We start from the raw sequence: 288,358 nt of genomic DNA, 5'->3' as shown, positions 1-288,358 counted from the left end.
TTCACTGTTTAGTTGTCCACCGCCGGCAGTGGTCAGCAGTGTAATAACAGCTCCTCAGTCCCATTCACTTCAATGGGAACGAGCAATTGTACTTACACTCCGTCCAATTCAAGTGAACGGGGCTGAGGAGCTGTAAATACGCGGCTCGATGCTGCAATGTTGACGGTGAGCAGGCATACAGCGCTGCATTCTCTTCACATCAGCTGATCGGCGGGGGTCCCGATCTGATATTGATGACTTATCCTGAGGATGGGTCTTCAATATAGGAAACCAGACAACACTGTCAAAATATTCGCTGCACACCATATGCTTAAAAGCATTGTCAGGACTACAGATATTGATGACCTATCCATCTCAGAGCAGAGGGGGTTTGACACCAGGCACTGATCAATGATTTCGGGCAGCTGTGGCTCCATATACTGTGTAGTTTCCGGCACCATTCACTTCAAAGGGATGTGACCTGCAGTACCCAAACACTGCCTCTACACAGTTTCATAAAATCACTTGATTTTGAAAATCGGTTTTTGACCACCAGGTGTATTTTGTTTAATCTCCTCTGCCTCTTACACAAATATATGGCATACTCAACATGGTGTCATGTCCTGAGTCTGTTACATATAACAGTCTTCACTATAGTGGTATCTTCCTAAAGTCTGAGACATTTGCTGCATCCATAAAAATCTAATAGGTGGGGGTGTGCTGCTGGACAACCCCCCCCCCCCCCCCAATTGTCGTCAACAGGTAGAAGTCCTAGTGGTATCAGATATTTAAGCCATACACTATGGAGAAAACGCTGTAAGGGTCCATTCACACGTCCGCAAATGGGTCCGCATCCGTTTCACAATTTTGCGGAACGGGTGCGGACCCATTCATTCTCTATGGGGACAGAATGGATGTGGACAGCACACAGTGTGCTGTCCGCATCCGCGGAGCGCGGCCCTGATCTTCCAGTCCGCAGCACCGCAAAAGATAGAACATGTCCTATTCTTGTCCGCAGCTGCGGACAAGAATATGCATTTCTATAGGGGGTGCCGGCCGGGTGTGTTGCGATCCGCAATTTGCGGGTCCGCAACACACCATGGACATGTGAATGGATCCTTAATGTCTCAGATGGGAACGCCCCTTTAAAGTGTAAACCACTTATCTACGTGCTATATTTTATACTTGCCTTTTCTTAGAAAGTCTTTATCTGAAAGCATGTGTCAAACTTCACTACTACAGTAGTTACATAAATATCAATTGATATGAATTATTTACTCCATAAATCCAATATCTGGTATTTTCTTTGCTTGCTATGAATAGACTACCTGCAATAATAATAATAATAATAATACATTACAAAACCTCCTTTAATGACTGGAAAACCCTACATGTTAAAGACTATGGACATCATCGGGGGAATTTATTATATTTGTTTTTCTCATTTTAATAAAACTCAGTTTTTTACAATTGGTCTTTATTAGAAATGTTCAGCAGTTTTTGTGATAAATGCACTTAAAACTCTGTCTATTTTCAGACTGTCCCTCCGGAGATCCGTCAGCTGGCGGCTCATATGAAGCCTTATTTCTGATCTCCTGAACACTCATTTAAGCCATATTGTTAGCAGTTTGAAAAGAGTTTAGCTATAATGACTGTCTATGAGGTCAGGAGATCAGAGATAAGGCTTCGCATGAGCCTTCAGAAGACGAAATTCAGGAGGCACAGTCTGTAAACAGACTTTAGATTAGATAGATAGCAGATTTTTAACCGCATGTCTCACAAAAACTGTTGAACATTTTTAGCAAAGACCAATTGAATAAATTATTTTTTAGCCCAAAATGAGTCAAATGCAATCATTATTTCCCTGGAGGTGTCAATAGCCTTTAAATGCCTTACTTCACATGGGAAGCATCTTTCGTCTTTTCCCTGCCTGGCTGCAGTGTCTACAATTTATACCACTGGTCCTATGTGGAAGATTTAATATTCTGTTTGCAGCAAATCAAGTGCAGAAGTCTGAAAAGAAGGACTTGAAGTGCAGGATTGAATAGAAAATAGTTTAATATTATGCAGAAGCAGGCTGAAATACAATCACAGTTAGGGTCCACGCTTCGTCAAGGTCTACCTGCTGAAGAGATGGAATACATTTTTGGGGACTGGTGGAGCATGTTTGTTATTTGAGGCATGGGGATGCCAGAAGACATGAGATGATGTGGATGAAATGGAATAAATTCATGGTTTCTGTCCCCCCCCCCCCCCCCCCTCCATTTGAATCCATTACAATTTAGGTCTCTTTGGTGTCGCTCGTCCTCTGTTCGTCTTGGTACGATTTAGAGTCCTCCCATGGACGAGGACCTCGGATGTTTTTCCATTCGGCAAATGACTTCTCCTTCAATTTCTGCAGAAAACATAAGACAAACCAGCTGGTAATAGTATGGCACAAACAGCAGGAAAAAAAACAAAAAAAAACATAGGATTCAGAGCATTTACACCTTGACAGATAAACGAGTAATGGCGGCTAAGCAAAAAGCGCGTCCAAGTAAAATACAGGTTGTACTAAAGTGCACAATAAGCAGCGGCAGGACTTGGTATTCTCGCGATTACCGGTATATCTAAAAATCCAGTAGCACTAAACGCACATACGGATTTTGGAAGCAAAGATCTGAATTTGACTAAATAGGTAACATTGGTTTATATGGGAAATTCTAATACATTTTATTATTCAAAATATAACATGTCAAAAGATAATCTAGTTGATTATGTACGGCGGGAGTCACGCTGGGAATCAACAGAGGTCAGTCATTCGAAAAAAAAAGTGCGTATGTGATATATGAGGGAACACCCACATGACAGCCCGCAGCACACTGGGTGCCAGCAATGCAAACACCTCCTGTAATGGTTTCTATTCATACCAGTGCAGACCACATGTCGTTTCAGGTGCATTGTCCTCGAGGGGAGGTGATCTCTTCATTCTGGGGGAGCCCTTCCTTAGTAGGGTGGGGCAACATTTTTAGAAAATGAGTTGTTTGCCTTCACACCAAGGCGAATGACAGTGATCAGAGATAGATTAGTCTCTAGAAACGGATGCAACTTTTTTTTGTAGGTAGGCCTACCGAGTTTTACTAGATGGCTGGTACTTTAGGTACTATAGAGAGTCTGATGCTTCAAGGACTCCTATGAATATGGTTGGCACAATGGAGGGACACTCTGCGGCTGCATTGCTGTGAGGCTGACACCATGTCACCGATGAGTAATGTCAACTTTTTCTCAATAATATGACCACATATGGTTTAAAAGGGTTTTTCTAAGACTTTAGAACTGGTGATCTATCCTCTGATAGGATAGATCCAACACCTGGGTCCGCCACCAACAGTGGCGGATTATAATTGGGGTGTTTGGGTCTGTAGCCCCCATTGCTGGGGAGCCCAACGCCGACCCAAACACCCACAAACTTCAGCAGGGCACGGGAGCGCATAGTTCCCTGCCGCCGTCCGCTGATCACCGCCATAGGCTTCAGGCCTAGTAGGCCTGAAGCCTATGCGGTAGTAAAATAAGGTGGGCGCAGGTGGGCGTGATGACGTCATCAATCCGTGCCTGTGCCCGAACACAGCACACTGACTTGTGTGCGCAGTGCGCATGCACCATCTAGGAGTGAGCGCCAACTGGGACACAGGTAAGTATTAGCTTTTATTTTTTTGATGTGCCAACTGCCAACTTTGGGAGACATTACTGAAGGGAAAGTGGGGGGCAAACTGATACTGTGGGGGACAATTAATACTGTGGGGGCAAATTACTACCATGGGGGGAATTAATACTATGGGGGCAGTGTGGGGGGCAAATTACTTAATGAATGGCAGTGTCGGGGCAAATTATCTAATGGGGGGCAGTGTGGGGGGGTTATTACTTGATGGGGGCAGTGTGGAGGAGAATTACTTAATAGATGGCAGTGCGGGGGCAAATTACTATATGGATGGCAGTGTCTGGGCAAATTATCTAATGGGGGGCAGTGTGTGGGGGTTATTACTTGGTGGGGCCAGTGTGGTGGCAAATTACTTTGTGGGGGGAATAACTACATGGGAGGCAGTGTGGAAGAAATTACTGTATGGAGCAGGGGGGGGGGGGATTACTATATGAGGACAGTGGGGGGGATTTCTATATGGGGGCAGTGTAGGGGGGGTTTCTATTTGGGGACCTTATTTTTGGGGACACTATACAGGCATTATTACATGGAGAACAATATAAGGTGTTATTACTGGGGGCACTCTGGGGGACATTATACTTGCTGTAGACACTAACTATAGGGACCTTTGGGGTAATTCATCAAACTGGTGTAAAGTAGAACTGGGTTATTTACCCATTGCAACAGATTTCACCTTTCATTTTTCACAGTTCCTTTGGAAAATGAAAGGTGGAATCAGATTGGTTGCTATGGGCACCCAAGCCAGTTGTACTTTAAATATACGATAAATGACCCCAATTATGAGAACTCTAACGTGTCTGTGTAACAAACTCTGTAGAGACGAGATGCAGCTGAATTAGTCATGCAGGTCTGGGTCAAACGGAGGAGAAGAGGAAAAAGAAGATGAACATGACAGGAGATGTCACTGGATGTAACAGGTATGTGGTGCTGTATTCCCCTATATGTAGAGCTGGCTCACTACTGTGAGGTGCGTCTCATCTTCTCCTCCAAGTATTTCTTTTTTATCATAATCGTATGTATTTTTAAATTGGCAACTAAAATGTTAATTTGTCACCTGCAGTCCTATGTAACAGCCCAGATAACAGTGATAACTTTCTGTGTGCAGATAATGTAGTAGATGTTTCATGCAATCCTATGTAACACCCCACATAACACAATAGTTCACTTTGTTAAGTGGGGTGTTACATAGGATTGCAGGTAACATCTATGAAATCTGTACTCAGAGTTATGAGATGGTGGGGGTCCGACTCCTGGCACCCCCACCAATCAGCTGTTTGAGGAGACAGTGATGTTAAAGTGAGTGCCGCAGCCTCTGTGCTCCTTACCAAGCACGGCGCTGTCCATTTGATAGCACTGCGCTCGGTATTACAGCTCAGACCCAATCACTCAGATGGGATGGAGCTGCACCTGGACCATGTGAACCATGTCATATGGCCTAGGAAGAGACTTTGGCGCTTATGAAGCCCCGCAGCCTCTTCATACGGAAAAAAACCTAAAACTAAAATGGAGGGGGGTCCGAATTGGGTAGACAGCCCCAGGCCTATCCCTATCATACACTTAATCCGCCCCTGCCCACCAATCAGCTATTTGTGAAGGCAGCGGCGCTCACTGTGGCCGAGTTGCGGCTAGGCCAAGTGACCGATGAACGTGAGCGAGCGCAGATGTCGTCTCAAACAGCTGATCGGCAGGGGTCCCAGGTGTCGGCCCCCCACTGATCAGATACGGATGAACTATACAGGAAAACCCCTTTAACAGATTTGACCAAAGCATTCAATAGTAGGACTTAAAGGAAATGTAAAAAAATAAAAATAAATTCTGCCAGTTAAAATCTGATAGCAACACATATCCTTTTTTTAATCTGTTTTTTATTTTCGGATGACAGATTTTTTTTAATTCTATTTCCTGAAGATGATTATGGGGACAGCCATCTTGCCTGAGCTGTTCCTAAAGTGGTTATGCAGTACATATTAATGACCTATCCTCAGGATAGGACAGCGGTTGGACCCCCACTGATCAGATATTGATGACCTATTCTGAGGATAGGTCATCATTATGTACAGGATGCACAAACCCTTTAACGGCATTTAGAAAGCATTTAAAGAATTGCTTTACGACACAATGGACAGGAGGGGACCTCGCTGACTTCTATAGGAGAGTTTTCTAGGTATGCTCTGTGACCTGTGCAGGTCATGTAGGAGTAGATGCGCTTTGACAATCACGTATTGTGAATGGAGGATCCTGTGTTATCTATACACACAGGTGATATATGTTGTTCTAAACCTGCCTGTAATGATAAGCATATACCTGCAGTAAAGTGATCTGTACAGACCAAGAAGTGGCGCCTATTATTAGGCCTAGCGACCAGTATGAAAATTGCTGGATTTTATTTATGTTTTTTTCTCCAAATATAGACATTGACATGGAAAATTATAAATAACATCAACAAAAATTCTTTACAAATGTGTTAAAAATAAAAAAACGCGACGTAAACAATAGGTCATTTCTGACGACACCTTGCCTTTAAATATGCAAACACTTGTTATGGCATCCAGTGTGCACCACAAGTACCCCTTCCTGATCTTAAGATTGGCAAAGATATTTTCACTCACTTATTGTTTTAGGAATAAAAAAAATAAAAAAAAGAAGAAGAAAAATAACATAGCTATCAGCACTCCGAGGCACAGCTCGGCAATACATTTACAGAAATACCTGCAGAGATATTTTAAACTACATTATAGAATGACCTGTGGGCTAAAAACATGAGAACACATAAAAAGTAGCAAGGAGAAGTCATGAAAAATGAGGCTCTCTGGCACAGGAGACTGGAAATTCTTCATCCGGCTCTGCTATAATATGGGAGACCGGCTGCCGTCTACACAGAGCAGATAAAGTAGGAAACAAGGTATTAAGGGATGACAGTGTGTCAGCGGCTGGATATAAACCTAGAACACATATACAGAGATGTCAGGTGTATCCCTACGGCAAATAGATAGCTGCAATTTATTCCCTTCATAGGCCCAATATCACAAGACTCCGCTCAGTCACTTTCATATCTCCAGTTTATTAATATATCCAGGCACGCACCTACACCTAAATTTATATTAATACAGTCTATGTCTATCTATCCATTGTAAGAAGCTACAAGGAATCATCGTGGATGATAGGTATGTGTCAATGAGGTTCTTGGCCTCGGTGGAGTAAGAGCCAGTTTTCACAGTTGCTGTGTGACACCTTGCTATCTAGTATGGCTGTAAATAGCTGATCCGGGACGGCTCTTACTGGGCGTAGTCAAAGTGCTGGGTGGGTGACTACTCCCCACGGTCCAGGCCGGTTTTGACAGGCCTATAAAAAAACAGCCAGCAGTGTCAGGTGGGTGGACTACTCCTCTCTGACACTGGAGCTGTGTGAAACTCTGCCGAGATCTGAGGCCTTTGTGTGGGCTGAAAGCTGAAGACAGTGTGTCGGGAGAGCAGGCCGCCAAAGGCCTGGACTTTCTGAGGCTGAGCATTCAGCCGGGTGTGGATTAAACACCCAGGATCAAAGGTGAATGTTTTTCTGTATGAACTGTTTTGGGTGTGAGCTAACACCAATACTGAAAATGGACTGCCATACTGTGAACCTGCAACTAGTATGAATAAACACTGCAGTTTTTGAGTTACAAACGTTTCTTTGCCTCTATACTGCACCCGCTTGTGCTGTCTACCAGAGCGTATACCCACACCATGCAGATATTAGATTGTGAGAGGAAGGCATTGCAAGGCTGGTGTGGCTTCAAACAAGTGCAACCTGATAGTTTGATTAAAGGGCATCTGTCAGCAGATTTGTCCCTATGACACCGGCTGACATGTGCGCTTGGCAGCTGAAGGCATCTGTGTTGGTCCCATGTTCATATGTGCCCGCATTGCTGAGAAAAATTATGTTTAATATATGCAATGAGCCTCTAAGAGCAACGGGGGCGTTACCATTACACCTAGAGTCTCTGCTCTCTCTGCAACTGCTGCACTTGATTGACAGGACCAGGAGTGATGATGTTTACACTGCCTGGCCATCAGTCAAAGTGCAGAGGGGGTGTGGTAGTTGCAGAGAGAGCAGAGCCTCTAGGTGTAATGACAACACCCCCGTTGCTCCTAGAGGCTCATTTGCCTGTATTAAAACATTGGTTTTCTCAGCAATGTGGGCACATATGAACATGGAACTAACACAGATGCCTTCAGCTGCCAAGTGCACATGTAACAGGTCAGCCAGTGTCATGGTACAGATCTGCTGTCAGATGCCCTTTACAGGGGTTCTGTACCTTTTAAGCAATTATGATCTATCCTCTGGACAGATCATCAGCATCTAATTGGTGGGGGGCTGACACTCGGGACCCCTGACGATCAGCTGTTTGAGAAGGCAGCGATGCTCACTGTTTTCTCACTGTTTCCCGCAGGGTTAGTGACATCGTGACTATTACCATTGGCCTAAGCGCGGTTCAGCCCCATTCACTGGCCCAGGCCAGTGATAATAGTCGTGATGTCACTAGGCATGCAGGAAACAGCTGTGTTACTATAAGCGCCGCCACCCTCTCAAACAGCTGTTCGGCGGGGGTCCCATGTTTCGGACCCCCGCCGATCAGATGCTGATCTATCTACGGATAGATCAGTAATCAAAAGGTACAGAACCCGTTTAACTTTCGGTTTTACTTCATATAGAATAACGCGTTTCAGGCCAGCTCCTTCATCAAATTATAACACTGATACTAGACCATTCAGAAAAAGAGCCAAGAACGAGAATCTGGCCGCGACTTCTACTGCTCTACACGATCACATGAGAGCAGTGCATCAACCTCCAGTAATCTGACCCGATTGTGTAACTTCCATCTTTTTTCCTTTTACTGCACGTTGGTGCCTATGAAATGATGTCCCATTCTTGTCTTTCTTTGAGATGCAACGGGCAGACTTACTACGACTGCCGATCACCATTGTGTTTTATCCCCATACAGATACTGTAACCGCACTATGGTAGACGGGAACGAACACAATTCTGAATCTAGCTTTAGGCATACATAAAAAAAAAAAAAATCATTTTACAACTCAACGACAGATTGTAGGTTTGAAGGTTGTTGAAAAGGGGATTTTTCTCTTAAACGGGTACACCATCTGGGAATATCTGACTGCTGGGACTCCACCGATCACTAAATGCAGGACAGCTGCAGTGGCCATGCATACACCCCTATGGGAGGTACGGAAAGTACAAACCGGATTCCAAAAAAGTTGGGACACGATACAAATCATGAATAAATACTGAATGCAATGATGTGGAGGTGCCAACTTCTAATATTTTATTCAGAATAGAACATAAATCAGGGAACAAAAGTTTAAACTGAGAAAATGTACCATTTTATGGGAAAAATATGTTGAATCAGAATTTCATGGTGTCAACAAATCCCCAAAAAGTTGGGACAAGGCCATTTTCACCACTGTGTGGCATCTCCCCTTCTTCTTACAACACTCAACAGACGTCTGGGGACCGAGGAGACCAGTTTCTCAAGTTTAGAAATAGGAACGCTCTCCCATTCGTGTCTAATACAGGCCTCTAACTGTTCAATCGTCTTGGGCCTTCTTTGTTGCACCTTCCTCTTTATGATGCGCCAAATGTTCTCTATAGGTGAAAGATCTGGACTGCAGACTGGCCATTTCAGTACCCGGATCCTTCTACGCAGCCATGATGTTGTGATCGATGCAGAATGTGGTCTGGCATTATCTTGTTGAAAAATGCAGGGTCTTCCCTGAAAGAGATGACGTCTGGATAGGAGCATATGTTGTTCTAGAACCTGAATATATTTTTCTGCTTTGATGGTGCCTTTCCAGACATGCAAGCTGCCCATGCCACACGCACTCATGCAACCCCATACCATCAGAGATGCAGGCTTCTGAACTGAGCGTTGATAACAACTTGGGTTGTCCTTGTCCTCTTTGGTCCGGATGACATGGCATCCCAGATTTCCAAAAAGAACTTTGAATTGTGACTCGTCTGACCACAGAACAGTCTTCCATTTTGCCACACTCCATTTTAAATGATCCCTGGCCCAGTGAAAACGCCTGAGCTTGTGGATCTTGCTTAGAAATGGCTTCTTCTTTGCACTGTAGCGTTTCAGTTGGCAACGGCGGATGGCACGGTGGATTGTGTTCACTGACAATGGTTTCTGGAAGTATTCCTGAGCCCATTCTGTGATTTCCTTTACAGTAGCATTCCTGTTTGTGGTGCAGTGTCGTTTAAGGGCCCGGAGATCACGGGCATCCAGTATGGTTTTACAACCTTGACCCTTACGCACAGAGATTGTTCCAGATTCTCAGAATCTTCGGATGATGTTATGCACAGTTGATGATGATAGATGCAAAGTCTTTGCAATTTTTCGCTGGGTAACACCTTTCTGATATTGCTCCACTATCTTTCTGCGCAACATTGTGGGAATTGGTGATCCTCTACCCATCTTGGCTTCTGAGAGACACTGCCACTCTGAGAAGCTCTTTTTATACCCAATCATGTTGCCAATTGACCTAATTAGTGTTAATTGGTCTTCCAGCTCTTCGTTATGCTCAAATTTACTTTTTCCAGCCTCTTATTGCTACTTGTCCCAACTTTTGGGGGATTTGTTGACACCGTGAAATTTGAATCAACGTATTTTTCCTTTAAAATGATACATTTACTCGGATTAAACGTTTGATCTGTCATCTACGTTCTATTACAAATAAAATATTGACATTTGCCATCTCCACATCATTGCATTCAGTTTTTATTCACAATTTGTTTAGTGTCCCAACTTTTTTGGAATCCGGTTTGTATATGCTTGCCCAAGCTGTGGATAAGTGACGAATATTGGTTGCTGAAATACCCCTTAGCAGGGGCATAGACAGATATCATAGGGCCCCATAGCAAAACTCAGTATGGACACCCTGCACCTAGTTTCCAAGTGTACGTGTGTCACTCCCAGGCAATGCAGTACATGCGCATCTCCTTAGATTTACATTTTTTTAATCAAGTGAAAGAAATTTTAATACAAATTGTAATTTTAAAATATATTGCCTTTGATCTCACCCATGTTATCTGACTTTTAAGTTGGAAAGAGTGGAAAAGATGCTTCAAATATATGGCGCTCATTCTGAACACCATATTTCTCAATGTATTTACACCAGAAAACTGGCAAAAATACCGATAAATCTTCTGCTTCTCTTCAAAGCTAAAGAGATGGCTGCCTGCAGCCACCACTAGGGGGAGCTCAGTGAATAGGAATTAAAGGGGTTCTGCACTTTGTTTTAACTGATGATCTATCCTCTGGATAGATCATCAGCATCTGATCAGCGGGGGTCCGACACCCGGGACCCCCGCCGATCAGATGTTTGAGAAGGCAGCAGCGCCGCCGCGGCTTTCTCACTGTTTACCGCCGGCCCAGTGATGTCACGAATAGAATCAACTAGCGTGGGCAGGGCTAAGCTCCATTCAAGTGAACAGTGCTTAGCCGCGCCCACGCTAGTTGATACTAGTCTTGATGTCACTGGGCCGGCGGTAAACAGTGAGAAGGCCGCGGTGGTGCTGCTGGAGCGCCGCTGCCTTCTCAAACATCTGATCGGCGGGGGTCCCAGGTGTCGGACCCCCGCCGATCAGAAGCTGGTGATCTATCAGTTAAAACAAACTGCAGAACCCCTTTAGTACAACTACAATGAAAGCTGTAATAATCTCTCAAAAAACAAAAACCTGATGGCAGTCACGTACTTTCTGCCTCCCATACATCTCAATGAGAGGCAGCCGGGTTCTGGAATTTAAATGGAACAATGGAAATTCAACTCTATGAGTCTGTTGGAGTGCTTGTACTCTGCTATCTCCAGCAGAGCCCCCGTTCTTGTGACCCGTGGGGTCCCAGCAGTCGGACCCCTGTCAGACATTTATCCCCTATAGTTATATGGTGGTATAAGTATTTTTTGCCTTTGCTTTTAATTGTATATTATTAAATACATTCGCAGCATGGCATTATCATGCCATTACCATTCTGGAATAGCAAGTATTACATCTACAAAGTGCTCAGGAAACAAATAAAATCTGAAACCAAGGCCAAAGACCACCGGCTGCCCATCTGACTACTCAAAGACATCACACAAAGCATCAGATCTAAAAGATATAAAAAACTAAATGGATGGAGATCATTAGTAAATTGCAAAGATCCGACCAAACAGCCAATGCTTTCAAGTGTCATATCTATGTAAATAAAAGGGAACAAAATGGGCTTTTAAAAAAGGAAATAATATCCAACCTGCATTATTGTGTAAAAAAAAGAAGCACATATGCAAAAGGAGTTACTGCTTAAAGTGGTATTACACTTTGAGATATTAATTAAATTCCAAATTTGATTAAACATGTATTATAAAGAAAAGAGGGGGGGGGGGGTGGGCATGAGGGGAGTATAATAAGAGATAATAGTGGTCACTGTTTAGGTGCATAACAACAGAGGGGTATAGATAGAGAATGCCTATGATGAAAGTGATGGCATGACTCCTGTGATGGTAATGATAGTAAAGATAATGACCACTATTATCTCTTGTTATACTCACCTCAGACAATGGGCAACGGCACCGGAGTAATAACCCCAATATAGGTCATCCTACCCTGCTTATCCCCTTTTGGGATCATCCTTTTTACTTGTACAACTAAAAAATTATTTTTATTATATTTATATTTTTTTATTTTATTTTCATCTTATGGTTTACTTTTCGCTTCTTATTAATAATGCTTTTTATACAACAACCTGATACATTTTATATACACACACACACACACACACACACACACACACACATTACTTTTACCCTGTTTTAGACTTGAAAAAGGGGTCATGAACCCCAAAACGCATTGTCTCTGAATAAACAGAAACCTGGTTGTGACCTGTGCGCCCTGTGTTGTCCTCACGCTCAATTGACCTCTATGGTCCAGGGGGTCTCCAGTACTATTTGTTTACCCGACCGGCGGTCTGGCTCCCGCCTAAAGTTATTGGACAAGTGCGGCAGCACCAACCAGCAATTATATTCATCGGGCCTTCATTGTGGTTGCGTCCAATTTGGTGCAACTTAAATAGGTGAGAAAATTACGTCCCCTATTGTGAGGGTACCATTATTTGACTTATTCACCCTATGAGCGCCTTTCTCTTCCTTTTTGCCATTATTTGCTGCATTTACATGCTCTGAGTGCAGCCAAGTGCTTTACCCGTCTATCACCAAAAGCCCCACAGAAAACGAATGGAGCGCCAGTGTGCAAGCTGGACCTGCTGTTCTATTAGAATGGGGGAACGGGACTCCTGTTCTCAGGGTCGGTGGGGGTCCCATTGCACAGACCCCCACTGGATAGTGAATAACTTGTAGTAACCGGATTACCCCTAGGGCCTGCCCTTGGTGCACCGAACAGCTCATTTTCATATTAGAACAAAGTGTGTTTTTTCAGCTTAATGTAGAAAGGGGTCACCATAATAAAAAGGTACTGTTTTAATACTCTCTAAAAGCCCTACTGGGCACCATGCTTGGTTAGGTATGCAAAATCATGCTGACAGACTTCCATTCAAAACAAAGCCTAAATGTCCTACTTCGTCTTGGGCCTTAGGTGACAAACCGTACATTTCTTACAATCTGTTTTACATGTCCTCAGCCCAGGAAGAAATCATCTTCATTAGTCTTAGCACAGCAGATAGAAAGAGTGATGATGGCTTAGACAAATGGTGTCTCCAATGAGCATGGCTGTGTGCGAGGAATACCAGAGTGAGAAGAAGAAACAGGTGAACGTCTCACAGATCTCTCGTATCTACAGAACCTGTTTTCCGAACATGAAGCTCCAGACTAGGACAGCCAACCGCTCAGTATATGTATGCACTCACACTCCATTACTTCTAATGCCTCCTTTGCATAATATAACAGAAGTCAAACTCAAGGAGAATGTCCCTCTGTCCTTAAAAGGCATCTGTTAGAATATTTGTCCCTATGACACTGGCTGACCTGTTACATGTGCACTTGGCAGCTGAAGGCCTATGCGTTGGTCCAATGATCATATGTGCCCCGATTGCTGAGAAAAGTTGTAATATATGCAAATGAGTCTCTAGGAGCAAAATGGCCGTTGCCGTTACACAAGGAGGCTCTTCTCTTTCTGCAATTGCTGCGCCCTCTGCACTTTAACTGACCTTAGGAGGTCAGGGCCAGGCAGGTGAGATGACATTTTCACTGCCTGGTCCTGTCAAAGTGCAGAGGGTGTGGCAGTTGCAGAGATAGAAGAGCCTCTAGGAGCAAAGGCAACATCCCCGTTGCTCCTAGAGGTTAATTTGCATGCAGGAACATATAAACATGGGACCAAAACAGATGCCAAGCGCACATGTAACAGGTCAGCCAGTGTCACAGGCAAATAGTGTTCAGCGAAGTGAGCTCTGGATGCTTAATCCGAAGTCGCTTCGTTCAAAACTTCGGAATAATACAGTATGGAGATCCGTCTCTGTACAGTATTAGAATGTATGGGCTCCGATGAGCCGAAGTAAGTTATTCAAGAAGTCGCCCGTGACTTTGTCGAATAACTTCGGTAGTGGATTTTTAAAGCACTTTAAAACTTGAAACCAAACTCAGCTTCGGTTCTGAGGTACCAGTCGGAACCGATGCCAAAGTTCAGGTTCAAGTTTTAAAGTGTTTTTCCACTTTAAGAATCAAGTACCGAAGTTATTCAACAAAGTCACGCACAACTTCTTGAATAACTAACTTCGGCTCATCGGACCCCATACATCTCTCTATACAGTGTTATTCCGACGTTTTTAAAGTAGCGACTTCGGACGAAGCATCTGAAGCTCGGTAAATATAAAGTAGCAGACAAGTTTCTGTGACAGACTAGTTCATTCCATTCTGCTTTCATCTACTCGTGACTCATTCACAGTTGTCCTCAGTCATGACCGTAGTTCAAGTGACCTTCAGTTCCATGCCCACCTTCATCCACACTGCTTTTATTTATTGCCCTTAACATTTCCGGGCCTCCTATGCTGGCATTCACCTTTACAACTGCTGGCTAAGAAGGCTCATACTGGAGATGTACCCACCATGGGAATTATAGAGGCTGCTAGCACAAATTCCTTTACCGGGCCGCCGTGTCCTTCTCTGCATTCCATCTCTGATGACTAATCAGCAAATTAAATGGAAATGTACGATCTGTCTCACTGACAGAAATGGAGCTGAAGCTCTACAGCAGGGCTGACATCAAGTCTAAGGGGAGGATTAACGATCACACAGAAATACTTCTGCTCATAGAAAATCAGCAGACAGAAGCCCATGCTTTTGGAGCAATCATATACCGGTATATAAAAAATAAATAAAAATAAAGGATGTATAGAATGAAGTAACCTAACCATTATCTGACTCTGGTCTTGCATCCCTAACCCCTGGCAATCAGGGCCCGCTCATTTCCCCGGCAGAAATGGAATACGACATCCATGGCACCCATTAATGGGGTTTTCCGGGTGTATAGTATCTGAATAAGGAGGTCCGACATGCAGCACCATCACCACCGATCAGATGGCTGCGCTGCGGTCTCCTCACAGCGGCGTACATTATATAGCAGCTGTGCTTGGTATTGCTGCCCAGGCCCGTTCACTTGAATAGGACTGAGTTGCGCCTAGGCCATGTGACATCACAGGAAGAGGCATCAGTGCTCAGCAGAGCGTTGCAGCCTCTTCAAACAGCTGACTGATGGGGGGTCAGGAGTTAGACCCCAACCAATCAGATATTAATGACCTATCCTGAGGACAGGTCATCAATATTCTACTGCCAGAGAACCCCTTTAAATGACGGCTGCATTGGGAATATCATAGTGGTACGTAGTGCTCTTTCCAGAGGCTCTCTGCTCTGGCTCTGAAGTTGGTCCTGAGCAAACAACCCCCTCAATGATGTCCATATAGAAAAAAGGCTTGTCCAGATGGGGTAACCACTCTAAGGCCTCTTTCACACGAGCGAGTATTCAGCGTGGGTGCAATGCATTGCGCCCGCACAGAATCTGGACCCATTCATTTCAATGGGGCTGTGTACATTTCACGCACCACTTGTTTTTATGCATTGCTTTTGTATGTGCTCAATATTCCCCTGATGAGTATGATACGAAACATGCGTGTAGGGATTAGCTGCACTAGGGCACAACAGGGCCAAGTAGCGTGAGGGCAAGGTTCCAGCAGGGTCATAGTAACGTAGTACATAAGGCCGAAAAAAGACATTTGTCCATCCAGTTCGGCCTGTCATCCTGCAAGTTGATCCAGAGGAAGGCAAAAAAAAAACTGTGAGGTAGAAGCCAATTTTCCCCACTTTAGGGGAATAAAAAATTCCGTTCTTGTCAGGACGGGTGCTCCGCAGCTAGGACATCAGGGTCACACTAGCACCCATATCCTAGGGCTGTCTAGGGATCTAGAGCCAACTACTATTCCCATCTGGTGCCTGTTGCTTTATCTATTTCCAGTAAGACTACATCTACTGAATATCTACAAAGACCGAAAGACTCAGAGGAAATGGTAGGATAACTGGTTATTTTAGGTGCCGCCGAGCACCATGACATTTTTGTGTTATTGTGCACTTTTTTGTAATCACTAATATTTATTTCAAATGAATTAAAAGTTACGTTTTAATAAGGATCACCACCCTACTCTTTTTCTGGATTCTGTAATTGCAGGTGATCAAGTCATTGATTATCATATAGCTTTTTCCTATGTTGCGTGAAAATCGCAGCATGTTCTATATTCTGCGATTTTCATGCAATGCTGGCCCCATAGAAGTGAATGGGGCCTGCATGAAAATTGCATCGCATCCGCAAGCAAATGCGGATGTGATGCATTTTTCACGGATGGTTGCTAAGAGATGTTGTTTGTAAACATTCCGTTTTTTATCACGCGCGTGCAAAACGCATTAAATCGCATTGCACCCGTGTGATAAAAACTGAACAACTGAACGCGATCGCATACAAAACTGAATGGACTCGCTTGCAAAATCACTGAACGCATCCGGACCTAATCCGCTCCCCTGCAAGGGGCCTAAAGTTTCATTCATGGTTTTTTTTTTCTGCCCATGTTCCCATGCTGCATTCTAGTTGCAGGGCTAGAATACTCTTGTTGCTGGACTAGTAGAAATATTCAGCTTAGACTTTACGGTTATGGCTAATAGGGCTTCTTTACTGAGCCACACATGTTCAGATTGGTTGTGATATCCCTATGGCCAGGTCAGACTCAGCAGGGAAGACAACAAGCACAAGAGACAGCACATCCTAGGGTACAACGTATGAAAATTTTGAATAAAAAAAAAAAAAAAAAAAAAAAAAAAACCACTTTCAGAATCTGTCTCTACACTAAAAAGAATATTATCTATGCCATTTTTTATTTTTTTTATATATATATACACAAAGGAAGTTTTTGAGCCCCATTCTGTGCTAAACATCCATCATCCCCTTTCCAGTTTCTGTGGAAGATAAAAACTGCAAAAAAAATTAGAAAACCTTTCAACCAACATTGTGGTTTGACCCTGATATTACCATACAACGTATTGCAACTTAAAAGTGCAGGGTATTAATAGGAAATACCTAGGAATCAAATCAGTTCAGAAGAAATAGCGCTCACCTATGGGTCAAAGCAATCCTGTGAGAAAAGAGCAATCTTCATTTTGGCCGGCAGATGGATAGGATGACAAAACAGCAATCTCAACCCTAATACCGCCTCTGCTGAACACCTCCATCAGTCTGGAACAGGACTGTATAGGTACGCGACAGGCGAAAGGCTATGGATGTCTATAGTCATATCTGCAGCTGCCGGTAGATGTTGTCAGGGGGTGAGGACAATACATACAATAAATAAAGAACTAATAAAAACATTACTCACTTCTGCTCCCTGATTCCTTCATTTTCCAGAATTAGAAGCTCTAAATTCATTTTCGAAAATCCACTTAAAAGGATATATTATTTTTTTTTTTAAATTAACATCATAAATTTTTTTTGTATGTTCCAACTGTGGACTACCCTATACTTTTATAAATGAGGCCATGAATTAGCTCAACCACAGTCAGGTCCATACACCTCAGGGCTCATGCACATGACCATGATCAGCCCGGGAAACATGGTTAGTGTGTTGGCCGCTGGGACCCCCATCGATCCCAAGAACGAGAGTCCCATTCCCCGAATCTGATGAAGCAGCAGGTCAGGCACGAGCCCTATTGTTCCAATCATTCTCCTTGGGACCACAGGAAATAGCCAAGCACTGTACTCATCTAATTTTCAACAGTTCCATAGAGATGGAACGGGACCCCCGTTTTTGGGATCGGTGGGGGTCGACAGTTTTTTTTCCTATACTGTGGTTAGGGGATAACTTCAAAGCTTGGCACAACACCTTTAATGAGAGATCCTTAACAGGGCCCCACCTCCCCACTTGTTATGCTTTATTTATAGTTCTAGTCTCCTCATGGAAGAGCTATCTTATGGACCCTCCTTGGCCTGGCCTGGGTGCAACCACACTCTCTGTACCCCCTATAGTTATGCTCCTGGTTGCTGATATTTGCTGCAAGGTTTGCCGAAAAAGGGCCCTTAGAGGGTACGGAGGGTCAGAGCAATGAGAACTGGACCAGCATTAGAAAAGTAGCATCAGAGATTGGTGAGGGTGAGCAAGGTTTATTTATTTTATTGTCCTTTGAGGCCTCTTTTTTAATGATTTCTCCAGAAAAACTTTTTTTTTTTTAGGATTCTCTAATTTTGAATTGAAACATAAAAGTTAGCATATCATGAACTTCATGCTCATCAGTCACATGGTCTAGGCGCATTAAAGTGAACAGGGCTGAGCTGCGATACCAAGCACAACCACTATATAATGTACAGCGCTGTGCTTGGTGAGCTGAGAGAAGGCAGCAGAGCTTCTGTAAGTGCCGATGCCTTCTCAAATAGCTGATCATCGAGGGTCCCGGGTGTCGGACCCCCACCGATCAGATACGGATTACCTATCCATAGGATAGGTCATCAGTTAAAAAATCTTGGAAAACCCCTTTAAGTAGATCTTGTGAAGAACACAGAACTGTACACAAAACAATCAAACTGTTCAATAGTAGTAATCGCACCTAGTCCGACAACCTAACCAACAAAATCTGACCTAATGACACTAAAAAGCAACCAAACACGTATAACTGCTAAATCGTGACGTCTATGCAGTTCTGGCATCCGTATTCATACACAGCAGCTATAGTATAGTATATGCATTGTGCTCAGCCATTTGCACATATATGAAAATGTATAACATATAAATACATAGTGAGCTGGAACATCGGAATACCAACACATGCAATTACAAGGTTTAAAGAAAAACAGATGGAGAGCAGATGTGACGGAGACGAAACTGTGTCACTGGCATAATAACATGATGTGGAAAATTATAGACTGCAGTAGAAGCATCAAACTGCGGCCATTATGTACCCAGGCTAGAAAAGCCTAAAAGAAAACAAAAAAAACATAAAATTATGCCCATTTTGGACCGAAAAAAACAAACCCTCCCATTAAATACCTTACCTCCTCCCTTCCCGACAGGACGCCCGTATTTATCAATTATTCATTCTTTTAAATTTGGCAGCAGTTATAATTGTCAGTAAATATCTGCCTTAAAGGGGATGTCCACTTAATACTCTTCAAAAATTATTTAGAAAAAAGCCCTATATAGATATTAGAGATGAGCGAATTTCAGGTTTTGAAATTCGTTCACACATCCTTTGCTGGTAAAAGGTGAATTGCGTTATGAATTCCACGGACCATAACGCAATAACGGAATGTCTTTAGCGGTATTTTGTTATTTATTCCATCATAATAGAATTCTATGGGCTGCAAAACAGATCCGTCCCGTTTCCGTTATGCAGGGGAGTCCTCTCCTGCATAACAGAAACGGGACGGATCCGTTTTGCAGCCTATAGACTTCTATTATGACGGAATGAATGACGGAATGCCTCTAAAGGCATTCCGTTATGCATGCCATCATAGAATTGCGTTATGGTCCGTGGTAACCAACAAACGAAGTGTCAATGAATTTCATAAGCGGAAATTCTCTCATCTCTAATAGATATCACTATGTTAGAAAAACATTCAAAGGGAATGTCTTATTTGCCCTATTACAGTGTAGACATCATAGAGTGGTGCCCACCTTTCTGTGCCAAAGTGGAGAGACCTCCTGGAGACAGAAGCAGGTATTAGAGGAGGGACCCGCACTTATAGGTGATGCCCACTTGATATTCCTCAAAAATGCTAAAGAAAGCCCTAAATAGATATCACTATGTTTGAAAACCATTCAAAGGTATTGTCTTATGTGCCCTATTACAGCGTAGACATCATAGAAGGGTGCCCACCTTTCTGTGTCAAAGTGGGGAGACCTCTTGGAGAGAGAAGCGGGTATTAGAGGGGAGACCCACATTTATCTGACAGTTAATATGCCATCAATGTCTGAGATAAACCAACCCCTTTAAGCTGTTCCAATCTGGGTTAAAACAAAAGATATTTTCTTTTCTTAGATCAGGGAAACCAAGTCCTCCTCTTTTTCATCCATGACTGAGGCTTTCAATTTCTCCATTTAAATTTAGAGAGCCACCCTTCCATAATTACCAAATCCTGTCTTTTGACCAAGATGGGAACGGTCTGCATTATATACAATATCCGTGTCACACTGATCATTTACATAAATTGCACTCTTCCAAATAATTACAATGGGAGATCTTTCCATCTAATTAATTCTGCTCTGATATTGGTCACAGCCTTACCAAAATTATGCTCATAAATCCTGCTTTGTATGTGCAAATAGGCTGTGAACCTCTCCTCGACAATCCTCACCCCTAAATTTTGAACCCAGTGGTCCTTAAAATGTTTGTCCCACGAAAAATATTCTACAGTTTTCAAACCGGCCCCTGGATCTGAACTCTTTTGTAATAGCATGTAATTAACACTATTGTATAGAAATTAAGTTATTCAATAAAACGTATCTGTCTAGCACCACCTATTAGTTTTTTTTCTTATTTCTTTGTCCTGCTCACTGAGATGGCCGCACATGCTCCGTTTCATCCTTTAACTTCCTCCTGAGCTGTGATAGGGAGACCTGAGACACGCCTCCTGAGCTGTTATAGGGAGAGCTGAGACACGTCCCCTTAGCTGTGATGGGCAGTGAATGGACACGCCTCCTGATCTGTGATAGGGAGAGCTGAGACCCGCCTCCTGAGCTGCAGCAGAAAAGACACTCCCCTTGAGCGGTCAGCTTGATATAAATCTAGCAGAGCAATGAATGGGGAGATCTCTGGATCCATGTGAGGTAGAGGGCTGGTTCTAGCTTTGTTAGAAAGAGACTGTCATGTACTATACAATGTGTGAGTCTCATTTTTTACATTAGTCATGGGTTAACCCCTTAAAGGTTTTTTTTTTTCAAAATCTCACTTTTCTCCCTATTGATTTGGTGCCTTGAACCTGTTCCAAAATTTTAGGAGATCACCGGATCAGACATTGCCAGATACTGCTGTTCACTCTGGGACCCCATACACTGTAACGGGATCCGGACACTTTCTGTCATGAGTGCCAGGTTTCCGCCGGACAAAAACCCTTGGTTAACATAGGCAACGTACTAAATAACAGGACGCTAATTCATAACAGCATGCGCTTTTATTTCTTAAATCACCATGGGTACTTCATTAAATGGAAATTAGAAACCGCTTTTGGCTTCTCAATTCACTGCCCTTTTAAAGTGACAGAATAACTTCTTCGAAAGCATAAAGAAGACACTATTTATGGAAACCTGGATCATCACAAAGCATATGGCAGGGAACAAAGCCCGATGAGATGTGATTTGTTCTGCAGATTTATTTCATTCCTCTGAAACCACATAAATCACCAGAGCTCACTCATCGAGACTCTGAATAAGAAACTCAAAAGGCAAAGAAGTTTAAAGCATGGAAAAGAACAATATTCCTCTGTCCCAGGAAATTATCCATACCCACCGAGCCAACCAGAGGAGGTTAATGTATACATATTTATGAGCAATGTGTCCCTACGTGTAGTGACTGCGTGCAAGTTTCTCTCATATCAACTAAAGGCCCCTTTACACGGCTCAATAGAGCAGACGATTTTTGGGAAGGAAGCATTCCGCTCCTGCCAGAGCCTGCTTTTCAGTATGGGCAAGAGTGATCGCTTGTCCCCATACAGAATCACTATTTGCCGGCAATGGAGGCCATTTAGACGACATCAGCAGCACCTACACACCAACAGACCATCGCTAATCAGCGTTCCTACGAACGCCTGTTAGCTATTAGTGATGAGCAAAGCGAGCTTCGGATCCTAGATCCGAAGTTGCTTGGATCAAAACTTCGGATCAATGCTGTAAGGAGATCCGTCTCCGTACAGCACTAAAATGTAAAGCCTCCAACGAGGCGAAGTCAGTTATTCCCAAAGGATCCGAACCCTGCTTCAGTTCTGACTGGTACCTTGGAACCAAACCCAAGTTTGGATCTAAGTTTTAAAATAGTTTTCCAGTTTAAAAATCCAATATCGAAGTTATTCACCAAAGTCTCGCGGGAGTTCACCTCATCAGAGGCCGTACAATTTAATGCTGTAGGGAGACGGATCTCTGTACAGCATTAATACGAAGTTTTGAGCGAAACAACTTTGGATCTAAGATCCAAAGCTCACTTCGTTCATACCTAGTAGCAATTATCTGCCTGGTGCTCGGCCAGTGTAAAGGGCATTTAGACTGTTCTTACCTGCGTTGGGACTGTCCATTTGGATCCTCTGTCACAAATTCGATCATATTTTCCTACATTTTAGCTTCTTTCACTAGTACAATAATGGACACCAAGCCGAAACCTGACGGGCCCCATTATAAATCAACGGGGTCCACTGAGTGTCCATCGTGTGATGGGTTTGTCCAGTCTTGTTCACATCTGAACATAGCCTTAGGCTACTTTCACACTAGCATTTTGGCTTTCTGTTTCTGAGATCCGTCATGGCTATAGAAGACATAATACAACCGGATCCGTTCATGGCGGATGCATGCGGTTTTATTATTGTAACAAAAGCGTTTTTGCAGATCCTTGACTGACCCGCAAAAAACGCTAATGTGAAAGTAGCCTTAGGCTAGTTTCATACCAGCGGCAGGGGACTCCGGCAGGCTGTTCCGGCGGGTGAACAGCCTGTCGGATCCGTCCTGCCGCTAGTTCACGTGTGCCCCCGGACTGCCGCTCCGTCCCCATTGACTTTAATGGGGGGGCAGAGTTCCGGCAGCAGCACGGCAGCGCACGCCGAGAGGCAGCCAAACTAAAAGTACTGCATGCAGGGGGCACACGTGAACTAGCAGCAGGACGGATCCGACAGGCTGTTCGCCCGCCGGAACAGCCTGCCGGAGTCCCCGGCCGCTAGTGTGAAAGTAGCCTTACCTGTTTGCGTTCCTTATTTCTCCTGACTTAAAGGGTTTCTCCAAGATCTAATATTGATGATCTATCCTCAGGATAGGTCATTAATATCGGATTGGGGAAGGGAGAGCCTAACACAACATTGATCAGTTGTTTAAAGGAGCCGTGGCGCTCAGGTAAGCCCCTTCCTCAGGCTGTGATGTCACATCCATTGGTCACGTGGCCTCTGCGTAACTCCATCCCAGTGAAGTGAACGGGACTAAGTTGCAATACCAAACACAGTATGGTTCTGTACTTTATAGAGTGTAAAGAGATTCCATTGCTCATCCAACAGCTGATGGGTGTGAAGGGAGCCCTTCCATCTGATACTGATGACCTATCCAGGGGGTGACCTATCGCTGCTTAAAGGGGTTATCCCATGATTAATGTAAAAAATTAAAATCAGACATCATATAGTACATGGCAATCTCTTTCTAACAAAGCTAGAACCAGCCCTTTACCTCACATGGATCCAGAGCCCCCCCTCCCCCCATTCATTTTTCCAGTTGCTCTGCTAGATATATAGCAAGCTGGTAGCTCAGGGGGCATGTCCTCTTTGCTGCAGCTCTCTCCCTATCACAGAGCAGGAGGCAGTTGAAGGATGGAACTGAGCATGTGCGTCCCCCTTAGTGACATGGACTGAAAAATAAGCAAAGAACAAAAAGCAGGTGGCGATACACAGATACATTTTATTCAGTGGCTATGCTAAATTTTTAAATACACGCAATTACAAAAAGTATCTGGATCCAGGTGTTGGTTTAAAAAAAATTGCTGAATATTTTTGGTGGGACAACCCTTTCAATCTCAGCCATATTAGGTCTCATGGTGTGAAAGCCTTTGTTTCCAAATCAAACGACTAGTTTATATGGCGGTATGGAAGGCATGCAATATTTTGAGCCCACGGGGGGAGGAAGATTTGTAGAAAATATCTTCGACAGTACACTCTATGATCATACACAGAAGGGGTGCTATTCTGGCAAAATTATTGGAAGTCAGCATTGATGATGGAGTTTGTTATCTTCTAGTTCTTTGTACAAAGTGAAATATACATGGAGCAGACAACAGAGGTGCCTCAGAAAATTAACCTGCATATGATATCAATGCTGAAGACAAGAGGAACATTTCCTGGCAAGGCCCAGCAGAGACCAGCACGCTGGCGCTCCGTACCTGAGATGTGTAACTAACTGTATGTGGCAGTCCTGGATGGCAGGCCAAGGGCTCTGGGAAGCTGCTCCAGTTGCATAAGATCTAATATGAGCTTCTAGCAACTGTTCTGGCAGAACACAATAGCAAATGATGCGGTGAGACAGTCATAGTGACAGCGGGGGATTTTTTGGGTTTCATTATTATTTTAGCAGGCGGGGGATAAATGTAGAGGAAGGAAACAAATGCACAGATGAACAAATATAAGTCACTAGCCTAAATAGAAGAAGAGGAAACGGATTATAAATCATCCCAGTGCGGAGAATTATGAGGACTGTGACAAATAGTGTCTGGCTCGGGAACTTGGGATCTGAAGGTGACAGATCATCTCATCTGCCAGACTGCTTCTCCCGTGAAAATAGAGGATACACAAGACAGAGACAGTCACCGGTGTTCATGCTGAGCGAGAGAGTGATGACACGCCACATGACAAGCCGTCCACTGCCAATTATGTGCGTGATCATGTAACGTATAGACATGAATAGAGGCTGAGCTGCAGTACCCAGTACGGCCACTACGCTTGGAACGGAGCTGTGCTTCTTGTTCCATTCAAAGCACTAGTTCCAGCAACGGAGGCTGATCGGGGTGTCAGACACTCACCGATCAGATATTAGTGACCTATCTTGGGAATAGCTTATCTATATCTGGAGCCTGGAAAACCCCCTTAAAAGAACAAGCAGCCAATAAAACAATAGCAGCGCATTATTTCATATGCTTAAAGGGATTTAGCAACTTTTTTATACTGATCAGTGGGGGTCTGACACCCGAGACCCCCGCCAATCAGCTGTTTGAGAAGGCTGCAGCGCTCACAGGAGCAGCTTACCTTAGGACAGTGCTGTCACATTCATTGGTCACGTGGCCTAGGCGCAGCTCAGTCTTAGTCAAGTGAATGGGGCTGAGCTGCGATACCAAGCACAGCTGCCGTCAAATGGACAGCTAAGAGGAGGCCACGGCGCTCAAAAAGCTCATCAGTGAGGATCGGAGGTGTCGGACCTCCACTGACCTAAAACTGTTGGTCTATCCGGAAAATAGGTCATCAGTATAAAAAAATAAATCTGAAAACTCCTTTAAATAAAATTATGGTAATTTAATAAATATACACCAAAATATGTATATGATATATATATATATATATATATATATATATATTTTTTTTTTTAGTTTGTTACTAGATATTAGATCTAATTAGTGATTTAAACCATGTGTATTTAGTATAAAACTCCCAAAAGGTTTCCATTTCAAGAGCCTCCTGCTGTGGTCTCCTTCCAGCTCAGGGGTATTAAAGGGGTTCTCCAGGACTGGGGTATTGATGACCTATCCTTGGGATAGGTCATTAATATCAGATCGGTGGGAGGCCCTTAAAGCAAAACCTATAAAACCCCTCCCTCAAAAAATGTATAAAGTTATTCTGCAATTCAATAAATACTACCCTTCCCACCAAAAAAAAAAAAAAAAAAAAGCCCTCGTACAGTACTGTATACTCTACGGACGATGGAGAAATAAAAAGCCATCACTTTACAAATGTGAGGATGAAAAAACAAAAAAATCTGCAGCGTCCTGAAGTCCAAAATAGGCCACGTCCTTAGTGGATTAAAGAGGTTTTACGACTTTAGTAGCTGCATATGTGCAAAAATAAGAGACAGGCATAGGCTCCCCTTACAAATCACTCTTGAGCGCGAGGAGCTTCTGATTGTGATGCAGCGTGTGTTTAAGCCATTATGAAGTTGTACGGTGTGTGTGGAGAGACGGAAAAACGTGGAATAAATCTAGATGGGAAAAATTATAAATTTGTCAGAAAAGGTTTCCAAAATTGACCCTGACACACGCAGTATTGGTGAACGTCCCACTTTAATCAGTGGAACAGAATATTCATGTACCATGACCTGAATATGCAGGACGTGTCTATCGTAGCCAGAGGGAGTGAACTCCAGGGAAAAAAGTGAAAATGTAAAGCTTCACGTATACACATATGCAGAGCGAAGCTCACAGGACAAGCTTATGGAGCACAGCAGTGACACAAACAACTCTTCTGGGTCAACCATTCCGCTCAGAACATTAAGGCTAGGGCTACACAACGGGCAAAAATCACTACATTGCGACCCACCATATGCAACACAGCGAAAGGAGATATGGGCGCACTGAAATCTGAAAATTGCCATAAATCCAGCAGGTTTGGATGTTTATAACTGTGCATGGGGAGAACCAGCAGCGGTGGTGCGGGGAACAGGAGCGGAGCGGGGACCCGTGTAAGTATATTCAATGCGGGGTCCCGGCATATTGGGGGACATTTCTATACTCTCGGATAACCCCTTTAATGTAAAAAATGAAAATCCAATATTATATGGTACATGCCAATCTCTTTCTAACACACATAGAACCAGCCCGGTACCTCACATGGATCCAGAGATCTCCCTATTCTTTGCTCCAATTGTTCTGCTAGATTTATTTCAAGCTGGCAGCTTAGGGGGCGTGCACTTTCTCAAGGACGTGTCCTTTCTGCTGCAGCTGGTGGCAGTCGAAGGATGGAACTGAGCATGTGCTTCCATCTTATTGAGCAGGGCAAAGAAATTAGAAAAAACAGCAGGTGGCCCTATACAGATAGATTTCAGTGAATTACTCAGTGACTATACTAAATTTTTCATGACATGCAATTACAAAAGTATGCAGATTCAGGTGCTGGTTTGAAAAATGCTGAATTTTTTTTGTGAGACAACCCCTTTAAAGGAGACCTGTGTGTGCCAGACTCAAGAATGCATTATTGGAAGATGCCCGGCATCTTGACTGATGTTACTGGATACACCAATAACTTTTCACGTACAATGCTACAGGCTCAGTGGTTTGTTTTTACTTTTATTAACAGAAAAGAAATAACATCAATATTGTACATTCCTGTTACATAGTATAATACAAACAGATACACTTGTCTTTTGTCTAGTAACTTCAATCACCCACTGCGCCTTTGTGGACTCTTATCTCTGTGACTGAGTTTGCACTGCAAAATACATTATACATTAGGGGGCCCCATCCACCGACTAGACCGTGGATCCTCGAGCTGCTGATAATACCTGCCGCAGTCTCGAGGTGGAGTTCACCGTGTGTGGTGACCCACACAATAGGCCCCAGACCTTGTCAAATTTTTGAGGTTTATTGCAGTGTTTAAACACCAACACTATATATGGTAGAATTTGGTTTATTTGTAATTTCCACATGGACAAGTTCGGTGTATTGGGGTTGTACCATCTCAAAGCAATGCATTTCCGAGCCATAAATAACGACTCCCTCAGAAATATTGTCATATAGTGATCCCAATTATCCTCTTCCAGTATTTCCAGCAGGCAGACTTCGGGGGCGCAGGCCACCCAAACCGACAGCAGAATGGAGAGAAAAGCGGTCATCTCCCCCCAAAATGTAGCAATCGGGCTGCATCTCCACATCATGTGCCAGAAGTCTGCCTCCAGCTCCCCACATCGTGGACATGCCGTGGATGACGCTCTACCCATTCTATATAGTCTAGTTGGTGTGAGATATGTTTCATGGATAATGTATAGTTGAAATATTTTCTTATTGACTGCTGGTGACACCTAAAAGTGCGATTCTAATAAATCTGATATATATTCCTCTGCAAGTGTGGGTACCAGTCTTTTCCACTGTGAGGGATTGGCTCTAACCCTTGCTTGTATTAGATATAAGTAGATTATCGAAACTAGTCCTCTAGGTCCCTGTGTTTTAACAATTCCTATAAGTGGGTACTTTGATACCATGGAATTGACGTTCGTTAATTTATGCTGCAAATCTGATCTAAGTTGCAAGTACGAAAAAAAATGGGTATGGGGAATGTACTTCTGAGATAGCGCCTCGAATGTCATTAACACTCCCTGGTCATCTATATCCCCATTTTGACCTCTGCCAATTGCCATCTGTCTGCCCCATAACTACCTGCATTTGCGGCAACGATTGATTAGCCCACAAGGGTATTTCGGAGACAATATCCATAAATTGGGTCAATAATTTAGCTTCCCTACAGTTTATGCAGTGGCAGTAGTGGTTTCTGGAATTTCGGGGGCAGTTCCAGGATGGACCATAGTCTGTAGCAATTCAGGTAGTGTTTTAAAAAGTACTCCGAGGTGGGTAGGTCTCCAGATGTATACCTGGTATTGATGAGCCTCAACTGGCCTTCCAGGTAATAAATATAATAATCCAGTAGAGCCATAAATCCCTCTGTTTTGTGGCATTTTAGCGTATCCAGGCTTGGTTTGGCGCGAGATCTGCCCCATATAAATGTTCTAGAGCAGGAGTCTATTTCTCTAAACACCGACTTGGGTACATGCACCTCCGAGTGTTGAAGGGCATATAGAGCTTTGGGGAGAATAATCATTTTGATTAAGTTAATGCGTCCTGCTACTGAGAAGGGCAATGTCTTCCAGTTTTGGAGCTTGCTCTTAATATGCTCAGTTAAGGGAAGAATATTAAGTGACAGAGCTTGAGACTATTTTTTGGCGATATGTACTCCCAGATACTTGAATGTATCCACCACTTTTAGTCGTTCCACATGAGAGGGACCTGTCCAGTCTGCCCTGCGTAATGGCATGTATACTGATTTCTCCAAATTGATTCTCAGACCCGAGAACTTCCCAAATTCGTCTATCAGGGTCACTGCATTGCCAAGAAATGTGTCTGGCGATGGCAAATACAAAATCAGATCATCTGCATATAATCCTATACGGACTCTCTCACCCAGGGTTAGTCCAGTTATATCGTTACTGCCTCTTACCCTAATTGCCAAAGTCTCGACTGCCAGTGAAAACAGGAGCGGCGACAGGGGGAAGCCTTGTCTCATTCCTCTGTAAAGAGGGAAGCTTTCTGATAATACCTCATTTATCAATAGCCTGCTCACCGGATTACTATATACACTCACCTAAAGAATTATTAGGAACACCTGTTCTATTTCTCATTAATGCGATTATCTAGTCAACCAATCACATGGCAGTTGCTTCAATGCATGTAGGGTTGTGGTCCTGGTCAAGACGATCTCCTGAACTCCATACTGAATGTCAGAATGGGACAGAAAGGTGGGCTACAACAGCAGAAGACCCCACCGGGTACCACTCATCTCCACTACAAATAGGAAAAAGAGGCTACAATTTGCACCAAAATTGGACTGTTGAAAACTGGAAAAATGTTGCCTGGTCTGACTAGTCTCGATTTCTGTTGAGACATTCAAATGGTAGAGTCCGAATTTGACGTAAACCGAATGAGAACATGTATCCATCATGCCTTGTTACCACTGTGCAGGCTGGTGGTGGGGGTGTAATGGTGTGGGGGATGTTTTCTGGGCACACTTTAGGCCCCTTAGTGCCAATTGGCCATCGTTTAAATGTCACGGGCTACCTGAGCATTGTTTCTGACCATGTCCATCCCTTCATGACCACCATGTACCCATCCTCTCATGGCTACTTCCAGCAGGATAATGCACCATGTCACAAAGCTCGAATCATTTCAAATTGGTTTCTTGAACATGACAATGAGTTCACTGTACTAAAATGGCCCCCACAGTCACCAGAATAGTGAACCCAATAGAGAATCTTTGGGATGTTGTGGAACGGGAGCTTTGTGCCCTGGATGTGCATCCCTCAAATCTCCATCAACTGCAAGATGCTATCCTATCAATATGGGCCAACATTTCTAAAGAATGCCATCAGCACCTTGTTGAATCAATGCCACGTAGAATTAAGGCAGTTCTGAAGGCAAAAGGGGGTCCAACACCGTATTAGTATGGTGTTCCTAATAATTCTTTAGGTGAGTGTAGAATAGTAATCCATCTATGGAACTGTGGACCAAACCCAAATCCTCTCAAGCAGTTAATCAAATAGGCCCACTATATAGAATCAAATGCCTTGGCTGCATCTAGTAAAGCCAAAGCCCAATCCTCATTCAGAGAGTATCCCACCTGTGTAACTACCTGAACCCGTCTGATGTGTGGACTTCCCTGGCATAAAGCCCGTCTGGTCTTGATGGACCAAAAACAGAATTACCCGATTTAAGCAGGTGGCCAATACTCTGGTCAGGATTTTGTAGTCTACATTCAGCAATGCTATGGGTCTATAGGAGCCGCACTCTAGAGGATTTTTGTCGGGTTTGAGTAGGAGTATAACAGTGGCTTCCATAAATGAATCCAACATGTGGCCCAGTTCCATGGCTGAGTGGAGGGTAGTTAACAACTGAGGGGCTAGTACTTTTGCACATTTGGCATATACCTCCTTTGGGAGCCCATCTGGGCTAGGGGAGTTTCTATTATTTAAGTCTGTTATGTCTTGCTGTATTTTTTCTAGGCTAATTGGCAAGTCCAATTAGGTTCTTTGTGCTATAGTTAGTTTACCCTCTAAATACGTGGCTCTCTCTGTTTCAGATGTTGTTATGCTGGATTTATATAAGTCTTTATAGAAATATGTAAAGGTTTGAAGAATTGCTTCCTGCGTGCAGAATTCTTGTCCTGTAGAGTTCCTGACTAAAATTGCTGAAGAGGTTGAATTATGACGGATTAGTTGAGCCAGTAGTTTAGCTGAATGATTACCTAGCTCAAACGCTGTCTGTTTCATAAAAAATTGTTTCCTATCTGCTTTGTCTTTAAGTATTGCTAGGTATTGTCTACCCGCCTGGAGCCAGGCATTCCTGTTAGTGTCTGTCGGGTGGTGGATATATTGCTGTTCCAGTGTAGTGCACTGGGATTCCATCTCCAAGCGTTTAGTGTCTTTTTTATATAGGATATACTGGAGTGTAGGGACTCTCGAAGAAATGCTTTTAAAGGTATCCCATACAAGGCCTAAATTGGGTTCATCTGCATGTATTTTCAAAAACTAATTTAGCTGGTGAGAAGTCCCATCCGTGGAATCCAATAAATGTATTCATTCTATACATTACTGAGGGGTGCCACATATCAGAGTACCCAGCACCAGTGAGTAGTATGATATCCCCCTAGGCAACCGAAGCCTGTATGTGAGGCAGCAGACAACGGCAGCTCCTGGCTGGCTCCCTGACCGAAACTCATGGCATATTGCCCGCCAACATTGGCAACTGGAGCTATTATTGCGTCCTTCAACCCCCACAGGTCCTGGGACACTAAAGGGAACATTTCGTAATCAGTATGGGCAATAAAATAAGAAACAAGATGCAGACGGAACTTCCTGCCGAGCAAACAGAAGAAGCAGACATGGCGCCTATCACTCTCCACAGCTGATGGAGACAACTCACCCCCCACTACTGGACTCACAAGAAGTACGTACTTATAGGGGGATTGATTATAGGGTGCTAGCGATTGAGGTGGCGTCACAACTAGCCACATATTTACAAGCCACACTAGCTGCATCCTTTAAATCCTCTATGCAACAGATCCATGAGAAATTACAGCAGCAGGGAGCGTGCATTAAGGAGGCCGAAACGCGCATATAAACACTAGAACTTAACTCGGATGAGTGTCTTTCACAGATCCGCAATCTTATCCATGGAAATAAAAAGCTCTGGGACCGAGTTAAGGATCTTGAAAATAGATCCCGGAGAAACAATTTGAAGATTGTGGGTCTCTCTGAGTCAATTCCCGCCAGAGACCAGCACGCTATTTGTGAGCGGGAAATACCCGAGCTACTGGGACTGGCTAACATCTGCAGAGTGGAGCGGGCACATCGGCTTGGTCCTGACATTCAAGCCAAAGAACAAGCCACAGATAATAATGTAGAGCAAAGGCGCAGACCAAGACAAGTCATAGTTAAAGGGATTCCGTCATGACATTTTAGGCCTATAACCTAAACATATGGCCAGGTCCGTCCAAATAGCATGAATCCGAAACTGTCCTTATTAAATGTGCCTGTGGCTCTATTAGCACATAAAACAGGTTTTTATAACCTGTTATTCACCTACCTAAGGTGCCCAGGGGGACGTCACTTCATACAGGGTGCCCGGCTGCAGCCATCTCCGTCTGGTGCCCAGAGCCGCCTTCCTCACCTCAGCCCCGCCTCCACAATAGTCTGGTCCCTCAGGTTATGCCTAGTGCGCACGCGCGGGATCTGGCAGAGGGACCGGACAATTGCGGAGGCGAGGCTGAGGTGAGGAAGGCGGCGATTTCAACTGGGAAGGCGTCCCCTTGGGCACCTTAGGTAGGTGAATGACAGGTTATAAAAACCCGTTTTATGTGCTAATACAGCCACAGGCACATTTAATAAGTACAGTCGTGGCCAAAAGTTGAGAATTACATAAATATTGGAAATTGTAAAAGTTGCTGCTTAAGTTTTTATAATAGCAATTTGCATATACTCCAGAATGTTATGAAGAGTGATCAGATGAATTGCACAGTCCTCCTTTGCCATGAAAATTAACTTAATCCCAAAAAACCTTTCCACTGCATTTCATTGCTGTCATTAAAAGGACCTGCTGAGATAATTTCAGTAATCGTCTTGTTAACTCAGGTGAGAATGTTGACGAGCACAAGGCTGGAGATCATTATGTCAGGCTGATTGGGTTAAAATGGCAGACTTGACTTGTTAAAAGGAGGGTGATGCTTGAAATCATTGTTCTTCCATTGTTAACCATGGTGACCTGCAAAGAAACGCATGCAGCCATCATTGTGTTGCATAAAAATGGCTTCACAGGCAAGGATATTGTGGCTACTAAGATTGCACCTCAATCAACAATTTATAGGATCATCAAGAACTTCAAGGAAAGAGGTTCAATTCTTGTTAAGAAGGCTTCAGGGCGTCCAAGAAAGTCCAGCAAGCGCCAGGATCGTCTCCTAAAGAGGATTCAGCTGCGGGATCGGAGTGCCACCAGTGCAGAGCTTGCTCAGGAATGGCAGCAGGCAGGTGTGAGCGCATCTGCACGCACATTGAGGCGAAGACTTTTGGAAGATGGCCTGGTGTCAAGGGCAGCAAAGAAGCCACTTCTCTCCAAAAAAAACATCAGGGACAGATTGATCTTCTGCAGAAAATATGGTGAATGGACTGCTGAGGACTGGGGCAAAGTCATATTCTCCGATGAAGCCTCTTTCCGATTGTTTGGGGCATCAGGAAAAAGGCTTGTCCGGAGAAGAAAAGGTGAGCGCTACCATCAGTCCTGTGTCATGCCAACAGTAAAGCATCCTGAGACCATTCATGTGTGGGGTTGCTTTTCATCCAAGGCAGTGGGCTCACTCACAATTTTGCCCCAAAACATAGCCATAAATAAAGAATGGTACCAAAACACCCTCCAACAGCAACTTCTTCCAACAATCCAACAACAGTTTGGTGAAGAACAATGCATTTTCCAGCACGATGGAGCACCGTGCCATAAGGCAAAAGTGATAACTAAGTGGCTCGGGGACCAAAACGTTGACATTTTGGGTCCATGGCCTGGAAACTCCCCAGATCTTGATCCCATTGAGAACTTGTGGTCAATCCTCAAGAGGTGGGTGGACAAACAAAAACCCACTAATTCTGACAAACTCCAAGAAGTGATTATGAAAGAATGGGTTGCTATCAGTCAGGAATTGGCCCAGAAGTTGATTGAAATCATGCCTAGTCGAATTGCAGAGGTCCTGAAAAAGAAGGGCCAACACTGCAAATACTGATTCTTTGCATAAATGTCATGTAATTGTCGATAAAAGCCTTTGAAACGTATGAAGTGCGTGTAATTATATTTCACTACATCACAGAAACAACTGAAACAAAGATCTAAAAGCAGTTTAGCAGCAAACTTTGTGAAAACTAATATTTGTGTCATTCTCAAAACTTTTGGCCACGACTGTACAGTTTTGGATTCATGCTATTTGGACGGACCTGGCCATCCCTTTAAATACTTGGATTTCCAAGACAAAATGGCCATCTTACGCTCTTTCAAGAGGAGGGCGGAGCCCATAGAGCTGAGAGACTCGAGGCTAGTTATATTCGGGGACTACTCCGCAGAGGTCACGAGAAGGAGACGGGCCTTTTCTACAATTTGCTCAGAGCTCTATCAAAGACACTCTCGATTTGCTTTGCTGTACCCAGCTATGCTCAAGATCTATAAGGCTGATAGATCGACAAAGACTTACTTGACTCCGGAAGATGCTGCGGCAGAATTGCAGACACCTTTGGAGAAAATCAGCGGCAATTCAGGAAAACATCCACATAGGAAAGATATGGAGGTGGAAGACCAAACCCAGGCTACAAAGAGGCGCCTTGAACAGCAGGAGGACCCAAAGAAACAACGCAAGGCAAGGGCTTCCAGGTGGCCTGAATGATTTGACACTATATATATATATATATATATATATATATATATATATATATATATATATTTTCATGGAAAACCCTGTGAGGTAATAGTATCCTGTACATGGGACATGTGCTATGTGCAAAGTATTCTTTAAGTTTTGTTTTCTTAGTGGTTATACCTAAAGGGGTCAACTTAATTTAAATCTTGTTAGATCAGATGATATATACCACTTAGGTCAGGGAACAAGAAGATAAGGGTAGATTTAGCCCACTGTATTCGATATGTACAACAGCGCCCACAGGTGGGAAAAAAGTGAAGTCGGTATGGAGATAAATGGAAGTTAAAAGAAGGGGGAAAACCTGCATTCTTCATTCAGTATACGTTTAGAATTTATTGGTTTAATTGTTATTTCTAAATGTTATATGATTATGTTGGTAAGGGGCAACATTACTTTCTGGATGTATGCCGACCAGTCCTCCCCGCACAGGCCTCAGTTCACAGCACACAGACTCCTGAGCTCCACTGTCAGAGGAAGGTAAATCCACACACCCGCACTTTGACTACTCCAGGAACCTCAGTGAAACATACCTTCCATCCACGATGATTCCAGGTACCTTCTTACAATATGTATAGATCACAAAAAGAATCTAATCTGTTTAAATTTGGGAATAAATCAGGTAGGTTACTGGCGAGAATTCACTTGCCAACTCTAAAGGACTCTCAAGGGCACCTTAATAATAAGCCTGAAAAAGTTCTGAATATTTTTAGGACCTTTTACCAAAATCTATATGCTAGAGATCCACCAGCTCAGAACTCCCCAAAAACATTTTTTAGATCGGGTCTCTCTCCCAAAGATACAAGCCAGTCAGTTGGAAGAGCTTAATAAAGCTATCACAGCTGAGAAGGTTTCTCAAACTATCCAAGCATTGAAGTCTTGGAAGGCACCAGGACCGGATGGATATACGGGAGAGTTTTATAAAATACTAAGGGAAGATATATCTGATTTATTAACTGATAGTTATAACAAAGTCCTGGAGGGTCAAGCTATATCTTTATCTTACAGAAACCAGGGAAAGATCCTTGTCAACCAACTTCTTATCGTCCAATATCCCCAAATTCTCTCTGAAATAATGTCAGATAGATTAGCAGACATTTTACCTACTTTAATTGGGCCTTTATCAGGTGGGATTTGTGAAAGGAAGATCATCAGTTTTCAATATGCGCAGAGTTCTTGCTGTGCTAGACCATGTAAACAGACTGAAAGCAGGCCAGGGGGTCATCGGCCCTCCTGACCATTAATGCTGTAAAGGCTTTTGATAATGTAGGATGGAGTTGGTTGGGAGATGTATTGGACAGAATGCATATTACAGGAGCCTTTCGGACGTATCTGGGGGCTTTATATAATTCTCCTCAAGCACAAATAGCTTTACCAGGATACTTGTCAAAACCTTTCCCGCTACTAAAGGGCACAAGGCAGGGATGCCCTTTATCAACTTTGCTCTTCAATCTTGCGATTGAACCATTGGCCCGCTATCTGGAAACATCAGATGTATTTGATGGAATACGCATAGGTTCACTTGAAGTTCGCTTATCTCTTTTTGCAGATAACATAATTCTGTATTTAGCCAATCCATCTAGAGACATGAACAAGATCTTTGAAGCACTACAGGAATTTGGAGAATTTTCAGAATTCAGGAAAATGTGAGTTATTACATATAGGACCAGAAAGGCATGGGAGGGAGACTCCCAGTCTCATTAGTCAAAACCCAAATCACCTATTTTGGGATTAAGATAGGTTGTACACCTTATTCATTATACTCCCTTAATTATACCCCACTGATACATCAGATAAAAAAAGAACTGACCCGGTGGCGAAGACTACCACTATCATAAAGAGTCATTTGATATAAATGATCAGCTTTCCAAAATTACTTTACCCGATGCAAACCATACCTATACTGCTCAGGCATAAGGACATTAAGACCCTAAATATGGCCTTTGCCATATTTACAGTCATGTGAAAAAATTAGGACACCCTTTGAAAGCATGTGGTTTTTTGTAACATTTTTAATAAAAGGTTATTTCATCTCCGTTTCAACAATACAGAGAGATTAAAGTAATCCGACTAAACAAAGAAAACTGAAGAAAAGTCTTTTCAAGATCTTCTGTAAATGTCATTCTACAAAAATGCCTATTCTAACTGAGGAAAAAGATAGGACACCCTTGCCCCTAATAGCGAGTGTTACCTCCTTTGGCTGAAATAACTGCAGTGAGACGGTTCTTGTAGCCATCTACCAGTCTTCGACATCGGTCTGAGGAAATTTTACCCCACTCCTCAATGCAGAACTTTTTCAGCTGTGAGATGTTTGAGGGGTTTCTTGCACGTACAGCCCTTTTCAAGTCACCCCACAGCATCTCAATGGGATTCAAATCTGGACTTTGACTTGGCCATTCCAGGACTCTCCATTTCTTCTTTTTCAGCCAATCTTTGGTTGATTTACTAGTATGTTTTGGGTCATTGTCATGTTGCATGGTCCAGTTCCGCTTCAGCTTTAATTTTCTAACTGATGGTCTCACATGTTCTTCAAGCACCTTCTGATACACAGTAGAATTCATCGTGGATTCTATGATGGTGAGCTGACCAGGTCCTGCTGCAGCAAAGCAGCCCCAAACCATGACACTTCCACCTCCATGCTTCACAGTTGGTATGAGGTTCTTTTCTTGGAATGCTGTGTTTGGTTTACGCCAAACATGTCCTCTGCTGTTGTGTCCAAATAATTTAATTTTGGACTCATCTGTCCAAAGAACATTATTCCAGAAGTCCTGGTCTTTGTCAACTTTATCTCTGGCAAATGTCAGTCTGGCCTCAATGTTTCTCTTGGAAAGCAAAGGTTTCCTCCTTGCACACCTCCCATGCAAGTTAAACTTGTACAGTCTCTTTCTGATTGTAGAGGCATGTACTTCTACATCAACAGTAGCCAGAGCCTGCTGTAGTTCTCAAGATGACACTTTAGGGTTTTTGGAGACCTCTTTTAGCATCTTGCGGTCTGCTCTTGGGGTGAACTTGCTGGGGCGACCAGTCCTGGGCATGTTGGCAGTTGTTTTGAAAGCCCTCCACTTGTAGACTATCTTCCGGACAGTGGAATGGCTGATTTCAAAATCTTTTGAGATCTTTTTAAATCCCTTCCCAGACTCCTAGGCTGCTACAATCTTTTTTCTGAAGTCCTCTGACAGCTCTTTTGCTCTCACCATGGTGCTCACTCTCACTTCAACAGTCAGGAGCACACCAAACTAAATGTCTGAGGTTTAAATAGGGCAAGCCTCATTCAACATGCAGAGTAACGATCTACTAATTATGTGCACCTGGTGTGATATACCTGTGTGAGATCTGAGCCAATTTAAGAGGGAATACATGTGAGGGTGTCCTATCTTTTTCCTCAGTTAGAATAGGCATTTTTGTAGAATGACATTTACAGAAGATCTTGAAAAGACTTTTCTTCAGTTTTCTTTGTTTAGTTGGATTACTTTAATCTCTCTGTATTGTTGAAACGGAGATGAAATAACCTTTTATTAAAAATGTTACAAAAAACCACATGCTTTCAAAGGGTGTCCTAATTTTTTCACATGACTGTATATGGTCAGGGACAAGACATAGAATAGCTTTGAAAACATTATGGGCCTCATTAGATAAAGGAGGAATCCGTATTTTTCGCCGTATAAGACGCACCGGCCTATAAGACGCACCTAGGTTTTTGAGGAGGAAAATAAGAAAAAAAATATTTTGAACCAAAAGGTGTGCTTTTGGTGGGTTTTGAACTAATTGTGGTCTGTGGATGGCACTGTTATGGGGGATCTGTGGGTGACGCACTGTTATGGGGGATCTGTGGGTGACGCACTGTTATGGGGGATCTGTGGGTGACGCACTGTTATGGGGGATCTGTGGGTGACGCACTGTTATGGGGGATCTGTGGGTGACACTTATGGGGGATCTGTGGGTGACACTTATGGGGGATCTGTGGGTGACACTTATGGGGGATCTGTGGGTGACACTTATGGGGGATCTGTAGGTGACACTTATGGGGATCTGTGGGTGACACTTATGGGGGATCTGTGGGTGGCTCTTATTGGGGTCTCTGTGTATGACAGTTATGGGGGGGATCTGTGTATGACACATATATAGCATCTTATGCTATGTGTCATCCACAGATCCCCTCCATAAGTGTCCCTGTAGTGAATGACCCTCATTACAGGGCTGGGGGCCGGCGTCTGCTTTTATAATGACAGCGGGGCCCGTGCAGTGACTGTATTCTACTACACGGGCCCCGCTCACTGTATAATCGTATGTCTAATAGTAAATAGTTATGTGCATAATCGCATAATGAGCGGAGTACTTACAACTACAAGCGCTCGCCGAGAGGGGGGAGGAGGCAGGAGGCAGGCCGGGAGGACAGGCGCTGGCAGCGTGAGTCATACGTCATGCGCCCACGCCGCCTGCTTCATTCATAAAGTGGGCGGCGCGTGACGTATGACTCACACACTGCCAGCGCCCGTCCTCCCAGCCTGCATCGCGGCGGGTGTATCATTGAAAATCGCAAAATAATTTGCGCAAAAAATTCGCGTAAAAATTCGCGCAAAAATTCGCACGGAAATTCGCAAATCGCAAAATAAGCTGCATTCGCCGTATAAGACGCACTGCTATTTTCCCCCCACTTTTGGGGGGGAAAAAGTGCGTCTTATACGGCGAAAAATACGGTAATTCCCAGACATTCGGAGATATAATCTGGCAAGCCTTTTTTGCCATTGTAGGGATTGGCTAGGTCAGACATCACATTATTCAAATATTCTATTGGAAAAGGAATTAGCTGAAGGATGGGAGCTCTTTTATATTCCAAACTAGCACTACTACATCCTGACATAAGAACATCGGTGGTGATCAGAGACACTATAGTGACATGGAAAGAGGTGAGGAAGATGTTTGGTTTATCATTTTTAGCATCTAAACATATGCCTCTATGGAAACACCCAGAATTTATTACAGGAAAGACCAACAAGCTGTTCCAAACTTGGAGATTAATGGGTATACATTCCTTAAAGGGAACCGGTCACCTGGATTTTGGGTATAGAGCTGAGGACATGCGCTGCTAGATCGCCGCTAGCACATCGGCAATATCCATTCCCCATAGCTCTCTGAGCTTTTATTGTGTCAAAAAAACGATTTTATATATACGTAAATGAGGCAAGTAAGAAGCCCAAGGAGCTGTTACAAACGTTTCCAGAGCCCAGCCACGTCCACTGTGAAGGAGCACAGCACCGCCCCGCATCCTCCGAATCTCCTCCTTGCTCCCCGACGTCACAATGCTAGAGCACCGTAATCTCGCGATTCGAGAGCTAGCGCATGCGCAGTGTTGGTATAGTGTTCCTTCCCTGTGCTGGCATCAGCCTCAGGGAACGAACTGCGGATGCGCTAGCTCTCGCATCGCGAGATTACGGCGCTCTAGCTTTGTGACGTTGGGGAGCAAGGAGGAGATTCGGAGGATGCGGGCGGTGCTGGGCTCCTTCACAGTCGGCGTGGCTGGGCTCAGAGTCAGAGAACGCTGGACTCATCTCTAAAGCAAGAAGACAGGACTCATCTAAGGTTCATTTACATATCTATAAAATCTTTTCTTTGACACAATAAAAGCACAGAGAGCTATGGGGAATGGATATTGCGGATGTGCTAGCAGCGATCTAGCAGCCAATGTCCTCAGCTCTATACACAAAATCCTGGTGACAGGTTCCCATTAGAACACATAATACATGATAAAGAACCTCGATATATATCTTTGCTGGAGCTGCACGATCGGTATGGCATGCCTACAGGGCAGGCTATGCAGTACTATCAAACTATGGCCTTTTGTAAAACAAGATTGAGAGATGTACAACAGGAATGTGTTTCTAATCGTTTTGATCTTCTCCTAGAACAAACTTTCACTTTCTGATATATATAAAACTCTGAGAGAAAGAGAAAACAGTAAGCTTATCCACAATTATATTAGGGATGGAAATCCTTGTTAGGATCTATAAACAGGAGAGACAGATTGATGGTAGGATGGGCGAGAGCGAGGAGAGCGGTATCATGTGAGAGATGGAGAGAAACACACTTTAAGCTAATATGCTTTTGAAGGGCTTCTGTCACCCCACAAAAGTCTTTTTTTTTTTTTTTTTGGGATAGTTACATTCCTTATAGCGCGATATAGGAGAATATAATCTTGTCACTTACTTTCATGCGGCCGTTTCTTTAGAAAACGAAGTTTTATAATATGCAAATCCGGTCTCTACCAGCAAGTAGGGCGTCTACTTGCTGGTAGCCGCAGCAGAAAACCGCCCCCTCGTCGTGTTGATTGACAGGGCCAGCCGTGATCTCCTCCTCCGGCCGGCCCTGTCAGTATTTCAAAAATCGCGCGCCTCTGTTCATTCGGCGCAGGCGCTCTGAGATGTGGAGGCTCGTCTCCTCAGAACTCCCTCAGTGCGCCTGCGCCGATGACATCACCGAAAGAGAAGACGTCATCGGCGCAGGCGCACTGATGGAGTTCTGAGGAGACGAGCCTCCTCATCTCAGAGCGCCTGCGCCGAATGAACAGAGGCGCGCGATTTTTGAAATACTGACAGGGCCGGCCGGAGGAGGAGGAGATCACGTCTGGCCCTGTCAATCAACACGACGAGGGGGCGGTTTTCTGCTGCGGCTACCAGCAAGTAGACGCCCTACTTGCTGGTAGAGACCGGGTTTGCATATTATAAAACTTCGTTTTCTAAAGAAACGGCCGCATGAAAGTAAGTGACAACATTATATTCTCCTATATCGCGCTATAAGGAATGTAACTAGCCAAAAAAATAAATAAAAATAAAGACTTTTGTGGGGTGACAGAAGCCCTTTAATATCCCCGCTTCAGCTGCAAATTCAAAGAAGATAGCAGCATGCTCCAAGTATACTATGCCAAAGGCAGGTTTGGATCATTGCATATGGGCTTGCCCATTGATTCAGGCCTATTGGTGAAAGATCTTATCTTGGATTAAAACAACCTGGCAGATAGAATTTCCATGTGATCCACTAGTGGTACTATTTCATGGTTATCCGGAGACAATGAAAGTGCCTACTTTAGTAGACGGACGCAGAAATTCTGGTGCAAAGGAGATACTTTTTATTAATGGATCAGCTGGAGGCGGAAATACAAAAAAACTATAGATCAGCACACTTCCTTGACAAATGTAAAAATTATATCAGCAAACACCTGTCCAATAGAGAGATACAAAAGCTCATGCAAAACTTTCAATATACAGAGTATCTTATCAGACCTGAAAGGAAAATTGGGAAATATGAAGGTAGTTTAAGACAATTATTCAGTTTGAATGGAATAAATAATTGAAAGGAGAGGGGTGATGTACATCCAGATAGAGGTGGGGTGTAAAGGGAAAGATGGTCTACAATCATTGGAACATGTCCAGTTTTATGCACAATAATCCTGGTTATACTTCATTGTATGTTATGCCTATTAAAAATCAATAAAAAATGTTTATAAAAAAAAAAAAGAGAGAACAAAAAAAAACCTGTTGAGTGGTGAGGGACTCCCCACACTTGTCGGATCCACCATATCCGAAAAGCGACCTAGAGAGGAGTCCAACATCATGTTTAGATCTCCCATACAAAGTACCCTGGCATGTGGGTAAGTAGCCGCCAGGTGTAAAACCTGCATAGAGCCGGGAGGAGGATTATAAATGCCTAATAATACATATTGTACATTGTCAATAAGAGAGTGGACAAAGACAAATCTGCCTTCTGAATCAGTGACTAGGTCTTTCACCTCCCAGCGTAGTTGTCTTTCACCCCTCGTGAAGAGGAAGTGTGGTAAGAGTGTGCTGCCTATTGAACCCAAGGTTTCTGTAAGACTTGAGATGTGTTAGTGGTAAGATGTGTCTCTTGGAGACATACGATCTGTGGGCTTGAGTTTCTGACAAATGCAAGTACCATGGATCTCTTTTGCGGTGTGCCTAGTCTCCTGACATTCCATGAGAAGATTTTTAGCTCAGCCATGGCTTTCTAGGTACACATGTATCATCAAGAGTAGGACATAGCGCAGTGGGTGTATTAACATGTAACAGTGCTACATACATAACAGTAATTAACCAATGAAACATAATTGTTATAAAAACAGAAAACAATCTAAATCCCTGACGGTATGTTTCTGCAAGTGTAGTATTAGGTCTGGGGTGATCGCTTACTCCAGACTATAGGCCATTATAAACCGATAATGATTGGCAGAAGCATGCGGGTGGCATCTACAGCATTAGGTGGGTAGTTGTATATAGGTATTCGAGGCCCTATAGCTTTAGCTAATGTAAACTAAATGTGATCAAATACTGCAATGAAATATATCCGTGTCACATAGACCAAACCAGTTTGTTGACATCTTCGGGTGACCAGTCCCTGGGTATACAGATATTCTCAGCGTCTTGGGGATCTTCGCCGTAAGGCCAGCCATTCAGAGACTTCTCCAGGAGATGTAAAGAAGACCGCTCTGTCACGGTCCACCACTCTGAGTTTTGCAGGCTAGCCCATGGAATATGGCATGTTGGCCTCTCTCAGGCGCCTCTTGACATCCATAAAAAGGTGGCACGTTGTTTCTGCAGTTCCATGGAAAAATCTGGGAAGATGGACACCCTGGCGTGGTCATATTTAATTTCTTGCCGTCTTCTGGCTAAGGCTAGTATCCTGTCTCTATCTTTGCAGTTGAGGAAACTTGCAAGCATGGGCCTGGGTGCGGCCCCTGGTGGTGGAGGTTTCGCTGATACTCTGTGGTCCCTTTCTACCGCATATGCTGAAGAGAATTCCGCATCCGGCAAAAGTTATTTCATCCATTTTTCTATAAACTCATCTGGTGCACGACCTTCCGCTCCTTCAGGTAGACCAATGATTCTGATATTGTTTCTACGGAGCCTATTTTCTAGATCATCAGCTTTTTTTCCAGAGCTTCGCTTTGGTGTTAAGGTCAGATATGGATCTTGGAACAGTAGCTGTGGCATCTTTGATGTGTGAAATACACTCCTCTGTATGTTGGACTCTTTCCCCCAAGTTATGCAGATCTTGGCGCAACGATCCCAGGTCAATCTTGACTTCATCTAGTTTCCCTGTAAAGGATGTCTTACATGCTGTAATGGCTTTCAGGACTTGAGCAGATACTTGTTTAAGTGTGGGCTCCTCATGGTCTTCCTCAGAGGAGGTTATAAGGGTCGGCAATTCTGATGCTGTGCTTGCTCTGGTATGCACATTTCCCTGCAGTAATGGTGACTGTGCACCTTCATCTGGTTGTCTAACAAATTCACGCAATTTTTCTGCAGCGCGCTGTTTTTTGTGGCCCCATTGTTATATCAGGTTAGCAGCCAGGAGGCCAATTCGGGTAATCTAGGAGGTGCAGTGTAATTTATACAGTAAGTCTCCTGGCAAGTACAGGATTTCCTCCCTATAGACGTTTTGTGCTGTTATTTGCAACCCAATGGTCCGAGTATATTATTAGGCAGTCTATATTCTCCACTTTGATCTTATAATGTCAGAGATATTGTATTTATATAATATAAAACAGTGGGTGCTGTGCCCTTGTATTGAGGCAGGAGCCTGTGTCTATCTAATCTCCTTCCCACTTCCCCCAGCGCTGCGGGAATGTTGCTAAGATGGCCGCCTGGAGGGAACCCAACTAAGGCCCGCGCGCGTGGTTGGTCCCCGCTCCTCTACTTAAGGGATCGTGCCCACCGCCATCCTGATGTGTCAGAGTGCGCTGCAGGTCTTCTGTCCCGATCACCAGCGCAGATCTTAGGTCCAGGTCTAGTGCACCCGGGTGCTCCGTAGGTCCTCCGCCTCGGTTCACAAACCTTGCCTCCCAATGCAGCTCTTTCCGTGCGGTCGGCCGGGTAAGTCTGTGTAGCGCTGGGTCCTGTTTATTGCAGGGCTCAATCAGGGGTCAATTTAGCTGTAAATGGCTGCGAGTTGTCAAGGATATGTCCAGGTCTGCAGTGCCTGCCACGGAGCCTACATGTGTCCAGCCATCTTGGCTGCTGACCACAGGCTCAGTTTTGTCTTCAGTTTCCCGCTAGGATTTTTGCACTACGCCGGAGGGAATCATGATGGCAAACAGGACTTATGTTAATGGGGCCCATTTTCAGTCTTATAAGTAAAATAGCTGTCTACGCAACTTTCTCTACTTTGTGTGAGATTAGAAAATAAGTTGTGGAGGCCCCCCGAGGACAAGGATCATTCTGCATATGAAAAGCTGCACGTCCAATACACAAAATAAATGAAATCTGTAGAAGAGTGGGTATGTTTTCAAATGGTTAATAGGCTTGGCAATGGTGGGTCATGTATTTTTCATCCTCAATTATAGAGTAGACGATGTGGGAAAGCAGAAAGTTACAGAGCAAGTAATTCCTTTAGATAGAAAGTGGTCATTTTGGTTATGTGTTTAGCACACCCCGTTCTGTGGTCTGAGGGGCTGAGCAGTCAGGAGATATCCCCAGAGAAAGAAAATGGTAATTGCTAGTCAAACATACCTCGTACTCAGATTCCAGGGAAACCTCTTTCTCTTTATTTTTGATCACGCCCGCTACCGAGGGGTCCACCTGCAAATTAAACAGAAATGTCACTGAAGAAAACCCAAACAGACTAAAACCAGAGATGGAGCTTTGCTTACAATTATTTCAAGCTGTATTACAACAGATAGATAGATATGAGATTTTTTTTTTTTCATTTTTATTTATTACAGACATCAGTGGAGCCGATTGTTCCCCATCAGTATGTCTTTTGACTGTGGGAGGGAACCCATGCAAACATGTGGAGAACATACAAACTCCATGCAGATGTTGTCCTTGGTCGGATTTTAAACTTGGACCCCAGCGCTGCAAATGAATAGTGCTAACCAATGAGCCACCGTGCTGCCACTGGGGGTTATTTATTAAGAAATATACGCCACTATTTGGTGCATTTAAGGTGAAGACTTTGTTACAAAGGGGTTTTGTGGCAAAATTTGCCACTTTTCCCAGCTGACGTCACTTTTCTGAAGTGGCGGAAAAAGGTGCGTGGCATGGGAGGGTAAGAAGGTGGGCCGGCCAGCCCGTCTCATTGTTCATTTTCTATGCCAGTTTAAGGCGTGGAAAATGGCCTTAAACTACGCCTCTACATAACTTTGGTGCATGCGCCGTCAGCGATTGGGGATTAAGACCGGTGTTTAAATCGCCGGTCTTAATAAATGATCACCACCGTGCTGTGATATCACACTGAAGTTTAGAACAGTTCCATATGTAGATAGATAGACAGACAGCATAAGCTTTTGCCTACTGTCAATGGGGGCAGACCACGTGGTTGTTATGGGGCCCAACAAACAGCCCCACCCAGTTTCCAAAAGTGCAAGAAGTCCCTGCCCTTATCTATTGAGACCGTTTTCAGCCCCCCAAGGGGGCAGCTCTTAACTGTGCTCCAAGGAATCCAAGGCCAAATTCTGACATTTGCTATGAAGCCCCATGGTTTCTGTGTACGCCCCTGAAGACCAGTCTTTAGTTACAAGGCAGATTGCTGTGACAAGCTCTTTAACGCCATCTACAATGGGAAACCAGGCAACCTAGGCCACTCCCCCTATCTCAACTCCTCCCCTTTGATCAGTCCCAAAATTCAGGGGGATCAGGTCAAAAATACCACTAAAACTGCCAAATCCCTACAAAGTATTTTATTAAAGGGTCTTGTATGTAGTCTTGAAGGTTGAATAATGAAGTCTTTGCAGTATTCTTCTCTTCTTTAGTATACCTTAAAGAGAATCTGTCACAATTTCTGCCAGTTAGGCTCCATCCACATGTCCGTGATGTGTTGAGGACCCGCAAATTGCGGGTCCGCAACACACCAGCCCGGCACCCCCATAGAAATGCCTAGCTGCGGACAAGAATAGGACATGTTCTATCTTTTGTGGAGCTGCGGACCCGAAGATTGGGGCCGCGCTCCGCAATTGCGGATGCAGACAGCACACTGTGTGCTGTCCGCATCCATTCCGTCCCCATAGAGAATGAAAGGGTCCGCACCCGTTCCGCAAAATTGCGGAACGGATGCGGACACATTCTGCGGACGTGTGAATGGAGCCTTAAACCCAGACAGCTGAACATCTTTTTTATAATCTGTTATTTTCTGATGGTAGTTTTCTTTATTCTATTTCATGATGATGATTATGGGGGCTGCCATCTTGCCAGAGTTCTTAGCATTTAGAGAGCAGAGAGCAGCCAGTACACATTGATGACCTATCCATAAAATAGGCCAGTAGTCGGACCCCCACTGATAAGATATTAATGACCTATTCTCAGGATAGGTCATTATTATGTACCAGCTGCACAACCCCTTTAACAGCATTTAGAAAGCATTTAAATAATTAAATAATTGCTTTACAGCAGTCACATGGGGTGATCTGAGGTCTGATGAAGATTGGGGGTCTGATCTGAGGTCTGATGAAGATTGGGGGTCTGATCTGAGGTCTGATGAAGATTGGGGGTCTGATCTGAGGTCTGATGAAGATTGGGGGTCTGATCTGAGGTCTGATGAAGATTGGGGGTCTGATCTGAGGTCTGATGAAGATTGGGGGTCTGATCTGAGGTCTGATGAAGAATTTCTTATTTTCCTCCTCTAAAACCTAGGTGCATCTTATTTTTTAAAACGTAGATAGTAACATGAAAAATTAAATATCACCAACATCACCCAAAAAAAATCCTTAAAATGTGTGCAACATTCCGTAAAAACTTGATTTAAACAATAGGTCATTTTCTGATCACACTTTCCCTTTAAATTGAGAATAATATATATTAATATATATTTTTCTAAAAGATCCACAGCCCTAATTAGTCACTGGAGACATTAATAACCCTCACACGCTGCCATTAAACAATATGTGTATTTATAACTGTAGCGTAATTAATATTTGCCAGAAATTACACAAGATCCATATTTATGGACGGCGGCCAAGTGCTCTCCTATTAAACTGCATTAGATCAGCCTGTTTTTACACCTTACATTAGCTAAGCCATAATAGCATAAGGATCATTTGTTAACTGAATTTATCACCAAATGACTTGTACATGTTAATTGTAGGGTTTTATAATAAATGAGGGAAATAAAATCGCTGCTCTTTTCCATGCAATATTTTTCCTCATTTCCGAGATAATCATCTGTGCGCTCCAGCCGTTCCGATCAGCTGAGTTTTTAATAAATCTGTGTAAAATTTATCCAGCGGAGTGTGAGAAATCATTATGGTACAGCAAAAAAGAAAGAAGCTCTTAGTCATTATTTGTTCATAAATGAATAGACTGCAGGGGTCCTTCAATGACTTGGGATAGGTTTTCCTTCTGCATCATGTTCTAGAACTGTATTTGGTTTCTGGGAAAGATGTGACAATTACTAATATAGCCTTTGGTGATATTCTATGCAAATTTCAAAATCTAAGTCCCATTTTTAGGGAAATCTTCTGTGCTGTCCATAAAATGGGCACTGATAGGCTCTTGTGCCTCTGCAAATGTCCCTCTATGTGGACAGCACCAAAGACTTGGCCAACAAGGGGGAATAACTTACGAAATATAGATGACCCATGTTTGCATTTTCCTTTTTTACTCCCTGTCTTCCTAGAGCCATAACGTTTTTATTTTGCCTTTCATACAGCTGTATGAGGGCTTGCTTTTGGTGGGACAAGTTGTACTTTCAAACGGTGCCATTTCATTTTGCACACAATGTAGTAGGAAGCTGGTAAAAATTTCAAATGGGGTAGAATTGGAAAAAAAACAATTGCGCCATAGTTTTATGGGTTTTATTTTTATGGCTTTCCCTATGCAGAACAACTGACCTGTGCCCTTCAATCTCAGGGTCAGTATTCCAGTAATACCACATTTATATAGTTTTACTTGTGTTTTAATACTGGAAAAAAAAAATATGAAAAAAATATATTTTTATACTTTTGCCACACACTAATGTGATTTAATAAATCAGTGTACAGGAAATTCAGCATATTCATATGCAATACTGCCACCTGCTAGCCAAAATTGGAATACACCTGTGACAGACTGGAGTCCATACAAGGCTACGAAGCCTATCACCAACAAAGCATGGCTTCCCAGATCTCAGTGTGGAGAAGTCATTTGGGTCACGGGAGTGAAGCACTCCCAGAGAAAGCCGCCTCAGATGCTGTGATCAGAACTGACCACAGCATCTAAGGTGCGACATGTCTGCGATCGGAGTTATCTTCAGCACCGTCTTCCATTGAAAAGAAGAGGTGGAAGAAACGTTGACGCGGCTGGTGGAATTTCGGCACAGTGTCCGTGCCAAAATGGCGCCGGAATAAAATGCTCACCGATTTTAATTTGTAATGCTTTATCACCCCTGTGGAAAATTAAACATTTTGCTAATAGGTTTTCACCTCCTACATTGCTGCTGATTTTTGGGGTTCCAGTTGTGGGACACATTCTGATCAGGACCGTCTAATAACAAAAAAAGGATTTACAAAGTGGCCCTTACAATGAGAGACATCGTCCCTCCGAGGTATAAAAAATATCAGCCACATCTATCAGGGGCGCGCGTTACACTCATCGCTTCCACTTGTGCATTGCGATGGATGAGATTACCGTCTGGCAGTTTAATTCAGTAAAGGAGACAGAGGTCAAGTGAGAACAAGAAAATGCTCCACAATTTCACATAATTATCTGATGGGCACAGATCATCTAATTCACGCGCGCTTGTTTAGATGTACATCTTCTTTTTGAGGCTGTTGAAAAGGACCGATGTCACTACACTATGCACATTACTAAATGACAACACGATCTGGCAGGGTAGCGTTCCAAAAAAAACTGGTAAAATCTGTGTAATGGCTGAAAGAAAATGAGTTCCTGCTATGGGAAGCATCTAATCTTAACACAAACTCACGCTGTGTTGCAAATGAAAATCGGTTTTATGCGAAACATCTCCAAGCTACGACGATCAATATATTCAGATATATAAAGTACAGAAAAACAGATTCTTTATTGCTTTATTTCTTCAAGTGACTATCTACAGTAAATATGTCCATCATTTATATAACATAAGTATATTCCACTGTGCTTTTCACTCACATCCAGCCCAGTCCCATCCCAATGCTTACAGACCATTGTGTTGTCTTTTCTTCAAGTTGCTTCAAGTCTTTAGATGGGAAAGCTGAGTGACCTTCAATGTAATGGCCATTGTAGAACCAATAGGGGATGTATCACTACATAAAAAAATCCCAGGAAATTATATACCTTAAAAACATCTGAACCTAAAAGCCAAAAAGTTAACCAAGAGGTCAACTAAAGAAGTGAGGTCCTTATGAAACAGCACTGGGCACGTCCTGCTTGGGGGACATGTCACTGCTGCGGCCAGTCCCTGTCTGTTCCGGAAAAGTGTTAAAAAGCTGGAGAACCTTTAAAGTTGCATAATAAGGTGCTCAATTGGATTGGGAAATTTAGAGAACATTCAGAAAAAGACCAAGTCAATGAGTATGTGGTATCACATAATTATACCATGCGTCCCAGACCCAGGACAGATTTCGACCCTACTGGACAGAAGAGCTGTAAGATATTCCATGCTATGCATATCCTTAACTTTCAACCAGAACTCTCCCCATGTCAGAAGAACTGATTCTTTCTAAAGTCGAGCTACGAGACATCGGTGAGGATATGTATGATTAATTTGGTATGATGCCTACCTATTCCATTAGGCAAAACATTAAATAAATAGCTTAGGGCAGGGATGGCCAACCTGTGGCTCTCCAGCTGTTGTAAAACTACAACACCCACCATGCCCTGCTGTAGGCAGTCTGGGCATGCTGGGAGTTGTAGTTTTGCAACAGCTGGAGAGCCTCAGGTTGGCCATCCCTGGCTTAGGGGATCCAGAAGCATGTCTATCAGCAAGTGCGATTACTGAGGTTTCTCACCTCTGCCCAAAAGGGAGAAACTAGTGGACAGAGCCAGAAAATGTGTGGGAGTGTTCCCCCTTACTTCGCCAGCATATATTTGGGATCTCAGGATTTAGCCCCTTAGTGGCCAAGCCCAATTGGGCCTTAACCCTTTCACGACCGCAATCTGTATATATACGTGATAGCTGCACATACCCCGTGCAGCTACCACGTATATATACGTTCTGGCAGCTCTTTAATCCAAGCGCTGCAAAGCGCTTGGATTAAAGCCTCTGCCCCTGCCCTGCTGCTGTCACGGACAGCATACAGTGCAGTAATGCCGGCAAGGGACCAATCGGAGTGGCCCCTTGCCGGCAATCGATCCGATTGGTTAGTCTGTGCAGACTAACCAATCGGATCGCGGCAGTGAAAAAATGCCAGTTTCAGGCTCTGATCTGCGCTCTGCAGATCAGAGCCTGAAAGCCGATAGTGTTCCTCATGCCCCCCGATCCTCCAAGCCTTTGGTGCCCCTCTGTGGTCCCCCCCTACCCCGATCTGTGCCTCGCTGATCTGTTCCCAGCCGGCACTCATGTCCTTCCTCCTGCCCTGATTGGCATGCGGTCCGCCCCCTCCCCGCCCCCTGCATTAATTTTCTGGCCGCCCCTCCTGCCCCAGCCTCCCTCAATATTGTCCCTACCCCCCGATTCCCCATTCTGTGTGTGTGATGGCGGCGGCTCCATTCCTGAGCCGCCGCCATCAGCAGAGTGTCAGCTCTATGCTGACACTCTCCTGTAAACCCGATAGATGCTGCGGTTGCGGCATCCATCGGGTTAACAGAGGGAGGGGGCTCCCTCTCTCCACCATCGGGGCTGCAGCGCTGTGATCGCAGCGCCCGATGGTTGCCATGGCAACCGGACGCTTTGCAAAAGCGTCCGGTTGCCATGGCAAAGGCGTCCAGTGCTGCCACCTACAGGCAGTCTGGAAGTATTATACTTTGCAATGCAAGAGCATTGCAAAGTATAGTACAACTATCAGCCCCACTGGATCTTCAAGATCCAAGAGGGAACTGATAAAAAAAAAAGTGAAAATAATAAAAGTAAAAATAAATAAATAAATAAAAATGTAAATAAAAAAAAGACTGCCTTTTCCTATAAAAAAATGAAAAAAATAAAATAAAATACACATATTAGGTGTCACCGCGTCCGTAACGACCGTCTCTATAAATATATCACGTGATGGACCCCGTCCGATAAACACCATAAAAATAAAATAAAAAAAAACAGTGCCAAAAAAGCTATTTTTGTCACCTTACATCACAAAAAGTGCAACAGCAAGCGATCAAAAAGGCTTATGACCCCCAAAATAGTACCAATCAAACCGTCACTTCGTCCCGCAAAAAATGATACCCTATTTAAGACAATCGCCCAAAAAATAAAAAAGCTATGGCTCTCAGACTATAGAGACACTAAAACATCATTTTTTTGGTTTCAGAAATACTATTATTGTGTAAAACTTAAATAAATAAGAAAAAGTATACATATTAGGTATTGCCACGTCCGTAACGATCTTCTCTATAAAACTATCACATGACCTAACTCCTCAGATGAACTCTGTAAAAATAAATAAATGAAAACTGTTCCAAAACAGCCAATTTTTGGGTCACCTTGCCCTATAAAGTGTAATAATGAATGATCAAAAAATCCTATGTACCCAAAATGGTACCAATAAAAACCTCAACACTTTCTGCAAAAAACGAGCCCTTGCACAAGACGATCGGCAGAAAAATAAAAAACATATGGCGTTCAGAAAACCAATCCAGCACAATCTGCCTTCCAAAAACCGTATGGCATTCCTTTCCTTCTTCGCCCTGCCGTGTGCCCGTACAGCAGTTTACGACCACATGTGGGGTGTTTCTGTAAACCGCGGAATCAGGGTAATAAATATTGAGTTTTGTTTGGCTGTTAACCCTCAATGTGTTAAAGAAAAAAAATATATAAAATGGAAAATCTGCCAAAAAAGTGAAATTTTTAAATTTCATTTCCATTTTCCCTTAATTCTTGTGGAACGCCTAAAGGGTTAAAGTTTGTAAAATCAGTTTTGAGTAACTTGAGGGGTGTAGTTTCTACAATGGGGTCATTTATGGGGGTTTCCACTATGTAAGCCCCACAAAGTGACTTCAGACCTGAACTGGTCCTTAAAAAGTGGGTTTTGGAAATTTTCTTAAAAATTGTAAGAATTGCTTCTAAACTTCTAAGTCTTCTAACGCCCTAAAAAAATAAAATGACATTTCCAAAATGATGCCAACATAAAGTAGACATATGGGGAATGTTAAGTAATAAATATTTTATTAGGTATCACTTTCTGTTTTAGACGCAGAGAAATTGAAATTTGGAAAATTGTGAATTTTTCCTAATTTTTGGTAAATTTGGGATTTTTTCATAAATAAAGGTGAAATATATTGACTCAAATATATGACTATCATGAAGTACAATGTGTCACGAGAAAACAATCTCAGAATGGCGTGGATAAGTAAAAGTGTTCCAAAGCTATTACCACATAAAGTGACGCATGTCAGATTTGAAAATTTTGACCTGGACACTGGGGCATCAATGACCCTTGGTCATGAAAGGGTTAATGACCAAGCCAGATTTTGGAAATCTGGCATGTGTCACTTTAGCAGAGAATAACTACGTAAAGGTTTTGCGCATCCAAGTAATTCTGGTAAAATTTTACCCATAGAATGTACGTATATTAGAAAATGCAAAAAAAAAAATGTATGACATTTTTTAAAAGTTATAATTTTTTCCTATTTTCAGCGGCAATATTTCACATACAGTACAGACCAAAAGTTTGGACACACCTTCTCATTCAAAGAGTTTTCTTTATTTTCATGACTATGAAAATTGTAGATTCACCCTGAAGGCATCAAAACTATGAATTTTTATGGTTTTGGTGACTGCACTTGGGGACACTTTCAAAGTCTTCCCAATTTTTCTTTCCTTAGCTGCTTTTTTCTTGCCATAATACAGTCTATTCAGTAGGACTATCAGCCGTGTATCCACCTGACTTCTCCACAACGCAACTGATGGTCCCAACCCCATTTATAAGGCAAGAAATCCCACTTATTAAACCTGACAGGGCACACTTGTGAAGTGAAAACCATTTCAGGTGACTACCTCTTGAAGCTCATCAAGAGAATGCCAAGAGAATGTGCAAAGCAGTAATCAAAGCAAAAGGTGGCTACTTTGAAGAACCTAGAATATGACATATTTTCAGTTGTTTCACACTTTTTTGTTATGTGTTAATTCATAGTTTTGATGCCTTCAGTGTGAATCTACAATTTTCATAGTCATGAAAATAAAGAAAACTCTTTGAATGAGAAGGTGTGTCCAAACTTTTGGTCTGTACTGTATATAGATAAACACAAAAAAATTTTATTAGAAAAATATTTCAACATCTTTACTTTATTTTGGCTATACTTGGCCGCCGGATCCGCCGCTGACTGAAAGCATTTGTGAGACGGATCCGGATGCGGATCCGTCTCACAAATGCATTGCAAGGACGGATCCGTCTCTCCGCTTGTCATGCGGACCGACGGATCCGTCTTGTACATCTTTTCTCATTTTTACCGATCTGCGCATGCGCATGCCGGAACGACGGATCCGGCATTCCGGTATTCTGAATGCCGGATCCGGCACTAATACATTCCTATGGGAAAAAATGCCGGATCCGGCGTTCAGGCAAGTCTTCATTTTTTTTCGCCGGAGAGAAAACCGTAGCATGCTGCGGTTTTCTCTTTTGCCTGATCAGTCAAAACGACTGAACTGAAGACATCCTGATGCAAACTGAACGGATTAGGCCTCTTTCACACTTGCGTTGTCCGGATCCGGCGTGTACTCCACTTGTCGGAATAACACGCCGGATTCAGAAAAACACAAGTGTACTGAAAGCATTTGAAGACGACTTCAAAATGCTTTCAGTGTTACTATGGCACCCAGGACGCTATTAAAGTCCTGGTTGCCATAGTAGGAGCGGGGAGCGGTATACTTACAGTCCGCGCGGCTCCCGGGGCGCTCCAGAGTGACGTCAGAGCGCCCCATGCGCATGGATGACGTGCCATGCGATCACGTGATCCATGCGCTTGGGGCGCCCTGACGTCATTCTGGAGCGCCCCGGGAGCCGCACGGATGGTAAGTATGCTGCTCCTCCGCTCCCCGCTACACTTTACCATGGCTGCCAGGACTTTAGCGTCCCGGCAGCCATGGTAACCATTGAGAAAAATCTAAACGTCGGATCCGGCAATGCGCCGAAATGACAATTAGCTTAAGGCCGGATCCGGATCAATGCCTTTCAATGGGCATTCATTCCGGATCCGGCCTTGCGGCAAATCTTCAGGATTTTTGGCCGGAGCAAAAAGCGCAACATGCTGCAGTATTTTCTCCGGCCAAAAAACTTTCCGTTCCAGAACTGAAGACATCCTGATGCATCCTGAACGGATTTCACTCCATTCAGAATGCATTAGGATAAAACTGATCAGGATTCTTCCGGCATAGAGCCCCGACGACGGAACTCTATGCCGGAAGAAAAGAACGCAGGTGTGAAAGAGCCCTTACTCTCCATTCAGAATGCATGGGGATAAAACTGATCAGTTCTTTTCCGGTATAGAGCCCCGTGACAGAACTCTATGCCGGAAAACAAAAACGCAAGTGTGAAAGTACCCTTACCCTGCTCCCCGGCTGCTCCTTTAAAAGTGTCATGTGTCATTTAAAAAAATTTTTTTGTACAGAGCACATAAAAATAAAAGGCATACACCCCAATATATATCACCCTGTTTCTCCTGTCCTCAGAAATATCCCCACTGTGGCCTTAATCTTATGTCTTGACATGCGGCAGGACCCAAACATAAAGGAGCACCCAGTGGCTTTCCGACACATTTGTAATGGCATTGAGCTACCAAAATTATACAAAAAAAAAAAGAAAAAAACCATAAATGATCCAATTTTTTAATCCATACCCATCCGGATTTATCTGGGGTATAGTGAGTTTTTTTGACCCCTCAGTTTTTGAAGAAATTAATGCTAAGCAAGTGAAAAAAAAAATTCATTAATTTTTTACACAAAATCGTAAATGTAAAGACTTTTCTTTTGTACAGAGCACATGAAAATGAAGGAGTATACCCCAAAATATATCACTTCATTTCTCCTGTCTTCAGAAATATCCCGATTGTGACCCTGATCTTATGTCTTGACACACGGCAGGGCCCAAAGGTAAAGGAGCAGCCAGTGGCTTTCAGAAAATAAATTGCAAATGTTTTAGGCCTCATTGCACACTTGTAATGGTGTTGAGCTGTCAATATGATAGAAACCCCCATAAATGACACCATTTTAAAGAATGCATCTAGTGGTGTAGTGAGCATGCCGGGTGCAAAATTATTATAGGATGAAATAATGAGCATATACGGTTTTCTTCAAATTGTTAATACATTTTCATAGGAAATTGGAGCATATAATATTTTTAGAGGGGTAACCCGGTTACTGTCTTAGAAATCGGCCACATTCTTATCTTTGTGCCGCGTACAGATGAGAAGTGAAGCTGTGCACTTATAAGGGAGGCAGATTTCTAAAAAGGCATTTGCCTGTACATATGACTATGTCTCGCTAGCAGTTGTCCCGCATTTCTGTCATTCTGATGTGGTTGTGAGCAGCATTCTGGTCTGGCATACAATGACGAGCAAAAGGGTGGCTTATTTGAGAATAGTATATATTGTAGAGATTAGTCTCTTAGTAAATGAGTCGTCTTACATAGTTTTTCAAAGGAAGTAGAAAGGAGACATAGAGGCAGTCTGCTTCCTAAATGGTGTAGTGCAGAAATGTTTAATTTGAAGATACAACTAATGGGCCCTGACAGGTAGGTTAAAAGGTAGTGTGCAAAATATTAAAGGAAAGGACATCTAAAGTCTTAGAATCTACAATATCAGAGAAACTGTAGAGGCTCTTCTGAAACTTTGGTCGAAAAAAGTCTGATGATGTACTATCTTGGAGTAGCAGGTGTAGAGGAAAGAGGTCTTAGCTGAATAGACAGAGTAGAGGGGAAATAGCTTCAAAAAGGTATTCCAGACGTCACAGGTAAAAGAAGCAGGTCCTAATAAAGATCATCGTAAGAAGAGTAATGAACCCCCTAACAAAGAGTTAGGATGTATAGGTGCAATCCAGAGAGTTTCTCTACCTCTGTCCATTTTGTCTATGCCAACAAAGAGGACGAAGCTGGAGTCCTCTGCAGGTGGGTGGCCCAGTAGTATTCAGTAATAGCCAGGATGGCCAGACCTCCATCAGACTTCGAAGACAGAAGTTTTAGGCGGGATATTCTATGCTGCTTTTCTTTGCAAATAAAAGCGTAAGATAGAAGATTAAAGTGCTTTCAGAACTCTCCGCGAGAGTAGCTTGAGTAAAATTGTCATCTTAACAGAAAATATACTGCCAAATAAGAAAGCAGCACAGAAGTCTATTAATCAAGTAGTTGCCTAACAAACAAAGGGGGGAAATTTGGGGTTTTGTTCCCCTTAGTGAGCCCAGTACCGCCCCTCTTACAGTGCCCAGCCCGCCTTCCTTGCGACTGTCTAACCGCCCCCAGCCTGCCACAGCCTCTCATCCCTCTCCTCCCTCACAGCCAAACGAACTCTCGCACAGGCGCAGTACCCACTGAGGGCTGCGCCTGTGCGATCTGCAGGAGACTGAGGGCAGGAGCTTAATCCTCGTCACTGGGCATGCGCCGAGCCCAGTGACGTCCGATGCTCGCTCTTCCCTCAGTCAGCAGGGAAGAGCGAGCATCGGACGTCACTGGGCTCGGCGCATGCCCAGTGACGAGGATGAAGCTCCTGCCCTCAGTCTCCTGCAGATCGCACAGGCGCAGCCCTCAGTGGGTACTGCGCCTGTGCGAGAGTTCGTTCGGCCGTGAGGGAGAGGGATGAGAGGCTGTGGCAGGCTGGGGGCGGTTAGACAGTCGCAAGGAAGGCGGGCTGGGCACTGTAAGAGGGGCGTTACTGGGCTCACTAAGGGGAACAAAACGCCCCTCTGGGCACATTCAGGGCTCATTTGCATAACCATAAAAGTAGTTTTTTACAGAAACTACTGGACGGATTACAAGATAGAAGAGCACAGCCTAATCAAGGTAAGCTGTGCTGCATGGCTGCTTTAAAATCAGATTTTGGGTTAGGGGAGGTGACAGAATCCCTTAAAATTTTAAAAAAAGTATACATATAAAGGTGTCGCCGCATTTGTAAGAACCTGCTGTATAAAGATATCACATGACCTAATCCCGAACATAAAAAGTGTGTCAAAAAAGCAATTTGTCACCTTACATCACAAAAAGTATAATACCAATCGATCAAAAAGTCAAATGCACCCTAAAATAGTACCAATGAAACCTTCATCTCATACCCCAAAAAATGAGCCCCTACATACGGCAGGCGCCCAAAATTTAAAAAAAAAAAAACTATGGCTTTCAGAATATGAAGACACTAAAAAATATCATTTTTTAAAATGCTTTATGTAAAACTGAAGCAAACAACCAAAAAAAGTAGTCATATTTGGTATTGTCTAGTCCGTAACAACCTGCTCTATAAAAATACCACGTGATCTAACCTGTCAGCTATTTTTTGTTACCTTGCCTCACAAAAAGTGTAATATAGAGCAACCAAAAATTATGTGTACCCTAAAATAGTTCCAACAAAACTGCCACCTTATCCTGTAGTTTCCAAAATGGGGTATTTTTTTGGGAGTTTCTACTCTAGGGGTGCATCAGGGGGTCTTCAAATGTGACATGGCAGCTTAAAATTATCCAGTGAAATCTGCCTTCTAAAAACCATATGGCGTTCCTTTCCTTCTGCGCCCTACCGTGTGCCCGTACAGCAGTTTACAACCACATATGGGGTGTTTCTGTAAATGACAGAATCAGGTCAATAAATATTGAGTTTTGTTTGGCTGTTAACCCTTGCTTTGTTAGCGGGATTTTTTTTTTATTAAAAAGGAAAATCTGCCAAAAAAGTGAAATTCTGAAATTTCATCTCAGATTCCCATTAATTCTTGTGGAACACCTAAAGGGTTAACAAAGTTTGTATAATCAGTTTTGAATACCTTGAGGGGTGTAGTTTCTAAAATGTTTATTTTACAATTTTTGTATAGTTTCTATTATGTAAGCCTCACAAAGTGACTTCAGACCTGATCTGGTCCTAAAAAGTGGGTTTCGAAAATTTTCTGAAAAATTTCAAGATTTGCTTCTAAACTTCTAAGCCTTCTAACATAAAATGGCATTCATAAAATGATCCAAACATGAAGTAGAAATATAGGGAATGTAAAGTAATAATTTTTGGAGTTATTACAATCTATTATAAAAGTAGAAAAATTGAAATTTGGAAATTTTGGGTAAATGTTAGTTTTTTTTTATAAAAAATACATAAAAAATTTGACTCAATTTTACCACTGTCATGAAGTACAATATGTGATGAAAAAACAATCTCAGAATGGCCTGGATAAGTAAAAGCGTTTTTATTGCCACATAAAGTGTAACATGTCAGATTAGGAAAAAATGGCCTGGGCAGGAAGGTGAAAACTGGCCCGGGGTTGAAAGGGTTAAGTAGAGTATTATGGGAGTAGGTCAAGGATAGCAATATATTGTCTGCAAAGAGCGCTAACTTAAGGCTACTTTCACACTAGCGTTGTTTTAATCCGGCGTTCAATTCCGACACTGGAACTGCCCGCCGGATCCGGAAAAATGTGTGAAAACGGATTACATTTGAATCCTGATCAGGCTTTCGATCACAATGGAAAAATGCATTGGAAAAAACGGATCCGCCATTTATGGACTTTAACTTTTTTTTCACATTTTTCGGGTTTAACATGCAAAAGCCGGATCCGTTTTGACTGAACACACGGGGCCGGATCCGGCGTTAATGCAAGTCAATGGGAAAAAAGCCTGATCAGGCGTTCAGTCAAAGTGTTCAGGCTTTTTGGCCGGAGGTAAAAATACTGCATGCTACGTTTTTCTGAAAAGCCTGATCAGTCAAAAAGACTGAACAGAAGACATCCTGATGCATCCTGAAGGACTGACTCTCCATTCAGAATGCTTTAGGATAAAACTGATCAGTTCTTTTCCGGATTTGAGCCCCTAGGACGGAACTCAGCGCCGGAAAAGAAAAACGCTAGTGTGAAAGTACCCTAAGTTCTTTATCTTGGACTAAGGCCTCTTTCACACTTGCGTTGTCCGGATCCGGCGTGTACTCCACTTGCCGGAATTACACGCCGGATCCGGAAAAACGCAAGTGTACTGAAAGCATTTGAAGACGGATCCGTCTTCAAAATGCTTTCAGTGTTACTATGGCACCCAGGACGCTATTAAAGTCCTGGGTGCCATAGTAGTAGTGGGGAGCGGGGGAGCGGCATACTTACCATCCGTGCGGCTCCCGGGGCGCTCCAGAATGACGTCAGAGCGCCCCATGCGCATGGATCATGTGATCCATGCGATCATGTCATCCATGCGCCTGGGGCGCCCTGACGTCACTCTGGAGCGCCCCGGGAGCCGCACGGATGGTAAGTATGCTGCTCCCCTCTCCCCACTACAGTTTACCATGGCTGCCAGGACTTTAGCGTCCCGGCAGCCATGGTAACCATTGAGAAAAAGCTAAACGTCGCATCCGGCAATGCGCCGAAACGACGTTTAGCTTAAGGCCGGATCCGGATCAATGCCTTTCAATGGGCATTCATTCCGGATCCGGCCTTGCGGCAAGTGTTCCGGATTTTTGGCCGGAGCAAAAAGCGCAGCATGCTGCGCTATTTGCTGCGGCCAAAAAACGTTCCGTTCCGGAACTGAAGACATCCTGATGCATCCTGAAGGACGGACTGTCCATTCAGAATGCATTAGGAAAATCCTGATCAGTATTCTTCCGGCATAGAGCCCCGACGACGGAACTCTATGCCGGAAGACTATAACGCAGGTGTGAAAGGGCCCTTAGATGCCCTTAACATCACAATGTAGACGGATTGCAGAATAAAGCGGTTTGATGCAAAACACAAACAGTAAAGGGGAGAGAGGAAAGCTTTGCCATGTACTATTAAATATCTGGAATGTGTGGGTCGTTGCATGGGGCAGTTTAATAGCCGCCGAAGGCGAAGCGTAAAGTGACTGTATCGCAGCGACAAAAGGACCTGTAAAGCCAAAGGCCTCCAAAGTGGACAACAGAAAGGGCCAACCTAAGCCACCAAAGGCCTGCTCTGCATCTAAGCTAAGAAGAAGGGCACTTCGACTAGACCTATTGGGTGCATCTATGAGATCAATTGCCCATTTGGTGTTATTGCCGTATTTTTGTGAAAATCTTGAAATCTGATAGGATACGTGCAATTGGTCTTGACTATGCCAACAATAGAGGGTCCTTTCTGGGTTTTGATATCAAAGTGATATAGGAGTGGGACATTGTGTCAGGGACAGGGGACCCAGCCATGAAGTTATTAAATATGTTCATTATATAGTGGGTATGTTCTGAGTGGGAAGTCTTGTAATATAGATATGGGAAGACAGCAGGGCCTGAGGATTTACCATTAACGAGATTCTGTATTACCGCCTCAATCTCTGCAGCGGATATTGGGACATTTTAGAGGGTCAAAGCATCATGGGACAGGGAAGGGACTAGGGAGCCTACAGGATTGAAGGAATCCCATCAGTATCCGCTCTGTGTCAGTGGGGAGATTGTCAGGAAGAGAGTATAATTTGGAGAAATAGTCATGAAATAAATGTGATGGAAAAGTCATATCAGATGTTATTTTCCATCTCTCTTTCTGACAGTATATGGTACTGAGCGTTCCGTACATTCCCTAAGTTGTTTAGCCAATAATGAATAGGTCTTATTACTTTTTTCATAAAAGCATTGTTGCGAGAATAACAGTAATTCCTCTTTTTTTTTGTAAAGCTAGTTCTCTAAGATGGGCTCTGATTTCCACTTGAAGGGAGGGACAGCGTACATTCTAAAGTTCGTAGACCGCTCGAAAAGCAAAGTCCTTCTTTAGGCGTGAACCTATGGTTGTGCAATGGCCCGAAATTACTGCTTTGTGAGCCTCTCACAAGACAATGTTATCAGCAAAATATTCAATCAAGCTTGAAGTTTCTCACATGGAGGAGGACATCTAAGAAGATTGTTGTTGAAACGCCAATGACATTGTCGAGTGTACTGAAGATAGACACCAGGGCATGGTCTCACCACAATATGGGGCACATATTGCTAAAAAAAAAATGCAGTCTCATCTAGTGTAAGTGCCGTGTAAAGAGGAATAGAAAGAAAGGGTCTGAGTTGCAGGATGGTTAATTCTTCATACCTTATAGAGCCTGTACCGATGGATGAGTCTACGAAAGGATGCTGATAAGTGAGACTTGGCTGCAGGTAATGGAAGAGCAGAGGTGGACAATCTATCAGCTTTTTCACAAAAAGGCTGAAGCAGATCAATCTGATAGACAGTTTTGCTGCTTTGTTCTGTGATTTAGCCGATATGAGAGCAAAAGAGTCCACACTAACCTGGGTGCACATGGCACCAAGGCAGACTGAACTGTGGGCTGCTACAGTTGTGCAAGGGGGTGGGGGGGGTCAATAAAGGAAAAGAGCCTGTACTGATCATGGAAACCAGGTGAACGTTGTGGCAGGAGAGCTCACTGCCGTAGAGAAAAGGTCTCAACTTTTCTCTGTCTTTGTGGGAAGAACGCGGCAGGTATTCATCAATGGTATGAGTCACGGCGGCATCAGGGGTCTTGGCAGGTAGGAGTCTCAGTTTTTTCCCCCATAGGACTACAAGCAGATGGTGACAGAGTCTCCTCTTTAGCAGCATTGAGCAGAAGCTCTGAATCTACTCAGCCATCTAGATTTGGATACAGGCCACTGCCCTCACAATCACTGTCCGTAACACTCATCCATAGTTTCATGTGCCTATACTCTTGGACAACCCATTTACAAAGTGTAATAGCTGACAAAAACTGGTAAATCTATTGTGTACCTTGAGTTAGGCCCCTTATAGTCTTACCTCCCTTGAGTGTCACATTTTAGAGATCTTTGGTGTTCAACCACTAGACTGCAACAGATGCACAACTCCCAAGTACTCTGGCACCTAGTAAACAGGTGATAAGCGGTAAAGGAAACACACCTGAGGGTGACTCATGTGCTACGTGTGTTATTTGACCGTGCGGAGCCTTCACGTGAGGCTGGCCGGACAGCTGAGAGTAAAGAGTAAAATCTTGGGCAAGAGCTGAATTTACAGCTTTATCCCCAAAGTTACACTTGAATTCACTGAAATCTTGAATGAAGTGGCTGTCACCATCAGTAGGCTCCATAATGCGTAACTGCTGCAATTCAAGGAAATTAAATATTTGCACAATTAGCAGAATTGTAACATATTTTCTTTGCCAGATGGTTTCTGTTTAATGTTCATTAGCTGAACTGATAGATGTCGAAAGAGCTGGAAACTTCTGCTCGAAGGAAGATTAGGACTTGAAAAGTCATCAAAGCCAATAGCACCCCACAAGCATTCACTTTCCCTGTGGATTTTCTCCCATTCCCACATCCTCTTAAATTGTCTCTCTGCTCAATTTTGTAGTTTTAGATGTGACCTAAATCACTGTTTGGCAGCACAGAACGCCAACTGTGATCCAATTATGGGTTTTACAATCCCATATAGAAACAAAGCACTAGATGATTTCATTAAATCAAATGGAGTTCCCAGATTAAACATCCGCCTTCATCAAAAGCTTAAGCATTGTATTAATGGTTAGTGCCCGGAGGTATTCCGAGCTGACAAATCCCTAGAAGACACAAGGGAAAAAAAAAAACATTAAGGCTATGTTCACACCGCTGCATGTCTTAAATTATGTGAAAAGTATCCATAGGCTATGAATGGCCCAACACATGCCAACACAGGGCTCAAGCATGGGAACTATGCATCAACATAAATTTCCCAATTACACTGGCGATGTCACCAATCACCTGCCTTTTCAGTGCACTGCACTGCTTCCTTCTGAAACCGGACAACCCCTTTGAGAGAGAGTGGTAGGAGAAAGGCAAAAAAAAAATAGAAAAACCCAGAAAGGCAATAGAAGAAGAAAAGAAAAGGATGAAGGCAGAAATGTCTGGAGAAAAACGGTCATCTTTTAATAAGCCTTTTAACTCCAAAGCCCGTTTTTTTTTTCACCTACCGTATTTTTCGCCCTATAAGACGCAGGTTTAAAGGGATTCTGTCACCTCCCCTCAGCCAAAAAACGATTTTAAAGCAGCCATGCAGCACAGCTTACCTGGATTAGGCTGTGCTCTTTTATCTTGAAATCCGTCCAGCAGTTACTTCAAAAAACGACTTTGATCAATAAGGAAATGCGTCCTGAAGGTGCCCAGAGGGGCGTTTTTTTCTTCTTAGTGAGCCCAGTACCGCCCCTCTTTCAGTGCCCAGCCCGCCTTCCTTGTACTTTCTAACCGCCGCCCCCAGCCTGCCACAGCCTCCCCTCCCTCTCCTCCCCCTCCCTCACGCCGAACGAAGTCTCGCACAGGCGCAGTACCCACTGAGGGCTGCGCCTGTGCGATCATCAGGAGACTGAGGGCGGCAGCTTCATCTTCGTCACTGGGCATGCGCCGAGCCCAGTGACGTCCGATATTAGCTCTTTCCCTCAGTCAGCCTGGTAGGAAGCGCAGAGGATTGCCGATCGGCTGCTGCACCCTGCGCTTTCTCCAGTCTGCCTGCCTTTACTTAATATAATAAGACCTAATTCGCCCCAACAAATACTTATTTATTTCCTGAAGGGAGGGTGGGGAAAGAAATCGCTGGCCGTCTTCACTGTGGCAGGCAGACTGGAGAAAGCGCAGGGTGCAGCAGCCGATCGGCAATCCTCTGCGCTTCCTACCAGGCTGACTGAAGGAAAGAGCTAATATCGGACGTCACTGGGCTCGGCGCATGCCCAGTGACGAAGATGAAGCTGCCGCCCTCAGTCTCCTGATGATCGCACAGGCGCAGCCCTCAGTGGGTACTGCGCCTGTGCGAGACATTTCGTTCGGCGTGAGGGAGGGGGAGGAGAGGCAGGAGAGGCTGTGGCAGGCTGGGGGCGGCGGTTAGAAAGTACAAGGAAGGCGGGCTGGGCACTGAAAGAGGGGCGGTACTGGGCTCACTAAGAAGAAAAAAACGCCCCTCTGGGCACCTTCAGGACGCATTTCCTTATTGATCAAAGTCGTTTTTTGAAGTAACTGCTGGACGGATTTCAAGATAAAAGAGCACAGCCTAATCCAGGTAAGCTGTGCTGCATGGCTGCTTTAAAATCGTTTTTTGGCTGATGGGAGGTGACAGAATCCCTTTAAGAGGGTGAAAAAAATAAAAAATAAATGTTTAACAAAAGGTGGGGTTAATGAGTCACATTAACCCCGATCTTGCTGGCTCCTGGTACATATGTTTTTGCTTGCCTATATTTTAACCACTATTGTACTGGGGGGGGGGGGGGATACCTGCTGGCTGCTGCTGAGTGCACACTGTGGGGCAGGGGCCCGGGCTGACACTGAGGAGGACAGGACAGTCAGGAGGGAAGGCTGTTGCTGCTGTTCGTTACACTCACTAGCTCAGATGGCGCAGCAGTCAGTTTATTCCCTCCCCCGTTCCTCCTCCTCCTATTATCGGCTCAATCATTGATGGCAGTGGCGCTGGCTTCAGAGCCCAATGTTTTCATTGGGGCAGTGCCGGCTACATCATAGGAGGGAGGGACTCCCTCCCTCCTCCTTCACTGCGCGGCTGTAGTGAAAATGAAGCGTGCCGAGCAGTGCACCGCCCACATCCTCAACGCTGCAGATGGGCAGGAGCGCCGGCCAGACTGTCCCCTTATCCATGCCGGGCTCTTCCTCAGCAGGTACCGTACACGCCAGGATAGATGTTCGGTACATCACAGGCTGCTGTCGTTATGCAGTACAGCCTGCAATGTATAGGCCACTTGCAAAATGCCGGCCATTTTTTCCCTTCCAGCTGTATTCGTCTTATAAGACGCACTATAGTTTTCCCTTCACTTTGCGTCTTATAGGGCAAAAACTATTTTTACATTAAAAAATGTATTTTTAAAACTACTAAGAACGCTGTACAAAATTTAAGAAAAGCCATACTCACCTCAAGGATTTCTCTCTCATTTCCACTGTCTACTTTTCGGTCCAGAGATGATGTGTCGGCAAAGAGGCATAACACCACTGCAGCCAATCACTGGTTGCAGCAGGTCAAAACTGCAGCCAGCAATTGATTTCAGCAGTCACATGACCCTGTGTCAACACATCATAGAAAACCAGCTGCATTCTGTGGTAGTTAGCTAGCAACTAGAGGTGAGTGATGCTCGCTAACTGCAGTAAAAAAAAAGCAGTAAAGGAATTAAAAGGTTTGTCCAGGATTGCATTCTATTTTAAATTCCACCCCTTACTGCCAGACCTGTGAAGGGAAGCACCACTGTCTTCACTGCACTTTGGTCCCTGTATGGAAACTTCAGGCATGGACTCACGTGCGCCGCTGCAGCCAATGACCTGCCACAGCGTGCCTCCTAAGCATTGAAAACAGCACAGAAGCCGAAACAGAATGGTGAATAGCAGGTAAGTATGTGTGCCTTTACAGCTCCAGCAGTGAAAGGCTGGGGGGAATTTAAAATAAAAGGCAATTTTTGTTAGGCTGATATAGAAGAGCAGGTGTAGACAGCGGCTTTTTGGACACACAGACCTCACATCCACCACATATTACTGGGACGGGCATAACAGAATAAAAGCCTCAAACATATCAGGGGGTCCAAAAATGATGGACATGACGGAAATGACGATTGCACCCGACACCTATTGCAGCCAAGGGAACAACTAGCATATATTAACAAGGTTGTGAGGTGCTACTGAGGACCTATCCTCAGGATATCAGACCGGCAGGTTGTCTGACCCCCGGAACCCCCACTGTTCGAGGTTGAGGTGCTCATTCAATAGCTGTATCCTTTTCAGTGTTTATCTGCATGCTGCCTAGCTTGAAGCGGCAGTGCACAACCCGTCACAACCCCACCAATCTGAAATTGATGATTACCCATCCTTAGGATAGGTCATCTATATCCTGACACTGTATAACTCCTTTAAAATCACTTTTCGATGTCAAAGATGTCTACAGTGTTTATATTACAAAGAATAATAGAAGTCACCATAGAGTTACATGACCTGTCTAAGTGCACTCTGTATATGAAAACTTCTTGGTACCTAATCGTATTGCCATAATTGACAGTATAGGGTACATTATTATATAGCGCAAACATATTCCGCAGCTCTATACAGAGATCATCATCATTGACATTGGTACCTGGGACTCGCATCTAAATTTCCATTTCAACAATCAGTGGGTTTTTGGAGAATGGGAGGAATCCGGAGTACACAGAGGAAACCCACACAAACACGGAGAGAACCTACAACCCCATGCAGATGTTGTCCTTGGTATTAGGTGCAGATGTTGTCCTTGGTATTAGGTGTTCATCAGAACAGTATTTTTCTTGAAACCCCAGATTCATAAGGTCCGCAGTCTGCTAAAGCCACAGAATTACTTTCCGATATTTGCAGTATCATTCATATAAACCATTCATCTTCTTTACAATGGCTGCACCTCTCCCCACACGGAGTAACATCAGATCTCTTCAGTGAAGCTCTCCTACATTGGACGGTTTTGGTGGAAAAGTTTGGGATTCTGGCAGTGAACATTTTTCAAGGAAACATGTTGTAGCTGGAGCGTATGAATGATATACAGCGAACCTTAGAAAAGCGAGAAGCAAGGCTGTTAATGACCATGGCACCACTATACTGCAAGGCAAAGCGTCGAGGTCTATAGATCGTAGCATAGTAAAACTGCAGAGTTTTATAACTCATCAGCCGACTGTACTCTAGGGCTGTTAAATGCTGGCGCCAACATTATTTCAACCTCAGAAAGAAAAATACTCACATTCAAGTAGCAGTCTACTCCCACTCCACCTGGGACACTGATGGAAAATCTCTAGGATATGCTATCGATGTGTGGGTTCTACGTCTGGGACCTGCTTCTATCTCCAGAACGGGACCCACAAGAGTCCCAAGCAGCTGATAAGCAGGGGTGCAGAGGGTAGGACCCCCCCCCCCCAACAATCTGATATTGATGGCTATCCTGAGGCTAGGTCAAAATATTGGGCAAAAACTTTAAGGGGCTGTGTAAGAAGAGAAACAGACATGTAATCCTAATAAAAGTATGCAGTGGCAATCAGTGGCAGGTCTGCCAAGGCCTTCAACTGGTCACCATTGCACTGCAGACTCTTATGTTGTCTCATGTGGCAAAACAGATTGCCCTCCTGGGGACTAGAGGACCTATTACACCGGCAGATAATCGCTAAGATCATTGCTAACAAGCTTTCATATGAACGCTTGTTAGTGATGATCTGGTTAATATGCGAAAAAGGATTTAATGTGATGCTCCGTACATAGACAAAAATTTCATGAAACAAAAAGTAAAAAATAAAATAAAAAATACTATTTCAAATCAACTGCCAGGTGAAAAAAGTGGTATCAAGAGGTATCTCCATATGGTACATTTGAAGTAAGCTCTGGACTGCAATGAAATTGTTTTTTTCACTTTTTGTCTATGCACGGAGCATCACATTAAATCCTTTCCCGCATTTAACCAGAGAGTGCGTGGCTTCATTACTCAGACTTTGGTTGGGTTTATCCCTTACACCACGGAACCTCCCCCAACAGGAGTGCGTATTCCTGTCTTCTCACTGATGTTGGGGATGATCTGGCAGTGTAAGGCCTCTTTCACACGGGCGTCATGTTTTTGGCCCGGATAAGATGTGGGTGCTTTGCGGGAAAATGCGTGATTTTTCAGCGCGAGTGCAAAACATTGTAACGCGTTTTGCACGTGCGGGAGAAAAATCGGCATGTTTAGTACCCAGACCCGAACCCGGACTTCTTCACAGAAGTTCAGGTTTGGGTTAGGTGTTCTATAGATTGTATTAGTTTCCCTTATAACATGGTTATAAAAGGGAAAATAATAGCATTCTAAATACAGAATGCATAGTACAATAGCGCTGGAGGGGTTAAAAAAATAATAATAATTTAACTCACCTTAATCCACTTGTTCGCGCAGCCCGGCTTCTCTTCTGTCTTCTTCTTTGAGGAATAGGACCTTTGATGACATCACTGCAGTCATCACATGGTCCATCACATGATCCATCACCATGGTGATGGATCATGCGACGGACCATGTGATGACCGCAGTGACATCACCACAGGTCCTTTTCCTGTGCACAGCAAAGAAGAAGACAGAAGAGAAGCCAGGCTGCGCGAACAAGTGGATTAAGGTGAGCTAGATTATTATTATTATTTTTTAACCCCTCCAGCCCTATTGCACTATGCATTCTGTATTAAGAATGCTATTATTTTCCTTTATAACCATGTTATAAGGGAAAATAATAATGCTCGGGTCTCCATCCCGATAGTCTCCTAGCAACCGTGCGTGAAAAATCGCATCCGCACTTGCTTGCGGAAGCTTGCGATTTTCACGCAGCCCCACTCACTTCTATGGGGCCTGCATTGCGTGGAAAATGCACAAAGAGGAGCATGCTGCGATACGTGAAAATCACCGCTCATGTGCACAGCCCCATAGAAATGAATGGGTCTGGATTCAGTGCGGGTGCAATGCGTTCACCTTACGCATTGCACCCACGCGGAAATCTCGCCCGTGTGAAAGGGGCCTAAGGCTGAGTTCACACGGGTGTCACATTTTGGCTCAGGATGCGTCCCGGGTGCATTGTGGCAAACCCGTGCGAGTAGGTACGCAATTTCAGTCAGTTTTGACTGCGATTGCGTTCCTTTGTTTAGTTTTTTCTGCGCGAGTGCAAAGCGTTTTGCACGCGCACAAGAAAAAACGGAATGTGGTACCCAGACCCAAACTTCTTCAATGAAGTTCAGGTTTGGGTTAGTTGTAGTGTAGATTTTATTATTTTCCCTTATAACCATGGTGATGGATCATGTGATTGGACCACGAGATATGACGTCACCACAGATCCTTTAGCCGGCAGCTCATGATTAAAGAAGTAAGAAGAGACCGGGAACTAGGAGGTGAGTTAATTTTTATTTTATTTTTTAACCCCTTAATTGAACTTCTACCAAGCATTCTGTATTAAAGAATGCTATTATTTTCCCTTATAACCACGATAATACAGTGAATAGACTTTCATCTTAGCAACCGTGCGTGAAAATCGCACCGCATCCGCACTTGCTTGCCGATGCTTACGATTTTCACGCAGCCCCATTCACTTCTATGGGGTCTGCGTTGCGTGAAAAACGCACAATATAGAGCATGCTGCGATTTTCATGCAACGCACAAGTGATACGTGAAAATCACCGCTTATGTACACAGCCCCATAGAAATGAATGGGTCAGGATTTTGTGCGGATGCAATGGGTTCACCTCACGCATTGCACCCGCGCGGAAATCTCACCCGTGTGAACCCAGCCTAATACTGCCACTGATTACCCGAATGAAACGCTCGTCCATCTAGTAACCGGAGTCTTTCAGTAGTTTTAAAAATAATAATTTGACGGCGGCAGATTATGCAGTGTATGCCGGCAAACAATGATTCTGTATGGGGACGAGCGATGGCATAGTGATCACTCGTCCTTATACTGAATAAGAGATCGCTGCATGTAATAGCAGAGGTCTCCTCCGCTAGAAAGCAGGCGATTGCCAGGAAGAAACGCTCTCTTCCTGACAATCGCCTGCTTGATCTGCAGGTGTAATAGGGCCTTAAAGGGGTTGTCTCATCATAGACAATGGGGGCATATCACTAGGATATGCCCCCATTGTCTTATACATGCAGGTCCCACAGCTGGGACCCACACCTATATCGAGAACGGAGCCCCGCAAGTGAAGGAGGGCGCATTGCGCTCGGCTATTTTCGGCGGCCCGATAGAAATGAATGAGAGTGGGAGCCACGCATGCGGGATACGCTCCCATTCACTTCTCCGGAGAGCCGGCTTGGTGGTGGCCAGACCAGAGTCCTCCAGCCACCACCGTGCGGGGCTCCGTTCTCAATATAGGTGCGGGTCCTGCACCTATAAGACTATGGGGGCATATCCTAGCGATATACCCCCATTGTCTATGATGAGACAACCCCTTTAAAGCCAACCACACACAAGAGAACATGTTGGGCGAATGTTCGTTTGGCCGTCACTAGTGATACTTAATTGTCTCACCCAAACAAGCAAGTGTGCTCAGTAGGACGAGGGGAGGACAATGCTGCCATACTCCTCTGACCTTGGCTTAGGGTCCTTTTACATAGGCAGATTTTCTGCCCATTAGGGAGTAACCTTCTCCATAACTCGGAGCTCATTAGTACGTCTGCATACACATAAGATAGTCGGCCTGTGGACATACATACAAGGGCGCATGCACTGACTGTTGACAGTTTTGAGGTCTGCATAACACGGATAATGGCTGTGTGCGTTCTGCATTTTGCGGGATGGAACGTCTGGGCCATAATAGAACAGTCCTATCCTTGTCCAAAATGCAGACAAGAATAGGACATGTTCTATATGTTTTATATGTCAGCACGTATCTTTTAAGGATCAGATGCGGACTAAAAATACGTTCATGTACATGAGCCCTAATGTGTATGGCCAGCTTTAGGCAGGAAGGAGAAGCAAAATGCACCAGCCCCAAACTCCCAATTTTGGAATGGTGGTCTAACCACAACAGAGCCTGGTCCATATCCTGTTGCAGTACCACTAACCGTCTCTATAGCCAGTCTACAGCTGTAAAAGGAATAACTGGTCCCCTATCCAGGGCTGATGGCTCTTCTGCTGTGAAATCTGGGAAACAGTCTGTTCCCGGAGCTAGTCTGTAAACTAATATCCACCCGGTATTATGCAGGCTGGTGAGCCTCATGACAAGGCCTTATCATTCAATATTTAATCCTGTCTAAACAAACACTTGAGAGCAAATGAAAAAAAAAAAGATAAAATCATTTCAAATAAAAGATGTGATAATTGAAACACAAGTGAAAATGTTCTCAATCGGCGGTGCCGGGATTCACCAAAGCAGCCGGAGAAAGCAGAACCTGTACGAAGATATCAAGTGGAAAACAAACGGCACTGTGAAAGCCTCGCAGATAAAGGAGAGCGCTTCGCCGACGAAAGCCAAACAGACAATATCCGCACTTCTGACAACCTAAAGAGGAAGCACCGGCTGGGTTTGCGCGTTTGGATGACTTGGAGTGCCTTCACGCGAGGCAGAGTTTGCTGCAAAAAAATTCTGTAACTGAAAAATCAGCTCCGTTAATCTGAATGGGGTTGTTTTGGCCGGAAGCACATGGATTTCTGCAAGCTTCATTCACACGAATGGAACTGATTTTCAGTTGCAGAAATTTTGTGCGACAAAATCTGCTGAGTGTGAAGGCACCCTTAAAGTACATCATCCTTCCTTAGGTTTAGCAAACCGGGGGAAGAGGGGGGGGGGCATTCTTGCAGAACACCTTTAAAGGGGATTCCTTATCATAGAAGACCCCTTCAATATGAAAGTCTTCAACTCCTGAAACTCCCAGAAACCATGATACTGCCTTGTTATATCCGGCTACTCGGATAAAAATGTGCCACACTAGGGGGCGCTGCTTGTCTCTCCTCTCTTCCCCTCTGAAAGGGAGTCTTTAAGGGGGGCCTCCCTCTAGAGGTGCTTACAACCCTCATAATGCATGTGGTCAGGAGTTGTCCAAGTACTACATATAAACTGATAGCTAGGAGATTCGGTTGCTGTTGACGGATCTTACTTTCATTTTGCATTTCAAATGTACAAAAGTGCACCTCTCCCAATGGGCTGTAGGGCCGATCGACTTGTTAATTATTACTGGGTGGATCATTAATACCTGACGTGAGTATTAGGTATCTATATAAAAGCCAGGTTATTTGAGAACATGTCTGTGAATAAGCAGGAAAGTGTGCCACAAAGATGTAAACCTAAAAAGATCTGTCAGCAGCACTATTATTATATAATACAATAAAAAAATCTGATTTTAGAAACTTTACCCCCCCCCCCCCCATGTGAAATGTAGGAGACATAAGGACACTATCGGATCTCCATGGTATAACATGAAGTTTCAGCAGCGGCATCCACCGATGGCGTGCCTGTTGTCGAGCAACCACCTGAGCACTGAGGTAACAAAAACAATTCATCAGGGAGTCTGAAGGCCACCTGGCTCCTTTAATTTGCATGTGGCCAACAACATGTATTTTTCAAAGAATCGAGGGGCAGGAACTCAAGACAGCATGAATTAGCCTCATTATCTAATCCGCAGCTTTTCCATGTGGAACTCATGCAAATAATGAACAAGAGGTGGATTTTGGAATCGGAATGGTGTTCAGTAATTCATAAATCTATGTCCTAGGACAGTGATGGCGAACCTATGGCACGGGTGCCAGAGGCGGCACTCAGAGCCCTCTCTGTGGGCACCAGAACCCTGAAAAAAAAGTCTATGGCGTACCAATATGCCTTAGACTTTTCCTGCCATTCATCAGCGCAGGGGGCACTATGAACAGCACAGGCAGCGCACTAAATGTAGGCAGGCTATTATAGCTAAATGATAAAGTACATGGAAGATATACTATATTGGACTGTGGTATTCAGGGTAAATTGCCATGTCTGCACTTTGCGATAAATAAGTGGGTTTTGGGTTGCAGTTTGGGCACCCTGTCTCTAAAAGGTTTGCCATCACTTCCCTAGGAGACTAGCCATGTCCCCTCTCCTCCTCCTCACTTATGTGTCTGGCTATAAGATAACTGACTGGAACAGCAGCCTCCTCCCAATGAGCTGTCTGCAGTAAGCCCCGCCCCTTTCCTAAACCCCACCCATTTAGCCGACCACTAGCTGAAGATGGACGTGACCAGCAAGAGATTAACCTCAGTATTTCTACAGACCAATGCCAGGATCATGCAGAAAGTGCTTCCGACAGCGAGGACAGACATCTTACTTGTCTACTTTTAGCATTCATTTCTAGGTTTAGTGTTCCTTTAAGAGAATGGCAGCTTTCATAATGAAGTCTCATACACTTGGCTGGATGGTAGCATTAGCTAATCCACATTTCTTGGCAAGACAATGCATCCTATTGACCCGTCCGCTGCAACTCAACACGGTCATCGTTCTGCTGGTACCAGAGGCTGAAGTCCAACAGGAGTCTCTATAAATCAGATGTGACTGAAATGGTTAAACTATATCCCAGCACAACAGAAAGGTGCATTGTGGGACTTGCTGGAGACATTGTGCCACAGATGTGCCCCTAGTCCCCATCCTGGTGCAGGGAGACCGTGACGCACTGCTGTTACTTTGCTTGGGAGATGACTCAGCTCGGATGTACACTTAGCACCTGAAAGAACGTGTTTGCAGAGCCTGAAGGATATGGCGTACACAATATTACACAGCCAAGTAACTCGACTGCATCTCCTTGACCTAGATTTGCAAACAGCAGTACATGTAAGTTGAAGCTTTACACCAAAAAAAAAATATCCTCAAAGCAATAAAAACCTTATACGCAGTAAAACAGTTTTCTTTCCATTCATATTCCAATGTAGTTGTGCCTGACGTCTGTGACTGCAAAAGACTTTTCTTCTCCATTTTAATATAGTAAGGTTCAAATGTGTATTAAAGAAAAGAATGTCAGATAAGAAAACCAGTCTTAGGACACCTGCTGAATACTTATTCCTCAGCAAGTCCCCATTCCTTTCAGTCTGCACACTGAATAAAACTGAGGGAAGACGGCGCCACCTTCTGGCTGTATGGTGGCACCACACGCACGGTCTCTGGTATAGCTATAGTCATCAATGTGAGGAACATTTGGCTAACTGTTCATTTCTTGGGCAATGAATCAGATGTTTCTTCTAAAGATCTTTCATATTCATACGACCTACCACCTTCAAGAAAAAAGACTGACCTTCAAACAACATTTAGAAAGCTCAGGCATCTGAGCCGCGGAGTGTGGGCGTCCGTCACATGCCTCGAGTACATGAGATGTCCTCTGTTGGAAGGGCTTCAGTAGTCTATTGAGCCATTTCTGAATGATCTAGCTCTTCGATGCTGGTAATAGACACCATGTGACAACCACTAATGGCAGCCCTTACAGTGCCCATAGGGGTTGTCACCAAGGATTCCACATACCCTGAATGGCGTATCAATTTCAACAGATTTAAAAAACATTTAAGGCCTTTAGAAACCTAAGTGACAACCCCTGGAGCCAATTTGGTAACCAATGATCTGCTTGATCATGACCAAGTCACTGAAAATGGCAATAATCAACTGGCCACCGTGATAACGCCTACATGGCTTATTGCTAAAGATGGCAATACTTCTCCAACCTGCCCAATCCTTCATCCCCCCATCCCAACATCTGCCATTGGGGGATAGTTAGGATACCCCTATACACATTAGATGGTTGGCCATCTGTGCCATGATTGGCAGGTTTGGACGGACTTTGCTCTAGGTCATTGACATCTGATCAGTAGTGGTCTTACTCTGGACACCCCCACCTATCAGCTTGGTGAAGAAGATGCAGCACTCAAGCTTTTTCCTTGGCCTGTGACGTCCATCGGTCACGTAGCCTTTGTGGAGCTCTTCAAGATCATGGTGACCATAATTCACTTTTTCATCTCATTACTTACTGTATTCTTTAGCTTCTGGACGTCATAACGAATTTGAGTAAATTCCCGAAGTCCGAAGGAACCACCTATGACCAGCAGCTGCAAGCAAAGGAAACATTATGAGTGGATGCATCTGCATACTAGATTGAATTACAAGAACGTATTGAGGACATGTAAGCAAGCAGAGGCTACTTAGGGCACATGGAGCTAATTTACTGCAGCCAAATCTACATGTGTGCCTGCATTTAAAATCCACACGGCAAGTCTTTTTACACTGCAGATTTTCTGCTCCTCTACTTTACTACTGCCGCACAGGAATTTGCACAGTATAAGTCCCATGTGGAAATACCCTAAAAGAAAGTAAAGGAGAATTAAAGGCTATGTACACCTTTGGAGGCAATTTTTGTTTATGATTGCATTTTACTTATTTTTGGCTAAAAATAATTTTTTCAATTGGCCTTTATTAAAAATATTGAGCTGCTCTGTCACAAAGGGTTAACAGAGCAGTATTTTTTCACGGTCCACAAAACGGGGTTCTGTTGTTCCGTGATCCGTTTTTGTTTCTGTGTGTCTTCCTTGATTTTTGGAGGATCACCAGACATGAAGGGAAGTAAAAAAAATCTAAAATGATAGTCATCCGCGTCCGTTTTTTTTTTTCTATCTTCTGTGCCTCTGTGTTTTTTCACTGACCTGTTGACTTGAATGGGTCCGCGAACTGTTGTCCGTGAAAAAAATAGGACAGGTCATATTTTTTGGACGGACTGGAAACACGGATCACGGACGCGGATGACAAACTGTGCATTATCAGAGTTTTCAACGAACCCATTGAAAGTCAATGGGTCCGCAGAAAATCATGGAAAACGGAACAACGGACACAGAACACAACAACGGTCGTGTGCATGAGGCCTAACTGTGTGACTGGCACTTTTACTTAGTGCTGGTCATCTAATAAACCTTATCTCTAAGGTACTGAGAGGTCATAAACACTTATTCAAGCCACATTCTTATCAGTAAGATAAGAACTGAGCTGTAATGAGTGTTTATAAGGTCAGAGAGCAGAGATAAGGAGTTCATCTGCTCCTGGTCTGATGGAAAAGACAGAAAATCCAAAGGGTGCTACTAGACCATGTCAGCTCTAAAAAAAAAAAGGGCTCCATATTTTTAATAAAGACCAATTTAAAAAATAGTGCAAAATGAGTAAAATTGCCCCCAAAGGTTTACTTAGCCTTTAAGGGGTCATGGCACTCCTCTGAGCACCATGGACCATCATCTTAGGCTACTTTCACATTTGCGTTCAGAGCGGATCCGTCTGAGACGGATCTGCTCATATAATGCAGGCGGTGGATCCGTTCAGAACGGATCAGTCTGCATTATATTGTAAAAAAAAATTCTAAGTGTCAAAGTAGCCGCAGACGGATCCGTCCAGACTTTACATTTAAAGTCAATGGGGGACGGATCCGTTTGAAAATTGAGCCATAGTGTGTCATATTCAAACAGATCCGTCCCTATTGACTTACATTGTAAGTCTGGACGGATCCGTTTGCCTCCGCACGGCCAGGCGGACACCCGAACGCTGCAAGCAGCGTTCGGGTGTCCGCCTGGGAGGCTGAACGCTGCCAGACTGATGCATTCTGAGCGGATCCGTATCCACTCAGAATGCATTAGGGCTGGACGGATGCGTTCGGGGCCGCTTGTGAGAGCCTTCAAACGGAACTCACAAGCGGAGCCCCGAACGCTAATGTGAAAGTAGCCTTACCCAGAATCTCCTATTCACTAGACTGGAAATGAATGTGCGTTGGGTCACAAGACGTTTAGGCCACACAAAGTACTGGCCACGTATGTGCAGACTTAAAACCCATGACATGATTAATAGAGTTACCAGAGGCTATAAGGCTCTGTTCACAATACGCTGGTGATCAGAAGTCACACTACTTTTTTTCCCGGAAGAAAAAAAAAATACCTCTTTTAGCACCTTTAAAGGGAACCTGTCACCTGGATTTTGGGTATAGAGCTGAGCATATGGGTTGCTAGATGGCCGCTAGCACATCCGCAATACCCAGTCCCCATAGCTATGTGTGCTTTTATTGTGTAAAAAAAAACAACAATTTTATACATATGCAAATTAACTTTAGAGGAGTCCTGTACGTGAGATGAGTCAGGGACAGGACTCATCTCAGGGTAATTTGCATATGTATCAAATAGTTTTTTTTACACAATAAAAGCACACAGAGCTATGGGGACTGGGTATTGTGGATGTGCTAGCGGCAAGCTAGAAACCCATGTCCTTTAGTTCTATACACAAAATCCCAGTGACAGGTTTCCTTTAAGGGAAGGAGGAGTATGAAATAAGACACTGGGTAGGGTTGTTTTTTTTTTCAGGTCATAACTTTTTTATTTATTTCTCTGTCCCTATAGCCCTATGGTGGCTTTTGTGAGGTGTATTGTATATTTTAGGACACTATTTTGGGGTTCACACTTGGGAAAAAAAATTATTGGAAAAGTAATAGGGAAAAAAGCAGTTCTGCCATTGTTTTTTGTACCTTAAATTTACGCCGTTCACCATGCGGCATAACTAGCGTGTCACTGTTATTCTGTGAGTCAGTAAAATTACGGCAATATTAAATATGTATAGTTTTATTAGATGATTCGTTTTTGTGCAGGGCGATAAGCAGTTTTCATATTTGGGGTACATGGGACTAATTAATATTTATTCATTTTTGGGGCAGGGATGAACAGGAAACAAAACAATTCAGTTTTTTTTTTTTTTGTGGGGGGGGGGGGGGTTATGTTGTTCATTGGACGGATTAAATAACAGGTCTTTATTATACAGGTTGTGCCAAACACAGTGACATCATGTATGTACGTGTGTTTTTACAAAATAAAACTACTTTTTAAATGGAAAAAAAATGTGTTTTTCTTAAAAAAAAATTATTAACGTTAAAGAGGACCTTTCACTACTCTACAAACGAAAAACTAACTATACCTGTGGGCAGAGCAGCGCCCAGGGGTCCCCCTGCACTTACTAGCAAGTCTGGGCGCCGCTCCGTTCGCCCGGTATAGGCTTCGGTGCCTGCGCTCCCTCTGACTGTTTTCTTGTAGGAGGCGTGTCCCTTGCTGCACTGCTGGCCAATCGCAGCGCACAGCTCACAGGCATAACTGCAACCTTTGGTGATGTATACCTAGCCTGTACCCTTGGAAATGTACACAATAAGCATCTCCATAGGGCCCGACTCAACCAATGGGAGGCCAAGAGCATTCCTTTCTGCCTCTGTCGGGCCAATATACCATTAAAAAGGTATGGAATAACATACGATACAATATAGTAAAATAAGTATACTGCAGTCATCAGGAGTGGAGCCTGACAAACCCCTAGGGAGCAGTAATGGCAGCCAAACCAACTGTCACCCAGCCTTATAGGAAGCTCAACAACCTGCAGACATGTTTTCCTGTTTTTAATTTAATTAAAAAATAAAATAAAACTTTCTTTACAAATCTTTAAATGACATGAGGCCCTTTCTTAAGAACATCAGCTGCCCCCCGAAGACAAGATTGGGAAGATGCATCTGTCAGATATATCCCCAAACCACCTGTTTAATCATGTAACAGAGCCCGGCAAAAAATGGAAAAACGAGCAACAGCATTAATTAGGCATCTGTCTGCAGCAGAAAAGACTACGAGGACCCTAGGGACCTGGGGTGAAAGGAGAAAACAACTTATAGCGACCACTTGGTGTTCCTTCTACAGGGACACAAGTTCATGGAGTAAGCAAGCTGGTGCCCTTGTGTCTTGGCAGCTCTATCAATGATGGTCATTAAAGGTCCAGAGGCATCAGACGTTATTGCTGGATGCAGCAGGAGAGAAATAGGGAAGCAGAGCGGGTGTGAGGGGTTCTTAATTATTTAAAACTGGCAGCTATTACAGCATCTGAGCATGAAGCGGACGTTTCTGCCGTTCCATGACGATCAATCAGTAAAAAATATTTGCATTGAATACGCCGCAGAAACCTGCATTGGGGATGCCGAGTACCATGGCAAGATTAGGGATGAGTGAACCCGAGTTGTTCGGGTTCGGGTGGACTTCACGGAATATAACGGAATTCTATGACAGAATGCAAAACGGAAGCCTTTAAGAGACATTCCGTTTTGCATTCTGTCATAATAGAAGTCTATGGGCAACATAACGAAAACCAGACGGAATATCCCATGGACTTCTATTATGACAGAATACCTCTTAAAGGCTTCTGTTTTGCATGCTATCATAGAATTCGGTTATATTCCGTGATAACGGAACCAGTAACAGAAATCCACCAGAACCCGAACCTGAAACTCAGGTTCACTCATCCGTAGCCAGGATGCATCTGGTGTGTTCTTCAAATTGTTATGTGGCTGGACACTTTGTAGGGGAAAGAGCAGATTTCATGGAAAATGATTCAACTACTTATAAATTTGAACCCCCCTCCCCGGAACATACCTTGGCAGACTTCCTGGCCACATCTCAGTTGCCCCAGTGCTGCCCCATGTGGTCTAACACTCGCCTAACCCTCATGTATTTGTTGTAAGGTCACAACCAGAGGACTTTTTCTGGCACAGTAAAAATACGCCTCTTGGCATTTTTGAAGATTTTTTTTCAGCCAAGGAGGAGTACAAAATAAGTCACTGGGTGTCTGTTTTTTATTTTTTTTTGTCAATGTATCCGTAGAAGGGCTTGTTTTTTTGCAAGATGTTTTTAAATGACACCATTTTGGGGTACATAAAACGTAAAGATTCACTCCTAAACTTTCTTAAAGTCGTAATAAAAAAAAGCAGTTCCGCCAATGTTCATTGTGCAGCATAACTAGCGTGTTACTTTTATTCTATGGGTTAGTAGAACCACCAAATATGTACAGTTTTATGGTTTTTATTAATACTTTTGGACAATAATAGCACGTCTCAGGTAAAAAATATTTTATTGCTAAATTCCAAGAGCCATAACACATTTATTTCTCTCTTAAAGGGATTGCCCGAGAATTTATACTGATGACCTATTCTCAGGATTGGTCATCAATATCAGATCTGCGGGGGAACTGACACCCGGGACCCCCCGTCAATCAGCTGTTAGGAGAGGCTGGCGCTCCATAGCATTGCGGCCTCTTCCTAGGCTAGTGATGTCACCGTACAACAGTCACATGGCCTAGCTGTAGCTGGAAAGTTGCGGGGAGACAGTTGTGATCAGGGTTCCGCTGAGCGAATCAGCTCCCTGAAAAAGCTGATCAGCGGAGGTGCTGAGACTCCCAAGGACAGGTCACAATTATCAATTCATTATAGAGGTTGGGTAAAACCTTTAAGCAGATATTGCTTTCCTACACCTTTATGGCAGATCAAAAGTATATACTATAAATGACTGATAGGTGCAGAACCTACTTCCAGGACTCTTTTGGAGAAGGCGGGTTCCCTACTCCCCTTTGTGAAGTCCAGAAAGAGCCATTGCACCATCAGCACTTACCTGCCCGTGCTGCGGCAGTATGCACCACTCTTCTCCTCTCTGGCATAGAAATAAATGTGAGAATGCCAGTGACCGGATGGTTGAGGGCTGCACAGGAGGGCACTGCAAGCTGGATGTGGCCCCTGAATCACAGGTTGGGTGCACCCCAGGTCTATACAATCCTCTGTGACCGACAGAATTCAGGAGCAGAGAGGTGATACCTACACACTCTAGGGATAGGTAGTGAGACTGGCATTGATAACAACCCCCTGCTGGCATATGATGCACCAGAATTATTAAAAGGGTTTTCGGAGATTTTACAACTGACGACCTATCCTCTGGATAGGTCATCAGTATCTGATCAGTAGGGGTGCGCCCCGCCGATCAGCTGTTTGAGAAGGCAGCGGTGCTCACTGTAACGCTGTGGCCTTCTTTCAGCTCTCCAAGGCACAGCACCGTACATAGTATAGCGGCTGTACTTGGTATCGTAGCTCAGCCCCATTCACTTCAATAGGGCCGAGCTGCTCCTAGGCTACGTGACCAATGAACGTGTCATCACACGGCTGTGGAAAAGCAGCGAGAAAGCCGCGGAGCTACTGCTGCGTTACACCACTCTGCTAAAAATGGAAACCCCGCCAGATACAGTCGAATGGAAACTATGAGAACACTCCTCACGGCGACTATTACGTTTCATACTGTGGTGCAGGCGGAAGTAGTTTGTGCTGCACTGCGGTATCTGGCTCTGCTGTAGCGGTACTTTGTGCTGCATGCGGTATCTGGTTCTGCTAGGGCGGTACTTTGTGCTGCACTGTGGTATCTGGTTCTGCTAGGGCGGTACTTGTGCTGCACTGTGGTATCTGGTTCTGCTAGGGCGGTACTTGTGCTGCACTGTGGTATCTGGTTCTGCTGGAGTAGTACTTTGTGCTGCACTATGGTATCTGGTTCTGCTGGGGCGGTACTTTGTGCTGCACTGTGGTATCTGGTTCTGCTGGAGTAGTACTTTGTGCTGCACTATGGCATCTGGTTCTGCTGGAGTAGTACTTTGTGCTGCACTGTGGTATCAGGTTCTGCTGGAGCAGTACTTTGTGCTGCACTGTGGTATCTGGTTCTGCTGGGGCAGTACTTTGTGCTGCACTGTGGTATCTGGTTCTGCTGGGGCAGTACTTTGTGCTGCACTGTGGTATCTGGTTCTGCTGGGGCAGTACTTTGTGCTGCACTGTGGTATCTGGTTCTGCTGGGGCAGTACTTTGTGCTGCACTGTGGTATCTGGTTCTGCTGGGGCAGTACTTTGTGCTGCACTGTGGTATCTGGTTCTGCTGGGGCAGTACTTTGTGCTGCACTGTGGTATCTGGTTCTGCTGGGGCAGTACTTTGTGCTGCACTGTGGTATCTGGTTCTGCTGGGGCAGTACTTTGTGCTGCACTGTGGTATCTGGTTCTGCTGGAGCAGTACTTTGTGCTGCACTGCGGTATCTGGTTCTGGTGGGGGCGGTACTTTGTGCTGCACTGTGGTATCTGGTTCTGGTGGGGGCGGTACTTTGTGCTGCACTGTGGTATCTGGTTCTGCTGGGGCAGTACTTTGTGCTGCACTGTGGTATCTGGTTCTGCTGGAGCAGTACTTGTGCTGCACTGTGGTTCTGGTTCTGCTGGAGCAGTACTTGTGCTGCACTGTGGTATCTGGTTCTGCTGGAGCAGTACTTGTGCTGCACTGTGGTATCTGGTTCTGCTGGAGCAGTACTTGTGCTGCACTGTGGTATCTGGTTCTGCTGGAGCAGTACTTGTGCTGCACTGTGGTATCTGGTTCTGCTGGGGCAGTACTTTGTGCTGCACTGTGGTATCTGGTTCTGCTGGGGCAGTACTTTGTGCTGCACTGTGGTATCTGGTTCTGCTGGGGCAGTACTTTGTGCTGCACTGCGGTATCTGGTTCTGGTGGGGGCGGTACTTTGTGCTGCACTGTGGTATCTGGTTCTGGTGGGGGCGGTACTTTGTGCTGCACTGTGGTATCTGGTTCTGCTGGAGCAGTACTTGTGCTGCACTGTGGTATCTGGTTCTGCTGGAGCAGTACTTGTGCTGCACTGTGGTATCTGGTTCTGCTGGAGCAGTACTTGTGCTGCACTGTGGTATCTGGTTCTGCTGGAGCAGTACTTGTGCTGCACTGTGGTTCTGGTTCTGCTGGAGCAGTACTTGTGCTGCACTGTGGTATCTGGTTCTGCTGGAGCAGTACTTGTGCTGCACTGTGGTATCTGGTTCTGCTGGAGCAGTACTTGTGCTGCACTGTGGTATCTGGTTCTGCTGGAGCAGTACTTGTGCTGCACTGTGGTATCTGGTTCTGCTGGAGCAGTACTTGTGCTGCACTGTGGTATCTGGTTCTGCTGGAGCAGTACTTGTGCTGCACTGTGGTATCTGGTTCTGCTGGAGCAGTACTTGTGCTGCACTGTGGTATCTGGTTCTGCTGGAGCAGTACTTGTGCTGCACTGTGGTATCTGGTTCTGCTGGAGCAGTACTTGTGCTGCACTGTGGTATCTGGTTCTGCTGGAGCAGTACTTGTGCTGCACTGTGGTATCTGGTTCTGCTGGAGCAGTACTTGTGCTGCACTGTGGTATCTGGTTCTGCTGGGGCGCTACTTTGTGCTGCACTGTGGTATCTGGTTCTGCTGGGGCGCTACTTTGTGCTGCACTGTGGTATCTGGTTCTGCTGGGGCGCTACTTTGTGCTGCACTGTGGTATCTGGTTCTGCTGGGGCGCTACTTTGTGCTGCACTGTGGTATCTGGTTCTGCTGGAGTAGTACTTTGTGCTGCACTGTGGTATCTGGTTCTGCTGGGGCGCTACTTTGTGCTGCACTGTGGTATCTGGTTCTGCTGGGGCGCTACTTTGTGCTGCACTGTGGTATCTGGTTCTGCTGGGGCGCTACTTTGTGCTGCACTGTGGTATCTGGTTCTGCTGGAGCAGTACTTTGTGGTATCAGGTTATGCTAGGGTGGTATTTTGTTCTGTTAAAATCCTGGAAACCCCCTTCAAGTTCCCATTCACTGACAGCAAACAGATCTTGAAAGTGGTGAAAGATTGAAACAAAGCCAATTAAAAAAAAAAAATGTAGCTCTGCATAATAAGCCCTTGGATTATACAGTAAAATAAGTGACCTCCCTCAGGAATGGTAAGTGAGGAAGAGACTACAGGCTGACTAATACAGACACCCCTACAATATCCTGACTGTCTCCTATGTCGAGTGTAACATGCGCACTCACCATCATGGGCACTCCATACCGCAGCGTCGTGTTGTTCTTACACGAGAGCCAGAACTTTTCCAGCATCTTGCTATCATCCCCTCTCACCTTGGGGGAAGTATTTCACTAACGCACACAGTACACCTTACCGCTGTCATTCGGCATCAGACGGCTTCGATTACGTCACGATCATGTGATCAGCCGCTGGCGTACAAGGAGGTTGTATCTGTTTTCTACTGGGTCCTGATTTCAAATGTGTCCCTGGAAAATGATGACCATCACAATCGTTCCTACCCTGCGCCGGCTATACTAGCGCTGCATGGTGTCTATGTTATATTATATTATAGCATATTAGACAAGGAAACCAAGTCAGCAAGCAGTATTGGATTGGCAATGTCTGCCCATGGTAATGTATAGACTGTAAAATGGAGGACATTAAACTTCATTGGTATTTGCTGTGTGACAGGAATTATACCCCCAACCTAAAAGAACACCGCCCATAGCAACCAATCAGGTTCCACATTTCATTTTTCAGAGCTCCTTTGTAAAATGAAAAGTGGAATCTGATTGGTTGCTATGGGCAACTACCCAGTTCTACTTTACACCAGTTTTTATAAATCTCCCCCCTTGAGTTGTCTCTATTGTCAAGTTATCAATAGTGTTATATGATCTGTGGTAGGGGAATCCATAACAGATTTCTTAGATAACCTGAACCCGAACCTTGTACGCCGAACTTGAAACACAAAGTTCGCTCATCAAATATTGCTACCATTTTGTCTCTCAAAGTCACCAACGTCCTATCTGCCTAGCGATAGAAGGATTCATAACCCTCCTCCTCCATAACTGTATGACATTCCGGGGTCTGGAAAAGATGTGTGAGGACCCCCATGGTGAGCTGCTCTGGGAGGACTGCGTTGGATTTTAAGGGGTTGTGTCATGAAGGCCACTACCTGTCACGGTCCCTCCCATGACAGAGGTGAGAAGATTGGAGATACTGGCGGTACGTGAGGGTATCTGACAGTCTCTCTGTTATCCTTTCAGTGTTGTGTTTGCTAATGACCACACCTCTTGTCAGGTGCAGCTTGTAGTCATTACTGAGGCCCTATTTAGTTCTGACTCGAACTGTTTACCATGCGGTTGATATTTCCTGCTGGAGTTGGTTGAGCTGGTTGAGCTGGTGTGTTGTTCCTTTGGATCTCCTGCTCCTCCATTCAGCTTTAAGCGAAGTGCATTTTGTCATTCGCTTGTGTGTGTTGTTGTCTAGGCCTCAGGCAGACGCTGGTTCCTTCATCTGGGAAGGAACCAGTAGTCTCATTCCCTGCCACCATTTCTAGGGTCTTCAGGGTCTAGGTTATGGTGTATGACTATTTCCACCTTCAGGGTCTAGTCATATTGGCAGGAGTCAGGGAGAGGTCTAGGGATTCTTAGGAGGTCACCAGCCGTCTCCCTTAGCTTTGAGGCTTAGACTCCGGTCCATTCCTTCTGTGTGTTATTTGGTGTTAACCCCTCCTCATTATTGTGACACTACCCCTGTCCATGTGTTTTGCTAGGACATACAGGCGCCATAGAGGCCTCCCCCAATTTATTTTTTATGTAGGTTTTGTTTGCATAGTAATTTCGGATGAAACCTGTTAAAATGTCAGGCTTCACCTGTAATTACTGTACGTGCAAGCGGACAGATTGGAAACCTTTGGTAAGATGGGTGTGGTCTTGCTGCTTGGCGCTCTACCAGCGCATGCCGGCATGTCTGATTGTATAAAGTTAGGGCTACACATCAACACTGATCGCTGTCAGGATCGCTGAATCGCTGTGGCAGTCACAAGAAATCCAACAGTGTAGCTCTAGCCTAAGGCCTCATGCCTGCCGTGTGTGCCCCGCATCAAACATGTGGACCCATTGACTTGAATGGGTCCACAATCCGGGAGATACGGTGCGAAACAGAAGCACGGATCGGAAGCCCACGGAAGCACTACGGAGCATGTTCTGTGTTTTACAGTGCGGACGGATTACACACCCATTCAAGTTGAAAGGGTCTCGATCCGGCCGCCACACGGATGTTGCCCGTGCATTGGGGACCGCAAATTGCGGTCCCCAATGCACGGAATGGCCGCACAACGGCAGTGGGCATGAGGCCTAAAGTGTCACACATTTCACTTATGAGGATAGATTAAAAGAATTAAAAGGGTTTTTCAAGATTTTAATATTGATGACGTATCTTCTGGATAGGTCATCAGTATCTGATAGGTGGGGGTTGGCACCAGGTGAGGTATGGAGTGGGCTCAGCATGCATGTTGGTATCTGCATTTCCTGGATTTAATGGAGGCCATTATGGCACATAACAGGTAGCATTTAATGTTAGGTTCCCGTCTTACAGAGATCGCCATGACGTTTAGCAGACGGGCCCAAATACATTTGTACAAAATGTATTTGCCAAGAATACTAAATAAGCGTAGCATTAGCATCAGAATACTTTCTTGTACTTTATTTGGTTTGCAGAGTGCTGTTGCATTGTATTTTCTTTCTATGTGCTGACTGACCCCTTTTTTCTTTGCAGTTTGAACCGGAGGTGTGGCTAACTCTATTCAGGCCTCTTTCACACTTGCGTTGTCCGGATCCGGCGTGTACTCCATTTGCCGGAATTACATGCCGGATCCGGAAAAAACCCAAGTGTACTGAAAGCATTTGAAGACGGATCCGTCTTCAAAATGCTTTCAGTGTTACTATGGCAGCCAGGACGCTATTAAAGTCCTGGTTGCCATAGTGGGAGCGGGGGAGCAGTATACTTACAGTCCGTGTGGCTCCCGGGGCGCTCCAGAGTGACGTCAGAGCGCCCCATGCGCATGGATGACGTGCCATGCAATCACGTGATCCATGCGCTTGGGGCGCCCTGACGTCACTCTGGAGCGCCCCGGGAGCCGCACGGACTGTAAGTATGCTGCTCCCCGCTCCCCACTACACTTTACCATGGCAAACAGGACTTTAGCGTCCCGGCAGCCATGGTAACCATTCAGAAAAAGCTAAACGTCGGATCCGGCAATGCGCCGAAACAACGTTTAGCTTAAGGCCGGATCCGGATCAATGCCTTTCAATAGGCATTCATTCCAGGTCCGGCCTTGCGGCAAGTCTTCAGGATTTTTGGCCGGAGCAAAAAGCGCAGCATGCTGCGGTATTTTCTCCGGCCAAAAAACTTTCCGTTCCGGAACTGAAGACATCCTGATGCATCCTGAACGGATTTCTCTCCATTCAGAATGCATTAGGATAATCCTGATCAGGATTCTTCCGGCATAGAGCCCCGACGACGGAACTCTATGCCGGAAGAAAAGAACGCAAGTGCCCTAACCCTGGGTTCACACCTGAGCGTTCCTCAAACGCGCGTTTTACGCGCGTTTTTGTCGCGCGTTTTTATGCGCGTTTTTTGTAATAGTAAACGCGCGTTTGACGCGCGTTTGTGTCATTGACTGCAGTGTCCTATGGCCACAAACGCGCGTCAAAACGCCCCAAAGAAGCTCAAGTACTTGTTTGAGCGTCGGGCGTTTTACAGCGCGTTCGTACGCGCTGTAAAACGCCCAGGTGTGAACCCTTCCCATAGGGAAGCATTGGTTTTCATGTCTTAAGCGTTTTACAGCGCGTTTGAACGCGCTGTAAAACGCTCAGGTGTGAACCCAGGGTTAGTCGTGCACTCCTGACCAGCCTGTAGGCCCCATAAGCTGATTTTAATTAGTGTAAGTATAAAGCCGTAGCCTGCTCTCCCTGCCCTCACTGGAAGTCTTTTGGCACCAGGAGAGGTATAGAGTGGACTCTCATTGCATGTCAGAAGAACAGAAAAAGAAGGAAATTGATCCTGCATTTTGAGCATACGTTATGCTCATTTATGCACATTTGGCATCTGTTTTACCCATTTCCATCTGAGATCCATTATTTTAGATGGAAAAAAGTCCTGAATACAGGACTCCCCCCCCCCCCCATTGTTTGTTTCTGGATTTACCCCTTGTCTACTGATTAGGCTTCTACTGATTATCCTGGCCTTGAATAATCAGCTTGTTACTGGGTTAACCCCTTGTCTACTGATTAGGCTTCTACTGATTCTCCTGGCTTTGAATAATCAGCTTGTTTCTGAGTTAACCCCTTGTCTTCTTTTTTGGCTTCTTCTGACGTTCCTTAAACTCTGACTTATTCTACTCTCCTACTACTCCTTGGTATCTAAAAGGTTTGCTGTCTGTGACCTGCCACTTTAATTCACAGACATAACCTGGGTCCCTAGAAGCCAGGTCCAATCAGCTTTGACGTGGGCTGTGGTAGAATTAGATCTACTAACCGGGGTGCTGGGGTAAGATGGGTAGCAGATTTAGGCCTCATGCACACAACCGTATGTATTTTGTGGTCCGCAAACCGCATATCCGCTAAATATGGATACAGGCCGTGTGCATCCCGCACTATCATTCATGCATCATTCCTTTCTACAAAACAGACCAGAATAGGACATGTTCTATAATTTACGGAATTGACGCATGAATGTGGAGAGCACACAGAGGACATCCATGTGCTGCTTGCATTTTTTACGAACCCATAGAAATGCATGGGTCCTTTTCTGATCTTCAAAAAATGCGAATTAGGTGTGGACCCAAACAACGTTGTGTGCATGAGACCTTAGAGTTTGTTGGTGGACGGCGACCCTGTATTTCTTTTATACCACTACCGGTATATTCTTGCAAAAAAGTCTCTGTGACACTGGAGAAAGGGAAGGCTGTTGGGATGTCATTTTGTTTCTAGAGTAATCATATATTGGAATATGTGTTGTCACATGAATTCTGTTATGTGCAGGGTCAATCTATACGATCTGGACATTTAATAAATGACAAAAATCTGTTTTTCTTTAAGTTTATGGCATGTTCAGTTTTGCCCTTTCAGAGTCATGAAAATGCCCCAGTTTTGTCAGTAGAGGGACCCATCGTCTCATTGCTTCAGAGACACATCTACTGCACATGACATGAACAGGGAAGAGAATTATTACCGATGACGTGATCCTATTCACTCCTTTCCTCTGATATCTTCCTGATAAAGCACTAGTGACCCCCTCCCCGTGATGTTTTATCTAAATGTACAATGCTTTTTATCATTTGCATAAACTATATACAATATGGCCGCTACAGAAATCATAAAGACTGAGGCCTGCTTTCTACAGTAGCCCCCAGGACCAGGTTCTCCATCTAAAGACCATGTTTGCATGGATAAATACTTCATAAATCAGGGCCGGCCAAAATCTGATCACCACTTTGACTTGAAAATCAGCTGATCCAAGTGTTTCTTCCAGCAATTTGTGCATTAGAGTGCTTTTACCCATTGGTGAGTGCATGTAGTAGGCACACTGTCACTGACCACATCCTGTCCATCTCCCCCAGTAGAGGAGGTCACATACCCTTTCCTGCCACTCAGACAGAAAGCACGCTAGTGCTGGATGCACCTCTTATATTGATCTCTACTTGTAATGAAGGGGGAAGCACCGCTGTAACTACTGGGCCAAAGATGGAGGCATTGTTGTAACTACTAGGGGAAGAGACTAATGAAGGAAGGGGTGGAGCTGCTCTGACTACTGGGGAAAGGACAACTGGGATTAATGAAGGAAGAGGGAGGAACTGTTGTGACTACTGGGGAAAGGCACTGCTTTGACTACTGGAGGAAGGGGGGACTGCGGTGACTAGTAAAGAAAGGGGAACTAACTGCTCTGACTACTGGAGGAAGGGGGGACTGCTGTGACTGGTGAAGAAAGGGGAAAAAGCTTCTCTGACTACTGGGGAAAGGGCAACTGTGATTAATGAAGGAAGAGGGAGGAACTGTTGTGACTACTGGGGAAAGGCACTGCTCTGACTACTGGAGGAAGGGGGGACTGCTGTGACTAGTGAAGAAAGGGGAAGAAGCTTCTCTGACTACTGGGGAAAGGCAGTGCTGTGACTAATGAACACAGGGAGGGGAGGACTGCTCTGACGACTGGGGAAAGGCACTGGTGTGACTAATGAACAGGGGGGGGGACTGCTCTGACTGGGGAAAGGCACTGGTTTGACTAATGAATGGAGGGGGGACTTTCTGACGACTAGGAAAAGGCACTGGTGGGACTACTGGAATAACAGAGGACTGCTGTGACTAATGAAAAAAGAGCAAGTAGCTTCTCTGACTACTGGGGAAAGAAACAGCTGTGACTAATGTAGGAAGTGGGGAGTAACTGCTCTGACGATTGGGAAAGGCACTACAGTGGCTACTGGAGCAAGTGGAGGCTGCTGTGACTAGTGGGGAAAGGGGAAGAAGCTGCCCTGACTAATAAGGAAGGGTACAGCTGTGACTAATGAAGGAAGAGAGAGGAGCTGCTGTGACAACCGGGGAAAGGGACTGCTGTGACTACTGGAGGAAGGTGGGACTGTTGTGACTACTTGAGGAAGGGGGGACTGCTGTGACTACTGGAGGAAGGGGGGACTGCTGTGACTACTGGGGAAAGGCAATATGTCCTGGGGGGTACTATTGTAAGCACTGGTTTCAAGTTCACATATACACACTCACCTAAAGAATTATTAGGAACACCTGTTCTATTTCTCATTAATGTGATTATCTAGTCAACCAATCACATGGCAGTTGCTTCAATGCATGTAGGGTTGTGGTCCTGGTCAAGACAATCTCCTGAACTCCAAACTGAATGTCAGAATGGGAAAGAAAGGTGATTTAAGCCATTTTGAGCGTGGCATGGTTGTTGGTGCCAGACGGGCCGGTCTGAGTATTTCACAATCTGCTCAGTTACTGGGATTTTCACGCACAAACATTTCTAGGGTTTACAAAGAATGGTGTGAAAAGGGAAAAACATCCAATATGCGGCAGTCCTGTGGGCGAAAATGCCTTGTTGATGCTAGAGGTCAGAGGAGAATGGGCCGACTGATTCAAGCTGATAGAAGAGCAACGTTGACTGAAATAACCACTCGTTACAACCGAGGTCTGCAGCAAAGCATTTGTGAAGCCACAACACGCACAACCTTGAGGCGGATGGGCTACAACAGCAGAAGATCCCACCGGGTACCACTCATCTCCACTACAAATAGGAAAAAGAGGCTACAATTTGCACGAGCTCACCAAAATTGGACTGTGGAAGACTGGAAAAATGTTGCCTGGTCTGATGAGTCTCGATTTCTGTTGAGACATTCAAATGGTAGAGTCCGAATTTGGCGTAAACAGAATGAGAACATGTATCCATCATGCCTTGTTACCACTGTGCAGGCTGGTGGTGGTGGTGTAATGGAGTGGGGGATGTTTTCTGGGCACACTTTAGGCCCCTTAGTGCCAATTGGCCATCGTTTAAATGCCACGGGCTACCTGAGCATTGTTTCTGACCATGTCCATCCCTTCATGACCACCATGTACCCATCCTCTGATGGCTACTTCCAGCAGGATAATGCACCATGTCACAAAGCTCGAATGATTTCAAATTGGTTTCTTGAACATGACAATGAGTTCACTGTACTAAAATGGCCCCCACAGTCACCAGATCTCAACCCAATAGAGCATCTTTGGGATGTGGTGGAACGGGAGCTTCGTGCCCTGGTGTGCATCCCTCAAATCTCCATCAACTGCAAGATGCTATCCTATCAATATGGGCCAACATTTCTAAAGAATGCTATCAGCACCTTGTTGAATCAATGCCATGTAGAATTAAGGCAGTTCTGAAGGCAAAAGGGGGTCCAACACCGTATTAGTATGGTGTTCCTAATAATTCTTTAGGTGAGTATATTATGCTGTGACTACTGGGAGAAGGGGGGAAGCAGTTCTCTAACTACTAGAGGAGGGGGCATTGCTGCAGCAAGTGTTAGGGACACTACTCTGCAGTGACTATGTTTTTTTTCTTCTATTTTTTACTTTTTACAACTTTACCCCTCTGAGATCAATCTTAGTTATATCAGGATAAAACACATCTGTACGTGTACAAAGCTTTGACCGGGTTTAGTTTCTGATTTCGTCTAACTTTCAGGAGCTGGCCTTTAGACCAGGGAATCTTTTGTCCACACCTATAACTAGGGTTCTGTATATGCCCGCAGGCAGCCTTTAGTCTAGATGGAAACAGGATTGTAGTAACAGCAAGCAGAGATCTTGTAAGCCATGAAGAATTAATATATTGTTTTACTATTCACTATAGAATGAAAAGTTGTTACTTATATGAAACCAGACACCCCATTTAGTACCTGAATATCCATTCTACTTTTCTAATTGATTCCTTTAGGTTAGATTAAACTTGTCAGAAAGAAGATGGACTTTAATCAATTCTTAAAGAATTCCTCTGTATCAGTATGACAGTATTCATTCCTTATTTTGTAGGTTTCAGTGATGGTCAGCCATGTGTGACAACAAGTAATTACATTGAAGATTATCTGATTTCTTTGCAAAGAAGGTAAGAAAACTGAATAATTTGCTTTTTAATGTGATGTATGATCGCGGATAGACATGCCGCTGGATTTTGACCTCTCCACATTCTCCTTAGCCCCATGAAGCTGGCTGGATTTTTGTTACTTAATTTGTAGTGTATGAATTTGATTTGTTCTGATCTTGTTCCTGACCTTGACTTAGTTTCCAGGGTAAAAACCTATCCCCCCCACAGTCAGTACAACATACCTGTACCAGATTGCTATCCTGTCAAATTTACCAGACAGATCCTGTTGGTTTCATATCTTTAAAGGGGTTCTCTCACTGCAGCAAATGGCATTTATCATGTAGACACGGTTAATACAAGGCACTTACTAATGTATTGTGATTGTCCATATTGCCTCCTTTACTGGCTTGATTAATTTTTCCCCTACGCCCATGACAGCACCCTTGAGAGACCGCCTCCATCATCAGGACAGGAAACAGGAACGGACGTGGAGAGCTGATAAGTAGGGGCTCTTCCCCTATAGCCCCAGTTCCTGTTTCCTGTCCTAAGGATAGGACATGCAGTGGAGAGCTTAAAGGACGAGGTTGCAGGAGCCCAGAGTAATATACCAATTTGGGCTACCTGGTGCGGCGTAAGACTCCACTAGGAGCCGCCTGCCAAGTCTGGGCAGCGTCTTTCTGGGTCTCAGACTTTTGGTTGTCGAGCTGGCGTTTCGGTGCAGTCCCGGGACATACTGTGAGGTAGCCCCGGCACGCTGGATCCTCCTGCAAGTGTTTAGGAGGTCCGGGGCCTGTACTGTTCTTCTTCTGGCTTCTGGTAGCCTTACAGAAGCTGGAGAAGGTTCCTTCTTTTCTATGCATGCTCCGCACGTAAACCGGAAGTTGCGGATCGCGACTTCCTGTATTTGGAACGCAAGTTAGTTCTGGGTAACCAGCGTTCCGGAAAGCAAGCTGATACATCCTCCCCTTAAAGGCCGCATTTGGTACGCCGGCAGGGACCCGACCTGGGTTGTTTGGTCTTCAACCAGATAGTTCAACCTCCTCAGCGTGCGGTCAGAAGGATCCCAGCCAGCCTGCAAGCATCCCTAGGTGGATATGGATGCTCTATACGGAAACATGGAAGAAGAGAGTGGTCAGCGCGCTGATGTACAGGATGGTCATGATGGCAGACCAGTATTCCTGGTGGGGTAAGGGGGTCAATCCCCACCTTTTTGTATTCCTCTCTGTTGTGCCTAATGGGGTTTATTCTCTGATTTTGTTTTAGAATACTAAAGAGGCCCCTATGAAAGCCACTGCTAAAATTAAAGGAAGAGAGTGTGCCGTCTGCAAGAAAAAAAAATTGGTCTAAAATGTTATGTCAGCATTGTGCTACTAAAGTGGTAGAGGAGGAATCCCCATCATTACTTCAGAGCATCAAAGAGATTGTCAAATCTGAGGTCTCTGATTTTATCAAAATGTTTAAGAAGTGCCTACCTTCCTCAGCCGCGGGCAAGCAAGGTCAATCTAATATCATATCTGATAGTGAATTTTCCGAGGAGAATGAGCAAGGAGAGATACTAGATAGTTCAAGCTCTTCCTCAGATAAAGTTTCCTCGGGTAGACCTTTATTCCCCCCTGAGGATACGGATTCCCTACTCAAAGCTATTAGAACCATTATGAAGGTGGCTGAATCCAGAGAACAAAAGTCCATTCAAGATATAATGTTTGGGGATCTAGGTCACAAAAGATCTAGAGTTTTTCCGTTAAATGAAAATTTAAAGCATTTAATTCAGAAAGAGTGGAAGAAACCGGATAAAAAGTTTTTATTCCCAGAAGTGTAAAGAGAAAATATCCTTTTGATGAACGCGAGTCACCCTGTTGGGACAGGCCTCCTAAACTAGATGCCCCTATTGTGAATCTCAATAGCTCAAAGAGATCTGCTTTGCCTTTTGAGGATCTTGGCGCTTTAAAAGACCCGATGGGTAGACGGGCTGAGCTGTACCTTAAAAAAGTTTGGGAGGCTTCTAGCCTAATATAGCCACTACCTCCACTGCCAGGTCATTGAAATTGTGGCTTCAGGATTTAGAATACCACATCCAGAAAAGGATCTCTAGGGACCAGCTCCTAGTTTTTTTTTTCCACTATACTTAAAGCGGTCGACTTTATTTCAGATGCATCGGCCGATGCATTAAGATTAAATGCTAGATCCACTGCTCTTTCCAATTCATCTAGATGAGCGATTTGGCTGAATGAATGGTCTAGGGATACAAGTTCGAAAAACAAACTTTGTTGTATGCCATGTCAGGGTGAATTTCTGTTCGGTTCAGTTCTGGATGACCTCTTGGAAAAGCCTCTGATAATAAGAAGGGTTTTCCCGTATCTAATCCCCCAGAAAGAAGCTTTTTTTTTCGAAAAAATAAGAGAAGTTTCGATAAATCAAATAAAAAGCAAAACAGGTGGAGAGAAAACAAGGGTAGAAGGGATAGAGTTTTTCTCTTTAATTCCCAGTTCTCTTCAGGCCCTAAGTCTAGTCAACAAAGACGGTTACTGGGGAAAAATTTCTGCAAGCCCCTGGATAAATGGTATCATGAAAGACGGTTTTCGTCTAGAGTTTATCTCTCCCCCACCGGAAAGGCTAAAAGTTACAAGTTTGACTCAAAATTCAGCAAAAGACCTAGCACTAAAGGAGGAAGTGTTTTCCCTTTTAAAGAAAAATGTCCTAGTTCGCCGATTACACCACTAAATTAGCAAAAGCCGTCCATCTTCGCGGGCCTTATGAACCGGCGTTCGTAGAGATTCAGTATTCCCATACGTGGGAAGCCTTTGGGCCCGGAGATGGTGTATTCTACATCGCACATCGCGATGATTCGATCAGAGAGTTTTTTTGTTAAATCGGGTTATTACCTTAATATGAACAAACTGATCAAATCCATTAATAACAAACTTGATTTATATAAAATTACCGCCTGATCAATTGTGCCTAAGATACGACGATATTGACAGAACTGTTGGTGAAAAGTTAGTGTCACAAACAGGACAGATGGAATATCCAGGAAAGGAGCAAGGCTCCAGCACCAACCAAGGCTGGAATACCACTGGCCTCAAGCTCACAGTAAGGCCTCATGCACACGACCGTTGTTGTGTTCTGTTCCGCAAAATGGGGTTCCGTTGTTCCGTGATCCGTTTCTGTTTCCGTGTGTCTTCCTTTATTTCTGGAGGACCATAAAGACATAAAAAAAAAGTCTAAGACAGGTTTGCCATGCAAATGATAGGAAAAAAACGGACGCGGACGCGAGGACACGGATGACAATCTTGTGTGCCTCCGTGTTTTTTAGAGGTCCCATTGACTTGAATGGGTCCGCGAACCGTTTTCCGCAGAAATAATAGGACAGGTTATATTTTTGGGGACGGACTGGAACCACGGATCACGGATGGCAAACGGTGCACTCACAGTAAGGCCTCATGCACACGACTGTTGTTGTGTTCCGTGGATCTGTGGATCTGCAAAACACAGACGGATGTGTGAATGGACCCTAGCAGGATAAATAGAGCCATGAGACCACACCCAGATCCACACCTTAACCCCATTACCAGACTGGGGAGAGGCCAGGAAACAGGAGCAGTGCACACACATTCAGAAACAACACATTTCCCCAGGCAACTGCATGCATGGCAGACGTGTCATGGCAAACTACATCGGGACCGAGACACAGCCGTGACAGTTAGGCAATATATTGGGCCATCAGGGATATTCACGCGATTGGGCGAACAAGAATCTAGGCGCGGAGCCCATTGTTTTGCGCTGCAACGAATCTGGTTTGTCAGTTTTAGAACATTTCGTGGATACTGATTTAGTTTTAACAAAAGAGAACGATTCTTTACCTATAAAGAGAAAAATTTACCCTGATATTAAAGCAGGATTTTATACAATGTTTGTTTATATCATTCGGCATCAACTTGTTGGCGATAGTTACGTACAGCTTTTAAAAACTGTGGAGCTAAGCGGCAAAAATGGCGAAACAGTAACGCAAAAGTATAACAGACCGGACTATATACCTCTCTGCAAACAACACTTTGATACCATTACAATATCGATACTCACGGACCAAGCTAAACCTGTTAAATTCAAATACAGGAAAACTATTGTGCAATTACACTTTAGACCTCGTGTGGTCACGACGCATTAAAATGTTGTCCTAGAGAGTGAACGGCGACCCAGATGCTTTTACACATTATTACATAGCGCAAGCTGGTCATGGTTTGGACAGCTTTCACGGCGTAGAATTCATGCACGGTTCTGGTCTCGCCAGGTTATTTTGTGGGTTGTTCCGGTGAGTCGTTCCCCTATTCAAAAAAGGTGTGGAACTTGCAAAACCGCATGTAAAACAGCTGCCAGGAATATCGCTAAAGATGTTGTCGCTACGGCATCGACCGCCGTTATGGTTCGAATAAATAGACCTATGCAAGGGCAGGAAGGCTCTGGCTTCGTGCAAATTTGGAGAGAAGCGCTGAAAAGAAAATGCGGTCACGATGGCGTCATCCTACCCCCTTTTATGAATAAAGTATCACAGCCTAAGAGACGTCGCCGCCAGAAAACAAGAAGTCGTTCACCGAGCAACATCTTCTAATTAACAGCTATGGCTTTTGTACATGACGCATCCGCCGAGTACGCAAAATCAGAGTTGGATATCTTTCAAATACCGTCCATGCAAACAAGTATTGAAAAATTGCTTTATGTAGAGGAACAACTGATAACGGCCATTGCCGACAACGCGCTTTTGGAGTTCTTCCCCTCGGGCAGTGGTGAATATTATTACGACCTAAATAACACTCTGTTACACGTCATTTGCAGAATCGTTAGCCCGGATAACACACCCATACCCGACGGATCCCACGTCGCCCTTATTAACTACCCTATTGCCAGCCTTTTTAATCAATTGGACATAACGCTCTGCGACACATTTCAAGAAGCGACAACCTTTATACGTATAGAGCGTATATAGAGGCCCTAATAAATTAAAATTCACGAACTTTAGCGGCCCAATTTACAGTCGACTTATTCTATAAAGATAATGCGGGGCATCATGGTAACAGGGCTCTCGACGGCCGTAATGTCAGTTTCGCCAAGAGAACACAGTATACGACTCGCTCTAGAAGTGTGGAATAAATGGGGCCCATTTAGGCCGATATATTTGATCAGTCGAAGTTAATACTGAATAGTCTAGATCTAAAGATAAAGTTGACCAGAAACAAAGATTCCTTCTGTCTTATGTCTGCCGAGGTGACCCATTTTAAAGTCCAAATACAGCACGCTTCGCTGTTTGTCAAAAGAGTATAGCCCGCTGTGAGAATTTGACACAGTCGCGCTCTGTTAACAGCTAATGCAAAGTACTCTGTCGATCGCGCGTCGCTATAAGTGTATAGCATTCCCGCAGGCACTCGCATATCTAACCATGAGAATCTTTTTCTGGGAAACATCCCAACAACAGTAATACTAGCGTTTGTGGACAACGAATAATTTTCCGGGAATTACCAAAGAAACCCTTTGTGCTTCAATCACTATAATGTGAATTATGCCGCCTTATATTTGGACGGACAACAAATACCAGCAAAACCGTTTCAGCCTAATTTCCATGACAAATAAGCTGTTTGTGAATATACAGTTGTGTTCAAAATAATAGCAGTCAGACATCACTAACCTGATCAATCACTGTTTTTGGTAGAAATTATATTTCTACATGCCAAATAATTTACTAGCAGGTGTAGTAGAGTAATAGAAACTCAACAGACCCAATAGTCATGACATGCATGCTGCTGATTCTCTTTAATTCAATCACTTATTGAAAGGGGCATGTTCAAAATAATAGCAGTGTGGAGTTCAATTAGTGAGGTCATTCATTTTTTGAAAAACAGGTGGCAATTATTGCCCTTATTTAAGGAAGGAAGGCAGCAAATGTTTTACATGCTGGTTACAGTGCATTTCTCTCTTAAATTCTGAGGAAAATGGGTCGTGTCAGACATTGTTCAGAAGAACAGCACAACTTGATTAAAAAGTTGATTGGAGAGGGGAAACATATAAAGAAGTGCAGAAAATGATAGGCTGCTCAGCTAAAATGAAATAAAATGAAAGACGTGGAAGAAAGCGAAAAACTACCATTCAAATGGATAGAAGAATAGCCAAGATGGCAAGAACTCAGCCAAGAATCAGCTCTAGGAAGATCAAAGAAGGTCTAAAGTTACCTGTGAGTACTGTTACAATTGAAGACACCTATGTGAAGCCAAGCTATGCAAGAAGCCCCCGCAAAGTCCCACTGTTGAAAAAAAGACATGTGCTGAAGAGGTTACAATTTGCCAAAGAGCACATTGACCGGCCTAAAGAGACATTTTGTGGACTGTTGAAAGTAAGAGTGTTCTTTTTGGGTCTAGTGGCTGGAGACAGTTTGTCAGACGACCCCCAAACACTGAATTCAAGCCACAATTCACTGTGAAGACAATGAGGCATGGTGGCGCAAGCATCATGATATGGGGATGTTTCTCATACTAAGGTGTTGGGCCTATTTATCGCATACCAGGGATCATGGATCAGTTTGAATACATCAGAATACTTGAAGAGGTCAAGCTGCCTTATGCTGAAGGGGAAATGCCCTTGAAATGGGTGTTCCAACAAGACAACGACCCCAAACACACCAGTAAACGCGCAACATCTTGGTTCCAGACCAACAAGATTGACGTTATGGAGTGGTCAGCCCAATCCTCGGATCTTAATCCAATAGAAAACTTGTGGGGTGACATCAAAAATGCAGTTTCTGAGGCAAAACCAAGAAGTAGAGAAGAACTGTGGAATGTAGTCCAATCATCCTGGGCTGGAATACCTGTTCACAGAGGCCAGAAGTCGGTTGACTCCATGCAACACAGATGTACAGCAGTTCTCAGAAACAGCGGTTGTACAACTAAATATTAGTAAAGTGATTCAAAGGAAAGCAAAATCTTCAAACATTTTTCAGTTTATATAGTGAATGTTTGAGTTTGTAAAGAAGAATACTAACACTGCTATTTTTTTGAACAGTCAATTATTCACTTTTGTTAAAAAATTTTTAGAGGAACAACACAAATTTGTTGTATTTTTCTTCATGTTTTGATTTGGAATATAATGTGTAGTGTTCCAAATGCATTTGTGTGTATGGAAATAAAAGCTATTTGAAGGATTTTGAGCTTTATTCACTAACACACTGCTATTATTTTGAACACAACTGTATGTTGATCGTACACATTTCGGGGAAGCAAAAGGCTGACAACGCTTTATCCGTGGATTGGTCAGAATTTATAACGGGTACACATTGTTCGCTTTTGATTTATCGCTGGATCAAGAACCTGGCGGACATTTCTCTCTAGTAAAAAATGGAAATCTGAAAGAGCTGAAATTAGATCTGCTGAAAATATTATTGAAATAAACAATAGAAGGGAGGTTTTATATGATTTTCAATAAAATGAATAATTATGAAATTACCTGCGTTATCAAAGCCGACTTTCACGCCCGGCGCATATTTAAAGGTGTATTTCCGTACGATTTATTACCGGGAAATAAAATCATCGATCGACCGGCGGCCTATATTTTAAATACGGACAGTTCGTATCAGCGGGGAAAACACTGGATTTTAATTACTGTATTTTTCGCTCTATAAGACGCATTGCCATTTCCCCCCCACTTTTTTATTAATACCGAAAAATACAGTATATTATACCCGAATGACGTATCTATTTTTTTGATAGTTATGGATTATCGCCTTCGAATGAAATATTTCCTGGTGAATTTATGAAATTTTTATCTAAAGACTCTAAAACTATAAACACTAAAAGAAAATTTCAAACATCGCAGGTCCACTAACAAAGGGCCTGCATCAGTTACCCCGGCTAGTTGACCTGCCTCGCCCTTCCGTTTTTGGTGGTACCTTGCTTGTTCCACCTCTGTCCACTCGAGTTCTACCTCTCATTGGCTGTCCGCTTCCCTGCTGTCTCTATCTCTCTGCTTGCACTTTCTCAGGTCAGGGACTGTCGCCCAGTTGCACCCCGTCACCTAGGGCGGGTGGCAGCTCAGGGGGTGCACCTCCGCTCTATCTTTATACCCGTGACGCTACCTCGTGACAGAATCACAGGCCTTAATTTAGAATGGACCCTCTACAGAGTCTCACCGAACATGTGCAAGGTCTTGCTCAAATAGTACAGGAACTTGGGGAGAGACTACAGGTTCAGGAGACCGTCTGAACTCCCCCCATTCTTGCTCCCGCCACCGTTCAGGTGGAACCACACATTAAATTACCCGATCGGAAAGCTGTAAACTTTATTTTCGACTACGTCCTCACTCCTCTGGCCCTGATCCACAGAGGGTTGGTATTATCATCTCCCTGCTTCAAGGGAACCCCCAGGAATGGGCCTTTTCTTTGCCTCCGGATTCCCCTTGTCTTAATTCTGTGGATTCAGGGTCAGCTTTTAGTTTTATTGATTGCAAATTTGTTGAACAAATGGGAATTCCTATACTAGAATTGTTCACCCCGATCCAGGTTGTCGCCATCGATTCTACCCCCCTGCTAGGGGGCACGGTAAAGCTCCGTACTCCGGAGGTTACCCTGTCTGTGGGGATCTGCCACTCAGGGAAATGCTCTTTCTTTGTTTTAGAGAATCTTCCTGTTCAGGTAGTCAATGGTATGCCCTGGCTTCAGCAACACAATCCGGTCATCAACTGGAGTTCGGGCGAGTTAGAGAGATGGGGGCCTAACTGTAGTTCTTGCTTAACCGTAGTTGAAGCTGGGGTTTCATCAGATATTATTTCTCATTTTATTTCTGATTATTCAGATGTTTTTTCCATGACTGAGACAGATACTCTCCCTCCCCATAGATCTTATGACTGTGTTATCGACTTGGTACCCAAGTCCAAATTTCCTAAAGGACGGATTTATAATCTTTCCGGTCCTGAGCGCAGGGCCATGAAAGACTATATCCAGGAGAGTCTCAAGAAGGGACATATTGACCCTCCACCTCTCCCCTGGGAGCAGGATTATTTTTCGTTAAAAAGAAGGACGGTGGTCTCAGGCCCTGCATTGACTATAGAAATTTGAATAAAATCACTATTAGGAATCAGTATTCCATCCCGTTGATTCCTGATTTGTTTATCCAGATTTTGGGTGCTTCGTGGTTTTCTAAATTTGATTTGAGAGGAGCGTATAACCTAGTTCTTATTAAGGAGGGAGATGAGTGGAAAACTGCTTTTAATACTCCAGAGGGACACTTTGAGTATCTTGTTATGCCATTTGGTCTTTGCAATGCACCAGCTGTGCTTCAGAATTTCATGAATTACGGTACATTTTTTGAGAACTCATCGGCAAAGTTATGATTGTTTATCTCGATGATATTCTTGTCTTTTCATCTGACTGGGATTCTCATGTGTCTCACATCAGATTGGTTCTTAAAATCCTCAGGGAGAATCATCTGTCCGTTAAATTAGAGAAATGTGTGTTTGGAGTTCAACAGATTCCTTATCTCGGCTATATTCTTACTCCTCATTCATTTAAAATGGATCCCAGTAAGGTTCAGGCTATCCAAGACTGGGTAAGACCATCCTCCTTAAAGGCACTCCAACACTTTTTAGGATTCGCCAATTTTTACCGTAAATTCATAAATAATTTTTCTGTTATTGCCAAGCCCCTTACTGACTTAACTAAAAAAGGTTCTGATCTGGTTAACTGGTCGTTGGAGGCCTGTCGGGCCTTTGATACCCTTAAAAATTGTTTTCAGATGGCTCCAGTCTTGGTTCAGCCTGATACCGAGGAACCTTTTGTGGTGGAGGTTGATGCCTCAGAGGATGGTGTGGGGGCTATCCTTTCTCAGGGGTCTTCTAACCTCACTAAGGCCATGCGCCTTCTTCTCTCGGAGAGAAATTATGATATTGGAAACTGCGAATTACTGGCCATAAAATGGGCATTTGAGGAATGGAGGCATTTTTTAGAAGGGGCTAGACACTTTATTACTGTCCTCACCGATCATAAGAACTTAGTGTTTCTTGAGGCGGCCTCAAGAAACTCCTTAATCCTAGACAAGCCAGATGGGCCCTGTTTTTTACTCGTTTTAATTTTTCTGTTACTTTCAGACCAGGAAGTAAAAATATTAAGGCAGATGCCTTGTCCCGAAGTTTTAATGCCGTCCAACCTCCTGACACCCCCCGGAACCCATCTTGCTGGCAAGCATCTTTGTGGCAGCAGTTTCTGTGGATCTTTCCTCTAAGATTCAACAGGCTCAGCAACTTGCTCCTCCACAAACACCGGCAGATAAGTTATTTGTTCCTGAGTGCTTTCGTTTTCAATTATTGGGTGAATGTCATGACTCCGTGCTCCTGGTCATCCAGGTATTGCTGCCACTAAGGAATTGCTGCTGAGGTCTTTCTGGTGGCTCACTTTGTCTAAGGATGTACGGTCTTATGTTTTGGCTTGCGATGTTTGTGCAAGGTCTAAGACCCCGAGAACACTTCCCATTGGTGAACTACAACCACTACCTATTCCCTGCAAGCCATGGTCTCACATTTCCATGGATTTTATTTCTGATCTGCCCCCTTCTGAGGGGAAATCAGTGGTGTGGGTAGTGGTTGACCGTTTTAGCAAGATGGTGCACCTTGTTCCTTTAGGTAAGCTCCCTGATGCGAAGACCTTAGCATCCTTGTTCATTGAACATGTGGTACGTCTGCATGGTGTCCCTGAGAATATCGTCTTTGATAGAGGCGTTCAGTTTGTTTCTGGTTTCTGGAGGGCTTTTTGTCGAAGATGCGACATCTCTTTATCCTTTTCGTCTGCTTTCCATCCACAGACCAATGGGCAAATGGAACGGTTAAATCAGGCAGTGGAGCTTTTTCTAAGGTGCTATGTATCACATAATCAACTCTTATGGGTGAGATACCTCCCGTTGGCAGAGTTCACTATTAACAATCCAGTTAATTCTTCCACGGCGGTGTCCCCTTTTTTTTGTAACAGTGGTTTGCATCCTCGCTTTTGTTCTAGTCCCTCTGTATCCTTACTCAACCCGCAGGCAGATTCTTTTACCTCTAGACTGTGCACAGTCTGGGCACAGGTTCAAACGAACCTGGAAAAGGCCCAGGAAACACAGTGTAAACATGCCAATAAGAGACGTTCCAAGGGGGTAAATTTTGTACTCAGCGATAAGGTGTGGTTGTCGACTAAGAATCTTGCTTTGAAACAGTGTTCTAGGAAATTCTCTCCGCGTTTAATTGGACCATACAATATTATTGAAGTTGTTAACCCAGTGTTCTTTAGACTTAAGCTACCCGACTCCTTTCGTATACATGATGTGTTTCATAAGTCGTTGCTTAAGAGATATGTGTCACCAGTGGTTTCTGTTAAAAAACCTCCTCCACCTGTGGAGGAATTCATCATCTCTAGAATTATTGATGTTAGAAAGGTTAGGAACTCCTTTCAATACCTGGTCCACTGGAAGGGTGTCATGGTCTTACCTTCTTGCTGTTCTCCTTCGTTTGACAGGTGCTGGCGGCCATCTTGGTTTCTGGGTTTCTTGTAGCCTCCCACCCTGCGGCTTCTCCTTCCCACTGGGAGGAGCTGGATGCCTAGCTCATATATATAGGAGGTCTGTGGCTTCAGTTCCTTGCTTGGTCCTCCTGTGTTCACATGCTTCTAAGACTGCTGCTGCTTCTGGTTCCTGATCCTGGCCTCGTCTGACTACCCCGTTGGTTCCTGATCCTGGCTTCGTCTGACTACCCTGCTGGTTCCTGATCCAGGCTTCGTCTGACTACCCTTCCAGTTCCTGACCCCTGTCTACGCAAGACCCTGCTTCGGTTTAGCCATCCGTTTGGACTTTTGCTTACAGCTTGATTTTCAATAAAGCCTTCTTATTTCCACTTATCTCTTGTTGTACGTCTGGTTCATGGTTCCATGACATTAGGACCAAGCCATGAATTCTGACGGTACAGGGCCATCCTCGCTACCTACGCTGGTTGCCAGACTTGATCAGCAGGATCACCTGTTGGGTCGGTTCGCTGTGGCGTTGCAAACCCTGCTTGAACGCACGGCTCATTTAGCTTCCGTTGCCGAAGGGTCGGTTGTCGCTCCTGGGCCCGCTCCTACTGCCGCTCCGGTTGTTGCGCCAGAGTCTACCCCGACACCTGTTGCTGCGCCTGCGGTGTTTCGGGGTATGACCGGTTCTGCCCCCCTTCCACAGCGCTTTGGGGGAGAGCCAACTCAGTGCCGAGGTTTCCTTAACCAGGTGGGCATTTATTTCGAGTTGCTGCCACATGCCTTTCCTACTGAGAGATCGAAGGTGGGCTTCTTGATCTCGCTGCTCTCGGACAAGGCCTTGGCCTGGGCCAGCCCTTTTTGGGAGAACAACAATCCGGTGGTTGCCGAGTTTTCCGGTTTTGTTGCTTCTCTTCGGAAGGTATTCGATGTGCCGGCTCGTGCTGCCTCTGCTGCGAAGCTCCTTATGTCCATCAGACAGGGTTCACGATCCGTAGCTGAATACGCCATTGAGTTTCGTACCCTGGCAGCAGAGGTGGGCTGGAATAATGAGGCTCTGGTCGCTGCTTTCCCTCATGGTCTCTCGGATGCCTTATAAGGATGAGGTTGCAGCTAAGGACCTACCAGTGGAGCTCGAGTCTCTTATTTCTTTCCTGATTTTGATTGACACCAGACTCAGGGAGAGACCTTCCTTTAAGGAGAGCCTGCGGAGGTCTTCTAACAGATTGGCGCCTACGTTTGCTGTCCCACCCGTGCCTCCCTCTCCTCCCACGCCTCCTGGGGATGACTTGTCTGGGGGTGAACCCATGCAGCTGGGGTTTGCTCGCCTGTCCGAGGGGGAGAGGGTACTCCGGAGACGCGAGGGCCGATGCATGTACTGTGGTCTCGGTGGGCATTTTCGGTTGGCATGCCCGAACCGTCCGGGAAACGCTCGCACCTGAGATCCTGTCGGGGGCAGATCTTGGGTGGAGTCTCCTCGTCCCCGGTTTCCCGTGTTGACAAACCACTGATTACTGTTGTCCTCTCCTGGGTCGGGGGCTCGGTGACGACCCAGGCGTTGGTGGACTCTGGTGCTGGTGGTTTGTTCATTGATAGTGTGTTCGCTGCCGCCAATTCCATTCCTCTGCAGCCTCGAGGTTCCCCACTGGCTCTTGAGGCGATAGACGGCAGACCCCTTCTGCCGCCACACGTGACTCAGGAGACCCTTCCAGTGGGGATGGCCATTGGTGCCGTTCACAGAGAGTCGGTCTGTCTCCAGGTTATTTCGTCTCCACACTACTCGGTGGTCTTGGGGTACCCCTGGCTCCAGAAGCATAATCCGACTTTCGATTGGAGATCGGCCGAGATCCTCTCGTGGTCACCGCAGTGTGGGGCTAGTTGCATCCATGGGCCTGTCAAGTTGCTGTGTACTTCCTCGGACTCTCTGTTGCCTCCTGAATACGAGGAGTACCGGGATGTATTCGATAAGGTGCGTGCGGTTGCCCTACCTCCGCACCGCCCATACGATTGTGCCATAGAGTTACAATCTGGTGCCGTTCCTCCTCGTGGCAGAGTCTATCCACTGTCGGTAGCGGAGAATGAGGCCATGGAGGAGTACGTGAGGGAGGCGCTTTCACGCGGACACATTCGCAAATCCTCGTCCCCGGCAGGGGCTGGATTTTTCTTTGTGAAAAAGAAGGGCGGTGAGTTGAGGCCTTGCATCGATTACAGGGGTCTCAATCGCATCACGATCAAGAACGCTTACCCGATACCCTTGATTTCCGAGCTGTTCGATCGCCTCAAAGGGGCCACGGTCTTTACCAAACTCGCCCCGGGGGCGGCATATAACCTGGTAAGGATCAAGGCGGGCGATGAGTGGAAGACCGCGTTTAACACCAGGACCGGTCATTATGAATCCTTGGTTATGCCCTTTGGGTTGTGCAATGCGCCCGCAGTCTTCCAGGAATTCATCAACGATGTTTTCCGTGACCTGTTGCAGGAGTGTGTGGTGGTCTATTTGGATGACATCTTGGTATATTCTGAATCCATGGAGGCCCACATTCTAGATGTCAGACGAGTGTTGCAACGGTTACGAGAGAACAAGCTGTTCGGTAAGCTTGAGAAATGCGAATTTCACCGATCCCAGGTAACCTTCTTAGGTTACATCATTTCCGCTGAGGGGTTCTCCATGGATCCTGAGAAGGTTTCGGCTGTCTTACAGTGGCCCCAGCCCAGTGGTCTTCGTGCCCTGCAGCGCTTTTTGGGCTTCGCCAATTATTATCGGAAGTTCATCAGGGACTTTTCCATGCTAGCCAAGCCTCTCACGGATCTGACCAGGAAGGGCAGTAATCCCCAGGTCTGGCCGCTCGAGGCCATCCGAGCTTTTGAGGCTCTAAAGTCCGTCTTTGTGTCGGCTCCGATTCTGTCGCATCCCAACCCTGGGTTGCCTTTTGTCCTCGAGGTGGACGCGTCTGAGACGGGAGTAGGCGCCCTTCTGTCTCAGCGTAGAACACCAGAGGGTCCTCTGCTTCCTTGTGGGTTTTACTCCCGGAAACTGTCTTCCGCGGAGTGCAACTATCAGATTGGTGACAGGGAGTTATTGGCCATCGTGCAGGCCCTTAAAGAATGGAGGCACTTGCTCGAGTGCTCGGTGGTTCCGGTTCTCATCCTGACGGACCACAAGAATCTGACCTACCTCTCTGAGGCCAAGAGATTGACACCATGTCAGGCCAGATGGGCTCTGTTCTTGTCACGTTTTAATTACGTGGTCTCCTACCTACCCGGTTCCAAGAACATCAGAGCACATGCCTTATCACGGCAGTACTCCGAGCTGTCCGGGGAGGAGTCGATTCCGACTTCGGTCATACCTCCGAATCAGATCCTGGCCGCCATTCGCACCAGCCTGACCTCTCCCCTGGGTGAGCAGATTTTGGCGGCTCAATCTGGTGCTCCCTCTGGGAGACCCAACGGCAGATGTTTTGTGCCTGAGGAGTTGCGCACTCGGTTGTTGCGAACCTACCATAACTCCAAGGCCGCGGGGCATCCTGGAAAGAATCAGCTGTCCTGGGCTGTTTCACGTCTGTTCTGGTGGCCTTCTCTACGTTCCGACATCGCCGCATATGTAGCGGCATGCTCCGTTTGTGCCCAGAGTAAGTCCCCTCGGCACCTTCCGTTGGGCCTTTTGCAACCCATAGCCACCGGGGAGCGTCCATGGTCACACCTGGGGATGGATTTCATTGTGGACCTCCCTGCATCCCGAGGCCATACGGTCATTCTCATGATTGTGGATCGGTTTTCCAAAATGTGCCACTGTGTTCCTCTCAAGAAGTTACCCTCTGCACAAGAGTTGGCCTCGATTTTTGCCAGGGAGGTCTTCCGGTTGCACGGTTTGCCCAAGGAGATTGTGTCGGATCGGGGGAGTCAGTTTGTGTCCAGGTTCTGGCGCGCCTTTTGCTCCCAGTTGGGGATTCATCTCTTTTTCTCCTCGGCCTACCACCCTCAGTCCAATGGGGCCGCAGAACGATCCAATCAGGCCTTGGAGCAATTCCTTCGTTGCTATGTCTCCGATCACCAAGACAATTGGGTTGACCTCCTGCCTTGGGCTGAGTTTGCCAGGAACACGGCGGTGAACTCTTCCTCTGGGACGTCTCCCTTCATGGCCAATTATGGGTTCCAACCTGCCGTGTTACCGGAGGTATTCTCTCCCCAGGATATTCCGGCTGTGGAGGATCACCTTTCCGTCCTACGTGCTTCTTGGGTACAGATCCAGAGGTCCCTTGAGGTCTCTGCGCAGCGCCAGAGACTCCAGGCTGATCGCAGACGAGCGCCCGCTCCTTCCTACCAGGTCGGAGACCGCGTATGGTTGTCCACCCGCAACCTTCGAGTGCCCACTCCCAAGCTGGCGCCTCGCTTTGTTGGTCCCTTCCGAGTGCTTCGCAGGGTAAACCCGGTAGCCTATGCCCTTGCGCTTCCTCCTGGCATGCGGATTTCCAACGTGTTTCATGTCTCCCTGTTGAAGCCACTGGTGTGTAATCGTTTCACTTCCTCGGTTCCTCGGCCTCGTCCGGTCCAAGTGGGCAATCGTGAGGAGTATGAGGTGAGCAATATCCTGGACTCACGCCTGGTCCGCGGTCGGGTGCAGTTTTTGGTCCATTGGCGTGGTTATGGTCCAGAGGAGCGTTCCTGGGTTCCCTCCGCAGATGTCCATGCTCCTGCCTTGCTCCGAGCCTTCCACGCACGCTTCCCTCAGAAACCGTTCTTTACTCCGCGGAGGAGGGGCCCTTGAGGGGGAGGTACTGTCATGGTCTTACCTTCTTGCTGTTCTCCTTCGTTTGACAGGTGCTGGCGGCCATCTTGGTTTCTGGGTTTCTTGTAGCCTCCCACCCTGCGGCTTCTCCTTCCCACTGGGAGGAGCTGGATGCCTAGCTCATATATATAGGAGGTCTGTGGCTTCAGTTCCTTGCTTGGTCCTCCTGTGTTCACATGCTTCTAAGACTGCTGCTGCTTCTGGTTCCTGATCCTGGCTTCGTCTGACTACCCTGCTGGTTCCTGATCCAGGCTTCGTCTGACTACCCTGCTGGTTCCTGATCCAGGCTTCGTCTGACTACCCTGCTGGTTCCTGATCCAGGCTTCGTCTGACTACCCTTCTGGTTCCTGATCTCTGGCTTCGCAAGACCCTGCTTCGGTTTAGCCATCCGTTTGGACTTTTGCCTTACAGCTTGATTTTCAATAAAGCCTTCTTATTTCCACTTATCTCTTGTTGTACGTCTGGTTCATGGTTCCATGACAAAGGGCTATGGACCCGAGGAGAGGTCTTGGGTCCCAGCTACTGAGATCCACGCCCCGAGGCTCATCAAGAAGTTTCATGATGAGCATCCTGGGAGATTTGTACCCAAGGGCTTGGGTCCAGTGGCCCCTCGTAAAAGGGGGGGGTACTGTTAAGGGGCGCCGTAGGCGCACTCTGTCTCCCATCAGTTGCAGGCCTGCTGTTTAGCTTCGGGAGCGAGGATCTGTGTTTGGCCTCGTTCCCAGGGCGGCTTTGCTAGATGGGAGGCTCCCTGCTCCTAGGTCTGCCTTGAGCGCCGAGCTGATCACTCGGTGCTCGACTTGCCTGTCTGTCGGTCATGTGACGCTGGCCACGTCACATAACCCTCACTCCCCACAATAAATACAGGCAACCTGCTGGCTACAGATTGCCTGTGATTTTCGTCCCTTAGGCTGTGTATTATTATTGTTATTTAGCTTACCTTTTGGATTTGACCCTTTATCTGCTTCCTGACACCTCTTCTGCCTGCTCCCTGAACCTTGACGCTACCTCTCGGATTTTGACCTCGGCTTGCTTTTGGATTTTGTCTTTGCCTCTTCCCTCGTACTGACGTGACCTCCTGGACTGACCCCGGCTAGTTGACCCGCCTCACCCTTCCTTTCACCGAAAGAGAAGACGTCATCGGCGCAGGCGCACTGAGGGAGTTCTGAGGAGACGAGCCGCCTCATCTCAGAGCGCCTGCGCCGAATGAACAGAGGCACGCGATTTTTAAAATGCTGACAGGGCCGGCCGGAGGAGGAGATCGTGGCTGGCCCTGTCAATCAACAGGACGAGGGGGCGTTTTTTTGCGGCGGCTACCAGCAAGTAGACGCCCTACTTGCTGGTAGAGACCTGATTTACATATTATAAAACTTCGTTTTTTTCTAAGAAACTGCTGAATAAAAGTAAGTAACACTATTATATTCTCATATATCGCACTATAAGGAATGTAACTAGCCCAAAAAAAAAAATTACTTTAGTGGGGTGACAGAAGCCCTTTAATTGAAATACTGACATGATATCAGATCTAAAAATATACGAGCGTATATAATAAAACATAATCAAAGTTTTACAAATATTCCCTTCCAGGACCTGTGGCGACATCATCAAAGGTCCTTTTAGCTTTAGGAAGCTAGACGGATCAATTAGCCGTTAGCAATATTTATAATGGCTTAGTAAGAGGTTAATACAAGCTTAATATCATTTTATTTTTAAAGATATTAAAACTTAATTAAATTACTGACGTAATATCAGATCTAACAGAATAAGGGACGCTGAATGGGCGGTATTTAGGCGTGGTTTGGGGCGTGCGACAGGCGGCGTTTTTGGGTGGGACTGAAAGGTGTTGTGGGCAGAGTTGGTGGGGTTATGGGCAGGAAAAGGGGCGTGTCGACCTGTCAAGAACAGTAGCCCTTTACTACTTACCTCTTCATGAACGTGCTGGGGATATCCCTACATATAAAAGCTTAAGTGACAATATTTAGGGCAGATCGGATGTAGACATTCATGTATTTTGTGATTTGTAACCAAGGTCTCGTTGACAACACTGCACCTGGCAAGCTTGAAAAGAGGACATGTCAGCAGAATATTTGAATCTACTGTAAATTACTATTCTAATAGTCTAACTAGTGGGTCTGCTTTAAAAGCCTTCCCTACATAGTAATGACCCACATTTATTAATAAGAGTGCACCTAGATCTTTTTGTAAATTGGGCAAAAATTTTGCGCGTCTAGTTTTTGAGAAATTATCTACACCTAGCTCAAAAGGGAGTGTGATCTACTGAGAAAGTTACGTAGCTTCACGAGAAAGGCATGGCTTAAGATGGCGGGGGGAGGGAGGGGAGTGTGCCCCTTATGAATAAACTATACATTCTCAGTATTCTTTGATCGCTCCCATTTGCCAAACCCCACAATATTTTTTGTGCCATTTTGACTAACAGGAGCGCAGACATGCCCCCGTACTATGCTTCCCGTATGAGTGCACAATAGTCTTATCCGCTTCTAGAAAAAAATCCCTGTAGACCAATATTTCAGACGCTTGCTTGCATCTTGGGGAATGTAGACCATGAAATGTTTCTGGTTCTTACCAATTGTGAATAAGTCCACCACCAAGAAATTGTTTGATAAGGTTAAAAGATATGTCTAAAAAAATACAGGATTTGGAGGAAGAAAATAGGAAAAAAACTATCCTATCAGACCTCAGAGCAGACCCCTAAATAAGACCCCCATTCTCCATCAAACCTCAGATCAGCCTCCTATCATACCCCCCAGCCTCCATTAGCCTCAGATCAGCCTTCCATAGCTTCAGATCAGCCATCCCATTAGACCTCACATCAGATGTTTAAAAAAAATAGTAAACTAACCTTGCTTGCTCCAGATGGAGCCACATATCCAGGATTTACCGCTTTATCGCTTCTTCCGGGTCCCACTGTGTACTGTGACCTGACAGCACACATCGTTATGTCATAGTGCATGCCTACGTGCACTACGTCCTGCAACTGTGTGCGGTCAGAACTCCACCATAATGGAAGCAGTCGTTACCATTCAGACTATAGGACTCACTGCCACTTTCCTCCCATTTTGTGGGGAACAAAGTGCTTTTTATAGTCCAAAAAATACAGTAAACAACTTTTTAAATAGTCTGAAAAAAGAACTTACCACCTTATGTCTGCAGCTCCTCGCTAGGATATGCTCCCATTGTCTGATAGTTGCAGGTCCCACCACATGGACCCAGACCCATCTCCTAAACGGAGCCAAGTGGTGGCTAGAGTACTCTGGACATGTATAACTCTGTGTATAGCATACAAGTGATGGCTAACCTCCGGCACTCCATGTGTGGTGAAACTACGACTCGCAGCATTCTCCATTCATTTCTATGAGGTTCTGAGAACAGCCAAGCAAGTGTGCCTCTTGGGAGTCGTAGTTTTCCACAGCTGGAGTGCCGAAGGTTAGCCATCACAGGCCTAGACTTTAGAGAGTTCAGGTTCAATAGTAGACCAATATATGGTCAGGAGGTCATCTCCAGGTTCAATACCAATTCTTCCATATCTGACCAGCAGCCTGATATCACTGCATGGGTTGCAGAGCGTTCACTGTTCATTTCTCACAAGTGTAACCAGAGGAATATATTCTGGATCAGTTGTCTCAGTTCATACTGGACACTGAATATATGGTAAAGACCATTTGTTTCAGTTCTTCACATTCTTCTCTTTTATTCTTACAGTTTTGTGCATTTTATACAAATAAATGTATTAACGGCTCCAAACAGAAATAAATTATGTGCTGAAGAATTAATGTGACATGTTTCCAGTCCATCTGTACGGAAACCATGAAGGCGATATTGACCGCAGTCTGCCAGGGAGTAGTTTCCATAGTATAATGGTCTGGAAAGAAGTTATCCAGTCAATCAATGCATCTTTAGATGTAGACAGGCAGAAAACCTGCTGCCCCTTGTTCAGATACAGCAGTCCTCTTCCTGGTCCTTGCTGCATGTTGTGTAAATTTAGGGGATAAGTGTCTGATCATCGAGGGTCCAATCACTGGGGCCCCCACCGATCATGAGAACTGGGGCCCATGTTCCCCTATTTAAATAGCTGGTGGGCACGCATGTGCTCTGCTGCTCCATTTATCTCCAGGCCCATAGAGGTGCCACTCCATTAATCTCCAGGCCCATAGAGGTGCCACTCCATTCATCCCCAGTCCCATAGAAGTACCGCTTCATTCAAACATGGGAACGCAGGCCCCCGTTCTCGTGACCATCGGGGACCATAATGGTCAGACCCCCACTGAGCAGAGGCTTATCCCCTATCCTGTGCATAGAGGATTAATTATTATAATGGGACAATCCCCCTTAACTCCAAGCTGTCACTTTGTTAATACACTTCCAGGAGGATCAACAGAGAAACAGCAAAATGCTGAGTTGCAAGAAAAGATGCTGCAGATTAGTTTTCTGAAAGACATGTCCCTGGAGCTCACAGACAGAGCACATACTTTTCAAAGATTTAGTTAGATTGGGACTACATAAAGATTGCAATGTCACATCGTTAATCACATCCAATGATTGTCAATGGGGTTGCGATGCGACTCACAACATACTGTGAAGCGCCAGTCACAAGAAATTCCACACTTCGATTGTCTGGTCGTAGGCCGCAATGCAAGTTGAGTGCGACTGCGACTTTTCTGCAATTTGACTGTTTTTAAATCTTTTATGAGACTTGCTGTGGCATATTAGGTCACCATATAGCCCCAGTCTTATAGTGCAGCAGGAGGATCTGCTAGCCATACACATTAGATAAATGTTGGCTGAACATGTCAATCTCAGCGGGATCGGCGGACCCTCTAATATGTATGGGGGGGGCTCTTGACTCTCTGTGACAGGTATTGGGGGATAGATAAGGATTAAGCAATTGGATTTCAATTGCACAACCTTTTTTGTTCTCGGGGAGGTGTCTAGCTGTGGCTTCTTCCCCTGTCCCCATTCATAACACATTCGTACTCACCTTGGCAGAGCATGCATGCACATGGGATCGGGAATGATAATTTCAGCAGGGGTGAAATGGCTGATGCCCAGGAAGCCACCTAAGCCGTCCTTAAGAAAATAATGACGTGACACCCCTCCTGACTCCTGAATTCAACTGTATTGCCATCCTAAGGCAATTGGAGTAGGAGAACAGAACGTGTCAGCTGGCGTTGGCCACCACAGAGGGGCAGTTACTGGGGAGGTATGTTGTGTTGCTGGAGCATCATTTTGTGATGCACTGTGGTATTAGGTTCTGCTGGGGTGGTATTATGTGCCGCAGTATGTTAATGCTAACCCACCTACTTGTGTTGGCGCCACCTTCTGTCAGTTTGGATTCGCCTACAACATGGGGCCACTTTTATTTTTTTCCAGGGCCGCTTTAAGTATCCAGTCTGTCCCTGGCTGTCGGCTAAACAAGCTTGGACTAGCCTAAGTTTAATCTCGCGTCTGGCAGATTTACCTCTGTATGAACGGTATGATCTGCCTGCATTTTATCTGATATTGGGGTTGCACAATAATGGGGTATAATGCTATGGCGCCTGACCACCACCTGTTCAGGACCATGCATGTTCAAGTGAATGGACAGTGTGCGGACAGGAGCACACTGCAGCCCCTTCATCCTGAGGATGGATGGGGGTCTCAGCAGTCGAAAAGCTCAGACTACCACTGAGCAGGAAGTGAAGCCATATTCCAGTGATATACAATCAAGACGATGCGATGCAGAGAAACTTTGATATTTGTACAAGTCACCTGCATTTTGGAAAGGCACAATTTTGAACCGGATTATTCATCCTTCGTGTCCTATCCATTTCTTAGAATTACAATCTGATGACATAGTGACAACGCCATCAATATTTGGGTGGGTTCACATCACATTTTATGCCTCAGTTTGACGTATACATTAGAAAAAAAGGATGCAAAAATGCAGCACTCCACATTCTTGTATCCTGCAGAGTCCGGTAAAAAAAAATATACGATTATATTTTTTTTTTTTACAATGGAACTCTATGGTGAACAATTGCATCAGTCTTAGGCAACCAATTAATTTATACGTTAAACGGATGGGAAAAACGTGATGTGGACCCTATCTTTGCCCCCTTCACCCTGTGTAGGCGATACGTGCATGTGGTAAAGAAATAGGAAAACGCAGCCAACACATGAATTCCTTGGGAATTAATCTTCTAAAGAAAATTGTTGCTTTTTGCATAATCATGATCCTTTCAAAATGCAAAGAATCACACTGTGGGAGAGAGAATTCACAGAAAATGGTAAAATTTCCCCAAAGCAAAGTCTGAGTAAAACCAGGTCGTGAGATAGGTGACAGTCCTAGATCGTGATTCAGAAGAGAGAGTCCTGAAGAACACGGTCACTTAAACTCTAGTGTGTCTACAGGTTCGTGATGACCCAGCTGAGGACGTTGTTGTGGTGCCCGCTGCCACATTCAATGTCGATGGAGAGTCCTCATCTGTTATGTCTCCTTGATCTTCTCGCTGGAGGCCGAGGCTGATGTGACTCTGTAGAGCTGCTGGTGTCAACCACTCTTTAGGTAGGCAACTCTGGAGAAATGGTATGCATGAGCTGAAGTAAGCTAAGCGGTTCACCCAACGTGGGATTTCCTTTCCACACAGCATCTGAAATAACAAGATAAACCAGCATGAAGAAATTTGCAGGGGTTGTCCCAGTTGAAGGGGCTGTGCACTGTACAACCCCTTTAAATAAAAACTCAATCAGCTCCTGTAAATGGACTGCAATAACAAAAGAATTGCTACTCACCCCTTTTCAATCCTTCTAGCACTGTGCACAGTTCCTTCCCCCTGCTGTCTGTTTTCCTGGCTGCAGCAGTGACATTTTGTGTATGCAGGTCACTGCTGCAGCCAAATTACTGACTTCCCTAGTGGCGTCCTGTGTACTGCTGAGGCCAGTGATTGGCTGCACCTTGACCTGCATGCATAGAACGTCACCACTGCAGCCAGGAACATAATGTAGCGCAGTGCTGGCAGAAGCAGTAGAAAAAGGGGGTGCCCACATTTTTATTTAGCTCAGACGATGCATTTTGAGTAACATCTAATCAAATTAAAGGGGTTATCCAGGATTTAACTATTGATGACCTATCCTCAGAATGGGCAATCAATATCTGGGGGTCTGACTCCTGGCATCCCAACCGATTAACTGTTAGAAGGGACCTCTTTCTTGGCCTGTGACATCATGTCCATTGGTCACATAGGGGGACTTTTATGAAGACCGGCGATTTAGACGCCAGTCTTCGTCCCACCTGCGCTGGCGGTTTATCTGCCTAAGTTATGTAGAGGCGCCGGCCTCTACATAACTTAGGCGGACTTTACACATGTCTAAATCTACGCCAGCTCCATTGCTGGTGTAGATTTAGACAATTTTCTGTGCCTAAAACAGGCGTATAAAATAATAAATGAGACGGGACGGCCAGTCCGCACCTTTTTTAGACCTGGCATGAGCAGCGGAAAAGGGAGAAAAGTCACAGATTGCGGCGCACAAAGTGGTGTATATCTAATCATAAATGACCCCCATAGTCTTTCTGTAACTTAGTCCCATTCAAGTGAATGGGATTGTACTGCAATACTGAACACAGTATACAATCTACAGCGCCGCTCTATGAAGAGGCTGATGTTCTTTAGGTACCTGATCGTAAAAAGTCGGATCTCCACTGATTTGATATAGATGGTCGATACTGCAGATTGGCCATCAGTATTTCTGTCCCCCGACAGCCCCTTTAAATATATGTTTGCCATATACCAGGGCTGATTGCTGCAAGGGAGTAGCAGGTGGGGCATATGTGTAGGGGGTGCTAATGGGCCCCTTGATGAGGGTATTTAAACACAGGGCTAAGGTAGCAAACAGAATGATTTCCCTGGATAAAGGCAGGTCTAGCTACAACTTTGGGCCAACGTGTCATAACCATAATCCAGTGAAAAGATATTGACATGGCCGGACCCTGTGATCTATATACCATGGCTGAAAGCTTTCTCCTGCAATAATATATAAAAAATATGAGTGGGCATGGGTCCTTTATGTACGTGCCCCTTCATTTCACATCTCACATCAGCCATAAGTGTGTGAATATCATTACAACTGCTGTCTGGTCTGTTCATACAACAGCAGCAGCGATCCAGGGACCGTCCCCCTCCCCCACCTCGGATTTTAGTGAAATGAGATGGAGTTAAATGCAGATGAACAGGGGTCACCACGTTACTAACCTCAGCCAGAACCGCAGAGAAATGATTGCAGTTTTTGTGCATTAAGTGATAGGCGTTGCCCTTGTATTCCTTCCCCAGTTCCTCCATGATGTTATCGATGTCTTCTTCTGTGAAATCCGTTGTGCCAAGTGCTATAGCTTCCCTGTGAGACACAGATATTAGATAGTTAGAAAAACAGATGTGTCCATTGCTAATGACTGTAGACACTTAGGAAGAAAATATGTCCCATGTCTTCTCCACCACCCATCTCCTGCAAGTGCGTCATTCCCATCTTCTTAAAGGTGGCTAAAATGTACCAAAGGTTTCTTGTGACCCTCCACCATGCCCGAGACCTAGGTCCTGTAGGTGCCAGTCCTCCACTAAGGTGTTTGTCTGCTATTTCTTCTTGGTTTTGACTTGACTAAATCTGTGACCTCACTTCTGATCTCTGCTGGCTCTGACCCTAGTCAATTCTGCAAGAACTCTGTCTGCCTTGACCTCAGATTATTCAAAAATTCACTTCTGCTTCACTTTGGTAAATTGCTATGCATCTCCTGGCTGTCTTACTTCAGCTAATGCCGACTTCTGGGAAATCCCTGTTGCAAATGTATACTTTCATGTATTTAGGTTAGCATAGGCAACTTACTGAATTATGTCCTTTTGAAGCTTTCGAAGATGTGTGAAACCATGCTCCCTTGTTTGCCTGATCATCTTCCTATACAGAACAGCCACTTTCTTAAAGGGGTTGTCTGGCCTTGGAGACAACAACCCCTACAGTCCTCACATGTGCCCCTTCACAAAAAAAAAAAAATACTACTACTACTCACTTGTCCGCTGCCTAGCTGCCTCTCTGTTCCTGGCTTTTTTTGGTCCCTGTGGGTCCAGGAAGCAGCTTGTTCCCTTGACTGCTGCAAACAATCACACTGGGACCAGGAACAAAGCGGCGAAGAGGCTGAGGACGATGAGTAGTGTTTTTTGGGTTTTGTATGGGTTACAGGTTAGGACTGCAGTCAGCTCCAAAGCCGGATATCCCCTTTAAAGTGACCACTGCAGCTTCCATTAAAATACACTGTGCCTGCTGCCTGGTCATTTTGGATCTGTATCCAAGAATTAAACTGGCACAGCTATTTTAAAGGCCATCTTTGTACCTATAAAACTAGCTGACCTGTTGCATGTGCGCTTGGCAGCTGAAGGCGTCTTGCATTAGGGGGTGTTGCCATTACTCCTAGAGGCTCTGCTCTCTCTGCAACTGCCGTGCCCTCTGCACTTTGATTCACACGGTCAACCATGATGACGGTTTCACTGCCTGGTCCTGTCAATCAAAGTGCAGGGGCACAGCAGTTGCAGAGAGAGCAAAGCCTCTAGAAGGAAGGGTAACGCCATCGTTGCTCCTAGAGGCTCACTTGCTTATATTAAAACATAATTTTTCTCAGCAGTGCGGGCACATAGGGCCATGGGACCAACACAGATGCCTTAAGCTGGTCAGCCAGTGTCATAGGTACAGATCTGCTGACAGATGCCCTTTAAAGGTGAGGAATGGATAATGCCTTCGACTCCTCTCCTTGGTCTAGAATATAGCAAACATGTTAGTTGCCATGTTGGTTCACTGTAGAATTTGTGATAAAAAGATATAAATATAATATGTACAAAATCTTACTTAAATTTGAAAGTTTCTCCAAGTTCCACTGCACTGCCAGGTGTGATCTCAAATATCCCACTAAATGGGTAGGGATGTCCTCCATAGGCAAACTCTGCAATTATAGAAGTGCAGACAAATAGGATGATTTCAGTGAAAATAATACAGTCTTTTGTTTTATCTACTTCACCAACTTTAATGAGGACTTTCAAAGATTTAAAGAGGACCTGTCACCGCTCCTGACATGCCTGTTTTAATAGCTTCATGCATTCCCCATGTAATAACAATTCTGGAGCATCTAGTCTTGTTGTGCCATTTCTTTATTATTTCAACTAGAAGTTATGAATAATTGCTAGCAGTCAGCAGTAAGGGTACAGAGGGGTGGTAACCAGTTAGGGGTGTGTACCTGCACAGTCTGACAATGGCAGCACTGATTGGATAGAGTGAGTCTGTGCAGGTACACATCCCTAACTGGTTACCTCCCCCCTGTACCCTTACTGCAGACTGCTAGCAATTCATTCATAACTTCTAGTAGAAATAACAAAGGAATGGCACAACATAGAGCTATAAGAATAGATGCTCCAGAATTGTTATTACATGGGGAATGCATGAAGCTATTTAAACAGGCATGTCAGGAGAGGGGACAGGTCAACTTAAAGCAGGTAGGTCCTTATTAGTGTTGAACGCGAATATTCGAATTCCGAATATTTATCGTGAATATCGCAACTACGAGAATTTGCGAATATTTCGAATATAGTGCTATGTATTCATTTTTCAAATATTCGTCTTTTTTTTACTCGAAAAATCGGCAAGGTAATGATCGCGTAATATGTGAATATTACGTGATTAATACAGGCGTTGGTCAAAAACTAATATATAGCACTATAGAATATAGTGCTATATATTCGTTTATTAGAATATTCGTAATTTTTTTCCATCTGAAGTCATGATTCCTCCCTGCTTAAGTTGCTTGACAAGCAACTTAAGCAGGGAGGAATCATAACTTTAGATGTAAAAAAAATGACAAATATTCTAAAAAAAACTAATATATAGCACTATATTCTATAGTGCTATATATTCGTTTTTGACCCACACCTGTATTGATCACTTAATATTCACATATTACGCGATCATTACCTTTTTTCGACCAAAAAAATGAAGAATATAGCGAATATTCTACAAAATATTTGCGAAATATCGCGAATTCGAATATGACCCCTGCCGCTCATCACTGTCTGACCCTTCGGCAGAAATAGTAGTAGTGGTAGTAAGGGGCATCCTGGGACTAGAGGGCAGTGATGGTATAGAATTACCCCAGCCTCTGTCTCTGTACATGGTATAATTGCCAACATTTAGAAATATGTTCAGATGGGGGGATCTCAGGTAAAGGATGGTCAAAAATGGTCATTATTTTATGATGACCCATAATAGATGATTAACAGATAAAGCCTATTTAGGCTATTGACCTCACTTGTCCCAGATAATAAATCTTTACTTTTAATGAATCTGCTAAGAATTGCTGAGTGAAAGGAAAGTGAGCTAAGGAAAGAGTTAAAACTATCTGATGCCCTGTTAGTACTTCAGCATGTGTATCCTAGCTACAATGTGAGCCGAGCATGCACTCCCCGTGCATACTGTGATAGCAGACCTGTACAGCACCGTCCTATCTGTATTGCTATAGAGGATTCTATGTGCAAACACTGTTCAAACTTGGACATGCTCTGCTAATCAACCTTGTAGCTGGAACTGACACAGACTTCAGAGTCACTAAACTGTCCCCCAACATGTTTCGCCAGCTAATCTGGCTTCATCAGGGGTAACGGACAGCTATAACAGCCATGCTAAATCTTTAGGTGTCAATTAGCAATAGCTGCTGCTAACACATAAAATACCTGCTCTTACTTCACCGAGGCCAGGAACCTCGGTGGTACATACCTCCCATCCACGATGATTCCAGGTACCTTCTTACATACCCCCCCCCCCCCCGTTTGTTCATTCCTGAGGGGGTGAACACCTGCCATACAGTATACCCGGGACAGGGCATCCGCGTTTTCCTGCAACCGATCTGCCTTGTGTTTCACGGAACTTAAAGTTCTGCAAGGACAGGAACCACCTGGTGACTCTGACATTTCTCTCTTTGGCCTGGCTCATCCATTTGAGAGGGGAGTGGTCAGTCACCAGGCGGAACTTTCTCCCCAACAAATAGTAGCGGAGAGACTCGACTGCCCACTTGATAGCCAGGCACTCTCTCTCCACTATGCTATACCTGGTTTCGGCTGGGGGGAGCTTGCGGCTTAAAAAGACAAGGGGATGCTCCTTCCCGTTGACTTCCTGAGAGAGTACAGCACCGAGGCCTACTTCGGAGGCATCTGTCTTTACCACGAACTACCTATTGAAGTCGGGCATCACCAAAACAGGGGATCCGCACAGGGCCAACTTCAAAGTGGAAAAAGCCTCTTTAGCCCAATCATCCCAGCGAACCACCACTGATTTTCGTCCCTTCAAGAGCTCTGTTAAGGGCGCGGCTATTGTGGCAAAGTGGGGAACAAATCTCATGTAATAGCCTATTATTCCTAGGAACGACTTTACTTGTTTAGTGGTGACAGGTCGGGGCCAATTTCTTATCGCCTCTATTTTGTTTACTTGGGGTTTGATCACTCCACGCCCAATGACTTACCCCATGTATTTTGTCTCCTCTAACTCTATTGCACATTTTTTGGGTTAGCGGTTAGTCCAGCTTTTCAAAGGGATTCTACTACAGCCTGCACTTTGGGCAGGTGACTTTCCCAGTCGGTACTGTGGATGACAATATCGTCCAGGTAAGCCGAAGCATACCGACGATGTGGTCGCAGCACAATGTCCATTAGCCTTTGAAAAGTTGCGGGGGCGCCATGCAGACCAAAGGGTAACACCTTATACTGGTACAACCCCTCCGGTGTGATGAAAGCCGTTTTCTCTTTGGCAGCCTCCGTTAAGGGTACCTGCCAAAGGTCCAAAACAGAAAAATACCGGACTTGTCCTAACCTCTCAATCAGCTCGTCTACCCAGGACATGGGATACGCATCGAACTTGGATACCTTGTTTAATTTTCGAAAATCGGTACAAAACCGCAACGTCCCGTCCGGTTTGGGTATCGGTACTATAGGGCTGGCCCACTCACTTCTAGACTCCTCGATGACGTCTAGTTGCAGCATTAGTTGTACTTCCTCAGAGATGGCCTGTCGCCAAGCCTCGGGTACCTGGTATGGTTTCAACCGGATTTTGGCCTGAGGCTCAGTGACAATGTCATTCTGGATTATGGAAGTGCGTCCAGGGAGGTTTGAGAACACATCTGTGTTCCTGTTGACGAACTCCCTAGCCTCCTGAGTCTGTTTAGAGGAGAGGCTGTCAACAATCTTCACTGTGGCAACCGCTTCCCTTACATCAGACTTAGGGGCCAGAACCTCTACCTCCTAGAAAACTCGGCCGTGGGCTATCGTCAGTACTGGTCTCCCTATTCTTCCACGGTTTGAGTAAATTCACATTGTACACCTGGTCCGGCTTCCGCCCTGGCTAGTCTACTTCTCCAACCTTTTCAAGTACCTCGCAGCGTCCCTGCCACCTAGCCAGTAACTTACTGTCCATTGTCTGTACCAGAACCAAAACCCGATCTCCTGGGTTAAAGATCCGGACCCGAGCCTGCCGATTATACACCCGACTTTGACCCCGCTGAGATGCCTCCATATGTTCATTTACCAGCGGCAACACAGTTTCCATACGTTCCTGCATCTGGTTGACATATTTAACAACACTTTTATATGGTGTGGGTTGTTGCTCCCATGCCTCTTTGGCTATCTCCAACAGACCACGTGGATGTCTGCAATATAGTAGTTCGAAGAGCGAGAACCCAGTAGAGGCGTGGGGCACTTCTCTGCAAACATAACATAGGGCAGACGGAGGTGCCAGTCCCTTTCCATCCCTAGCTACTACTCGTTTTAACATAGTTTTTAATGTTTGATTAAACCTTTCTACTAGGCCGTCAGTTTGCGGGTGATAGACAGATATCTGTATCTGTTTGATATTCAGCAACTTACAGAGCTCCCGCATGACCTTGGACATAAAAGGAGTACCCTGGTCAGTCAGAACCTCTTTGGGTATCCCCACTCAGGAAAACATCTCCATTAACTCCATTACCCTACGTGGGGTTGTCTCCCCCTCTTCCACAGATGTGGTGGTCACGCCTACTGCTGGCCCTTCAGCCTCAGATTTCCAGGGTTCCGGGCATCCCCCTGAACAAGGCCAATCTCCTGGGCTTATTCCTGTCTCAGGGGTATCCTTAACTCTCACAACCGATCATAGGGCAGGGAAACCTGGAAAGTCTCTCCCTATTATGAGTTCATAGTGGAGATTTGTGGCGACTGCCACTTCATGGATCTACCTGCCGGCCACCGTGGTTAGAGACACCTGCGTGGTGGGGTAGTCTTTCAAGTCTCCATGAATGCACATCACCCCAACTTTCCGGCCAGTATACTCAGCGGACCGCACCAGGGTAGCCCTTACCAGGGTCACCAGTTCCCTTAGTCCAGCAGTGCCTCCGCTTGAGTGTCTCCCACTTCCACCTGGCACAAGTGGTCTAGAGTCTCCGGGGTACCTGTGGCACACAGTTTCCTAGCATATAGCTATTGTCGGTAATCACAATTAGTGTCTATGGGCTCAACCCGATGAGGACACTCAGCCATGGTGTGACCAGGTTCCTGACACCGCCAGCAGATTAACTGGATATGGCCCATAGGAACCTCCCAGGGTGGTTTCATTGGCTCATACCGGTGGGCCTGGGTTGGGGAGTTCTGAAGTTTGCCTGCCCTCCTCCCAAAAGAGCCCCCCTGAGATTCTTGGTGGCCTCATAGCATTCCACCAGGTCCACCATTTCCAGGGCATTTCCAGGAGTTACCTGGCCGATCCAGTCCTGGAGAGGGGGTGGCAGCGCCCTCCAGAATATGGCAGCCAATAGTCTATCCAGCATAGCTGTGGGACTCAGCACATCAGGCTGTAGCCACTTTTTCAAAAGGTGGAGTAAGTCATAATACTGGGGTCTCGCCGGCTCAGCCGGCTTAAACCCCCACTGATGTACCCGCTGGTCCCGGACCAACATATTCACCCCCAGTCTTGCCAAAATCTCACCCTTTACCTTCGGGTAGTCGGCCGCTTGATCGTCCGGCAAGTCGAAATACACCAGCTGGGACTCTGATGCCAGGAAAGGAGCGACGACCTCTGGTGGCCACTTTCTCGTACATTACCAGGTAGGTTTCGATGTTGTCTGCGGGTGTCATCTTAGGGATCGCTGCACGGACTGCTTTCCAGGCATCGTGGACGCTTGGGGCTGCTCCTGCTGTCTGCAAAGCCATCACGTGTTGTAGCAGCAACTGGTTGGTTTCTTGCCGCTGCTTATTAGCCTCCTGTTGGTACAAGTTGGTTTCCCGCTGCTGCAAATTAGCCTCCATAAGGGCCTTCACAAGAGCCTCTATTTTGTCATGGGGCACGGGTTGAAATACAGCTGGTTTGATGTACGACATAATCCTCCACCAATTGTGGGGATTCGCTCTGGTAGTTAGGACTAGCTGGTGCAGCACAGAGGCAACGTACACAGTTCTTGAATCAAACAGCGGTGTTTATTCACACATTGGTGTATAACAAAATGCAGATAAGGTGTATCACAAAAGGCAGGCGGCTTGGTGTTTGTTCGCACACAAGGAAAGTCCATAAACAATAAAAGACAACTTTTTTCCTGGGTGTTAATTCACACCCTGTTAGCCGTTCAGCCTCATCAAGTCCATAGGCGGCCTGTTCGCCTTTAGAGGGGCCTGAGTCCTCCAGCCTGGCTCAAACCTCAAATCCCAGCACAGCCCTCAGTTCACAGCACACAGACTTCTGAGCTCCACTGTCAGAGGGAGGTAAATCCACCACACCTGGCAGTGCTGGCTGTTTTTTATGCCTGGCAAAACCCGGCCTGGAACATGGGGAGTAGTTACCCACCCATCTCTTTGACTACTCCCAGTAAGAGCCGTCCCGGATCAGCTATAACAGCCATGCTAAATCTTTAGGTGTCAATTAGCAATAGCTGCTGCTGACACATAAAATACCGGCTCTTACTTCACCGAGGCCAGGAACCTCGGTGACACATACCTTCCATCCACAATGATTCCAGGTACCTTCTTACACCATGTAAAAAGCAAGCAGTGGCTAAAAAAACAAGGAGGAGGGAGTGGGACATCACATTCTGCCCAGGAAAGGGAAACCTAAGAATCTTTGCAATAAAATCAGGATTATCCCTCCAAATCGGGACTGTTGACACCTATGACATAACCATTTCATTTTGCAGTTGGCCATTGCACAGTCTTGATGTCTAAACCAATACATTATAATAGTAGGATAGGATAAATGGTAAGCCAGCCCTTTTGGTAAATGCTAGGGTTGTCAGCTTGTCGTTAAAGGCTAATTAGTCTACAGTTTTCAAAGGTGGGTATGCATTTCATATAAACTTAGTTTGGCTAAAATGTAGAATGGCAACTGTTGGCCTAATCTTTAAATAAACTACCTTCTGAGCTTAAAGAGAATGTGTAATGAAAAATGATATTGGGTAAATCAAGTTTTTGTTACATATCATTTGTTTTTAAGATAGGTGATATTTTTTTTTAATTTCCCATGTCATTATATTTAAAAAAGTATCCTAAAATCCAGAAGCTTGCACACTGGCCCACCAGGCCTATAGACATCTTGTGTTATAGATACTACAATTAGTGATGGTCACAGCTCACCTCCCCCTTGCTGCACAATGAACTCTGCACAGGTCACAGAGCATGTCTAGAAAACTCTCCTGTAGATATCAATTAGTCCCCTCCTGTCCATTGTATCTATGGCCCATGGTGACTGCTGTAAAGAATATCTGTCCCCATAATCACGTTCAGGAAATAGAATAAAAATAATCTACAATCATAAAAATAAAAAAAAAGATAAAAAATAAGGATATGTATCAATATAAGGTTTTAATTGGTAGAAAAAATATAGATGACCCATTCGATTTAAGAAAATTGTAATGACAGCAATGAGGAGGAAGATAAAGAACACTGGCTGATCAGTTTTTCTCTATGTGCCCTATGCTAGCCACAACAGTGAGTAGGGCAGAGCATACTTAGATATGTTGGACATATCACCAGACTTGTCCCTTCATCAGCGCTGCTTTCCATTGAGATGTTTGGGAGGCAGAAAGGACAGGTTTTCGGTGGAATTTCCTTTGCAGACTGCTTCTCTAATTCTCAGTTGTCAGTTGATTTGGTGGGTGGAGACTAGTTGGTATCATTACCACCCATAGACTACACATAGAGGTAGCAGCTTCTGATCCCTTACCCACTCTCACTCACTCAGAATCATCTAGAAGCACCATATGACATTATAGAGAAATACTTAGCAGTACAGATGTGAATAAAGCACTTAGGGTAAGTGATAACCTTTACTATTAGCTGATGAATCTGCAGAATCATGTCTGTGTTGTGTCTGTCTCTGCTTCTGTCCGTTCATCCTTCCCCTGCCCCCTCTTTGGACTTCTTTGGGATTATGTAATATGATTCTTTAGTGAGCAGGCAGTCCGTCATTGTTTTAACAAGGTGAATTTCCCACAGATTTCAGAGAGAAAGTTAGTTTAGCAAAGGGAGTATAAAACACGATAAATCTAGAACATGGCATTTTTCTCTAAGATATATTGCAAAGTTTCCTATAGTTACCTGTACTGTTTATTTATGCAAAGTATACTTAGTGACCATTTAAATATGAAAGAAAACTACAATGCAAAGTTATAATATTGGTCACTGCTCTAATGTGCAAAGGGCTTGTAAGTGTGTTTATATGACAATGAAAGTCCTTCTGGCTTGGTATATGGAGCTTTATCGAGCCACTGTTCTGTTATCTCAGGAAGCCACTCACTACAGGTCTGCCACAGCCTAACCGTTTTCCTGTAAGACTGTAGAATAGGATGTCATAATAAATGTGTAGTTGATTCTACTTACAGTTAGTGTAACAAAGTCCTATATAAAGAACAAATTCCCTATTATGATAAGGTTACCGAAAAAGAAATACTTTTTTACAGTGACACAACTAGCATAGAACATATTAGTCTGGAAAGGGTTTTCCAAGACTTAAATATCTGATCGTTGGCGTCTGACACCTGGGACCCCAGCCGACCAGATGTTGGAGAAGGTACCGATGATCATGTGAGCACTGCTGCCTTCTTGCAGCTCACCAAGCACAGCGCCGTCCATTTTATAGCAGCTGTGCTTGGCATCACAGCTCAGCCTCATTCAAGTCAATGGGGATGAGCTGCAACAAGGCCACGTAACTGATGAACATGTCGTCACATGGCCTAGGAAAAGCTGGAGAAGGCCGTTGCGCTACTGTAAATGCCATTGCCTTCTAAAACAGCTGATCAGAGGGGGTCCCATGTGTCAGACCCCCACTGATCAGATACTGGTGACCTATTAAGAGGATTAGTGGCGTATCTAAAAGTGACTGGCCCCACCGCAGCGATTTCTGCTCAACCCTCTCCTCCAGTGACACCCCCACTCCTGTAGCTAGTCAACATCGCTCTCTCAGACGAGGCCCGGCAGCCGCTCCATCCATTTCCTACAGTGTCTCTGTATATAATGTTATGTTTTAATACTGTTGAGAGGGCCTAGACAATAAATTATTTTAGTTCTCCTCTTGGATGGGCCCTTTCTGAGTTGAGGCCCTAAAGCAGCCGCCTCCCCTGCTTCACCTATAGCTATGCCACTGCAGAGGATAGGTCATCAGTATTTAAGTCAAGTAAAACCCCTTTAAATTCTAATCTCTGGTATATTGCTGTTAGGTTCTGTTCACATCTGCATTGTTCTACTTACAGTAACAAAAAACAAAGATGTTTTATGGAATCTGCTCCAACACAAATGTGAACACAACCTTATAGTGGTTGTCCCATGCACTGCATGTTCTCCGTTCATCACTATGAGAGTTCCGAAGATAGCTAAACAAGTGGGCTTGGCTGTTTTTGGAAGTTCCATAGCGGTGAATGAAGAGCGCACCGCACAAGTGCGGCCACCTCATCATTCACTAATATGCGTCTGCTAGAAATCGAACACCGAACACCCGTAGTGACTGGAGAGTGGCCGTGCATTGGTGGCTGCTCTCTATTCACTTCGGAGGCCTTGTTACAGAGAAATGAGTGGGTCTCAAAGGTGGGACCAGCGCCTGACAATTGTGTCATAATCTACAGATATCTCATTAATGCCAACCCAATCTTTTGTTCAGTATGTTGTCTTAGATAAAGGGAGCCTGTCACATTGCACATGCTGTCCTACTGAAAGCGGCATGGTCTAGAGCAGGAGGAGCTGAGCAGACTGATGTATAGTTGTGTGGGAAAAGTATAACTTGAATTTTATTAATTTAAGTCCCTACTAATTCGAGGTTTAGGAGTCCAGTGGGTGGTCTCACACAATGACTGACAGCCTATATACAGTGGGATGCGAAAATTTGGGCAACCTTGCTAATTAGGCAGGTGCATACATTTGGTCACTGTTGTTGTCATTTTATTGATTCCAAAACCTTTAGAACTAATTATTGGAACTCAAATTGGCTTGGTAAGCTCAGCGACCCCTGACCTACATACACAGGTGAATCTAATTATAAGAAAGAGTATTTAAGGGGGTCAATTGTACGTTTCCCTCCTCTTTTAATTTTCTCTGAAGAGTAGCAACATGGGGGTCTCAAAACAACTCTCAAATTACCTGAAGACAAAGATTGTTCCCCATCATGGTTTAGGGGAAGGATACAGAAAGCTGTCTCAGAGATTTCCGCCGTCTGTTTCCACAGTTAGGAACATATTAAGGAAATGGAAGACCACAGGCTCAGTTCAAGTTAAGTCTCGAAGTGGCAGACCAAGAAAAATCTCGGATAGACAGAAGTGACGAATAGTGAGAACAGTCAGAGTCAACCCACAGACCAGCACCAAAGACCTACAACATCGTCTTGCTGCAGATGGAGTCACTGTGCATCGTTCAACCATTCAGCACACTTTACACAAGGAGATGCTGTATGCGAGAGTGATGCAGAGGAAGCCTTTTCTCCGCCTACAGCACAAAAAGTGCCGCTTGAGGTGGGCTAAAGCACATTGGGACAAGCCAGCTTCATTTTGGAATAAGGTGCTCTGGACTGATGAAACTAATATTGAGTTATTTGGCCATAACAAGGGGCGTTATGCATGGAGGAAAAAGAACACAGTATTCCAAGAAAAACACCTGCTACCTACAGTAAAATATGGTGGTGGTTCCATCATGCTGTGGGGCTGTGTGGCCAGTGCAGGGACTGGGAATCTTGTCAAAGTTGAGGGACGCATGAATTCCACTCAGTATCAGCAGATTCTGGAGACCAATGTCCAGGAATCAGTGACAAAGCTGAAGCTGCGTCGGGGCTGGATCTTTCAACAAGACAACGACCCTAAACACTGCTCCAAATCCACTAAGGCATTTATGCAGAGGAACAAGTACAACGTTCTGGAATGGCCATCTCAGTCCCCAGACCTGAATATAATGGAAAATCTGTGGTGTGACTTAAAGAGAGCTGTCCATGCTCGGAAGCCATGAAAAAACCTGAATGAACTGAAGATGTTTTGTAAAGAGGAATGGTCCAAAATACCTTCAACCAGAATCCAGACTCTCATTGGAACCTACAGGAAGCGTTTAGAGGCTGTCATTTCTGCAAAAGGAGGATCTACTAAATATTGATTTCATTTATTTTTTTGTGGTGCCCATATTTATGCACCTGCCTAATTTTGTTTAAACAATTATAGCACACTTTCTGTAAATCCAATAAACTTCATTTTACTTCTCAAATATCACTGTGTGTGTCTCCTATATGATATATTTACAAGACATTTTGTATCGTAACAAGCAACGATTTGTACAGGAAAATCATGACGATTAACAAGGTTGCCCAAACTTTCGCATCCCACTGTAAGTATGTATACAAAGATAGCTTCAGTCACTGAGTAGTACCACCCAGCTCTACTGAATCTTCTCCCACAAAGCTGTACACTGATGAGCAAAATGGTAACAATGTTTTGAACTTTTGACTTTCAGGCTCCATATCTTACTATCCACTACAGCTTTGAACATGGGACTACCATCATTTTATAGACAATCATCTTGGCTATCTCCTACATAATTGGACTTGCAAATGTTTAGCATATAATTAGTTATGCAAATTCTTGTCATTGAACGGCATTGTTACTGTTTTGCTCCTTAAATTCTAAATTGTTCTACACGTTCACAATGTTGGTGCATGCTGGTCGACTCACTTGGGTATGGATACAGCTTTTTCTCTAAATCTACCCACAAGTGTTCGATTGGGTTGAGGTCTGGGGACTGTGGGGGCCAGTCCAGCACCTCTACTCCATTGTCATTAAACCATTTGTTCGCCAATCTCGACGTATGCTTCGGGTCATTGTTCTTCTGGTACACTAAGTCGGCTTTTCATACCAATAGTACTCGAGTGTATGAAGTAACTCGTCGTGTAGGATACTCACATTTAGCTCAGCATTGAGACCACCATCGATCCCGGTCAAGTATCCAACACCTTTGGCTTTGAAACAACCTCATATCATCAGGATTCCTCCACCGAACTTGACAGTTCCTTCAATTTCTTGATCCGTTAGCCCCCTTTTCCCTTGTTTCTTTCAGGCCCATTTGCACTCGTTAGAGCCCAGTCTATTGACATTTGTCTCATCGCTCCAAATCACCCGTTTCCAATGTTCTACTGTGCACTGCTTGTACTTTTTTACAAACTCGAGCCAACGCTTCTTATGACAATGTTGAAGTCGAGGCTTCTTCACCATTCCAGACTTGTAATGTGCATTGCTCAGTGCTTGCATGGATGTGATCTCACTATTATGAAGCAAACGAGCCACCTCCACTTTTGTGTTTGTTGCGCCAGAACTGATAGACCTTGTGATAAGCTGACTTGTTTAGGGTACTTTCACACTTGCGGCAGGACGGATCTGGCAGGCTGTTCACCCTGTCAGATCCGTCCTTCCGCTGTTTCGCCGTGCAGCCGGACCGCTCCGTTCCCATTGACTATAATGGGGACGGGGCGGCGCTCCGGCGCAGTACGGCAGTTCGCGGTCAGAGGCCGCCGGACTAAAAAGTCGGACATGCAGGACTTTTAGTCCGACGGTCTTTCGCCGTGCACTGTCATACTGCGCCGGAGCGCCACCCCTGTCCCCATTATAGTCAATGGGGACGGAGCGGCGGCACAGCGAAACAGCGGAAGGACGGATCCGACAGGGTGAACAGCCTGCCGGATCCGTCCTGCCGCAAGTGTGAAAGTACCCTTACTCCGTTATTTTGCCTGGACGTCCACCTCTTTGGAATGGATGGATGGACTTCATTTCCTATTCTTCCAACTGTCATGGCACTCAGATGATGCTGTTTGACAGTTTTCTTGGCCGAGATACCACTATCGATGAGCTGGATGAGGCTGTTTTTCTTTTCTTGGGAAATAGTCTTCATGGCTGCTCCTGGATTTCACTTGGGAATCAACCTAGCAACACACTGAGCTATTAGATTATGTGAGAACAGGTTGTAATTTGTAGTATACAAGAAGAAAAAGATTGTTCACCACCAGGAGCAAAACAGTAACAATACAGTTACATGAGAAGAATCTGCATAACTAATCAAATGCTAAATGCCAAGATGATTGTCTATAATGATGATAGACTCACGTTCAAAGCTATAGTGGATGGTGAGATATGGAGCTTGAAAGTCAAAAGTTCAAAACATTGTTACCCTTTTGCTCGTCAGTGTATATCAATCTGCTCAGCATCTCTTGTGGTACCATGCACTGCCCACAGATTAGACAACATCTTTAATGTGTATGTTGGGGGAAGGGGGAGGTAATAAGAGCATTACAAACTAAAATATGGAGGCTTCCAATGTAATATACCACTCCATTTACTGAGCACCCAGTTCTCCAGTGCTATTAGTGTGACACCTTTTTTTTTACTTTTGATATTAACGATAGTATGAAGTTATAGAGAAGTCTTGACCAGACCCATAAGACTTGATAGCCAGAAAATAGACGGCATGAGCACACTGGGAATTTAAAGTGGCCTTGGAAAAAAACTTAAAGGAGGCCCTATGCTGCAGGCAGGTCCAAATTGACAAACAGCTGGGCAACACAAGTAGGCGAGGTGTCACGGCCTCGGTGTTGTGAACTGTGACACTTTAGCCGTGCATGCTGGTTGCCAGGGGCAACGCGTTGTTTTTGCAGCATGTATGTGCTTTGCTCACCTTCTCCTGGTTCCTCCCCTGTTTGGTGTCTTTGGGGTTAACTATCTGGCTGGGTGTGGCCACTGGGTTCATATTGCCTGTGGCTTCCAGGCTGGAGGCTGTTGTCCTCCAGCCTTGGTGTGTGCTGGAGTTGCTTCTGTCCTGGATATGTCATCGATCCAGTTTGAGGGCCACCTAGTTGGACATCAATGTCACCATGATGTCTTCCCTTTGTTCCCTCTGTTCTGTACCCTTCCTTACATGTCTGGTATGTTTGATGTTGTTTTCCACCATGGTTGCTACACATTTCCCCTGTCTGCTGTGTCGTCTGGAAGGGGGTCCCTGGGTTCCCCGGAAGGGGAACTACCAGTCAGTTAGCAGCTCTGCCTGGGTCTGCCATGCATCCTGTCCGCATGGGGGTCCTGGCAGTTTCTGGTTCACTGGACTCCGTGTTTGTTGTCTTTGTACTGTGTCCTGATAGCTAATTGTTTTCCAGTACGGAGGCATGGGTTCCAGTTGTTGTTGCCTCAGCAGGTGAGTGCTTGTTGTTGGCTCTTAACCTACTGTCACGGCTGTTTGAGGGTAACAAGAGCAAACACAGTGAAAAGAGCTACTGACCGGACCCAAACTAGGGAAGATAAGGGGTGACCCCTGTCAGACCCTCAAAGCTCTCCCTATGCTGCTAAAGCACATGCCTGGATCCAAATGGTGGAAGGAGGCATGCCCGCGTACCTCAGACTGATGGCCACTGTAACCCCTACAATAGTGGAAGGGGCACGGCCACCGGTGCCCTACTCAGTATATGGAGGGAACCGTGGCCACCTCAGATCCAGTCAGAAAATAATCAGGTAAACAACAATATCTGCACACTTAGCTGAAGGAGATGCAGCCGCAGAGAAGACGGATCCAAGGACAGCTGGCAATATCCGGAGTGCTTGCTGCAGCAGAAACCAGGTCCAGTGAACTGATAGCTTACAAGTGAAGTTACTCAAGCCAGAGCTACAACTGAAATGAGAAATATAATCCACGCCCTGCAACAGGAGGAGGGGTGATTTAAAGGCAGGAAAATCAACTGCAGGAGAAACAGCTGAGAGTAAAGACCTCATCACAGGGGCGGAGAAACAGAACAGTGAGAACACCTCCAAGCTCTAAGTGACATCATCGCAGGGGTGGAGACACAGAGCTGTGAGAACTTCTCAAAGCTCTGGTAGTGACAGTACCCCCCCCTCTACGGGTGGACTCCGGACACCCAGGACTCACCTTCCCAGGATGAGCCCTATGAAATGCCCTGATGAGGCGAGTGGCTTTAATGTCCGACACCGGAACCCACATCCTCTCCTCAGGACCATAACCCTTCCAATGAACGAGGTACTGAAGAGAACCGCGGACAATGCGAGAGTCCACAATTCTGGAAACCTCAAACTCCAGATTGCCATCAACCAAAATCGGAGGAGGAGGCAAAGAGGAGGGTACCGGGGGCTGGACATATGGTTTTAACAGAGATCTGTGAAATACATTATGTATCTTCCAAACCCGTGGAAGATCAAGACGGAAGGCAACCGGATTGATGACTGACAAAATTTTATAAGGCCCAATAAACTTGGGACCCAATTTCCAGGAGGGAACCTTCAGTTTAATATTTTTAGTAGACAACCACACCAGATCACCCACATTCAGGTCCGGACCAGGCACACGTCTCTTATCAGCCACACGCTTATACTTCTCACTCATCTTTCTAAGATTACTCTGAATCTTTTGCCAAATGGTAGACAAAGACGAGGAAAATCTCTCCTCCTCAGGTAAACCCGAAAGAGCCCCTCCCGAGAATGTCCCAAACTGCGGATGGAACCCATATGCACCAAAGAATGGTGACTTATCAGAAGATTCCTGACGACGGTTGTTCAAAGCAAACTCAGCAAGAGGGAGAAAAGAACACCAATCCTCCTGGTTCTCTGCCACAAAACAGCGCAAATATGTCTCCAGATTCTGATTGAGGCGCTCAGTCTGACCATTCGACTGCGGGTGAAAAGCAGAAGAGAAGGACAGCCGAACCCCCAGGCGAGAACAGAAAGCCTTCCAGAACCTGGACACAAACTGCGAGCCTCTATCGGAAACAATATCAGAGGGAATGCCATGCAATTTAACAATATGGTCGATAAAAGCTTGCGCCAACGTTTTAGCATTGGGTAAACCAGGGAAAGGAACGAAATGAGCCATCTTGCTAAAACGGTCCACGACCACCAGGATCACCGACTTCCCCGAGGAACGAGGAAGATCCGTGATAAAGTCCATGGACAGGTGTGTCCAAGGACGGGAAGGTATGGGTAACGGGAGAAGGGAACCTGAAGGTCGTGAACGAGGGACCTTAGCGCGAGCGCACGTCTCACAAGCAGCCACAAAACCCTCCACCGACTTACGAAGAGCCGGCCACCAAAATCTCCGAGCAATGAGATCAACCGTGGCTCTACTCCCGGGGTGACCAGCAAGAACCGTATCATGATGCTCCTTAAAGAGTTTGTGACGTAGCTCAGGAGGCACAAACAACTTCCCGGAAGGACAACGGGCAGGTGCCTCAGTCTGGGCAGCCTGGACCTCGGCCTCCAAATCAGAATAAAGAGCAGAAACAACTACCCCCTCCGCCAAAATGGGACCCGGGTCCTCGGAGTTTCCTCCTCCCGGAAAACAGCGAGAGAGAGCATCAGCCTTCACATTTTTGATCCCAGGGCGGAATGTAACGACAAAATTGAATCTGGAGAAGAACAGAGACCATCTGGCCTGTCTCGGATTCATACGCCTGGCCGACTCCAAGTATGCCAGATTCTTATGGTCGGTAAAAACGGTGACAGGGTGCCTGGCCCCCTCCAACCAATGACACCATTCCTCGAAAGCCAACTTGATGGCCAACAACTCCCTATCTCCCACATCATAGTTTCTCTCTGCCGGGGAGTGTTTTTTAGAGAAAAAGGCACAGGGTCGCCATTTGGCAGGAGAAGGGCCCTGGGACAAAACTGCACCCACACCCACCTCGGAAGCATCCACCTCAACAATAAAAGGTAAGGAAACATCGGGATGCACCAAGATGGGAGCAGACGCAAAACTCTCTTTAATCTTAGAAAAGGCTGCAAGCGCCTCCTCCGACCAAGAGGAAAAATCCGCCCCCTTTTTTGTCATGTCAGTAAGGGGTTTGACAACAGAGGAATAATTCAAAATGAACTTTCTGTAGTAGTTAGCAAAACCCAGAAAGCGCATCAATGCCTTCTGATTCTCAGGAAGCTCCCACTCAAGTACAGCACGGACCTTCTCAGGATCCATGCGAAAACCAGAAGCAGAGAGGAGAAAACCAAGAAATTGAATCTCCGATACCATAAAAAGACATTTCTCTAGCTTGGCATACAGTTTATTCTCCCGCAGTATCTGCAGAACCTGAAAAAGATGATCCTGATGGGTCTGAACATCAGGGGAAAAAATCAAAATATCGTCAAGATACACCAAAACAAATTTCCCCATTAAGTGGTAGAAAATACTATTAACAAAATGCTGAAAGACGGCCGGAGCATTCATCAGGCCGAAAGGCATAACGAGATTCTCGAAATGCCCGTTAGGGGTATTAAAAGCCGTTTTCCATTCATCCCCCTCTCTGACCCTGACCAGGTTGTACGCGCCTCTCAGATCCAATTTGGAAAACACCTTGGCTCCAACAATTTGGTTGAAGAGGTCCGGGATCAGAGGAAGGGGATAGGGATCGCGAATCGTGATACGGTTCAGCTCCCTAAAATCTAAGCAAGGTCTCAGAGAGCCATCTTTTTTTTTAACAAAAAAAAAACCCGCGGCAACAGGTGACTTTGAGGGACGAATATGCCCCTTCTCGAGACTCTCGGAGATATAGGTTCGCATTGCGATTCTTTCCGGTTGTGAGAGATTGTAGAGGCGTGCTTTTGGCAGCTTGGCGCCGGGAATGAGGTTAATGGGACAGTCAAACTCCCGGTGAGGAGGTAGCTCCTGAACACCGCTCTCGGAAAACACGTCCGAGAAATCAGAGAGAAATGATGGCACAGTTTTAGTAGACACCTCTGCAAAAGTCGCTGTGAGACAATTCTCTCTACAAAAGTCACTCCACTCATTTATTTGCCTTCCTTGCCAATCAATGGTGGGGTTATGTCTAGTGAGCCAGGGTAACCCCAAAACTAGAGGAGAAGGCAATCCGTTAAGGACAAAACAAGATATCTCCTCCACATGAGTGTCACCTACAGCTAGCTGGATATTGTGAACAATGCCTTTCAGAGATCTCTGCGAGAGTGGAGCAGAGTCAATGGCAAAAACAGGTATATCCTTTTCCAATGTGCAAACCTGAAAACCATGCATGGCTACAAATTGAGTGTCAATAAGATTGACGGCCGCTCCACTATCGACAAAAATCTCACAAGAAATGACTTTGCTCTCTAGCGCCACGGCAGACAGGAGAAAACGGGAACTGCAGGTCAGAGGAAAAGCATCAATTCCCACATCAAGTTTGCCCAAAGTAGCAGATGAAGTAGAACTTGATGATCCACCTCTTGAGGTTTTTCTCTTATTATCGCTCTTAGTACAGTTCAGGAATCTCCTAGACGGACAAACATTTGCCAAATGACCTATGCCCCCACAACAAAAACACACCATATTCTGAGGACTAAATCCTCTTTTATCAGGGGTAAGTCGGCCTAGCTGCATGGGCTCCTCCTCAGAGGGGAGCGAGACAGGATGAGGCCCCTGCACACTGAATGAGTCCGCACCATTGCCCCAAGACTGACAATGGCTGGACAGAGAGGTCTTGTTTCTTTCTCTTAGACGTCTGTCAAGGCGTACCGCCAATGACATGGCAGACTCTAAGGACGTTGGTCTCTCATGGAAAGCAAACGCATCTTTCAATCTCTCTGAGAGACCATGACAGAACTGACTCCGGAGTGCAGCATCATTCCAACCTGAATCAGCTGCCCATCTCCGAAATTCAGAACAATAAAGCTCCGCAGACAGTTTGTTCTGGCCTAAAGCACGTAAGTTCGATTCGGCCAGAGCAACACGATCCGGGTCATCATATATTTGCCCCAGGGCCACAAAAAATCTTTCCACGGATCGAAGGGAGGGATCCCCTGATGGCAGCGAAAAAGCCCAAGTCTGAGCATTGCCCCTGAGCAGGGAGATGACAATCCTCACCCTCTGTTCCTCATTACCAGAGGAAAGGGGACACAAGCAAAAATGGAGTTTGCATGCCTCTCTGAAGCGAACAAAATTCTCACTGCCCCCGGAGAACGTCTCCGGAAGTGAGACCTTTGGCTCGCAACAGACTCCATGAGCCGGAGCAGAGCCTAATGCTTGTAACTGAGTCATAGATTGACGGAGATCCGCTACTTCCAAAGAAAGACCCTGCATGCGGTCAACCAGGCCAGAAAGCGGATCCATGTCAAAAAAGGACGGTTTTGGTGGATTATAATGTCACGGCTGTTTGAGGGTAACAAGAGCAAACACAGTGAAAAGAGCTACTGACCGGACCCAAACTAGGGAAGATAAGGGGTGACCCCTGTCAGACCCTCAAAGCTCTCCCTATGCTGCTAAAGCACATGCCTGGATCCAAATGGTGGAAGGAGGCATGCCCGCGTACCTCAGACTGATGGCCACTGTAACCCCTACAATAGTGGAAGGGGCACGGCCACCGGTGCCCTACTCAGTATATGGAGGGAACCGTGGCCACCTCAGATCCAGTCAGAAAATAATCAGGTAAACAACAATATCTGCACACTTAGCTGAAGGAGATGCAGCCGCAGAGAAGACGGATCCAAGGACAGCTGGCAATATCCGGAGTGCTTGCTGCAGCAGAAACCAGGTCCAGTGAACTGATAGCTTACAAGTGAAGTTACTCAAGCCAGAGCTACAACTGAAATGAGAAATATAATCCACGCCCTGCAACAGGAGGAGGGGTGATTTAAAGGCAGGAAAATCAACTGCAGGAGAAACAGCTGAGAGTAAAGACCTCATCACAGGGGCGGAGAAACAGAACAGTGAGAACACCTCCAAGCTCTAAGTGACATCATCGCAGGGGTGGAGACACAGAGCTGTGAGAACTTCTCAAAGCTCTGGTAGTGACACCTACCTATCCAGTTGCTGTTTTCTGCCTTTCCTTTCCTTATACCTAGGCCTGCTGGAGACCTCGGTTCATCTGTGTTGTGGATGAACTGGTTGTCTACTTTTCCTCACCTTTATCCCAGGGATCATCAGGGCCAGTTAGGGTCTGAGGTTCCAGTGCACGAGGCCTCCTACCATCTGGATTCGCTTATGCGGTTAGGAGGTCAGGGCTAGGATGAGGGTTGCAGTAGGAAGTGATTAGCACCCTTTTCCCGGCATCCAGGACTAGTTGCTACCCCATCTTCCCCACATTGTACGATGGGGAGTTTCCCTCACTCCCCACCATGACATGAGGATAACACAAGTAGATGGGAACAGCAATACCAAAGTAGAACCAAATACCACAGTGCAGCACAAAATACTGCCGTCTGTGCTGCAGTATTCAACTTTATGACCGTCCTGAGGATGGCGATACAGCTTAATTAAATAGGGCATCTGTGGCCGCCGGCCAGGTGCATAGGTACCTGATATTCCTAGCATTACTTACTACTGAGAGCATGAGATCATTATGTATACATCTGGCCGCCCTGAAGAGGGCTTCAGTGGCCTCCTGGGAATTGGCCCACTGGGAGATTTCCCTTTATGGTCTATGGACAGTCTGCCCCTGCTAGACGGTATAGAGGCAGTTGAATGGCAGATAGGAACAAGAACATAAGCCAGTGTGCAAAGAAAATGGCTATAAAAGCAAAGGCTAGTATCCTGGAAGGTACCTAGAAACCGTTTGAAAGAGACCCTCAGCTGTAGTCTCAGAAGGAGGTAAAGTGCAACGCAATCATGGAAATGCCATCACTATCAACATAAATGCTAATTACAAGAGGAAGCATTGCACTTCCAGTTCCTAAGAATCTGCATTCAGGAGGATTCAAGGTGGCAGAATACTCAAGTTTGATTAATCAACCCCCTGACATTAATAAGCAAAGCGATCAATAAAATTAATTTATGGCATCAAGTTCAACTGTGAAGTGCCATCTGAAGTGGTAGGCATAGAGGCATCTGACATTAGCACAGCTGGATGCACTGTTGTACAAGTGGTCTTCAAGAATGCACTGCCAAGGGAAATGTACAGGTCTGCAGAATTCAGCAGTTCTTCTACTGCAAATTCCCGTTTTTACCAGAATAAAGTATTTTCCATCAAACAGATTTCAATGATACAGACATACCTGCCTCCAAGGATGTCTTCTAACAAAGGAACCTGTTTACTTCAGGCCCATCAGACTTCTCTGCTATGGGTTTCAGTCACCAGACTGGCAAAGTTCTTCATAGCACTTGTAAAGGGGATGATGCTGTCACTTTGAATCCCTCTCCCTCTACTTGCTTTTAAGACCACCTTGCTGGTGGTCTTTGTGTGCGTCCCAGTTTTCCTATCCTCGCCCATTCCACTGTGTACCTTCGCTATTTGTGTCCTGCTATGTCCAGTCTTCTTCTCAGGTCCATGAAGTGGTGGCACATGGGCTGTGGCAATGGTTTCGGCATGGTCTAATGGAAAAAAAATTATATAGTGCAGTGCATGCACCGTATAACGGAGTGGATGTGTATCCATTGTGTCACTTGAAGCAGATTTGACTTTGAGCTACTCCTAAGGGTGTTATCTAAGTGGCTCGTAGACCTTCTCCCTTTAGCCCCTGCACAGGGATCTGGACTCTCTGGCAGGGGAACTACCAGGCCTCTACCTCTTGAAGTAGTCTCTGTGCAAGTGACTGCTGACTTACGGGGGTCAAGATACACAGCACTGAGGGATCAGGCAAAACCGTAGTCAGTGACAGGCCGAGGTCAGGGCAGACAGAGTTTGTGTGATGTGATAAACTAAAGCCAGGGTGGGCAGCTCTGGGTCCATACGGAGATCACACAGAGGTCAGGTCCGGCAGCGAAGGATCAAATCCACAAGTCAGATGGAAGTTAGCACACTGAACAGGCACACAAGCTATGGACAACTTTATAGGAAACTAGCAAACTAGAACCCTATTTCTCAGGCAGCTGCCTAAAGTACCCAAGGGTAACTAGCCATTAGTATGGGAAGATTAGGGTGTGCGCTGACCTTTTAGAGCCGGAGAAAGCATGCGCCCTATGGGAAGAGAGAGGCATTGCCGGCAGGATGCAAGTCTCAGCCTGCATGAAAGGAGCATTGTTGCTCCGTCAGCCAGAACCGCCAGGCGGGAGGAGAGGAATGCTGGTGGGACTGGGCATCTGGAGCACTAGAGCTGTGGAGCAAGGTGGCATGACAGTGGGCACGGACCGCCTCCATAACACTCCATGAGAGAGATACCATGTGTTAGAGCAGGCCTTGAAGAGTCGATGCATAACTCTGGGTTCAAAAGGACACCAAAGAACAAGGTCACCCACTAAGCCCTAACGCCCTGCATTGGCCATAGCGCAGTACATCTTTTTTCCCAGGACTGTTCTAATCACAGTATGATATTTATCCAGTAACGCACATATTTGACTAAATGAAGGCAGTAATGATAACATTCGTCATGAGGATTACTCATCTTCAGCAATAAATGTATGTTTGAGGAAAGCTATACTTCATAACAACAAATGCACATCAACTCTTCATTCTGCCAGATCCTTCAAAAATAACAATCTTACAGCCAGCTATACTGTCATATTAGTGCCATTTTGTTGGAGAAGCCTTTATTAATATAATTTGTATCTGAATCCGTGCCAACAAAAGCTTCTGTGCTCAACCATGGCCGGCTTTACGGCTCTTATTCCATTTTTCAGATATTTATTTCCTGTTAACATAGTGTTTGATAAGAGTTGCCCACTGTGAGCACTGTATTCATTTATATTGTCCGGAATCAAAATCTGTGATTATATAAAAATCCTCCAGACTCTATCCTTGGATGTAAAGGTAGTACTAGAAGTACCAGAAATAATACTCTGTATGCAGTGTCGGACTAGGGTACTTAGGGCCCACCAGTGTAACTGATTCTGGGGGCCCACCTTAGGGCTCCTGCACACTAACTTTTTTTTTTCTATGTCTGGGGCCGCAAAAATAAATAAATGACTCTGTGTGCATTCCGTGTCTGTTTGTCCGCATGGCCGTTCTGCAAAATGATAGAACGTGTCCTATTATTGTCGGCATTACAGACAAGGATAGGACCGTTCTATTAGAGGCCGGCTGTTCTGTTCCGCATAATGTGGCATGCACACACCCGGTATCCATGTTTTGCGGATCCGCAATTTGCAGACTCCAAAACATCCAATGATCGTGTTCATGAGCACTTACAGTGATAACAGAAATATGGGCCGAATTTACACATATATGGATATCCTGCACTTAGGTCAGTCAGAAACAAGACACATGCAGCGCACACCAATCACTCATTGGACACATGTGGCACACAGGACACTTATACATGGGTCACATGCCACTGATGCATATGTCACATACTGCACATACACCACTGATACATAGCACACACCAAGACATTTATGCCTAACCCTATTAAGTGTAGCACACTTAGGCCTCTTTCACACGAGCGTGTCCGGATAAGGTCCGGATGCGTTGCGGCAAAGCCGCGCGAGTAGGTACGCAATTGCAGTGAGTTTTGACTGTGATTGCGTTCCATTGTTCCGTTTTTATCGCGCAGGTGCAATGTGTTTTATACGCGCGTGATAAAAAACTGACTGTGGTACCCAGACCCGAACTTCTTCACAGAAGTTTAGGTTTGGGTTCAAGGTTGAGTGGATTGTACTATTTTCCCTTATAACATGGTTATAAGGGGAAATAATAGCATTCTGACTACAGAATGCATAGTACAATAGGGCTGGAGGGGTTAAAAAATAAAAAATGTAACTCGCCTTAATCCACTTGTTCGCACAGCCGGCATCTCTTCTGTCTTCATCTGTGAGGAAAAGGACCTTTGATGACGTCACTACGCTCATCACATGGTCCGTCACATGATCCATCACCATGGTAATGGATAATGTGATGAGCGTAGTGACGTCATCAAAGGTCCTTTTCCTCACAGATGCAGACAGAAGAGATGCCGGCGGCGCGAACAAGTGGATTAAGGGGAGTTAAATTATGTTTTTTTTTTTTTCTTTATCCCCTCCAGCCCTATTCTACTATGCATTCTGTATTTAGAATGCTATTATGTTCCCTTATAACCATGTTATAAGGGAAAATAATGATGATCGGGTCCCCATCCCGATCTTCTCCTAGCAACCGTGCGTGAAAATCGCACCGCATCCGCACTTGCTTGCAATTTTCATGCAGCCCCATTCATTTCTGTGGGGCCTGCTGTCACTACCAGAGCTTTGAGACGTTCTCAAAGCTCTGTGTCTCCACCCCTGTGATGATGTCACTTAGGGTTGGAGGTTTTCTCACTGTTCTGTTTCTCCGCCCCTGTGATGAGGTCTTACTCTCAGCTGTCTCTCCTGCGTTTGATTTCTCTGCCTTTAAATCACCCCTCCTCCTATTGCAGGGCGTGGATTATATTTCTCCTTTCAGTTGTAGCTCTGCCTTGAGTATCTTCACTCCTTTAGCTACTAGTTCTCTGGACCTGTGTTCTGCTGCTGCAAGCACTCCGGATATTGCCAGCGGTCCTTGGATCCGTCTTCTCTACGGCTGCAGCTCCATCAGCTAAGTGTGCAGACTTTGTTATGTACCTGGTGATTTCCTGACTGGATCTGAGGTGGCCCCGGTTCCCTCCTTATTCTGTGCAGGGCATCGGAGGCCGTGCCCCTTCCACTATTGTAGGGGTTACAGGGCTCATCAGTCTAAGGTACGCGGGCATGCCTCGTTCCACCATTTGGATCCGGGCATGTGCTTTAGCAGCATAGGGAGAGTGTTGAGGGTCTGACAGGGGTCACCCTTTCTCTTCCCTAGTTTGGGTCCGGTCAGTAGCTCTTTTTACTGTGTATACTCTTGTTACCCTTAAACAGCCGTGACATTATAATCCACCAAAACCGTCCTTGTTGACATGGATCCGCTTTCTGACCTGGTTGACCGCATGCAGGGTCTTTCTTTGGAAGTAGCGGATCTCCGTCAATCTCTGACTCAGCTACAAGCATTGGGCTCTGCTCCGGCTCATGGAGTCTGTTGCGAGCCAAAGGTCTCACTTCCGGAAACGTTCTCCGGGGGCAGTGAGAATTTTGTTCGCTTCAGAGAGGCATGTAAACTCCATTTTTGTTTGTGTCCCCACTCCTCTGGTAATGAGGAACAGAGGGTGAGGATTGTCATCTCCCTGCTCAGAGGTAATGCTCAGACTTGGGCTTTTTCGCTGCCATCAGGGGATCCTTCCCTGCGATCCGTGGAGAGGTTTTTTGTGGCCCTGGGGCAGATATATGATGACCCGGATCGTGTTGCTCTGGCAGAATCGAACTTACGTGTTCTATGCCAGAACAAACTGTCTGCGGAGCTTTATTGTTCTGAATTTCGGAGATGGGCAGCTGATTCAGGCTGGAATGATGCTGCACTCCGAAGTCAGTTCTGTCATGGTCTCTCAGAGGGTTTGAAAGATGCCTTTGCTTTCCATGAGAGACCAACATCCTTAGAGTCTGCCATGTCATTGGCGGTACGCCTTGACAGGCGTCTAAGGGAAAGAAACAAGACCTCTCCGTCCAGCCATTGTCAGTCTAGGGGCAATGGTGCGGACTCATTCAGTATGCAGGGGTCTCATCCTGTCTCGCTCCCCTCTGAGGAGGAGCCCATGCAGCTAGGCCGACTTGCCCCTGATAAAAGAGGATTTAGTCCTCAGAATATGGTGTGTTTTTGTTGTGGGGGCATAGGTCATTTGGCAAATGTTTGTCCGTCTAGGAGATTCCTGAACTGTACTAAGAGCGATAATAAGAGAAAAACCTCAAGAGGTAGATCATCAAGTTCTGCTTCATCTGCTACTTTGGGCAAAGTTGATGTGGGAATTGATGCTTTTCCTCTGACCTGCAGTTCCCGTTTTCTCCTGTCTGCCAGGGTGGCGCTAGAGAGCAAGGTCATTCCTTGTGAGATTTTTGTCGATAGTGGAGCGGCCGTCAATCTTATTGACACTCAATTTGTAGCTTTGCATGGGTTTCAGGTTTGTACATTAGAAAAGGATATACCTGTTTTTGCTATTGACTCTGCCCCACTCTCGCAGAGATCTCTGAAAGGCATTGTTCACAATATCCGGCTAGCTGTAGGTGACACTCATGTGGAGGAGATATCTTGTTTTGTCCTTAACGGATTGCCTTCTCCTCTAGTTTTGGGGCTACCCTGGCTCACTAGACATAACCCCACTATTGATTGGCAAGGAAGGCAAATAAATGAGTGGAGTGACTTTTGTAGAGAGAATTGTCTCACAGCCACTCTTGCTGAGGTGTCTACTAAAACTCTGCCATCATTTCTCTCTGATTTCTCGGATGTGTTTTCCGAGAGCGGTGTTCAGGAGCTACCTCCTCACCGGGAGTTTGACTGTCCCATTAACCTCATTCCCGGCGCCAAGCTGCCAAAGGCACGCCTCTACAATCTCTCACAACCGGAGAGACTCGCAATGCGAACCTATATCTCTGAGAGTCTCGAGAAGGGGCATATTCGTCCCTCAAAGTCGCCTGTTGCCGCGGGTTTTTTTTTTGTTAAAAAAAAAGATGGCTCTCTGAGACCTTGCTTAGATTTTAGGGAGCTGAACCGTATCACGATTCGCGATCCCTATCCCCTTCCTCTGATCCCGGACCTCTTCAACCAAATTGTTGGGGCCAAGGTGTTTTCCAAATTGGATCTGAGAGGCGCGTACAACCTGGTCAGGGTCAGAGAGGGGGATGAATGGAAAACGGCCTTTAATACCCCTAACGGGCATTTCGAGAATCTCGTTATGCCTTTCGGCCTGATGAATGCTCCGGCCGTCTTTCAGCATTTTGTTAATAGTATTTTCTATCATTTAATGGGGAAATTTGTATTGGTGTATCTTGATGATATTTTGATTTTTTCCCCTGATGTTCAGACTCATCAGGATCATCTTTTTCAGGTCCTGCAGATACTGCGGGAAAATAAACTGTATGCCAAGCTGGAGAAATGTCTTTTTATGGTATCAGAGATTCAATTTCTGGGTTTTCTCCTCTCTGCTTCTGGTTTTCGCATGGATCCGGAGAAGGTCCGTGCTGTGCTGGAGTGGGAGCTTCCTGAAAATCAGAAGGCATTGATGCGCTTTCTGGGTTTTGCTAACTACTACAGAAAGTTCATTTTGAATTATTCCTCTATTGTCAAACCCCTTACTGACATGACAAAAAAGGGGACGGATTTTTCCTCTTGGTCGGAGGAGGCGCTTACAGCCTTTTCTAAGATTAAAGAGAGTTTTGCGTCTGCTCCCATCTTGCTGCATCCCGATGTTTCCTTACCTTTTATTGTTGAGGTGGATGCTTCCGAGGTGGGTGTGGGTGCAGTTTTGTCCCAGGGCCCCTCTCCTGCCAAATGGCGACCTTGTGCCTTTTTCTCTAGAAAACTCTCCCCGGCAGAGAGAAACTATGATGTGGGAGATAGGGAGTTGTTGGCCATCAAGTTGGCTTTCGAGGAATGGCGCCATTGGTTGGAGGGGGCCAGGCACCCGATCACCGTTTTTACCGACCATAAGAATCTGGCGTACCTGGAGTCGGCCAGGCGTATGAATCCGAGACAGGCCAGATGGTCTCTGTTCTTCTCCAGATTTAATTTTGTTGTTACTTTCCGCCCTGGGATCAAGAATGTGAAGGCTGATGCTCTCTCTCGCTGTTTTCCGGGAGGAGGAAACTCCGAGGACCCGGGTCCCATTTTGGCGGAGGGGGTAGTTGTTTCTGCTCTATATTCCGATTTGGAGGCCGAGGTCCAGGCTGCCCAGTCTGAGGCACCTGCCCGTTGTCCTTCCGGGAAGTTGTTCGTGCCTCCTGAGCTACGTCACAAACTCTTTAAGGAACATCATGATACAGTTCTTGCTGGTCACCCCGGGAGTAGAGCCACGGTAGATCTCATTGCTCGGAGATTTTGGTGGCCGGCTCTTCGTAAGTCTGTGGAGGGTTTTGTGGCGGCTTGTGAGACGTGCGCTCGCGCTAAGGTCCCTCGTTCACGACCTTCAGGTTCCCTTCTCCCGTTACCCATACCTTCCCGTCCTTGGACACACCTGTCCATGGACTTTATCACGGATCTTCCTCGTTCCTCGGGGAAGTCGGTGATCCTGGTGGTCGTGGACCGTTTTAGCAAGATGGCTCATTTCGTTCCTTTCCCTGGTTTACCCAATGCTAAAACGTTGGCGCAAGCTTTTGTCGATCATATTGTTAAATTGCACGGCATTCCCTCTGAGATTGTTTCCGATAGAGGCACGCAGTTTGTGTCCAGGTTCTGGAAGGCTTTCTGTTCTCGCCTGGGGGTTCGGCTGTCCTTCTCTTCTGCTTTTCACCCGCAGTCGAATGGTCAGACTGAGCGCCTCAATCAGAATCTGGAGACATATTTGCGCTGTTTTGTGGCAGAGAACCAGGAGGATTGGTGTTCATTTCTCCCTCTTGCTGAGTTTGCTTTGAACAACCGTCGTCAGGAATCTTCTGATAAGTCACCATTTTTTGGTGCATATGGGTTCCATCCGCAGTTTGGGACATTCTCGGGAGGGGCTCTTTCTGGTTTACCTGAGGAGGAGAGATTTTCCTCGTCTTTGTCTACCATTTGGCAAAAGATTCAGAGTAATCTCAGAAAGATGAGTGAGAAGTATAAGTGTGTGGCTGATAAGAGACGTGTGCCTGGTCCGGACCTGAATGTGGGTGATCTGGTGTGGTTGTCTACAAGAAATATTAAACTGAAGGTTCCCTCCTGGAAATTGGGCCCCAAGTTTATTGGGCCTTATAAAATTTTGTCAGTCATCAATCCTGTTGCCTTCCGCCTTGATCTTCCACGGGTTTGGAAGATACATAATGTTTTTCACAGATCTCTCTTAAAACCATATGTCCAGCCCACGGTACCCTCCTCTTTGCCTCCTCCTCCGATTTTGGTTGATGGCAATCTGGAGTTTGAGGTTTCCAGAATTGTGGACTCTCGCATTGTCCGCGGTTCTCTTCAGTACCTCGTTCATTGGAAGGGTTATGGTCCTGAGGAGAGGATGTGGGTTCCGATGTCGGACATTAAAGCCACTCGCCTTATCAGGGCATTTCATAGGGCTCATCCTGGGAAGGTGGGTCCTGGGTGTCCGGAGTCCACCCGTAGAAGGGGGGGTACTGTCACTACCAGAGCTTTGAGACGTTCTCAAAGCTCTGTGTCTCCACCCCTGTGATGATGTCACTTAGGGTTGGAGGTTTTCTCACTGTTCTGTTTCTCCGCCCCTGTGATGAGGTCTTACTCTCAGCTGTCTCTCCTGCGTTTGATTTCTCTGCCTTTAAATCACCCCTCCTCCTATTGCAGGGCGTGGATTATATTTCTCCTTTCAGTTGTAGCTCTGCCTTGAGTATCTTCACTCCTTTAGCTACTAGTTCTCTGGACCTGTGTTCTGCTGCTGCAAGCACTCCGGATATTGCCAGCGGTCCTTGGATCCGTCTTCTCTACGGCTGCAGCTCCATCAGCTAAGTGTGCAGACTTTGTTATGTACCTGGTGATTTCCTGACTGGATCTGAGGTGGCCCCGGTTCCCTCCTTATTCTGTGCAGGGCATCGGAGGCCGTGCCCCTTCCACTATTGTAGGGGTTACAGGGCTCATCAGTCTAAGGTACGCGGGCATGCCTCGTTCCACCATTTGGATCCGGGCATGTGCTTTAGCAGCATAGGGAGAGTGTTGAGGGTCTGACAGGGGTCACCCTTTCTCTTCCCTAGTTTGGGTCCGGTCAGTAGCTCTTTTTACTGTGTATACTCTTGTTACCCTTAAACAGCCGTGACACCTGCGTTGCGTAAAAAAACGCACAAAATAAAGCATGGTGCGATTTTCACGCAACGCACAAGTGATGCGTGAAAATCACCGCTCATGTGGACAGCCCCAAAGAAATGAATGGGTCCGGATTCAGTGCGGGTGCAATGCGTTCACCTCACACATTGCACCCACGTGGAAAACTCGCCCGTGTGAAAGGGGCCTTAAAGGTGCTGTCTCACTTCAGCAATTGGCATTTATCATGTAGAGAAAGTAAATACAAGGCACTTACTAATGTATTGTGATTGTCCATATTGACTCTTTTCCATCACATTATACACGACACGTATCCATGGTTTTGACCACTCTGCAATCCAGCAGCGGTGGCCGTGCTAGCACACTATAGGTAAAGGTCTTGGCCTATGAGCACTTCCAGCCTTTCCCTAGAGCAGGCATGCTCAACCTGCGGCCCTCCAGCTGTTGCAGAACTACAACTCCCATCATTCCCTGACAGCCTACAGCTATCATTCTACAGAAGGGCATAGTGGGAGTTGTAGTTTTACAACAGCTGGAGGGCTGCAGGTTGAGCATGCCTGCCCTAGAGTGTGTAAGCACGGCCACCACTGCTGGATTATACAGGGGTAATAACCACGGATACGTGCTGTGTATAATGTGATGGAAAGGAGGCAATATGGCCAATCACAATACATTAGTAAGTGCCTTTTATTAACTGCATGATAAATGCCATTTACTGAAGTGAGACAAACCCTTTAACCCCTTTAAGCATAAATGTCTGGCATGAAATTTACCAAATCGGAACCTCCTCATATTGTACATAATGTACATTATAATTAAAAGGGTTGTCCTACCATAATGACCTATTGCCTATCTACAGGATAGGTAATAAATATCAGATTGCTGGGGTCTGACTGTTGGAATATCCACTGATCATGAAAAAAGAGGACCTGAGATATTCAATTACATTACCACCAATCTATATACACAAGGGTCTTAAGATCATGTTTCCTTGATCCCAGCAGTCAGACCCCCATCAATCAGACACTTATCACCTGTCGTGTTATAGCTGTTGGACCTTTTTTCACATTCCCTATCCTTAAAGGTTTTCTTTGGGTGTAAAAAAAAAAATATATTAAATAAGAATAAACAATCTGGCCCAAAATATGTGTCAAACTAAAATAGAAATGCTTGCCTGTTAAAGGGCCTGTGTCCTTTTCTAGTTATCCTGTATCCACAGGATCGGGGATAACTAAGTGATCCGTGGGGGTCTGAACGCTGGAGGCTCCACTGATCCCCTTCTTGATTGAGTGGCAAGTCGAGCATATGCCCTGCCTTTCCATCCATTCTCTATGGGGTCGCTGGAGATGGCAGAGTACAGCGCTGGCTATTTCCAGTGGTCCCATAGAGAATAAATGGAGCAGCAGGGCGTATGTGTGGCCTGCCACACCATCAAAAAGGGGGAAAAGTGGGGGTCGCAGAATCAGACCCCACTAATCATATAGTTATGCCCTATGGTGTGGAGAGGATAACTTGAAAACCTGGACAACCCCTTTAAATTCTCCACCACCAGTATCTCTTTACATGACAGCAGTGATGCCTGTAAATACGGAATATCATCACTACCGCCATGTAAACCACGTGTCAATACTGGAGAATGTGACGCACTGTGCAGAATTTTTCGGGCATAAGTCCAACCCCCTTTGCAGGTCATAACCTTTAACAAAGCTAGAGGAGCAACCTGAGCAAATGGCACAAACGGAGGGTCATAACTGAAACACAGGCATTAGGGTCACCTGAGGCAGGGTAATAGTGGGGATCCTGGAGCAGGGGTAACTAGAGAGGCGGCAATATTAGTGGTGCATTTACAGTAGGGGCATCTAGAGCTGGGGAATTTATGGGGGTGCACCTAAAGCAGAGGCATTAGGGTCGCCTGAGGCAGGGTCATAGTGGTGATCCTGGAGCAGAGGTATTAGGGGGCAACTGGAGAAGAGGCAATATTAGGGGTGCATTTAGAGTGGAGGCATTGGGGGGCATCTGGAGCTGTGGCACTAATGGGGGTGCACCTAAAGCAGAGGCATTGGGGGAACCTAGGACAGAGTCCCCCAAATGCCACTCTGAACTCTGCAGAGAGCAGCACATATACATATATCTGTGTCTGCTATAAACAAATCCCCTATTTCCCCCTTACAGTCTCCTACAGCTCACTACTGTCACACACCTGAGAAGTCAGCCCAGCACCGCAGAGGAGTCCTTCTCTCCAGCAGCCACAGTTTTCTGACAGCAGGGAGGGCAGGAGGAAGCAGACACCTTCTCTCCTCTTTCACTGCCAGCAGCCCCAGAAGTCTAGAAGATACTGCGGGGCCTCCTGTACAACTTACACCAGTAGGTGTCATGCCCCACTCTGACGATGTGCGGAGGTCGGCCAGGATAGCAGCACGAGTTTAGTGTTGTTTTGGTGCCGTGCTGGATCCGCCTCTCATCAGGTGCACTGGGTGGAGTCATTAGTTTAAATGGCCTCCAGCCAAGTGTTCTGAGCGGATTATACTAATCATTGTGGTCTGGGAAGCTTGGATAGAAGGTTGGCTGTCTGTTCCTGCTCTGGAAGATAAGTGTCATTTCTAGTTTGGTTGTTTGTGTCATCTATCCCATCCAGGTTCTGTGCGAGCAGGCTGCTACTATTTCCCCACTTCACCATCTCAGGGAATTCAGGGTTTTGTCAGCCCAGGCTGGAGGACACATCACACCTACCTTCAAGGTCTGCATGTGGGCTGAGCAGTGCAGGGAAAGAGGTCAGGGATTAGCTAGGAGGTGACCCTTCCCCTGTCTCTCGTCCAGAGCCTGGTTGGTGCGTTATCTGTTATACTGAGTGCACGTCCGCCGTGACAGTAGGAGGCTGCCTACTGCCACCTAGTGGCTACAATAATTATCTCTCCTGAGAAACAAGATAAATAATTACTCCTCCGTCTTATCTCCAGGCGCAGGAGACTGGGGCCCTATCGAGGAATCCCCCTCCTCCCCGGTGGGCCAGTCGGAGCCTGTCTGTATGGGAAAGCCAGTTCTTATGGTTAAAACATCAGTCTCTGCAGATCACTGTGTATATTATATAGACCTATACAAACAGAGCCCTTGTAGCACTCGGTGGATGTTCTGCTGGAGTAGGGTTCCCACCCCTTTTACAATAGATACAAAGACTCCAGCTAAGTCGTATTTGATGCAACTTGTTTATTTTGCGTACAAAAGATGGTGGCTGCGGCGGAGTGACGTTTCGGCAACTCTGTGCCTTCATCAGACTAGTGCCGCTGGTGGAGGAGGGAGTCACATAGGTGTGGACGCAGTCAGGAGTACAACATGCGGTAATACCGCTGGGAGATACAGGCGCCATGTATCTCCCAGCGGTATTACCGCATGTTGTACTCCTGACTGCGTCCACACCTATGTGACTCCCTCCTCCACCAGCGGCACTAGTCTGATGAAGTCACAGAGTTGCTGAAACGTCACTCCGCCGCAGCAACCATCTTTTGTACGCAAAATAAACAAGTTGCATCAAATATGACTTAGCTGGAGTCTTTGTATCTATTATATAGACCTGAGATTATTAATCTCTGCAGATCATTGTGTATATTATATAGACCTGAGAACATCAGTCTCTGCAGATCGTTGTGTATATTATATAGACCTGAGAACATCAGTCTCTGCAGATCATTGCGTATATTATATAGACCTGAGAACATCAGTCTCTGCAGATCATTGCGTATATTATATAGACCTGAGAACATAAGTCTCTGCAGATCACTGTGTATATTACATAAACCTGAGAACATCAGTCTCTGCAGATCGTTGTGTATATTATATAAACCTGAGAACATCAGTCTCTGCAGATCGTTGTGTATATTATATAGACCTGAGAACATCAGTCTCTGCAGATCGTTGTGTATATTATATAGACCTGAGAACATCAGTCTCTGCAGATCATTGTGTATATTTTATAGACCTGAGAACATCAGTCTCTGCAGATCACTGTGTATATTATATAGACCTGAGAACATCAGTCTCTGCAGATCGTTGTGTATATTATATAGACCTGAGAACATCAGTCTCTGCAGATCGTTGTGTATATTATATAAACCTGAGAACACCAGTTTCTGCAGATCATTGTGTATATTATATAGACCTAAGAACATCAGTCTCTGCAGATCATTGTGTATATTATATAGACCTGAGAACATCAGTCTCTGCAGATCACTGTGTATATTATATAGACCTGAGAACATCAGTCTCTGCAGATCACTGTGTATATTATATAGACCTGAGAACATCAGTCTCTGCAGATCGTTGTGTATATTATATAGACCTGAGAACATCAGTCTCTGCAGATCGTTGTGTATATTATATAGACCTGAGAACATCAGTCTCTGCAGATCACTGTGTATATTATATAGACCTGAGAACATCAGTCTCTGCAGATCGTTGTGTATATTATATAGACCTTAGAACACCAGTTTCTGCAGATCATTGTGTATATTATATAGACCTAAGAACATCAGTCTCTGCAGATCATTGCGTATATTATATAGACCTGAGAACATCAGTCTCTGCAGATCACTGTGTATATTATATAAACCTGAGAACATCAGTCTCTGCAGATCGTTGTGTATATTATATAGACCTGAGAACATCAGTCTCTGCAGATCGTTGTGTATATTATATAGACCTGAGAACATCAGTCTCTGCAGATCGTTGTGTATATTATATAGACCTGAGAACATCAGTCTCTGCAGATCACTGTGTATATTATATAGACCTGAGAACATCAGTCTCTGCAGATCGTTGTGTATATTATATAGACCTGAGAACATCAGTCTCTGCAGATCGTTGTGTATATTATATAGACCTGAGAACATCAGTCTCTGCAGATCACTGTGTATATTATATAGACCTGAGAACATCAGTCTCTGCAGATCGTTGTGTATATTATATAGACCTGAGAACATCAGTCTCTGCAGATCGTTGTGTATATTATATAGACCTGAGAACATCAGTCTCTGCAGATCACTGTGTATACTATATAGACCTGAGAACATCAGTCTCTGCAGATCACTGTGTATATTATATAGACCTGAGAACATCAGTCTCTGCAGATCGTTGTGTATATTATATAGACCTGAGAACATCAGTCTCTGCAGATCACTGTGTATATTATATAGACCTGAGAACATCAGTCTCTGCAGATCACTGTGTATATTATATAGACCTGAGAACATCAGTCTCTGCAGATCACTGTGTATATTATATAGACCTGAGAACATCAGTCTCTGCAGATCGTTGTGTATATTATATAGACCTGAGAACATCAGTCTCTGCAGATCGTTGTGTATACTATATAGACCTGAGAACATCAGTCTCTGCAGATCGTTGTGTATATTATATAGACCTGAGAACATCAGTCTCTGCAGATCATTGCGTATATTATATAGACCTGAGAACATCAGTCTCTGCAGATCATTGTGTATATTATATAGACCTGAGAACATCAGTCTCTGCAGATCATTGCGTATATTATATAGACCTGAGAACATCAGTCTCTGCAGATCGTTGTGTATATTATATAGACCTGAGAACATCAGTCTCTGCAGATCACTGTGTATATTATATAGACCTGAGAACATCAGTCTCTGCAGATCACTGTGTATATTATATAGACCTGAGAACATCAGTCTCTGCAGATCACTGTGTATATTATATAGACCTGAGAACATCAGTCTCTGCAGATCACTGTGTATATTATATAGACCTGAGAACATCAGTCTTTGCAGATCACTGTGTATATTATATAGACCTGAGAACATCAGTCTCTGCAGATCACTGTGTATATTATATAGACCTGAGAACATCAGTCTCTGCAGATCACTGTGTATATTATATAGACCTGAGAACATCAGTCTCTGCAGATCACTGTGTATATTATATAGACCTGGGAAATTCAATCTCTGCGCGAGATACAATCTGGTTATTGATTCGTTGGTTATTTCCTTTTGAAACAATCTTTTTATAAACAAATCTATTTTTTTTTTCATAAAATATGAAATAAACCATGAACAGCGTTCTTGCTTGTACCCGCTGTTGTTCAGATATCATGGCAAATTCATGTATTGGACCCCGTCTGACCTTTAACAATGCAATAAAAAGGCATCAACAAATAGCCTTGAATTCAGGGGCGCTGCGGACAGACAGAGCACGATTTATATCAGCAACATTGAATAAATGACTAGGGAGAGGTGTAATTATTATTACAATGTCACCGACTTGACATTTCACAAACTGCGGAGAAGGTGAATATAGATGAGTGGGGGGAAGGGCGACGGGCAGGCACTGGATAACATGAAGCCCCAGGATCAATTTGTTTCTCATGAGAAGATGCAGACACCTTTCCTACTGTGTGTTTCACTACATCACACCTTACATAGCTATCTATATTCCTGTATCACTTATCGCAAAATGTTCTTAAAGGGGTTGTGCAGCCAGTGCTTATTGATGACCTCTCCTCATAATAGGTCATCAGTATCTGATTGGTGGGGGTCTGACTCCTGGCACACCCGCCGATCAGCCATTAGAAGCGGAGGCGGCGCTTGTGCGAATGCTACTTCTCCTTTAAGATTACACTGCGCATCGTCGGGCTTGCAGTGGCGGCGCAGTGTAATGAAGTGAATGGAGCAAGCACTTGGAATTCCACTGCACCGCTGAAACTTCTGAGGCAGCGCGCAGTGTAGTAGAGCTCATACGAGTGCTGCCTCCTCTTCAAACAGCTGATCTGCGGGGGTGCCAGGAGTCAGACCCCCACCGATCAGATACTGATGACCTATCCTGAGAATAGGTCATCAATATTACTGGCTAGACAACCCCTTTGAGTACAAAAGGCTGTATTTGGGCTGGAGTGACTATTACCACCTGACCACTAATCAGACAGACATAAGTAATTGCCTCATCGTGCCAATTAATAATTTGTTATGATGAAAACTATTTAACAGGGAAGAGACTGAGTATTTTTGCACTATAAGGGTCCATTCACACATCCGTATGTGTTCTGTGGAACCGCAAATTGCTGATCTGCAAAACACGGACAACGGCAATGTGCGTTCCACATTTTGCGGACCGCACATCGCCGGCACTCTCATAGAAAATGCCTTTTCTTGTCCGCAATTGCGGACAAGAATAGGACATGTTCTATTTCTTTGCAGAACGGAAGTGCAGATCCGAAAGTGTGGATGCGGACTGCACATTCCGGCCCCATTGAAAATTGCGGAATGGATGCGGACCCATTTTGGGGACCTCAAGATTCACTTTTTAACAGGAAAAAAACTTGCAAAAAAGTGCCTGAGTCTTATAGTCCACAGCAGTGTGCCCCTGCAGTGCCAGACCTCCCTGACTGCTGTCCTAATGATCCAGCAGAGCACTAAAGGAGCGCCTTGTCGGATCAATGAGAGAGCTGTGCGTCCCCACACTTCTCCCTTTCCCGGCCCAACACTGATCCGTGTGATCAGTCCAGGCAGTAGAGGAAACTGAATGATCAATCAGCTCATTGTGAGGACTATGAGAAACACAGCCCTCCCCATGCTGAAGGTCCCTAGGCAGCAGGGTTGACATGAAAGCTCTTACTAAAGGACCTTTGAGAATATCACCAGTGGAAGGAGTCAGACCAGTAAGAAGAAGAGAACTACACAGTGGGTATTGTACTGTACACTGTAATTTGTGGTGTTGATACTCCTATAGTGTGACTATACCCATTCAGCTGACGATCATTTGGTCGTCGGCTGTTCTGCCAGGTAAATCCAGATAGTGACACATCTCCTTTTTTTCTAATCTGTTCTTACTTTCAAATTGTCGATTTTTTTTATTCCTTTCCTGAACACGATTATGGGGGCTGCCATCTTGCCTGAGCTGTTCTTAACAGCCTTTAGAGATACGCTTTACAGCAGCCACACAGACCTTAGACACAATAGTCTGGAGGGGACTATTGACTTCTATGGGAGAGTTTTCTAGGCATGCTGTGTGACATGTGCAGAGGTCATTGTACAAGGAAGGGAGTAGATACACTTTGACCGTCACCTACTGTGAACAGTAGATCTTGAGTTATTTATATATATATATATATATATATATATATATATACAGTATGTATATAGCAATATCTTAAATTGTAATCCTGCTTGTGATGATAATGAGATGACTGGTGAAAAGTGATCTGTGTACAGACTAAAAAGTGTTGCCTATTAGCCTTAGTGGCTGGTGCAAAAACTGCAGGATTTTAATGTAAAAAAAAATATAGATAGTGAAATGAGATATTAAACATAACATTATCAAAAATACTTAAAGGGAGTCTGTCACCACATTTGACCATATTAGACAGATCCTATAGCGTTATATGTGCCACCCAGCAGTTAAAAACGGTACCTTTGTTGCATATAACCGAGTCTTCTTTCTGCCAAAAATGAACTTTGAAGATTATGTAAACGAGCCCTCTCAAGTGCCCAGGGCGGTGTCTCAATCTTCCGAGCCCAAGACCGGACCTCCCCAACGGCTCATAACCCTGCCCTCCTTGTGCCTGTGCCCGCCCGTTTACTCCCCTCGCCTTTTCCATTGCGGCTGCGCGGACAAATTCGTAGCCGGCGCATGCGCAGTAGGTATTGTGATGCGATCCCCGGTCCTGGCAGGGCATCGCAATACCTACTGCGCATGCGCCGGCTACGAATTTGTCCGCGCAGCCGCAATGGAAAAGGCGAGGGGAGGGGAGTAAACGGGCGGGCACAGGCACAAGGAGGGCAGGGTTATGAGCCGTTGGGGAGGTCCGGTCTTGGGCTCGGAAGATTGAGACACCGCCCTGGGCACTTGAGAGGGCTCGTTTACATAATCTTCAAAGTTCATTTTTGGCAGAAAGAAGACTCGGTTATATGCAACAAAGGTACCGTTTTTAACTGCTGGGTGGCACATATAACGCTATAGGATCTGTCTGATATGGTCAAATGTGGTGACAGACTCCCTTTAATGGGGTTTTCCAAGGTCATCAGTATCTGATTTTGGGGATCTGACACCGGGGACCCCCGCCGATCAGCTGTTAGGAAGGCACTAGCGCTCACAGTAGCACAGCGGTCTTGTCCAACTTTCCCTAGGCCAAGTGATGTCACGTTCATTGGTCATACGGCCTAGGTGCAGCTCAGCCCCCTTGAAGTGAATGGGGCTGCGCTGCGATACCAAGCATCTGATTGGCGGGGGTCCAGGTGTCAGACCCCCATCGATCAGATACTGATGACCTATACGTCATTGGTATAAAGGTCTTTGAAAACCTCTTTCAAATATGTTAAACATAAAAATTAAGACTGGCATATTATACACTGGTCTTAAAGGGGTTGTCTCACTTCAGCAGATGGCATTTACCATGTAGAAAAAGTTATTACACCCCACTTACTAATGTATTATGATTGTCCATATTGCCTCCTTTAATGGCTTGATTCATTTTTCCATCACATTATACACTGCTTGTTTCCAGGGGTTACGACCACCCTGCAATCCAGCAGCGGTGGTCGTGCTTACACACTACAGGAAAAAGCGCCTCTCTGGTGTCCAGGACCACTGGAGCACACACCAGCGCTTTTTCCTATAGTGTCCAAGCTTGACCACTGCTGCTGGATTGCATGGTGGTCGTAACCCCCGGAAAAAAGCAGTGTATAATGTGATGGAAAAATGAATCAAACCAGCAAAGGAGACAATATGCACAATCACAATACATTACTAAGTGCCTTGTATTAACTTTCTCTACATGATAAATGCCATTTGCTGAAGTGAGACAACCCCTTTAACCTATCCCCGGCTGATGTCCGATGCACCACATTTATTAGAAGGTGTACGCCTTTTTGGTGCCAGTTTTCTGGCGTACAGGGGATGATAAATGTCCACCCTTGATTTAAACAGTAGGTCATTTTCTCATGACACATTCTCTTTGACGAAGAATAAAATCTTCAGCTTACCTCTTCCATAGATTTCTATCCCTGAATGAAATACTCCAATGCCCAACGTTGAGGTGTATTCATTAATCCAGTACTGCAATAAAAAGTGGAATACACTTATTCATCAGGCGATTAATTAACCTCATCATGAAGTAGCCACGCTGTAAGGGTGCTCGTACCTGGTGCGGCTGAGCCACTGTAATAGTATGTGGATTAATGCTAATTGCTGTGGTTTTCCTGCAAGTACAGGTGAAGCACGTAAAGGCTATGGGGCAGATTTACTCATTCAGTCAGTGTACGCGGAGACTAGACAGTATGAAGATATGCGCCAAATCACAGTGGATCATGCTGGATGATAAGTTTGGTTCATTTTTATCTAACTTTATTCCATCTAGAAGTTGGCCAACATTTTTTGTGCACATTGGCACATCTCAAAGGGCATCTGTCAGCAGTTTTGTCCCTATGACACCAGCTGACCTTTTACATGTGCACTTGGCAGCTGAAGGCATCTGTGTTGGTCCCATGTTCATATGTGCCCGCATTGCTGAGAAAAATGTTGTTTTAATATATGCAAATGAGACTCTAGGAGCAATGGGGGTGTTGCCATTACACCTAAAGACTCTCCTCTCTCTGCAACTGCTGCCCCCTCTCCACTCTGATGACAGGACCAGGTGTGATCACATTTACACTGCCTTTCCCTGTCAATCAAAGTGCACAGGGCGCGGCAGTTGCAGAGAGCAAAGCCTCTAGGTGTAACGCCAACGCCCCCATTGCTCCTAGAGGCTCATTTGCATATATTAAAACATTATTTTTCTCAGCAATGCGGGCACATATGAACATGGGACCAACACAGATGCCTTCAGCTGCCAAGCGCACATGTAACAGGTCTGCCAGAGTCATAGGTACAAATCTGCTGACAGATGCCCTTTAGGCCATGAGCCCATACCCTTTGCTGTTAATCCACACGCTCTTGTGGAACTAGTCACAAAAAGTGTCAGTACTACGTAATAAACGTGGTGCAAAGCATGTACTCTAGTTTTTAGGTACAAATTTAAGGCGTATTCCGGCTATATCAAGTCATTTCCTATCCCTATTAAGTCATGGGGTCCGACTGCAAGGATCCCCACCGTTCACAAGAACTGAGGCCCTGTACCCCAGAAATGAATCGAGCAGCAGGTCAAGGATATACACTGCCACTCCATTCATTCTCTAGCTGGAGATAGGCGAGTATAGAGTTTGGCAGTTTGCAGCAGTCCCATAGAGATGAAGGGAGCGGCAGTGCCCGGGTTACTCTATTCACTTTAGGGGGTATGAGGTTCTGGTGATTGGTGGGGTTGTACTCTAATAATTATGACCTATCCTGTACACAGCCGATAACTTGATATCATCAGAATACACATAAATTCTGGTGCATTTATTTTAGTAAATCTCCCACCAGGTGTTTCATCTGCAGCTATTAATGGTAATCGGCATGTGGCATGCAGCTCGGCTGCACCTTGTACGGGCTTCCCAATACACCATCTTTTTCGTAATAGAAGGCATGCAATTTGGAGAGCAGAGCTTTGTGAAGTGGTCATCTACGTGATGGAGTGTTCAGTTTGATGAAAAAGTTTAACTTTGATGATAGTGAATACTATGAAGAGTAGATTTAGTAAGTTATTCAATAAAATGTAGCTGTATAGCGCTACCTGCTGTTTATTCTATTTCTTATTTCTCTGTGAACCTCACTGAGGTGGACACACATGCTCAGTCCTATCCTTTAACTGCCAGCAGCCATATAATCAGTTACAGGGCAAGAAGGATATGAGCCCTGAGAAACAACTCGCCCACTGGGATGCAAGAGAAAGGACACTCCCCCTGAGATGCAAGAGAAAGGATACGCCCCCTGAGATGCAAGGGAAAGGACGCTCCCCCTGAGATGCAAGAGAAAGGATACGCCCCCTGAGATGCAAGAGAAAGGATACGCCCCCTGAGATGCAAGAGAAAGGATACGCCCCCTGAGATGCAAGAGAAAGGATACGCCCCCTGAGATGCAAGAGAAAGGATACGCCCCCTGAGATGCAAGGGAAAGGACGCTCCCCCTGAGATGCAAGAGAAAGGACTCGCCCACTGAGATGCAAGAGAAAGGACACTCACCCTGAGATGCAAGAGAAAGGATACGCCCCCTGAGATGCAAGAGAAAGGATACGCCCCCTGAGATGCAAGGGAAAGGACGCTCCCCCTGAGATGCAAGAGAAAGGACACGCCCCCTGAGATGCAAGGGAAAGGACACTCCCCCTGAGATGCAAGAGAAAGGACACGCCTCTTGAGCTTTCTGCCTGAAATAAATCTAAGAGCAATGAATGGAGATATCTCTGAATGCATGTGAGGTACAGGGCCGGTTCTAGCTTTGTTAGAAAGATATTTTCTTGTACTATATGATGTCTGATTTTCATTTTTTTATCTCAATCATGGCATAATCCCTTTAAGGTCCAGAGACAAGGGGGGTGAGGCCTTATGTTTTTCATCTAGCCACATAAGCCGTCCTATTTTATCCTGTTTTCCAAAAACTAATGAAATCACTGTAATAGAAGAGGCTCTTCCACAAGATCCACCTCTCTCAATAATCTAGGGATAATGAAAATGTAATTTACAGGAGCAGGCCACCCGGCGATTTTATAATTTTCACTTCCAATTCTCATTGGTATTTTTCAAGCAGAAAGCAATTACAGAACTGGAAATGTGCGTTTTATGTTGTACGTAAGTTTTAGTCTGCTTGTTTTTTTTTTTTTTACTATAAAAAATATTCCAGGGTTGAATTCAATATAACCAGTAGTATCCGTACATCCATCCTATAAACCTATGCAACCGCTTACAAAATCCAATAATAGGCAGAACTTACCTGCACCCTGCTGATGGATCCCGGCTCCTTTGCTCCCCAGCATTGGTTGCCTTGCTTGGGTCCCCCTGCTGTATACATCCGCTTTCATGCTGCTGCAGCCAATGACTGGGTGCAGCGGAGGCCTGACCTCTTTGCGCCATGTCAGTCACTCATGTGACACAAGAGGGTCGGGTCGCCACTGCAGTCAGTTGTTGGCTGCAGTGTCAAAACACCCCAGTTGTTGGCTGCAGCGTCAAAACACCCCAGTTGTTGGCTGCAGTGTCATGGCCTACGCCTTTAAAAACTGTTGTATACAAATGATCATATTCTAAGCAGCGCCCACAAGAGTTCTGACTTCCACTCGGTCTTATAAACGTCCATTCTTTCTCCCCATACCCAGTCGACTACAGGCATCTATTGGACGAAAATATTACTTGTAACCTACTTAATTTCAGTCGGTAGGAGGCCTGTCGTTAAAAATGAATGGCTATTGATCATTTTGTCCTAAATTCCTAAGGACAAACGTTCATTTTAGTTGAAATTGTTTGTTTCAAAGAATTTTTGTCTAATGTGTATGGCCAGCTTTAATCCAGATATCCCTGCAAATGTAGTGTCCCACTAGGTAAAGGTGGGCACTACACAAGGGTTAATATGTCCATTGCATTAATGTAATGTTTACTGTTCATTTTCCTGTATTATCTGGGTGTCAGGCCTGTCAGGGTGTAGTTTAGCCTCCTAGACGCTAGAGGGAGCTAGAGAGCCCTAAGTATTTATAGGTAGGCGCAGACAGGGGAGAGTAAGTTCATTCCAGGTGGCTAGAAGTGAACATAGTCAGCCTGAAGCTCCTGAGGCCAAGCTTAGCTCAGTAGAGTCACCCCAGAAGAAGAATCTACCTCCTGGGAGAAACCTGCAGCTTCCCTTACCACAGGAACAGCACAACCAGCTCAGAGAAGTAAGCTGAGGGGCAGAGGTACTTTAATATAGAAGCAAGGGTCAATACTGGGGGAAGATTTATACACCAAGGATTAAAGCCAGCATTTAGGCATCCGGGCCTTGGGATCCAGCCAGCTAGAATAGCTGAGGGGATAGTGCAGCATAGTCCTGCGAAGCATTAACTGTTTACCCTCCAAGTATCTTGCAGGATTAATACCTGCCATATTGTGAAGTGAACCTGCTGTGGCATTTGTGATATAAGGGACTGCATCATCATCAACTGTCTGTACAAGTTGGACTGTTTTCCAAGTAAAGCAACGTTTGGTTCACCATACCATCTGTGTACTTCTGTCATGGAACCATGAACCAGACGTACAACAAGAGATAAGTGGAAATAAGAAGGCTTTATTGAAAATCAAGCTGTAAGCAAAAGTCCAAACGGATGGCTAAACCGAAGCAGGGTCTTGCGTAGACAGGGGTCAGGAACTGGAAGGGTAGTCAGACGAAGCCTGGATCAGGAACCAGCAGGGTAGTCAGACGAAGCCAGGATCAGGAACCAACGGGGTAGTCAGACGAGGCCAGGATCAGGAACCAGAAGCAGCAGCAGTCTTAGAAGCATGTGAACACAGGAGGACCAAGCAAGGAACTGAAGCCACAGACCTCCTATATATATGAGCTAGGCATCCAGCTCCTCCCAGTGGGAAGGAGAAGCCGCAGGGTGGGAGGCTACAAGAAACCCAGAAACCAAGATGGCCGCCAGCACATGTCAAACGAAGGAGAACAGTGAGAAGGTAAGACCATGACAGTACCTCCCCCTCAAGGGCCCCTCCTCCGCGGAGTAAGGAACGGTTTCTGAGGGAAGCGTGCGTGGAAGGCTCGGAGCAAAGCAGGAGCATGGACATCTGCGGAGGGAACCCAGGAACGCTCCTCTGGACCATAACCACGCCAATGGACCAAAAACTGCAACCGACCGCGGACCAGGCGTGAGTCCAGGATATTGCTCACCTCATATTCCTCACGATTGCCCACTTGGACCGGACGGGGCCGAGGAACCGAGGAAGTGAAACGATTACACACCAATGGCTTCAACAGGGAGACATGAAACACGTTGGAGATCCGCATGCCAGGAGGAAGCGCAAGGGCATAGGCTACCGGGTTTACCCTGCGAAGCACTCGGAAGGGACCAACAAAGCGAGGCGCCAGCTTGGGAGTGGGCACTCGAAGGTTGAGGTTGCGGGTGGACAACCATACACGGTCTCCGACCTGGTAGGAAGGAGCGGGCGCTCGTCTGCGATCAGCCTGGAGTCTCTGGCGCTGCGCAGAGACCTCAAGGGACCTCTGGATCTGTACCCAAGAAGCACGTAGGACGGAAAGGTGATCCTCCACAGCCGGAATATCCTGGGGAGAGAATACCTCCGGTAACACGGCAGGTTGGAACCCATAATTGGCCATGAAGGGAGACGTCCCAGAGGAAGAGTTCACCGCCGTGTTCCTGGCAAACTCAGCCCAAGGCAGGAGGTCAACCCAATTGTCTTGGTGATCGGAGACATAGCAACGAAGGAATTGCTCCAAGGCCTGATTGGATCGTTCTGCGGCCCCATTGGACTGAGGGTGGTAGGCCGAGGAGAAAGAGAGATGAATCCCCAACTGGGAGCAAAAGGCGCGCCAGAACCTGGACACAAACTGACTCCCCCGATCCGACACAATCTCCTTGGGCAAACCGTGCAACCGGAAGACCTCCCTGGCGAAAATCGTGGCCAACTCTTGTGCAGAGGGTAACTTCTTGAGAGGAACACAGTGGCACATTTTGGAAAACCGATCCACAATCATGAGAATGACCGTATGGCCTCGGGATGCAGGGAGGTCCACAATGAAATCCATCCCCAGGTGTGACCATGGGCGCTCCCCGGTGGCTATGGGTTGCAAAAGGCCCAACGGAAGGTGCCGAGGGGACTTACTCTGGGCACAAACGGAGCATGCCGCTACATATGCGGCGATGTCGGAACGTAGAGAAGGCCACCAGAACAGACGTGAAACAGCCCAGGACAGCTGATTCTTACCAGGATGCCCCGCGGCCTTGGAGTTATGGTAGGTTCGCAACAACCGAGTGCGCAACTCCTCAGGCACAAAACACCTGCCGTTGGGTCTCCCAGAGGGAGCACCAGATTGAGCCGCCAAAATCTGCTCACCCAGGGGAGAGGTCAGGCTGGTGCGAATGGCGGCCAGGATCTGATTCGGAGGTATGACCGAAGTCGGAATCGACTCCTCCCCGGACAGCTCGGAGTACTGCCGTGATAAGGCATCCGCTCTGATGTTCTTGGAACCGGGTAGGTAGGAGACCACGTAATTAAAACGTGACAAGAACAGAGCCCATCTGGCCTGACGTGGTGTCAATCTCTTGGCCTCAGAAAGGTAGGTCAGATTCTTGTGGTCCGTCAGGATGAGAACCGGAACCACCGAACCCTCGAGCAAGTGCCTCCATTCTTTAAGGGCCTGCACGATGGCCAATAACTCCCTGTCACCAATCTGATAGTTGCACTCCGCGGAAGACAGTTTCCGGGAGTAAAACCCACAGGGAAGCAGAGGACCCTCTGGTGTTCTACGCTGAGACAGAAGGGCGCCTACTCCCGTCTCAGACGCGTCCACCTCGAGGACAAAGGGCAACCCAGGGTTGGGATGCGACAGAATCGGAGCCGACACAAAGGCGGACTTTAGAGCCTCAAAAGCTCGGATGGCCTCGAGCGGCCAGACCTGGAAATTACTGCCCTTCCTGGTCAGATCCGTGAGAGGCTTGGCTAGCATAGAAAAGTCCCTGATGAACTTCCGATAATTGGCGAAGCCCAAAAAGCGCTGCAGGGCACGGAGACCACTGGGCTGGGGCCACTGTAAGACAGCCGAAACCTTCTCAGGATCCATGGAGAACCCCTCAGCGGAAATGATGTAACCTAAGAAGGTTACCTGGGATCGGTGAAATTCGCATTTCTCAAGCTTACCGAACAGCCTGTTCTCTCGTAACCGTTGCAACACTCGTCTGACATCCATAATGTGGGCCTCCATGGATTCAGAATATACCAAGATGTCATCCAAATAGACCACCACACACTGCTGCAACAGGTCACGGAAAACATCGTTGATGAATTCCTGGAAGACTGCGGGCGCATTGCACAACCCAAAGGGCATAACCAAGGATTCATAATGACCGGTCCTGGTGTTAAACGCGGTCTTCCACTCATCGCCCGCCTTGATCCTTACCAGGTTATATGCCGCCCTCAGGTCGAGTTTGGTAAAGACCGTGGCCCCTTTGAGGCGATCGAACAGCTCGGAAATCAAGGGTATCGGGTAAGCGTTCTTGATCGTGATGCGATTGAGACCCCTGTAATCGATGCAAGGCCTCAACTCACCGCCCTTCTTTTTCACAAAGAAAAATCCAGCCCCTGCCGGGGACGAGGATTTGCGAATGTGTCCGCGTGAAAGCGCCTCCCTCACGTACTCCTCCATGGCCTCATTCTCCGCTACCGACAGTGGATAGACTTTGCCACGAGGAGGAACGGCACCAGATTGTAACTCTATGGCACAATCGTATGGGCGGTGCGGAGGTAGGGCAACCGCGCGCACCTTATCGAATACATCCCGGTACTCTTCGTATTCAGGAGGCAACAGAGAGTCCGAGGAAGTACACAGCAACTTGACAGGCCCATGGATGCAACTAGCCCCACACTGCGGTGACCACGAGAGGATCTCGGCCGATCTCCAATCGAAAGTCGGATTATGCTTCTGGAGCCAGGGGTACCCCAAGACCACCGGGTAGTGTGGAGACGAAATCACCTGGAGACAGACCGACTCTCTGTGAACGGCACCAATGGCTATCCCCACTGGAAGGGTCTCATGAGTCACGTGTGGCGGCAGAAGGGGTCTGCCGTCTATCGCCTCAAGAGCCAGTGGGGAACCTCGAGGCTGCAGAGGAATGGAATTGGCGGCAGCGAACACACTATCAATGAACAAACCACCAGCACCAGAGTCCACCAACGCCTGGGTCGTCACCGAGCCCCCGACCCAGGAGAGGACAACAGTGATCAGTGGTTTGTCAACACGGGAAACCGGGGACGAGGAGACTCCACCCAAGATCTGCCCCCGACAGGATCTCAGGTGCGAGCGTTTCCCGGACGGTTCGGACATGCCAACTGAAAATGCCCACCGAGACCACAGTACATGCATCGGCCCTCGCGTCTCCGGAGTACCCTCTCCCCCTCGGACAGGCGAGCAAACCCCAGCTGCATGGGTTCACCCCCAGACAAGTCATCCCCAGGAGGCATGGGAGGAGAGGGAGGCACGGGTGGGACAGCAAACGTAGGCGCCAATCTGTTAGAAGACCTCCGCAGGCTCTCCTTAAAGGAAGGCCTCTCCCTGAGTCTGGTGTCAATCAAAATCAGGAAAGAAATAAGAGACTCGAGCTCCACTGGTAGGTCCTTAGCTGCAACCTCATCCTTCAAGGCATCCGAGAGACCATGAGAGAAAGCAGCGACCAGAGCCTCATTATTCCAGCCCACCTCTGCTGCCAGGGTACGAAACTCAATGGCGTATTCAGCTACGGATCGTGAACCCTGTCTGATGGACATAAGGAGCTTCGCAGCAGAGGCAGCACGAGGCGGCACATCGAATACCTTCCGAAGAGAAGCAACAAAACCGGAAAACTCGGCAACCACCGGATTGTTGTTCTCCCATAAAGGGCTGGCCCAGGCCAAGGCCTTGTCCGAGAGCAGCGAGATCAAGAAGCCCACCTTTGATCTCTCAGTAGGAAAGGCATGTGGCAGCAACTCGAAATAAATGCCCACCTGGTTAAGGAAACCTCGGCACTGAGTTGGCTCTCCCCCAAAGCGCTGTGGAAGGGGGGCAGAACCGGTCATGCCGCAGGCGCAGCAACAGGTGTCGGGGTAGACTCTTGCGCAACAACCGGAGCGGCAGTAGGAGCGGCCCCAGGAGCGACAACCGACCCATCGGCAACGGAAGCGAAATGAGCCGTGCGTTCAAGCAGGGTTTGCAACGCCACAGCGAACCGACCCAACAGGTGATCCTGCTGATCAAGTCTGGCAACCAGCGTAGGTAGCGAGGATGGCCCTGTACCGTCAAAATTCATGGCTTGGTCCTAATGTCATGGAACCATGAACCAGCCGTACAACAAGAGATAAGTGGAAATAAGAAGGCTTTATTGAAAATCAAGCTGTAAGCAAAAGTCCAAACGGATGGCTAAACCGAAGCAGGGTCTTGCGTAGACAGGGGTCAGGAACTGGAAGGGTAGTCAGACGAAGCCTGGATCAGGAACCAGCAGGGTAGTCAGACGAAGCCAGGATCAGGAACCAACGGGGTAGTCAGACGAGGCCAGGATCAGGAACCAGAAGCAGCAGCAGTCTTAGAAGCATGTGAACACAGGAGGACCAAGCAAGGAACTGAAGCCACAGACCTCCTATATATATGAGCTAGGCATCCAGCTCCTCCCAGTGGGAAGGAGAAGCCGCAGGGTGGGAGGCTACAAGAAACCCAGAAACCAAGATGGCCGCCAGCACATGTCAAACGAAGGAGAACAGTGAGAAGGTAAGACCATGACAACTTCATCACTACTCCTATAAATCGGTGTTCCACCGTTACAGGCACTGGCGTCACGATCCTTAAAGGGACCTTTCCTCAGGCACTCAAAATACCTGCAACATCCAGGGCACCTCATCCACCATCAGGCCTGGTCCCTTTTTACAGAGTGTGCCCCAGAGGAACTTGTGTCTACCTCTCCTTCACTGTCGCATGCCTGCCCAGGGTTCCCCTCCAAAAAGTGAGTAACCCTCGATTGCCCATAACCGTGACCTCACTATCGCAATACCCTGCAGGTCTGGCGTGCTGCACAAAGTGCCCTCACTGAGTAAAGAACTGTGAAATATGGAAATTAACATTAAGGTGTTAAAAGCTATATACACCTTTGGGGGCAATTTTTTATTGCTGCATTGTACTCATTATAAGCTAAAAATCATTCCAGGGTTGAATTCAATATAACCAGTATTATCTGTACATCCATCCTATAAACCTATGCAACCGCTTACAAAATCCAATAATAGGCAGAACTAGGGATCCTTGTGGCTAGACCTGCAAAAGGGAAGCATACTTACCTGCCGCTGGATCCCGGCTCCTTTGCTCCCCAGCATTGGCTGCCTTGTTTGGGTCCCCCTGCTGTAAACATCTGCTTTCATGCTGGAGATCACAGCCTGAAATGAGACATGATTGCCACCTTGCCCCCAGTGCCCCTGATAAATTTGTGCCCCCCACATGTGGCCATTGCCCCCCCCCCCCATTGTCTTCCATTGCCCCCCAGATGCCCCCTGCTGCGATGTCCTCTGTGCAGCAGCTCAGGAACGGAGTCACCGCCATCAGCAGCTTTAGCTTACAGCTAACACTCTACTGCTACGGCCGAAATCGGCACCGATCTCGGTTGTTTAACCCCATAGATGCTGTGGTCAGTAGTGGCCCGCGGCATCCATGGGGTTAAGAGGGAGGGAGCTCCCTCTCTCTTGCATCAGGCCACTGCTTCTGCGATGGCAGCGGCCCGATGGTTGCCATGACAACCGGGCGCCTTACAAAGGTGTCCGGGCTGCCGTGTACCTAAGGGCTCTTTCACACCTGCGTTATTGTCTTCCGGCATAGAGTTCCGTCGTCGGGGCTCTATGCCGGAAGAATACTGATCAGTTTTATCCTAATGCATTCTGAATGGACAGTCCGGCCAAAAATCCGGAACACTTGCCGCAAGGCCGGATCCGGAATGAATGCCCATTGAAAGGCATTGATCCGGATCCGGCCTTAAGCTAAACGTCGTTTCGGCGCATTGCCGGATGCGACGTTTAGCTTTTTCTCAATGGTTACCATGGCTGCCGGGACGCTAAAGTCCTGGCAGCCATGGTAAAGTGTAGTGGGGAGCGGGGAGCAGCATACTTACCGTCCGTGCGGCTCCCGGGGCGCTCCAGAGTGACGTCAGGGCGTCCCAAGCGCATGGATGACGTGATCGCATGGATCACATGATCCATGCGCATGGGGCGCTCTGACGTCATTCTGGAGCGCCCCGGGAGCCGCGCGGACTGTAAGTATACTGCTCCGCCGCTCCTACTATGGCAACCAGGACTTTAATAGCGTCCTGGCTGCCATAGTAACACTGAAAGCATTTTGAAGACGGATCCGTCTTCAAATGCTTTCAGTACACTTGCGTTTTTCCGGATCCGGCGTGTAATTCCGGCAAGTGGAGTACACGCCGGATCCGGACAACGCAAGTGTGAAAGAGGCCTAAGACTGATCAGACCCTCAGGGTCTGATCAGCCTTAGGCCTCTTTCACACGAGCGTGACAGATTAGGTCCGGATGCGTTCAGGGTGCGTTCAGTGAAACTCGCAAGCAAGTTCAGTCAGTTTTGTCTGCGATTGCGTTCAGTTGTTCCGTTTTTCCGCGCGGGTGCAATACGTTTTGATGCGTTTTTCACGCGCGTGATAAAAAACTGAAGGTTTACAAACAACATCTCTTAGCAACCATCAGTGAAAAACGCATCGCTTGCAGATGCAATGCGTTTTCCACGCAGCCCCATTCACTTCTATGAAGCCAGGGCTGCGTGAAAAACGCAGAATATAGAACATGCTGCGATTTTCACGCAACGCAGAACTGATGCGTGAAAAACAACGCTCATGTACACAGCCCCATTGAAATGAATGGGTCAGGATTCAGTGCGGGTGCTATGCGTTCACGTCACGCATTGCACCCGCGCGGAAAACTCGCTCGTGTGAAAGGGGCCTTAGTGTAAGTGTAGCACTGACTATACAGTGCATTGCAATAGATGACTATTGCAATGCACTGTATAGCTATCAGGCCCACTGGATTTTTATGATCCAGATGGATCTTGATAGATTTTTAAAAAGTCTGAAAAAAGAAAGTTACAAATAAAAAATAAAATAAAAATTGTCTTTTCTCATATCCGTTCATTTATGTCATTAAAAAATAAAATAAAATAAATACACATAGTTGGTATCGCCGCATCCGTAACAACCTGATCTATAAAAGTATCTTATTACTAATGCCGCGGGGTGAAGTCCGTAAAAAATAATGTAGAAAAAAATGACAGAATTGCTGTTTTTGTCACCTCATGTCCACAAAAAAATAAATAACAAGTGATCAAAAATACATATGTACCCCAAAATGATACCAATAAAAACTACAGCCCATCACGCAAGAAACAAGCTCCTAAACAGCTACGTTGGTGAAAACATAAAAAAGTTATGGACTTTAGTATATGGCGATGCAACATATAATTTATTTTTAACACAAAAGTGATTTTATTGCTAAAAAAGTAGTAAAACATAAAAAAACTACATAAATTTGGTATCGTCATAATTATCTTATAATATTTACCACAAGAGGAACCCCATAAAAAATAAAAACACTAACAGAATTGTCATTTTTGACTACTTCACCTCCACAAAAACACACATTCAGATGAATGGGGACGTGTACTGTCCGCGGAGAACACGTACAGCACATGTCCTTGAAACACTGACGTGTGAATGAGGCTTAAGCCTTCTAACTTCCTAAAAAAATTAAATGAAAATTACAAAATGATGCCAACATAAAGTAGACTTATGGGGAATGTAAAGTGATAACTATTTTATGAAGTATCATTATCCGTCTTAAAAGCAAAGAAATTCGAATTTTGAAAATAGTGAATTTTTCCAAAATTAATGCAAATTTGGGATTTTTTTAGGCATAAAGATAAAACGTATCAACTCAAATTCACCACTAACATGAAGTACAATGTGTCATGAGAAAACAGTCTCAGAATGGCTTGGATAAGTAAAAGCTTTCAAAAGTTATAACCACATAAAGTGACACATGTCAGATTTGAAAAATGGGGCTCCGGCATTTGGTCCAAACTGGCTGTCTCTTGAACGGGTTAAAGGGGATGATGTCCAGCCTTTTTTAAGTGATGACCGATCCTCTGGATGGGCAATCACTAGCTGATTGGCAAAGGTCTGGGACCCGGGACACCCACCATCACCGAAACTACACTGCATCGTCGACAATTAGTGGACATCACTCGTCACTGAGACGCTGCTCCTATGGAAGTTGATGGGAGCAGTGCTGCAGTGACCAGCGTTGTCCACTATGATGTTGATGGTGCGGTGTTGATTCGTCACCGACTTCTGGTGTTAAAGCTACAAAGCTACGGGCCGGACCCTTGCTAATAAGGTAGTGATGACCTATCCTGAGGATAGCCCAATATTTAGAAAAAGGTGGGACAACCACATTAAAACCAGTGTCATAGGATCACAACATAGGAGAAGTGGACAAAGCAGAAATGCTGCCCTAAACCAGGGATCAACAACCTCCGGCACTCCAGCTCTTCTGAAACTACATTTCCCAGAATGCTTCATTCACTTCTATGGGAGTTACAAGAACAGCTGAGCAAGTGTGCATGCTGGGAGTTGTAGTTTTTACAGCAGACGGAGAGCCGAAGGTGGCAGATTCGTGCCCCAGACAGATCTATCTTGCTTTAAAGATAAATACACAGCAGATCCTGCAGCACCTGATGCCTCCACCTTCTGTAACCCCCATTCATCAGGCATGAATTTGACTGCAACAGTCGCTGCAAGGGAATGTATAAAAATGTAAAGGTGATCATGTAACCCATGGTGGCATTAAAGTGGTTATGCCTTGATTGATGGGAATAATAAAAATCTGACATTGTATAGAATATGACAATCTCTTTCTTACAAAGCTAAACCAGCCCTGTACTTCACATGGCTCCAGAGATCTCCCCATTCATTGTACCTATTACTCTGCTAGATTGTATTCAGGCTGGCAGCTTAGGGGGTGTGACCTTTCTGCTGCAGCTCTCTCCCTATCACAGCTCAGGGGAGTGTCTCTCTCCCTCTTCTAACAGTAGATACAGCTGGTGGCAGTTGGAGGATGAAACTGAACATGTGCGACCACCTCAGTTGGTGGACACCGGGGGCACCATTATAATGAAATAAAGAGAATGTCTCACAACTGGAGCATTTTTATAAAAGAAAGCAAATTACAAAGGTAACAACTTTTTTATGCTGAATTATATTCAAATAATATTTAATGGTGTCAGAATCCCTTTAAAGGGGTTGTACCATCTCATACATTGGTGGGATATCAGTAGGGTATGCCATCAATGTCTGATAGGTGTAGGTCTCACCTCTGGGACCCAAAACCATCTCTAGAACAGAGCCCACAAAGGGAAGGAGAGCAGAAAATTTCTAAGGGAGTCCCATAGAAATTAATGGGAAGCGCACTGCGCAAGCGCGACCACTGCTCCATTCACTTCTATGGGGCTGACAGAAATAGCTTGCGCCAGGGTACAGCTATTTTCTTAAGTCCCATAGAAATGAATAGAGGGCGGCCATGCATGTGCAGTCTTTTCTCCTTTAGTTTGTGGGCTCCGTTCTAGAGATTGGTGCAAGTCCCAGATGGGACTATATCCTAGTGATATGCCACCAGTGTATGAAATGGGCCAACCCCTTTAAGTTTGGCAAAGCCAAGCCACTCTTTGCAGTGTCTGTCTGCGCTGACTCATAGAGGACGGTTCCTAATAGGTCCAATTGGGCCTCTCTGCCTTGGAAAGGTGTAGTTTAGATTCATGATGAGAAAAGGTCATTCCTCAGAGGTGGGCTTCTGACCTACAGGAAAGCTAGGATGGACCATGAGGTTACATCTAGACACACAATGGACTGCCCATCTAAATTGAAATGATGATGAATACCAATAGAAGTCAGTGGGGAAAATCCACCCCAAAAATCTGTGACAACTATTCCTGGACATTGATTCTCAAGCATTAGGGGTCATTAGGTTCTGGGCGCTATTTTACTCCGTAGTATTACATAGCAGAAAGCATACTTTAATTTTAGCGTAAGGTTGTTACACTTGGATTATCTTTAATAAGTAAAATGCTATATTTCAACATAAAACCCAGCATAACATAAATCCCGCCCTGTTTATCAGTACTTAATAATGCAGCGCTATAGGAGCAGATAAGACATCAGCGCGTCAGGCTTTACGGTCTGCTGCTCCCCGATACGCCTGCATTCACACCACCTGCTTTGCATTTCTGAAACATTGATAAATGACTTTCCAGCAGCTATCTCTGTGGGATGATACTTCTTTTAGCCTGGGTGACTTTTTAATTTCACTGCTGGCGTCTGAAGCTTCACATCTGAGATCGAGCACACATATATTAGTAATAAAGAATGTAGGCATCTATAGGTTTTCCTTAGTGAAGATAGAAAGATGGATGGATGGATAGATAGGTAATGAATAAAGCACTCTTGACGCAAAAAATAGGAGTAATCCCTCTGACGATCACGGACTTAGATCCAGCAGTGAAATAGTTAAAGTAAGCTCATGCACACAACAGTATTTTTTTGCGGTCCGCAAAAAGGGGTTCCGTTGTTCCCTGATCCGTGTCTATTTTTGTTTCCGTGTATCTCCAAACATGAAGGAAAGTAAAAAAAAAAAATCTAAGTTTAGTTTGCCATGCAAATGATAGGAAAAAAACGGACGCGGGCGACAATCTTGTGTGCATCCGTATTTTTTTAATGGACCCATTGACTTGAATGGGTCTGCGAACCGTTGTCCGTGAAAAAATAGGACAGGTCATATTTTTTTCACTGACTGGAAACACGGATCACGGACGCGGATGACAAACGGTGCATTAGCCGAGTTTTCCACGGACCCATTGAAAGTCAATGAGTCCGCAGAAAATCACGGAAAACGGAACAACGGACACGGGACACAACAACGGTTGTGTGCATGAGGCCTAAGAGGTAGCACTCCGATTAAGTGAAAAATTGACTTCTTTATTCCTCCATACTTCTGCCAACGTTTCAACTCAACTCAATGGAGCCCTTGTCAAGCTATATATATATATATATTTGTTAGATGATCAAAAATCACGCAGCACTCCAAATAAAGTAAGGATGGTTTGTGAACCCTCTTTATTCACCTCGCCCAACATTTCGGCCGAAAAGTTGTGCGAGGTGAATAAAGAGGGTCCACCACCCATCTTTACTTTATCCGGAGTGCTGCCTCATTTTTATTTTTGGGGGGGATTATCCATTGGACCTATTGCCTACGGTCTGTGAGGGAGTGTACTTGTTTCCTTCACCTCTGACAGTGCTGCTGTGTTTTTTGTTTTCTAGATGCATAGATGCTCATTAGATAGATAGATAGATAGATAGATATTAGATAGATAGATATTGGATAGATAGACTATAAGATAACGATTAGTGTTGATCGACCACCATAGTGCTCGGGGGCTCTGCCCGAACACATTGGGATGCTTGGGTGTTCTACCGAACACCCTAGTATAATGGAAGTCAATGGGAGAACCCGAGCATTAAACCAGGCACCCCCTGCTCTGAAGAGGGGAGGGTGTCTGGTTCATAGGAAAGGGTCAGAAATTGATGGAAACACCACTGAAATGGTTTGGAAACAGCATGGGGAGGATGTCTGGATGCATCATGGACTTCCAGGTCGCTGCTGAGAACCATGTTGTCCGAGTAGTACGCCACTTTTACAGACTGACAATAATACGCACAAAACAAAACAAAAAATCAATTTTAGAGGAAAAATTGTTAAGAAACATTCTATCCTGTATATTTACTTGTATATAAAGTGCAAGGGCTGCCAAAAATTACAAGGAAGAGGTACTCCGATACAACCTGTATATCACATAATGGAGGGCCTCATTCACTGTGTGGTACAATAGTTCAGGTAGTGGGACTCCTACACTCATAAAGCCTATGCACTAAGTGAAAGGGCTGCCAAAAATTAGAAGGAACCGGCACTCCAAAACACCCTTTGTTACACAAAAAAGAGGGCATTATACACACCCTTCAAAAATTATGATTGATGGCCTGCTGGTGACCCTCAAAAACATTTGGAGCAAGGGCCTGCTGATCTGACCATCTAAAACATTAGGGGTGAGGGCCTGCTGCCTCATTGGTGAGAACCTCTGGGCGATTGCACGTCACCGTGAAGACGACGATCCATTTGGATGTCTGCTCTATCAACTTTCGATGTTCTTTTCTGCGCCTACTATGGTGATCACGGGTAACGGGGAATCAGGGTCTGATGCCGGAGAGGGAGCCTGAGAAAGGGATACCACATCCAAGGGAGGTCAATGGCTGAAATCTAATTGGCTGTTGTTGCCTTGCCCCTTTTTTTCCCTAATTGTGAACCACCCAGAGAGGATGGGACAAGTTATTAAAGCACAAGGATCCAAGGAAGGCAGCAGGCGCACGGCAATTACCCACTCCCAACTCGGGGAGGTAGTGACGATAAATAACAATACAGGACTCTTAAGAGGCCCTGTTATTGGAATGAGTACACTTTCCGTTAACAAGGATCTATTGGAGGGCAAGTCTGGTGCCAGCAGCCAACTTGCTCCCGGCCTCCACAACATTCACCCAGTGTGCCATCATGGTGAGGATTGTGACCAGACTCTTGGCTACTGAGACTGGACTTGGTGGAAGACAGGGTGCTTAACCGACTGGAAGCGTTATCTGCTGCACTCAAACCGACCACCTGGTCGCACTGGTGTGACTTCAAGAGTTTTGTCCTGCGCCGCCCTGCAAACTGGGACATAAAGCTAGGTATTGTGGATGAGTGTTTTTCTTGTGCTCTGGCAGCAGGCACAGTTTCAATGCGCCCAGGGCCACTGCCTCTGCGTGAACCATCAGCATCACAGCCACTTCCCCATCCCTTAATGCTCGCCTTCTTCATATTAAATGTTATATGCACGCTTGACACAAGTCACTGCAGACACCCTCTATAGAAAAAGTATTGAAAATGATGGAAAAAATATACTCGTTTTCACTTATATTTTTCCTATCTCTGCCCCTAACACACAGAAGGTATTGAACAGATGTCACAAGTCACTGCAGACACCCTCTATACAAAAAGTATTGAAAATTATGGGGAAAAAAATTGATGGCTATATTTTATTAATGCCAGCCTGCCACCACACACAATAGTCCTTAAAAGGACTTTTGGGTCTTTGAAACGTTTTTCTACTAAATAGATTGCGATCAGACTCCCTACACTCTCTGTCCCTTCCTAAGCGCAGCTCTCTCTGACTACAAATGAGCCGAACATGCATCATCGGGTGCTATATAGCACCCGATGACGTGTTCCGGCCAGCCAATCACTGTAATGCCAGTAGCCAACATGGCTACTGGCATTACAGTGAGGGCAGCACTTACCTGCACGTTTATTGGCTGCATAGCAGCCGCGAAACGTGTGGGGAGGAGACTCGAGCATGGTGCTCGAGCACATGCGGTACTTGGCCGAATACTGCCATGTGCCGAGCATAGCGATGCTCGAGCCGAACAACAGTTCAACCAAGCATGCTCGCTCAACACGAATAACTATGTCTATGTATTTACAAACCACCATGTCCACCGTTACCCATTTTCATCTTGAAGACCCCTTGAGCCCAGAACTTAAGGCCATAGATAAGTTGTCCGTCTCCCTTGTCTTGACCTCTGCCATATAGGCTGTGAGAGAGTTGTCACCAGGGGCAGACTGGAAACTTAAAGTGGCCCTGGAAAGAAAACTAAAAATGGCCCCATTGTAGGCAGGTCCAAATTAATAGAAGGCAGGGCTACACAAGTAGGCGGTGTCAACAATACCATAGTGCAAAATGCCATCCCAGCAGAACCAAATAACACGGTGTAGCACAGTATACTGCCCCAAAAGCTGGCCCTCTGTGGTGGACGTCAGTAGCTACCATCTTCTGTCCTCCTCCAGTTGTCTATAGAGCAGGAAGCTTAGGAGATGAGGTGCAGGCCACAGCAGTTGAATTCAGGAGGACATGTGCGGTCGCTGGCTGGGTCCTTGAGTACCTGATTCTCACAGCGTTAATTACTGTTCAGAGCTCATTATGTACCCGGTCAGCAGCAGAGAGGAGGACTTTGGTGGCGTCCTGGGCATCAGCCCACAAGGAAACTTCCCTCTAGGGTCAATTCGCCCCTGGTTGTCACGCCAGAAGTAGCACACTGATGCTAAATGTCCATTATGTAAGCTCTGTCCTAAGAAAATCTATAAACCTGCAGAGCTACACTCAGCTTTACCCAATTAGCCTTTCTCTTTTAATCAAGTCGTGAGGTGCAAATCCACACACGCCAGGTAATGACTACACTGCATTAAAATGTGCTAATAGCCCTAGCAGATTACAGTTCAGGATGAGAGGCAGGGAGGGCATTGTACAGGTGCGAGGAATAGGTTTGGTAGTAATTAGAAATTATGAGGGAGATTTACTAAAAATATAATAGGATCCTGGCTCAAACGGAGTCTACAGACTGGTGCACCTGCCGTGTGCCACATTTATTAAAAGGACTCTGCCACCCCGATCTTCACTGCCTCGTAGGGCTGGCTCAGCTGAATGTAATGAAACCTTTCGCTTAGTGATCTGTTTCTTCATTCTGGAGAAAAACTCCTTTTAATCCATATGCAAATGAGCAGTAAAGTGCACCAAGCCACTCTGTGCACCCTTGCTCCTCCTGCTTCCTCTGCCAGCCCCTCCCTCACCTTCTTAATTGACAAGGTCAAGATGACTATGCAGGCCCTGTCAATCAAGAAAGAGAGGGAGGGGCTAGCAGAAGAAGCCAGAGGAGAAAAGGTGCACAGAGTGGCTTTACTCCGCCCTTGGTGCACTTAACTGCTCATTTGCATATGGATTAAAAGGAGTTTTTTTTTCCAGAATGAAGAAACGGATCACTATGTGAAAGGTATCATTATATTCAGCTGAGCCAGTCCTACAAGGCACTATGCCTGGTGTATTAGTGACAGATTCCCTTTAAGTATTTCAACCTCCTTGTAAGGTGTTTAGACAGGAGTACACAGCTGCGTACGTTCACCGCATGCACCAATTTATTAATGGCGTGTGCCAGAATTTTGGAACAAAATAATGGTATAAAGTAAGGCAGCCAAGAGATGGCTTATGAAACCAGGGCATAAGCTCTAGAAAATGGCACCAGATCTGTCATACAACGCCCACAAGCGTGATAAATCTAGCGCATCTTCTGCTATTAATAAATCGGTCCTTACGCCTCATGTGTCTGAAATCTCCACTTATAACACTGGGGGGCCCTCATGTTTAGGGTGGGCCTGAGGATCCTTCTGGTGAAGTGACTGGTATCTGCTGTTCTCTCTGCCTTTTAGTTCTAATATGTACAGTATGGTAAATCTTCCATGCCATTTTATAGTTTTACCATGGATATACAATCAGCATTAATAGCAGAGTAACTCACACCACTGATCCTGCACACGACTGTATCCGTTTTGCGGTCTGCATTCCATAAATCTCAAAAATACAGATACCACCCATGTGCATCCCACACTTTTCTTGGTGCCCATTGTAGAAATACCTATTCTTGACCACAAATAGTTACACTGATCCTGCAGAGCTGCATTCAGAATTCTGTTATTGTTACGACCAGTGGTCAAACCAGAGATGGTGTGGACTCTGTTATTCAGCACTCTCACAGGAGATAGGACAGAACACAGCGAGAGAGAAACTGAACTACTACCTACAGGATTAGCTAATATGGTTGACAGCTGACTGAGTCAGACAACAGGTAACGCTCCGATAGCTCAAGTTGCAGTAAGAACTGCAGTTAGTGGACACCACAGAGTCCAATAGCAGACTGGAGTAAAGGTTGCTGCTGCTGATAATGATGATTGTCAGAAGCTGAAGCGTGGTCAGAGACAAGCCAGAGGTCAGAAGGCGGTATCAGGTAGCAGCGTTGTGCAGAGGGTCAGACAGGTCCAGTAGTCGATGCAGGCGGCAGGCAAACAGAGTGGTCAAACACAGAAGATCAGAACACTGTCACGGAAGGTGTACAGGAAACAAGACAACACAAAATGAATATACGACTCACTGGATCCAAAACTAAGGAACAAAAGGGGAGACCCCTGCATCAGACCTGGCACTCTCCCTGACTGCTCAGCCTATGCGAAAATCCCAATGGTAGATGATAGCATATCCTCGTACCTCGACTGTATAACACCTGAACACCCTATAATAGTGAGGGGACACGACCACCGGCTCCCTACACTAGATAAGGAGGGAGTCAGGGTCACCTGGGATCCAGCAAACAGAAAAACACAAATGAATGCACAACACTTATCTTGTAGAAGGCTGGGAAGTAGGATCAGCATGCACACACACTCCAGGAAGTAATATAAACCGCAAACTGATGCACTATGGGGAGGAATTTAAAGGGATGCAATCAGTACAACTACATGACAGCTGAGAGAGGCTAACGAGATGAGGAACTGAAAGCAAAACAAAGGAAGCTCAAGGAGGAGGTTCTGAAAGGCATCTGTCAGAGCTTCTCAGATGTCTGGTGGTGACAAACACCTTTGATATTACTGATAGTAACTAGATGCTGAGGCAACTTCCTAGAAGAGGAAGCTGCTATTTAACCTTGTAACCTCGCCATGGGGCCATGCCGGGAGACAGGAAGCACACGGCCCTGGAAGCATAAGTGACAGGAAGCGGCGGGCGCGCGCCCCTAAGGTGATGCCAGATTGGGATGGAGCACGGAGGCCAGAAGACGTGTCTGGCATGCACACGATTGCCACATCTGGCGGAGACAGCAGCAGGCAGTGAGGCAGGAGATGCTGGGGATATGCTATGGGATGTATTGCAGTAGGCCCAGGCCTAACAGCTATTTACTGTTAAAAAAAGCACACCCCTAACTAGAGTTGCTCAGTTAGTTATCCCTTTATCAAATGACCAGCGGCGTTACAAACATGGGGCCCCCATGGCAAAATTTGGAATTCAGCCCTATTCCACCATGACTACTTTGAAAAACATGTTCAGGCTTAGGCAGGGTGCTGAATCTCCTTAAAGAGACCAGTCCTCTATGGAGACTTACTGGAAGTACTCCCTGGTACGGAGAATTATTGGCAGTGCTCCATGGGAAATGAATATGCGAAGAGGTAGAAGAACAATCTCACTAGTGCCGCCTCTTGGAAGTGGCTCCCTATTAGCCAAAATCAGACCTTCCAACAAGCCTTGGGATTAGACACAGTACAGAAATAATCTACTCGGAGATTCTGCAACACTAGAATTATACAAACAGTGATGTCACATAGTACAGAGATACTGTAGCGATGTGACATAGTACAGAGATAATGCAGTGATGTCACATAGTACAGAGATACTGTAGCGATGTCACATAGTACAGAGATACTTTAGCGATGTGACATAGTACAGAGATATTGTAGCGATGTCACATAGAACAGAGATAATGTAGCGATGTCACATAGTACAGAGATACTTTAGCGATGTGACATAGTACAGAGATATTGTAGCGATGTCACATAGAACAGAGATAATGTAGCGATGTCACATAGTACAGAGATAATGTAGCAATGTCACATAGTGCAGAGATAATGTAGCGATGTCACATAGTACAGAGATAATGTAGCGATGTCACATAGTACAGAGATACTGTAGCGATGTCACATAGTACAGAGATAATGTAGTGATGTCACATAGTGCAGAGATAATGTAGCGATGTCACATAGTACAGAGATAATGTAGCGATGTCACATAGTACAGAGATACTGTAGCGATGTCACATAGTACAGAGATACTGTAGCGATGTCACACAGTACATAGATATTGTAGCGATGTCACATAGTACAGAGATAATGTAGCGATGTGACATAGTACAGAGATACTGTAGCGATGTCACATAGTACAGAGATACTGTAGCGATGTCACACAGTACAGAGATATTGTAGCGATGTCACATAGTACAGAGATAATGTAGCGATGTGACATAGTACAGAGATAATGTAGCGATGTCACACAGTACAGAGATAATGTAGCGATGTCACACAGTACAGAAATTTTGTAGTGATGTCACATAGTACAGAGATACTGTAGCGATGTGACATAGTACAGAGATAATGTAGCGATGTCACATAGTACAGAGATACTGTAGCGATGTCACACAGTACAGAGATAATGTAGCGATGTCACATAGTACAGAGATAATGTAGCAATGTCACATAGTACAGAGATAATGTAGCAATGTCACATAGTACAGAGATAATGTAGCGATGTCACATAGTACAGAGATAATGTAGCGATGTCACATAGTACAGAGATAATGTAGCGATGTCACATAGTACAGAGATAATGTAGCGATGTTACAGCACAATAAAAAAGTAATGGTGAACAGAAGGAAAATGCAAACTGAAGAAATCTCGATGCTCCTTGCTACTTTCACACTAGCGCTTGATCAGATCCGTCTGCATTAATAACTTAGAAAATTTTCTAAGTGCACAAGATGCCTGAGCGGATCCGTCCAGACTTTCAATGTAAAGTCAATGGGGGACGGATCCGCTTGAAGATTGAGCCATATGGTGACCTCTTCAAGCGGATCCGTTCCCATTGACTTACATTGTAAGTCTGGACGGATCCGCACGGCCAGGCGGACAGCTGAACGCTGCAAGCAGCGTTCAGCTGTCCGCCTGTCCGTGCGGAGGCGAGTGGAGCGGAGGCTGAACGCCGCCAGACTGATGCAGTCTGAGCGGATCCGCTCCATTCAGACTGCATCAGGGCTGGACGGAGGTGTTCGGGTCCGCTCGTGAGCTCCTTCAAACGGAGCTCACGAGCGGACCGACGAACGCTAGTGTGAAACTAGCCTTAATAAACTTAGAAAGGGGCTGTATTACATTTTCCAGATCCCTTATGTCTCTGAGTGGAAAGTATATGCCTGCTACTCTGGTAGTTACGCCCATGCAGATTACTATACCGTTCCTAGAGTCAATACTTTCCATACTACAAAGCCATACATCAAGAGGTGCAAACACTTAGCCACTATAGGATGCTGGGTAATTTCAGCTCTGAATCCATGGGAATTGGAAATGCAGCTCTCTTAGTATTGTTTTTCATATATGTAATCTGTCTAGAGTTTAAAATAAATAAAATACATTAAAATAAACATTTTTACTGTTCAATTTTGTGAGAATTCTTAGTGAAGAAAGGTTGCGTGTCTTCTTTAATGTATTGTAGTTAATGTAGCAGGGTATACAACACCGCAAATATATTAAAACGGAATATTACATTTATTCATATTAAATGGTATTCTTCACAATCTCCATCGATCATTTGACTTTTTCGTTCATTACTAGGGCACTCTATTTTATTAAGTGGGTTCAGAATGTGGCTTGTTATTTGACATCCATCAATCAGGAATGAAAAGTCTTTGTACGCTGCTCGTACCCAACGTGGCCCCGAGAGAGGGGTCCGTATCTGGTTCACCGCTAATTGCCAGGCTGAACCTGTAATTGTCCGCTGGCACCTGGATACGCTATTTGCTTTAAATAACAGGTGTTATTTAAAGTGCGACCTGGCAATTACCGGTGAGGATGTTGCTCTTGGCACTGCATTGTCTACAGGCAGCCTTACTGTCGGGTACACAGGTACTACACAATAAAAACTAGGTTCCCCAAATACACCTTTAAACTTTTTTAGCCACTATAGAGATGACATGTTTCAACCGAAAACCTTCACCTTCAACATAACTTTCACTAAAATATAATCTTTTAAGTAAAGGGGTTGTCCACTTATCCTGTATTAATGACCTATCCTCAGGATAGGTCATCAATGTCAGATTTCCGGGGGCCTCGACTCCTGGCACCCTTGCCGATCAGCTGTATGGCAAACAATAGTGTTCATTGATAAAAGCATGTTCTGCCTTTGTACTAATGATGGCTACAGAGTTCGAGGAGGTCTGGAGAACTGTTACTGTCATCATGTATAGTGCGGTGACACACAGAACCAACACCAAATGTCATGGTGTAGGGCACCATTAGCTGTCATGGCTGGTATTTGTGGAGGGTATATTGAACAGTCTTTGCTATGTCCTGGATTTTGTAGAACCAACCCTACTGCCTTTTTGACTCAGTTAGGAGACGTGGTGTTCCAACAAGATAACACCCACTGCCTTTGCTACACAATGTCCCAGGGTATACAGCAGCTCTCCTGGCCAGCTCGATCACCAATGCAGCCAACGACCACCATGGCTGAATTACAGGTCCAAGATGAAGGTTGTTGGCATGACATATCACAGGAGGACATCCAGCATCTGTATGATCATTACCATGCCAGAGTGCAGCCTATGTTGCAGCAAGGAGATGCCACCCAATATTATTTTTTTGGGGAGTATTGGATTGTGGTGATTAATATCTCCTTGGTGGCCCTATTTCAACTTTTCACTGTGTATTCAATTACCCCTTAATTCCACAGTTTTGTTCCCTGTACTGCCTACTTTTACCTGTGCTTAAAATCAGGTTGCTATGCAGGGTCCGTCCTCTGTGTTGAAGGACGGAGGACGCAGAAGCACGCAGCGTGCAAGGTCAGATTACTGACAGCCAGGGACTGTAAGTAAATGATTAAAGCCAGGTCCTCCCCAGCAGCTGATAACAGTACCTGGGCTGTGTGCACTTCTCCCTGTCCCTGCGCTTGGCAGACGCTCCCTCACTCAGCAGAGCTGGAGAATGCAGAGTTAAAGCAGCGCAGAGCAGGGAAGGGAGATCTGCCATCTGCTCAGTGTATAAATGACAGCAACATGTGGTAGGAGGACCCCTTTGTGCTGCAGGAGATTAACCCTTTAGGGGGGAGGGCTCTGGTTACAGACACTTTTGGGGGGCTATTGTTACTGGCTAGTGAGGGCAGGCGAGATTAGCCTCAGGGTGAGGGCAGTGGAGGCCATCTTAACTGAATAGTGAAATTGCAGTTTTATGTAGACTGGTTGCTAAGGGCCGAATCTTATTAAATATGGGGTAAGTCAGTCTAAGGGTCCATTCACACGTCCGTTTTTTCTTTCCTGATCTGTTCCGTTTTTTCAGGAACAGATCTGGACCAGATCTGGACCCATTTATTTTCAATGGGTCCTGAAAAAAAACGGACAGCACTATGTCAGATTTTTTTCAGGACCCATTGAAAATAAATGGGTCCAGATCTGGTCCAGATCTGTTCCTGAAAAAACGGAACAGATCAGGAAAGAAACAACGGACGTGTGAATGGACCCTAATAGTAACTGATTCTGGAATATCATGTTATTAGTAACTACATATATAAAAATTGAAATTAGGGTCTAAGTGTGACAGTTCTCCTTTAACATATACCCTGCTGCAGAACCCAACATAAAGGGGGCACCACTAGCAGTTTATACTTTTTGTCAGTCTTAGCTCAAACATATTAAAGGCTTTATACACCTTCGGGGACAATTTTTGTTATGATTATATTTTACTAATTTGGGGCTAAAAATCATTTTTTCAATTGGTCTTTAATAAAAAAAATATTGAGCCGTTCAGTCGCAAAAGGTTAACAGTTTTCTAGCTGTGTGCATCCTACTTTCACTTTGTGCGGTCATCTAATAAACCTTATCTCTAAATTGCTAAGAGGTCATAAACACTTATTTAAGCCACATTCTTATCAGTAAGATAAGAACTGAGCTGTAATGAATGTTTATAAGGTCAGAGAGCAGTGATAAGGAGCCCGTCAGCTCCCTGTCTGATGGAGCAGAGAGAAGATTCAGATCCTGCTAGTAGAGCATCTCGGCTCTGTACAGAGAAAAGGACTCCATATTTTTAATAAAGACCAGTTGAAAAAACGACTTTTAGCTTATAATGAGTACAATGCACTATCATTTTCCAGTAGTGTAATAAAAGAACCAATTCTAACCTGTTAGATTTCCTTCAGCTCCAGCCCCAATCCACAGAACCTGTTGTACTGGACATATAGGTTATAATGTATGCTTTCGAGAAGAATAAATTTGACCTGTGTTATTCAGAAACACTCTTTTCTCTTCTTCCTCAGGCAGAATTGAATAATAATAATTTGCCTCCATAACCCAACAGTGATGTACCTCCATAACCCAACAGTGATCTACCTCCATTACCCAACAGTGAGTAATATACTCTTCATATTTCTTCTCCAACCGCTCTCCTTCCCTTGCAGAGTATGTTTCACATATCTGGATACTACTGTGTGCCTGCTGGATACTAACATTTATAACTAGTGCACGTAACCCGTATTACCTATGTTTTTCTTGTAAAGCGGAGAGTAGTTCTGTAATGAGATGTATAGAGAAGTCTCAGCTATATAAATAGGGTTTCTCTGCTCCTTACAAGGTGACTTTTAGCTTTGGCCGTGCTTCTTCTTGTAACACCACATTGTGACAGCTGTTTATTCCAATGAGATGAATATTGTGAGCACTCTACAAAAAGTGTCGGGAAGCTTGTAATGCTTCGGCTCTATGCCACACTTAGGTGTACATAATTACCAGGATATCTGTCTCCGAGATACATAATACAAGGCTGTAGGCCAAGATGCACATTGGTGAGGTCACGCACTTGGCATCAGGTGTTCTTCAGCCACAAAAGTACAAATTATATTGAACTGTGTTAAGGGCTTCCAATCATCGGAAGAAAAAGAATTACGGGGTGACACCTCTTTTATCAGGTAGATGGCCAGTCCTGGATATCCATGGCCTGTCCACATGCCCTAGAGATTGTAACCCCCAACCCAAGGTGGCAAAATGATAAGTACACAGCTGCTTTTAAATGCCAACCAGTGAGGGTCTGTGAGTGTAACGCACCTAGTTGATCAGTTAGGATCTCAACTGCGGAAGCAATGGACATCCACTATTATCCCACCACCCTTGTGTTTGGCTGTGGGATTCGCGGTTACTCAGTATGTACCCCAGGCGTCACTCTCAGTCTTAGGCGGAGAGTTTGGGGTAACAAAATCATTTACCGCTATCCATCTAATTAGTTTTACTGATGGTAAGGAGGGACTCTCAGAATTACAGGAGTCACGAGTTAGTATAAGCTTGTGCAACGTTCAGAGTTAGCATCTAGTATGCAATAGCTTCAGAGTTAGTATATAGCATGTCCTCAGTTTAGTATATAATATGCCATAGGTTCAAGGTTAGTATATAGCATGTCCTCAGTTTAGTATATAGTATGCCATAGGTTCAGAGTTAGTATAGCATGTCCATAGTTTAGTATACACTATGCAGTAGGTTCAGAGTTAGTATAGCATGTCCACAGTTTGATATATACTATGCAGTAGGTTCAGAGTTAGTATAGCATGTCCACAGTTTGGTATATACTATGCAGTAGGTTCAGAGTTAGTATAGCATGTCCACAGTTTGGTATATACTATGCAGTAGGTTCAGAGTTAGTATAGCATGTCCACAGTTTGGTATACACTATGCAGTAGGTTCAGAGTTAGTATAGCATGTCCACAGTTTGGTATATACTATGCAGTAGGTTCAGAGTTAGTATAGCATGTCCACAGTTTGGTATACACTATGCAGTAGGTTCAGAGTTAGTATAGCATGTCCACAGTTTGGTATACACTATGCAGTAGGTTCAGAGTTAGTATAGCATGTCCACAGTTTGGTATACACTATGCAGTAGGTTCAGAGTTAGTATAGCATGTCCACAGTTTAGTATACACTATGCAGTAGGTTCAGAGTTCCAGGACATTAATCAGAGCAGGTAACAGGCATATACTTGCGGTTAGTTGGTCCTGGCTAGAAAGCCAGTGGCAAGAAGGTAGACAGTCCTTCACGATGTAGTTAGGCATCCAGCTTTGGATATGTGGACAGAGTCTTCAGATACCATGGAGCTAGCAGGGTGCGCACTCCATTAGTGGAACACCCTGCTTAGCACCTGTCTTCAATTTAAGGGCTGAATGGTAGGTGGGCGGAGTCACAGAAGGCCCGGCGGCCACTGCGTTCCACGATGGAACGCAAGCCAGCGTATCATCGCAGACGGCCGGTGCGTTCCACGCTGGAGCGCAAGCCAGCGTGTCGTCACAGGGAGCCGCTGCGGTCCAGGCTGTATTGTTACAGTGAGTACGCTCGTGTTCCATTAGGTAGTGCCCTTTTTTTGTTGTTGTGTGGGCTTTATGTTTACTGGCTACTTGTCCCCAATATGGAAACATGTAGTGGCCCTTTCAGAGAGAATTTAAAGGGGTTATCCCATGATTAATGTAAAAAACGAAAATGTGATATCATATAATACTTGACAGTCTCTTTCTAACAAACTTTGAACCAGCCATGTATCTCACATGGGTCCAGTGATTTTACCACTCATTGTCCAATTGTTCTGCTAGATTTATATCAAGTTGACAGCTCAGGGGGCGTGTCCTTCTCGGGGGGGGGGGGGGGTGTCCATTGTACTGCAGCTCCTGCCATTTGAAGGATGGAACTGAGCATGTGCTTCCATCTCAGTGAGCAGGACAGAGACATTAGAAAAAGAGCAAACAGCAGGTGGCGCTGTACAGATAGATTTCAGTGGATAACTCAGTGGCCATACCAAATTTTGTGTTAACATGCAATTTCAAAAGTATTCAGATCCAGGTTTTAGTTTGAAAAATGTAGAATATTTTTCATAGAACAACCGCCTTAACAGGACAGTATGGGTTATGTTCACACAATATTTTGGCACATTACATGGAAAAAATTGGCGTTAGAAAAACCTATAAATTCATTCTGTTCATTTTAATGCGAATGAACTAACAAAACAATTGGCATATCCATTCTTGCTATGGTGTCTGTGTGCTAACTGAGTTGACAGTGGCTAAACCCATGTGCAGTATGTGCAGATGCGGTCCATGGCAGAAATTTAAAACAAATACATATCTTGTTGGGGCTGTTACTCTGCATTTTTGGGGGGTGGCACAACGCATAGAGAGTTCAGGGATGGCATGTGTTTGCCCCAGTCTTCCTAGTTGTGGCACATTTCCTCTTCATGTCGTATAAAATGTGTTCAGTCCCTTGTCAGTTCCTAGTATATCACTGGTTCATCAGGTACAGTATGTACCACTGAAGTTTCATTGTAGCCACTGGTTTCCCAGATATGGATACACCCCAGTTGGCAAGTGCCGTACTGGTGTCTTACGTGGTGAAATGCCTTTAGGCACTTTCAGGAGCAAGGGCCCAGGTGTGACTGCTGCTCAGAAATCTTTAGGCACCTTCAGAAGATAGGGCCAAGATCTGACTGCTGCCTTTGAAGCTTTTAAGCACCTTCACAAGCTAGGGCCCAGGTGTGACTGCTGCCTCTGAAGCCTTTAAGCACCTTCAGAAGCTAGGGGCCCAGGTGTGACTGCTGCCTCTGAAGCCTTTAGGGACCTTCAGCATCTAGAGCCCAGATGTGACTGCTGCCTCTGAAGCCTTTAGACACCTTCAGGATCTAGAGCCCATGTGTGACTACTGCCTCTGAAGCCTTTAGGCACCTTCAGGATCTAGAGCCCATGTGTGACTGCTGCCTCTGAAACGTTTAGGCACTTTCACGAGCTAGGGCCCAGATGTGACTGCTGCCTCTGAAGCCTTTAGGCACCTTCAGGATCTAGAGCCCATGTGTGACTACTGCCTCTGAAGCCTTTAGGCACCTTCAGGATCTAGAGCCCATGTGTGACTGCTGCCTCTGAAACGTTTAGGCACTTTCACGAGCTAGGGCCCAGATGTGACTGCTGCCTCTGAAGCCTTTTGGCACCTTCAGGATCTAGGGCCCAGGTGTAACTGCTGCCTCTCAATCCTTTAGGTACATTCAGGAGCTAAGACCCAGGTGCAACTGCTGCCTTTGAAGCCTTGCAGACAAGCGTGAGCGGAATAGGTCCGGATGTGATGCGGATGCGTTCAGTGAAAAATGCGCAATTTCGCAAGCATGTTCATTCAGTTTTGTATGCGATCGCGTTCAGTTTTTATCGCGCGAGTGCAATGTGATTTAATGTGTTTTGCACGCGCGTGAAAAAGTTGAATTGTTCTGACATAAACTTAAAACTATATGAGCATACCATTAGAAAACCCACCCCCATAGCCTCTGAAAGTAACATAATCATCCTGTACAGATCAACTTGAGCAGTGCACCTCATTATATAAGGTTTATGGAAGAAATGCTAATCTGAAGAATTCTCATAATCCGCCCTGTATACCTTTGTAAAAAAAATACAGTTAGGTCCATATATATTTGGACAGAGACAACATTTTTCTAACTTTTGTTCTGTACGTTACCACAATGGATTTTGAACAAAACAATTCCAATGCAGTTGAAGTTCAGACTTTCAGCTTTAATTCAGTGGGTTGAACAAAATGATTGCATAAAAATGTGAGGAACTAAAGCATTTTTTAAACTCAATCCCTTCATTTCAGGGGCTCAAAAGTAATTGGACAAGTTAAATAATTGTAAATAGATTGTTAATTTCTAATCCTTGGTTGAAACCCCTTTGTTGGCAGTGACTGCCTGAAGTCCTGACCTCATGGACATCACCAGACGCTGCGTTTCCTCCTTTTTAATGCTCGGCCCGGCCTTTACTGCAGCGGTTTTCAGTTGCTGTTTGTTTGTGGGCCTTTCTGTCTGAAGTTTAGTCTTTAGCAAGTGAATTGCTCTATTGGGTTCAGATCCGGTGACTGACTTGGCCATTCAAAAATATTCCACTTCTTTGCTTTAATAAACTCCTGGGTTGCTTTGGCTTTATGTTTTGGGTCATTGTCCATCTGTAGTACGAAACGCAGAAGAAATCTGTTTGGCTGGATTTAAGCACATAGTTTGTCTCTAAAAACCCCAGAATTCACCCGGCTGCTTCTGTCCTGTGTCACATCATCAATAAACACCAGGGACCCAGTGCCACTGGCAGCCATGCATGCCCAAGCCATCACACTGCCTCCGCCGTGTTCTACAGATGATGTGGTATGCTTTGGATCATGAGCTGTACCATGCCTTCAACATACTTTTTTCTTTCCATCATTCTGGTAGAGGTTGATCTTGGTTTTATCTGTCCAAAGAATGTTCTTCCAGAAGTGTGCTGCCTTTTTAAAGATTTTTTTTAGCAAAGTCCAATCTAGCCTTCTTATTCTTGAGGCTTATGAGTAGCTTGCCCCGTGCAGTGAACCCTCTGTATCTCCTTTCATGCAGTCTTCTCTTTATGGTAGATTTGGATATTGATGCGCCTATATCCTGGAGAGTGTTGTTCACTTGGTTGGCTGTTGTGTAGCGGTTTCTCTTCACCAAGGTAATTATTATGCAATCATCCACCACTGTTGTCTTCCGTCGGCGTCCAGGTTTTTTTGCATTGTTGAGGTCACCAGTGCTTTCTTTCTTTCCCTCAGGATGTACCAAACTGTAGATTTTGCCACTGCTAATAGTGTAGCAATTTCTCGGATGGGTTTTTTCTGTTTTCGCAGGTGAAGGATGGCTTGTTTCACCTGCATGGAGAGCTCCTTTGACCGCATGTTTACGTCTCAGCAAAATCTCCAAAATGCAAGCACCACATCTCAAATCAACTCCAGGCCTTTTATGTGCTTAATTGAGAATGAAATAATGAAGGAATTGCCCACACCTGCCCATGAAACAGCAGGTGTGGGCAATTCCTTCATGATTTCATTCTCAATTAAGCACATAAAAGGCCTGTTTTGTGCCCTTTAAAAACAGGGTGCCACATGTAAAGGAGCTGAAACACCTAAACCCTTCATCCAATTTTAATGTGGATACCCTCAAATGAAAGCTAATAGTATGGACTTTATGTCAATGTCCATTATATAACTATAACTTAAATATGGTTTAGTAAACAGGTAACAAAAACAAAATTTGTGTCAGTGTCCAAATATATATGGACCTAACTGTACATAATAAAATTTAATTTAAAAGGGTTTTCTGGTTTTAAGATGTCAATGACCTATCCTCAAGATGGATCATCAGTATCAGATCCATAGGTGTCCAACACCCGGCGCATCTGCCAATCAGCTGTTTTCGGCAGTCGCCTACACCAGAAAAGAAAGAGACGACTGAGCCAGAAGCAGAAGGCTATGGTGGTGTTACTGCAGCTCAGATCCAATTCACTTGATACTGTAGATCTTCAATGTCTAAAGACTAAAAACCCCTTTAACTCCATATCTTATTATTCTTGTTATTTTTCCAACATTCGGGTAACATTAAAAAAACATCTCTTTTTTTACTGTACAAAATTGTTATGTAATGATAAAATAATTGTGAGAATATGGATCAGGGTTACTGTATTTTTCGTCCCATAAGACACACCTACCCATAAGATGCACCTAGATTTTAGAGGAGGAAAATAAGAAAAAAATACCTCAGCTTAGAGCCCCAATCAGACCCCCAATGTTAATCAGACCTCAGCTCAGACCCCCCAATCTTTATAAGACCCCCAATCAGAGCTCAGATCATAGCCCCAATGTGTATAAGATCGCCGCTGCATTCACCGCTTCCCGGTTGTCCTGTACTAATTAGGACTTCAATAATGGAAGCGCTCATTAGTATTCAGCCCATAAGACGCAGTGGCAAAAAAGTGCGCCTTATAGGGCGAAAAATACGGTAAGTGGAAATAAATGAATAGGAGGAAGGAGATGAGCTGTTTATTTGTATGCATAGTATATATTAGCTTCTCCAAGGCAATAATGTGAAGGATAGAGCGCATTGATCCTGTAGGAAAGCAAAGAAGAGCTGAAAATGTAATAATACACACACATCAGGAAGTGGTTGGGAGTTTGGTATGGATTTACAAGGATATACTGTAGTTTATATGAATCTCCAAGACTGGGAAAATTGAATTAAAATACTCATCTAATCACAGCTCTAGAGTATGAGACAGGATTATCGGAGCTAGGAGTACAGACTAACTGTAATATTTTTGAGGTTAGACATCAGTTATTCAGTAAATTAATTAGGCGAGTGAAATGTATTCTTACACCTTATGGACACGACCATATTATCAGTCCGCATCTGATTGACATTTCTATGGGTGCCCAAAAAAATGCGGACAACACATGGATGTCATCCGTGTGCTGTCCCCATCTGTGTGGCCGTTTCCGCAAATTATAGAATATGTCCTATTCTTGTCTGTTTTGCAGACAATAATAGGTATTTTATCTAATGGGAGTGAGAAAATTGTGGCACACACATGGCCATCGTCTGTATTTTGTGGATCCGTGGTTTGTAGATAGCAAAATGCATACGGTCATGTGCATGAGGGCTAAGATTAGAAAAAGTGGGGCTGCTTTTTCTTTCTAGAAACAGTGCCACTAGTACTATATCTATAGGTTGTGTCTGGTATTGCAGCTCAAGCTTGTTTGAGTCCCAGACAAAACCTTTAAGATTTTAGGACAGAATCTTTTGTGACTGTACAGGAGTTGTCCAGGAATATAAAGCTGTTTTCTTGGCTTGCAAATATAATTTAATAAAACTTAGTAATACAGTAAAAAATGTTTTCCAGGAGTAAAATATTCAATATATTATATTATAGAGCAGGAGGAGCTGAGCAGATTGATATATACTTTTATAGGAAAAGATTCAGTATAACTTGTGTTTTATTCATTTATATTTCTGCTTATTCTGGCTGTGAAGTCCAGGAGGCGGTCCTATCCGTGATTGACAGCCTTCCCTCTATGAGGAGGAGGTCCTATCAGTGATTGACAGCCTTCCCTCTATGAGGAGGTCCTATCAGTGATTGACAGCCTTCCCTCTATGAGGAGGCGGTCCTATCAGTGATTGACAGCCTTCCCTCTATGAGGTGGAGGTCCTATCAGTGACTGACAGCCTTCCCTCTATGAGGAGGAGGTTCTATCAGTGATTGACAGCCTTCCCTTTATGAGGAGGAGGTCCTATCAGTGACTGACAGCCTTCCCTCTATGACTCTATACAGAGATAGGATAAGATAAGATGCCTTTATTGTCACTGTACAATACAATGTAATACAATGTACAATACAATGTAATACAATGTACAATACAATGAAATGTTGTTTGGAGCAATCCTAGATGCCATGGACAGAGGAACAAGAACTAACATTTAAACTAAAGCATTACACCAGAAAAAAACAAAACATTGCACTAGAAGGCATTACTATTCACAGTTCACAGCATATATATAGCAAGTGCATGTGAGTATACACACACTGATTCAGACATCACTGCAGACAAGAGGTCATCATGTGGTCATGAATGCAGAAGTCACTTTCAGTCTGTGGTAGTTTCTATCCTAGGAAGGGGCAATAATCTCCAAGCATTTAGGAGACTGATTGCTTTGGGGTAAAAGCTGTTCTTCAGCCTAGTGGTGCGGGCATGTAGGGCTCTAAGACGCCTACCAGAGGGTAGGGGAGTGAAAAGGCTGTGGCCGGGGTGAGTTGGATCCCCGCAGATAATTTTGTTCAGTTTTGTTGCCAACTTGTTGGGAGGGATGGTGTTAAAGGCCGAGCTGTAATCAATGAACAGCATCCGCACATCGCTGTCTCTCTGCTCCAGGTGTGACAGCGCAGTGTGAAGGGTAAGTGAGACGGCATCCTCAGCCGACCTATGTGCTCTGTAAGCAAACTGGTATTGGTCCATGGAGGTGCAGATCTTGCTCTTCATGTGCCTGAGGACAAGTTGTTCACAGCACTTCATAGCAATAGGAGTGAGAGCCACCGGGCGATAATCACTTAAGGTCTTCACCCCGGCCTGTTTTGGAATTGGGACAATTGTGGAGGACTTCAGGCAAGTGGGGACAATGGCCTGCTCTAGTGAGCTGTTAAATATACTGGTAAACACTGTTTTCAGCAGTTTAGCACAGATAGCTGTCAATCACTGATAGGACGGCCTCCTGGACTTCACAGCCAAGAATGAGCAGAAATATAAATGAATAAAACACAAGTTATACTGAATCTTTTCCTATAAAAGTATATATCAATCTGCTTGGCTCCTCCTGCTCTATAACATGCTGCCTGTAGCTCACATTGCATTTTCATGGTGGCAGGTTCCCTTTAATTAAAGGATGTTGCATTCATACTATGGCAGTAGGAAATGGGAATATGTCTTAATCTTATGTAAAAATAAATTTCCCCAGGAAAGACTGCAATATTTTTAGACATAGAAGGAAATGTGTGGTAACTATCTGTGCCGTTCTGTATGGGTTTTACATACATAAAGCCTACTTATGGCACTGTATAAACCTAAGAAGATTTCTAATAAACCTTGTTCTTGATGTCTGTGGATGGAAATGTTCTTGTTAAAGGGTTGTCACATAAAATGCATTTTTACAGTTAAATCCAGCTCATTATTATGAACATATTAAATCGTGCTTCTATCCCCAGATATTCCAGCAATAATATCAGTATAGCGCCGCCCACTGTTTCCTTAGAGCAGCCTTTCTGTGTCCACCTCAGTAAATGTGTCATGGTGGACACACATGCTCAGTCTTGCTCTTTGGGTATTCAGGCAGCAACGTTGTGTTTTACTATGATTTTCCAAAAACGCACTTAAAGCTGACATTTTGCAGTGATTTTAGGAAATCACAGTGAAATCCACAATGACTTCACAACATGTGAACACAATTGAGGAAAATGAGACCGAGTTACTGTATTTCCACTTGCTTAGCATCTCCTCGGAGAAGCGGAGAAGATTCTGCATCTTCAGAAGCATACGGCTCACCACACCAGGGATCCATCTAAATACCTGAAGAGTGGCAAGGCTGAGCCAGTGTGTCCCCCTCAATAGGAACAGCAGGTGGCGCTATAATAATGTTATTTCTGGAATACATGGGGCTATAAGCATTTTTCATAAGAGGAAATTTTTTATTTATTTACTTAATGTCACTATAAAAAATAGTCCTCATAGGACAGCACCGTGTTCACATTGGAGTTTCTTTCTTAGTGAAGGCAGCCTAGTATATATAGAGTCTTAGCTATACAATAGTATGGGAGAAAGGGGTGCATCATGGCTTGTCAGCAATCTGAGTAGGCTGAAGACCACTAGGGTAGAGATGGATACAGCTCTAAGGATATATGCACACAGTACATATTACTATGGATTTTCAGTAAGGACTGGTGGGGGTGGACTGGTCATAGACCCTACAGGAAAATTTCCCAGTGGGCCAATGTACAGGGGGCTGCCCAATACCTCCTCTCAGCCGCTAGTCGGGTACGTAGCAATCTGATGCTCTCAGCATTAATTAATGCTAGGTGTATCTGGTACTTATTCACCTGGCTGGCAGTGCCCTCCTGCATTCAACTTTATTGGCGTTCTCAGGACGGTGATAAAGTTGAATGCTGTCACGGGGGCGGCAGTATTTTGTGCTGCACTGTGTATTTGGTTCTGCTGGGGTGGTATTTGGTGTTGCACTACGCATTGCTGGCCCCGCCTACTTATATTGGCCCTGCCTTCTGTCAAGTTGGACCCGCCTACAACATGGGGCCACTTCTATTTTTTTTTTTTCAAGGGCCACTTTAAGTTCCCAGTCCGCCCCTGGCAAAGGGTGAGATCTGGGGCAAATCCACATCAAAATCCGCAAGTAACACATTTGGTGTGGAAAATCTGCGTTAACTACACTGCCGCATACGTGTAGCCTAAAGGAGCACACGGGCTACTAGCATTTTTATAAATGTGTATTGGAGAGAAGACATCTTGATACTTTGAATAAAACACCTAAAATCAAATATACTGAAATTTCCTGACTCCTCTATACAGTAGCGGCTACACAAAAGAAACGGGCAACATACAATTTACTTTATGTGCACAGCAGAGCTCTTAATGATCCTGACCATTTACATTTTATTGGAGCCTTTAAGATACAAGATTCACTTCTGATGAGACTATTTATTATCCAATGTTAAAGGGCACGGATGGATCCCCAGGGGCACATTTCCCAATGACATCTGCTATAAGGTCATCATCATATGCATCGCTAGCTATATTGGCTTTGACAACAATGGAGCCGATGCTAGAAAACAACACAGCAATGCTTTCAGATTGAGAAGGTATTTCAGGCGAATGGAAATGTGATATCCATGTGATGTGACCTGTGTTATAATTTAATCCTTGGCCTTTCATCTGGTGACTGATGTGCTCTGGGATTCTTGTCCACTTTTTTTTTATTAAAAGGAAGAGTTTTCACACAGCTGGAGATCTACATGTATTATCTGATATTCTAAAGTGACGAAAGGAACTTTGCCTCCTTGGACACTCCCAAAAATAAAATGATCAATGGTTCCACTGTGGGCACTACCAGTGATCAGCTAAAGAGCCTGGAGCAAGTTTTCAATTTCCACACAGCATGTAGAGGCATATAGTATAACCATTTAGGTATTGTGTGCATCGGGTAAAGATGAGGTGTGCTAACTTGGAGGTGAGTTCCACCTAGATCCGCCATAGAAGTCCACTTTGTGTATCGTGTGTACCAGGTAAGGTGTGCTAACTTGAAGGTGACTTCCACCTAGATCCACCATAGAAGTCCAGTATATGTATCATGTGCACCAGGTAAGGTGTGCTAACTTGAAAATGGGTTCCCCCTAGATCCACCATAGAAGTCCAGTATATGTATCATGTGCACCAGGTAGGTGTGCTAACTTGAAGGTGACTTCCACCTAGATCCACCATAGAAGTCCAGTATATGTATCGTGTGCACCAGGTAAGGTGTGCTAACTTGAAGGTGACTTCCACCTAGATCCACCATTGTATATGTATCGTGTGCACCAGGTAAGGTGTGCTAACTTGAAGGTGACTTCCACCTAGATCCACCATTGTATATGTATCGTGTGCACCTTAGGTGTGCTAACTTGAAGGTGACTTCCACCTGATCTACCATTGTATATGTATCGTGTGCACCAGGTAAGGTGTGCTAACTTGGAGCTGGGTTCCACCTAGATCTACCATAAAAGTCCAGTATTGGCCAGTAGGCCAAAATGTTGCATCTGTTGGAAATCTATACACCCATTTTTGAACTATCTAATGGACTGCTGCTTCAACTTTTTACTCTGGAATTCGGATTAGGGGTGAGTTGGACCAAACCCCATTGAAGCGAGCACCCACTATTTTCGTTTTTTTCACACATTTTTCTACTTGGAGTGTTGTTCTCTCAGTCTCTATATTAGAAATATTACACTGTCACTGTATAAATTTGTTATCGCCCTAATTGTACTGACATAAAGTTTTTGGAGGAGATTTATGAAGATTGTTGTTCCCATAGAGGGAGATGCCTCCTAATAAATTGGGCTCAGAAACTCAAATCGACACCTGCACAGGTGGGTGTAGGCTTCATCTATAACTTACCCCAGATGACTGTTTTGTTCCAGTTTAGGTCATGTATGTCACCTGTTTAGTAACCTTTCTATGTAAGGTGAGATTCTTTCTTCTGCAGCATGGGGTATCAGACACGCTGTCGGTGAACATACATGTCCATGCGTGGTGCTCCAGCTCATCTGTATTCTGCTCAGCCCTGGAGCAGAGAATTAGTTTTTGTTAATCCAATATGTACACGGTGGAAGGACAAATCCAATGTACAGGAGATAAATGTGACATGTCAGCCTGCTGGCTTCATCATAAATGGTCTGTTAAGGATTATTCACCATGTTAATTCACTTAGATAAGACTAAGGCTGGTCACACACGGCTCACCATGCGCGTTCACTGCCACTTTCATTGCCAGCAGAGGAGGCTGTGTAACTAGCAAGTGACCACAATCATTAGGTGTCCTCATCCACACCAAGGGGTTACATTTTTATATAGGGGAAGGTGTCAATCACTGTGTGGGGACTCCAAGTCCACTAGCCAAGATTGACGCAAGCACCTACATGCTCCTACTGCCCGATTTGTAATAAACTACATATGTATCTTCTCAATGCAGGATGAGGGCCCACATACATTATATTGTCCCCCTAGTTCTCCAGTAGCTCAGCAAAAAGAACCCAGCATATGTATATCTAACAATCCACTAATAACGGACTGGCGCCGGGTAATAAACGAGCGCCAATCAACAATATACAAGTTATTAAAATTATTCGTCCCCCATTCAGTTTGCATTTTGTCGGCAGCTACACATAACGATGTGCTGCCGACAAACGATGATTTTAGATGATAAATGCACTCGTTTATAGGGTGTTTAGCGGCACCTTTATACAGTGGGTGCCATTCTGGCGCATGTGACCGCTGAGATCAGTGATTGGCCACAACTATCACGGGACCGAACTGTTTTGCTGATAAGAGCAAGACTTCAGGTTCAGATATTCTTTAAAGAGAGATTCTTAACGGCAACTTCAAATGAAGGTGACCACTACACAACTACACTTCAAATGAATGTGGATAATATGATTTTAATAAATATAACAATAAGTATATAAAGATATAATGTCCTTCTTTTGGCAAGTTAAGTATATACAAAGAATAGAACACTTACATCACCGATTGAGTTAAAGGGGTTATCCAATTCTAAAAATGCCCCCCAAAATGCCCCTCCTATATCATACTTATCCCGCTCCCTGGCACCCCATCACTCCAGATCCCTGCATGGCCAACGCTGCATCTTCCGATTGCGCGGATTAAAACATCGCGGGTGTCGCGGCCTGTTATTGGTTGCAGCCCCACCCCATTCGACCAATGCTTTGATCTGCGCAAAGGGGAGATGCAGCAGTGCAGGGATCCGGAGTGACGCAGGTGATGGGTACTGGGTAAGTATGATCTATAGTGGGATCTCTGGCATGGGGGGGGGGGGGCATTTTTAGAATTGGATAACCCCTTCAACATGATCTGACACCGACACATCAATTGGGAAGTCCGTTTCGGAGAAAGCAGAGTGTCTATCTGGGAAACATTTCTATGTGAAGGTCCTGAACTTCAACTGCCTGCTGGAAAGTTCCAGATTTTATACTGTATAACCAATGAATTTCACCCCCTGGTGCAATGTATCCAGTCTATGCAATCTATAAGGGTCACTGTGTGTATCTTGTTTATCTGTTATTATTTTGGACTTTCGAGTGGCAAATTCTCAGATCCATGTCAGACAATACATATACATATGTCAAGATCATTTTATCAGACCCAATAGAGTCCAAATAAGTTAGTGTGTGTGTGTGTGTGTGTATATACACTCACCTAAAGAATTATTAGGAACACCATACTAATACGGTGTTGGACCCCCTTTTGCCTTCAGAACTGCCTTAATTCTACGTGGCATTAATTCAACAAGGTGCTGATAGCATTTTTAGAAATGTTGGCCCATATTGATAGGATAGCATCTTGCAGTTGATGGGGAGTTGACGGATGCACACCAGGGCACGAAGCTCCCGTTCCACCACATCCCAAAGATGCTCTATTGGGTTGAGATCTGGTGACTGTGGGGGCCATTTTAGTACAGTGAACTCATTGTCATGTTCAAGAAACCAATTTGAAATGATTCAAGCTTTGTGACATGGTGCATTATCCTGCTGGAAGTAGCCATCAGAGGATGGGTACATGGTGGTCATGAAGGGATGGACATGGTCAGAAACAATACTCAGGTAGCCCGTGGCATTTAAACGATGGCCAATTGACACTAAGGGGCCTAAAGTGTGCCCAGAAAACATCCCCCACACCATTACACCACCACCACCTGCCTGCACAGTGGTAAAAAGGCACGATGGATGCATGTTCTCATTCTGTTTACGCCAAATTCGGACTCTACCATTTGACCATTTGAATGTCTCAACAGAAATCGAGACTCATCAGACCAGGCAATATTTTTCCAGTCTTCAATAGTCCAATTTTGGTGAGCTTGTGCAAATTGTAGCCTCTTTTTCCTATTTGTAGTGGAGATGAGTGGTACCCGGTGGGGTCTTCTGCTGTTATAGCCTATCCGCCTCAAGGTTGTGCGTGTTGTGCCTTCACAAATGCTTTGCTGCATACCTCGGTTGTAACGAGTGGTTATTTCAGTCAACGTTGCTCTTCTATCAGCTTGAATCAGTCGGCCCATTCTCCTCTGACCTCTAGCATCAACAAGGCATTTTCGCCCACAGGACTGCCGCATACTGGATGTTTTTCCCTTTTCACACCATTCTTTATAAACCCTAGAAATGGTTGTGCGTGAAAATCCCAGTAACTGAGCAGATTGTGAAATACTCAGACCGGCTCGTCTGGCACCAACAACCATGCCACGCTCAAAATTGCTTAAATCACCTTTCTTTCCCATTCTGACATTCAGTTTGGTGTTCAGGAGATTGTCTTGACCAAGATCACAACCCTACATGCATTGAAGCAACTGCCATGTGATTGGTTGACTAGATAATCACATTAATGAGAAATAGAACAGGTGTTCCTAATAATTCTTTAGGTGAGTGTATATATATATATATATATATATATATTTAAAACAATTTTTTTTTAATTAGGCACCAGTCAAACCATCTGTTTGCAAGTGGTGACGTTCTGTTTCATGTGTAGCTCTTATGTCTAATCTCCTGACCTCATAAACACTCATTATAGCTCAATTCTTATCAAACTGGTCAGGAGATGTATTTATTTATCTGACTATACATGAGCCGCCAGACAACATGATTCAAAGAAAACAAATTGTGACAGCTTGCAAAAAGACAGATTTTTAATCCTTGTCTCGCAGAACATTTTTTATAAAAAAACAACTGAAATGTTTAATTTTTGCCCAAAATGACTAAAATGCAATTATGAAAAAAATAACCAAAACGGTCTACATAGCCTTTAAGCTTTGCATAGTGTCTATGAGAAGTAATTCACTGCCTTCCAAATAAAACCCTTGTGTAACAAGGCCTTCAGGGTATACTCTATATTGGTGCTTCTCTTACTGTCATGTACCCCCATCTGGTGGGGTGGTAGACCTAGGGTGGCAGTTTTAAGGTAGTGATCATATGCCTGCATCAGTCTCCGATTTCGTAACATAATTGACTCCTTTTGCATTCATTTTAATGTCGTTCTGGGTTCAGGGGCCAAATTAAAAATTGAGATTATTATTATTATTTTTTTTTATGTTCTCCCTGTTCTCACTTGATGCTCACAACCCCCAGATGTGTGGCTCGCCTTCGGTTCGGCCATGTGCACTGGCTATGATGTGACAGGTGCATATGAAAAACACATGAAATTCCATGCAATTTTGGCACAAGGTGATGCGATGTGAATACGCTGTAATGTAGTTGTGTAGAATAGAAATGAATATTTGCTGCTCGTCGAATGTAGAAAATCTGAAGGTTTAATCTTTATGGCTTTTATGTTGCTCGGCTTTCTCTGCTGCTCCTCCTCCAGTCTACCACAGCACAATGTGACACTGTTGGCGGCTGAACATTAGCTTTATGGGTCACACAGGATGATGGGGGATGGATACTTTCTTCAGAACTGTGCACCGCTATGTGGGAACAATGCCATACAAATGGCTCTTCCACAGGGGTTCGTATTTTTAGCTGTCTACTATAACATTTAGCCCTTTTCTAATTATTGGGTTCAAGTCAATGTATAAGCCTTTGTGATTTCCTCAGTTGGTTTCCTCTGGGTTGATGCCTTAATTCTGTTCTCTACTTTTCGACTTAAACCTGTTAAATGACATCCATTAATAGATCTCTCGGCAATCTCCATATGCGCGCTGCTTACACAACAGGCAGCCACTTTGGAAATGGTACAGGCAGTGAAAGAAGGCCGCGTCTTAATAATAAATTGCCAGCAGTACGTTCTGTAATCATTCCGGACAGTCAGCTGTTGGGCTTTCAGAAGACAAATAACTATTCATTTTTTTGGGGGGGTTACTATATCTTCTTATGGAGAGCTCCTAATTGCTGCGAGTAGTCTTATAGGTCAGGCAACGCACCTCTGGAATTCTGGGAAGATGGTATGCAAATGAGCTCTTAACAAGCTCTGCCTCTAATGCCACCAGATGTAAGGTAGCTCTCCTATAAGTCAATGTTTGACCTTTCAAACAGTCCTTGAGACATGACTTGGATAATAACTAAGCCAGCATCTCATCTGCAGGCAGCTGTTTCAGGGTGATTGCTCCTCATCAGTGTAAAGCAGAGAGTACTGGCTTCACTGTCGCCTAATCAGCATGAGGAATCTTATAGGCCAGACAGTGCTCCTCTGGAATTCTGGGAGGGAAGGCATGCAAATAATCTTTTAGCAAGCCCTGCCTCTGATGCCACCAGATGTAAGGTAGCTATCCTATAAGTCAATGTTCGACCCTTTAAACAGGCCTCACAAGAATTGTATCCATTTCTTTCTTATAACTTGAGCTTTATTGTGGGCAATTTATCATTCTCCTCACACCAGTTTTCTGGCACACAATTGGCATTTCTCCACCGCCCTCGCCATGTTCCCGAAAAAGGGGAGGGGCAGGAGCCAGCAGGTTTGGAAAGTTTATCTTCTTTTACGCCAGTTTTCCCTGCCGATTAGCTGCAGAGCGCTCCAGTGACGTCACATGAACTTTTTGCAGCTCAGTCCCATTCAAGTGAATAGGCCTGAGCTGCAATATCAAACACAACCACTATACAGTGTATGGCGCTGTGCCAGTAAAGCACCGCGGCCTTTTCAAACAGCTGATTGGCAGAGGTGCCCGGTGTCGGACGCCCATCGATCAGATATTGATTACCTATCCTGAGAATAGGCCAGCAGTATCGAAATCCCAGAAAACCCCCCTTTAAAAGTTGAATTCCTCATAAACAGCTCAATGGATTTACATAACAAAGGTATGCTTTGGCTCAGCAGGATCATCCCTGCCAGGTTTTATGGGGTTGATCTTGCTGTCAGATGCTCTCTATGCAAAATAAATCATCAATTTATGTTGGATAGTTTACTTAGCTTAGGCGTGGATTTGCTGTGAATATCCGTTATCAATATGTCATCCAGAGCAATTACCTAAATGGAAAATACAAGCAGCTCTGTATTAAGCATGCCAGAACCAGGGTTGCGGAGTGTAATGTAAAGATTTGTCCTCTCTACCATGTTAATGTTCTCTCAGCGAGATTGAATCTGGGGCTGTCTGCTTCAATTTCTATAGCACAGGAGCAGGCAGATCGGAGCGGACTCTCATCTGTCATATTTATTAGATTAGACGGGTTGTCCAAGGCCTCATTAATTAACTTATTGATTTATTGCTGACCAATTACTTTTTTACCTGTTTATATTTTTGGTTTTGGAGTCTGTGATCTCATCATAATGCCCCTGAAACTATGTCGGCCGTGTACTCTTGGTGCTTTGTGATCTGTCCATTATTGTAATCATATGGAGCCTTTTAACCTGATGAAGGGGACCTAAGTATCCCCGAAACGCGTTGTTTTATCTGCTTCACCTGAGGAGCAATATCTAATAAAGAAGAACCTTTCTTCATACATGCATCTGCACGGTGTTTCTGCGCCTCAACTGCGGTCCTATTACACCACTACATTATTGTAATCAAACCACCTATGAGATACGTAAAACTTGAATGTTTTTTAAACTTTTTATGACTCATTTTTGTGTGTAACTTGAATCTTCTACCAAGGCCATTCCACCTACCATGTGCTGTTTATACTGCTGGTATACCTCAGGGGTTGGACGACAGCACAGCTTCCGTATGTAGGTGCAGGTCTTCCTTGCAATCCTCTCTGCCATGGGTCTTATACAGTGTACGGCCCCATGGACACTACAGTATCCGTTTTGTGGTCCGCAGATTGCAGATCCACAAAATACGGATGCGGTCCGTGTGTCGTTTGCCTTTTATTTTGCTGACCCATTGTTTTCCCATTGGGTCCATGGTCAGCATTTTGTGGACACAGCCTGCCTTTTTGCTGAACAGCAGAAAGAACATGGATGATAAGAAGCATTGATTTGCTCTTATACATCAACTTGCCTAAGTACAAATAATACCTTTGTATTACAAGATATTGTATACTGCATACTCTTGACTTATGTCCACCTGATTGTACCACAATCTTGCCTTGTTACTCTTTTTCAATAAAACGAGTTTAAAAAAAAGAACATGAATGATCCATGTGCTTTTCACATCCGTATGTCCTTTCTGTAAAATGATAGAACATGTCCTATACTGGGTCGCAAAATTCGGACCGCAGACCCATTGAAATCAACAGATCTGCAAAAAAATACAGATGCAACACAGACCGCATCTGCGGGACGCAAAACGGATACGGTTGTCTGCATGGGGTCTAAATCCGAAAATAGACAGCTTCACTCACATGGATTAAGGAATTCATTGTAGCCACTGCCAAAGTGCAAGCATTCATTTCGGGAGGTAATTATCACGATCGGCGTGACTATCACATACGTGACACAGAGGGAGGGAAAGAGGAAGGCCCTGCCCAAGTGAGAGGGAAGGTGGTGACCCCTGACTCACCTAGCGGCTGGCACCTGGCTGCCCTGACGTCCCTAGACGGGTTCCTCACCCGTACGCCGATCACGTGCCTAAAACCCTGGCTTTCCCTAAGATGAGCCCTAGATAGTGAACAGGGCGGTGGGAACACTAGTCCGCACCACTAGCTCTAAAGGAAAACACCAAGGGGAGGACAAACAATACAGACTAAACATATAATCCCAGGTGGGCGACAAGAGGAGACAGCAAAAAGCCCAACAGGGATCCGGAGGGTAGCACTCTGGAACAACAACCAGGATTCACAGCTCCAGTGGGTCAGTATAGATGTCCAGGCAGGAAGCTCTATAACTGGCAACTAGAGAAGTGTGAGAGGAGAATATAAGGAGGTTGGGAGTGGCAGACAAGAAACAGCTGAGGAGGAGAAGCTACGGATCCCTGAGTGAGACAAAAAGGATTGCAAGGCAAACACAGAAAACAATCACTAAGAAACAACGTGATCTTTAGACATAGAGCGCGCAGCCACCCGCTGCGACTTCCTGACCCTGGGTATAACGGAGTCAGACGTGGCTCTTGACACCCTCGTGACAGTACCCCCCCTTTCACGAGGGGCCTCCGGACACTCAGGACCAGGTCTCTCAGGATGAGAGGCATGGAAAGCCTGAATTAACCTGTTGGCGTTTACCTCTGACGCTGGAACCCACATTCTTTCCTCGGGACCGTAACCCCTCCAATGCACCAGATACTGAAGAGAGCGGCGGACCCGACGAGAATCAACAATTCTGGATATTTGAAACTCCAGATTACCATCCACAATAACAGGAGGAGGTGGCAGCGGTGATGGTTCTAGAGGTGGAACATACTTCTTGAGTAACGACTTATGGAAGACGTTATGGATCTTAAAAGTCTGAGGTAGCTCCAGGCGAAAAGCCACAGGGTTAATGACGGCTACTATTTTATAAGGACCAATGAACCTAGGACCCAGTTTCCAAGAGGGAACCTTCAACTTAATATTCCTAGTAGACAACCACACATAGTCATTCACTCCTAGGTCCGGACCTGGCGACCGTTTCTTATCGGCCATACATTTATATTTACCACTCATATTTTTCAAGTTAGCTTGCACCTTCTGCCATACCGATGAAAGAGATGAAGAAAACCGTTCCTCTTCGGGAACCCCAGAAGACCCCCCCTCTTTGAAAGTACAAAATTGGGGATGAAAACCGTATGCACCAAGAAATGGTGACTTGCCAGTGGATTCCTGACAGCGATTATTTATGGCAAACTCGGCTAACGGTAAATATGATGACCACACCTCTTGGTTTTCAGACACAAAACACCTTAAATATGTTTCTAGGTTTTGGTTGGTACGCTCAGTCTGTCCATTCGACTGAGGATGGAAAGCTGAGGAAAAGGACAAGTGTACCCCCAAACGGGAACAAAAAGCTTTCCAAAACTTAGAAATAAACTGGGTTCCCCGATCCGAAACCACATCGGAAGGGACCCCGTGAAGCTTCACGATTTCACTGATAAACACCTGAGCAAGAGTCTTAGCATTAGGAAGTGCGGGTAGCGCAATAAAGTGTACCATTTTGCTAAACCTGTCTACTACTACCAAGATAACTGTTTTACCCGCAGACAAAGGTAAGTCAGTGATGAAATCCATTGATAGATGTGTCCATGGCCTATTGGGGATGAAAAGTGGCAATAAAGACCCTGCTGGACGTGTATGAGAGACTTTCGCGCGTGCACAAGTAGAACAAGTAGACACGAAATCCATTACATCCTGACGCAACCTTGGCCACCAAAAACGACGAGACAAAAGCTCCAAGGTTGCTTTACTACCCGGGTGCCCAGCAAGTGCCGAATTATGATGTTCCTTTAATAATTCAAGACGCAGGTTTAACGGTACAAACAATTTCTCTGAGGGGCAAGAGGCCGGGGCGTCCCCCTGGGCCTCTAACACCTTTCCCTCTAGAACAGAGTGTACAGCAGAGACAACCACTCCTCTTTGTAAAATAGGTACCGGATCACTAACATTACCCCCTCCAGGGAAACTACGAGATAATGCGTCTGCCTTGGTATTTTTTGCCCCAGGACGATAGGTGATTACAAAGTTAAATCTGGTAAAGAATAGCGACCACCTAGCTTGTCTAGGGGTGAGACGCTTAGCCGATTCTAGGTACAGAAGGTTTTTGTGATCCGTAATCACCGTGACGGGGTGGATTGCTCCCTCTAAGAAGTGACGCCACTCTTCAAACGCCAGTTTAATCGCCAACAGTTCCCTATTTCCAATATCATAGTTCTTTTCTGCTGTGGATAACTTTTTGGAAAAGAAAGCACAAGGACGCCATTTGCCAGGAGACGGACCCTGAGACAATACAGCCCCCACTCCCACCTCTGACGCATCTACTTCAACAATAAAAGGCTGGGAGACATCAGGTTGAATTAGAACAGGTGCCGAGGTAAATCTCTCTTTTAGAGAGGAAAATGCAATTTTAGCGGAGTCAGACCATTAAGAAAAATCAGTCCCCTTCCTAGTCATGTCAGTAAGGGGTTTAACGATCACTGAATAATTTTTAATGAACTTTCTATAGAAATTTGCGAAACCCAAAAACCGTTGTAGAGCTTTAAGGTTCTCAGGAAGATCCCAATCTAAAATTGCCTGGACCTTCCTAGGATCCATACGGAAACCTGAAGCAGATAATAGATATCCCAGGAACTGTATTTCCTTAACGGCGAAGACACATTTTTCAATTTTCGCATATAATTTATTCGTCCGTAGGACCTGCAGTACTTGCCTGACATGTACTTCATGTGTTTTCAGATCAGCCGAATAAATTAAGATATCATCTAGGTATATGACTACAAACCTGCCGATGAGATGACTAAAAATATCATTAACGAAATGTTGGAAGACAGCAGGGGCATTGGTCAGACCGAAAGGCATGACTAAATTTTCATAATGCCCCTCAGGGGTGTTAAAAGCTGTCTTCCACTCATCCCCTTCCTTGATACGAATCAGATTGTAGGCCCCCCTAAGATCAAGTTTGGAGAACCACCTAGCACCCGCAATCTGATTAAAAAGGTCAGGAATGAGAGGAAGAGGGTATGGGTCTCGGATGGTTATCCGGTTTAGCTCACGGAAATCTAGGCAAGGACGCAGGCCCCCATCTTTCTTTTTAACAAAGAAAAACCCTGCAGCCACGGGTGAAGAAGAGGTTCTGATGTGTCCCTTAGCCAGACTCTCGGAGATATAATCTTTCATGGCTTGTCTCTCGGGACCCGAAAGATTATACAACCTGGACTTGGGTAATTTTGCACCGGGAATCAGGTTAACCGGGCAATCATAAGGACGATGAGGTGGTAGCTTCTGACAACCCTTTTCAGAAAAAACGTCCTCAAAGTCCGAAATAAATGTAGGTAGGGAAGCTATGGAGGCGATTAAGCAATTGTTATTTAAGCAATTCTCTCTGCAATGTTCACTCCACTCCAATATCTCCCTGGCCTGCCAATCCACCACTGGATTGTGCGCTACCAACCAGGGAAGACCCAATACCACAGGAGAGGGGAGGCCCTCCAGAATGTAACATGAAAGACACTCATTATGGTGGTCCCCTACCCGAAGGTGTAAGTTATGGACAATGTGAGTGAGGTTTCTCTGAGACAGAGGAGCAGAATCAATAGCGAATATGGGAATAGGTCTCTGCAGCGTACAGAGAGACAAACCCATAGTGCGGGCAAAATGGGCATCTATCATATTTACCCCTGCTCCACTGTCTAGAAAAAAAGAAATAGACTCCGTCTTAACACCAAAAACAATAACCGCTGGCAACACAAATTGAGATGTTCGTATGGAGGAAACGTATACCCCCCGGCTGACATCCTCCGCACAGCCTGGGGTTAGTAGTTTTCCGACGGTCTTTTGTTTTTGAGAAAGGAGGGACAGACATTAATGAAATGACCCCTCCCTCCACAGAAAAAACAAGCCCCCCACCTACGGCGAACCTCAGGAGGACGGACCTGACGAGAAGTTCCTCCTAGCTGCATAGGCTCATCTAAGTCAGTATAGACTAGCTGCTTGGGAGAGGTTACCGATTGCTCCGGAATTCTCGATCTCTCCCTAAGACGTCTATCTATTCTGATAGAGAGGGACATAACAGCATCAAGGGAAAGGGGGGTCTCATACAGCGCCAGCGCATCCTTAACCCTTTCAGATAACCCAGAGCAGAACTGACTCCTGAGAGCCGGGTCGTTCCACTGAGTATCCGTAGCCCACCTACGGAACTCTGAGCAATATTCCTCTGCTGGCCGATCTCCCTGTAGGAGTCTCCGTAACTTCGACTCAGCCAGGGCGACTCGGTCAGGGTCATCATATATGAGACCCAGAGCCCCAAAAAATCCCTCCACTGACCGGAGAGCCTGGGAACCAGGGGGTAACGAGAACGCCCAGGATTGCGGGTCCCCCTGAAGCAGGGAAATAACAATCCCCACCCGCTGTTCTTCATTACCTGAGGAGTAAGGGCGCAGCTTAAAATATAATTTGCAGGCCTCACGGAACGTCACAAATTTGTCCCTTCCCCCAGAAAATCTGTCAGGAAGAACAACCTTGGGTTCTGTAACAACCTGGTTACCCATAGCAACCGCTGGGCTTGCGGTCTGCTGTGTTTGCTGCTGTTGTTGGAGGACAGACGCCTTCAATCCTGCCACCTCCAAAGACAGGCCTTGAAGCTGTTTTGCCAAAGCAGCAATAGGATCCATATTGGATTCTAAGTAGAGAGAAAAAAATTATTTATTTATTTTTTCTCCCAAAAAATAAGGGCCAGTTATAATATCACGATCGGCGTGACTATCACATACGTGACACAGAGGGAGGGAAAGAGGAAGGCCCTGCCCAAGTGAGAGGGAAGGTGGTGACCCCTGACTCACCTAGCGGCTGGCACCTGGCTGCCCTGACGTCCCTAGACGGGTTCCTCACCTGTACGCCGATCACGTGCCTAAAACCCTGGCTTTCCCTAAGATGAGCCCTAGATAGTGAACAGGGCGGTGGGAACACTAGTCCGCACCACTAGCTCTAAAGGAAAACACCAAGGGGAGGACAGACAATACAGACTAAACATATAATCCCAGGTGGGCGACAAGAGGAGACAGCAAAAAGCCCAACAGGGGTCCGGAGGGTAACACTCTGGAACAACAATCAGGATTCACAGCTCCAGTGGGTCAGTATAGATGTCCAGGCAGGAAGCTCTATAACTGGCAACTAGAGAAGTGTGAGAGGAGAATATAAGGAGGTTGGGAGTGGCAGACAAGAAACAGCTGAGGAGGAGAAGCTACGGATCCCTGAGGGAGACAAAAAGGATTGCAAGGCAAACACAGAAAACAATCACTAAGAAACAACGTGATCTTTAGACATAGAGCGCGCAGCCACCCGCTGCGACTTCCTGACCCTGGGTATAACGGAGTCAGACGTGGCTCTTGACACCCTCGTGACAGTAATATGTCCTTCTTCAGGCTTCTGTAGTGTAGTAAACACAGGGATACAGATGCCTGAAGAAGGGCGTATGACCTGCAGAAACGTTGTAAGTTATGCATTAATTTTGGTGGTGGCTACAATAATTTCCTGAACTTTGCAAGCAACCCATGCAAGTGCTGTCTATATTTTCAGATTTATGTTTATACTACTGATTTATTACTTACGTGGCCAGGGTGCCTTTGGACCCTCTCAGCATGATGAGTTATAATCATTGCGGGAATTGGCCTTTGAGCACCCACTGGCCATTTGTGCGAAGCATGAACGCAACACGTCCTCCAAGATAAGATCTGTTTTTTGGTGTTGCTTTCTTCCCCGAGAAGGGTTCTAATCTTGAAGCCTTTTCCTATTGCTTCCAGTAAGAGCAGAATCTCATTAAAGAGTTTCTATCACTAGAATTTTCACCATTGAACTGGCTGACATTAGCCAGTGTCATGTGATCACACAATCTGTGATGTATTTGGAAACTTCAGCGGGGGTTTTAGGGCTTTTCCACACCAAATGAGCCAAATAATAGTATATCTGTCACTAGAAAACCTTTACTACACCCTAAAGGGGGAAATAGATCAAGTGGTGTAAAAAGAAAAAAGATGCAAATTTGTGCGCAAGCAACATTCGGGCAAAGCAATTGGTGACTCTTTGCTGTTTTGCACCAGACTTGCCACTTTGCTGAATATTTGGAGGAAGCGGGAGGATGCATCACCTGATGGTGTTGTGCTTTGGTCATGATTAAGGATTGCATTCTCCTGAATTAAAACGCGTAGATTAGTATTTTTGTCTTTTTTTTTTTTTTTATGGTGCTAAAATTAAAAGTCATTCCCTTTAATGGACGCTGGATTCACCTCCTTGTTTCTTTGGATTCTATTAGTGCTGTATTCCAAGCACTTCCGTGCTTCCTCACGGGGTTGCAAGCACGTGAGCTCTGCACTTTGTGTTTCCTCTTGGGGTACAATTTCCATTTCTGCACCTTAGACTGGCCTCTTAATACATTTGGTGCATCTTGCAAATTTAAGATGAAATGTAGCAACCGCCAGTCTTAATAAATTTCCCCCACAATATGTAGATAGCCTTGGTAAGTCCAGTCTAATCCTTAGCAGCCGATCTGGTCCTGCCTCTTCTACTACAGATGGGAAGTTGTCGCTGTGGTTTTTTATGCACCAGTTAATGATCTCCACTCCAGTGCTTTCTGTGGTCAGATTTATGATGTAGAGATATGGCCCCAATCTGACATTGATGCCAGCTTGATTCATTCCCTGGAGGCTGATCATGTAGCACAGCACAGATAAGAACTTTCATTCAGCGTCTGCTCCTTTATTATTTAACACTGCATGCAGACGCCTGACAATGCATCGCGAGATCAGTAAATACAGAATTCAATTAGGAAATGGCATTATTTTGTGGTATAAATCCAAATCTCTGATGGTAGACACTGAAATATTGCATACTGAGTATCACTGAAGACCTCCGAACGGCAGAGAAAATCTTTACTGCCAGCTTGAATGCCACCCATGCCCTTTCCAAAACCTTGTATTTCTCTGTCCGAGGCTTGGAACTGAGCTTTCTGGGAGGAATTCTGCAAAAGCTTTGGTTGCACGTGATCCGTATAAAATCACTGTGGTTCTGCAGACTGGTAGGTGACTACATTTGCCTCCACAGCATGGTCACCCATTGACTAAAGCACGTGTTGGTAAGCAATAGTCTGAGCATAATTGGAAGTGTTGTAGCTATAGAGGGTGCGAAGATATCCAGCATGGTCACCCATTGTCTAAAGCTGTTGGTAAGCATTGGCCTGAGCATAATTGGTAGTGGAGTAGCTTTAGGGGATGCAGAGGATATCAAGCATAGTCACCCATTGTCTGAAGCGCCTGTTAGTAAGCAATAGTCTGAGCATTATTGGCAGTGGTGTAGCTATAGGGCAGTGATGGCTAACCTTGGCACTCCAGCTGTGGTGAAACTACGACTCCCAGCATGCTGCATTTATTTCTATAAAGTTCTGAGAGCAGCCAAGCAAGGGGGGCATCTTGGGAGTTGTAGTTTTATCACAGCTGGAGTGCCAAGGTTAGCCATCACTGCTATAGGGGGTGCAGAGGTAGAGGCAGGGGCGTAGCAAAAGGCTCATGGGCCCTGGTGCAAGAGTTCAGCTTGGGCCCCCCTTCCCTCAGTGCTTTGTGGCCAGGTGCAAAAATTGAAATGGCAAAATTCTTGACCTTAACCCTTCCCTCCAGCCAGAGGTGTAACTTGACCAGCTTGCACTTTCTATAATACCGGTGTTTTCTTATGCAGCACAAGGGTCGTTGGGCCCCCTCCGGCTCCTGGGCCCAGTAGCGACTGCTACCTCTGCACCCCCTATAGCTACGCCCCTGGGTAGAGGTCACATTTGGGGCCTGGTGCAAGCAGGGCCAAAAGGTGGCCATACGCCTTCAATAGCTGTTGGCTGAACCAGAGTATTTCTCCTGGCTCTCCCTTACACATACACAATGGGGGGAGATTTATCAAAACTGGTGCAAAGGAAAACTGGCTGAGTTGCCCATAGCAACCAATCAGATTCCACCTTTCATTTTTCAGAGCTCCTTTACACCGGTTTTGCTAAATCTCCCCCATTGTGTTTGTCCAAACATGTATGTGTGTTCAATGGGGAGAGAGGAGAGAGCCGCTGCCGGACACTCCAGGTGGCAGCTTATCTCCTGGGAGAAGAAAAGGATCAGGCCAGAAATGTTGGAGGAGACTCTTAATCTCCCTATACCCATTAGAGCACCAAAAGAAAACTGGGACCATTCAAGTCACAAATGGGGGTGACTAATTATACAACCAACCAAACTCTTTAAAGAAATATCCTACAAAAAGAAATCATTAAACATAATTCAGACTTTATTAGTAGATGACATGATAAAAGCATATAAGATTGCAGCATTAGGCATGTTTGTGCGATGATCAGACGGTGTAATTGTACCGCCGATTACCAGGTGAATGAGCGTTAGTGCAGCACAGCGACAGCAGATCGTGTTGCGTGAACACGAGTCTGTATGGGGAAGAGCGATGACATTGGCGATGGCTCCTCCCCATGCTCTGGAGGTGATGGTCTCCTCCGCTAGCGATCAGCAGATCCTTGGAAAGGAAAGCCTCCTCCCTGACAATCTGCTTGTAGATCCTCCCATGTAAAGGGAGCTTTAGACCCTCTGTGCCCCAACACATGTTTCTTCACAGGGGAATGGAGACCTGTTTGTTTTGATTTAGATAGTTATCTAATAGAAGGAGGATAATTTGCTGTATCTCTACCTTATAGACTAATGTTCTTCAATCTAGCAAATTGGCTACTTACCTCGAGGATCTAACTAACTTAGTGCTTGTGTAATGCTGCAAATGTGTATGTTTTGATCATATAATCTACTAATAAAGTTTGAATTATGTTTAATGATTTATTTGTGAGGGTGTTTCTTTAAAGTTTGGTTGGTTCTATTGCCATTAGAGTCTCGGCCGAAGTCCTCGTTCTCAGCGGGCTTGACCGACAATAAACTAATGCGCATGGAGACCTAAAGGTTCTTCTACCACATTAGAACATACAGAATACAGGGCTTTTTTCCCAAAAGAAATGTCCCTGACATTTTCAGGTTCCATTGTGGGACTGCAGTTGTAGTTCAGCGGAATACACACTGCTCCGAGCTTGGTTAGTCCTTGTGTCCAGTTTCAGTTCATTGTTGATATGTGAGGGTGGCAGAGTGACAACCTCCATAGGTGCCTATAATAGCTGCCCTTGATTGACCTCAACTTTCATCCCTTGCATTGTTAAATTACAGTACCCTAGGGAATTACCCCAATGATTAACTTTCCGAACCCCTGGCGATCATATATCCTAAGCAAGAAGAGCTTCATAGGACCATATATTTTTCCTATAGCTCCCCTACAGAGGGAAAGAAGTATTACATGCTAACCACTTAAATGGGCATCAGCCAGGTAGGCTACTTTCACACTTGCGTTTGGTGCGGATGCGTCTTGTATCTGCACAGACGGATCCGCACCGATAATGCAAACGCTTGTATCTGTTCATAACGGATCCGTTTGCATTATTCATAAAAAAAAAAGTCTAAGTCAAAACGGATCCGTCCTGACTTACTCTGAAAGTCAATGGGGGACGGATCAGTTTTCAATTGCACCATATTGTGTCAGTGAAAACGGATCCGTCCCCATTGACTTACATTGTAAGTCAGGACGGATCCGTTTGGCTCCGCATTGTCAGGCGGACACCAAAACGCTGCAAGCTGCGTTTTGGTGACCACCTAAAAAGCTCAACGGAGACCAAACGCAGCCAAACTGATGCATTCTGAACGGATCCTTATCCATACAGAATGCATTGGGGCTGAACTGATCCGTTTTGGGCCGCTTGTGAGAGCCCTAAAAAAGGGTCTCACAAGCGAACCCAGAAACGCCAGTGTAAAAGTAGCCTAATGCATGGTCGTTTCAAGCCCACTAGAGGAAGAGACACTCTTTGTGAAGGGTTATTCGCTCTAATTCATAAAAGGGTGTCCCCCCAGTATGACAACCTTTTGCCCTAATAGTGCAGACAGTCCCTTTAAATAGGATAACCTATTGATAAAACAGTGCTGATTGCATCAAATGCCTTGCCATGGGTCGGCTTCTTGTCATAATGGAAATCTTGTAGATGGTAATCATTGCCAACATAAATGAAAATACCATTGAACATAGCTTCCACCCACACAGCGCACAGTCTAAATGAAGGATTGACTGTGCTTTCAAGGGTACAGAAAATTAGCAATGATCCTGAGCAGAGCCAGTCTCCGAGGACTGGATTATTATAGGCTGCAGTTACTGTGGCTGTAGAGTCTCTATACTTCAATGATATGTTGTTGCCCAGATACATAGCTCCTCATTAAATGCGGCAAGCCGGGTTGCGGGACGGTCTGCAGTACTACAGTCACGCAAATAATGTCAAGAGCCTAAGAATAGACTTTGTCTAATTAATGACAAGCAAAGCCCCTGGCAACCGCTTTTCAGAAATCGTAGGAATTATTTATATCTCTGCATAAAAAGTGCCCTCTGTCTTCATTCTTAGACTAAGTGGCATCATTTACGTAGGGGAGAAACGTTCAAATAAAAAAACATGAAGAAATATATAAAAACAGCTGTAGCAATGTAAAAGAAACATAAATACAGTTTTCTGTATGGTCTCTTTCACACATCAGTATTTGGTCAGTGATTTTCATCAGTGATTGTGAGGCTACACAGGGGTGAGGTATGATGGAAAGATTTGCGCCTGTTCTGTGGTTTTGACCCGCTCCTGGTTTTGGTTGACAATCACTGATGGAAATCACTGATCAAACACTGACGTGTGAAAGAGGTTTGGCTCTTTTTCTCGAGCTGTACCTATGTATTTTCAATAGCAAAATCCAAATGAGACCTCCTTACCTGGTGCAGGTCACCCATACTACATGTACAGGTCCTTCTCAAAAAATTTGCATATTGTGATAAAGTTCATTATTTTCTGTAATGTACTGATAAACATTAGACTTTCATATATTTTAGATTCATTACACACCAACTGAAGTAGTTCAAGCCTTTTATTGTTTTAATATTGATGATTTTGGCATACAGCTCATGAAAACCCCAAATTCCTATCTCAAAAAATTAGCATATCATGAAAAGGTTCTCTAAACGAGCTATTAACCTAATCATCTGAATCAACTAATTAACTCTAAACACCTGCAAAAGATTCCTGAGGCTTTTAAAAACTCCCAGCCTGGTTCATTACTCAAAACCGCAATCATGGGTAAGACTGCCGACCTGACTGCTGTCCAGAAGGCCATCATTGACACCCTCAAGCAAGAGGGTAAGACACAGAAAGACATTTCTGAACGAATAGGCTGTTCCCAGAGTGCTGTATCAAGGCACCTCAGTGGGAAGTCTGTGGGAAGGAAAAAGTGTGGCAGAAAACGCTGCACAACGAGAAGAGGTGACCGGACCCTGAGGAAGATTGTGGAGAAGGACCGATTCCAGATCTTGGGGGACCTGCGGAAGCAGTGGACTGAGTCTGGAGTAGAAACATCCAGAGCCACCGTGTACAGGCGTGTGCAGGAAATGGGCTACAGGTGCCGCATTCCCCAGGTCAAGCCACTTTGGAACCAGAAACAGCGGCAGAAGCGCCTGACCTGGGCTACAGAGAAGCAGCACTGGACTGTTGCTCAGTGGTCCAAAGTACTTTTTTCAGATGAAAACAAATTTTGCATGTCATTCGGAAATCAAGGTGCCAGAGTCTGGAGGAAGACTGGGGAGAGGGAAATGCCAAAATGCCTGAAGTCCAGTGTCAAGTACCCACAGTCAGTGATGGTCTGGGGTGCCATGTCAGCTGCTGGTGTTGGTCCACTGGGTTTTATCAAGGGCAGGGTCAATGCAGCTAGCTATCAGGAGATTTTGGAGCACTTCATGCTTCCATCTGCTGAAAAGCTTTATGGAGATGAAGATTTAATTTTTCAGCACGACCTGGCACCTGCTCACAGTGCCAAAACCACTGGTAAATGGTTTACTGACCATGGTATTACTGTGCTCAATTGGCCTGCCAACTCTCCTGACCTGAACCCCATAGAGAATCTGTGGGATATTGGGAAGAGAAAGTTGAGAGACGCAAGACCCAAGACTCTGGATGAGCTTAAGGCCGCTATCGAAGCATCCTGGGCCTCTATAACACTTCAGCAGTGCCACAGGCTGATTGCCTCCATGCCACGCCGCATTGAAGCAGTCATTTCTGCAAAAGGATTCCCGACCAAGTATTGAGTGCAGAACTGAACATAATTATTTGAAGGTTGACTTTTTTTGTATTAAAAACACTTTTCTTTTATTGGTCGGATGAAATATGCTAATTTTTTTAGATAGGAAATTTGGGTTTTCATGAGCTGTATGCCAAAATCATCAATATTAAAACAATAAAAGGCTTGAGCTACTTCAGTTGGTGTGTAATGAATCTAAAATATATGAAAGTCTAATGTTTATCAGTACATTACAGAAAATAATGAACTTTATCACAATATGCTAATTTTTTTAGAAGGACCTGTATTTAGTTGACCATAGGCGTGAAAAAATTGATGGGCAAACAATCTTGCCTGGAAGCTATATACCTGAACTCTACTATATGCATGCCTATTTGGGCAAGTAATGAGCATGTAATTTAAAAGCTATGTACCCCTTTGGGGGCAATTTAAAAAAATGATTGCATTGTTCTCATTTTGAGCTAAAAATAATTTTTTTAATTGGTCTTTATTACAAATATGGAACCATTTTTTCTGTATAGGGCTGAGATTCTCTAATAGAGGGATCTAAAGTTTCTCTCTGGTCCGTGAGCCAGCTAATCTGACGGTTCCTTATTTCTGCTCTCTGACATTATAAACACTATGTGGAAACTTCCACATATCAGTGAGTCCCCTGTGTACAACTATCAGTGACTGACAGCTATTTCTGTATACACACTTACACAGAATGCTATCAGTCACTGATAACACCTCCTCCTGTGTACAGCTATCAGTGACTGACAGCTATCAGTGTATACACACTTACATAGAGAATACTATCAATCTCTGATAACACCTCCCTGTGTACAGCTATCAGTGACTGACAGCTATCTCTGTATACACACTTACACAGGGAATGCTATCAATCTCTGATGACACCTCACCCGTGTACTGCTATCAGTGACTCACAGCTATCTCTGTATACATACTTACATAGAGAATACTATTAATCTCTGATAACACCTCCCCGTGTACAGCTATCAGTGACTGACAGCTATTTCTGTATACACACTTACACAGGGAATGCTGTCACGAAACGGCCCTGAGCGCGCCGTCCAGCGGGCCACGTGACTAATAACTCAGACAATTTGAAAGACCATTTTCCTTCCTTTTATATTTCGGTTGTGCGTTTAAGTGTATGGACATCTTATTTCGTGCTAGATTTGGTTACTGGTGTTGTGCTTTTAAATGTATTATTTTTTCCCTTTGTTGTAAGGATTGGAATGGCCTGGTTGAAATGCAATTGTATGCTAATTACGGTGTACCTTACCTCTCCAGGGGTGTGTAATCTGAGGTTGTAAGAAGGCCATCTGTATGCAAATCCGATGGTCTGATTCCAGCCTGGACATGTCTAGGGTTACATAAGGCTTGCAGTGTGTGTATAAATGCTTGTGTCCAAGACCCTAAATAAATCAGTCAGTCCCTGTTTCAAGTCATACAGCAACGTCTGGTGAGTGATTCCAGGGCGCAACACATTGTACCAAGAAGGCCGGGCCACTCGGCAGTCGGGCTGATCTCCACCGTGGGTGCCCCATTCCCTCCGCAGACGTCCGAGACATCACCAACCAGGGGGTCAGATAGGAGCAGGACCGCAGGCGGACACACCATTCCGTCACAAATGCTATCAGTCTCTGATGACACCTCACCCGTGTACTGCTATCAGTGACTGACAGCTATTTCTGTATACGCACTTACACAGAGAATGGTATCAATCTCTGATAACACCTCCCCCATGTACAGCTATATGTGACTGACAGCTATCTCTGTATACACACTTACACAGGGAATGTTATCAGTGATAACACCTCCCTGTGTACAGCTATCAGTGACTGACAGCTATCTCTGTATACACACTTACACATAGAATGGTATCAATCTCTGATAACACCTCCCCATGTACAGCTATTAGTGACTGACAGCTATCTCTGTATACACACTTACACATAGAATGGTATCAATCTCTGATAACACCTCCCCATGTACAGCTATTAGTGACTGGCAGCTATCTCTGTATACACACTTACATAGAGAATACTATCAATCTCTGATAACACCTCACCCGTGTACTGCTATCAGTGACTGACAGCTATCTGTGTATACATACTTACATAGAGAATACTATCAATCACTGATAACACCTCCCCTGTGTACAATAAAGTCAGAAAGAGGAGAGATTTAAATGTATAAAAGTACATGTTTTACTGAATCTTTTCTCACAAAAGTATATATCAATCTGCTCAGCATCTCCTGCTCTATAACATGGTGCCTGCATTGTACTGCACTTTATGGTGACAGGTCCTCTTTAAAGATGGCACACTAGCAACTTAATGGGATTTATACGCCTAAGGCTACTTTCACACTAGCGTTTTTTGCGGATCTGTCATGGGTCTGCAAAAACGTTTCCGTTACAATAATACAACCGCATGCATCAGTCATGAACGGATCCGGTTGTATTATGTCTTCTATAGCCATGACGGGATCCGTCTTGAACACCACTGAAAGAGAAAACTGATCCGTCCCCATTGACTTACATTGTGTGTCAGAACGGATCCATTTGGCTCCGCTTCGTCAGACGGACACCAAAACGCTGCAGGCAGTGTTTTGGTGTCCGCCTCCAGAGCAGAATGATGCAAACTGACGCATTCTGAGCGGATCCTTTTCCATTTAGAATGCATTAGGGCAAAACTGATCCGTTTTGGACCGCCTGGGAGAGCCCTGAACGGATCTCACAAACGGAAAGCCAAAACGCCAGTGTGAAAGTAGCCTTAGCTGATTGGGACTTCCCACCTGATTTGTAAGATTCACAAAATAATGCGCCATACTCATCAGTGGGAGATTTTATATACCACATGAAACATGGAAAGTTTCACTTTTTCTTGAAGGAACACTCCAGGCAAAGCTGCGTTATGCTTAGTGCAGGGCCTGCAGGTTCAGCACATCAATATTGGATTCTCTCTTTGGTGCTTTTTAGGAACTCTCCATGAGACCTCATGCACACAACCGTATCTTTATTTCTGTCTGAAAACGACGGATTCGCAAAATAGGAACACCTTTTGTGTACATATCACATTTTTCTTTTTTCCATCAATAGAAATGACTATTCTTGACCAGAATATAGACAAGAATAGGACATGCTCTATAATATGTGGAACGGCCACACAGATCCACAAAAAATACAGACATGTGCATGACCCCATAGCAATGAATGAGTCAATGTGATATATGCAAAAATGCAGATAGCACGCAGGTAAAAAATACAGTCGTATGCATGAAGTTGCAAATTTGGTTTTCAAAAACATCTGTTTTTAACACATAAACACTGCAGCCAAATGTCTCTTGGTGTTTTTAGTAAATCGCTGCATGCTCTCTGGTGTGGAGTTTTTTAAGAGACTTCTGTATCAGAGTAAAATGTTTTGTGACTTAAAAAACAAGGATTCAGTTGTCAGCTACAACAGGGGAGCAGCCAGAATGGGCTGCACACATTTGCAATGTCACTTGCTCCAGTGGTTTAAAGGTGTTGTGCAGTGCAAAAATACTGATGATATATCCTCTGGACAGGTCATCAATATCAGATCGATGGGGGTCCGACTCCCAGCACCCCCGCCAATCAGCTGTTTGAAGAGGCCACGGCGCAAGCGCTGCTTCCTCTCCAAAATTACCTGTGCACCATCTCCTTTGCAGTGGCCATTAAGTGTAATTACAGGTGCTCACCCCATTCACTACAAACGAGATGACGCACTGATAATTTTGAAGCCGGTCTGGAGCCGGTCTGAAATCAAATGCAGTCAGCGGGAGCAGGCAGTTCCGAGAACAGCCGCCAGGGGCCTTCATCGGGCTGTTCTCGGAACTGTCTGCTCCCGGTGACGCATTTGATTTCAGATTGGCTCCCGGCACAGGTAAGGGCTTACCTGTGCATCGCCGGACGGTTGAGTCTACCTTACTAAAGATGGCAGCTCACATGTGTTCGCCGGCGAACACTGCGAACTGACCATCACTGCTTCCTGACAATCTGCTGATCGCTAGCAAAGGAGACAGGTGCATTTACATGCAGCGATCTCCTGAGTATAGGGAGGAGAGATCGCTAACACCATCGCTCTTCCCCATACTGTCTCCCGGCAGCAGATAATGTTTACACAGCAGAATCTGCCACTGGGAGACGATAATCTTTTGTGCTGCACAAAAGATCCAATTACCCGATGAATGAGCGTTTTGCTCCTTCATCAGGTAATCGGCAGTACATTTACACTGCCAGATCATCACTAACGAGCGTTACTAGTTACTCCTGTGAGTGATGATCTTGCGATGTAAATGCACTGCCGATTACCCTATGAATGAGCAAAACACAGCACAAAAGATCATCGTGCTGTGAAAACATGATCTGCTATGGTGAAGAGCTAGGGCTTTAGCATCACTTTCCCCATACCCTGGAGGAGATTGGTGCATTTAAGTACAGTGGTCTCCTCCGCTAGCGATTTAGCAGATTGTTGCGAAGGAACGCTTCCTTCCCGACAGTCTGCTACATCGGCGTCACGTGTAAAGGAACCCTTACTGCCAGTTTCCCTTTAAGATTCACTTTTGTTGTTTTTACAGCTTTCTTGGTATTAGACTGCGACTTCACACTGATGTAACTGCCAATGACGCCATATGCCGCTTGTATTCTCGGAGCCTCTTGGATGTCACTTCACACTGAGAGGTGCATCTCTTATTTCACAGTTAGCGTTGTGCTATACATAGATGTATACCGGTATATATCCAAGCCATATTTTAATGTCCCAAAGCTTTGGTACATGAAAATATGGCAGCATTATTATTTCATACAATTTTTTTTTTTAAGGAGAACATCTTTAGTTAATTTGTTTTTTACACCTTTTCTAACGTACGACGGGGCATCCTTCATCCGCCCAAAAACGCAACATGGGGAGCAGATGTTTTCTACATTGACAGGCATGGTGTAAAGCCAGTGTACACAAATTATTTTGTTTCTTATAAATTATATGCCTGTTTTTGTGTTCTGATGTTTGTTCACAGGCAAAGCCGGTCTCAGTCTAGACAGTCTAGAGGTCGCCATACACATTAGGCTACTTTCACACTCGTGTTTGGTGCGGATCCGTCATGGAGCTGCACAAACGCATCCATTCAGATAATACAACCGCCTGCATCCGTTCAGAACGGATCCGTTTGTATTATCTGTAACATGGCCAAAACGGATCCGTCTTGAACACCATTGAAAGTCAATGGGGATGGATCTGTTTTCTAATCTATTGTGCCATATTGTGTCAGTGAAAACTGAATTTTTCCCCATTGACTTACATTGTGTTTGGGCTCAGTTTCGTCAGACAGACACCAAAACGCTGCAAGCAGCCAAACTGATGCCTTCTGCGCGGATCCTTATCCATTCAGAATGCACTAAGGGCAAAACTGATCCGTTTTGGACCGCTTGTGAGATCTCTGAATGGATCTCACAAATGGTAACCAAAAAGCCAGTGTAAAAGTAGCCAAATCTAGTTGGCTGGTCCCAGACTGACATTTATCTAAGCTGTATGGCCACCTCTGATCCAGAGCTGGACAGCATTGTTTAGTAGCTGCCTGACACTGATATTTAGGGGCCTTATGACAATGTTATGTGGACACTGTATGATTGTATTATATGGGCACTATATATAGCACAGGGACCAACCAACATCAGGTTCGCAAGGGATGTAACCAAGGGAGGGCTAAGAGAGCATGTATGCTGGATATTCAGATACTGGGGTACGGCAGCAAACATTGCTGAAAGCAGAATATTATAGAGGGAGAGAAGTCGAGCTCCATGATATGTAGGGTTATAGGTGCATTATTTCTAATAATAAGTAAAAAGCAAAGTAAATTCTGACAGGACTGGAAATGAAACCAATGACTGGCAGATATCTTGCTGAACATCAGGGGCTGATGGTGGGGACTTGTTCTGATATCCCTTCCTTGGTCAAAAATAAAGCTTTCCTCTCCCTGTCTATGGGTTACATATTGTCAGTCCTTTGGGCTTATTCAGATGAGCATGTGCAGTCTGTAAAACATGGTCCATGTGATGGCCACATTTCTCGCACCAACCATGGCTCACCTGAGCCAAACTCTCTGCATCTTAGTGATTTCACCATGCTGTGAGCTCCAGCCCCACCATGGGTCTACTGTCCTGTGCACACTATATCATATAAGTACGGGACAGTATACCCGCAGTCAGCCGATGCAGATCATAAGAGCAGGGCGATCTTGTCCGATCCTCCTCTCCCCCAACGTCATCTTTTGGGAGACTGCTAGGAGCTCCCCACCCACATTAGACTGTCAGCCAAACCTGGTGTTCTTGGCGGGTTTGGCCAACATTATACTAATGTGTATGGGGACCTTAAGGGTACAGCCATACATTCAGGTTCATAAAAGGAGAGAAAGTATACAGATACGGACAGATACGATTTCTCCATTTTAAATTCACTCCTGGTTTTGGCTTCCAAAACTGCATGCAGAAACCTGATGGTTTGGCCTTGCCCTTATGGCTTGGAGGTTGTACGGAGCTGTCATACCCCCTTGTGCTTGAGGCCATTTTGTGCCATTCACATCATGTGAAAAGATCTCATAAAGATTTTGCAGATGTATAAATCTTCACTCAGGATTTCAGCATTAGCATGATGGGCACGTTTTTTTTTTTGGGAAGCTAAGGAAACTGATTGGGCAGAATGTATTGTGTAAAAGGAGCGCAGCTGGACGTATTAATATGCATGAGACTGCTCTCACATGAGGAAACGTGCAATCAGATTGAAATGGTATTCTAGATTGTTTTTACTGGGCAGAATAGTGCATCAGACAAGGTTATTCTGCCCGCAGGGGTAACAGACTAAGGGTCCATTCACACGTCCGTTTTTTCTTTCCTGATCTGTTCCGTTTTTTCAGGAACAGATCAGGACCAGATCTGGACCCATTCATTTTCAATGGGTCCTGGAAAAAATCGGACAGCACAATGTGTGCTGTCCGTTTCCGTTGTTCCGTTCCGCATGTCCGTTTAAATATAAAACATGTCCTATTCTTGTCCTGAAAAATCGGATCCTGGTACAATACAAAGTCAATGGATCCGCAAAAAACGGATGACATTCGGATGTCATTCCGTATGTCATCCGTTTTTTGCAGATTCCGTTCCTGGAAACACATAACAAATTATTATTATTATTTTTTTTTTTTCTATTTTTTTTCAAAGAAATCCAAACAACTTTATTTGATTATTGAAATGTATACATGTTCCCGTTTTTTGCGGATCCGCAAAAAACGGATGACATACGGATGACATACGGAAACATTTTCAGGAACAACGGATCCGCAAAAAACGGACCGTTTTTCAGGATGAAAAAAAACAGGACGTGTGAATGGACCCTTAAGGGAACAATGATGCCAGTGTGAATATATGGTACCATTCATGTGTTAGTAAGTCAGAAGATCAAGCAATTGCCAAACTTTGGTAATTTTTCTTTTTAACTTACTTTCTTGTTACAGAAGCCATTTTGCCGAAGTGCCAACATGAAGTGAAACCATACTGGGTGTCATGTTAGCCTTTTAACAAGTGATGCTCTTATTTATATAACTTCACCCCTATTTGGTCTAACCAAAGTATCTTCCATTTTTGGACTATGATACATCCAAACTGCAGCAACCCTTTGTGGCCACATAACCATAGACTGCTGTAGACCCATAATGATTCACATCATTCATTAGAGGAGTTTCTCACCAAGACAACCTCTTCTCTAACAAAAACTGAAATTTCATCAGGTGACACAAATATAGCATTACATGGGATCCATTTCCATAAACCATGGTGTAACGGATCTCCTGGCACCCCGACTGGGTACCTCCGTTGATGGATGCTCCTAGTGCTTCCTGAGGACTCCAAGCACTCCACTTGACACCGTAAGAACCCCACGAACCGACGCAGCTTGGTTGGGATCTCGCGGTCTTCTACCCACCCTGGACCTACGACAAGGCTTCCAGGTTCCAGTGGGTGAACCTCTCTTCCTTCACAGAGCGATGAAGGAACAGCTCTTACAAGAGCTCAGGGATTATACTCTGGAGAGTATAATGATTATAGCAATCCCCAGAGTGTAGTTCTCCAGTACCCCAAACATGAGCCCAGACTTCATGAAGGGTTGAACAGGACACTTTAATGGGGCAACATGTCAGCCTTTTATGCAGGTCTTCCAGCAAGGCACACTCCCATGGGGGACCTTGTGGAAGACTGAGACAGTTTCTTACATAAACCAATCACATGCAGTTACAGGCAGAAAACACACACACACACATTTGATACAATTAATCAACACAATGGGATAATGTAATCACTCACAGGCAGAAAAACCCCACCTGTGATACAATTAACCAACACAATGGGATAACGTAATCACTCACAGGCAGAAACTACCCATTTTTCCCTTTGTAGAATAATGAGCCGGGAGGGTGGAAGGGGTCTCCATAGTTCTGGGTCCATAGTCCATAGGAAGGAGGCTAGCCCTCAGGCCTCTCCAGCAGCCTCAGTGACGGTTCAGTCCGTCAGACAAGGAATACATGAATCAGAGATGGCAGATTCTCTTAAACACTATCTAATAGATTGGCTTCATGAGACAATTATCATACAGACATGCTGTTATTCATCAGACACGAGCACCTCTTTCAGATGCTTTTATAGTGTCTCATATTGCAATGCAGACAAATGGGCCATATGTGCATGTAGCCTGTCTGTTTTAGCAAAACCAGTATGACTTTTAGTAGTGTTACCGGTCAGTAGCCAGCCAATATGTCCTGCAAGAGGCTAATCCAAACCAAAAGACCATATGCCTCATATCTTCATAGTTCTATAGAATCCATATAAAAAATCTGAATCTAGTGACCCACCTCAAGCATTTTAGAGAGTACTCGGCCAAACTACGACCACTGTTGTTCAAATTTGGCCTGTATTACCTATATTTATAATGTAGATCTGCAAATAAAAGGGTGGACATCTGTGTAGACCTTAGGCATTTATAGCGTTCCTTCCTGACAATCACCTGCTTGTCAGTGGAGGAGTCTTCTGCATTTACATGCAACAGTCTCCTTTACGGTATGGGAAGAAATTATCACTAATGTCATCGTCCCCTTTCAGAGTCATTGTTTGCTGGCAACAGAGGCTGTTTAGACAGCACGTTCTGCTGCCGGGAGACAGTGATTTTGATGGCCGCATCAGGCAGATTATCGTACAAATGCTTGTTAGCAATAATCTGCCAAACATCAGCCAGTGTAAAGGGCCCTTAAAGGGGTTTTCTTATCTCAGACAATGAGGGCATATTGGTAGGATATGCCCTTATTGTCTTATAGGTGCTGGGACCCGCACCTATATCGAGAACAGAGCCCCGAAAGTGAAGGAGAGAGCACTGCGCATGCGCAGCCGCCCTCCATTCATTTCTATGGGGCCACCGAAAAAATCCGAGCGCTGGCTCGGCTATTGCCGTCTACCCCATAGAAATTAACAGGAGCATGTGCCGCGCATATACGGCACGCTCCCATTCACTTCTATGGCGGGGATTAGCACTTGGTAGTGGGCGGACCCAGGGAAATCTGGGGTCCTCCAGCCACAGCGCTCCCCGCTCAGTTCTTGATATAGGTGCGGGTCCCAGCACCTATCAGACAATGGGGGCATTTCCTAGCGATATGCCCCCATTGTCTAAGATGGGAATACCTCTCTAACTCAGTATAGCCTTCAGGGTGTTTTACTGATTGTTATAAGGAAGCCAAAACATAAAGCCATGGTGGACCAGCCAACCATCTTAGGCTACTTTCACACCAGCGTTTTTGCTGGATCCGTCATGGATCAGCAAAAACGCTTCCATCATGATAATAGAGCTGTCTGCATCCGTTATGAACGGATCCGGTTGTATTATGTCTTAAATAGCCACGACAGATCCGTCATGAACACCATTGAAAGTAAATGGGGGACGGATCAGTTTTCTATTGTGTCCGAGAAAACGGATCCGTCTCCATTGACTTACATTGTGAGTCATGACAGCTAAGCATCCCAGGACGAATTTAAAAACGCTGCTTGCTGCACTTTTGTGTGCGTCATGGGAACACAACCAAAGGGAACGGAATGCATCCTGGTGCACTCCCTTTCGGTCAGTTCAGTTTTGTCCCCATTGACAATGAATGGGGACCAAACTGAAGCGTTTTCCTCCGCTTTTGAGATCCTATGACGGATCTTAATAGCGGAAATTGAAAACGCTGGTGTGAAAGTATGGGTTCCTCCTGACTGACTTTACCCCAGCACCAGTTGTGGAGGAAGATGAGGGTTCGGCATGTTGTGTTGGATTTCAGCTGCCTGATCCTTTTGTTCCTTGGGAGATAAGCCCCTGCCAGAGGAGGCTCATTCATCCGCCAGCTATCTTATTGCTCTTGGTGTGAGTGAGTTGGAGTTGGCAGATATTAGAAAAGTCTATACGCCACATTTACAATAGCGTTGCATTTTAGATCATTATATTCCATTTGAACTATTATATCCATACTTGCCATAAAAGCAATCTTGTGGTTGAAATGGAATAAAGGGCCTCTTAGTCATAAGTCCAATCACTACAGAGCTTTGGTCTTTTGCTGGTTGTCACAAAATTCTTCTGTCTCTGATTCCTGCATTCCGCTCGCCTCAGTAACACCACATCTAGTCTAACCTAACTGAAGGTCATCACAACACATTTTGCTATTTCATTCATTCATTTTTTAACTGTCTAGAACACAATGGGGGTCTTACAAGAAAAGCCAACATAAAATTTGGAAGCCTAAAAAGTGAGCCGATTTGTCTCATTCATGCAGCATGTACGCCAGAATCCCTTAGGCTCTGTTCATATACCAACCAGGCAAAAGCCAAAAGGACACTCTGTTGGCCACCTGTAACGGTCGCGTACACACCACACACAGGGGGTAGGATAGTGACCACTGCGCTCCACCCTGACCTCTGGCCCTGCCTACTTGCCTCGCAAGTCCTAATGACAGGGGACAACTGGACGGCAGTCCCTAGCTTGGAATAAGTGCAGGGAGGACAGACAAGACAAACAACGGATAGTGAACGGACCGAGTCAATACCAGGAGAGCAACGAAGTACAAATGGAGCAAGCAGAAAATAGTCAGGAATTGCCGGGGTCATAAATACCAGGAGAGTCGTGAAGTACCAAAGGAGTCAGCAGAGGATCGTCAGGAGGAAGCCGGGGTCAGAATACCAGGAGAGCAGCAAAAGTACACAATTTGCAGGCAGAGGATCGTCAGGAATTCAGCAGAAGGTAAGTACGCCAGATAAGAAAAAATTGCAACCTGTGGCCAGCAGGCAACCTGTTTAAACACTGACTAGCAGGGGTCATGTGACGTGCCCAGCATCACATGACTTCCCCTGCTGCATAGGGCTTAGCACCGAGTGCCGAGCTCGGTGCTCAGGCTTATCCTGGTTGCTGGGGAAACCGAGGACGCCGGCCGCACTGAGGAGACGTGCGTGGCCGGGTCCGTCCCGCCCCCTATCACCTAGGAGACGAGGACGCTGCACGCGTCTTTGCTCCTGCACAGAGGCGGGGCGCCGTCGGCGCTGCGGAGAGCGAGCGCATCGCTGGCGCCCCGTGACACCACCATAGGGCTTCTAAACCTCTATGGACACGTTAAGCCTGTAGGTCAGGAGCTTTGTGAACATTACCCTACAGTAAGGGGGGAGTTTGTCCCATCCGAGGCCACTTACAGAAATCATTTTTCTGTCATTGCCCTTCTGATAATTTTGTGTCTGGAAAATACCAACATATTTCTGTTGGTCATATCCATACCATCCACAAAATCCTACAATCTGCTTCTATGAATAGGATACAAGTATATACGCAGGGTAGGACTAGTCCACAGGGGATTTCTTGGTGGCCCCAAAGCTCTGACACATCAACGTGACCCAAATATACAGCTTTGTTTAGAGCTGAGCCAATCACTTGCCTCTACGGTCTGTTTCCTGTAGGTTGATTCACAAACAGCCTATTAGGGCCTGTCCACATGGCAGATTGTGTGCGTTGATTCTGCCGCCTGTTCATATGGCCTCGGAATATTTCCGCACGGATTTCCTAACTGTCTCAAGAACGGACATGTCTGCACATGGGTTTCTATATGCTCATTAGCCGAGGGTCAGCCTCAGGTTTCCAACACTGATTCCATGGTAAATACATGTCAGATTATTCTGACCTGGATTTTGCTGTGTGAACAGACCCTTAGACCTTACAGATGATATGTCCTGTATATTCAAGGATTAAAAAAGTGGACTGTATGGGCCGAGGGTGGGTTTTAATCTTTTCCAACACTGTATATGTTATAGCGGTTGTCCTGCAGGATAAAATAAGAGAAGCTTTACTCTCTCACCTATCCCACACTGCTGTAGGTCTAGCGCTTACTGAGTCCAAGCATGGGATTCAGCCAGTTCCCTCCAGTTCTCCAGATCCGGTTGTTAAAATGACAACTGGAACAGAGAACCTTGTTACCGGCTGAGTCCCGATTTGGTGCTCTGGCGGCGGCAGGGCAGCTGGAGATGTTCACTTTGCACGCCGCTGATAGTTTAGCTCCTTAGTTGGGTGGTATATCTGTGTAGTGTATATATGGTGTAATTACCTATGTGTACCATGTATATGGTGTATTTATGTGTGTTGCATATATATGGTGTATGTATATGTAAACATGTGTCGTGACGCCGCGTGTCCACCGTTGAGTAGGGAACCTGTTATTAAAAATTTTAATCCCACCCTTGACCGAGTCCCCTCCTGTCTCTACTTCTTGGTCCCATATAGACACGGAGACATGCCTCAGTCAGTGATTGGCTGAGCAGGCATTTCCTGTATGCTGAATCGGGACCAGGAATTGGAAACCAGTAAATCACAGTATGGCAGCAGTAGGGCATCTTGAGGCGAGTAATACTTTGTTTATCTTTTTTGTTAACCCATTCTGCCCCTTTCCTAACAAGTTTTATCCTGGTGAGGAACCCCTTTTAATAAGACTGAATTATGACAAGTCCCATGATCAGGACTAAGCCCCGGTGTATGTACTGCTTAATTGGATCGTAATTGATGCCCATTTGCATCCAGTTCCTAATGTATTGTTGGCAATTGCCTCATTATCAATCACTCACCCATCTGTTTGGCATAAGGAGCACCAATAGACTTCCCCATTACTCAATGTAATAAATACATAAACCAAACCTGATCTGTATAACACACATAGGCTAATGTTGGTGGGCATGACTGACATTAATAGCTGCCATGGCTGTTGTACTGTAGATTTATGGCTGGAAGACTGATGAATGCCACGCATAGTGTCTTCTATGGACCACCATCAATCCTTGCAATCTATTTCACGGACAGAACATCAATGAAAAGCCATGACACGTCTTACAAACTAGAGAAAATCCACCCTGGCCATCAACTGGAAAACTACAAATAACTAAAATGAATGGACCTGCATGTAAATTGCAGACAGCAAACAAACAAGCAAGCAATGGGGTTGCTCTCCAGGAAAGAGCTGCAGCATTTCATACTTCCACCAGTGCTAGATAGGGTTAAGACAGAATTAGAATGCAGAACTTACCATATCATATACGTTTAGTATCACCGGTTCATTTGCCATTGTGAAGCTGGTTGGTTCCTTGGGGGGTCTCCCCAATTTTTGCAAATTCCTTCTGGTCAATACTGCAATGGGTTACAGAAGGAAGGAAACGTTTTCATTCTAGATCCTCCAAGCAAACCACTCGGAGGTTCTTCTTGGCCAAAGTTATGCAAATATCAGGTTTTGTTCTCATGCTGTAGCCCTTGGACACATTCGTCAGGTCAGGTGTGAACCCCAAGTTCTATGTTCTGCAATCCATTTCCCACAGGGACGTATACAACACAATACTATGGAGTCTGCTGCAATGCATTTAGTGTCTGGATGCCAATGACCTTTACAGTGCTTGAGGTTAGCTCAGCGCTGAAAAACATGCTGGTTCTCCCTGCATTATTCAATCTACTGCTCGTCAGTTGTGGAAAATACCGAGCTGTTTATCTCTTCCGTCTGGCTGCCACCAAAGCACAGATTGCAGGGAGATTGTGTCTTGCATAAGGCAAGGATAGCATGAGATCAGATAGGGATTTGTATCCAGTGTTTCTCACCGCTCGTGGGATTATTGACAGCTCGGAGAACCCATGGTGCTGATGCTGCTTCCTGGATAATCAGGGAAAGAGGCAACTCATGGCACAGGATGCAAGGAGCTGACGGGGGAAGGTGCAGAGAAATCCATGCGGTTTCAGATCAGAAGGGAGTGTGACCCTGATGCTGCTATAGTGCACACAGCGTAGTAACCACAAAAAATATAGGGACAGGATGACTTCATCTTAATAGAAGGAGGAGTCCTGGCTGTGTGCCTAATAGATGTGAATGGAAGCGGCAGGGAGGCAAGTTACATCATACAGCATCCCCAGGCCTCTAGAGATGGAGGAGGAACCATGAATAGTGCATGTGAGCCATTCATGGAGCAGGACCGAGTTCCCTCTTTATTAACTTCCAGCACATGGTATTCCCTAATGAGATTCCCTCAGCCAGAAGGATTCTTGCTCGTCTGGGACAGGAGACGTTAACCACTTCTCTTCCAGAAAATAACACTGTATAATTACAGAGGGGTTTAATCTAATAACCAGATGGAACGGGTTGCGAAGAGTAATATCAAGTGACATGTCTGAAAGGGCTAATAATCCAATTATACAGGCCGAGTACACTATATAGTACTATAGGCTAGAAGCCTAGTTTGGTAATAGGGAGTATTAGAGTTAGAAATTTTTTCAAAAAGTTATAACGTGCAACATCAGCGCTAACTGATGACATCACTCACGCACTTTTCCTGGAACAGTGACTTGAGTGTCATGGTAATGACCTATTTTTTATTTATTTTTTTACTGGTTCTTGTCCTTTCCTTGGTGGTGACATCTCATCTGTTGACTTCCGATCTTGAAATTTGGCTACTTTTGGGGCTTTATCTATTGTCCGCTCCATGTTACCGTTGTTCTCTGACCTTCAGCTCTGATCTCTTATTCGCATCAACCTCAGGCTTTACCTGCCAGATCCTGTAGTGCAGTCACCACTGGTCAGTGGTTTTTCTGAGGAACACAATCTGGTTAGTACCCTGCAGCAAAGAACGTGCCTCTGTGAGGGAGTTAGGCATAAATACTAACACACTTTGAATAGATTGTTCGAACAACAACTTTTCCTTACAACCTCCACATACACAAGCAACCTTGGCTCTGCTCGAAAGCATGTTGGCCAAACATCTGAAAAACATCAAATGGTTAACCACTAAAAATTGGCGGATTTAGCCAAACTTAGTCTAATGAGTAAGGCCGCCTTTAGTGGTATCAGAACTAAAGGTGAGGGGGAAAAAACAGGCACACCATAGGATGAGTACAACGGCAATAGTTGAACCATACACATGAAACCTTGGCTCAGCTCGAAAGCATGTTGGCCAAACATCTAAAATACATCAAATGGTTGACCATCAAAAATTGGCAGGTTTAGCTGACCTTAGTCTAATGTGTAGGGCTACATTTGGTGATATCAGAGCTAAAGATGAGGGGGGGGGGGAACAGGCACATCATAGGATGAGTACATCGGCAGTAGGTGTACCATGTAATCAGTAAAGCAGAGGCTCACCTTGTATGGTTGTACTAGCATAGGCACAACTGGCTGGTAGTATTCAAAAACATCAGGTCTCACCAAGTCTCAGCAACAAGTGTCCACCTTGCTGAAGAAACAGTATCTGAAGCAGGGTGACAGCACTACATCCAGTCCCTGGAGCAGGAAACAGCCTCTGCTGCTAAAGGACCAGGGCAGAGCTTCACAATACAAGAAGTCTTGTATTGTGACAGACTTCTAAAAATAACGTGTTCTCTTCTTCAGGTTTTACCAAGACATCAGTATTATCCTGGGGAATTAATCTGCCTCCCCCTGGCGGCCTGGAGGGTTACATTTTGGCATTTCTGGTTAGAAGCCTCAATCATCATCTCATCTCACAAGGCCATATCAATGTCATGGAAACTTTCATCATCTAAGCTATCTAAGCTAACACATCGAGCTGGAGCCTATTTTAAGCATATTCGTCTTTAATTATGAGGCAGAATGTGTTAGCTCCTCTCTCACCCTTCCATCGAGCTGAGCTGGTTGTGGTTTTAAATTACCAGTGCTTTGCAATCTCTTACGACTGCCTTTTTTTGCAGGGAAATGGGAATGCAATATCTCTCATCTTTCTTATCGGCAGACAAAGTCCTCTCTCCCATGCCAAATGGAAAACGAATCATATCTTCACTGAGTACATGAGCCAGCAGAGGATTGTCTTTCTTCAGAGTCATTTTTCATTTCTGTTTAACTCATGACACACTTCTGCACACACAAAACACTGCATAAAATCCCAACAGCTGTATTTCTTCCATTTGTTTCACTACATGCGGCCAGGAATGTATCCTGCCATACCAACACGTCGATATTGGCACCAAACAAGGACTATTGCAGTCACAAGACATGACAAACCCCATCCAAAAATACAGACTGTGTTCAGAAATCAGCATAAGATAGACTATCTATACGTTTTTTATATATATTGGGGTTGTATGAGACCTAGGAACAACAACGCCTCATTTGATCATGGTCTGTGTCTGCTTATACCGCTCAAGTCCATTGATTGAGACTAAGCTGCGTAAGCATGTCCACCTCTATCAGACTGCCGGATATACTGTATATTGTTGCTGAGCCGGTGCTCAGTTATTTTCGGAGCTCCCAGTAGCACATGCATGCTGCTCATCTTTCACTTCAAGGTCTCCGTTCTGGAGATAAAAGAAGGTCCCAGACATGATGATGTTGATGGCATATCCTAGCAATATGCCATCAATGTCTGAGAAAAGCCAACCCCTTTAAAGGGCATCTGTCATCAGATTTGTACCTACGAAACTGACCTGTTGCATGTGCACTTGGCACGTGTCTGATCGGTAGGGGTTGGACTCCTGACACCCCAATGATCAGCTGTTTGAAGAGGCACTTCGCTCCGGTGAGCTCTGCAACCTCTTCCTAGTCCATTGAAATCATGTTCATTAGTCACATGGCCTATGTGCAGCTCAGTCCCAATAAAGAAAGTGGACCTGCGCTGCAATACCAAGCACAGCCACTATACAATGTACGGCGCTGTGCTTGGTATGCTGTGAGGAGGCTGCATCACTCCGAGGTGCACCGCTACCTCTTCGAACAGATGATTGGCTGGGTTGCCGGGAGTCAGACCCCCACTGATCTGATATTTATAACCTATCCTGAGAATAGGATAGACCAGTGGTGGCGAACCTATGGCACGGGTACCAGAGGTGGCACTCAGAGCCCTCTCTGTGAGCACCCACACCCTGGAAAAAGTCTATGGTGTACCAATACGCCTTAGACTTTTCCTGCCATTCATCAGCGCAGGGGGCACTATGAACGGCACAGGCAGCGCATTGAATGCAGGCAGGTTATTATAGCTAAATGATAAAGTACATGGAAGATATACTATATTGGACTTTAGTACTCAGGTTAAATTGCCGTGTTGGCACTTTGCAATAAATAGGTGGGTTTTAGGTTGCAGTTTGGGCACTCAGTCTTTAAAAGGTTCACCATCACTGGGATAGACCATCAATATTAAAGGGATTTTCTGAGATTTTGATTCTCATGACCTATTTTCAGGATTGTTAATCAGTATCTGATCAATTGGAGAATTACACCAACATGTGGAAGTTTAGGGATAGGAGTCCATTAAAAGAGGTTAATTCAAGCCCCAGGATGTCATTGTAATGGGGTATTGAATTTGTCAGGCCTTGGGCTAACATGGAAATAGTGATCATACTTGTCTCTTCGTATGTTCACATCAGTGGTGTTTATTTCTGTTGTTCTCCTCCATTATAGGAGCAGAACTATGAAAATAATGGAAGTATTGGATCTGGCATATAAGAGCATGCACTTACTATGATTTTAAAAAAAAAAATCTGCCACAGGGTTCTATATAACTCCACTAATCCCCATTTCCTTAGGGGCATTCCCATCTCAGACATTGATGGCATATCACTAAGATATGCCACCAGTGTCAGATAGGTACGGGTCACAGCAATGTGACCCACACCTATCTCCACAACGGGACCCCTAAAGTGAGCCCTGAGCAGCCGCACGTGTGCTGCCGTCCTCCATTAATTTCTTTGGGACTGCTAAAAATAGCCGAGCGCTGGCTTGGCTATCTTTGGCAGTCCCATAGAATTGAATAAAGTAGTGGCCACATGTGGTGCATTCTCCATTAATTTCTAATGGATTGTTATAGAAATTAATGAAAAGCACACTGCGCATGTGTGGTATGTTCTCCTTCACTTTAGAGATAGATGTGGGGCTCAGAGGTGGGACCCGCACCTATCTGACTTTGATGGCATATCCTAGATATATGCCAAAGTCTGAGATGACATAACCCCTTTAAGTTTCCATGAAAAGCAGCTAAGGTAATACTAGCTGTGCTACAGATGAACAAGAATAGCCATCGGTAAAGCCAAACTTATTCTCATTTTCTGTAATATCCAGCAAAGTGGCAAAAGAATCGACATTTCTAATAAAGCTGCAGGTTGGTGCATGTAATACTTTTCTGCAAGGACCACAGGAACCTCAGATACATAGATGATTTTCCAAATAAGACTATTGTGAGCCGTGGTGTAGAAAGAACAGAAGATTAGTCTAAAACATGGCATTGTGAAAATGCTTTCCCAACTGGTAATCAGTTATGGCTTGTGAATGTCTTTATCCATCTTTAGACTCAAAGGGGTCTCGAGAACACAGTCCCTTGTCCAGTCACTCTGTAAGATTGGCTCCCGCTCTGTTGGACCGAGCCGATCATGTTTCACATGAATGACCATTTATCTGAAATATCTTTGCTTCCTCTGACAAACACAAGCTGCTTACCAATTGTTTCAGGAGCCGAAACCTGCAGCGATCAACCGGTCACCAACGTGAAAGAGGTTGTTTCCTGTCATTAAATGATGGTATACTGATGACCGCCAATGGATTGGTGATGGGGTTTAAACATCATAGAATTGAGAATGGCAATGACAGGCAGGGGTTTTAAGCTCAAACAGCTTTATTTGTCACACAGCACATCACATTTCCAAGTTTGGCTTTATCACTTGGCACAATGAAGACGCAGCTTCACATCACAACATGTTACATCAACACAAAACAACAAATCCTTGCCCGGTTAGGCGCTTACTATACAGAGGTTTTCCCTAACTCACCTTTAGGTCAGTGTTCACACCATGCGGTCAGACAGTTTCCTAGCTGTGACCAATGCAACCCATTGGGGTCTCAGTCAACCAGTCCTCCTGACGGTGACCATGCAATACCTTGGGGGGATATGATCCAACAGTCCTCCTGACTCTGACTGTGCAACACCTCTTTTCTTCAGGCGTCGCTGGACCCCCCAAAACTCAGGCTCTCAGCCTGGTGGCCCTCCTGGCTGGGACCACACGGAGCCTCTGCAGGCTTCCTTCTCAATTCCACCCCACTCTCACTCACTGAGGATTGATTTATCCCTCAGTGATTAATCACAGCTGGCCTCAACCTGGGGCCAGGGGAACCTGTAGTGGACTGAGATATACAGCCCCTCGACACCTCTACCGTGCACTTTACCACACCGGCGAACATTCATATTTTGTTGAAATTGTCCTTTTTGATCACCTTTAGACTGTATGGCACCTTTAGAGGTGAGACCTGCAACTCTAAAAACTACATTATATCATCTGTTAATGACCATCGAATCCTGGAAACCCCACCGTAAGGGTGGTGTCACACACAGCTTATTGATGCAGTTTTTTTAATCCAAAGCCAGATGTGGGTTGAGGGGAATGAAAAATATAAAAAGAAGGACTTCTCCTTCCTGCTGGATCCAATTCTGGTTTTGGCTTAAAAAGCCGCATCAGAAACTGCCACAAATAGGTGTATGTGACACCACCCTATAAGGTCCAGACAACTCCTTTACAGCATATGGTCAACTTTGGACCAGAAACCTATTAAAATTGTGCTGTGTCAGAATACGATATTACAGATATGGTCACATCCTTTTAATTCAGCATCACCTGGGTAGATAGCCCATGTAACCAGTTAGAAGAAGGCTTACATTTCACTAGTGATGTGCTGTTGCATTCGTTCCTAGACTAGAAGACATCTCCAACTATTGCAAAACTACAATTCCCAGCATGATCGTACTGCCATTATTATCTTGGGGTCTGTCAAGATTACATGATGAAGAGCTGGCCCACTGGGAATCTGGCACGCGTTCCCGCTTTCTGAAAATCTGGTCGCCCTGGAAGACATATAGGAAGTTCCCCTGACGGAGTTGGGGAAAACTCCCCTACCCCCCCCCCCCCTTCCTTTCCCTTCTTTCCCTCTCTTTTCCTCTTCTTTGTGTTATATTAGATTTTTATTGTCTGTCACATTTTGTACAACATGTGTTGCACTGACATGCAATTGTGGTCACGTCCATGGCTGATTTGTGACTATGCCTTACCAGTGATGCTACGATGGTTTGTGATCGATTGATATGCCTTACTCTTTGAATAAAAATAAATTTGGTTAAGATTACATGATGAAGACAGAACTATTATTACCATCAAAACAGAAATCCTGTGTGATCAGAGCTTTACGTGTTTATGAGAATACTCCATTTTGTTTGCAATGGTTCTTCATAGCTGATGTAGCCCTTGAGGAATGTGTATCGCTGGTATGGCCCCAGAGAATCATGTATTACTGGCTGAAAATGTGTCCCAGAAGCATGAAGTTATTTTTATAGAAAAAAAAACAATTAACGAAGGAGCTGGTTTGTGCGTCTTCTTACTCCCACAGCATATGATTAGAAATACAGTGAGCAAATTAGAATGCATAATTTAAGTCATCTTGTGGATTACCTCCAAGACGCGGGATTGAGCAGATGGTTTCAAAGATTTGGATATCTCTATATGGAACAAATACTCCCATGTCTTGCTCATATCTTGGCTTGTAGGTGGAAGAGTTAAAATGGGGACGATGCACTGTCTATAGAAAGCTTTGTGCAGAGTAACATTCAATGTCTTCCCCTTCAATGTGTTTTCTGCACACTTCAAATAGCTTCTAAAATTGGCCGGCTTGACAAGCATATGGATTCGTGATTAGGCCAGCCTGCCAGATAACATTTTACTTTTTTCAAGTATAAGAAAAAAAATAAAAGAAACGTGATATCTTAGGGCACTTCAAGAATCGTTCCTCAGGGAGAAGGATTCCTGGAGCCCCTCATTTATAATCTGTTTTATCTAACATGAAGCAATCAGATGGTTTTGCAAAGCCATCAAATAGCGAAGTCATTTATGAAGCTGTGACACCTGATCCCCACCTCAGCTCTATTAGCAGGAGAGGATTATATCTTCTGTTTACCCCTGAAACACAAAGGGAAGATAAAAGAATGATGGAGATGAAACGGGTGCCAAAATGTCATCGAAGACTAAGCACGCAGCTCGACTTGCCAAAAGTACAATACAAATTCCAGGTTTCCGAGTAGATCTCGTTTACTTTTGTGGACTCTCTCATTAAAAGAATGACGATGTCATATACTGTACATTAGACTATTATAATAATATAACTCTACCAGTAGGCCTCATATTTCCATCGTTGATTCTTGATTGAGCCTGGTGTTTCCATGTCCTGGTTGGGGAGATGACTACATCACCTTCTTAACAGGGTTTTCCGACAGTTTAATACTGATGACCTATACTCAGGATAGGTCATCAGAATCTGATCGGTGGGGGTCCGACACCCGGGACCCCGCCGATCAGCTGTTTTGAGAAGGCACCATTGCCCCTTTGAGCGCTGCTGTCTTCTCACAGCTCACCAAGCACAGCACCGTACATTGTATAGCGGCTGTGCTTGGTATTGCACTCAGCCCTTTTCACTTGAATAGGGCTGAGCTGCTCCTAGGCCACGTGAATAATGAACATGACGTCACTGGCTTACAGCGAGAAGGCCGCGGCACTCACAGGAGCTGATCGGCGGGGGTCCCGGGTGTCAGACTCCCACCTATCAGATACTAATGACCTATCCTGTGGATTGGACATGAGTAAAAAAAAATCTGAAAACCCCTTTAAGGGTCCATTCACACGTCCGTGTTTTGCAGTCCGCAAATTGCGGATACCGGCCGTGTGCTTTTCGCGTTTTGTGGACTGCACATGGCCGGCTCCATTACAGATTGCGATTGCGGACAAAAATAGGACATGCTCTATCTAACTGAACTTCAGATGCAGACAGCACACTATGTGCTGTCCACTTCTTTTGCAGCCCAATTGAAATGAATAGGTCCGCACCAATTCCGCAAAATTTCTGAACGGATGCTGACCAAGAAATACGGTCGTGTGAATGGACCTTAAAGGGAACCGGTCACCGGTATTTTGTGTATAGAGCTGAGGACATGGGTTGCTAGATGGCCGCTAGCACATCCACAATATCCAGTCCCCATAGCTCTGTGTGCTTTTATTGTGTAAAAAAAACGATTTGATACATATGCAAATTAACCTGAGATGTACCTCATGCACAGGACTCATCTCAGGTTAACCCATGTCCTCAGCTCTATACACAAAATCCCGGTGACAGGTTCCCTTTAAGGCCTCATTCACATCTACCTTTTGAGATCTGGCAGGCTGTTCCGGCTCAGAGCAGCCTGCCGGATCCTCTACTTCACCGCTGGATCTCTATTGACTGCAATGAGGTCCGGTGATGATCCGTTCGATTTCTGGCATGCCAGGTTTCAGCCAGTCAGAAACCATTGCATGCAACGTTTTTTTTGTCCAGCCGATATCCGGCATTTGTGCCAGATCAAGCTGCTGGATCTCTAAAACGGAGATGTGAACCTAAGTGTAGTCTGGCGTCACATCCAGAGCCATTTTTCATCCTGCTAGGTAATGACTTTATCATTATCTTGACTCATTTTCTTAATCACCCACATTAAGTGTAGTTCATCTTCAGTAACTGAAAGTATAAAATGGCACAATATCCTGGGTTTGACATTACTTCTAGTAAGATAGATTTTTTTGGACTTGTCAAAATGTAGAAAAGTATACGTAAAGGGGTTGCCTCATCAGAGACAACCCCTTTCACAATGCAGATGGCCCTTTACCAGTAAATAGCTGATATTTCTAGTGGAAATAGACTGGACATGTAATACAAGGATGACTTGAGTCCGCCAGAAAAGAATCTGTTCTGAATGAGCAATAGTCTGTTGTGGCCTATAGAAGGAAGGGGTCTCGAGCAGGGGAACGACCTCTATGCCCAGCCATATGCCCTGATAGGGGACATGGACATATACTCAAATCTCTCAATGGAAACCAGGGAGCTAAACAGGTTGGGGGTTGACTCATCTTTGGCATGGGTAGGAGAGTAACTTTATGGGTAAATAAGACCATTTGCATATGGCCTAGTTTTTGTGACATTAGCGTTCTTGAAAAGTTTTGAAGACAAGGGTGTTCTAGTGTGTCTGAGGTTCATTATTCTAGATATACAGTAGGTGCAGCACAAGAGAAGTCTTGAAGACTTGAAGCTAATAGATGGCTTTGGAGCTGGAATTCTTTACGAGAGAGATTTGTTCCTTGCTCCATTATTGATCTTCATGTGAGGGACATCGATTTCAGCTTAACTGTAAATTACAATTGGTTCCTTTCTTAAAAGCTACAGTGTGCACGCTGCGGGATATATTTTCGAGCAATATTACTTCTTGTAGCTTTTCCAACAGATCTAGCAATTATTTTCACAAAGTCTTCATATTGTCCATATGCCACAGGCCAGAAGAATTTCTGTAATCATCCGAGCAGGCTTGTCCAGATCATTTGTATCTACGTGTATTTCTAAATGTGGAATTTCTCTACAGCAGTTTCTCCATGTTCTTATTGGCCAGGTAAATACAAAAGACCTTGTAATTGTTTATAGGATGATGCCTCCATTTTTCCTATTAAAATGATGCGGTAGATATTTCAGGTCTTTCATCTACTGTCAAGAAATCTAACAATAGTGGAGTGTTTTTGAGTATTTATCCTGTACTGGGAAATGGTCACTATTTTAAAAAATATTTCCACGGATGCCATCCTTCCTGCTTGAGCATTAGAGCAAGTATCAATATTATTATTATTTTATATAGCGACAACATATTCTGTACAGCGATTGTCATCATTGATATCTGTCCCTGTCCCCATTTTGGCTCTTGGGGTAAGACCGGACGGCGTGGTCGTGATGCGGTCATGCTGCCATTCATTCAATTCAATGGGGAAGATAGACCTGGCACCTTCCAAGTTGTGATAAAGGCACCTGTTGTACGTGCAGTCGACCACACATAAAACATGCCCACCCGCTTGCGGCTGCTGACCACATTGGCCTCTTGCAGTGTATGTAAAACATATTCTACCACATGTATTTGAAGTTAATCAGAATGATAAAGAACCAATAAAAATCCCAACTGTTCAAACAGTCCATAAATGATCACAGACAAAAAACATTCCATCAACATATGGTTTCACATGCATGTGTTCCCTAACTGCGTTGTGTGGCCGCACCCATAATCTAAATTCCAAATTAACCTATCAGTACGTTTTTAGAGTGTGAAAACAAACCGCAGTATCTGGAGGAAACCCAGAGAGAGAGATTGATTATATACTGCAGCGCTGCTGTCTCATGTTCAAATCTGACTAAGGGAAAACATCTGCAAAGTTTATATGTTCTCCCTTTGGAGTGTGCTTTCTTCCACATTCCAAAAACATATTGCTATGTCCTCTGAAATTTTCCCCAGTATTTTTGTATTGCCTTAGGGAGATGGTGAGCCACTTTGGGGACGGGCTGGAGTGGAGGGTGTGCATGACCATGCTGGTCTAAAAAGAATTATTCTCAATTAAGGGGATCCATCGATTATAGCTGCTCTCATCACCAGATAAAGAACATGGCAATACATGGACCTCCCTTTAATTTTAATGAGCACAATGTAATAATTTTTTTGGTTCCCCGAAAGATAACAGCTGATTGGTGGTGGCCTCCAAACACAGCAGCCAGAGATCACCTTATTTTCTGAGGATCTAGTCCTTGTGCTGTTATTGGAAGAGAGCAACCATGTTGTCCATGTCTCATACAACCCTTACGATGGTCTTCTTCCCGATTGTTCTCCACCCTCACAATTAATTTTATACTTTGACCATCTGATTATGATACTCTGGCATATACTTGGTCCCATTGACTCTAGATTAAAGGGAGTCTGTCACCTCCATATGGCCATATACAGTGCTTACATTGCACAGGGGCGGCGTTCATTGTGTTTCCCCGCCCCAGCCTCTGCCCGCCCTCCTATTCCCTTGCGCCACCTTCGGTCCGGCCGAGATCCTGCGCACTGCCTCGCTGGGCCAGGGCTTGCACACTGTGATGCCCATTGTTGGCACAGCATCGATTTATCTATGGCGCATGATCCGGTGCGAAACCAGCGGCAATGTGGCATTTGACGGAGCATGCGCAGCAGTTAAAGCGATGCCGTGCCCAAAATGGGCAGTGCACAGGAGTGGGATCTCGGCCGGACCGAAGGAATAGGAGGGCGGGCAGATGCTAGGGAAACCATCAAAAATGGCAGAGCAGCCTGGGCACCTACACAGTGAACGCTGCCCCTGGGCACTTGCGAGGGCTCATTTGCATATTATTCAAAGTTTGTTTTTCCAGCTTCTGCAAGTGTAAAGAAAAAGACAAAAGGTACCGTAACATTCATGTATAGGTGTGAGCTAGGACAATGTAAGCGCTGTATATGGCCATATGGAGGGGGCAGACTCCCTTAAAAGGAATCTGTATTATGGGACTGCTCCTTATGTCATAATAAAGATTGGGCGACTTATGATTGTCCTGAGAGGTCTCATTGATGGAAGCTCTCAAGATCAAATGGTATCAACAGGCGAAACACCATTTCTTGGCTTCTGTTGCTACAGGGAACAATAAAGCATCAGTTGAAAGGGAAGAATCAGACGGAGGGGGGGGGGGGGCCCCATTAATCATCTCCACGGGCCCTAAACAGACTTATAACCAGGGTTTGTGTAAATCAGATTATAACGCAGGGTGGAAATCTGATATGAAACCTGTCTGGAGAAATAACAGGAGTGCACAGAATAGTCCAAGCCAATATAGATTCCAGAGCCAGACAGAGATATCGAGTTCTTATCAGATGAGCAAATTGTAATTTCAAATGAAAGTAGACGCCGGTTTCTTCAGTGTGTATAATTTTATTATCCGATTTCATACAGTCTTGATGCAAGCACGGTACAGATATCCTACACATTTTCGCAATTTAAAAGTGTAGTGCCTTTATCTCTAATGTTTTACAGTCATAAATTAAGTAATAACTGGCTATATACAGCCGACAAGTGTACGCTTTTAGCATCTGCATGATATATCCTATTATCCGCTTTACTTATTTTTCAGTTCATTTTCACTCCGTTAAAGTTATTGCTGCCTGCAAACCATCAACAAGCAGGGTTATTAACGTAACCGATCATATTATAGTCTGTATCCTTAACATTTAAATAGTCAGATTAAAAGGGGCTGTCCAATTTCGTGTAGGTTTTAAAATACGTTAGTTAAAAAGTGGGACCTGTTGGGAGAAGCCTACTAAACTACTCCCCCCAACGTGGAGTACCACATGTGACGGAAGTTTACATGCGGGGACCGAAGCGCAGTGAAGACAACACTAAACTCCCAAACCAAAACTGACCATCGGGGAAAGGGCTTACCTTGACAGGTTCATGCTGGGTGGAGGGGTATTTAAAAAAAAATAAAAATAATGAAGTTGGACAACTCCTGGCACATCATGTTTGGGAGGTCCACTCTTTGGTACTTTTTTATCATAATTTTTTTTTAAATCATAATAAGAAAGAGGGGAAATCTTTTGTAACATTTTCTCGCGTAAGGTTTCCTCCTCACCTTTAGTCATGTATGTCAAAAGCAGCATGTTGACAGTTTCCATGCTTTCTATCTATATAGAACAGATGAACTGAAAAAGCAGAAACACAATCTGTAAATCTGCTGGCTATTAATCCAGTGTTAGATAAGATACAATTCCAAATTTAAACCGCTATTATAGGTTCCGTAGAGGAGCAGTACCCCTCCGCCCCTTCATTTTTAGGTGCTTCAATTAAAACGACAAATTAGTCACTAACTAAATTAACATCAATTTAGTCGTTTGACAGTTGGGATCAATTTCATTACAGTTACACCTCAAAGGCAGCGTCTGATCCAGGCAGGGTGGGTCTGGGTTTAGTACACGTTACCTTTAGTTTATATTCACATTACTCCATTTAAATCTGTTACCTAAAAGTAAACTCAGTATAGAAGAGCTTGGAGAGCAGGAAGCTTTCATCTGGATTTGAAAGATTTCTATATTTTATAGGGACCGAAAGTGGTCGCTGGTGTCCTCCAGTTCCATCTGTACCTGCTTAGGGTGTGCATTCACGCGAACATATATATTTTGGGGTCCGCAATACATGGATGAAGTCAATGTTGCATCTGTTTTGACTTGAATCAGTCCGTGGTCCACATCTGCTGCCAAGAATAGGACATGCTCTATCTTTTGCAGAATGGACATACGGATCTTGGTCATAAAAAACACTGTTCACTGACCAATTGAAGTCAATGGGACCACAAAAAAAAAAAAAAAAAAAAAAAAAAAAAAAAAATAATTTGGGGGAATGGAGGAATATGAATACAGACTTGACTACATAGGAAGAAACTTTGTATAGAGCCATAATGCAGCCCCCCATAAACTTCTATGGGTCCCGATTCATACAGAACCCAACTGAAAAAAATTGTGCATTCTCCTTTTGATTCCATATTATGGAGATGTACTCCACTAGAAGCATTAATTTAATGGGCAGTGGGCACATATCTCCTTGCTGTATACTGCTCTGTGGCGTACCTCTGATTACACACCACCACCTCTGGAAACCATATTGAAAATGACAACACACTAGATCAGGCAGTAGGAATATACGCGAGATACAAAATCTCATTAAATATTGAATTCAAGTAGCCTTCAGTACGTTAAAGGAAGCCTGTCAGCAGTTTTGATTATGCCAAACTGCTGACAGCTCTAGGTAGGGGCTGGGGAGAATAGTACAAAAATACCTTTTGTGGAGTTTGTCTCATCAGGAGTAGATAGAATATGAACTTTTATTCTAAAAGATTCTGCTCCTGCAAGTGCCAGGGCGGAGCTTGACTCTGCAGTTCTCTCTGCATTGACCTGCTTCACAGCCCCTCCCCTGAGTGACCGCTGTAGTGGTGTGCTGGTTGGAGGCTACAGCTGTCACTCAAGAGGGGCTGTGAAGCATCTCAACACAGAGAGCACTTCACATTAAAGCTCCACCTCCTGGGCACTTGCAGGAGCAGAACCTGACAGAATAAAACTTCATATTCACACTACTCCAGATGAGAAAATCTACACCAAATCTATGTTTGCACTGCTCTCCCTGGCCCCTACTAGATGAAACAGTCCCGATCACCAGCAGTGGCGCACACTCTGTTTCAGTAGGTCCCTTTGCGGTGCATTCTATGCTGTTTCCATACAATGCACTGCAATGGGAGCTATTGGAACAGTGAGCGCCGGAGCAGTCCTCTATTTCCCGGCTGGTGGTCGAGACTGTGTCTCATCTCGCTTTAGTAATGGCAACATAAGACAGTGTTTCCCAACCAGTGTGCCTCCAGCTGTTGCAAAACTACAACTCCCAGCATGTCCGCACAGCCAAAGGCTGTCTAGGCAAGCTGGGAGTTGTAGTTTTGCCACAGCTGGAGGCACACTGGTTGGGAAACACTGACATAAGACATCCTTTAAGTATTTGTCGGCCGAAGGCTTATTTGGGTGACCCCCCCCCCCCCCTCATACACCTGCCCAGCCATACGTGGAAAAAGCTGCTGCCATACACATCTGTCAAGCAGCTTTTCTCCCCAAGGACAGGTCAGATCAGGAATATTGAAATCCAACTGCCCGATCCTCATCTCCTCGACATCTGTAGATAGGCACCCATACACATCAGATAGGTTAGCTGGATATTTATCTAATGTGAATGCCCAGTAAGGCTACTTTCACTTTTCAATTCCGCTATTCAGAACAGTCATAGGATCTCAATAGCGAAAGAAAACGCTTCCGTTTTGTCCCCATTCATCGTCAATGGGGACAAAACTGGACTGAACGAAACGGAATGCACCACAATGCATTCCATTTGGTTGCGTCCCCATCGCGGACAGAAAAACGCAATCTGGTGCGGAGCAAGACCTAACACAATCCGTCCTGACACACAATGTAAGTAAATGGTGACGGATCAGTTTTTTCTGACACAATAGAAAACGGATCCGTCCCCCATTGACTTTTAAATGGTGTTCAAGACGGATCAGTCATGGCTATGGAAGACATAATACAACCGGATCCGTTCATGACGGATGCATGCGGTTGTATTATTGTTAACGGAAGCGTTTTTGCGGATCTGCAAAAATGCTAATGTGAAAGTAGCCTAAGACTTAACTATTCTTCGCTCTCCAACTATTTCTTACCTCGTTTCTATCCCAGGGCTGCCCAGTTTTGCATAAATGAAGCCCTGGATAATAAAAACTCATGCAACTTTGTAATATAATTTGTTGTAAAATTTTAGTTTTTTATTTCTCTGCTTCCTTAAAGGGGTTTTACAAGAACTGATTATTAATGACCTGTCCTCAAGATAGGTCGTCAATATCTGACCGGTGAGGGCCCAAGTCCCAGCACCCACGTTGATCAGCTGTTGAAGGGGCTGCGATGCCTGAATGAGTACTGCAGCCTCTTCACGGTATACCAGACACAGCGTCATGCATTGTATAGCAGCTCAATCCCATTCACTTGAATAGGTCTGAACTGCGCAAAGGCCATGTGAACAATGGACACAATGTCATTGTCACAGGCAAAGCGATGACCTGAGCAATGCAACCTGATCAGATAGCCGAATACCCAGTTAGTGATTAAAATGCACCCAAATGCTAACCAAAAAATAAAAGATCTAAAAAGAACATTTTAGCGCCTTTCACACATACAGTGAAATGCAGACAACATATAATGGATCTGTCTGTACACCTGTTACAAGGCACTTCCACTAATATCAGGATAAAAGGCACAAGTCATGAAAGATGTGGGAGGACATTCACAAGCTTATCATAGGAAAACCATAGTAAATGGGGCGTCTACGGCAGCCTAGTGGTGCCCACAGGAATGGAAGCTTGGGCAACCGTCCTCCACAGTTGGAGTAGCTTTAGAATGGGCAGGATAATGCAAAAGAGAAAAAAGAAAAAAATAGGAGTGTCATGTCACTGTCTCATCAGATTTTTTTTTCTCTAGGGGGCTTAAACTTAGAGGACCTTTCATCGGTCCAAACATTGTGAACTAAGTGTCATGATCTGTACAGCGGCGCCCAGGGATCTCACTGCACTTATTATCCCTGGCCGCCGCTCCGTTCTCCCGCTATGCCCTCCGGTATGTTTGGTCACTGGTTTATAGTAGGCAGAGACTTAGTTATAGTAGGAGGAGTCTGCCCTTGTTCTCCTGGGCGTCTCCTTCTCCTAGGCTGTGAGCTCTGCGCTGCGATTGGCCAGTGCTACAGCCTAGGAGAAGGAGATGCCCAGGAGAGCAAGGGCAGACTCCTCCTACTATAACCAAGTCCCCTAAGTCTCCTCCTACTATAACCAAGTTCCCGAACATACGGAGGACATAACGGGAGAACGGAGCGGCGCCCAGGGATAATAGTAAGTGCAGTGAGATCCCCGGGCGCCGCTGTATATATCATAATACTTAGTTCACAATGTTTGGACCGATGAAAGCTCCTCTTTAAAGGGCATCTGTCAGTAGTTGTTTTGTTCCTATGACACTGGCTGACCTGTTACATGTGCACTTGGCAGCTGAAGGCATCTGTGTTAGTCCCATGTTCATATGTGTCCGCATTGCTGAGAAAAACGATGTTTTAATATTCGAAGACTAGCTTCTAGGAGCAATGGGGGCGTTGCCGTTACACCTAGAGGCTCTGCTCTCTCTACAACTACCACAGCCTCTGTACTTTGATTGACAGGGCCAGGCAGTGTAAAAGGTCATCACACCTGGCTCTGACTTTTCCCAAAGTCAAAGTACAGAGGACGCAGTAGTTGCAGAGAAACCAGAGCATCTAGGTGTAACGGCAATGCCCCCATTGCTCCTAGAGGCTCATTTGCATATATTACACATCATTTTCCCAGCATTTCGGGCACATATGAACATGGGACCAACACAGAAGCCTTCAGCTGCCAAGCGCACATGTAACAGGTCAGCCGGTGTCATAGGGACAGATCTGCTGACAGATGCCCTTTTAAAGGGGTATTCCAGTCATAGAAGGTACTGTATATCCCTGTCACTCGCTCATTATTTTTGGGGTGTCGTGCAAATATTGCAGCTCACCTCCATTCACTTGAACGGTGCCAAGCTGCAGATCTCAGCACCTTCCATGGGGAAAATGCCCCGCTGAATACAAATGGCACTCGATAAAGCCCAGAATACTTCTTTACGAAACACTTTTATTCTGTTACAATGGTTAAGCTCCAAGAAGACTGCTACAAAATTAACTTATATGGAATCTCAAAAAGATCTAAATTACAAAAGTAAAAAAATAAAATTCCTCATTAAGCCCCAATCCCACTTGCATATTTTTGGTTTATGCAAAATGACTGAACGTGTGAATAAGGCCTTATTCAGATTAGACCCATGTTGGCCAAGAGATTAACACCTGTGCGCTGAATGTGAGGGCCACAAACATGATTTAGAATAAGATTAATTATGTTTTTTGTCTTTTATAGGAAACACAAGACTATTAAAGTGTAGTAGTGTAAGATCTTTGTTGCCCTCCCGACGGTATGTTCACATGTGACAACATACACATTGGAAAAATCCAGAGTATGTTCTGCAGAAGCAATCTGAGGATGACCTGCCAAGGATTTTTAGTTTACGTGCTGCGGATCCACCAATGGATTTAGCCTCATTCAACGGCCGCTCACCATGTGTTCCACGTAGAATCCACTCCAAATATCAACATGCTCATTCTTTTTTTCCCATGACATAGATTTGTAAAATACTCCTAGTTTATGTTCTCAAGATTAAACATGAACTCAAAATTAAAAGGCGTTGTCCGAGTGTTTAATACCAATGATCTAAGCTCAAGATAGGTCATCAGTATCTGATCTTGGGGGGTCCGACACCCGGCACCTCCCACCAATAAGCTGTTAGCCAATTCATCGGTCAAATGGCTTAGGTGCAACTCAGTCCTATTTAAAAGGGATCATCTCTTTCAGCAAGTGGCATTTATCATGTAGAGAAGGGCAATACCAGGCACTTACTAATGTATTGTGATCATCCATATTGCCTCCTTTGCCGGATGGATTCATTTTCCATCACATTATACACTGCTAGTATCCAGGGGTTACAACCACCCTGCAATCCGTGCTTGCACACTATAGGAAAAGGCAACAGCGGGAGTGAACATAGGCCAGCGCTTTTTCCTATAGCGTACAAGCACTGCCACCGATGCTGGATTGCTGGGTGGTTGTCGTAACCCCTGAAAAAGAGCAGCGTATAATGTAATGGAAAAATAAATCAAGCCAGCAAAGGAGGCAATATGGACACTAACAATAGAATAGTAAGTACCTGGTATTAACTTTCTCTACATGATAAATGCCATTTGCTGAAGCAAGAAAATCCCTTTAAGTCAGGGATGCTCAACCTGCAGCCCTCCAGCTGTTGCAAAACTACAACTCCCAGCATTCCCGGACAACCTACAGCAGGGCATGGTGGGAGTTGTAGTTATACAACAGCTGGAGGGCTGCAGGTTGAGCATCCCTGCTTTAAGTGATTGGGTCTGAGCTGCAATACCAAGCACAGCAACTAGAGAAGGCTGCGAGGAGGCCACAGCTGATCAGCGGAGGTGTTGGGAGTCGGACCCCCACCAGATAATGATGACCTGTCCTGAGATAGGTCATCATTATTAAACACTCCAACAACCCCTTGGACACATAAAAGACAATATAAGTATTTTGGGCGAGTACAATCAGTGAATGCTGCCTGCAGCCTCTAAACGGTGTATTAGGCTTTTACACTGGACATCCTGGTCAACAGCAAGCACCAGATACCATGGGCACATGGGGTATTAAACCTATCACTAGGACAGGCCTTTGTATGCATCTACTAAAATGCCTGAACCTCCTCACTGTGCCCTCTGAACTGCAGCCATGACTCCTAGGAAGGAGAAGAGCCCCTTCTCGAAGGAGTCATGGGGACGCGGAGGTCCCTACTGCACTTGGGCAGGATGCAGGATTGCCCACTGCGCCTCTTACAGACGCCCTCATCCAAAGGCGAGTCTGTGCAGGCGCTCCTGTTGTAGTCACCGTTTCCTACAAAAACAATGTCTTCCATCCCTTGTCATTCAGAACACAGAAGCACATACCGTACCTCATATTGGCAGGCCACCTTTCCTCCCAAATGAATTTGGGGAAAAAAATGATACATAGATGTGACATTTACAAAAAAAGAAAATAACTTATTTCATATGAATTGATAGGACAGTTGGCGTGTAGTAAGGATAATACAAGATACCATACAATGATTGTACTCAGAATACTCCTGGGGTCTGTACCACTCCAAGCAGTTGACTATAGTCCCAGGCAGCAGACGCTGTGGAGGTATCTCGGGGAGGTTAGCGGATTTATGTATGGGTGCATTCATTTATCTTCTTAGTATACGTAGACTTTGGAGAGTTTAGAATCGCGCTGAACGTTGTCGGAATTTTACAAATGCATAGATGGCCAGAGTAGCTAGAATGATGGGCACCACAATCATCACCAGCGACGTCCCCTCAGAGTCTCTATCACTTCTACCTCCCAAAGGGCCATTAAGATGATTCTGGTGAAAAAAATAAAATAAAAAGGGATACTTTTTTTTTTTTTTAAATGTATACACGTTTAATAAAAAGGAAATCCTACAAGCAAACAGCATTCTGGATACTCATATCTGCCTTGTATACGGCTTTACTGGTTTCATAAGCGGCACTTGGATTCTGAGGCTGTCCTCACTTGAATGGAGCGAGTACTTATTATTACTACACTATGCTGCTGCTCCAGATGACTCGCGGTATAATGACCAGGAAGCTGCACTCGCATGGAGCGCTACCTCTTCTTCAAACAGCTGATTGGCTGGGGTGTTGGACCTTCGCAGATAAGGCTACTTTTACACTGGCGTTTCTGGGTCCGCTTGTGAGATCCGTTCACGGCTCTCACAAGCGTCCCAAACCGTATCAGTTCAGCCCCAATGCATTCTGAATGGATAAGGATCCGTTCAGAATGCATCAATTTGGCTGCGTTTGGTCTCCGTTGCGTTTTTTAGACGGTCACTAAAACGCAGCTTGCAGCGTTTGTGACCGTCTGACTATGCGGAGCCAAACGGATCCAATGCAAGTCAATGGGGACGGATCAGTTTTCCACTGACAATATGGTGCAATTGAAAACGGATCCGTCCCCCATTGACTTTCAATGTAAGTCAAGACGGATCCGTTTTGACATACTTTTTTTGAATAAATAATGCAAATGGATCCGTTATGAACAGATACAAGACGGATCCGCACCAAACGCGAGTGTAAAAAGTAGCCTAAGATATTGGTGACCTATCCTGACCAAAGGTCATCAATATTAATGGCTGGACAACCCCTTTAAAAGGAGTTATCCAAAGTCTAAAACATGCCTCCCAATGCCTGGGCCCCTCATATAGATTAAAAAATTATTAACTCACCTTCTCCTCTTGATCGCGTAGCTGCCGGTCTCCTCTTACTTCTTTAATCATGATCTGCCGGCTAAAGGACCTGTGATGACGTCAGATCACATGGTCCATCACCACAGTGATGAACCATGTGATTAGACCATGTGATCTGATGTCACCACAGGTCCTTTAGCCGGCAGCTCATGATTAAAGTAGTAAGAAGAGACTGGCAGCTACGCGTTCAAGAGCAAAAGGCGAGTTAAATATTTTTTAACCCTCAATTGACCACCTACTAAGCATTCTGTATTAAAGAATGCTATTATTTTCCCTTATAACCATGTTATAAGGGAAAATAATAACATCTACACAACACCTAACCCAAACCTGAACTTCTGTGAAGAAGTTCGGGTCTGGGTACCACAGTCAGTTTTTTATCACGCTTATAAAGGGAAAATATCATGTTATAAGGGAAAATAATACAGTGAATAGACTTTCATCTTAGCAACCATGCGGGAAAATCGCACCGCATCCACACTTTATTGCGGATGCTTGTGATTTTCACTCAGCCCCATTCACTTCTATGGGGCCTGCGTTGCGTGATAAACGCACAATATAGAGCATGCTGCGATTTTCACGCAACGTGAAAATCACCGCTCATGTGCACAGCCCCATAGAACTGAATGGGTCCGGATTTAGTGCGGGTGCAATGCGTTCACCTCACGCATTGCACCCGCGCGGAAATCTCGCCTGTGTGAACTCAGCCTAACTGTCCCCTAGTCTAGGCCATAGTTTAGTCCTGTCCCAGACCACCAGGGATCCACATAAGAAGTCCTCCCTCTGTTCACTGACTACAAGTGCAGGAATCCCCAGTTCTGGACGTTATGGGTATATAGAAATTTACCAGAGTTACACAAGACTAAAATTGATTATAAGAAATCTACATATATGTTCTGTGCCGCTGAAGACCATGGAGTTGAGCAATCAATGTCACTCACCTGGTGTTGAACTTTTAGCATCACGTGGTCACCAGAACTTCTGAAGAGGTCCACTGCCGTCTTATGCAAGAGATTTTCGAGTTTTATACCGTTTACCTAAAGAGGAAAAAAATTAAAAATGATATATATATATATATATATATATATATATATATATATATATATATATATATATATATATACACACACACACACACACACACACACACACACACACACACACACTCCAAAAAATGAAATGTAATGCAGCACTCCTTAGATAAAAAGTGAAAAAATACTAAATTTATTCAACACATGTTGATAGAGGCAACGTTTCAGCTGTGACTGTGCGTATATATTATATGGGGACATTTCAGGAAGTAAAAGTTTCGGTGCTAATTCCCTGTTTAATTCCATACTGGTGCATATAAAAACTCCATACAAAACAATTCATTCTCTTGTGACAACTCATGGTGCAGCAACCATCGGACCCCCTCAGGTCTAGTGTATCACATTTCCGTGACTGTCTTCAATTTCATAGTGCTTCATGTACTGTATACTCATGTTTTCCCAAATAGTGATAGTGATTAAACCCTCCATGGCTTGCTCCAACATACTTCACACCTGTAAGAAAACCGCAACACAGGAATCCATAAAACTCTGCTACCTTATGCTCTCATGACGCTATATCACAGATGGAGCGTTCCCCCATCTCGGCATATCTCTCTGTACACTGCGCCTGCACTGCCCTCGTACCGCAATGCGTCATCACCCGGTGTTAAGAGGCAGGCCAATCTCCCAGCATGCTCTCACAGCGCTACATTAAAGATGGAGCATTCCCCCAACTCGGCGTGTCTCCCTGTTCACTACGCCTGCGCCACCATCGCAGCGCATCACAAACCCGGCACCCAGGGCGCACCAACACTGCAACACGCGCATGGCCAACTCAGCCTCCCGCCCTGCACCCCACGCCTGCAACAGGGCGAACACCGAAGGAGCACCAAAGTTACCAAGTCTGGAAACCTGCTCAACCGTCAGTATTACATCGCGCAGCGTCTTCGTGTCGCCCAAGATTCTCTACACATCAAAGCGCTGTATTCACTAGAAGCAGCAATACAACCTTGTGTTGACCCCGGCCTGAACTACATAATCATTATAATCGTTACCTGTATTTAGTGAGGACTATACTAGATATGGTGTTGACCACAATCTATGTGACCTCCCGGGAATACTACCCGGTATATTCAACACATGAACGTTTGCATACGTGTACTCGCATGGTAAAGTCCCTCTGTAATAATGGTAACGATTGATGTTATAAGGTCACTGAAATGGATAAAACCTGGGTAAGCGATCTCTCCCACAGGTGTCCACAACTCTCATAAGTAACTGCGGAGTATAAAAAACTATCATCAATAAGTTGCACAATCCTTATATCCTAATGTATCCTCTACAAGGACTCGAGTGTCGCCAGACTCCAGGGTAGCAGCACATTGTGCGCCATCCACTACCTACCTCAGTGATCATTCCTGAGGTCACTCTAAATTCTATGTTTAACCCTTTAGGTTTGAGTGTATCCAAGCGATGGATCCACCTCAATTAGCATTTTTTTTTTTTATCCCCCTCTCTTTGGCATGGCCACATGAGCAAGTATCATAAGCCTAAGTTCCTGTTCTTTATGTTTGTACTCACTGAAGTGTTTAGATACTGGGAGGTCTTTCCTCTCATTTCTAATACTAAACCTGTGATTGTCTCCCCCACATACAGCAGCTTGCAGGGCACCACAAGACGTACACCACCCACGAAGAATCACAGGTAAGTTGATGTCTAATTACGCACTTTTCTCCTGTTGTTGGATGTATAAACTCCTTCCCTTTTTGCATCAATTTACACAGTTCAGGCAGGGATAACTGCCATTGTTTTTAGTTTTGAAAAATGTCTGTCGTAAGCGTCCTTGTTCTGGAACACTCGTCCTCACCACTCTCTTTGATGTTTTGTGTCCTTCTATAGGACATCGGTGGGGCCTCTTTAAAAGCCAACATGTTCGGGTACCCCCCTCTGTAGTATACCCCAGTGTCGCCTAATGATATGTTGCACTTTGAGACTGTCGTCATTGTATGTGGCTACAAACGGTACCCGGTTACCGTTTGTACCGTTTGTAGCAGAAACGAGACGATTCTATCTATATTGATATATGCCTTTTGTTAATCGACTCTTGTGAGTATAATAAAACCTTTTAAAACATCAAGCCAAAGGGTGCTTCACTATTGTACCAATCTCCTTGAACCCTATAGAGGAAATTGTCTGTGGAAGATCGGACCTTTTTTTTGGGTTGAAAGGAGAGGGGTTGGAGCCCGGCACCATCCACTATTGACCGGAGACTATAGTCCAGAGCAGCGCGGTTCCAAAAACTTTCATTATCTGCAGTGTACAGAGAGACATGCCGAGATGGGGGGGGGGAACGCTCCATCTGTGATATAGCACCGTGAGAGCATAAGGTAGCAGAATTTTATGGATTCCTGTGTTGCGGTTTTCTTACAGGTGTGAATTATGTTGGAGCAAGCCATGGAGGTTTTAATCACTATCACTATTTGGGAAAACTGTTTTGTATGGAGTTTTTATATGCACCAGTATGGAATTAAACAGGGAATTAGCACTGATTACTTCCTGAAATGTCCCCATATAATTTATACGCACAGTCACTTTATTATGTGTTTCACTTGGCTTGATAATGGCTCTGTGTGAGCTGAAACGTTGCCTGTATCAACATGTGTTAATTACATTTTGTAATTCTTCACTTTTTATCTAAGGAGTGCTGCGTTACATTTATTTGGACTGTGTTTGGACCCTAGGACCCAGAGGAATAATGCTGGCACCTGAATCATTTGCATTACTTGAAGTGAGGAGTGCTGCCCTGCCATCTTTTGGATATATATATACAGTACAGACCAAAAGTTTGGACACACCTTCTCAAAGAGTTTTCTTTATTTTCATGACTATGAAAATTGTAGATTCACACTGAAGGCATCAAAACTATGAATTAACACATGTGGAATTATATACATAACAAAAAGTGTGAAACAACTGAAAATATGTCATATTCTAGGTTCTTCAAAGTAGCCACCTTTTGCTTTGATTACTGCTTTGCACACTCTTGGCATTCTCTTGATGAGCTTCAAGAGGTAGTCACCTGAAATGGTCTTCCAACAGTCTTGAAGGAGTTCCCAGAGATGCTTAGCACTTGTTGGCCCTTTTGCCTTCACTCTGCGGTCCAGCTCACCCCAAACCATCTCGATTGGGTTCAGGTCCGGTGACTGTGGAGGCCAGGTTATCTGGCGCAGCACCCCATCACTCTCCTTCATGGTCAAATAGCCCTTAACCAGCCTGGAGGTGTGTTTGGGATCATTGTCCTGTTGAAAAATAAATGATGGTCCAACTAAACGCAAACCGGATGGAATAGCATGCCGCCGCAAGATGCTGTGGTAGCCATGCTGGTTCAGTATGCCTTCAATTTTGAATAAATCCCCAACAGTGTCACCAGCAAAGCACCCCCACACCATCACACCTCCTCCTCCATGCTTCACGGTGGGAACCAGGCATGTAGAGTCCATCCGTTCACCTTTTCTGCGTCGCACAAAGACACGGTGGTTGGAACCAAAGAGCTCAAATTTGGACTCAACAGACCAAAGCACAGATTTCCACTGGTCTAATGTCCATTCCTTGTGTTCTTTAGCCTAAACAAGTCTCTTCTGCTTGTTGCCTGTCCTTAGCAGTGGTTTCCTAGCAGATATTCTACCATGAAGGCCTGATTCACACAGTCTCCTCTTAACAGTTGTTCTAGAGATGTGTCTGCTGCTAGAACTCTGTGTGGCATTGACCTGGTCTCTAATCTGAGCTGCTGTTAACCTGCGATTTCTGAGGCTGGTGACTCGGATGAACTTATCCTCCGCAGCAGAGGGGACTCTTGGTCTTCCTTTCCTGGGGCGGTCCGCATGTGAGCCAGTTTCTTTGTAGCGCTTGATGGTTTTTGTGACTGCACTTGGGGACACTTTCAAAGTTTTCCCAATTTTTCGGACTGACTGACCTTCATTTCTTAAAGTAATGATGGCCACTCGTTTTTCTTTACTTAGCTGCTTTTTTCTTGCCATAATACAAATTCTAACAGTCTATTCAGTAGGACTATCAGCTGTGTACCCACCTGACTTCTCCACAACGCAACTGATGGTCCCAACCCCATTTATAAGGCAAGAAATCCCACTTATTAAACCTAACAGGGCACACCTGTGAAGTGAAAACCATTTCAGGCGACTACCTCTTGAAGCTCATCAAGAGAATGCCAAGAGTGTGCAAAGCAGTAATCAAAGCAAAAGGTGGCTACTTTGAAGAACCTATAATATGACATATTTTCAGTTTTTTTTTTATGTATATAATTCCACATGTGTTAATTCATAGTTTTGATGCTTTCAGTGTGAATCTACAATTTTTATAGTCATGAAAATAAAGAAAACTCTTTGAATGAGAAAGTGTGTCCAAACTTTTGGTCTGTACTGTATATAAAAAAAATTGGGATCATTTGTGCAGAACCAAATGTAAGATGTAAGGCAAGGCATCTTCAAGGATATAGCTGAGGGCTGTTGGGGCATTTAGCCCAGGTGCTGAGTGCCAGAAGGGGCACCGGAAAGGTACTCAGTCACCACTAGACAGCTAACTCCAGATGAAGAGCAGCCAGCATGTGGCGGGGATGGAGATGTGAAGCAGCCGAAAACAGCATAGCCGTGCGAGTTTGATATTCGTTGGTTAAAAATCGGCAGTTGCTTGCTTCTCGTTAAAGGCCGAATGGTTTTGTAGGAACCACACGGCCATTAACGAGAAGCAAGAGACTGTCAATCAATTTTTAACTATCTGATATCAAACGGCTGCATCTTCCATGGCCAAGCATTTTTTTCAGACATTGCATCTGCGTTCCACCGCGTTTCAAGCCCTCAGGATGCTTGTACACAGGGCAGCTAAGCCACGGTACCCTCATACGGTTCTCCTCTAACTACCATGGTGCGGTGGCAGATCCCTTCGTTCAGTATAGATGAAGCATGGCAATTAGAAGCCAACTTTATGCGTTTATTGTGACTCGGCCACGCCATCTATAAACACGCTGTTACATGGCTGTTAGCGGCCGTGGGCAACTCTCACACTTTTCCGCTAATTGTTGGACTGCTGTAGTTTTGCAACCTGAAACAATTGCTGGTAGCAGTAAAGCGTGACCACTACCCGTGGCCGCTGATGCAAGTGCGATACCATTCTAGGGAGGTGTTAGTAGCACAGGTAATCAATTAGGGCAGTGGTGGCGAACCTATGGCACGGGTGCCAGAGGCGGCACTCAGAGCCCTCTCTGTGGGCACCCACACCCTGGAAAAAGTCTATGGTGTACCAATGTGCCTTAGACTTTTCCTGCCATTCACCAGCACAGGGCGCACTATGAACAGCACAGGCAGCGCACTGAATGTAGGCAGGATATTGTGAATAAATGATAAAGTACATGGAAGATAATCTATATTGGACTGTAGTATTCAAGGTAAATTGCTGTGTTGGCACTTTGCGATAAATAAGTGGGTTTATGTTGCAGTTTGGGCACTCTATCTGTAAAAGGTTCGCCATCACTGTATTAGGGTATGACCTCATGGCGTGGATGTGTCATGCAGCCTCGCTGTACCACGTGGCCATACAGGCTGCAACAGGCCCTAATTAAACTAACGAGGTCCACACTTTTAAGTCGGTTTGCATTGTTAATGGCCATGCTGCACCCGAAGTTTGAGATATTAAAGGGTTATTCTGGTTATAACAAGCTATGCCTTATCCATAGGATAGGGGATAGCTATCAGACTGGTGGGGGCCCTACTGCTGGGACCTCCACCGATCACAACAACAGCTGGTCAGAAATGCGCACCGCCGCTCCATTCATTTCTATGGGAGCACCAGAGATAGCCGAGCGCTGTACTCTGCCATCTCCGCCGCTCCCACAGTAATGAATGGGCCCCCACCAATCTGATGTGGATAGGACATAAACTTGGTATAACCGGAATACCCCTTTATTATCTACTGTGTAGGAAATGAGTCCAGGCAAATTTCATTCTTGCTGTAATACAAGGCTAATACAACACCCTCCAAGAATAATTAAAAAAAACGGAATAAAAAGATCAGACAGGTTTCTAATGAATGAGCCATACACATCCTAACACCCGGCGCACAGCGCACACCCGGCGTACGTCTGACCACCCAGATCTGCTCAGCCACATACCTGTACAGAGGGCAGGAGGACGGATCTTTTATGAGAATATGCTCTCACGTAAACAGTTGAAATGATTATTATGTGAGAATGTAGGTGATAGTTTACACTGGAAAGAGCGGGCAGACAGCTGCCAGCCATCAGCGGGGCCTCACCTCCAATATCCGGTCCCCTTCCTGCAGCTTGCCATCCACTGCCGCAGCTCCGTTCTCCTTGATGCTACTGACATAGATGCCACTGTCATGGGAGACATATTGCTGGTCTGTGCCACCCACAATATTAAACCCCAGACCTAAAGAAAGAAAACATGGATGAACTGGAGGTGCACGTCATAACATGTAATACACGCATAGTGACAAACCGCTCCCGACAGGCACAGAAAGTGCATACCGACTGCCGTATACCCTACCAGAACTGCCTGGGAGAGATGGCCCTGCTGGGGTTACAATGAAAAAGGGGGGGGGGGGACTGCCGTTAGTACTGGGGTAATGGTGGAAATCCTGCTGTTAGTACTGGGGGGCTGTCAGCAATGGGTAGTAGAAAACTGCTGTGATTAATGGGGGAAGGATACTACTGGGGGTACTGGAGAAATCCTGTTGTGACTAATGGGGGAGGGCTGCCAATACTACTGGATTAGGCCTCATGCACATGAGCGTTGTTTGGGTCCGCATGCCAGCCACATTTTTTTGTGGATCTATTCTCTTTAGTGGAGATCCATTCACTTCAATGGGGCCATTCCACAGCCCTGGAAAAAAAATAAAAAATGGGACTGGTCTATTGAGGGCCAGACCTTCTGTTCCACAAAATGCGGAACGCACACGGCCAGTATCCACGATTTGCGGACCGCATAGTGTGCAATGAAATGAATTGTCTCATGACATACAACACTTTTGGTGCGAGAGCTGCTGCAGCACCGGGCTGGTAGTCATGGGTCCAGCTCCTGAGATCCCCGGTAAACAGCTCATTTTCTCTGCAGTGGCCTCTACTGGGGAGATGTGGTATTACAAGCCATTGACATGACTGCTGTTCATATGATACATGGACGGCCTGGGTCCAGCAGAACGAGACCTGCTGCATGTTACCTAAACAGCTGCTCGTACTAGACTCAGCGGATTGTAGCTTGTTGTATGTAGTCATGGTGTAGGCCCACTTTTGGAAACTTAGACATTTATCCTTTATACCTCTATACAGGGTTGGCGCCAGCACCCGGCATACCCGGGTAAGTTCCGTAGCCCACTGCTCCTGGGAGGGCCCACTGCGCAGTGTGTGCCAAGAGGGGAGGGGAGGGCTGGGGCCCCGACACTCCCCGTCCCGATCCCTGAGGAGTAGACACACGTTCTGCATGATGCGGTGACGTCACCGCTCAAAGGTAGCGTGTTTGATAGTAGAAGAGGAGTGGAGGGGGGGTTGAATATTTGCATAGAGGCGTGGTTATGCTACGTAACCACGCCCAACACATTGGAGCTGCTGTCAGGGGGGAGGAGGATCTGAGTGTAGAGTGGGAGTAGAGGAGCTGGGCACCCCCGTAATCTGGAGCTATAAGAGCAGCGGGTAGGTGCTGGATCCCGCCGGACCCTCTGCATGGAGTCCGATCCACCCTGCTGGACTGTGACCCTGAGAACCCCTTTGCTGGACATAAATCACTTCCAGATCTGGAGATTTCAAGTTTCAATTAAGTTGATAGGGAGATGAGCTGCGGTTTCCCTGCACTTTAGCAACAATCGGTATGTGAGGGGGCCATTATATTGTGTTGGGGGGGCATCATATTGTGTGAGGGGGCCATTGGGGTGGATCATTATACTGTGTAAGGGGGCCATTATATTGTGTAAGGGGGCCATTGGGGGGGGGGGGGGTAATTATACTGTGCGAGGGCCCCTAACACAGTATAATGACCCCCAGTGCCTCCCCATACAGTATAATGACCCCCAGTGCCCCCCTCATTCAATATAATGACCCCAGTAGAACCCTATACAGTATAATGACCTCCTTTGGCCCCCTCACAGTCTATAATGACCCCCAGTGCCCCCTATTCTGTATAATTACCCCCAGTGACCCCCATATAGTATATTGTCCCCCAGTGCCCCCTCCATACAGTATGATCCCCCACTGCAGTTTCATTGCTGAGTAATTTATGCAAAAATACCACAAGGGGGGCCCACAGTGTCTTTATCGCCCAAGGGCCCACATGAACTTGGAGCCGGCCCTGCCGCTATATACATTTACTCTAGACCAAGTACAAGTGTCTTTGGTGGTCACGGTCTTGGTCTTCTGCAGCAGCGCAGACGCCATTAATATCTAGTCTGCAGGAAGTCTCGGTTGGGTTTTATTGCAGGTTTCTATCTGTCATATAGATCATGTTACATGTACGCTGCAGGTAGAGAAATCCTCACTGGTAGCCTCTACACCCGGGATCAGCAACCTCCGCCACTCCAGCTGTTTTGAAACTACAACTCCCAGAATCCCCCTTTCACTTCTATGGGACTTAATGGAACAGCCAAGTAAGGGTGCATAGTGGGAGTTGTAGTTTCACAGCAGCTGAAGTGCTAAAGATTGCTGATGCCTGGTCTACACACAGAAACCCACAAATCCAGATACCAGTTTAAAGGGGTTGTCAGATTTAAAAAAAAAGTTAATGTTAAAGGGGTTGTCTCACTTTAGCAAGTGGCATTTATCATGTAGAGAAAGTTAATACAAGGCGCTTACTAATGTATTGTGATTGTCCATATTCCCTCCTTTGCTGGCTGGATTCATTTTTGCATCACATTATACACGGCTTGTTTCCATGGTTACGACTAGGGATGGAGGAAACATCTGAAGTCGATTTGCATAAAACTTTGTTCTAATACTGTACGGAGCACTCTGCTCCGAGGACAGTGGCAGGTGGGGAGTTTGACTGGGGCGGTACACCTGTCAAACCGGAACGCAGGTGTCCTGAGGCGAGCTCAGGGAGGACAGAAACCTCCCGTGAAAGCGGGGCCTCATGATCCTTCCGACTTTTTGGGTTTTAAGCAGGAGGTGTCAGAAAAGTTACCACATGGATAACTGGCTTGTGGGGGCCAAGCCAATTCAGGGTGGTCGTAACCATAGAAACGAGCAGTGTATAATGTGATGGAAAAATGAATCCAGCCAGCAAAGGGGGCAATATGGACAATCACATTACATTAGTAAGTGCCTTGTAGTAACTTCCTCTACATAATACATGCCATTTGCTGAAGTGAGACGATATGGCAACATATTAGAATAATAAAAACAAAAAATATATATATGTACGCTCATCTTACTGAACCCAGCCACTCCAGGCTTTGTTCTCACGCCTGCAGCGGTCATGTGTGGTATATGGGACACTGCCAATGCAGATACACATGACATCGTGGCTGCAGTGTTTGCAGCGCACATTCACTGTTTGCGCAGGAAAGAAGCAGCCATGTCTTTCCAATCCTGTACAGCACCTTTAAAATGGTTTTCCAGGAGTACCGATCCTCAGGATAGGTCATCAATGTGAGCATTTTGGCCTACTCACAGCGCCATCCATTGTATGGTGGCTGTGTTTGGTATTGCAGTCCAGGCCCATTCACTTGAAGGGGTCTGAGCTGTGCCTTGTGCTCTTTGAAGAGGCGTGAGCGCCGCAACCTCACCTTAAACCAGTGATGTCACATTCATTGGTCACATGACATATGCACAGTGAATGGGGCTGACCTGCAATACCACACGCAGCCACTATACAATGCACAGCGCTGTGGTTGGTAAACTGAGGTCCTCACCAGAGCACCATGGCTTCCTGAAACAGCCGATCGGTGGGCGTCTCGGGTGTCAGACCTCCACCAATCTGATATTGATGACCTATCCTGAGGATAGGTCATTACTAGTGTCAAATACCTGTAAAACCCCTTTAAAGTACAGCACCGGGCGGTCTGCAGCGATAAATCCATAGCCTTTACTGTGGGTACAAGATCAGAAACCAAATATATAATAGGTGACACCTGAAAGAGGACAAACACCTTTTCCCGGCGCGGTGTATATATTTCTGTGTGACATGAGGTCATCGTGTCCCCGTGTCTCTGCGTATTGCATGTCAGCCAGAACCAAAATCTACCCCCGCGCTTCCTATAAAAGTGACCGTCCAGAACACATGACCCCTGGATCCGGGCCCCGGGTCCGACCATACATGCAGCGCAGGCTACCTCCTGTTGGTATATCGCTGTGCGGCTCAGAGCCAGATCTGTGTATCAGGACTAACACTAGACGGGACTGGACTGCTGGAGTCTGCCACCCCCGTCCATCAGCTGCTTTGGGCAGATGCCAGTACCAGATACACAACAATGGATGGAGGCGGAAGCCGATGTGCTGCAGCTCCACTCCCACCGGAGGGAGAATACCAAATGCCATCAAATCCACACCATCGTAGGTCAGACAAGAGTGTTGACTGCGGCGTGAAACGCGTGTGAGAATTCAAGTAGTGGACTCTGCTCCTCTGACCGGAGCCATTGTGTCAGTGCAAATCATTACAGATGAGGTCGAGCAGAGACACACAGCGTTATAAGTCATTATAATGCCATGCAGACCAGTCAAAGGAACAGAGTCCACGCCCGCACAGTGAACACGCTCGTCTGGCCTCACACACTTAGGGCTCATGCACACAAACGTATTTTCCTTCCGTGTCCGTTACATTTTTTGCGGGACCATTCATTTCAATGGGTATTTCCGCAAAGAAATAGAACATGTCCTATTATTGTCCGCATTACGTACAAGGACAGGACTGTTCTATTAGGGGCCGGCTGTTCCGTACCGCAAAATACGGAAAATGCACACGGACCGCAAAATACATACGGTCGTGTGCATGAGCCCTTATAGGTGGAGATTTATTACGGCTCCGCTCCTGGCAGAAGTAGATTTCAGTTGCGGAGCACCGGCAGCCCCACGTGCACTTCTTAAAGGGCATCGGTCTGTACCTATGACGCTGGCTGACCCGTTACATGTGCGCTTGGCAGCTGAAGACATCGGTGTTGGTCCCATGTTCATATGCAGTGATGGCCAGTTCGCATTGTTCGCCCGCGAACACATGCGGACTGCCATCTTTTTTCACAAGTCCGGCGAGGCACAGGTAAGGACTTACCTGTGCCTGTGCGCGAGCTGGTCTGAAAACAAGTGTGGTCACCGGGAGCTGGCAGTTCCAAGAGCAGCCACCGGGGGCCTTCATCGGGCTGTTCTCGGAACTGCCTGCTCCCGGTGACTGCATTTGTTTTCAGACCGGCTCGTGGCACAGGCACGGGTAAGGGCTTACCTGTGTATCGCCGGACGGGTGAGAAAAGATGGCAGCCCGCATGTGTTCACGGGCGAACAATGCAAACTGGCCATCACTGTTCATATGTGGCCGCATTGCTGGGGAAAAATAATGTTAAATATATGCAAATGAGCCCCTAGGAGCAATGGGGGCGTGGCCATTACACCTAGAGGCTCTGCTCTCTCTGCAACTGCTGCACTTGATTGACAGGAACAGGCAGTAAAAACGTCATCACACCTGGCGCTGACCTCCTAAAGTACTGCCCTATCTGCTTCAGTATCTGGCAGTACAGGAAGAGAACTGCCGGCGCGCCTCTTTGCTGTACCGCGCCTGCGCCGGATACTGACACGTACAGTGCAGAGCGAGACTTTTTTATTAGGAGAAGTCAGGAGAGGACGCGGCAGTGTAAAGAGGTTTTCCAGTAATATTTTATTTTTTTTATCAAGTGCCCACAGCCTGAAACAAGATTTGTACTTGCCTGCTCCAGCCCCCATGGTGTTTACATCCGGAGGAGTCATGGGCACGGTCACATTCACCCCTGCAGCCAATTACTGGCATCAGAGGAGATCTGCTGCTTGTGGCCACATGAAGCCAGTGACTGACCGGACGGAGAGGTGACAAGTGACCATACCCATGACTCTGGAGAGCGCAGCAAAGTGGAGCAGGTAAGTAGAGATCTTCTGCTGCAGGGGGCAGGCTGCGGGCACTTGGGAATATATAGAAAACCCAATGTGGGTGTTATTAGATCTCCCCCATACTGGAGACCACTGGTCTGAGATCTCAGATCCTCTCACATACACCCTGTGACATATAAGATCACGTCTGAATGGAGCTCTCCTTTAAAGGGATGACCGCCTCATAAAATACTTGGCCTGTTGGCTGGACATCCCCTTTAAGGGCTTGCTGAATGGAGCCAGTACTGTGCAGTAGGGCAGGGCCATTGCCACTGCTTATAGAGTAGGCTCTCCAGCCTACGCGACAAGTCCCCGAGCATGCTGGGAGTTGTAGTTGTGCACTTCAGTCTGCGGCTCTCCCCATGTCCGCAGATGCCCACAGCCAGGCCTGCGCCGCCCCATGACTCTGCTGTCCCTGAGGTGGCCCCCCCGCCGCCGTCCTCCGCACCCCTCCCCCGGTACCTGAGGGGCCCCTGATGAGCTCGATCTCCTCCACCGCAGTCATGTCGGCCGCCCGCCCCCCTGCCGGTCTGTGATCAGATAAAAGGGCTGAAGGTGAACGCAACCCGAGCACTTTCTGTTCCTGCAGCCAGGCGGCCCCCACGTGGGAAGGATGCGGCGCACGGCATCATGGGGCTTGTAGTCCCTGCCCGAGAGGCGGAAAGTTCAGCGGCCGGTGGCGGAGTTCTCCTGCAGACCGTGTGATATAGAGACGGGACGGACGAGGGGGCCTCTTATTAACCCCTTCTACCCCGGAGGGTTTTGTTTATTGCGCTCCCTGCCTTCCCAGAGCATTAACTCTTATTTTTCTGTTCACATAACCGTATGAGAGCTTATTTTTTTGCGGGACAAGTTGTATTTTCCAACACCACTGTTTAATATTGCATATAATGTAGTGGGAAGCGGGATAAAAATTCCAAATGGGGTAAATTGCAAAAAAAAAAATGCTATTCCGCCACAGTTTTTTTTTTAATTTACCACGATCGATGTACGATAAAACTGACTAGAACTTTCATTCTACAGGTCAGCACGAATCCGGCGATACCTTATATTTATAGTTTTTCTTGCGTTTTGATAGTGATAAAATAATAAAAAAAACTTATTTTTTCATCGCCATATTTTGACCCCTATAACTTTTTTGTAATTATGTGTACGGAGCTGTAAGGAGGCTCATTTTTTGCGGGGAGATCTGAACTTTTTATTGATACCATTCTGGGGTGTGTAGGACTTTTTGATCACTTTTTTTTTATTTTTTTCTTAGAAAATGAAGCGACCAAAAACAGCGAATCAGCCATTTTGACGTTTTTTTCCCCGTTTCGCTGTTTGCCGTATGGGCATTTTTATAATATGGGTGTTTTTGCACATGGCGACACCCATGATGTGTATTTTATATATATTTTTTTAATTCTTTTATTTTTATTTTGGGGAAAGGAGGGGTGATTTGAATTCTTTTTTTTTTTACACTTTTTTTTATAGTTCCTATAGGGAACTATAACAAGCAATCATTAGATTGCTATTCTAGATGTATTAGCATTGGAGTCTATGAGAAAATTGCTAGCTTCCTATGGAGCCCTATTACAGGCGAGGGCTCTATAGGAGCCTCCTCTCATTCACAAAGACAGGGGCTGCTGCACACAAGCTCCGGCTCCTCCGATCACTGCACGGGGGAGCTGGAGGATCATCGGAAGCGCGCGCTTCTGGTGATTCGCGCACTCAGATGCCGTGGTCAAGATTCACCATGGCATCTAAGGGGTTAAATGTCCGCGATTAGCATTACCGCCGATTGCTGACATTAGCTGCGGGTGTCTGCTATGAGAAACAGCAGGCATCTGCTCAGGAGCGGGCGCCACCTTTAGGGCTCATGCACACGACCGTATGGCTTTTTCTGTGTTTTGCAATCCGTTTTTTACGGATCCGTTGTTCCGTTTTTTTGTTTCCGTTTCCTTTCTGTTTTTCCGTATGCCATGTACAGTATACAGTAATTACATAGAAAAAAATTGGGCTAGGCATAACATTTTCAATAGATGGTTCAGCAAAAAACAACAGATATGGAAGACATACGGATGCATTTCTGCATGTGTTCCGTTTTTGTTTTTTTTGCAGACCCATTGACTTGAATCGAGCCAAGTACCGTGATTTGCAGACAAGAATAGGACAGTATATGTACCGCATACTGAACTAAAAAAACTGCCAGTATACTGAACGCAAAATACTGTCGTGTGCATGAGCCCTTAAAGACCCGGCCAGCGCTGTACTAGTATGGTGCTGGTCAGGAAGTGGTTAAATGGCTCCACTAAGACGTGTGCACTGAGCCTTCTGCAGTCATAGGGCCTCATTTATCAAAACCGTTCAACAGGAAAACTGGAGTTGCTCTTAGCAACCAATCAGAGCTCAGCTTTCAGTTCTTAGTGTTCTGAAAAAATGAAATCTGAACTCTGATTGGTTGCTGTGGGCAACTAAGAGAGTTTTCCTGTTAGACAGTTTTGATAAATGAGGCCCATAGTCTAGAGAAGGGACGTTTTATTACAATAAAAATTATATGCATGGTGCACTTTACTGTAACATGTGAAGGTGCACTCTGTCTCATCGCTATGGTTACATGTGGAGGTGCACTCTGTCTCATCGCTATGGTTACATGTGGAGGTGCACTCTGTCTCATCGCTATGGTTACATGTGGAGGTGCACTCTGTCTCATCGCTATGGTTACATGTGGAGGTGCACTCTGTATTATCACTATGGTTACAGGTGGGGGTGCACTTTGTGCCTCATCGCTATGGTTACATGTGGAGGTGCACTCTGTCTCATCGCTATGGTTACACACGTCGGTGACATCCGGTCGGACTTGAACTGACTCGCCTGCAGCCGCCCTGAGTGCAGTGGAGATGGTGGCAACTGCAGCAGAACGGAGGGGTAAGGATAGAGCAGACGGTCTCCTCTCCACAGCTCAGTGCATAGGAAGATGTTCACTAAAGCCAGAGAGGTACGTCATTAAAGCCAGAAGTGGTCATTAGTATGTAGGAGGTACGGGGAGCAGCTGTACTCACCGCTCCCTCATCTTCCTCCCTGGCACCACGCTGCGTTGTCCTGACTGCGTACAGCTTCGGGACGTAGTGCGCACACTATGACCTAACACTGCATGCAGTCAGGTCGCAGTGCAGCGCGTCTTATGGAGTGAATACTACTTAGCGGTTCCATTACAGAAGTGGTCATTAGTATGCAGGAGGTATGGGGAGCAGCTGTACAGCTTCGGGACGTAGTGCGCACACTATGACCTAACACTGCATGCAAGACCAGGGAGCGTGACTGGAGGAGAGACCGCTGAACCTGCAGAGTGGCAGCACCCTCCAGAGCTGGAGAGGGAAGTTTATTTTTTAATTTTTTTGTCTGATATGAGGTCTAATGAGGAATGGGGTTCTGATCTGAGGTCTGATGTTTGCATTTGTCTGTTCATGCGAGCTAAGAAAGGAGTTAAAGGGCATCTGTCAGCAGTTTTGCACCTATGACACTGGCTGACCTGTTACATGTGCACTTGGCAGCTGAAGACATCTGTGTTGGTGCCATGTTCATATGTGCCCGCATTGCTGAGAAAAATGTTTTTTCATCACTTTACCTCCCACCAAAAATTTATAAAAAGTGATCAAAAAGTCATACACATCCCAAAGTATATACAGTGCCTTGCCAAAGTATTCACACCCCTTGACTTTTTTTTTCGTATTTTGGTGCCTCACAACCTGGAATTAACATGGATTGTTTGAGGATTTGCATCATTTACTTTACAGACCATGCCCACAACTTAAATTTTATTTTTATTTTTTATTGTGAAGCAAACAACAAATAGGACAAAATAACAGAAAAAGTCAATGTGCATAACTATTCACCCCCCTAAGTCAATACTTTGTAGAGCCACCTTTTGCGGCAATCACAGCTCCAAGTCGCTTTGGATAAGTCTCTATGAGCAGTCGCCACATCTTACCACTGGGATTTTTGCCCATTCCTCCTTGTAGAACTGCTCCAGCTCCTTCAGGTTGGATGGTTTGCGCTTGTGAACAGCAATCTTTAAGTCTGACCACAGATTTTCTATTGGATTGAGATCTGAACTTTGACTAGGCCATTCCAACACATTTAAGGCTGAATGCACACGGCCGTGAGCGGTCCGTGGTATGCCGGCCTGGATTCCTGCTGACAGCAGGAGCGCACGGCGTCATTGGTTGCCACGACACCGTGTGCTTCATGCCACCGCTGCACTACAGTAATACACTCGTATAGATCATACGAGTGTATTACTGTAGTGCAGCGGCGTCATGAAGCGCTCGGCGGCATGGCAACCAGTGACGCCATGCGCTCCTGCTGTCAGCAGGAATCCAGGCCGGCATACCACGGACCGCTCACGGCCGTGTGCATTCAGCCTTAATGTCAAGTGCAGCTTTAGCAGTGTGTTTGGGGTCATTGTCCTGATGGAAGGTGAACCTCCGTTCTAGCCTCAGATCACACACAGAGTGTGACAGGTTTTGCTCAAGAATATCCTTGTATTTAGCACCATCCATCTTTCCCTCAACTCTGACCAGTTTCCCAGTCCCCCAGCATGATGCTGCCACCACCATGTTTCACTGTGGGGATGGTGTTCTTTGGGTGATGTGATGTGTTAGGTTTGCGCCAGACACAGCGTTTTCTTTGATGGCCAAAAAGTTCAATTTTAATCTGCTCAGACCAGAGCACCTTCCTCCATACATTTTGGGAGTCTCCCACATGCCTTATTGTTTTTAGCTGAAAGTAATGGCTTTCTTCTGGCCACTCTGCCATAAAGCCCAACTCTATGGAGCGTACGGCTTATTGTCGTCCTATGTACAGTCTCTGCTGTGGAACTCTGCAGCTCCTCCAGGGTTACCTTAGGTCTCTGTGCTGCCTCTCTGATTAATGCCCTCCTTGCCCAGTCCCTGAGTCTTGGTGGGCTGCCGTCTCGTAGCAGGTTTGCTGTTGTGCCATGTTCTTTCTATTTAGTTATGATAGATTTGATGGTTCTCCTGGGGATCATCAAAGATTTGGATATTTTTTTTTTTTTTATAACCTAACCCTGACTTATACTTCTCAATGTTGTCCCTTACTTGTTTGGAGGGTTCCTTGGTCTTCATGGCAGTGTTTGGTTAGTGATGCCTCTTTCTTAGGTGTTGCAGCCTCTGGGGCCTTTCAAAAAAGGTGTGTATATGTAATGACAGATCATGTCACACTTAGATTGCACACAGGTGGACTGCATTTCACTAATTATGTGTCTTCTGAAGGTAACTGGTTGCACCAGAGCTTTTTATGGGCTTCCTAACAAAGGGGGTGAATACATACGCACATGCCAATTTTCTGTTTTCAATTTCTAAACAATAATTTTATTTATAGATTTTTCTTATTTCACGTCACCAACTTAGACTATTGTGTTCTGATCCATCACATAAAATCAGATTAACAAAACATTGAACTTAAGGCTGTAATGTAAATGTAACAAAATACAAATAAAGGCAAGGGGGGGGGGGGTGAATACTTTTGCAAGGCACTGTAGGTAATAACAAAAACTACAGATCGTCCCACAAAAAATGAGCCCTGGCACATCTCTGTAGATACATAATTATAAAAAAAAGTTATGGTGTTGGACCGCCTCACTTCTTACAGTCATGAGAGAAAGAGTTAGATATGAAGCTCTCAGACCAAGATAGAAAGTTTATTTTGACTCCTCCACATGGCTTCTCGCCATGCATCAAAATACAGGAAAACCATTATAAGCTCCTATCTCGGTGGTATAAGACGCCTGAACTTCTGTTTAAAATGGGCCTCTCAGACACAAACCTATGTTGGAGATGCCACAAACATGTGGGAACCTTGAGCCACTGATGGTGGTCTTGCCTGGTGGTTAGCTCCTTCTGGACAACAGTTCAGAAATACATGTGTGCTCTAAGCTCCCCAGACTTCATTCTTACAGAGGGTTTGGTGCTTTTGGCCCAACCCACCAAACAGTACCGGCCATCTCGCTGATGACACATTTATTAGCGCAGCCAAATGTTTAATTCCTCTATTATGGCTACAACCACACCCTCCTTCGGAACAACAGTGGGTACAGAAGGTACACTAGTTGTCGTATGGAGGAGCAAACTAGCTGGCAGACCAATAAGCATGACTATTTTTTACGAATATTGGAACCATGGCTACGTCATACCAACCATAATTGATCACTTGCACTTACCTTTATCCCTAATCTACTGGTCACCACGCACTTAGAGACATAGAAGGTTATCTACCTTCCCAGAAAACACTGTCACAGGACTGCTGACTTGGCAAACACTAGAGCACCCGTTTACTAGTTTATGGTTATTCTGTTGACCAAAAGCTCATTATGCTCATGTATCACCATACAGTACCTTAACCCTGATATTTTAATATCTATCTGCAAACGCATACATTTCATTGATGACATTACTGTGCCACGTCTTAATGTCCTTGTATTATCCTTAAGAACATGTAATGCTTGTAACTCAATTGCTCGAAGATACTTTTGTATTGTAAGACGCAACTGATACATGTTACTGAAAAATTAATAAAAACAGACTTGAAAAAAATAAATTTATGGGAGGGGTGATGGCGAAAAAAAGACTATACATATGTGGTATCGCCTCAATCGTACTGACCTGCAGAATGAAGAGCACAAGTCAGTTTCACCACATAGTGATTGCTGTAAAAACACAACCCATTAAACTGTAGCGGAATGGTGTTGTTTCCCCCCCCCCCCCCCCCAATTCGGAAAAAAATGTCAGCTTCCCACTACACTGTAAGCAATATTAAATGCTGACATTAGAAAGTGCAACTTGTCCCGCAAAAAATAAGCCCCAAGGCAGGTAAATAAAAAATGAAAATGTAAAAACGGTAAATCGCTGCGTCAATAAGGGGTTAAGTTTGATATGTGCAGCCTCTGCTCCCAGCATTTAAAACAACCCCCCTCAATTCATGTCTTTCCTGCAGCTGGACTAGGGACCACTCCACTGCATGGGCAGGTGGTGCACTTAGGGCCGTTTGAATGAGTCCGTATCCCTTCCGCAATTTTGCGGAACGGGTGCGGACCCATTCATTTCAATTGGGGGAGGGGGGCAAAAGATGGGGACAGCACACCGGTGTGGTGTCCGCATCCATGGTTCCATTCCGCAGCCCTGCAAAAAAAAAGATAGAGCATGTCCTTTTCTTGTCCGCAAGAATAGGCATTTTCTATTATAGTTGTGGCCCTAAAATTGTGGAAAGCACACAGCTGGTATCCGTGTGCATCCGCAAAACACTACGGTCATGTGAATGCGCCCTTACAGTCATGGTTCAGAGTGCTATTTACTTCCAGGACAGCCTTCCTCTGGTCTGGTGACCTATGATATTCTGCCCACTGGGGGGGCGACAGCGAGCAGGCCTACGGCATCACAGAATTGATAGATGGATCGGCAGACAAAGAGCTTGGAAATGGCACCAATCTTAAAGGGGTTATCTGAATATAAATAACGCCTCTGTGGAGACGGTATTTCCTCTGACATCACAACAGTGATCCACTCTGTTAGAATTCCCCCCAAAGGTCGTGATGTCAGACCCATATGGGCTCCCAATCCACAAGCAGGCTAGGCAGAGTCCACTGCTTGTCATATCAAAGCTGTACGGCAGTAGACAGCAAGTAGATGATGGGGGTGGTAGTGGGTTTAGTTTTCATGGAAGGGTGTAGTAGGCAGTTACATTTCTGGCTGATCTTGCAGCACATAGCACTGTGGGCAGTTCATCTACACCCACAAACTGATTTTTTAAATAAAGGACATTAACCTATTATAACCCTTGCTGTGGGCCGCCTTCTTCTGTGTGGTCCTAATAATCCGGAATTCTGCTTTCCCCGACAATGACAATGATCACACACAAAGGGAGTCACTTTATATAATTTTACATAACTATAAAAATTACAAAACCAATGCATTCCCCTTCTTATAGTCTCTGTCACAAAGATGCAAAAAAAAAAGTCCCCTCCACCAGCTGGCAGGGCTGGCATCTAGAGGTATTGCCCATGGTGCATGTATCCAGCTATGTACAACGTCCACATGTAAGGGTAAGAACCCGCCACTCTGTTCGGAGGGTCCTCTTCTACTGCAGTCTCATTCTCTTCTCTGGGGGACCTTTGGGGGTACCTCCCGACGGAGCTTTAACCGGCTCCTTTTCCTCTTGTTTTATGGTTTCAGTCGGTTGCTCGGGTTCTTTTTTTATTTGCTCCACTAAAAGAAGATAAAGCAGAATTTTTGTTAATAAATGTATTTCTACCTTAAAGGGGTTTTGCAGTTTTTTTTAAACTGATGATCTATCCTCTGATCGGCGGGGAGTCCGACACCCGGGACCCCCGTCGATCAGCTGTTTGAGAAGGCAGCGGCGCTGGCAGTAGCGCGGCGGCCTTCTTGCTGTTTACTGCAGGCCCAGGGACGTCACGACTAGTATCAATGGCCTGATGCAGTTCAGGTCCATTCAAGTGAACGGAGCTTAGCTCCGCCCAGGCCATTGATACTAGTTGTGATGTCACTGGGCCTGCGGTAAACAGCAAGAAGGCCGCGGCGCTACTGCCAGCTCCACTGCCTTCTCAAACAGCGGGGGTCCTGGGTGTTGGAACCCCGCCGATGAGATGCTGATGATCTATCCAGAGGATAGATCATCAGTTTAAAAAAAAAACTGCAGAACCCCTTTAAGCCAGAGAGTTCCCCCATCTCAAATATGTGTCAGCTACTCATAGGGTAGAGGATAAGTCAGATTGGTGAGTACCTGGGACGGGCACTCAGGGGTCCAGTGTTATTACAGTCTATGGGAAACCTAAGAGCTGGTGGTGCATCAATCTAATCCATCCAGATAGGAGAACCCCTTTAATATATAATATTCTCCACCCACACCGCATGAATAGGGGAACAAACACTTACCAGCTACTGGTTTCTCCCCAGTTTTTTGCTGCAATAATAAAAAAAGTGAGAACCAGAAAATAGATTATTCTTATTATTGGTAGACATTGGAGAGCTACAATAGGCAATGCAATGTTGATATTGGTTTAAAGGGATACTCCAGCCACTTAGCATACGTTTTACATAGCACAGGAGACATGACAGTCAAGAGTGGTTAGAGGGTGCAGGACCTGGCACCTCCGAGCCGGGGGGATGGGAGAGACAGACACGGCAGAGGTCAGAACATGTTCGGTACGATACAGTGAACGGGTATATGGCGGTGTGTGTCCAGACAGGTTACACCTTTTGACACATTTTGAACTCACCTGAATAAACTTTGGAGGAAATTTCTGCCGGAGTTCTAGAAGTAACGCGTCCACCCTCTGCCTCTGGAAGAAGGAGCTGGCCTCTTCCTTCTTTTTAGCCTTGGGTTTGGCTTTGTCTGTAATGAAAAGTACAAATACGAACAGTATGAACCCAAGAAATAGATCTGATTCTGTGCATTCTGCAATGTAGTTTTGGATAATCAAAAATGTACACTTGTGGGAGGTCGTACATCACACTCTAATGTAGGGTTGTTTCGATACCACGCGGAAAAAAGAAAAACACCCAAAAAAGCTGCGTGCATTCCGCATTTTATGGAACGTCTGGCCCATAATAGAACAATCCGATCCTATTTTTTGGGGGGGGGGGAGGTGACAAAAAAATGGCCAATCGTGCATTTAAAAAAATATATATTTTTCTGTTACGGCATTCATCGCATAGGACATTTTTTAAATATTTTAATAGTTTGGACTTTTCAGACGTGGCGATATGTTTATTTATTTATTATTTTTATATTTGGGAAAGGGGTTGATTTATACTTAATATTTTTTATTTTACTTTTTATTTAATAACTATTTCCCAGATACTGGGATCTTTTCATCCCTGGTCTTATTCACCCTGATAGAGCTCTATTAGGGTGAATAGGATCTCACGTTGCGTTATTAGTTGGACCGCGCTGCTTCAGGAGATCACGGAAGAAAGTTCCTGCACCAGAACCATTCAGAAAAATTGGACATGGTAAAGCCTCCCTCTCTCTTTCATCCAAGCTTCTGTGAAAAACCAAAAGGTTGCGACAATAGTGAAGCACCTTGAGTAAAAAGGTCTCATTATACTCACAAACTCAGTTCGATAACAAGCAGTGTACAGAAAGATAAAACACCCGACCCGGGTTTTGCTCCAAAAAGCTTATTTGTGAATAGGCTCTGACACTCTCCCTGCTGCCCTGTTCATAGTGCACACAGCAGCAGGGAGCGTCCTGGCTGCCATGGTAACCGATCGGAGCCCCAGGATTACACTGCCACCAATGATTTTAATACTGGGGAGGAGGGCGCACTGTGCCACCAATGATAATATAATTAACATTTAATACAGGAGGCCGGTGCGGCACCTGAGGGGGTTAACGGCAGCTAATCGCAGCTCCCCGTCAGCACCCACCTCCGGGATTTGTATTAAACATTTACTTTCATTGGTGGCGCAGTGCGCTCGCCCCTCTCTCCTCATTGGTGGTAGCGGCACAGGGGGAGGGAGAGACTGCTTCCTACTCCCCTGTGCTGCTGAGAACACGGAGCACGCTGAGAGCAGCGCGCTCCTTGTTCTCTGATACTAGATTGAGCAATAGCGAAGCCTAGTATCGAAAAAAGGCAAATCCTGGTATCGAGGTCGATACCAGGCAAAAGTATCGATTGGGTATCGAAAATTTGATACCCGAAACAACCCTACTTTAATGGCAACAATTCTGAAACCAGCAAAAGCCGCCGGCTTCTGAAATGAAGCAGGTTTGCAAAAAAATTAATATATATAATATATATATATTTTAATAATTGCTATATAAATTAATGTATTAATATTAAAGGAGCTGTTCTCTGGGGAATTCAAAGCACTCATAAGTGTGGATAAAACCATAAAAGAAGCGATACTCACCCTCCCTAATCCTCTGTTGCTCCAGTTCTGATGGCTATCTGATCTCTACTTCCTGCTCCCGTTTCCACACACAGGAAATGCCCAATCACTGGCTGAGGTAGGCCACCGCAGTGGCCAGTGATTGGCTGAGCAGGCGCATCATATTAATACCTAGACATCCACCAGCTTCTAGTAGACCGGTAAAATGTCTAGAGGGCCCCACTGCTAGGAACCCAACCTGTAACTAGAATGGGAGTCCCGAGTGCCCAATTCCTACTGACTGCAATCGAGTTTGAATGTAGAGGTGGTTGAGTCCTTTACCTGGATGTCTCAGGCCCATAAACCTTGAACTATGGAGCCACAGGGCACATACTTGACTGCCACTCCATTCAAACTCCCCCTAATATAATTAGTTATGCCATTGAAGGGGTTATACCGTGATTGATGTAAATAATGAAAATCAGACATATAGTACACAACGATACCTTTCTAACAAAGCTAGAACCAGCCCTGTACCTCCCACGGACTCAGAGATGTCCACATTCACGGCTCCAAGTGCTCTGCTAGATTTAATTGAAGCTGGCAGCTCAGGGGGCATGTCCTTTCCCTATCACAGTTCAAGGGGCTTGCCCTTTCTGCTGTAGCTCTCTCCCTGGTACTGCCACAGCTTCTAAACAGAAGATATGGCTGGCAAAAGTTGAAGATTTGAACTGAGCACGTGCGACCACCTCCGTGGCCAAGCGATAAGGAAAAGAACAAACAGCAGGTGGCGCTATACAGATACATTTTATTGAATAGCTCAGTGACTATACTAAATTTTAAATTACATGCAATTACAAAAGTATTCAGATCCAGGGGCTGGTTTGAAAAATGTTGAATATTTTTTGTGGCACAAACCCTTTATATAGAGAAAGAAGACGACCAACTACTCCTGCACCAGATTAATAATGTACATACCTCTCTCCTCCTGGTCTTTAAACTGCCACCAGTAGCCTTTAGAGGGATGATAGCAGCAGTAAGACATTGCCTCATCAAATGCTGACTGGATCCCATGAATCGCACTAAGCTGGAAAAATCACATATGGATCAGCAATTCTATAAGGAGTTCTTATCATGTGGAGTAAATGAGAACTGTTACTGCTCCATAGTAACTACTAATACTATCTGGTAATAGAACACACAGGATCTGCTAAAAAAAAAAAAAAAAAGGATGAACTATCCACCGTATCACCAAAAATGGCTGGAATCAAGGGAATCCGCACAATGTCACAGGGAGAGGATGAACGGAATATCAGCGGCTGGAAACACTATTATATTAGGCAATTACACTACTCCCAAGTACACTTGTTTCTTGGAACTCCATAGAAATGAATGGAGCATGCTGGGAGTGATAGTTTCACCACATCTGGAGTGCCGGAGGTTAGCCATCACTGCAGGCTGTGCTCTAATATACGGATTTCCCAAGAAAGAACCATCTCGCCGGCGCCACCTATTGGTAGTGTCTCCTCTGTCAAATCCTAAGGCTTGTTGGAAACTTGCATCTTGACTCAGAGGGAGCCACTTCCGATAGGTGGCGCTGGTGAGATGGTTCTCTTCCTTGCAGTGTCAATAAGTCTCCATACCAGGGAGCACTTCCAGTAAGTCTCCACACAGGACTGGTCTCTTTACGCACCCGGCCTAAGACACGGATTTCCCAAAATGTTCCCTATACAAGGAAAAGCAATGCAATAAACAGTAGAGTGGACAAATTAAAGGGAACCGTGCTGTGTGATAATGTTGTTGTTTCGTACAAATTACAGTTTATCGATTGTTGACGGGCTGCCGATTGACAGCTTTCTCCCTATGCACAGTTAGGCCTCATGCACGCGGCCGTTGCGTGCATGGGGGAGGGGGGCGCAATTAGCGGTCCCCGATGCACAGATGCTATCTGTGCGGCGGCTGGGACGGATCCAGGCCTATTCAACTTGATTGGGTCCGTGATCCATCCGCACCGCAGTAAAATAGAACATGTTCTATTGGCGATGCGAGGGGCACACGGGCGGTGCCCGCATATTGCGGACCTGCTGTTTGCGGGCCACAATACAGGCACGGCCGGGCAGTCAGCAGGGGGGAGCCCACTGCTCATGAAGACATCGGACCCCTGCCTGATAGCACGCATGTGGATCTACGTGACAACATTTTCACAAATCAGAGACAGCACTGAAATCAGCGAGACGGTCAGTAATTTATGCTGCCCCCATAGAGGCCACTATATACGGACTAGCAGATTCCCTATAAAATGACATTGCCGTCAGCAAATGGAGAGGAGCCGCTACAATGTGCTGGTATCTGCGCCACAACAGAGCCGAAGTAAACTCAGCCTGGGTGACGTCACCGTATCTTACCGTTCTGGAGTTGATAACAGATCCGAGGTCGGGGGCCTGGTAGATGACGCCTGCTATGATGTAGTAGTCAGCCAGTGGTATAGCTGCAAAGAGAAACCGATCAGGTCAGCAATTATTTGGAACAAGGTGCTCACGGTATGTCAAAAATGTTTTTTTATTTTAATAATTAGACAATGTTGTATTACTAGAGGCGGACTCTTGTTAACGACCCTCATCCATCTATAGATTCCAGAGCAGAGGCCATCTTTTAGAGGGAGCTGTGTAAAAGCTTTGAGGGGTGTTCCTATCTGGGACATTGGTGTCACATCACTAGGATATGCCATCAGTATCAGATAGGCGAGGGTCCCCCCTCTGGACCTCAATCCGAACTCTAGAACAGGACCCCCAATGTAAAGGACAGCAAACCCCACATGCACAACTTGCTCTCCATTCACTGCTATAAGAGTTCTGAAAAAAATTCTAGAGAGCGCGCTGAAATATTTTCGGGAGTCCCATGGCAGTGAATAGAGAGAAAGCCAGGAATGTGGGGTTTGCTTTACTTTACACTGGGGGCCCCGTTCTAGAGATAGGTGCGGGTCCGACCTCTGGAGCTCACTCCTATCTGACACCGATTACATATCCTAGCATTTACCATCAATGTCCCACATGGGAATACCCCTTTAAGCTTTACACAGCTCCTTCTAAAAGATGTCCTCTGCTCTGGCCTATAGATGGGGGTCCTCAGATCAGGTATACCTGTAAGGTAGATCAACCTAAAACATGCTGCATCAAGTAGTTCTTAGGTGTACAACAATATCAGATCGACTGACACCCGGCACCCCCACCAATCAGCTTGTACACAGCAGCTGCCAACACCAGAGCAGACAGCTCCACTTACTGTGTAGTGGCCGTGCCCGGTTACTGCAGCTCAGCTAAGGATACTGTAGCTCATCAATATCTATAACTTATAAAATCCCTTTACCCTACAGTCATTCAGTATATTTTATCTCACCCTGTGTAGGCGACTGCCGCTGCTGCTTTCTTATGATGAACAGTATGGGCTCTTGTGCATGCAGCAAAATATACTCCACGCCGACCATCTGACTAGAATACGGACATAACACAGAGTTAGGATATGTATTTAAGGACATGTTCACGACTTCATTGGAGGATCTCTGTAGTTCCCTTTAGCCATGGAAGCATTTTTAGAATAACCCGTGGAGACGTCCGGCTCCTCTCCCTTTATATCCTGCAGACCCATCAGCAGAGTGCACATTAACGGGGGCCGGAGTCTCTGACCGCATGCTCACTACTTCCGTCTGGGTCCGCAGAGTACCGCGGCCATGAGCGCTGGTGTGTACTGTACTTACAGGTCTGCAGGGGATAGGAGATCACAGTCCTGCTGTGGTCAGGAGCAATTCCAAGTAATTCTGCACAGTTTAAACATCGGCTTCACTTTAGTGGCACACACCAGGCTAAATGGATAATTGTGTTATGCCTATTGCAGGGCCTGAAGGGTTGGAGCATAATACAGGGGTCCTAAGAGAAACCCTATGTCATGCACGACCACCTCAGACCCAGCACTGGACATAATTAGTGCGTTCCTTCAAAGGGGTTGTTCATATTTACCTGCTCCACACCACTGGGTTCCGATTCCTTCGCTCCACCGCTTATAAAAATCTTGTATGATGCAGGTCAAATGCCCGCTGCAGCCAATGACTGGCCGCAGCAATGATGTGACCCCCTCACTGGGCCAAGTGATGCATGGGGGAGACATCACCGCTGCAGCCAGTCATTGGCTGCAGAGGCCATGTGGCCCACATCAAATAGGATGCTGACAGGCAGGGACCAGAGTGAGGCAGCAGCAGTGGGGGGCCGAAGGAGCACGAAAGTATGCTTCCCCACCCAGGTCTGGCCACACGGGGATGGGTCTAGTAGACAGTGTCCTGCCAACCCATTCCCCCAAAGATAAACAACCCCTTTAAGGTATTGCCATGCTAATACTTTATAAACACAAGTAATAAAACATAGTGTGTCTTATGCACGAAGACCTGTCCTCTGTGTGTTGGACCATTATTCCTCCTCAAAATAAGAATATAAGTGACAACTGGGTCCAGCTAGGTGGGGGTGTCCCTGCACAGTCTGCCAGTCATTCGGTAAGGATGCACCCATGTGACAAGGGGAATGATTTTATTCCTAAATATCCAGGAGGAAGAACACAGCAAAGAGTCCTAAGAATAGAGGCTCCAGAATTGTCATTGCATGGGGAACACAAGTAGTTACTAAAGCAGACGTGTCAGGAGGGGGGGGCAGGTGGTAGCGGGACCTGATGACAATCTGACGTGTGTATCCCCACCACTTGTCTGTTGCCGATCCTCTTGTTTCCCCACAAATAAGTGGTCCCTGAAGTGGCCGTCAGCAGCAGCTCCACCGCAGACTCATTCCATAACGAAACCCGTCCAATCAGTAAAGCAGAGCAGGCGTGACAGTGCAGGCTTCGGGGATAGACGCTGCTGGCTGGCCATGTCTGGCCACATCAATGGGGGGTGTAGAAAGCGCCTTACATGTTGTGTACGGCAGGAGAGGGCATCACTGTGTGCCCATAACAAAATGCCAACGTCATCATACAGCCCCCAGCAGAACTTACTTCAGATGCTCCAGTGTTAACCGCTGCATCTTAACCACCTCATTATTGCAGGTCCTGTCGTAGAAGGGGTTACTCCTCTCCGAGAAATAGTCCAGCACAGTCCCCGTATTTAATATGGGGATCCAGGAGCTGTCCACCCAGGAGATGCTGAGTAAGTTATCTGGAAGAATAACAGCAAAGCCTCATGGGTAAGAGAGCAACATCTGCTAGCCTTGATCTGAGCCGCAGCGTAAAGCCTCATTCACACGTCAGTGTTTGGTCAGTGATTGTAAGACAAAACCAGTGGTGGAGCCTCCATAGACATAAGGTATAAGGGAAAGATCTGCACCTGTTCAGTGTTTAGAGCCGCACCTGGTTTTGGCTCAAAATCACTGACTGAACACTGACGTGTGAATGAGGTATAAGGCTGCATTCACACGACTGTATGTATTTTGCAGTCCAAATATGGATGACGTCCACGTTGCATCCTTTTTTTTTTTTGCAGCCCCATTGGAACAATGCCTATTCTTATCCATAAAGCAGACAAGAAGTAGTTCTATTTTTTTTTGCGGGGCCGCGGGACGGACATACGGATGTGGCCTTATTGAAATGAAAGGGTCCACATTAGAGATGAGCGAACCTCTGTTTTAAGTTCGGCGTCTAAAGTTCGGGTTTGGATTATCGGAGAATCCCGATCTGGAACCGGATATGGATTCCGACTTCCGTTGTGGTCCGTGGTAGCGGAATCAATAATGGCCGATTATTGATTCCGCTACCACGGACCACAACGGAAGTCGGAATCCATATCCGGTTCCAGATCGGGATTCTCCGCTAATCCAAACCCGAACTTTAGACGCCGAACTTAAAACAGAAGTTCGCTCATCTCTAGTCCACATCTGACCAGCCAGCCACATGCTCATTCCTTCTTCTAATCTACTTTAAAATTCCATCTCTGCTTGCTGTCACTGAATGGGTGCCTTTTTTGTTTCCTTTCTCATAATGAGAATCCTTCCCAGTCATGTGTTAGAAGAAGTCTTAGAACTGTCCTTTAGGCCTCATGCCCACGACCGTTGTGTGTTTTGCGGTCCGCAAAACACGGATGGCGTCCGTGTGCATTCCGCAATTTGCAGAACGGCGCGGACAGCCGTTAATATAACTGCCTATGCTTGTCCGTAAAACAGACAAGAATAGGACAGGTTATATATTTTTTTGCGGACCACGGAACGGAGTGCTGTCCGCATGTTTTGCGGCCCTATTGAAGTAAATGGGTCCGCATCCGAGCCGCAAAAACTGTGGCTCGTATGCGGACCAAAACAACGGTCATGTGCATGACTAGTGTTGAGCGAACTTGTGTTTTAAGTTCGGCGTCTAAAGTTCGGGTTCTCGAAGAATCGCTTTATGGATTCTAAATTCGGTTATGGTCCGTGGAATATTCTTCGATAACCCGAACTTTAGACGCCGAACTTAAAACACAAGTTCGCTCAACACTATGCATGAGTAGCGATGAGCGAACTTCTGTTTTAAGTTCGGCGTCTAAAGTTCGGCTTCCGGTTAGCGGAGAATCCCGATATGGTTTCCGACTTCCGTTGTGGTCTGTGGTAGCGGAATCAATAATCGGCCATTATTGATTCCGCTACCACGGACCACAACGGAAGTCGGAATCCATATCGGGAACCATATCGGGATTCTCCGCTAACCGGAAGCCGAACTTTAGACGCCGAACTTATAACAGAAGTTCGCTCATCACTATGCATGAGGCCTTGAGGGCATGTTCAGACAACTGATTTTCCCATCAGATCCTCTGCCGCAGATTTCCAGTTTGACATGTGCCGAATCCGCACTTAGATCTGGCCCTAATTAGCACGTGGCCGGCCCTCACAGTTCCCACAGCAAGCAGTGTTGAGCGAACTTGTGTTTTAAGTTCGGCGTCTAAAGTTCAGCTTCGGGTTATCGAAGTATCCCGATATGGATTCCGAATTCCGTTGTGGTCTGTGGTGGCGGAATCCATAACGCGATTCTTCGATAACCCAAACCCGAACTTTAGACGCCAAACTTAAAACACAAGTTCGCTCAACATGTAATAGCAAGAACTGACATGTGGATTTCAAATCTGTAAGCGTGCAGGCTACCACATGGATTTCCATATGACATCAACGAGGCATGGTTTTTGGGTGAATTTCACACATTTTGAATAAGTGCCGAAATCTGGCTGAAAACTCTGCAGTGTGAAAAAAAAAAAAAAAAAAAAACGAAAAAGCCACATGACCAGGTCTCAGTGTCATCAATAAAGGCTCCCATTCAATGGCTGTCAGCGGAGATCTTGAATAACCCCAATGAGGGGTCCTCCTTCTCAGTAACAGGGCTCACCCCACAGAAATGAGCTTTGGATCCAGCCGGGGGTACCGAGCCTGCACTGTTATGGGGCAGTGTGGATCATGACTTTCTAACATACATAAACAGATCCTGGCATCCACTAGATCTCCCCCTGTTACTGCAGAACTAGGGGATCCAGTAGGAGCTGTCAGCAGCGGCAGAAGGCGTCATTACAAGGCACGGCCGCTGACCTAACCCCTTGTATGTATCAGCTGCCCCTCACTAAAGAGAAGGTAAAACGCAGACAGTCACTTACCTCTGATATCCACCCCCGCCATGGTGAAACGCACACACAAGCCGCTTCCGGAGACCAGACAAAAAGTGAAAACATTTCAGTAGTCATTTCCTGTAAGTCGTCGTCAGCCATTTTGTCGGAGATAAATCCCCATACAGTATAGCGCTTCAAGGGCCTCTCATAACGAGACCTGAGAGGATAAAAAGTAGTTTTGCCTCTACCGCTTATATGTCTGCAGCTAGTCTGGTGCCGCATAGAACAAGAAGATTGTAGAGCGCCCTCTGTATGTGGGAAGACTGCATTGCAATTAGATGTAATTACGTCATCTGTGTAGTCATTTATGGCAGTGTTATTAGGAGCACATACCCGAGCTCTTGTGCCCAGGGCCTGTGATATAGCCATATTCAGAGTTTTTGTGCCCCCTTCCAATGCCCCTAGTATCTTCATTAACTATCAGTACCCCTTAGAATGGGTTTTCACATGCTGCAATTACTTTTCTAAGATTTACCTCCTCTAAGGACAGATTTCCAAAAAGGAAAAAGGAAAGACTGTCTGACTTTGCCACAAGACCAGTAAACCCCCGGCCCAGTTGGCATTTACACTCGGAGGCGAGTGGCAGTATTTTTTATTTTATTTTTTTGCTCAGTCAGGGTGCTTCTTATTTGGGATGAGATCTTCTTCCTTTGTCAGGTATGCCCAGTATGTCCTCTCCAACAAAGTGTGGGATTGGCACCTGTGGGAGATGGCGGCTGGCGAGACTGCAGAGATTTGGGGACCCTCACATTCAGCAGGCATCTCCTGTGTGTCTAGTCAGGAAGTGGAGACCAACGGGGATCCAGTAAGAGTCGGAAGGGCAACGCCAGGAAATCGGTGAATGGATGCGCTTTCTTTTTTTTTTTTTATCTCATTCTGCCCCATATATAGTGTAATCCCACACAGCACCCCTTTAACAGGATAGTACCGAAATGCACATTATAATCAGATATGTAATGGAAGTCAGATCAACGTCCAGGAACTGATGGAGAAAACCAGTCTAGTGCGCATGGTCACTCTCGGTGATTAATGGAAATTGATTTCTAGTTTTTATATCACGCCAACATATTCCAAAGTGCTTTACGGAGATTGTCATCACTCAATGAAAAGGTTAAAGGGGTATTCCTGTTATTAAAGGGGTATTCCTACTGCTGGGCCCTCAGTGGTGCACCGCCAATGAGGCGATTGCCTCAGGCGGCGCCCGGTAGGGGCAAGTGAGGCGCGGCGGGAGGGCCATGAACACTTTCATTTGTTCTTCTGGGGGCACTAAAAGGGGTACATTTTTGTACTGACACGTGATAAGAGGGCATTTTTGTACTGGCACACATTTTAAAAGGGAATTGTTTTACTGTCAAACATAAAGGGCAATTTTTGTACTGGCACACATTAAAAGGGGGTATTTTTTGTACAGGCACACATTATAGGGGAAATTATTACTACTGGGGGGCTTTATTACTACTGTACTGTGGGACTAGGGGTAACATGATTACGGCACTATGTGGGCGTTATTACTTCTGGGGCAAAATGAGGGATATTATTACTACTGGGGCACTGTTACCACAGTGCATTCTGGCAGAGAATTATTACTTTTGGTGGGATATTTGGGAGGACTGTTACAGTGGGGAGTACACTTGCACAGTATTAGCTTAGCACAATTATTTTTGTAGGACACTATGTTTTCGGCACTATAAATGTCAGGGAAGCTATTTGCTGGGCACAGTAATTTCTTAGGGCACTGTGTGCCAATAATTATTGAAGGGGGCACTATCTATGTGGTACTAGTATTTTCAGGTGGACTGTTTCTGCAGTATAGTATTGGGAAGCACAGTGGACACAGTATTGGGAGTGGCAGGATGGGGTGTTCAGAAGGTGGGGAAGAGGATGGCAAAGTAGGAAACAGATGTCTGTCAAACTCTTTCACACCTTTCACAGCGTTAAATCGAATGCACACGGCCGTGTTCCGCGGCCGAGAGCACTCCGTGGTATGCCGGGCTGGATTCCTGTTCAGAGCAGGAGCGCACGGCGTCATTGGTTGCTATGACGCCGTGCGCTTCATGCCGCCGCTGCACTACAGTAATACACTATACGAGTGTATTACTGTACAGCAGCGGCGAAATGAAGCGCACGGCGTCATAGCAACCAATGACGCCGTGCGCTACTGCTCTGAACAGGAATCCAGCCCGGCATACCACGGACCGCTCTCGGCCGCGGAACACGGCCGTGTGCATTCGGCCTTATTTACATTGCTGTGCCTGGTGAACAATGAAGAGGACCTTCAGTCATCTGATCGGTGGGGATGCTGGGAGTCAGACTTCTACCGATCTGACATTGATAGGTTATCAATATCAAAGTCTTGGAAAAGGCCTTTAACAGAATATTTTTTGGACTCTGGAAGTGAACTGGAAAACGTAAAGTAAACCCATACAAATCCTGGAAGAACATCATACAAAAGAACAAAATGTCTAAGAGGCTACCAGAAAAAGGAGAAACCTCCCAGACTCCTGTAAAAGATGGCAAATCTCCCTATGTGGCACCAGGATGCTGCATCATCAGACTCAAGCACGGAGTTTAAACAGTACATTGAAGGGCGGTACTGGAGCAAGGAACGGGGGAGTGGACTGGTGAAAAGAGTGACGACTATGTGGTTCTGGAGGACAACTATAAAAGGCAAGTTTGGAGAACATGCAGATTCCATTATTGGTCAAATGAGTGTTACCTGGACCTGCTTCTATCTGTCTTAAAACCCTGGTGGGAAACATATTTACTTGATCCCCTCTGTTGGGTGTCTGGCTCCATTGCTCCCAGTCAGGCACCACAGGTCTTAGGTCTGCTCACATCAGCATCTGGATTGACGTGGGTCAAATGGTCACTCCAGCCAATGACTGGCCTCAGAGGTGACGTGTCACCCATGGATCATGTCACTGGGCCATGTGACATGTCACCACTGCGGCCAGTCACTGCAGCGGCCTCTTGAGCCGTGTCAAACTGGATGTTGATGGGAGGAGACCCAAGACCTGAGGCGCCCGAGGGCGAGTGATGGAGTCAGAACCCAGCAGTGGGAATCAGGTAAGTATGATTCCCACCACAGGTCCTGCCATGCTGGTGGGTCTGCAGAAAAGGTCCCTAGGGGTGATCAGCCTCTTTAAGCTGTGTGATTGACCTCGTTAAACCACAGACTTTTTACAATTTATGATCTACACAACAATCATCTGAACAATATTTGCTCTGGCCGCTCGCTGTTTTTGCCACATGTATTTATGCTCACAAAAGCTGATGTTCAGCGTCTAGGAAACTGATGATATGCTTCCTGACATCCCCTGTCACTTTCAATAAGCCTGTCAGATGGAACAGAGTTCTCTAAAGTCAGTCAGCAAAATAATAGATGTGATTACCAGTAGAATGAGTCTAGACATGTCAACCAGCATGGGCAGAAACCCTCAGAGGAGACCAGAGGAGAATACCTGTGAAGGTGACATATTATTATTTTGTACTGAAAATAAAGAAGTGTACCCAGAAGGGTAACAGGAAGCTCAAGGGTCCACTTTTTTTTACCAGGGTTTTTGTTAAAGATATTCTTTAAGAATTTTCGATGATTTTTTTTTTCTGTTCAACCTTCGGCACTTCAGCTGCTGTGAAACTACAACTCCCAGCATGCAAACATGCTCAGCTGTTCTTCTAACTCCTGACGGTAAGTTTAACATCTGTTGTGGGTAAACTGTTTAAAGGTTTTCTAAGAGATGCTATCTTGGAGCATCTCAACGGAAATAAGCAAATAACGCCATATCAGCATGGCTTCGTGAGGGATCGGTCATGCCAAACTAATTTAATCAGTTTCTATGAGGAGGTAAGTTCTAGACTTGACAGCGGCGAATCAATGGATGTCGTGTATCTGGACTTCTCCAAAGCATTTGACACTGTACCGCATAAAAGGTTAGTATATAAAATGAGAATGCTCGGACTGGGAGAAAATGTCTGTAAGTGGGTAAGTAACTGGCTCAGTGATAGAAAACAGAGGGTGGTTATTAATGGTACACACTCAGATTGGGTCACTGTCACTAGTGGGGTACCTCAGGGGTCAGTATTGGGCCCTATTCTCCAATATATTTATTAATGATCTTGTAGAAGGCTTGCACAGTAAAATAAAATTTTTTGCAGATGACACTAAACTGTGTAAAGTAATTGGCACGGAGGAGGACAGTATACTACTACAGAGGGATCTGGATAGATTGGAGGCTTGGGCAGATAAGTGGTAGATGAGGTTTAACACTGACAAATGTAAGGTTATGCACATGGGAAGGAATAATGCAAGTCACCCGTACATACTAAAAGGTAAAACACTGGGTAACACTGACATGGAAAATGACTTAGGAATTTTAGTGGACAGCAAACTAAACTGTAAAAACAAGTGTTAGGCAGCTGCTGCCAAGGCCAATAAGATAATGGGTTGCATCAAAAGGGGCATAGATGCCCGTGATGAGAACATAGTCCTACCACTTTACACATCACTAGTCAGACCACACATGGAGTACGGTGTACAGTTCTGGGCTCCTGTGAACAAGGCAGACATAGCAGAGCTGGAGAGGGTTCAGAGGAGGGCAACTAAAGTAATAACTGGAATGGGGGGACTACAGTACCCTGAAAGATTATCAAAATTAGGGTTATTTACTTTAGAAAAAAGACGACTGAGGGGGAGATCTAATTACTATGTATAAATATATCAGGGTCAGTACAGAGACCTGTCCCATCAGCTATTTATCCCCAGGACTGTGACAAGGGGACATCCTCTGCGTCTGGATGAAAGAAGGTTTGTACACAAACATAGAAGAGGATTCTTTACGGTAAGAGCAGTGAGACTATGGAACTCTCTGCCTGAGGAGGTGGTGATGGTGAGTACAATAACGGATGTCAAGAAGGGCCTGGATGTATTTCTGGAGCGTAATAATATTACAGGCTATAGCTACTAGAGAGGGGTCGTTATTCTGATTGCCTGTTTGGAGTTAGGAAGGATTTTTTTTCCCCTTTGGCCTCATGCACACGGCCGCTGGGTGGCCGTGGCCGTATTGCGGCCCGCAAACTGCGAGTCGGAAATCCATGGCTGCCGGCCCTGTGCACCCTGCATCACGGATGCAGATCCATTCACTTGAATGGGTCCGCAATTCCAGAGATGCGGAACGGAGTCACGGAACGGAACACTGGAAGCACTATGGAGTTCTTCCGTGGTGTTTCTTTCCATGGATCCTCTGGATCAATTTGCAGAATAACAGGCCAAACTGGAAGGACAGATGTCTTTTTCGGCCTTATATACTATGTTACTATAAGTGAATAGAGCACTCCGGAATTGTAGTTTCAGAACACCTGGAGTTCCAGAGGTTGCTAATACCTGCTATATACAATGTATTGGGAAAGTATTCAAACCCTTTCATTTTTCCACATTTTGTTATGTTGCAGCCTTGTGCTAAAATAAAAAAAATTCAAGCCCCCCTCCCCAATCTGCACTCAATAATCCATAATGACAAAGTGAACACAGCATTTTAAACAGCAAATTTATTAAAAACTAGAATTTTAAGTATTCAGATCCTTTGCTATGACTTTAAATTTATCTCTAGAGGCCCCCATCTTTGAGATGTTTCTACACCTTGACTGGAGTCACCTGTGGTAAATTCAGTTGATTGGACATAATTTGGAAAGA

At 45.2% G+C, this 288,358-nt stretch overlaps 4 protein-coding genes across 6 annotated transcripts; all 4 read right to left on the bottom strand.

Annotated features, from left to right (window-relative positions):
* Window positions 1-2,019: 2,019 nt before the first annotated feature.
* On the bottom strand, window positions 2,020-84,104 carry LOC122921470 (cytochrome c oxidase assembly protein COX16 homolog, mitochondrial). Of its 2 annotated transcripts, none has more exons than XM_044271449.1 (4): window positions 84,034-84,104; window positions 75,225-75,302; window positions 45,136-45,204; window positions 2,020-2,374 (listed from the first exon to the last, which is right to left on the bottom strand). In XM_044271449.1, exons 1-4 carry the CDS (start codon window positions 84,040-84,042, stop codon window positions 2,261-2,263), a joined length of 270 nt encoding a protein of 89 aa, XP_044127384.1. In that variant the 5' UTR covers window positions 84,043-84,104; the 3' UTR covers window positions 2,020-2,260. The 2 variants fall into 2 exon arrangements, with proteins under 2 accessions (XP_044127384.1, XP_044127383.1); XM_044271448.1 differs by having other exon boundaries at window positions 83,906-84,045.
* Window positions 84,105-112,271: 28,167 nt separating this feature from the next.
* Window positions 112,272-231,854, bottom strand: LOC122921466 (deubiquitinase DESI2-like). Of its 2 annotated transcripts, none has more exons than XM_044271444.1 (5): window positions 231,720-231,854; window positions 157,723-157,795; window positions 118,457-118,550; window positions 116,821-116,962; window positions 112,272-115,221 (listed from the first exon to the last, which is right to left on the bottom strand). In XM_044271444.1, exons 1-5 carry the CDS (start codon window positions 231,738-231,740, stop codon window positions 114,961-114,963), a joined length of 591 nt encoding a protein of 196 aa, XP_044127379.1. In that variant the 5' UTR covers window positions 231,741-231,854; the 3' UTR covers window positions 112,272-114,960. The 2 variants fall into 2 exon arrangements, with proteins under 2 accessions (XP_044127379.1, XP_044127378.1); XM_044271443.1 differs by lacking the exon at window positions 231,720-231,854 and adding an exon at window positions 229,629-229,748.
* A 17,078-nt stretch (window positions 231,855-248,932) lies between these two features.
* LOC122921469 (synaptojanin 2 binding protein) lies at window positions 248,933-264,741 on the bottom strand. Its single transcript, XM_044271446.1, has 4 exons — window positions 264,589-264,741; window positions 258,327-258,463; window positions 251,913-252,008; window positions 248,933-250,068 (listed from the first exon to the last, which is right to left on the bottom strand). Exons 1-4 carry the CDS (start codon window positions 264,629-264,631, stop codon window positions 249,925-249,927), a joined length of 420 nt encoding a protein of 139 aa, XP_044127381.1. The 5' UTR covers window positions 264,632-264,741; the 3' UTR covers window positions 248,933-249,924.
* A 7,303-nt stretch (window positions 264,742-272,044) lies between these two features.
* Window positions 272,045-282,748, bottom strand: MED6 (mediator complex subunit 6). The gene is made up of 8 exons (XM_044271442.1): window positions 282,658-282,748; window positions 280,050-280,209; window positions 278,415-278,506; window positions 277,424-277,506; window positions 275,997-276,105; window positions 273,422-273,537; window positions 273,078-273,105; window positions 272,045-272,390 (listed from the first exon to the last, which is right to left on the bottom strand). The coding sequence occupies exons 1-8, from the start codon at window positions 282,677-282,679 to the stop codon at window positions 272,263-272,265; spliced, it is 738 nt and encodes a 245-aa protein (XP_044127377.1). The 5' UTR covers window positions 282,680-282,748; the 3' UTR covers window positions 272,045-272,262.
* Window positions 282,749-288,358: the final 5,610 nt, after the last annotated feature.

This window comes from Bufo gargarizans, chromosome 11 (assembly GCF_014858855.1).
Source record: "Bufo gargarizans isolate SCDJY-AF-19 chromosome 11, ASM1485885v1, whole genome shotgun sequence".
Taxonomy (NCBI): Eukaryota; Metazoa; Chordata; class Amphibia; order Anura; family Bufonidae; genus Bufo; species Bufo gargarizans.
The sequence above is the reverse complement of the archived record's forward strand: the minus strand, read 5'-3'. Positions and strand labels throughout refer to the sequence as shown.

Excerpts from the sequence above, each read along its gene's own strand:
- LOC122921469 (XM_044271446.1), bottom strand. The coding sequence starts at position 264,631 with ATGACTGCGGTGGAGGAGATCGAGCTCATCAGGGGCCCCTCAG. Across the intron at positions 252,009-258,326 it reads AAGGGGACCGGATATTGGAG|GTAAACGGTATAAAACTCGA; the intron begins GTGAGGCCCCGC and ends TTTCCTCTTTAG. Across the intron at positions 250,069-251,912 it reads TGCTAAAAGTTCAACACCAG|AATCATCTTAATGGCCCTTT; the intron begins GTGAGTGACATT and ends TTTTTTCACCAG.
- MED6 (XM_044271442.1), bottom strand. The coding sequence starts at position 282,679 with ATGGCGGGGGTGGATATCAGAG. Across the intron at positions 280,210-282,657 it reads GGCGGGGGTGGATATCAGAG|ATAACTTACTCAGCATCTCC; the intron begins GTAAGTGACTGT and ends TTATTCTTCCAG. Across the intron at positions 273,538-275,996 it reads TAAAGACCAGGAGGAGAGAG|ACAAAGCCAAACCCAAGGCT; the intron begins GTATGTACATTA and ends TTTTCATTACAG.
- LOC122921470 (XM_044271448.1), bottom strand. The coding sequence starts at position 83,971 with ATGCTGGAAAAGTTCTGGCTCTCGTGTAAGAACAACACGACGCTGCGG. Across the intron at positions 75,303-83,905 it reads GGTATGGAGTGCCCATGATG|CTGCTGGTCATAGGTGGTTC; the intron begins GTGAGTGCGCAT and ends CTTTGCTTGCAG. Across the intron at positions 2,375-45,135 it reads CCCTGGAATCTGAGTACGAG|AAATTGAAGGAGAAGTCATT; the intron begins GTATGTTTGACT and ends TGTTTTCTGCAG.
- LOC122921466 (XM_044271443.1), bottom strand. The coding sequence starts at position 229,667 with ATGGCAAATGAACCGGTGATACTAAACGTATATGATATG. Across the intron at positions 157,796-229,628 it reads TACTAAACGTATATGATATG|TACTGGATTAATGAATACAC; the intron begins GTAAGTTCTGCA and ends TTTTTATTGCAG. Across the intron at positions 118,551-157,722 it reads GATAGAAATCTATGGAAGAG|AGTTTGCCTATGGAGGACAT; the intron begins GTAAGCTGAAGA and ends CTATAATTGCAG.